The sequence below is a fragment of the Rhinatrema bivittatum genome, chromosome 17 (genome assembly GCF_901001135.1).
Source record: "Rhinatrema bivittatum chromosome 17, aRhiBiv1.1, whole genome shotgun sequence".
NCBI classification, from domain to species: domain Eukaryota; kingdom Metazoa; phylum Chordata; class Amphibia; order Gymnophiona; family Rhinatrematidae; genus Rhinatrema; species Rhinatrema bivittatum.
Window position 1 is genome coordinate 8306937 of NC_042631.1, and position 288358 is coordinate 8595294.

General features: G+C 42.4%; 4 protein-coding genes and 2 long non-coding RNA genes across 13 annotated transcripts in view; 3 read left to right on the plus strand and 3 right to left on the minus strand.

The window, feature by feature from the left end:
* Positions 1 to 4475: 4475 nt before the first annotated feature.
* NUP160 (nucleoporin 160) lies at positions 4476 to 47844 on the minus strand. Its single transcript, XM_029582571.1, has 36 exons — positions 47586 to 47844; positions 44859 to 44967; positions 42870 to 43080; positions 40520 to 40742; positions 39980 to 40058; positions 39687 to 39801; positions 38944 to 39102; positions 38646 to 38723; positions 38330 to 38427; positions 36181 to 36265; positions 35474 to 35542; positions 35127 to 35210; positions 33973 to 34143; positions 33187 to 33286; positions 32636 to 32801; positions 32340 to 32467; positions 31818 to 31978; positions 31217 to 31350; positions 31015 to 31088; positions 29460 to 29619; positions 28728 to 28797; positions 25531 to 25629; positions 25068 to 25187; positions 24762 to 24857; positions 24585 to 24679; positions 24164 to 24260; positions 23971 to 24076; positions 23245 to 23405; positions 23041 to 23101; positions 21692 to 21802; positions 21148 to 21271; positions 14973 to 15074; positions 13785 to 13926; positions 11614 to 11739; positions 6261 to 6365; positions 4476 to 5150 (listed from the first exon to the last, which is right to left on the minus strand). Exons 1-36 carry the CDS (start codon positions 47680 to 47682, stop codon positions 5058 to 5060), a joined length of 4209 nt encoding a protein of 1402 aa, XP_029438431.1. The 5' UTR covers positions 47683 to 47844; the 3' UTR covers positions 4476 to 5057.
* A 73-nt stretch (positions 47845 to 47917) lies between these two features.
* Positions 47918 to 108532, plus strand: LOC115079248 (golgin subfamily B member 1-like). Its single transcript, XM_029582572.1, has 28 exons — positions 47918 to 48166; positions 60814 to 60871; positions 61710 to 61856; positions 63036 to 63179; positions 63425 to 63547; positions 64222 to 64389; positions 65358 to 65537; positions 66230 to 66352; positions 67327 to 67440; positions 68051 to 68360; positions 68830 to 68945; positions 69409 to 69523; positions 72445 to 72536; positions 72857 to 73008; positions 76671 to 76824; positions 77546 to 77666; positions 82107 to 82237; positions 85808 to 85917; positions 86267 to 86435; positions 87355 to 87459; positions 89076 to 99980; positions 100478 to 100608; positions 101700 to 101859; positions 102963 to 103109; positions 103610 to 103707; positions 104157 to 104291; positions 107275 to 107395; positions 107951 to 108532. Exons 2-28 carry the CDS (start codon positions 60827 to 60829, stop codon positions 108107 to 108109), a joined length of 14475 nt encoding a protein of 4824 aa, XP_029438432.1. The 5' UTR covers positions 47918 to 48166; positions 60814 to 60826; the 3' UTR covers positions 108110 to 108532.
* LOC115079465 (myb-related transcription factor, partner of profilin-like) lies at positions 52781 to 54921 on the minus strand. The gene is made up of 3 exons (XM_029583083.1): positions 54531 to 54921; positions 52897 to 53555; positions 52781 to 52843 (listed from the first exon to the last, which is right to left on the minus strand). The coding sequence occupies exons 1-3, from the start codon at positions 54919 to 54921 to the stop codon at positions 52781 to 52783; spliced, it is 1113 nt and encodes a 370-aa protein (XP_029438943.1).
* A 6277-nt stretch (positions 108533 to 114809) lies between the features above and the next one.
* LOC115079249 lies at positions 114810 to 129335 on the plus strand. Its single transcript, XR_003853234.1, has 6 exons — positions 114810 to 114941; positions 115186 to 115240; positions 118178 to 118339; positions 122746 to 122830; positions 123990 to 124107; positions 125555 to 129335. It is a non-coding gene; the product is annotated as an uncharacterized LOC115079249 (long non-coding RNA).
* On the minus strand, positions 116407 to 117226 carry LOC115079250. The gene is made up of 2 exons (XR_003853235.1): positions 116972 to 117226; positions 116407 to 116691 (listed from the first exon to the last, which is right to left on the minus strand). It is a non-coding gene; the product is annotated as an uncharacterized LOC115079250 (long non-coding RNA).
* A 14675-nt stretch (positions 129336 to 144010) lies between the features above and the next one.
* The window catches only part of SHANK2 (SH3 and multiple ankyrin repeat domains 2), a 544106-nt gene continuing 399758 nt past the window's right edge, over positions 144011 to 288358 (plus strand). The window contains exons 1-2 of one of the 8 annotated variants that reach the window (XM_029582906.1): positions 144011 to 144269; positions 145193 to 145359. The gene's annotated coding sequence lies outside the window, so the exon portion shown is untranslated. Of the gene's footprint in view, positions 144270 to 145192; positions 145360 to 201313; positions 201449 to 201620; positions 201735 to 259652; positions 259731 to 260034; positions 260053 to 272910; positions 272930 to 288358 lie in introns of those variants that run through there. The other 7 variants (XM_029582904.1, XM_029582897.1, XM_029582898.1 and 4 more) reach the window with 7 other exon arrangements.

A 288358-nucleotide genomic window follows, 5' to 3' on the forward strand; every position in this document is an offset into this window, starting at 1 on the left:
TGTGGATAAATGCAAGGTGATGCATATAGGGAAAAATAACCCAAGCTGTAGTTACACGATCTTAGGTGCCATATTAGGAGCCACCACCCAAGAAAGATCTAGGCGTCATAGTGTGGATAATACTTTTGAAATCGTCAGCTCAATGTACTGTGGCAGTCAAAAAAGCAAATAGAATGTTTATTTATTTATTTATTTAACAGTTTTTTATACCGACCTTCATAGTAAATTACCATATCGGATCGGTTTACAATTTAACAAAGGGAAAAACTGGAGTAACAAATTCACGTAAACGAAAGATAACAGTAAGTAGGAATAAGTCAAAGTTACAATCAACAGGGGGAGAGAACTTGGAAGCTTGCAATCAGCTGGAAAGAAGAAAGGCCGGTAAAAGGAATTTTACCATAGAATGTACAAGTTAAAAACTTAAGGACGGTGCTTTAACCTGAATGTTGGGAATTATTAGAAAGGGAATGGTGAATAAAACAGAAAATGTCATAATGGCTCTGTATCGCTCCATGGTGAGAACACACCTTGAATACTGTGTACAATTCTGGTCACCGCATCTCAACAGAGATGGAGAAGATACAGAGAAGGGTGGCTAAAATGATAAAGGGGATGGAACTGCTCCCCTATGAGGAAAGACTAAAGAGGTTAGGACTTTTCAGCTTGGAGAAGAGACGACTGAGGGGGGATATGATAGAGATGTTTAAAATCATGAGAGGTCTAGAACGGGTAGATGTGAATCGGTTATTCACACTTTCAGATAATAGAAGGACTAGGGGGCACTCCATGAAGTTAGCGTGTGGCACATTTAAAACTAATCGGAGAAAGTTCTTTTTCACTCAACGCACAATTAAACTCTGGAATTTGTTGCCAGAGGATGTGGTTAGTGCAGTTAGTGTAGCTGTGTTTAAAAAAGAATTGGATAAGTTCTTGGAGGAGAAGTCCATTACCTGACTTAGAAAATAGCCACTGCTATTATGAACAGCAGTAGCGTGGGATATACTTAGTTTTCGGGTACTTGTAGCCTGGATTAGCCATTGTTGGAAACAGGATGCTGGGCTTATTGGACCTTCGGTCTGACCCAGTATGTCAATTTCTTATGTTCTTAGCTGTCAAAGTGGCTCTGGCACAGGAGTCCCCCACTGCTGATCCTGTTTTACTGAGTCAAGAGGTGGGGGCTGGTGTTTTAGTCTATAGTGCTGTGCCAGCATGGTCCAAGACTCAAGGTTCCTGGGTGCTGGACTCTGGTCTCCTTGGTGCAGGGTGGACCATCACGCCTGGGAGCTACAGGCCTTGGACCACACCAGCACAGGAGAGCACCGTAGCTTAACACGAGCCCCAGCAAGCTGAGTGACTTCACCTCTGACCCAGCAGTAAAATTCCAAATACAAAGTTAAGCCTAAGGCTTTAATATAGATCCTTCATTACCATGGGACTGACCTGGAAGAGCACACTGTGCTGTGCACTAAAATCCTTATTAATCATGAACAAAGTTACACAGAAATGGAAGTAGATTTGTGCTCAGCCTAGCACACCTTTATTATACACTGTGTCTCAAGGCTTCAGCTTTCCGGGTAACTCTCTCCTACGTTGCTCTTTACTGCACTTAAATATACGGATTAGAACCATCCTGCTGCTTGTCACATGGTCACTCACTTCCTACAGCCAAGATTTATGCACCACCTTTCTGAAACAAATCATCCTGGCTAGGTGGCTTCTGAAGTTCAGCTTCTCGGGTTTCGTCTAGTTTCACAGCTGGAAGGCCCTGATTTTCCACCTTTCCCTCCTGTCTGCTATAAGTTGGTATCTCTCGAGGTTCCAGTTTTGGGTCTTTCGCTAGGGCTGCTCTGAGACACCATTTCCTCTGTTCTTGTATGCCAAGGACACTGCGTTCCGCTCTCCTCATAGCCCTGTCTTGTTCAAGCTCCGTCCTTTTCAACGCCAGGCTATGGGCGAGTGCTGCTCGTGTCCTTTGCAGACTTTTACAATAATGTTCTGGGCCGTCTTCAATGGGCCTTCCTTTTGGTCTCTAAACCGCTAAGGTAGGTTTACAATATAGCATCCCTCATCCTTCTGTGCACACTTCGTAGCCAACCTCTGCCTCTTATGATACCTTGCTCTAGTATAACTATGATATTGCATCTGTTCCTCTTCCTTTGCCCTTTTTGATTTTCTATTATTGAGGGGTTTCCTGCTTATTCTTCTAAACAGAAGTAGCTTAAAGACTCTATAAATAAAGGACAAGAACAAAAGTATTGCAGTGGGGCACAGAAACCACATTGGCATTTAACTTTATTTTGCAATTGCAAAAACCTAGCTGCCCCAGTGTGATGCAGACTGCTCATGCTCTGATCATGCAGTGTAGCCTTCTGGGAAGTAAAGGAGATAGATGAAGTACATCCAGGCCGGGCACCATCAAACTACAGTAACTGTGCTCAGGCAACTTCTTATAAAAGGAGCACAGAAGAAAGTGCTGCCCTGTCAGCTCTCCTGAGCAACTTTATTTTTTGTAACCTGGCTCCAGTTGGATCATAGCTTTATCACTCTAGGTGGCTCCACAGCCAGTCCGGTTTTCAGGATCTCTACAGTGAATATGCAGGCAAAACTTGCATCTCTCTCTCCACTGCATGCACCTGTACCTCGGGCATATTCAGTGCGTATCTCCTGAACACCCAGCTGCATGGCAGGAGGCAGGTTTGCACATCAAGATTTAAAAAAAAAAAAAAAGTGTGCACAGGAAGAAATGGAAAACAAAACAGGCTAAGAATTTAGCAAACACTCAACTTCACAGTTCAAATTCTGTAAAGCTAGTGTGCTTTGTTCTGGCTGTGCTTAAAACTCCTTCTGAATCCTTTCCGAAAATGCTTTTATTTTGGGAGCAGAGGTGAAGGTGGTGGCCCCCGTATAAAATCATCACCCTTAGAATAATTGTCCCTTTTATATCGGATTTCATAGCGCAGACTGACTCCTCTGCCAACCAGCACAGCACTAAAATAAGAGAGGAAGAGACACAGCATTTAGGTTTGTGAGAAGGTGGCTGGATCAGGTGCAGTTCTCACATTGTGGTCCTATAAAATTTGACTCTGTTCTTGTTCTAAAAGCCTTATGCAATAAAGCCTTTTCCCCATAAGCAACAGAGGATGGAAAACCAGTTTTAAATAGCAGGCACCAAGCTCCAGCGACAGGCTCTCCTCCCTCTAATCACCCAGCGTGGCCTGTTTTATTGTTAACCTCCTTTTGACAAGTTCAGAACAGGGCCCCCCTGACCCTTCTCCACAGCGTTGATCCACGGGGGGACAGCGAGGGAGGGGAGGCTCTGTGCTCACTAGGAACAGCATTGCCTGCTGCCCCGTGGAGGCAACAGGGCTGCCGTCTCCTCTAACCCCCCCCCGGGGCCTCAAGAAGCCGCCGTGGAGGTTCCTTCCTCACCAGAGGCCCAGCTGGCACACAGAGAGGCGAGGCCCCATCACCTCATAGCACAGGCCGGACACTTTCCTGCGCTCCGTGGGAGGTGCCATGCTTCTCCTGCGGACAAAAATAACCACTGCTGCAATCACCGCAGTGTTGCCCCGGATCCCCGGTGCTGCAGCCAGGCCGTGCTCTTCCCCTCTCGCCCTCCGTACCCGGCTCAGGCACAGCTGACTGATCGGGCCATGCACTCAAAACTTTTTTTTTTTTTTTTTTTTTAAAGCAACAGCAACCAAGAAGTCCAGAGAAAAAGAGAAAGATAGACTTTCCTGCTTTTGGCTGCTCTTGGCGAGGAGGTCTAGGAGCAAGGGGACCAGGACCCTTGCCTGTCCCTCGCTCTGGAAGTCGAGGGCTGAGTCAGGGAACTCCAAGCCGAGGGCTGGTCCATGAGGGAACCTAACACTTCAGGGAGCACCACTCTTCACCAACTGCTTAAATTCTTCTTATCTATTTATTTATTTTTTGTAATAAACTCCAGACTGCAGGTTTGCACCTCTACCATCTGCTGGAGACAGAGAAGCACTGAAGGGACTGCAGGTGGCGCTCACAAGGAGCAGTGCCTGAAAAGTTTTTCTTCATTCGTTGCCTTTATCCGCTGGTACGGATACAAAGCCCACTTATCTGGATTGATCTGGGGCATGAACAGGAAACAGCTGATAACTTCGCTGTGAACAGCCTAATTCAGACCTGGTTTGTATCTGCAGCAGACTCCAGGCTGTGCAGGGGGACCCTGCTGAAGTAGCTTTTCTTTCTATTTCTCATACTGCACAGGGTGTGTGGATTTGCAGGGGCTGAGGAGAAAGCCATGTACATATTTTCTTACATGATTACTAAGTCTGATTTGTATGTGACAAATGTAATGGGGTTTGGTAATATTTAAGAACTATATGCATACACAGGTTCCATGAATACAGCAATGTGCTGAAAGCAAAGGCTGTGAATGTGTTTCTAAACAGAATCTCCCTTTCTATGCTTTAATCGGAAGAAACTAATTCATACATACCTATTAACAAAGTTGTACGTTTAATAGAGGTCATACAGCACAATAAATAAAAAGATACAAGGATGAATGTGATAGTTTCCATTTACAACACAGAGGAGAAAGATAAGTTTAGGTAAAAATGTTAGCTGAAGTGGAAAAAGTATTAAAAAAACCCAAAAAACCCACTTCAAAAACCAAACAAAAACAGAAAATCTACAGAATCCCACATAAATACAAAGCAGGGTTTACAAGCACAATAACACAAAACAGAGAGCAGTCGAGTGTGTGTATTTACAATCTGAAACGTTTCCAATGCATTAACAAAAATAAACTCTACCGGCCTTTGAAGATCAGATCCACCAACAGCTAATTAAGACATTTTTGAAAAAATATAACTCTGTAAAACATTAGCACCATCAGCAATATGCTAGGCCTCCATCCCACTTCACCACTGATGTGACAGCCAAATTGAGTTTGAATTGCACACATGATTTACAGTTTTCTACAACTGTCTCCTAAATTCGGTTTCCGAAGGAGTCAGGAAGTTTTCTAAGGGTTTGGTATTGAACCCTGCCAGGCACAGACAAAGCGCAGATACTTCAAGTCACCGCTTATTGCAACGATATAACATATCACGTGTCGCCATATCAACCTTCTGGAGATAATCACGGAGTTTCTCCTGCAGCTTCTGGTATGCCTGGAAAGGAACAGATTTAATGATTCCCGCCACCTCCTTCACCTTTTCCCTGAAAGATGACAGGACTTTCTTTCCCTCCGTTCCCTAAAATCCAAGGCTACCAACAAAGCCACACATTTACCTGCCCCTACAAACATGAGTCTGACCTCTCTGGCTAGGGACGTAATCAGAAGCTAGGCCTAGGTGGACTGCAGGTTCTCGCACATCATGAGACAGCAACAACCGTGAGAACATGAGAGATAAACAACAGAGGTGCGGAATGACAAGAAAGCCAGCCGTGTTGGGATACCGTCTGCGTTTCCCAAAACAACGTTTCAGATGGGCAGATGAATGAAGGGTATAACTGAGGGGGAGAAGAATTTTGCAATCCTGAGTAACTAGAAGCAACAGAGCTGTACTGCTTTTGTGACAAGAGAGAGAGAGAATGACATTGCTATATTGCTGTAACTATTGCCTTTGCTCTAATACTTTGCGGCATTGCCTTCTGACGACCACATAATAAACACTGCTGACTCAGAGTGCGGTGCTTTGCGTTTAACAGATCCTGACAGAAGGAGCCTGCAGGATGTTGGTTTGGGTTGTGTTTTCAGGGTGAAGGGGGGGGGGGGATACTGCTCCTGACTGAGTTTCAGAGTAGTGAATTCCCCCAAGGAAGGGAACCCTGGGGGATCCTGATGTTGTGTTTTGCTGCAAGCACAGTGTTAACCTACAACACCTCTGGCCCCCAACACACACACAAACTGCAAACCACTTTTCCTTCCCTCCTCATCAATCCAAGGGCTCCATCCTCTCCGTATTATCCAGGTAAATCATTTACTGTAAGATGCTATTACTATACCCCCCCCCCCCAAAAAAAATGGAGTGGAGTAGCAGCCTAGTGGTTAGCACAGGGTCCATATCCCACATCTCCCATGAATACTCCTTGTTGCCTTAGGCAAGTCATTTCATCCTGCACGGCCCCAGGTTGCTGGTGCTCTGGGAGAGGGACCTACCTAATTCTACCTGAATTGTAACTTGGAAAGGTGAGCGAGTGAATGCAAAATACAAATCTTCTCCCCATTCCTGGTTCCATGGTATAAAGACTGTATACAGAGTCTGAGCAACACTTACTGATGTGTTGTGCAGGTTGGCGGGATTTTCTGCTAATACCCAAAGCAGATGGTCAATGGCGGAGTAAGGGAGCCATACCATTGGGGAGGTTGCAGAAAGCGGGTGCTAAAAAAGAAATGAAACAGTTTGAATAGTCACAGGAAGCACAACTGCCTCCTCACAATATCTGCACATTTCAAAAAGGATGAAGCTCTTCTCTCCAGCATTTCTTCAATACTATTAGTTTATTTTATTCCATTTGACATTCCGCATTTCCCATTATAATTCTTAAAGGAAACCTGGTTCTTACCTGCTAATTTTCATTCCTGTAATACCACAGAGATCAGTCAGGACAAGTGAGTTTTGCATCCCTACAGCAGAGGGAGGCAGAGAACAAAAACGTAAGGCACTGCTACATCTGAGAGGGCCACCTGCAGTCCCTCAGAATTGACCTGTATCCAAGCCACATACCCAAGGTGAACCCGAAAACCCAGGGTTGGAACCACCTGAACTGAAGACCAACATACCTCCAGCCAAAAACCAGTTTGAAAATCGCTTCACTCAAAAAACAAAACACAACTTATGAACTGTGTGAAAACATTTCTGATAAACAGTGAAGAAATCCACCATGAAATTCAGTCTTTCGGCAAAAATGGGGCAGGAACAAAAATTAGTAGGTAGGAACCAGTTTTCCTTTCCTGTTCAAACCCAGATCAGTCCAGACAAGTGGGATGTACCTAAGCACCCCTATACCGGGCAGGAACCCGAAAGACCTGCTCTCAACACACTTTCACCGAAAGTCACATTCTCTTGTGCTCTAACATCCAACTGGTAATGTTTGGTGAAAGCAAGCAAAGAGAACCACACCGCAGCTCTGCATATCTCTTGGGGAGACACTAACTGACACACTGCCTAAGAGGCCGTCTGCGCTCTAATCGAATGTGCCTTGAGACCCATCAGAATTGCACGACCCTTACAAATACAGGCCAAGCAAAGCCTCTTTCAGCCAATGGGCCAACGTAGCCTTTGACGCATTCTCCCCTTTTTTCGTTCCAATGAACACCACAAAGAGATGATCCAATCGTCGAAAGCTATTAGTAACCTTCAAACAGCGCAACAGAGTGCGACAGACATTGAAAAGATGAAAGTCCCTATCCTGCGCAGAATCGCTAAACCACTCTGGAAATGCAGGCAATTCAACTGTCTGATTCACATGGAAAGCAGAAACCATTTTTGGCAAAAAAAAAAAAGAGATGGAACTGTATGCAATCAGAAAAAAACAGAGCCTGAAGCTCCGAAATCCTCCGAGCTGAACAAATAGCAATCAGAAATACCGTCTTCAACATAAGGTCCTTCAAAGAAGTTCGTCTTAAAGGCTCAAAAGGCGCTCCACAGAGAACCTGCAAAACTAAGTTGAGGTTCCAATCTGGACACACCTTCTGAACTGGAGGTCGTAAAATGTTTAATCCTCTTCATGAAACAAATTACATCGTGATGAGAGGCCAAAGTCCTTCCCCGCAATTTGCCTCTCAGACAACTCAAGGCTGCAACCTGGACACAGAGCGAACTATAGGCCAGGCCCTTAGACAAGCCCTGCTGCAGAAAGGACAAAATGTGCGGGACTCCCACTGACAGAGGACTAAGCTGTTGCTGAAGACACCAAGCCTCAAAAGCTTTCCAACCCCTGATATATGCCATACATGTAGAAGGCTGCCTAGCCTGCAGCAGAGCGGAAATTACCAGTTACTGAGGGACTGCAAGTGGCACACTCTCTTATGTAGCAGTGTCCAAAGTTTTTGTTCTCTGACTCCATCTGCTGGTGGGGATACACAACCCACTGGTCTGGAATGATCTGAGTATGTACAGGAACTTGGAGATAGCGCCACACTGCCCTGCTGGTGTCGAACCAGACTCCCAAATATTCCAAGGACTGGGAGGGCTTGAGACTGCTTTTCTTTAGGTTTACAACCCAACTGAGTTCCTGAAGCAAGGAGCTCACCCTGTTGGTCATTCGAAAACTCTCGCCCACGGATTTGGCCCAGATCAACCAGTCATCCAAGTATGGGTGCACCAGGATTCGCTCTTTTCTCAACACTGCCACTGCCACTACCACCACCATAATCTTGAAATGTTCTGGGGGCGGTAGCTAGGCCAAAGGGCAGTGCCCGGAACTGATAATGGTGACCCAGTACCGCAAATCATAAGAAACCGTGTTCTTGATGGATTGGAATATATAGGTAGGCCTCTGATAGGTCCAGGGAGGCTGTAGGGTTTCCATGGGGAAATGATTAACTTTTAGATGTCGGTTGACGCTCTTGAGGTCCAGGATGGGGCAAAAGGAACCTTCCTTTTTGGGTACGATGAAATAGATGGAATAACGATCTGTACTTTCCTGGGGCACAGGTATGGGGATTATAGCCCTCATCCTGAACAGCCTTAAAAGAGTAGTCTCCACTGTCCGCTTCTTGTGCTGGGAGTGGAAAGGAGACATCAGAGTATGTCCCGAGCAGTGCTGTGAAATTCCAGCACACATCCTTCTCGTATGACCTCCAGTATCCATTTGTGTGAAGTGATCTAGACCCACCTCTGGTAGAAGAGGGACAGTCGACCCCCTATGTCCTTGTTCAGAGGGTGGGTTGGCAAAATTTCACTGGGGGGTTTGGGACGAACTTGAACCTGAGCCCGCCCCTCCATTGAGCTGTCGACTACGAAAGGATTGAGACCTTCCAAAAGGCTGAGACCTCTGAAATGTTGAGTTTCTGTAGGGGCGAAGTGTTGGGAGCCCCTGGATTGACTCCTCAAAGGCGAGGGGCACTGTAACTGCTTTCTCTTATCTTCTTGTAGCCAGGGAACTGGAGATTTGCCCCATTTACTGGCCAGCTCTTCCAATTAGCTTCTGAAAAGGAGTGATCCTTTAAAAGGCATCTTTGTAAGATTTGCCTTGGAGATTGCATCTGCTGACCAATTCCACTGCCAGAGCTGTCTTCTGGCTGCCACCTCTGGCCGAAGTACAGACTAGATCCAAGCCCATGTCTGTTAAAAGGCAGCAGCAGGTTCCATAACCGCTCTGGAATTCACCCCCGAGTCAACCACCTCCTTAGAGGAGTAGGCATAAACGAGCAACCAGGGCACAACAAGAAGCAATCTATAAGGTCATTGCTACTGTGTCAAAGGCCTGTTTAAGGATGGGCTCCATCCATCTATCGTGCGCATCCTTTAAGGCCGCGCCTCCCTCCACTGGGATAGTTGTTCGCTTAGAGACTGCACAGACCACAGCATCCACTTTAGGGAAATACAAATGTTCTCTCGCTGCCGAATCCAGTGGGTATAGAGCTTCTAACGCTCTGTCTTCTTTAAAATTTGCTTCTGGGGCATCCCATTCCAGGTCAATCAACTCCTGGATGGCTTCCAGTACTGGAAAGTAGCAAGAGGCTTTCTGTAGGGAAATCAGAATGGTTCCGTCAGAGTCCGCACCAAGAACTCCCAGCATCTTCAGGGTCTGGGAAACCAGGGTCGGCAATTTGTCTCTATGGAAAAGCTGTAACATGGTCCAATATGGTTCTAAACCAGGGGGAATTTCCCCATCTTCAAAGAAATCTGTATCCTCCTCTTTGACTGTGCTGTCCAGGTCCCTGCCAGGGATACCCTTGGTAAGGCTAGGCATGCCTCAAGGTCTGATAGGATGGGAGAGGGAGGGCTTACCAGCTGAGGTTCTATCCGGACAGGGGCAAGTGATGTAGTAGACTACGCTTGTATGAAGGCTTGAAGGCCTTGGAAAAATTCCACCCAAGACAAGGCAGCTGGGTCCATGCCTAGCCCAGGAGGTACTGGGATAGGTGCCGCTGAATTTCCCTCTCCCATGGATGACCCAGTCCCGGGGGTACTCAGATCTGAGTACTTCCAGTTAAGCCTGTGGCTAACCCATCCTCTGAATGGGAAGAGCCGGGCTTAGCAAAGTCAGGGGAGGCCAACTCTCCCTGGGCTTCCTCACAGTGCTGACATAAGTTGGAATCCAGGTCAGACTGTGAAGCCCTAATATGACAAGAAGCGGAGAGTGAAAGATGCTTATGTTTCTTGGCTGCCGGAGACATTGGTGGTGGTACCTGTGTGTTCTGTTGGCTCGCGCTTAAAATTTATTGTGCACAGATTTTGGGCTCTTAGGTGGGACGTGGCGAGTTGCACACACAGCCCATGCACCCGGCTTTACCAGTATCCTGCGCTTAGTAGGTTGTGCACGTGCGCAGAGCCGACGCAGTGCATGTACCGACGTTCTATGGCGGGCAAAGTGGCGCGTGCAAGATGGCGCGCCTCTGTGGCCTACCACGCAGTGTGCTGACCAAGCCTAGAGCGGGGCCTAGCCCACCGGGAGGGTCCGCTTAACCCGCTCGGAAGCCCACTTTCCCTTACCCCCCCAACAGGTTCGGGAATGATGTCGGTATGACACACCGAGCAAGGAGACCAGAGGCAATCTTACCGAAACACCTCCAAATCTTCTTGCTTTTTTTTTTTTTCTAAACTTACCTGGGCTCAGTGCTTACCGGCTGAGTACACAGACAGTCTCCGGCTGTGGGGGGGGGAAGAGGGCTTTGGCCATCACCGCTGCGCTCGGCTTCCTGCACCCGCTGCCTTTCAGCTGCTTAAGCAGCAAAGTCCGTGCCGGGAACCGGCTACCGGACCAAGGCCCACCTCAGAGATCTCAGAAATCGCCTCAGGAATTCTCAACTGGGGGAGGGACCTTTAGGTATCACTGCAGGAGAGAGAGGCTCAATTTTTTCTCCAGTTTAAATGTAGAACTTCTCCTTCCAAAAAGTCCAGCAATCCCCATAGGGAGAAGTACGTCCACCATCTGCTGGACACGGAGGAATACTGAAGGGCTGAGGTCACTGCAGGGCTGTATCTAGGGTGACGTCAGCTTTGAAATCTTGATGCCGTCTCCATCTGCCGGCAGGGAAGCATATCCCATTGGTCCTGAGTCTATCTGGCTACATGCTAGGAAAATACATATATTTTTTGCATCTCAATTGCTAGGGCCCTACTCTGAGGGAGGGCCAGCTAGTCCCTCACCTCCGAGGTCTCTGAAGTTTTTTTTTTCCTTTTCAGCCTACAAGGCTGCAGTCCACAGCACAGGATGTTCGCCTGCCACCTCCTGGAGACCAAGAATACTGGCAGGCTGGTATCAGCAGAGATACGTGTAAGGAGTGACATCAGCGAGCCTCTTGATCTCTGTCTTCACCTGCTGGTTGGTGTGGATGAAAAGGAATAATCATTTGTCCTATGTTCCAAACAAGACCACAATTAGGTTTCCATTTAGAGGAACTCAGAGTAAAAGGGCAGCACACACAAAACAGAAGGCAGTCACTAACGCACCACTCACCTCAATACCAAAATACTGGTGTCCTTTTCCCAGCAGTGCATCCAGATATTCTAAAACCAAATCAGAGGCCTCTGCCAAAAGGTCATAGTTCAAATAGAGGCGCAGCAGCTCCGCAGCATCCACTGCCTGTAAATTAAAAAGCCTGCTCAGGATCATTGGGGTGGGTTAGTTTAACATTAGGTATTCTTCTTAGTATATTTGTAAGATATTAATAAATTGACATACCAGCAGATATATCAAGGCTGGGAGCTACAGATCAGGCTTTGCTTTGGGACAGACTTGGACACCTTGGTCCTAGGGAGGGGTTCAGCTGTATGGCATGACAACATGTGCAGGCTGGATCGTAACGGCCTAATTTTAAAGGGCCGACTAGCATTAAAACCAGGATACATGCACGTGGCCGGGCCACAGCCACGCACGTCTCTCCCAGTACGCGCCAAAGCCTGGCTTGGGAAAAAAAAAAACAGGTGGGCCAGGGGTGGCGTGAGCGGGCTGGGACAGCGCCATTGGGAGGTGTCCTGCTGAAGCGCACGCCGGCAGCCAGCAGGCCCACGCAACCTACTACTGCTCCGGAGAGCAGGTAAGTATAGAAACAAACCAACAAACAAAAAAAAAGTTAGAGGGATTTTAGGGGTCAGGGAGGATAGGGGGAAAAGGGAGGCAGGTTAGCTAAGGGGGTTTAGGAAGTTCCCTCCCAGTCCGCTCCTTTACTGGTGCAGACTGGGAGGGAACTGGGGAAAGGTTCTATCATGTCGCCATGCGCTTCCTAGAAACATTTACCCCCCTTACACGTGAGTCAGCACATGTGTGCGTGTTATAAGATCGGCGCGCACATTTACCTTTTAGGTTCTCACAGTGCAAGACTTGGGGTTACAGATTAAAGCTGCAATCTGTGCATTGCTGGATGGAAGATAGTTGCTATAAAACCTTGGCACGGAGATGCAGGTTACTACTACTAGTGTGCACTTTCTTTGTTTTTTTTCTACTCTAGTTTACTCAATAAGCTTTCTTCCTATTTCTTAGGGCATGTGGCGAGGGGTGAAATTGGGATTTAAGATTATACTTGTAGGGCGTGTTGTACGCTAAGACCGACATTTGTTATTTCAATTAAGATTTAATAAAGTTTTAGAATTTAAAAAAAGGAAGAGGGAGTTTTGACAGGGTTCAAAGGTTACAAACGATAGGACTCTGGTGCCTCAGCCTTATCCTTTCCTGTCCCTCACTACCTTAGGGCAGTGCATGTGCTGTCAAAATGAGCTTGCGTAAAGCACAAGGGTCACAATTCAAGAGATCTCCAAACCACAAGTTGGGAATCTCTTAGGTGAGTAATGAATGAGGCACTAGTAGACTTTTGTGCTTATTTTGTTTCCATACATTCATTAAAAATGCAGCATCTATAATTTTTCACTCTTTTCAGCATAAAGATAAATGTGGTCTTAAAGCTAATTTACAGTAGAGAAAATGACATCAGCTTATAAAATACAGCCTGGGAAAAGGCATGCTGGGAGTTGTAGTCCACCCAGGGTTCCTTGGTATTGGAAAGATGGACATTTTTAAGAACATAGAAATGTGAGGGCACAAAAAGACCTTATGGCCTATCCTGTCTGCCCATCCACGCAACTAATTCAGTTTACAATTCTGGAAGGAAAAAACAAGATGCTTCTTCTGTCCTGCTGGCTAAAATAATAAAACTGTTCTGACACCACAGCCTGGACTGATCCGGGTACGTAAAGGGAATGCGTAATACTGCTCTCTAGTCAAATGCCTTGAGTGCCCTGGATATGGGGTCAGTTTTGAACTGAAAGAGCATGCATCAGGCCTACTCAAGATAAGCATTGCTGCTGAGAAACATTACATTTTGTTATAAGAAAACTATGATACAGGCATGCCCTTTTATAAGGCTCTATGATTATAAGTGCAGAATGAAATGGAGAATGTGGATACCTCAGCTTATGGATTACAGCAGGGCTAACTTTTGAGACTGTTTCTGTAAGGTTGGTGGTGCTCACATTACCTTCCTAACATATGTCCCTTGTTTTAAAACAGACACTGATAAAAGCTACAGAAGTGCAAAACAGCAAGGAGACAAATCCATGAAGTAAATGAGAGAGGAATTTTGCTTCAGTATCTGTATACCCTGCCGGGCCATGGCCAGAAGCATCCAGACTCACCTTGTAACTGTTAATCAGCCAGTTGGGCAATGGTACACCGTGAGAGAGCAGCTGATTGATGATGCAGCGGTGATACTGATTATTCTGGGACTTGTATTTAGTCAGATAGGACGACAAGAGACGCCAGGCTTCATCAGTCGCACTACGTCACACAAAAATTAGAAAAAAAAGTTATCACTCATTTCCCCCCCCCAATTTAAAGCACCACTCAATCAGGCTGATACAGTACAGTGCGCTCAAGCCGCACATTTTACTTTCAGAAATTAGCGCCTACCCAAAGGAAGGCGTTAGTTTCTGCCGGCACCAGGAAAGTGCAAAGAAAAGCAGTAAAAACTGCTTTTCTGTACTCCCTCCGACTTAATATCATGGCAATATTAAGTCGGAGGTCCCAAAAGTTAAAAATAATAATAAAAAAAAAAATTTAAAAATCGGCCCGCGGCTTGAAAACCGGACGCTCAATTTTGGCGGCGTCCGGTTTCCGAACCCATGGCTGTCAGCGGGTTTGAGAACCGACGCCGGCAAAATTGAGCGTCGGCTGTCAAACTCGCTGACAGCCGCCTTTTTTTTACTGAGGGCCCTAATTTGAATATTTTTTTTAGTGAATCACGCGCACAGGAGAGCGGGCGCTCGCCTGCTCTCCCGCAAACTTTACTGTATCAGCCTGAATGTGAGTTAAACAGCTGCATATGTTCCAGTACACCAATTCCTGCCAAAGCATGGAAGTGTTTATTCTACTGGCTATTAAGGCAGTCTGGAAGCATCTCTTTAGGCTCTAGGGCCTGCCCCATTTTTCTTCCTATACGCTCAGAAATCTTAGATGAGCTCATTTGGCAAATTAAAAAGAGAACCCTCTCTACCATACAGTCAATAAGCACTGGGAAAATATTATTGCAGCGACTACACTGCAGCAGGCAGCATTCAGCAAGCCACACTGCTTAAACAGCTGACAGCCCACTCCCTATCAGAGGCAGCATAACAGCAACTGGACTGTGGGAGGGGGAGGAACTTTTGTGACTTTCTACAAAATTCATAAGATGTGCTGGGGTGGTCCTTACAGCAAAGCTGTACACACAATGATATTCAACACTTCTTAACCTAAAAGTATAAAGTCTATGTGAACTGTAACAAATTAGTTAAGAACAAAACATTTAGAGATACGGTAAATGTCCAGAGACTAGAAAAATATACCTGGACTCCTTGGTAGTGATAACGGTCGAGAGCTGATTTGCTGCAAGCCACTCCCAAGCTTCTGCCTGCACTGCCTCCCCACCAGACTGCAGCTTGATACACCTACAGACAATGAGCGTATCAGACACAGGTTAAACCTTGCACAGGCAGCCTGCAAGCCAGTCTATAGCTGCAAGAGGAAAACTGGTTCTTAGCTGCTAATTTTCAGTCCTGTATTATCACAGATCAGTCCAGACAAGTGGGTTTATGCATCCCTTCCAGCAGATGGAGGCAGATAAACGTTTGAGGCATTGTTACATATCAGAGTGCACCACCTGCAGGCCCCTCAGTCCCCAAGACAAGATTAATTTTTAAACCCCTCTATTGGGCGACAGTAATAGTGGGGCTGGAAACCCCCCTCAACTGGAGCTCTAACAAGTCCTAACCAACGTATCTGAAAACTATGTACACACTGCCAAACAGCACCGAGAAAGAAAAAGCTTGTGCAGGAAAATCAGTCTTTCGGCATCGACGGATTGGAATATGGACTGATCAGAGGTATTACAGGAATGAAAATTAGCAGATAAGAACCAATTTTCCTTTCCTGAACATACCCAGATCAGACCAGACAAGTGGGATGTACCCAAGCATTACTAAACTGGGCGGGAACCCGAAAGACCTGCACGCAGAACACTCTCACCAGAGTCTTGTGCCCTCACATCCAGCTGGTATTGTCTGGTGAAAGTATGAATCGAGGACCACATTGCAGCCCTACAAACCTCCTGGGGTGACAGGAGCCGACTCTCAGCCCAGGACATGTGGAATGCACCCTAAGCCCCACAGGCACCTGGCGACCTTTACAAATATAAGCCGAGCAAATTGCCTCCTTAAGCCATCAAGTGTTGGTAGCCTATGAGGCCTTGTCTCTTCTCTTTACTCCACCAAAAAGTACAGAAAGGTGATCAGACCGGAGAAACTCATTCGTAACCTCCAAATACCGCAACAGGAACCGCCGCATGTCTAAAAAGTGTAGCTCCCTGTCCTGCAGGGAACCTCTCGACCATTCCGGAAACCCCGGAAGCTCCACCAACTGATTAAGATGAAACGAGGACACCACCTTCGGCAAAAAGGAGGGAACCATTTGCAATGTGACCTTTTCATTGTAAATCCTCAAAAACGGATCCCTACAGAACAAAGCCTGCAATGCCGAAATCTGTCCAGCAGAACAGACGGCTACCAGAAACACCGCCTTCAGAGTTAAATCCTTCAACGTCGCTCTCCGCACTGGCTAGAACAGGGCCCCACAAAACCCCCATAGAATTATGTTGAGACTCCAAGCAGGATATAATTTTCCGAATCAGTGGTCGAAAATGTTTCACCCTCCTTTAGGAAACTAATCGTATCCAGGTGAGCGGCCAGAGACCTTCCTCGCCACTTTCCCCTGAGGAAGCCCAAGGCAGACACCTGCACGTGGAGCAAACTGTAGGCTAGCCCCTTAGCCAACCCTTCTTGCAAAAATTCCAAAATATGGGGAAATCCAACAGGGGGTCTAATTACCGATGCAAACACCATGACTCAAAAACCCTCCAGACCCTGACATACGCCAAGGACGTGGAAGGCCTCCAGGCCTGAGGGAGCATTGGCAATGACCTGTTCCGAATAACCTTTCAGTCGTAGCAGCCACCGCCTCTCAAAAGCCAAGCTGTGAGACAGAAGCAATCCTCCCGAACTGAGAAAATGGGCCCCTGATGTAGTAACCCTGGAAGATGGACCAGTCTGAGGGGCTCCTTCACCGCGAGCTGTACTAGATCTGCGAACCACAGATGATGTGGCCACTCCGGCGCCAGCAGCACCACCATTCCAGGATGCACCTCTATGCGCCTCAGAACCCAACCGATGAGGGGCCAAGAAGGGAACACGTACAAAAGAACCACTGTTGGCCAAGGACAACAGAGCATCCAGGCCCACTAAGCAGACCTCCCTTCTGCGACTGAAAAACTTGTCTTCGCGTTGCTTCGAGTCGCCATGAGATCCAGCTGGGGAACGCCCCACCTGGCACAGATGTGATTCCAAGCTTCCTGAGACAACTTCCATTCCTCTGGGTCCAGTTGTTGCCTGCTGAGGAAATCTGTCTGCACATTGTCGACACCAGTCAAGTCATACCCTCAAGATGGCGCTCCTCCCACGCAAACAAATGTAGAGCTTCAGCGCCAACATCTGACTCTTTGTTCTGCCTTGGCAATTAATATATGCCACCCACTCCCTGACCAGTGGAAGGAAGACTTCCAGGGCTCGGACCACCCTCGAGACAATTGATGGACTAGGACTTCTCCCCTGGAGACCAAAGCTCTTGAGCCGAGTGACCCAAGCACACCGCCCCCCCAATCCGTGAGACTGATATCCGTAGTGAGCACCACCCAGACCGGTGGCTCCAGAACCACTCCCTTTTCCAAACTGCGATGTGACAGCCACCATGATAGACTGGATCTGGATTCTCGTAGAAGGGACAAATGCAGTGGTACTCCTCGAATACTGGATTCCACCTGGATAGGAGCATGTGTTGAAGAGGTTACAAATGCGTGAATGCCCATGGCACCAAATCCAACGTGGACGCCACGGGCCTCAGAACTTGAAATAGTCCCACACTGTTGGAACCGAGAGCCGCAGAACACACACTATCTACGCCTGTAGCTTTACCATGTGGTCCGCCGACAGGAATATCCTGCCCCTTTGAGTATCGAAGAGGGCCCCCAGATATTCCAAGGATTGAGTTGGTGCCAGGTGTCTTTTTGCCATGTTTATGATCCAACCCAGAGACCTTAAGGTGTTCATCACTCTCTGAAGGGACTGCTTGCATTCCTCCATCAACTTCGCCCGAATAAGCCAATCGTCCACGTACGGATGCATCAAAATTCCGTCCTTGTGCAGAGCCACTGCTACTGCCTCCATCACTTTGGTGAAAGTTTGTGGCGAGGTTGCCAAGCTGAAGAGAGCAGCCCTGAACTGAAAATGCTGCCCCAGCACCATGAACCAAAGAAACCTCTGATGTTCTTCCCAAATAGGAATATGCAGGCACACTTCTGTCAGATCTAGGGATGCCAGGAGCTCTCCCTTGCGAACTCCCGCAATGACTGTGCGCAACGGCTCCATCCAAAATTGCAGAACCCGAAGGGCCCGGTTCACCTTCTGCAGATCGAGAATGGGACGAAATGTGCCCTCCTTTTTGGGGAACACAAAAGTAAATGGAGTACCTTCCCTGCCTTTGTTCCCTCTGCAGAACAGAGACTATGGCATGCAACTCTACAAGCCTCCCTTGCGCCTTCTACACAGGAACGGGCTAGCCTGGCTTCAGTGAGTTGACTTTCCACCACCATCTCTGGAAGACCTGCGGACTCCACAAAAGAACTGTTGATGACCCCCACCCTGTTTTGAAGCTGCACCGGCGGAGGTCTTGACTGACCGAAACATGAGTGAAGACCTTTCCAGCCCGGGCTCGGGCTGGAAAGTCTTCTTACTGGTTCTCCTATCCTCCGGCAACCGGTTCCCTTTCGATTAGCACAACATCTTCATTAGCTGATCCAAACCCTCCCCAAAGAGAAGCTTCCCGCCTCAACCGGACAAGGCAGAACTCACTAGGATTCTCAAAAAAAACAAAACAAAACAAAAACAAAAGAAACCTCCGGGATGAAGGCTCAAAAGGAAAAGATTGCTGTAAAAAAAAGGAAAGCTGCAAAACTGCAGGATTCACACCCTCTGCCATCTGCTGGAGACAAAGAAATACTGAGGAACTGCAGGGGGCATTGGGGTTTATGATGCAGTGTCAGCAAAGCTTTTCTCTGTCTCCATCTGCTGGCAGGGGGGAATGAACCCAGGAGTCTGGACTGATCCGCGCACCAAATCAAACAGAGCATCTGCTACATAAGCCACCCCTGGCTCCAGGCGGGCCGACTGCAATGCACTGCCTTCTCCAGTCGCCACTTGTTCCTGGGCCTTCTGCACCCAACACAGACAAGCTCTCTGCATCAAGCTGGCACAAATAGCAGACACCTCAAGCATCCGCTTCAGCTGGATTTCCAACTTGTGGTCCTGTACATCCTTTAGGGCGGCAGAACCAGCCACTGGAATAGTTGTCTTCTTTTTCACTGCCGAGTCCATTTTGACTGCCGAGTCTCTTCCCTCAGGGGGTAAAGCTTAGCCATAGCCCTACCCCCCTTCAGAGCCACCGCCGGACCTTCTTAGGCAATAGGAAGGCACTTGGAGGACCCCTCAGTCCGCCCAGACCGGATTCACTCCCTCATTATTTGATTCCTCCTGAGTCACCTTAATCCCCAATTCCTCCAAGACCTGGGGATTAAGGGGCCTCAGCTCCTCCCTCTTAAAACAGACCACCCTAGGATTGTCCTGCTCCGAAATCGGAAATTCTTCCAGATCAGAGTCATCCTTAGCATCCTGCATTGGGGGGGGGTCGCAACCGTAGCCACATCCGGATCAGACGCTTGCTGATCCAGAAGGTCCTCCTGCGGCTCTTCTGAATCCGCCCGACTTAGTCCCAGGCGGGTCCCTCTGTAGGACCCTATCTTACACTTCTTACCCATGGGGGTGAGGCGATCTTTCCTTTGGACGCTTCCCCCCGTTCCCTTCCTTGTCAGGAAGGCCTTAGGCATGAGGAGCACAACAGCCCCAGGGTCATCCATCCCCTGCCTCCGCAGGATGAAAGTAGAATCCCCTCCTCCATCAGGAGTTTCCCGTGCCACAGAAGAGAAGGGTGGGGGTAATCTCTGTCTCTGGTGACCACGAGCCCCTGCCTGGGATCTGCTGCGGGATAGGCCACCGCTGCGGCGGCCCCTGCCGACCTGAGACTTCCTCCCCTCCCCCCCCCCCCCCAGACTGCAGGTTTGCACCTCTACCATCTGCTGGAGACAGAGAAATACTGAGGGATTGTAGGTGGCACCCTCAGATATGTAGCAGTGCCTCAAAGTTTGTTCTCTGACTCCATCTGCTCTCCATCTTGTCTGGACTGATCTGGGTATGATCAGGAACTCTAAGATAGCCACTGAAGATGCCCACCTATCTTATTTCAGAGGCAACTTGTAATAATGTGCAACATTTACAAACGTGTATATAGCGAGATCAAATAAGTCTTTTTATACTATTCAAGACTGACATTTTGTTTACAACATCTCTCCACTGTCCTGATGATGGCTCTCTCTGGTCACCTTTCTGGCCCTTGCCCGAATTTGTCCTGGTCACTCATCCCTTTCAGACTCCAACTCCCAGACATTCTACAGCCAGAAATGACCTCCTGATGATGCTTCATATTACACCATGGCTCTGTTTAATTGCATCCTCCCTCCCTCAGAGCACAATAGGGTTTGCTCTGAGGTCAACAAAGAAAGACTAAGGAAAGTTTCAAACATCTTTCTTTGTTACTCTTCAGGACCAAATAGAGCTAGCCCTCCTTGATTCAGTGGTGCTTCTTTCCTATGCTAACAGTTCAGGACAACATTTCGTCTATTCTATCGTTACCCCTGCTTCATTGCTTTTGGTAAGTACCGTTAATGGTTTTCCGAAAAATTGAGTCATTTCTGTTCATCGTGCATTGCGTTGAAATGGATAAACTCTTATTCTGCTGTTTTTCAAGCCTGCCATCATGCCCTCACAGTCTATGCCCTCTTACATTTCTCATTACTCAATCCTAAATACCTTGATGGTGATTGTTATCTAGGTCTGGCTCTGAGCAACTGCTTTCCTTTTCAATCTGTCTTGAGCTCTTGGCTTCTCTCAGTTGGCTGCAGTAGTCTGTGCTGAAAAATGGTCCAGTCTATCCTTTCATGCCTATCTGGTAATGCTCAGATCAAATTGTTCTCTCCTGTTCTCTTGCAGCCTTACATACACTACCCCTCTTTCTCCATCTATTCAATTCCACAACCCCACATCTTCGGCCAATTACATTTAGCCAACATGCAATTATTGCATTTCCACTAAGAGAGAACATGTATACACCAGAAAGGCTCTAAAGGTAAGACTGTATATTTACAAGTTTGTGGCATAGAGTTCATATACACACATGGATATGACCAGAAATCAAAAGCCTCCCAGCGAGTACACACAGTATCACAAGCTTGTATGTTTACATAATCCAGATCTTAAGTGATGGGTTTCCTTTGTAAAGCAGTACAATTCATCTTGCACTTACTTGAAAGCAAGTCCCTCGAAGACTGGGGTCAGAGCAAGTTTAAAAGTCTGACAAAGCGAGATGGCAGTGTCAAAAAGCCCAGCCTGGACCAAGAGAGCAACCATTTCTTCTGCTGCAGAGCTGCCTACAAAAAGGCACTGCTGGTTAGAATATCCCACTCCTGGTACCAAATACCACAAAGAGGCAAGCTTTTAAGATTAGGTGAAAGAATTTCTACTTTTTGGGATCTGCTGGACAGTTGTAATCTAGACCGGCCACTGTCAAGCAAGATGCTGGCCTTGACGCTCTTTCATCTGACCCAGCATGGCCTCTCTTATGTTTTCATTAATTTATAAACCTAAGCCCATAGTTAATAACAAAACAGTTACGCATGAACACTCCCTCCCCTCCCAGAAAAATAGGAGGCCACATAAGTCAAAGGTACTCGATATTGTTTTTGATCTTAACACCCATCAGTCGCAATTCCCAAGCAGGCTGAAACCTCGCTGGACCAGAGATTACGCAGCATTTAGTTGAATTTCCCAGTCTGCATTGGGATCACTACCTGCAACAGCAGCTGTTGATGGATCATGCTCGGCCAGAGTCAGGCGTGTGCGAGCAAGAACATACTCCTTCTCCAAATCTTTCAGCTCCAGAATCTCAATCTGCCGACTCGCTACGGACACCGAAGAAAGAAAGAACAGTCTAGTCTGGATGTCTATTCACCCTGGAAAGTGCCGCACAGAAGGCCAGCAGCAGTATTCTGTGTTACTGCTTAGAAATGCCATGAATTAGTAAACCAAGTTCTATTGACTGCAGCTTCTTGTGGCTTACTGTTTAAGACTGCGCATAGCTTTCAGTGGAATCTTCCCTGCCTCATGACTATTAGTCTCTGAACGTTTGATCGTTCAATTTATACACAGCTACTGGACGGACAATGGGCCAGCTTATCTTCTGTACGTGCACAGAATTCATCAGTTGTTGGTGCACACCTTTGTTCTTTACATAATGACCCAATAAAACTGCAGGTAAGGCTGCTAAAAACCTCCTAAGTTTTTCATCCTGACAATACTTCATACATAAAGCAACAATTCATTAAGCTGAAACAATTTTAGCCAAGCAAAATTTACTTTGCAGCCTGCTCTACATTTGGAAACATTATCTTATTAGACATTCTCTGCCTCTTTTCTGGACTTTGTTACAGAGGTTTACACAACTTCAGCAACAAACAAGCAGAAGACTTCATACAAAGAAAGTATCTAAATATTAATTTTGCCAGAGTCACAATCACAAGCGTCCATACATAAGAATGGGAAAAAGATAATATCTTTATCTCTTAGGCCTAGATTCATCATTTCGCTATAACTATAGTGACATGATCCTCCGCAATAGAAGGGGCATGGGCAGGCAAATGAGCAGCCATAGCGTACAGTAACGCACGTGGTGACTAGCGTGGCCGATGATATTTTCGCCCCTGTAGTGTCCCGGGAAAACCTATAGCTATTTCCCGCGAAACTGCCCATGCTAGTGTGAAATAGTTTAATCGCACAGCGCGCTGGCAGACCCTAATCTCCATAAACCCCACCCAAACTCTTCCCTGTTGAACAATAAATGTATAATTTGCATACGCGATTTGCGACAGCCCGTTGTTGCGCACACGATAACGGCCTATCGCAAAATGATGAATGACCTCCTCCCCCTAGTTTGTTTCCCCATTTCATTTTGTTCACCATTCCCAAAAGGTCCCGTGAGGCAGCAGGCTTGCAGACAGGAAGTGCTGACCGCACTGCTGTTTCACAGACACAATGGGTGTTGCATTTATTAGCGGGCGTCATGACTAGAAGTCTAGATCTCAGATCGGGGTGCATTAAAAGGAGAGCACATGACAGGAGGTGAAAGTAAGGCCTGGCTTACCTGGGACAGCTGTGCATTCGCCATCATGGCTCCTTTTTGGAGATGCACCAGGGCGTTCATACTGGAGCAAATAGAAATGTCATTTAAAAAAATGTATAGGTCGATTTAAAATATATATAATAATTCAGCCACACAACTTAAATTAATGACAGCAAACAGAAATCTAAACCTTTCAAAACACACAAAAGAATCCCATTTCCTTACTACTGCGCCGGACGCTGGCTGTACTATCCAGGCATATTCTGGACGGATCAGACGCAAGCAATTGAGAGCAGCAAGGTAAGAGTTCACTTGTTTCTGGAGCCCCCGGAGAGTTCTGACTTCTCTACCAAGACGCATTCCGTACTCAAACATCACGGTGCCAGCTATAGGGGGAAGGGGGGAAAATAAAAATCAGATCCTCATAATGAAAGAGAAACGGGGAGCCAGAACACGTAGCACTCCTCATCCACTGTTAGGCACATTTTAAGCTAAGCCCTAAAAAACTACCTGACGGATTATTCTTTGAGCTGGGCTCACGCACTACAAACGCACCAGGATTCAGAACGCGATTAATTACTGTACAAAACCAAGAATGCAGTGAACTGCAATATCATTCTGCATGATACATCCTGCACAAGGCAGTATCTAAGGAAGAACCCAATGCCATCCTGGAATTAATTATAACTAAAAAGGGAACTATAATAAATCAAGAGAAGAACAAAATTGAAACCGGTTGCTTGCTTTTTACTACCTTTCCCCATGTTTTTCTTATTTTTCAATTTTGACAAATTTTAAAAATATAGTATTTTATTCTTTTTTGGTTTTGCCTTGCAGAAGCACCGCAAGCACGCTGAAAAAAAAATACAATACACATTCAGAAAAAAATCCTCTTTTCCCCAAACATGTACGGGTGCAAACAGCACTTCCTGAGCTCAGGCGTGGTTTTACCTTTCCGAAAGTTGTGTCTGTAGATATGGAAAGCGTACAGTAGCTCATAGTAATTGTGCGTCATCAGATCCACAGCTCGGGCACGAGATTCAATGATGCCAACCACCTGACAGGAACAGGAACGAATGCCGGTCAAGCAGCAGGCTAATTACCCCAGCTCTCCTCTCTTTCACTGTGCCGCTTAATCACATACCTCGTTATGCAGGTTCACGTAGGGAAACTCCACCAGATCCTGCAACTGGGAGCGCTCGCAAAGCACGACCACTAACTGGCGCAAGCAATCCAGCTGCCTGTCAGGAGAATGAGCTGGATTTAATGCACAAATGCAATCTTGGGGTTTTTTTTTTGTTTTTTTTTACTTCTAACACAGATTTCTTAAGTGGATTTGGTGTTTGTGAAAAGTGGCAGACTGAGCATGGGAAAAATAGATCCTTCGATCCATCCACCGAGTAGACAGGTGGTGACTGGACTGTACCATTCTTTCTCCCGATCCCGTTCCCTACCACCAAAAGAGAGAGCATGGGCTTCACAGCCACTTGCGTCTTAGCCTCTCAATCCTGGAAAGCTGGACTAATTGCGAAGGCAAATTCCGAAAGTACACAAAAAAAAGTCACCTGCTAGAATCCAAAATCTGGGTCAAGGCCTCATACGCTTGGCTGTTGTGCCCCAAATCTAAATGATACTTGAAGATGCGTGTTCGCAGCGCGGCCTGAAGAGACATTAAAATCTGCATGTAAACTGTCATGTTATACAGAGCAAGAACTACCAATACAAAGAGAACTAGGCGTTACCTGGCTTCTCCAGTCATCAGCAGCCTCAGTTACTGCTAAAGTAGCCAACTGAATCACTAGTTCGGGTAGCCCTACATCTTCCAGCAAACGCAAAACCTACAGGAAACCAGGACACAAACAAGGATTAATCTTATGAGCACTGTCAGGTTATCATCACTTTCCCTTAATTATTTTCCACAGGAAAAAAAAAAGAACCCTCAACACTAGACTAAAGCTTCAGCGTATAATGATCACAAAATTATGCTGGATTTAGCATTTAAGTTTTCCAAACGGATATTTTGGCGGTGGGGTCAAGTTAACTCGTACCTTGTTGTAATACTGCAAACGAGGAGTGGAAGCTGCCTCCCCATCCTCTACCCGGATCAGTCTGTCTAGGAACTCCTCTCTCCCAACTTCGGAGGCAGCGTGGGAGAAACACTCCAGAGCCTACAGGAAAATCAAAAGCAGAACGGCGAAAGTGTGCATAGAAAATGACGTATTACTTCCATCAGGCCTGGAGGCAACAGGATGCTCAGTGGGGAAACGCTCTCCGGATCAAAGAGTCGTCATCAGGCATTTTGCAGCTTCCGGAAATACATTTTACTGATCTTAGCAGTAGTCATAGTGAATGGACTCATTAAGGCCCTCTGGGAACAGGTTGCTAAAGTTTATGTAACCTTATAAATGCCTGGGAAACAATAATGACCACCAAATAAGCTGACTTTGTTCTTTAAAAAAAGAATACAAAAAAACCCCAAACAAACAAACAAACCCCCAAAGGGTTCTTTACCTTGTGTCCCTCTCCAGTCACGAGGTAACACTGTCCCAACACAAAGCAGCAGGAGCCTACATTCACCTGACACCAGGACTGCAGCAGGCGCACATATTCCTAAGAGAAATGGCAGACACCATGAGTCAGAAGTGGGAAGGAGAAATTACTACTAACCTGATCATTTCCATTCCTTTAGTGAAGGGTAGGGTCAATCCCAACAAGTGCGTTATGCACCTCTGCCAGCAGATGGAGACTGAGCAAAAGTTGACATCACAGCTATATAGTCCCGCCCCGACATCAGCCCACCAAACTGTGGACAAACCTGATTAAACCATTTGTGTTTCTCAACCAACCAAAACACTGAACTCAGCCAAAAGAAGGAACATATCTAGCAAATTAAGGAGCTAGAGAAGCCACTTACCGATTATCAACGAAGAGCAGGAATCATACTTTGCATCGCTCGCTCTAAGAAGGCTAACCACAAAATCCAAATCTGGCAGCCGAGGGCAGGTCTGGGATTGACTTAACTTCCTTTCCTTTAGTGAAGGGTATCATGTAAGTAGTAATTTCTCTTTCCTTAGTGTTCAGGTAGGATAATCCCAACAAGTGGGATGTACAAAAGCTAATCTTGAAAAGGGTGGGAGGCTGCCAGTGGCCCGGTCAAAACCACCCATGCAAAAGCAGCATCCTCCCTAGTCCTAACAGCCAAGCGGTAATGCTTCGAGAAGGTGTACAAAGATGACCAATTTGCCCTTGACAAATTTCAGCAAGCGACAAACAAAGCTCTGCCCATGATACCGTCCGAGCCCTTGTGGAATGTGGTCTAATCTACTTCGGTAAGGCAACCTCAGCAGCCACAGAGGCTGCCATGACGACCTCTTTAACCCAGCGGGCAATCGTTGCCCGCATCACTGGTGCTCCCTGCTTACCTCCACCATGGAGCACAAACAGGCTATCAGACTGAGTCAGGCATATTTTATTCATTTCTGTGATTTTTAATTACAAAATTAATAAAGGATTCCTTTCACCTAAGGCGACTGTCAGCTTAGTCCGATTGGACTTTGAAACAGTATCTGCGAACCAGTTGCACAGCCATAGCTGTCGCCTGGCCGCAATAACTGAAGCAGCTCCTCTGGCGGCTGTGTGTACCAAAGGTACAGCCTGCATCAGCCAAGGTGGCGGCCCCCGGTTTTACCATAGGTCCTAAATTGGATCCAAAGCCACCAGATTCTTGAAAAAGCCTCAAGGTAGCCCGAGCTACCGAAGTGCAAGAAGCAATTTGCAAGTTCATTGTCACTGCCTCAAAGGCTTGCTTCAGGATAGCCTCAATTCTCCTTTCCTGAGCATTCTTCAGAGCCGCACCATCCTCTACCGGGAACTTGGTGACAGAAATAGCAAGGCATCTACCTTAGGAAAATGCAACTGCTCTTTGGCCTGTAGATCCAAGAGATATAAACCCGCTAAGATGCATCCTCTTTTAAAGGACACTTTGGAAGTATACCATTCCAGATCAATCAACTCTGGATAGCATCCAAGAGGGGGAAGAGACAAGAAGCCTTGAGCAGGGTGACAAAAATGGGATCCTTCTTCTGCGTCCCCAAGGATCAGGCCCAGTCATTCTGAGGGTCTTCTGGGTTTGAGATATCTGACCTAGCAATTCATCTCGCTGAAATAAATGTAGTTCTGTATGGCTCCAAATCTGGGGAAATACCCCCCTTCTTCACCAGGAGAGCCCCCACCATCATCATCGGTATCATCCTGATCCACCTGCATTCGAGCTCTGTCAGACTGCACTGCGCTACGGCGCTTGACTGTGGAAACAGGTGGAGGAGTGCTCGTAGTGCCTGGACCTGCCGCTTCAGCAGACTGGTCCTGTAGAAATGTCTGCAATCCCTGGAAGAATTTCACCCAAGAAAGAGAGGCTGGGTCCTTTCCAGGCCCCATAGGCCCAAACCTGAAACGCAGCAACCCAGATGTGCATCCAAGCCCACGAGCCTGCACCACTTGTCCCAGAGGACCCCCAAACTGGGCGCTCAGGACAGACGTCTAAACTGGGTGCATAAGATGTGCGTCCAGAAGGAAGAACGCCCAAATGCATGCACAAATGAGAATGGGCGCACACCCGGACGCACAAGTTGCGCCAGTTTGCAGCACAAAAGCATGCGAAAAGTACCCCACTGCCCACTGCGTGCCAAAATGGGAGAAGCCCGGAAGTGGAGGCTAGCCAAACAGCTGCGCAATCTGCCGTGCCTGCACTCTTCTCCTCACAGAACTCCCCCGGACGCGTGAGTGGGCCAGCTGAACGCCGAGGAAACGGACCCTTCTCCTGCTGTCTTCCTGTTGCTGACTTTTTAACTTAAACTTTTTAATCTGAGCTCAGAACTCCCTGGCTGAGAGCAGGAATGGGTCCTGGCTATGGGGGAGAGGGCTAGAGCCTTCACCGGCCTGCAACTGCTAACTGGAATTTAGGTCCTCACCGGTCAAGGCTACAGGACTGAGGCACTTTACTGAGAGAGGGACTGCACGGTATCACCTCAGGAGGGAGGCGGCGCTACATAGACATCTCCTTTCCAACTTTTCTTCTTTTTTAAACTCACAGGCAATCCCCCTGAAGGGAAATGGAGAACACTAATGGGCTGATGCCCGGGCAGGACTAAATAGCCGTGACGTCACTTTTTGCTCAGTCTCCATCTGCTGGCAGAGATGTGTAACCCACTTGTTGTCGGATTAAGTCAGTAACAGGACATGCTGCCTGCTTGTAAAGCTATTTCAGAGGACGTAAAAAACTGAGGGTCCCTCTTTACGTTAGCCAGATATACCTAACCAGTATATTCGGCAACCCCGAAACATCTCCCGTCTGCTCCCAAATTACATGGCTAGAGTTTAGCTGCGTATGGCTTCAAATACTGCCGCTTTGCTGTTTAGATGGATAACTTTTCAGTTATCCATCTAAATGGCTTCTGACTACTGGGCTCAAAATATTTCTCATGACAACTCTGCTTGGAAAACCTGCCAGTCAGTCAGATCAGCAATGCTCTCAGCATTAAAGAGAAGCACAAACAACAAGCAGAAACTTAACTAACAGGCTCGTGTTGGGAACTGCAGAGCTATTCATATTGGTTTGGATCACAAAGGGGTCTCCAATAATCTGAGATAACAGAGCAGTGCACTGAATTAATGCTTGAAATACATCTGCCACCTTCTGCTTAGCTTACTTGTAGCTGGGTATACTGGCAGCTTCCCATCAAACACTCTGGGAACAGAAAGCCAGGGTTACTGGGCCATCTGAGTCAGCAGGTTAAGGAGCATGTAGAAGACCTACCCAGGCCTTACACCACATAAATCCTCTGAAAAGGGTTACAAAACAAGCTGTATACAAAAACCGGTTCTTATCTGCTAATTTTCATTCCTGGAATGACACAGATCAGTCCAGACAAGGTCTTGCAATCCTACCAGCAGATGGAGGCAGAGAATAAAAACTTTTCAAGCACTGGTACATAACCGAGAGTGCCACCTGCTGTCCCTCAGTATTTCCCCGGTGTCACCCCAGTGCTGCTATTTCCACCAAGGTAGGGCCCTCGACCAGGGAGGATGGTCCCCTCAGGACCTGCCAACCCCCTGGGAGACTAACAGGCTTCTTCTTTTTCTATTTTTTATTTATTTATTTATTTTTTAAACAACTAAAGGAACAGAAGTCCCTAACAAACTATTCCTATTTTTTTTTTTTTTTTAATCAGAAGAGACTGTGGGTTTTGCACCTCTGCCATCTGCTGGAGACAGAGTAAGACTGAGGGACTGTGGGTGGCACCTTGGTATATATGCCAGGGTTTGTTTTGAAAAACTTCTGACTCCATCTGCTGGAGGGGAGGCAAAACCCAGGTGTGTCTGGACCGATCCGGGTACGTACAGGGAAAAATAAATGATTTCTTTGAGCACTGAAAGGATACACTTGCTGCAGAAGGTAGCTGGCAATCGTTGCAACCAGCTGAGGCCAGTTCATAGATGTCTGGTTAAGAGGAGTGTTTGGTTGGGAGAAGAGATGAGCAATAATTTGCTTTCTAGAGATATCCTGAAAGAATAGCTCTATCACAGTCTGAGGGCTGGACACTAGAAAGGCAAGTTAAAGAAGAATAAAAGGATGTCAGGCTAGAGCACAGCAATGTGTTATTCCTACCCAGACTACCACAATACCACACCACTGTTAGAATTAGCAAAATCCAAAACACTAACATCAGTAAATGCAATCAGGTCATAAAGCTATCTTAACCGCATTGTATTTATTAATACCACGTAAAAGGATTTGGAACTACAACGCAGGAATCAGAGGGAAAATATTCCCAAATGAGCTCACTGTAAGAGCAGTGGTACCGACTTTAGAACATAAAACTGCTCTTAATCTAATAGGGAAATGCAGGTAGTCTGGAGTGATCTAGTTCCACTGATATTCTAGATTAGTTCGGCTTTGAGAGCAAGGAGTGGGAGATGGTGGTGCTCTGGGCACCAGACCTTAGAAGAGGCACTTGCCCGGAGGATGTCCTCTAAGCACCCTCTATCCCTTTGGCACAACCAGGCCCCACAAGGATTCTGGGAGTTGCCCAATAAGGCTCACTCACCCGCACCACCAGCACCTCAAGGGCAAGCAGGGGAACAGTCCCTCAGCGCCCCATGGAGCCAACACTGTCTCCTCCGCAGGCAGAAAAGCTGCTGAGAAACCCCACCGCTGAGCTCCCAGAGCTGCGAAGGTAGCTGCCCCCAGGAACCTCGCTGCTGCACAGATTCCTCTACCTAGATCCTTCTTCTCTCTCTTTTTTTTTTTACTCTCCAAGAACAAATAGAGATGCATAGAAACCAACACTTTCCTTTGGTGCAGAGGTTACAGTTCCAGGAGTGCAGGCCGCATGGTAGCTCAGAAAAGAGCCAGAGCACTGGCTATATCTGTCTCGTTTCACCAAACTTGCGCAACCCAGCCCAGGACAAACCGTATAAGAGGGACACTTCCCTGCTCCACTGGGCTTGCAGGGAGGAACTGCCAGCAGCTTCCCCCCCACTGTATCGTAGGGGGAAGAGGGACCGAGCTATTAGAAGGGTCACCAACCCCCTGCTCGTCCGTCTCAAACCAGGGGGGGGGGGGGGGGTGGCCCCACCAGGACCTCACAACCCCCTGGGAGGATCCAGAGAAATCCTGAGGGACTGCAGGTTGCACACTGGGCTATGTACAATGTCAGTGAGACTCTCTCTGTCTCCATCTGCTGGCAGGGAGGCAAAACCCAGGAGTCAGGACTGATCTGGGTACGTACAGGGAACTTATGCATATTCACTGTGGATATCCTGAAAACCTGAGTGGCTGGGGGCTCCCCCAGGACGGGTTTGGTCTGTCATAGTATAGTCTGCAGCACAGGGCATGTAGGCAGATGCCTGCTCTAGTCAGGAAAAAGCCAAGACAGACAGACAGAGAAAGAGACAGACAGGACATTTATCAGAATCAAAAAAAAGACTTCTTACCTGACTTGTGTGCCGGGGTTAAGGCTGGGGAATCAGAAAGCTCTAGAACAGATAAATGCTGAAGATTGGATTCCCTTCAGAAAGAAACAAGAAAACATTCAGTTCTATTTAAAAGGCAAACAGAAAAGAAGGGAAACTACTGAAGAAGCCCCTCCCGCCTTCCAAAACTGCAGCAGAAAGTTCAGGCAGAAAGTGAGCTTACAGTGTATTAACTGGAACCGCTGAAGCCAGGCACTGACTGCCCCACCTTATCAGGTAATACGAGGAGAGCAGGTGAGACGTGCGAGGCACTAGGTCCTGCTGCGCCTGTAACAGTTGCCCCCCTCCAAAAAACACCTGAAAGAGAATAAAAAGATCACAGGCAAGCACAGCAACAATATAAAGGCGCGCCGGACTAAGAGGGAGCGCTCTCGAAGTTTCTCTCTGTCTCCATCTGCTGGAAGGGAGGAAAAGCCCAGGAGTCTGCACTGATCTGGCTACTTACAGGGAAAATATAAACTGTGCAGGAAGAGCCAGCAAAACATGGTAATCTCAGCCAAGGGAACGATGTCCCCGCACAGTTCTGACCAAAATTCGATGCAGAAAACTCGGCTCCGCGATTGAAACGATCACAGACGGCCTCAAGCAGCCAGGCCTTGCAGAGCTTTCTAGAAGTGGCAGGATCAGGGGTCAACTTGTTCTTTAGGGAGGGGATTCCAACAGCAGCGTCCTGCACAAGAAAAGGGCGTTCCCCTCTTGATTTCCGTTATCTCTGGAAGGAGCCTAAGATTGCTCTCACCTCCAGCTCCCTTTCCTATACTCACAGCATCCCCCTGCCTCAGCATCTCCTGCTGCAGAACCAACAGGTCTCGGCAAATCAGGAACCGAGTGGAGGAGATCCAGAACACTGCTTGGCACACGATATTGGCTGCGGTGTCACTTCCGTAGAGCTGGGACAGATTCATACGCACGTTCATTGGCTGAGCTAAAACATAAAAAAAAGTTAAGAATTGCTGCCAGCTTTCCACCAAAACAGGTGAGAGGGAGAAATGCAGAAGCAGACAAAGCCTTGTACACAACAAGGTCCGTATTCAGCGCCACTTGTATTACCGAGTTAGCCGGGCTAAGTGGCACTCTGAATATTTGGCCGCGCTCAGCAGCCGCCACAGCCACTCGTTTATCATGTTAAACAGTCATCCAGATAGGTAAGGAACAGCTTGGGGGCACTGTGCGGCCCGGCTACTTATTGGCTGGATAAATTCATCTGGGCCAGGTTTGCCAGGTAAGTTTATCCGTCTAAGTTGATGAGCTGGAGAGAGGCAGAATTATATCCATCAACTACTCACCCACATCAAATCCCCTTTCCATCTCCATTTCAGCTTCGTAGTCCATTTCACGAAGAATCCACCCAATAGCCTGTACCGGATTCCGGGTGCTGTGCAACTTACTGCGGATGTCATCCATCACGTGCTCCCTGCAAGAGGTTCCAGAAAGGCAAGAAAAGGAATGACCTGGCCGACCAACACTGTCCCAACAGCAGCGTGCTTGGCATGGAGGTGCTGCCCATGCCCAGGAGATTGCGCTATTCAAATCGGGCAGGAAGGACAGGCAAGGAGAAATTTCATCCAAAGTTTTCCCTTACGTGTCATTAGATATCAAGTCTTGAAGGATCTGTTCTGCAGCTACTTCTGGCGACTGAAGGTGGAAGCACGCTCTCTCCATGAGAAATGTCGTGTCCATAGAAATGGCTTCTCGGATGAGTTTGAGGCATTGAATAAGACAGATAACGTCATGAGCAATATCCAGGTCTGCAAGAGAAATACAAAAATTATTCAAAGACAGACTCAATGCACCCAAAAAAAGGCAGAATTAATAACCTGATCGAGCAACTCATGTTTGCCTCTGATAAAACATGCCTTAGCTTAACACCAAACTCCTATTCCCTCACAACGACAGAGAAAAGCTGCCTATGCATCCTTAATACCTGAAAGGAAAAAAAAACTAACTTCATGGACAAAAGAAGTACTGAAGAGCTGAACATGCCAGATTAGCAGCAGATGCTTGAACCCTGATCAAACTATGCAACTTGACCTGAAGACACTATCAGAAGAAATGTTAGAAAGTCCATGCCAGGATGCGTGCTCGACCGGTGCAGATTACAAGGTAGAGCGAATGTGGTCCCTTTCCCATTACCTTCAGATATTGCACTCTCATCCTCTATCAAGAAATGCTCATCGAACAAGAGGTAGAGGTGATCCACCAGGGAGCATGGAACAAGGAAAGACAGGAAGCCCTACAAAAGGGAAAACAAGTCCCAGTTAGTCATTCTCCAATAACCCCTTTTCAAAAATCAAAGATGAATTCAAAGTAACCACGCAGCAGACACTTGTTCAAGGTATTCGAGCTGGGGAGTTAATTTGCTTTTCCAGAAAAGGTCTTCTGTGGGATAACAGGCCAAAGAACATCAAGCGACTGCTGCTGCAGGCCACTACGTTTCTGGCAGTCTGAACAGCTGGCAGAAATCTGAAGGGGAGTTTTGGGGGGCTGTAGAGGCTTTTTAATTCTTGGTCTGTTTTATTTTTAAATGAGGGTCAAAGTTAGAAGAGAAAAATGCTAATCACACGTCTTTGAGAAATGTGATGTTATGCACATGTAAAACGGTCGATAGACGCTGTTCATACAGTTTAACTACATGATAAGCAGGAGTTTCACTAACTGAGGTGATAACCAAAACGTTTAGGTGCCAGGGAAAAAAGGTACAAAAAATATTAGCTATGAACATTTTTTTCTCTCTGTATGTTTTTCCTCCGGCCCAGGGGCTCAACCCAGCCTCGGCACTGGACCTTCTGCCCAGGTCTGGTGGTAGGCATTAGTCAGTGGAGCATCCTAGTGCCATGTTTTTCCCCAGCCTTGGGGACGTTAGCAATATTGCATTCTTTAACCATTACAGCTCTTCTTACTTTTTCCAAACACGCTCACCTTTTTCAGCAGGCACACCATGTTAGTATGGGGATTTATGTGCAGGGCAAGAGGGCGAGAAAGTGCTTCTTGGTACTGAAGACAGCACGCATAGAACTTGGACCAAAATTCAATCTGCAGCTGTCGGAACTCCTCCTGCGACAACTCGTATTCCGTGACGCTGCTGTGGAGCTGAGCAGAATTTCAAGTTACCCAAACAAACAAACCAAAAATCCCTGACCAACTAAGAACTTCACCCAGGGATCCCAGAGGCTGTGAGTGACCCTGCCCCATCTGCTGGAGACAGAGTAAGACTGAGGGGCTGTGAGTGGCACCTTACTATATGTAGGGAAGCCCGACAAGTTTTGCTCTGTCTCCATCTGCTGGTGCGGAGTCACAACCCAGGTGTCTGGACTGATCCGGGTACATACAGGGAACTCCTCCTGCAACAACTCGTATTCCGTGACACTGCTGTGGAGCTGAGCAGAATTTCAAGTTACCCAAACAGTGCACCATAAGAGGCAAGCCCCGAACAGGTGCTTCACCACAGCTAGCCAGCAAGATTCGGCTTTTATTGCTTTTGCATAGCGTTGTCTGCAAGTGAAGAGCAGTGTTTGAAGTACTACGCTACAGAAGTCTGGTCAGCCCAGATGCCTTCATAACTTTGCTGGATCATTAGCGGACAGAAGGAATCCTGCATACGTAATAGCCAAAAACAGTGAGAGAAAGCTTAACTAAGCTGCATATTCACCTCAGTTTTGTCACGGATCAGAGATACGAGCAATAAGATTCTGGATGAAAGTTCTACCCCAGTTTGCTTTCCTAACACCAAGAGTTTAGCATTTAGTGTTAAGTCTCATAAATGCATCGGTGACATCCATAAGATTCCAGCTGTTCTTCAGACTCCTATCACCATCTATTCTTTTTTGGCCTGGTGGCTTCCTTTGCTGCTTTGGATTTCCAGCTCTACAGCAACCGGGGCCATGAGCCTTCATTCACTACTACCCAGTCCTCAGCCAGGGGCCATGCACCAGGACTGGACTCTCCCCCCATGGACCATGAGTGCTGCCTCTGCAGCATCCCTAGCCCTGAGCCACTGCACTGGCCTGCCATCACCACTTATTTGGACACAGTCCCCGAGAATCAAATGTCTGACCAACACAAATCAACGTTACCTCAGTTTCTACAGCTAAAGTAACCTCCTTCTTCAGCTCTTCCCAGGAAATATCCAAGATCCTTCCAGCTCCTCGGCGATAGATCTAGTTGGAAGAAACACCCCCCATACATGTCAAAGGAAATTCCTTTTGAAAAAAGTATTCTTACTAGATGACCAAAACAGAAAGGTCAGGCTCACAAGAAAACCAGAAATGCACAGAATGGTATTTGGTCACTTGGATTTTAGAAGAGTCCAGCTCATATTCCTCTCTGTGCAGGTTAAGATGCGATAGATTTCAGAACAGTAGAGCAGACTCAGCTCTGTTTTGTTCAGGACAAAAAAAGACTAAAAAGTGTTCCTGCTCACCTGTAGGGCTTTGAGTAAAGCGGCACTGCTGAACTGTCGAGGAGTGAAGAGAGCTTCCAGGTAAGTTTCCTGTGAAACCCAATTCAGACAAAAAGGACAGTGGGACATTTTATAGAATTATTGTCCTGTGAAGTTCTCAGACCCCCTACAAATTGTATCTGAAGTGCAAGTTTTAAAATTATTTAAGAATAATTTTCCCCAATGATATTCTCAGTCACGCTCGAGGTGCTGGAGACTGCAACATTTTCTGCAAACTAGAAGTAATGTTGGAATGGAACAAACAGGAAGAGGGCATGTAATCTCGCCAACTCTGGAAGCGCTAACCAAAAGCAAGTCCAAGATCATATTATACCTATCTAACACCAGCTTTTTATTCACAGCTCCCCCTTTCTCCTCCCTAACTCAGCCACTATAGCGACAGTCCTCATCGGTAGGCCCCACACGGCTCCCTCTTGGGAACCTGTAACGTGTGCACCCCGAATCCCACTGCTCGTGTGATGGCTAAGATTCCCTCCCTGCTATGGGCTACGAATGCTGCCTCCACAGCACTGTCAGCTCTTGCTGGTCTGAAAAACAGAAGATGCTGAACCGCAGCCTTCCACATGCCCTTCTAGTCCATTCTCTTGCGATATTCTGATGTCTGCAAACGGCCCTTTATGTGGCCAATATGGGCAGGTAACAAGCAACTGGAATAATTAAGTACTCACCCTAGGATCTTGGTCATCATCAATATTCACGTCTTCTTCTGGAAGTGGCTGTACAAAAACTTGATTCCACTGGCCGGCTAGATTACTAACATAAAATGTTATAGTAGTAAGTAGTTTCAGCTCCTTCCCGCTGCAAATCCATCATGTAAACGTTTCGGTTTATACACAATGCCATGCAGTGAGGAGTACAATGAAATAAACAAGGACGTGGTGTTCTCCATTTAATGTGCTTGCTAAGCGGCAGCTTGGCTGCACAGGGATAGCCCTGCTAAAAGGAGATTCAGATTCATAGATGTTGCTTTTTGAACAAGCCAGAATGAAAGCTGCAGCAGCGGTGCGCAAACCCTCCCCGAACGGGAGAGACCAGCGAGTACAACCCAGCCATGGCCATAGGGAGCTAGCGCCTGCAGGCTTCCTTGACCTGTGGTATTTGTCTTCTAGGGGGCATTCTCCACATGAAAAGCTGTAGGGTAGTATACAGGATGCAAGGCTGCAGGAGAAGCTGCTGCAGATTACAGGCAAATGGGAATGAAAAATTTAAGCAGCAGAAAATGTGTTTTGTTTTTTTTTTAACAAGAAAAGCCTGAGCTGATGTCAGGATCCCTGACCAATGAGGTCAGCTAAAGTCCTCCAATTTCTTTTCTGTTTTTTCACTGCATGGACATTGAGTGCACCGATAAACCCAAATATTTTACCGGCACATCACTGAGCAACCAAACACAGATCAAGATTTGCTTTCACAAGGTTAACAAATCACCAAGATTAACACCATAACAGTCTAATTAAAAAAGGTTAAGTATGCAAATTACAGCTATAAAAATAGCCAGCTGAACCTTTTGAATAAAGTGAATGCGATTCTGAACGGATGCAGATTTTCTGAGGTCTCTTCAATATGTGGGTAAAAAGGGATGAAGGGGAGAATTAGGACAATGCACCACAATATCTAAAACTGCTGGCACTATCAAACCTTAGCTGCATTCTTTAGCCTGTCCAGCTGTCACAATTAAAAAAAACTTATAACAGGAGGTTGAAAGGAAAAAAGAAGATTAGTTCTTACCTGCTAATTGTAAGAACTAATTTTCCTTTCCCTGTACATAACCAGATCAGTCCAGACTCATATCCCTCTCTCTCTCTGTGCAGGTAAGATTCGATATTGTCCAAAGATACCAGAGCTCCCTACTTAGGGTAGGACCTGGAGAGACCCGCTCGCAAGACACTCTTGCCAATGAACAAGACTCCGTATCCCCTAAATCTAGACGGTAGTGCCTTGCAAAAGTATGCAGCCACTTCCAAGTCGCCACGCTACAAATTTCCTGTGGTGAAACCAACTGGGCCTCCGCCCACGAGGCTGCCTGAGACCATGTAGCGTGAGCCCTCAAACCCTCAGGTACCCGACACCCCTTGAGAACGTATGACGACCCAATGGCTTCCTTGAGCCACCTAGCGATGGTAGCCTTGGAATCTTGAGTATCTTTCTTCGAACCATTCCATAAAATGAAAAGATTAGACCTCCTAAAATCATTCGTTACCCTGAGATATCTCAACAAAGCCCTGCGGACGTCCAACAGCTTAAGCTCCCACGCATGAGATGCAGAAGCATCCAATTCTGGAAAAGCCAGAAGCTCTACTGTCTGATTAACATGAAAAGCCAATACCACCTTTGGTAGAAACGAGGGTACCATCCCGCAAGGACACTCCCGAGTGCGAGATCTGAAGAAATGGATTGGGGAAAGAAAGCCTGCATCTCAGATTCTCCTCACAGAACAAATGGCCACTGAAAAGAATAACTTTAAAGTCAAATCCTTAAGCGTCGCTCTGCGGAGAGGTCCAAAAAGTGCCTCACACAAATCTTGAAGAATGAGATTAAGATTCCAGGATGGACAAACTCTTCTCTTTGGAGGGCGCAAATTCTTAACTCCCCGAAGAAATGTAACCACATCGGGATGAGAAGACAATGGACAACCTTCTACGGCACCAGGGATTATGAAGCAGAGTCAATGAAACTCTCTCTGTCTCCATCTGCTGGCAGGGATGCATAAACCCAGGAGCCTTGACTGATCTGGGTACATACAGGGTAGTATCCATCAACCCTATTTCAATAAAAATTTGCCATCTTACTTGTACAGGCTAAAAAAAAAAAAAGACTTACTGTTCAAAATTGATGTGTTTCACAATGGTTTGGCTCTCCTCATCTTGCCACAGAGCCCAAATGTCAGTAGATGTCAAAGTGAAATCAACAAGCGTTTCCTAGAAAAATTGAACTCAGTTCACTTAATACACAAAATATAACCAAAGCTCAAGATCCACACTCAAAGGTCTATCCAATAAGAAAATAAAAACCAAAAAAAAAGGTCAAAACATTAAATTCCTTAAACAACACTTAACATGCCGCACCGCTGTCCCTTTAGTCTATTCCTAAAGAAAGATCTTATTTCCAGCTATAAAAAAATAACTGAGATGCATACCTGATTTGTGAATAATGATGAAATATGGTCAAGACTGTATCTATTATTCTCTGTGCTCACCAACTGGAAAACGCAGAACTGCAGAAATAAGAAGCAAAAGGCATCAACGCGTGTATATAAGCACCCAGAAAACTGCCAACAGGCTATGGGCAGTATAGACAAGAATATAAACAGCTGGGAGAGCAGGAGACGATTGGCTCCCACGTGGGTTTGCTTTGTAGATTTTCAGCACTTGCATTGCTGTAAAGACACAGAAAATGATCAGTAATGATGGCTATAAAAGAACAAAACCCCGCACCTGTCCTCGTCTTGGTGCATGCACGTACACTCCTAGGTACAGCCCCAGAGAGGGCGAAAACGCCAGTCGTAATTTGTGCCCGGTGCCAGTCGTTTGTCGCAGGTCCTTATTTACAGGCACAAACTCCAGCATGTCAGCCACCATCAAGCACATCTGGTCCTGTCCAACACACACAAAAATAATTCCGTTCAGGCATTTTACTGAGAAGCCCACAAAACTGCTACTTGCCAGCCACATATTAATGATCATAAAACTTTCTCATCTTTTGGGGGACTTGAGCTCCAGGGGCCAATGCCTTTTCTGCCCTATCGGGACATATTTTACAAAGCAACTTGCAGGATTTTTTTTGTTAAATACTTTTTCTGTTGCTGTTTTCATTCCCATATACCTGTACGTACCCAGATGAGTCGAGACTCCTGGGATGTATCAACAGGCTGCTCTGATTCCTGGCCTTACGATACAATCTAAAGCTCATTCACCCATGCTTTGCGCCATTGAAATGGCGTGAGTTTATTTACAGCAGATGGGAGGACAAAACAAGAAACCCCCAAGCCCCAGCCATCATAACAGAAACCCTGAAGCCAAGGGACTCCGAGCAGGATGCCCTTATGTTTCTGCTGTGCTGTGTCCAACAGACATCCTCCCGGAGGATGTGAACACCACCCCGAGTCTCCACCTAAGCTGGCTCCAGGGAACCGTGGGTTTTCCTGCTGAACACGCAGACTGCACCTCGCAGCTCTTACCTTGTAGGACCACATCCGAAGTTTATGATCCTGGCACAGTGCGAAGAGAAGAGCATCACTTTCAAGGCAGTGAACCAAAAGACTAATGGGAAGGTCGGATGGGCCTTGATCCCCTCTGGAATAGAAAAAGGACACAATCTGCACATTTCTTTCACGACAGCCTGGGTCAGTTCACATGACAGATGCAAACTGTAAGAATATACAGCTGCATAGCAATATTCAGCAAAACCTTTTACCAGCACATCTCCTTTACATGCAAATAACAATCCGATGCATTAAAGAGCAGTACTCACCTGATAGCAGTTGGCATCCAGCCTGTAAATATGCGCTGCATTACTGAGCTCTGTTTCAGCTCCAAAGCAGACACCACCCCTTAAAAGGAAGAGACAAGTGGTGACCTCCCGGGTAACTACAACAGTTACACAAAATAACCCACAAAGTGCAAAATGCTGAAGCATTTAACCAATTCAACAGCAGCCTTGGTCAGGAACTGCTGCCGGCACATAAACAGATTCCCACTAACAAAAACAGCGGCTTTCCTCAGTACACTGCAAAATTTACAGCTACGTTTTTTGTTTGCACAATGCCAAGACTATTTGTACCCTGACAGAACAAAAAACCCCCAATAAAACAGAACAAAGTGGCCACATTACAGAGGTAAAAATAAAAACGCAGCTGGTGAGCGCTGAAGACGAGCGAGATGCGAGCGATATGAAATCAGATGTTACTTTCAGACGGTGGCTACGCATCTAACTCAAACCCTGCAGACTGAGATACGTTGCAACATCAGACAGGGTCTTGAATGGTACAGTGAGCTGCGACCTCATGCTTACCAGGCACATCCAGAGGGGGCAGTTTTAGAATGAAAATCCCCCCAGAGGCTGATGGAAGGGCAAAGACGGCCTCCCCATCACTGCTTAACCAAGCCGCCGAGGCAGTAGAGGTGGGCGCCAGTCCAGGCACTGAGGGAAGCACATAATAGTTTGAGGGGTCCCTAAAATTATATTTCCCAATATCTGTAAATATCGACTGAATATGACTCTCTGTTATGAGCTCCTGTAAAAAAGAAACATACGTCACCAGTCAAAACACATTTACTTCACTTTATATTTATTTTGTTTATATATTTTTGGATACCGATATTCATTCAAGTAAAATGGCCAGCATTTCATTTCATATATTGAAATGAAATGAACAGGGACGCAGACTTTCTGAACAGAACTCGGCGATACTCTGGTGGCAACTGCATTCTCATAAGTCTGTACAATACAAGGACACATCAGGGAATTCTACCCGTGCGTATGTCCAGATTTAAAATCCTAACACCAGCTTTACACTCCTGCTGTTCCATATAAGAATACAATATTAGGGAACCTTCCTCCCTCTGCCACTGCAGCAAATACACAAACATCTTTTTTTTTTTTTACTTTTCAGTGTTAATCAGAAGACCATCACCAACTGAATAGAAACAGGGATAGGTACTCTGTACACAAAACTAAACATTGGCAAGGATATTTGAACCTTCACCCCCTTCCCTCCCCTCGTACATTTTAACATCACAAAACAACTCTTTTCTACTGAACGGCCAATGCATGGTCATTAAATTGCCAAGGAGCTGATCAAGTTGCTCCTTACTCTCACTACCAGAAACAAAAGGCCTAACTTCCACATCTTAAAACATCTTCCTAGGTCACGCAGGTCTCTTAGTCACGGGTCATCTTTCCCATATGTAACTGTGTAGGCATTTACATTCTCCAAATTGCCAAAGTTGGAGGTACAAGGGTAATCTTAGGAAATATTTCTTTACAGAGTGAGTGGTGGATGCATGGATTGGCCTCCTAGTGGAGGTGGAGGAGACAAAAACAGTTTCTGAATTCAAGAAGAAAGCAGGGGAAATGCAGGAGATCTTGGAGGGTGTGGTGGGAGTTGTAAGGGCTACATAAATGGGCCAGATGAGCAGACTAGATGGGCCATATGGTCTTTTTCTGTCAGTGCGTGCAAGTTCACTTTCATTGTTGGGTTGATCTTGGCACAATAACAAACTGAGAAATCTAATTATGTTTTCTTACAAGGGTTTTGAAATAATAAAAACATTTATAAACCAAACTATTGGCAGCAGTCTCTCCAAGCAGGAGCTTAGCTAGCATGAAATTCAAAGGATGTAACAGCTAACTACTCTGGGTTTGCTTTCCAAACCAATACTTAAAATAAAGGAAGATATCCTCAGAGGAGATGAAGATTTGAATTCAATGGACCTCTGAAAGCCTTTTAATCTAGTCAGTTGTTTTATATACCATCGTTCCAAGTGAAGATCACAACGGTTTACAAAAGTAACATCCATAATTTTGTTCAACACGTACTACGGGGAAACAGAGTTAGGTAAACGTGTTTAGGTAGAACAATACTTCGGTGAGAGAGAATTCTGACACATTAGAAAAGCCAATCTCTCAGTGGAGTACAGCCCAGGGTTCAAGCCCATTTATAGTTCCTTGTGACCTTGGGCAAGTCACTTTACTCTCCATTTACCTGAGATACAAAATTACAGGGTCATTTATCATTGCACGCGTCATAAATAACGTAAAGAGAGAGAGAGAGAGAGGCTCAGTCTGACACTCTCTCTATATAAGTATCAGGGTAGGTTTTATCCATTATAATGACTGCAAATCTTTAGTAATGTCAATTTTACTACGAATACCTGGGAATGTTTCTGAACGTCAGCCCTCTAACCCCCCCCCCCCCCCCATCACCTTCCGAAGATACCTCGATTCACAGTGCCCCCCCTGCAGTGGTACATAGTGTACAGAGTGTCAGACTGACTCTAAACAGAGGCACTCCCGCTCCCATGTATTAATCGGCGCAAAAATGTATTGCGCCTTGCAGAAATTGCCTATGCAGGATAATTAGCCTAACCACGCCCCTTTTTTTTAAATCACAGGCACTATTTCTGCTATATTTATAGCATTTTGATAAACAGAACAGTTAGATCGCGGCGCCCTCTGGAGACAGTGAAACACCTACAGTACCTGAATATAATGCACTCTGAAGTGTCTGAAAGGCAGAATATAAACTGACCTGATAAATACAGATGAGAAAATCTACTGGGCAAAGAACTTAAAGAAAGAAAGTCAGGACTGCCAGAAGGACATGACAGAAGTGGAAGCCCGATGACAAGAAGTTACTTACACTCCGGTACATACGAGAAGGATGCGGCAGCACGACTCTGTGCACCGTCTGATTGGTTAGGATCATGACGATCACATGGCTCTGCGTTTCACAGACATGAACCCCTCCTGGAAGAATACTACAGTTCACAATCTTAAGGCGAACAGCATTATTTAAGAGGTTAATGTCCAGAGACTCCTCCACCAGCTCCAAGGTATCACCCGAGGAGGTCCTAAAAAACAAAAAAGACAGACAATTTCAGCTACTCTGTGACCATAGTGAACAAGTTTATCCTTCTTTCATTGTTCTTTGGAATGGGGTTCTACATCTATGTTGCAATTTATTAGATAGACGTGCGCTGCCCATAAGAGAGCGGTGTTTGGGCTCTCCCAGACATGGAGGATTGGAAAGCAGCACAGCATGCAGAAGCCTCTTAAACACATCTTGCCTCTTGTTCAAGCAATGATTTTACCTGGTCTCTGCTATTGTAATGCACTTTACATGAGGTCACCGGCTTATGCACTGCGTGCCTCGTGGTTACTGCGGGACTCGACGGCTCAGCTAATATCGGAGCATATTTCTCCCACTTTGAAGGAGCTACACTGGCTCCCAGTGACTTTTAGAATACACTACAAGATAGCCTGCCTCACCCACAGAATGAGCAGCTCAGAGCCATCACCAAGGATAAAATTGATGCCGCACATACATAATCCTTCAGGGTCGCTCAGGTCTTCCCAAAGGGGCCTTCCTGATGTGCCCTCAGAGCGTTCGGCGAGTCTACGCGAGACTCGTGCAAGGTCTTTCTCACCTGCAGCACCCGAGATATGGAACTCACTCCTGGAATCCCTATGCCTGATGACTTGCACCAAGACATTTAAGAAAATGCTGAGGACCGTTTTGTTCAATCTTGCATTTTCAAACATGTGAGAAGCAGGACCCTCACAATGCATTTGACTGTTTAGGTATTCTCTCTCATTGTTTTACGATACTTTAGTTCTGTTTTGTTTTTTTAATTTGTACTGATTTAATATCATATTTATGTTATTAGTTGATTTTGTGTGACTGATTTTTATGTATGTTTTAAATGCGAGCTGTTCAGATCGGCTCACAATTAAAACAAATACATAAGTTCTGCCAAATGTAATTTGTATGCTATTAATCTATGGTCATCTCAAGTGCAGATTAAGTACAAGATGGTTATCTCACTACAACAGTTGATGTGGAAGAAGAGGGAAAGAAACACTGAAAATACTATGTATGCTTTCAATATATTTGTAAGAGGTACCATAAAGGATTGACAAACAGGAGGAACCCATGTAAATAAAGTGCCATACACAGCACTATTATAGTGACTTTCTAACCAGCATGAGCTTCTCCTGAAGTCCACCACCTCTCAGGGTATTACAAAGAAATAAAACCCCTAATTATTATGAATGGAAATCCTAATAAGAGACTTGTGAAACACTGTGGGCAGAATAGATGCCACGGGCCCAATATTCAAAGTGCATTCAGTGCTATTTATCCGGATAAGCGGGACTAATATAGCTAAGTATCGGCTGCTGACTAGACGCCTACGTTCAGCGGCCGCTGCTTAGGTAAAAGTTACACACACAAAGTAGGCACGGACTTGGCGGAGCGAGTTAGCTGTATAACTTATATGGCTAACTCTGAATGTCAGAAGCCGTATAAGTTTACATCTAAGCTTAGATGCCCCATAGAGCAGGTCAAAACGTAGCCAGGTAGACTTATCAGTCTAAGAGCGTACATACATGCGTCGCTTGGCCACACCTCTGAATATACATTGTAACTTAGCTGCATTAGTCATATATGGCTTAAGTTTCTTAAGAGGCCAGTTTTCAGTTTGGGGCCCCATATCTTTTATAAACTTCCACAGTCTAGTAATAAATGCAAAATTCTTCCGCCTACTCATAAAATATAGCTCTGAGTTTCAAACTTAGCATTCAGTATAAAAGTAATCCAATTAATAAGCAAGGCAATCAGCTAACTCACCAGTGCATGAACCTGTTTCTAGTGATGGATAGCAACTTGCTACTTTCAGCATAATAAAAACCCCCAGCACTCTCGCTGTATTTTATACCTCCAGAAATTGGGTTTACACCTAGAGAGAGTGAAATGAAAAGGAAAAAAAAGATAAGTTATATAGCAGACACTACCATAATCTTATCCTGGATATGTTTTAACTTTCCAGACCTCAGTCTGCTTAAATAATGCGTCTGAAAACTACAGAGAAACCGATCAATCAGTAGAAATGAGCATTTCATTTGAAACAAAAAAAAAAAAGGACATTTTAATGAAGTTTCCCAGTTTGTTTCAATTAGTTTTTAAAATGAAAAAAGAAAAACAAACATTTTCATTAATTTAAAAACATTTTTGCAGACAAAAACAAAAAACCATCTTTCCCCCCAGGCAAGCAGCAGAAATTAACGACACTGGTCTCGGTCTGCCAGTGCCATTTATAAGCATAAAACCGGCAGGGGTGGGAGCAGAAGTGACTGCCCCACAAAGAGCCCCAAATAGGCCAGGTTTTCAGGATATCCACACTGAATATGCATGAGATGGATTTTCATACAATGCAGGCAGTGCATGCATATTCAGTGTGGATATCCTGAAAACCAGACCTGTTTGTAAGCCTTGGGGACTGGAGTTGGCCTCCCCTGCACTAATGCATAGCCTAATCCATTGGTTCTCAACCAGTGTCTCACCAAAAATGTAATATAACAGGCCTTTGTCTTCTATAACAGCCACATGTGCTCGCTCTTTGAGGAGAGTGCTGGGACTTAAAATTCCTCATCTCCGCTCCCTGTTGCTACTTTCCCCTCACCCCTGGCCATCACTGCCACCACTACCCAGACATGTAGCAGGCATGCTGTATTCCCCCCCTTGGAGTTTCTCTGTATGCTTGTTTATAAGTTATGGGCTTGTATTCTGTATTAGATAAGAATCAGTCTGCATGTTTGACAGCAGTGAGGGATGCTGCTAACTAGGATGTAGATTCTGTGTAGGAATCTAGAGCAGTCTGGCTTGCTTTGTTTTTCCAATAGTAGGTGTAATGTGCTCTGTATTTGCAGTCTTGCTTTTGCATAAGTAATATTGTTGCTGTTCAAATCCTGGGTGTTAGTACTCTTATGGTATGGCTGGTATGCGATATCATTTCTAAATGCCTTTTTAGCAGGTTTTCATGTTATTTCACAAAGCGGCTGCTAGGGAAGGGATTTTGAAGTACTGTTACTGAGGGGATATCAGAATTTCAATATATTTTTTTGTACGGTGAGTTGAAAGGGGAAATTTCCTAACTCTGCTCCGTATGAACTCCAGAAGAGGTCAGAACTTTCTGAGGTTGACAGTGAACTGCATGACAGTTTGTCTGTATCAAAGAACTGTGTGCTGTGTATCTATATCTATCTATCTATCTCAGTCCCAGATTTCTCAATGATGCAGTAAGCAAAGATTATAATTGTTGTGAAAAAAACAACATTTAATAATATTTTATAAGCAGTTATTGAAATTAAATATTATCTTTCTCCTGAATCATTTTGAACAATAAAATTGCTAGGAATATTTTATTTTAGTATAGCTGTTAAATGAAGTGTGCAATGCATCACACATGAGATCATCATCTGTCAGGTGCATCACGAGGGAAAAAATATTGAGAACCAACTTGGGTATACTGTGATGCTACTGAGCACTATTAAAGCTACCCTGTCATTTAAATTCCAGGATACATTAGATTAGGAGAAACACAAAACACCGAGATAGATGATTACTCCATGTATTCATCATTCTTTCTGTGAAGAAATACTTCCTTAGGTGACTAGAGTCTACCCTTCGCTTATCAAATACCTTCATGCAGTCACAAGATGCTACCTGACAAAAATCTCAATGCTTGGCTTTATACATTTGCTTTTATGTTTTGTTTTGATATCCGTGTTTTATGTTTTCGGAATCTGCCTAGAACAGGCAATAGGAGGAATACAAGTTACTGTAAATAAATAAAATACTTGTATTTAAAAACAAACAAAAAAGCCAATCTTTTCATCACAAGGCTTTGGAAAAAGATTACGTTTTTTCAACTGCATTATAAAAGGATGGTTATTACATAACTTCGTTTTTATAACAACACCTGAAAAACTGAAAACAGCTCCCTAACCCGAGTCACTTGCGAATTATATTCATTGCAGGCTGTACCTCCTCAGCTATCGATCCATGACAACTCGACTTCTTATAACTATCTGCTTGCATGAAGTAATCTACACAAAAAGACTAGCAGGCAGTTAAAATCCTCGGATCTCTCCAGTTCCCATGCTAGAAGTGTAAATCTCCCATGCCCTGCTCGGGGTTTTCAGAATCATGCTGCAGATTCACACGCACATTTGGCAAGCAGCTGAGCTGCACTCAAATGCACAACGATCCTCAGTTGCCGGTGATGTAACAGGGCACAGTGGAACATGCAATCAATTTGTTTACAAATAAACCGGGGGGGGGGGGGAACTCGGCAAAACGCCGCCTGTGAATATAGCGCTCCTTTTCCGGGCAAGGCTTTGTCCATGCGCCCGCGAGAGCGGACGGGCCAGGCTGCGCGCCGATGTGTCATCGATCGCCCTCCCTGCCCGGGGGAAGAGACCGAGGCCGCCGCCGCCTCCTCCTCCTCCGGGTCCCGCCCCGAGCTCACCGCAGACGCCGCGTATGAGCAGGCGGCCTTGCACGCCAATCCCGCACCTGAAGTGACAGCGAAGTCCCGGAACCTGCGGCGCACCTCGCGCCTCGCCTCGTTCAGCTCCACGAAGCTGCGTTCCATCGCCGCAGCTGCCGCCATGCTTTGCCGCCCCCGCAGTGCCTGCTGGGAAGCCGACCCCACCGCCAGCTCCGCCTTCCCGCCAAACTCAGTTCAAACCCTTTGCGGCGGCAGCACCGCCCCTCTCCTCCGGGAGCAGGTTTGTACGTCGGTTCGTTCCGGCGTCAGCACGCACGCACGCTCGCCCGCAGGCCTGGCTTGCGGTGGGAGGGGACTCCTCCTGCGGACGCAGGGCGTGCTCGCGTCCTGCGTCCCCCGACGTCTCGCTCCCTCGCGCGGGGCCGCGCTCAGCTGTTCCCCCCAAACACCTGACAAAGATGGCTGCCGAGTAAGCTCCCTCCCCTCCCCTCCCCCGGCCGGTGAGGAGGGCTGCACGATCCCGGCCGGGGGAGGGGGGTACCCAAGAGAAACAGCAGCAGAAGAGAAAAGCGGCGGCGGCGGCTCCTCCCTGTGCTTTATGAAGAGCTGACGGAGAGCGTCGGGCTTTCTCCCCGCAGAGGCGCAGGTGGGTGAGGAGGCCGGTGCCCGGGAGGCCTGCTGCAGCCTTCTCCTTTTTTTAAGGGGTCACCTTTCCTCGTTTACTGTGCTCTGAAGTAAGATCTTTTCGCCAGCAACGCTGTAGCTACTGCTGCCTTGCTCTTAGTCGTCTACTTAATGCAAGAGATTTAATCATGCCTTATTTGCATGTCTTCTTGAGCAAGAACAAGCAGCTCGAGCTTGCTTTATATTGCTCCTTCGGGTTCCGGTCCTCACTTTTGAGGCGTGTTGGATTTAAAGCGAGTACGAATTGTGTAAAATAAATATTTCATTTTGCAGGTAAGGCTACCTTGGAGGTTGTGCTATCTTTTTGCTCGTAGAGATGAGCTTGCCTTAGCTTTTTGGAGCCTGTTATTTTTTATTTATTTTTTTAAGAGCTGGATTTAATGACCTTCTCCCCCACCCAAGTCTATGTCTGAGGCGTGAGGGGGGGAATCCATAAAGTCAAGTCCTTGGGGTGAAAACCGACCCATGTTCAGCTCGTGTCTTACGTAGGATCGATGTGGCAGGGAGGGCACTATTCCAGGTGTTTTTAACATTGAGGTGTGGAAGGACGGGTATGATGAATGACGTGTTAAAGACAATGCACTGCATGACTGAGCGCTTGATCTGTAAAGATTGGAAATCAAGCCATATATCAGCAAAAGCACAAAGGTTTTCTCTCATTCTTTGACTATAAGAAAAAAAAAAAGCCTAGTGGGTCATGCTCATTGTCCAGATTAGACACTGAGGCTGCTTACAATAAATCTTTTGTTTTTGGGTAAATGATTAAAGATGGGAACTTCTTCAAAATTTCCCAGCCGTATTTAATGCCTCAAAAAGGAACATTATAGCCCCCTGAATAGCTGAATTACTGCCACCAACTAAATAGCATTGCAGTGATATTGATGCTGGGACTTGAGTTATGATCCCTGATGCCTTTTCTCAAATATTGTTTGCAAACCTTTAAAATGACTTCAGCAAGTGTTAGAACTGATAGAAATAAACACGAGAAATTAACAGAAGCCTATCTTGCAATCATGTATGACCTTTTGCATATTAAAAAGAATGAAAGTGGGATGGTATTCAAGAAATATTATCATTCAATCTGTTGATAAAGTAATATGGTTGCCATATTTGGATGTAATTTACTCACCTTTACAAACCAAAGCAAGTTAAATTTCAGATACAGTAGGTATTTCCTTTCCCCAGAGGGTTTACCATCTTAAATTGCACCTGAGGTAATGGAAGGCAAAGTGACTTGTCCAAGGTCATATGGAGTATCAATTGCAGAAGTGGGATTTCAACCCTGGCTTCCTTGGTTCTTAGCCTGCTGCAAGGATGGGCAACTCTTGTCCTTGAGTGCTGCAAACAGGCCTGGTTTTCAGAATATTCATAATGGATATGATTGAGAGATAATTGCATGCACATATATCTTGTGCATATTCATTGTGGATATTCTGAAAACCAGGCCTGTTTGCAGCTCTGTGTGACCTTGCCTTCCATTATCTCAGGTGCAATTTAAGATGGTAAACCTCCGGGGAAAGGAAATACCTACTGTATCTGAAATTTAACTTGCTTTGATTGAGAGAGATTTGTATGCACTGTGTACATCTCTGGTTTTCAGGATCTTCACAATGAATATGCACAGTTCTAGTTATCCGATAATATGCATATTCATTGTGGATATCCTGAAAACCAGATATGCTTGAGTTAAAGACTGGAGTTGCCTACCCTGGCCTACAGCTTTAACCACTAGGCTACTCCGCCACCTATTCAGGTGTTAATCCACTTGGAATGCAGGGTCAGCAAACACAAAAGTGATACCTTTATTGCATTAACTTAATACATTTCTTGACTTGCTTTCTGGAGTTTGGCATGCACCAGTCAGATTAGATAACTAGAACTGTAGAAATCTCTTTTCAGAATGAATGTTCAGGTATTTTAGTGGGTAATATGTAGTCATTTATTACTGTTGCTAAAATCTGGACTTAACCTTGACACGGATAATAATTGTTATTTTTTAATCTGCTGTGCATAGCAACAGGCCTACCAGTTATGCCAGTGGTTTTGTTTTAGGAGAGACTATTGTCTGATATGTAATTGTAGATGGATGTTAATATTACTAGTTCACAGTACATATGTGCTTATAGCTTGGTTTGCACTTTATCCTCTATATTCTGATAATCAATGGTTGCTACAGTGGTTAAAAACACTTTGGTTTAGGTGCATTGGTTTGTAATCACAGCCTTTTGTTCTTAGAGAAAATAGTTAAAGGGGGTTATTTGTTGTGCTAGTGTAAAGAAAGTGAAAATACAGAGGTAGATTTTCAAAGGGTTACGCACGTCGGAAACAGCACTTATGCGTGTAAATGACAGGCGCGCAAATAACTTGAATTTTGCCTAGTGCTATTTATGCACGCAAATGGCCCTGTGTGCGTAACATTATGCGCATAAGGGGGTATATACCTGACTTTCACACACATAAAGACGTATTTTATAGGTGCGGTGCACAAATCCACCGGTGCGTGCTGCCATAGTCACGCACATATTTACTACTGCCTGCTTGTGTGCGCAAGTGACTGCAGAAGGGTCTGCTGTCTCTCATCACTCAGGGACCCTACATTCTGGAGAAAGGAAGAGGTCATGGGGGCTAACTGGTGAACTGCAAACGATTGCCCTAGGCAAGGTTTAAGTGTGTGAATGGTAGCTGACTGCTGCTGGAGCCCATAACTCAGCTATTCCCTGGTTATTCCTGTTTTTTTACACATGCTTATAATAGCGATATGGGTTTTGTGCTCTCTACGGCTCAGAAGAGAGGGAGGAGAAGAAGAAGAGTGTTGAGACAGAGGTACCCTTTACATAGAGTTTATAGGACCTGCACACAATTTCTGGACCTGTATGAGGAAGTAATGCACCATTTCAGATGTAATAAGGAGACCATAAGAACATAAGAAAATGCCATACTGGGTCAGACCAAGGGTCCATCAAGCCCAGCATCCTGTTTCCAACAGTGGCCAATCCAGGCCATAAGAACCTGGCAAGTACCCAAAAACTAAGTCTATTCCATGTAACCATTGCTAATGGCAGTGGCTATTCTCTAAGTGAACTTAATAGCAGGTAATGGACTTCTCCTCCTTTTTTAAACACAGCTACACTAACTGCACGAACCACATTCTCTGGCACAAATTCCAGAGTTTAATTGTGCGTTGAGTAAAAAAGAACTTTCTCCGATTAGTTTTAAATGTGCCCCATGCTAACTTCATGGAGTGTCCCCTAGTGTTTCTACTATCCGAAAGAGTAAATAACCGATTCACATCTACCCGTTCTAGACCTCTCATGATTTTAAACACCTCTATCATATCCCCCCTCAGTTGTCTCTTCTCCAAGCTGAAAAGTCCTAACCTCTTTAGTCTTTCCTCATAGGGGAGTTGTTCCATTCCCCTTATCATTTTGGTAGCCCTTCTCTGTACCTTCTCCATCGCAATTATATCTTTTTTGAGATGCGGCGACCTCTGCCAATTGTTAGAGGCGGACCTGCAACCTGTCACACAAAGGGGCCATGCCTTGCCTGTACACATCAAGGTGACTACCGCTCTGGCTTTTTTGGCTACTGGCAGCTTCCAAACCCTGCTTGGCGTGACTTCCGGAATCACGCAGTCTGCCACATCAAGGTGTCTGCACCAGTTCCTTGCTGCCTTGCTCAGAAAAAACCCAACACTTTATCTCCTTTCCCCTCAAGAGGAACAGCAACAGATGAGACTTTTACCAAATTGCATGCTTCCCCTCAGTCATGGGAGCTATTGATTGCATTCACCTGGCCTTAAGGGCACCAGGAGGAGATGAGGACACCTACCACAAGGGTTTCCATGCCATGAACATGCAAGTGGTGTGCAATGCTAAGGGCATCACCACCACTGTGGTGCCCTGCTTTCCAGGATCCTGTATTCATGACCACATCACTGGGGGATGGCTCCTAGGTAAGCTTACTAATGTCTAACATAATACCTCCCAGCTATATGTCTGGTAAGCTTCTATTTAGGGTGGCACGGCATGCCTTCTGTTTGCTTGCCCTTTGACACCATGAAGCACAGAAGGAATGTAACCATTTGCTGTCTTCTCCTACAGGTGACAGGTTATCCCCTTAAAACCTGCCTCATGATCCCATGGCCTCCCCAGCAACTGCCACTGAGACTTGCTACAACAGGGTGCACCGTAAGACCAGGGCTATCATTGAGAACCTTTGGCATCCTGAAATCCCGCTTCTGCTGTCTCGAAAGATCTGGAGGATGCCTTCTGTACAGCCCCCCCCCCCTAAAGTGCGAGATCTTTCTAGCCTGCTGTATGCTACATAACCTTGCACTGAACAGACATCCCTTTGCAGGAGGCGGCCCCGGAAGAGAATGAGACAGAATATCTGACTCAGGAGGCATTGCCAGTAATCCATTGCTTGAGTCAAAGGCAGGCTATACAAAGGAACACTCATAGAAAGCCATTTCATAATGTGATAGTGCATTTATTCACAGAACTAAAAATGTTAATGAAAATAAAAAGGATCAATATACTTAAAAGTTCACTTCCTTGGCTGTCCTCTCCTTTGGCCCTCAGGAAGCTTTGGCTGCCTCAACCTGGAGCTCCTGCGCAGTGGACTCCTCCCACTGCTGACGCTACCCTCAGAGGGCACAGGAGGTTGGGGCAGTTCATGGCTGCAGGAAGGTACAGCCAGTGGCAGGTGTGGCTCTGGTGGTGGTGCTGGAAGCATGACAGGTGGCTGGGGTGGGGGTGCCATCCATGGATAGCCTACACCAGGCTGAGGCGCAAGTGGCTGTCCCACGGCAGGCTCTTCTGCACGTGCTGGTGCCATCCACGGGAAGGGTGGCCCATAAGGTGGAGGGTAATGCAACCAGGGCCCCATGAAAGCCCATGGTGCCGCTGGTGCCTGTGGCTGCACAGGAGGCAACCGCTGCAGCAGCTCCCTCCACACCTCGGTTTGTTCCTGAGTAGCCCGGCAAAGGTCCCGCATCACCTGCTGAAGCTCCTGTCCGTCCTCCCTGATGGCTTGGAATTCCTGCCGCACCACATCAGACAGGCTGGAGATAGCGTCCAAGATCCCAGCGCTCTGCTGTAATAGCAGTCTCTCCGCCTGACTGGCAACCAGTTCAGGTTCGGGCTGGTCCGACTCACGGCTGTCCTGCGGGCGATCATGAAGCAGATCAGCCAGTGGGTCCTCCGGCTCCTCTCCCTGCTGCTGCTCCTCTTCAGGCTGTTCCAGGCCTCCCCCTTCCTCCTCTTCCGAGGAGTCAAGGATCACCTGCAGACTAGGGTACAGCCTTTGGGGTCGTCTAGGTGCAGGTCCAGGTTGCTCATCATCTGGCTCCCCTAAAATAACATCCACAAGTCACCACACTGCCAATAGGTGTCCTATGTACATTCCACACTATTGATCTCAATAATACCCATGTGGTATTGAGTTATACATGGACCATGCATTATAAGTAGGCCCTAACCCAGCTGTAGAGTCCTGGGGGTATTCCATGTGGCACAGGGAGGCCTGTGCTTTTCCAATAACACCGGGCATGTTCAGTGTGGCTGCATGGAATAGGGACATATTCCACCACATCTACTAACAGGAAGCCCTGTCCTTGGAATACCCCAGAATGGGAGCCATACCCAACAGAAATTGATGAGGGCATCAGTGTTATATGCCTGCAGGGACACATGACTTGTGCTAGCTGCTAGAAACCTAGTGAGGTGTGCAGTGGGCAAGGATACAGGTGTTTAACAAGGGGGACAACCCCATACAGTGCTGGTTACAGTACCAACAGCTTTCATGGCCAACCTGGTGTCATTCCTGTACTCATGTCCTTGCATACATTGTGGAAAGCCTGGAGTGTGTTGCAGGTATTGCACGTTCACCAGCTGGTAGTCAGCCAACCCACATTGTCTCAAATACCCTCCCCCATTGACTTGTATATTGCCTTTGCAGGAACACCTAATACCTGAGCTGTATTCCCACATATCATTCAGAGCATTGGTGCATATACACATTAAAGAGCACTATACATTTACAATGAGCTTATATGACCAACACTTGGGAGCTGTGTGCTGGCTTGTGTAGACCTGGCCTTCCTGCAATCCTAGGATAATTACAGTTCACAATACAATGAACTGTGTGTCTTATATGGTATTACACACACCACTGTACTCTATGTACAGATAGAGATGGCATCTATGCTAGCTGCCATACAGTACATGAAACCGGTATTAGCTGAATATCTGGAGAACAGCAAGGGGTATGTAGAAGTGCTACATGCATTTCAGTACAGGGGTCAGAAATAGTAAAAATCTGCTCACCTTCCTGCCCAACACGAGGCACGGTGTCAAGCTGGCCAGCTCCTCCTACAGCTGCCTCAGAGATGGTGCTGAGTATCAGCTGCTCAGAGGGAGAGAAGCTGACGTGGCTGCCTTCTCCCTCTGCAATCCTCCTGGCCTGCTTCCGCTTCACAAGTCTTCTCAGGTCCCTCCACTTGTGCATCAGTTCCCCAATGCTCCGCTTGTGGTGGAACACAGAGTTGACACAGTGCCTGATCCGCTTCCAGATCCGCTCCTTCCTGTATGCACCCAACGTACGAGACCGTGGACCATACAGCAGATCCTGGTGCCGCATGACCTGCTGGACAAGCATATCCACTTCCTGTGGTAAGAAGTTGGGCTTGCGAATCTGAGCTGCACGTGCCTGAAACATGGTGAAGCTGGCAGTTGAGTGGAGGAGGCATCCTTTTGTAAGCAGGCTAATTTGCGCGTTTCACCACTACACCCGCGTAAATTGGGCGCACAGGTGGCTCCAATCTGCGCAAAAAACACTTGCGCGCGCCGCCTATGATTTTAAAGGAGATGTGCGCACAAATACTACCGCTCATAATGGAGATGTGCGCGCATCTCCTAGAGTTTTCAAAGGAGCTGTGCGCCCAACTCCTATTGATGGTAATGGAAATGTGCGCGCAGCCCCTGTTAACTTACATTCAGATGTGCCGCTCTATTGCAATTATGGCTTATAGGGTACATGTGTGTGCTGTTTCACTTCCCCCATGGGTAATTAAGACTAACCAGCTACCACTGTAATACCCTGCTGAGGGGTTGATTGCCCTGCTGGGTGCTGTTTAGCAGTTGTCCCTGATTGAGCTAACCTGCTCTGTGACCCTGCTGTCAAGATCCAGCTATGTTCAGAACTATACCTGCTGGTGTGTTGACTGCTGCTGATAAAGGAAGCACAGTGAAATGCGTAGGTCAAGATACTACATAATCAAACCTGGCATTATGTATGTATGGGCTGCTAAACTAGTGTTTGGAGGTGATTTCTCAGAGTTTGCAAGACTCTGTATTTCAACCCTGTCGTCTCTGCTTCTCACCTGACTGTGAGACTTTCACCATCCTGGTTTTGTTGGGGTAACCTTGTCTCTTCCCAGTGTAGGGGCTCTGCAGAATATCTGTGGTCAGGGATGGTATGTGGGAAGGTATTGAAAGGTAGAGTTAACCTATATGGAAGGTGCAGCTGTATAACAGATATGAGTGGCTTCATGCTGCCCACTGCCGTGAAGAAATAGGTAAACAGCGTGGTATTTGGCCATCAGCTCTGTTCCTATGTAGGTAGTGAGTATGTGTAGCTGAAGATGGTGTTTTGACTTCCTCCTGGATGGTCAGTGTGCCAGAGGACCTTGGGTTCCACGTCTGTGGTTGCTTCTTCACCGATAGACAGTATCTTGCATTGTTCATGTCCCCCCTTCACCCCCCCCCCGTTCACCTTCTTACTCCTAACACCAGGCCCTCTTTTCCAATGACCACCCAGGTATGGTAATATAAAAATGTTTTATTAAAAGAACTGTAAAAACTATATACAAAATAAAAAGGGATGGGATGGGAAGAACTAGGGAGAAAAACTATTTACAGAAAACAAACCCCCCGGGAAGTTAGGGAGGCAGGGACCAGAGAGGATATAATCAGGACCGCTGGAGCTCATCCCCCCCAGGGCTCTCCCAGCTGCGCCAAGCAGCTGTAGAGCCCGGGGGACCTGCCCATTGGTCCTGTTTATCCTCTCTGCGTAGGCAGAGATGGCCCCCAGTGTCCCATGCATCCCCCTCACATATGCCCGAAATTCGCCTCTGGTCAGAGGCTCATCATCGGGAGACCGTCCTCCCGATGATGAGCCTCTGTGTTGGTGATGTGAGGGGGGGCCGTCGAGGCACAAGAAGGCCCTACCTGGGCTAGCAAAGGCTGACCCCTGGGTGCCCCTGCGTTCCTAACTCTCCGGGCAAAACGGGGAGGAGACCCTACAGGGGGGGTGGCTTGGGCTGCGCCTCATGGCGGGGAGGGGACCTCTGCCTCCGGTGTCTCCTCGTGGTGTGTGTGGGGGGGGGGGGGGGGGAGAATCTACCACCCCCCCCCCCCCCCGGAGCGGCTGCTGCTGCTGCTGCTCCGTGCGCTGGAGCTGGTCCTGGCCTCTCTTCTTCAGGACCTGTAAAGTAAACCAACAGATGAGACTAAGCCTGTACATGAATATGCAAACTCATGAGCAAGCATTTCTTTATGGCAGGAGCTTCAATGGGTGATGCTTGGCCGGGTGAATGTGAAAAGGGGATGAGATGCACCTATCTCCCTGCCACATGAAAAAGGAGTGGGGACTGGGATGTGTAGGGGCCCGATAGGGCTGAAAGGGTCCTTCCACGGCACCCACTTGCTGCTGTGGCAGGGATCGCATGCTCACTGGGAGCCTGCAGACACAACAGGTATTAACAATGGTTTCTGGCATTACTTTAGGGCTGGGGAGGGGGCCAGGGCGTAATGGAAAGGTCCCTTCCAGGCCGCTCAGATTCCCTACCTGCCTGGGGGGGGGGGGGGGGGAACAGGGACGGCAGTGTGCCTGCGCACATGGTAGGTGCACTATGCCCTACCCCACCATTTTATAACATGCACACGCATATTATGAAACGGTCTGTCCCATATCTAACAAATGTAGCCCTTATCATGGAGGGATTACTTACCACCAGCCCCAGCGCGCGCTCGGCCCGCAGCCGCTCTAGCCACCTCCCCTTCTTCAGGCGCAGCCAACGTGCCTTCTTCTTCAAATCCTCTATCTATGACAACAAACGGAGAGACAAACCTGAGTGTACTGTGATGATGCAGGATTCTGCAGTGTGGCAAAGACTGTTCAACATACATTTGGCAACCATGAAGGGCTATGACAGTCATGTTGCTAATTACCTATTATCTTTTCTCATTCCAAATGCCTGTACTATAACCCTCTGTTTCTCACTTTTTCCCCTCCTCCCAGCCCTAACCCCATCTTGACAGTCCCACAGTGCGGTAGTACAAACTGTAAACTTACCCCACGTGGGTGGGAGGCCCTCTCATTAAGTTTGGCCTGCAGTTGCCTCCAGGCCCTCCTTAACATTGGGAAGTCTGTTCTCCTTCCCCTTATGGGAAACAGCCTGCGTTCTTTCGCCACCACCAGGGCTCGCCAGCAGTTCAACGTCCCTGGTTGGTAAAGTTCGGCTGCCTCTGCCCCCTGGCCGCCATGTTGTGTAAAAACACCGCACGTGCGGACCCGCCCACGCACAAATGCAGTCGCGCGCACAACTGCACTTGCGCCCACAAATTGGCGGAACCCGCGCGTAAGTGAGGTTGCGCGCACGAGAGGGCATTTGCGCGCGCCAACCAGCAGGCACAAAATCCGGACAGTCTATTCCCATATTTTACAAAGCGCGCGCATGTCTGCGCGGCGCTATACAAAATACGTGCTACCTCCTGTGCGCGCGCCCTTAGCCAACAGCACGCGCAGGTTTTAGGATCTACCCCACAGTGTTCTGCTACCCACAAATACAAATACATCCACCCTCGCCCCTCCCGCGCCCGTCTTATCCCTTTCTCCTCTTCCCCTCTGCCACCCCCCTCGATCCCATGACACCCGGCCGCCACCTTATCCCCTTTTCCCCTTTCCCCCCCACTCCTCCAATATACCCTTTGAAGAAACCACATCCCAGTGAATACCGCCCTTTCAACTCTTTTCAACTCTTTCCGTAATTCTACTTAATTAAGTGATACCTGTACATAAGTCCGCTGTACATAGTCTCCCTCTATTCTATTTTATAGTCTTCCTCTTTATTTCAGTTTAACTATGCCTTTCTCCCTTTCCCCTCCTCATCCCCCCCCTTTTCCCCACACCCCCCCTACCCCTATACCCTCCCCCTCCTCTCCTTTCCCCTATTTCTCCCTTAAAATTTCTGCTCCCCTGGTTCATTGTTTTATAGTTTTATTTTTTGTTTCAGTTTTGTTTTGCTTCTGTTTTTGTTTTCTTATTTGTTAATAATTTTATATTGTTTTAATGTTATACTGTTTTACTGTATCTCCCGCCTGAGTTCATTGTAAACCGGCATGATGTGTTTCACGAATGTCGGTAAATAAAAGTTAATAAATAAATAAAATAAATAAATAAAACAGTTGGACCTAACATTGTTGTGCAGTTATTTTAACGTTTGATATGCCCTTCTGAAGTTTATGTGAATGTAACATTTTTAAGGGATCACATTTTTTTCTGAATGCATGTTGATAAAAGATTCTTGACCTAGTACTGATGTGTGTCTGGCATTCCAGGCAACCTTTGGATGCAGGCGAAATGGCTTTTCTTCTGAGCTACCAATTCTTAATAAAAGTTTTACTGGACCTTAGAACTTAAAAGCCTTCTGTTTTCCTCTGGGGTGTGTACTTTTTTTTCCTATTGTATTTGTAATACTTTTTTGTTTGCTTTTACTTATCTTAAAATATTTTTTAAATATCCTTCAACCTTAACTCATATGTGGCTTAGTCCAGTGTTTCCCTACCTTCTGCTGGAGGCACACCTAACCAGTTAAGGTTTCAGGATATCCACAAGGAACATGCATGAGATAGATTTGCATACATTGGAGACCCAGGGTACTCATTTTGGCAATCTTGGGAACCTGACTGGATAGGTGGGTGCCTTCAGAAGAGGGTTGGTAAACACTGATGAGGTAACATTTGTCATTTCTACCCAGTCATGTCATCAGTAGCATTTCTTTCACGCTTTTCCAGTAAAAAGAGTTCAAAGCATTTTACAAAGGGCTCATGTTGCAATACAGTTTTTGCAAGGAGGGAATAGGCTTCTCACACACAACCAACCAACAAATGAGAAGATCAGTAAACTAAGTACAATTATTTGTGGGTGCAATAACAGTAGCTTTGCAAGTTCTCTCATTCCTTCAATGTCAGGGGCTTCAATTATGCAAAATTACTGAGCTACATAAATGACTGAATATTAACACATTGGCTTACTCGTTCCGCAGACAAGATATTCCGACTGGCTGAGAGGATACTTGGGTTTTGTAGATACATAGAAAATAGTGGCAGATGAGATTCACAAAACCCATCTAGTCTGCCCATTCCTGATGCAACACTGCAGACCCGACCCAATGTCAAACTTTATTTTTGCATTTAAAGATCTATGCTTTTCCCAGACTTTCTTGAATTCTGCTATGGTTTTGGTTTCATTCTCTGGAGTCACACTGTCCCCTTTGAGGTGATTACTAAAATCCTGTCTTCTAGAATTTCCTTTCCATTGATAAATGCTTACTTGCTTCTGCAATATTAACAGCTTTCAGGTATTTAAATAGCTTTATCATCTTGTAAGGCTTTATACAGCATTAAATGTTATAACATTTGAGAGAGCCTATGTGTCATGCAAGGCATTATAAATTTCAAATAAGCAAATCCAATTAGAAATGCAAAATAATCACTTTACACAGCCTGCTATTTAGGGTCCTTGGTCTCCACTATGCAAAATCAGAAGATGTACAAAAATCTAATTCTGGAGACAGAATAGAAGCAGGTCCGAGAAGGACTACCAATACGGAGCAAAGTCTGTGCCATTAATCCTGTGACATGAGACAGGACGGCCTTAGGAGGGGGAGAGAGTTTCCTATTTGGTGTTTATAGGCGAGGCTCTGAGGGCAGTAATTCCCAGCAGAAAATGAGTTTGATTTCAATATTGGGCCATAGCATGTACTTGTTGGAGCATTAGAACATTTTGGATCCTTTTTCTTTTCACATTTAAAACTCACTGTATCTAGTAATCACCATTCTTGGCTCATTTAGTGCTGTACTTTCTAGGATTTCCCGGTAACATAGACTTGGTTTTTATGGAGTTCTGTTATAACCTCACTCCTTGGAGAAGGGGGAAGGGTGCAGGGATGTAATAATAATTTACATACTTCTGTGGCTGGTGTGACAAACTTAATGGTAACCATACCCTTTTCTAATTACTTCCTGAGGATATAGGAATGATTAAAGTTTGAAAAATCTACTTCTACGTGGGTACTCCAATATTGTATCTAAAGAAATGTGGTTGTTGCTTTGCTGACCAGTGAAACGCCAGGTAGGCATCAAGGTGATAGACAGAAAGCACAAACAGTGAAAAAGTGACCTTAGGAGATGTTGTTTTATTCTATCAAATGAGAAATGTGTAGGAGGAAAACCAGGAAACAGGAAAGTGAATATTTTGATCAATAATCCTAGAAATGATGCATCCCAGAGAGGGCGGTAATGAGGGTTTATTTGTCTTGCTCCTCAGTCATTTTGCCACCATGTGGAAATGGTACTCTGCTGAAGAGTCTTCCTCCGGAGCAGATGTAAGTACTTTCTCCACTGTCACTTCTTATGTCGTTTTCCGTGGTTTGGCTCTACCAGTACAGTATCCAAAGCAGAGAATGTAGTAGGAAGAAAACTGGCATCTTCTTATCTTGTGTGACTGATTAATGGGTATAAAATCATCAATCATTGTTCTTTAAATTTCTCCAGTGCCATTACCAGCATATATATATATATATCTTGTGCTCTTCTTCATACTGATTGCATTTCAAAAATCATTGTTAGGTGGTTTTGGAGCAATAGCCCTAGCTAAATAAAACGTAGCTGATTCGGGGGGGGCGGCAATAGTTTTCCATGTGTTGTTAGTGCTTTTAGCACAGACAATTTAGCTTGCAATAGTTTAATCTTGAAATCTATGCTAATGAGTTAATGAAATGCAAAACAATGGAAAATTACTCATTGTTTATTATGGCAGCAAAATGGTATGCAAACACCCTGGCTTCCCAGGGTCATTCAGTACTGGAGTATGTACCTTCTTTATCCTTTGTATGTCATTAGCATCAGGCATTAATATGCATAATAAACACTGCATTTATATATGCTAATGGCTGTTATATTTAAGAGACACGGGAGTAAGACTAAAATCAGAAACAATACAGCCACAACAGGGCAGGTTAGTATTTTGAAGAATGTAGCCAGCCCAACTGCTTTAAGCTAGTTGTCCAAACTTGGGAGAAGGGTTGCTAGCATTGCTCTGATTATTTTAACAGTGGTTATAATTTGTTGAAAGCAGATTTTGGCTATGTTTTTGATGCACTTAGCAATGTCTGTCCTGTTGAGTTTATGCAGAAGATTATATTTTCAGTATTTAAAATGCAGGTTCCTGGAGCACAAGATGGGGGAAATGCTGTGTCAGTGGGTGATTTGACTGAACAGCTGGCTCAGACTGAACAGTTGGTGGTTCAGCTCAAGAAACTTATCCGGGAGAAAGATAACGAACTTCGTAATAAAGATCAGAAGTTAAAGGTACAGAAATCTCGATTTAGATGCCACAAAAAAGAAATTGGTTTTGCTTTCCATCATGTTTGCCTCTAATCACTAGCATGTAGGCTTGAGATTTCTTCTGTGGCATTACCTTTTGCTGATTAAGTATAGGTAATGTAACAGTTCAGGCACACACAAGCACTAAAACAGGGTTATAAATGGCAGCTGCAGGGGAGAGTACAGTGGGTCTTTGTGAATAGAGAACAGATGTGGTGACACAGATTGAAGAGATCTTCTGCAGAAACAGTGTAGGCAAAATGTTGTTTTAACATTGAAAGTGAAACTTAAACAGAGAAATGTACAAGAGAGAGCCTACAAGGACCATTCAGTCTGCCCTTCTTCCTGCCATTGCATCCCTAGCTAATCTTTGGACCTTTCTCACTATCAAGGCTCCTTTTGCGTTTTGATAATGACTCTGCCTCGACCATCTCCTCAGGAAGACTGTTCCATGCATTCACCATCTTTCATCTGCAGAAATACTTCCTTATCTTACTCCTGAGTTTAATGCCCTCCAGACTCATCATGAGAGTTTCAGAGAGAGAAAGGGGAATTGGACTCAGACAGCAGCCAGCAAGGGCCCTGACTTTAATGGTTTGGGAAAATAAGTATGGGGGGTAACTTGCAAGGCAGATGTCACCCCATGATGATATCTTTATTGGGGGGGGGGACGACCCGTATGGCACGGCTGGTGCAAACCATAAACTTGCTGGGCAGACCGGACGGACCATTTGGTCCTTTTCTGCCATCATTTCTATGTTTGTATGTAAAATCTTTTGATTGCATAGACCTCAACGGATGACAATTTCTATCCATATTTCTTTCTTTTTTTTTTTTTTAAAAGGTTATCACTGGTTTCATCAGTTCCAAATTGATGACAGAATGTATCTTTTCATGCTTAATCCCATATGGTCATTACACTTACATTGCGAACGAGAGATGATCTCTATTAGAGACTCCTCATGAGTCAACAAATAAGGCGTACAGTGACCACTACAGGAATAATGTTCAAAAGCAAACTTACATTCTAAAATAATGCTGTAGCTCATCTTTCCAAAGTGCACATGCTTTTTTTTTTTTTTTCCTGTCACAGAGACATGATATCTGAGTTTTTTTACATTTGTTATCCAAATGTTAACATCAGAAATATTCTGTGACTTGCAGGAAGAAAAAGAAGCTTCTGAAGTCAAACTTTCCAAAGCTAAACTTCAAAACAAAGCAAAAGTTGCCTCCCTGTCCTCTCAGCTGGAAGAACTTAAGAAGCAAATTTCATCTGGATCCCAGGAGAAGAAAGGAGCGAGTAAAAGGGTAGGTTTATTGTACAGGGTGGGACTGCAGTGGGTTTGGTACTGGGCTGCTTCTGCCTTGCTTCTTTGTATAAAAGTAGCACGCAATTAAAGCAGACTGCTCCACGCTTGATTGGTAGCCACGCTCATATTCATTGGGGTCAGATAAAGGCAAGGCAGCCCCCAATGAAGGAAAGGCGTGCCGTGCTTTTTTACATGACCTCTGAGAACATATATATTGGTCTCTGGACTTTTGTTTTCTTGCAGGCACCTGGGGAGAGCGATCAGGAAAATGCTGCTGCAAACCGAGGGAAGATTCTGGTGTTGAGGAGGAGGGTGGAAGAATTGGAATCTCAACTTTCCCAGAAAAATGAAGAGCTACACAAAAAGGTGTGAGAGGCGAGGGCCTTGGGTTTATGCTTTTGCAGGGACTTTTTTTTTATTTCACTGTTCTTGAAGAGTGGAATAAATATTGTCGCACGAATGCATTGTAAAACCTTGAACATCCACGTTGTAAAGCTGTGCATTCAAGATGAGAAACCAGACGGGTGATTTACAGATCTTTGTTAAGAAAGGAAGGGGGTATTCTCAGGCAGGCTTTTTAAGTGTTTAATGAAGATGGATCAGGAGTTTTGATGCTGGCTGTAGATATTTATGTATTTAGATGCCTTTGGTGGTATTATTTTATATCATGTTATTGATATAAATTTTAATTACTTAATGTGGATTAGGACCTTTGAATGTTGGCTGTAGTTGCTTATATGCTTTTATACCTTGTCTTATTTTATATCCCATGTTCCTAACTGTTTTATGAGGTTTTTTTAACTGTAAACCCTTTGATCAATGGTGTATGCAGTATATAAGTAATTTTAAATAAAGTATTATTCACATGCAGAGCAGCCTTCGGATATTAATATAACAAGCTGGACTAATTTGTACATAAACCAAGAAACTTCATGAAAAAAGAAATATTTAGCTGCTAAAGGAAGATTTTTCAGTGCCAGTTATGCCATATGTAATGTGTATGTTTCAATACAGTAATAATACTATGTTTTTATTCGTAGAACACAGAAATTGAGACCCTGTGTCAGCGAGGCTCTGAACTGGATGCTATGCTCGTGGGGAAGGACAAGAAATTGGCAGAGAAAGAAGCTTACATTATTGACTTGCAGCTAGCTGCTGGATCAAGTGACCCTGCCAAAGAAGTAGCAGTTCCTGCTGAGGATGTAAAGGTACAGCTTGAGTTCATTGTAGATTGCACAGTAATTCTAGCTGGGGAGCTGATTAAACTGATTCTGCACTGCTGCTGAGTGTAGAAGGCATGGAAGTGCTCTGCTGATGCTTATTTCAACTGTTACATTTGTGAATTCTACGCATTTTTTAATTAGAAAAAAATCTTACTGTCTGGATTAGTAAAAAAAAAAAAAAAAATTGACCTTCTAATGTGATACATTTAGCAATCACCAATGAATCTCATCTCGGAAAAGGTGCTGTGTTTCTCAATATTTTGAAAGCTTTTAAGTGGCACGCATAATCCAGCAGCTGGAAATTGTGCTGATAGAGTTGAAAAGAATTGATAGTTCCATTCTAAAATAAGCCAATCATGAAGCTTAGTGCAGGTTAAATTAATGAAAACACATTGATTGTGGCATTGTTAAGAAATTACACAAACTACTGGATTGGTGAGTACAGGGTATAGAAAGCTTAGAGACCACTCTGGCTGTGTAGCTGGCTCAGTTCAGGACGGTTAGAACTCATCACCAGCCTCATCCCTTATGGTCTGGTGGCTCGAGTTCTTATTTTAAACTCTGCTGCCGCTCCCTGCCTCTTATCATTTGTTTCTTTAATTATTATGGAATGCATTAAAGCTCTGTTGTGGTCTTGGATGGAACAGTTTACAGCTGTTTCCAAGCAAACAATTCAAGACTTTCTAGTTTGACACATTCAGAAGTTTAAAGAAAATGCCAATTATGCTTTAAGACTGTTAGGTAACATTTTGTTGGCAATTGAGTAAGTTTCTGACCATCAGGTTATGGTTAGGGCCTTGAAAGTAGTCCAGGTACAACTTTGATAGTGTGACTTCAAGCTAATGTTCTGCTCACAAGTCTGTAATATCTGCGCTTAGAGGTGGAGTTTTTCCTTTAATTGAGGGTTAAAGTTCTTGTAATTTTGTTTTCTTCTCCGGATTATATGGCATCAGCCAAGTGTGAATGAGTTCTCGATGCAGGACATGCAGGCTCTGATTCAGAGCCTTACAAGAAAGGTGGGAGACAACGAAGAGAGGTACAGTCTCCTCCAGGAGCAGAACCAGAGCCTTAAAAATCTTTTCAACAAGGAGAAGCAACATTTCCAGGAAAGGGAAGCCATGTATGTGGAAAATGTAAGTCGCCTGCGAAAGTAAAGCAATCCTCATTCTGAGCGGGGACATGTGCTGCTTGGGAGGTCATGCTGTTTCAGAAGGTGTGATCCCTTTCTGCGCGTCAAGATTCATAAAGCCTCAGTAATAGTAGCTAAATGCTTCAGAATATTCAGTTGCCAGTTCTTCTTTAACTTCACCTTTTGCTTGCATACCTAACAAGACTTCTCCAGGAGCAGAACCAGAGCCTTAAAAATGTTCGTTCCTGTAGTCCCATAGATCAGTCCAGAGTCCCACCCAGTTGATGTGGTGACTGGAGAGTCTGCTAGATCTGTTATTGTAAATAGACTGAAGAATGGCACGGGTTTCGTTTGGCTTCTTCTGTTAAGGTTGGAAAGGATTGTTCCCATTATTGGATTCCATATCCTACTGCTTGATAAGGGGGACTTGTTATGTGCGGATTTGTTAATTTTCAGTAATATCTTGGCTTGGGTACAAGTCCATACTGAGGGACTGCAGGTGGCTCACCAGGTTATATTAGAGTGTCAGCAATATATTTAATTTTTTTTGTGGGCCTTTGTAGGACTGCTGTTACGGTATATAGTAATCTTTCTAACCAGGAAAAACAAAGGTGGAATGTGAGATGAAATGCCCTGACTTCTCAGGATTGAGTGCTTTTGTAAATATTACATTTTTCAATATCTGGTTGTTTTCAGATACGGATGTTTCAAAGTATCATTCAGGAAAAAGAGAAGGAGCTGATGACCCAGTCGCAGAAGCACGAGCAGGAGCTTTTTAGGCTAGCTGCAAAATCCGATGCGAGCGCTGATCTAGAGCAGGTAGGGAGTTGGGAGCCCCCATGGCAGAAGGGAAGGGTGCAGAGGAGCATCCAAGAAATAGTTGATCTTGCTTCCTCACCTAAAATACTAATAATCAAAACTTTTGCCTGTCAACCACATCTTCTGCTCTTGGTTTCCCATTTTCGTGTTCCTAAGATTTGCAAAAGTTCTTTTATGTTGAATTGACATCTTGTAAATTCTTCCTCTTGGAGGAGCACTTTCTCTATATGTTTCAGCTTGCTTACTTAATATCATGTGTTGATGTTTAAATAAATGGTGGCTCCTAGCAGTAAAACCTGCTCTCGTGCTACTAGACCCCTGCTGCACCCGCTGTATAGTAAAACCCAGCTCTTATAATTAATAACGGCTGGCTTTTACACCTCCTACAGAGACTCTAGCACAGAGGTGGAGGCAGGGCTGGAGAGAGCAGGAATTAGGCCCCTGTGTGTGATACTTAATAAGAGAAATCATTTTTATTTATTTATTTAAGAAGGCTTTACAAGCTTCTTTGGTAGCAAATTCTTCAGTTACACTTGAAATTTCTATTTATACCTGTTAGAAATAGATATATTTAGCTTTTTTTTTTTAAATTTTGCCCAACAAAAGTCGGCCCCTTGAACTTTGTAGGCCTTAGCCAAATGGCCGTGCTGGCACCCCCTCTCTCCTGCAGTGCGTGGAGGTGTCCATTGCATGTTACTTCCAGACATAAGTGACTGTCAGGCCGATGTGATGTTGCTGCCAGCCTGTCGGATCTAAGACTTCTGGGGGGAGACCTTCAGGCACAAAAGTCTGCCCAGCTCTGCTATTGCACCTTTAGCATCTTCAGTGTTGGGTGTCTGTGATTCAAGATGGCAGTTAGAATGGTCTGTGGAGTGCAGTGTTCAAAGGTTGGACATTGTCTTATTTCTGAACGAGTCAATTGAACACGTCTTTCTTATTTTGAAGATCTTCTATTTGTGTAATTTTTATGCTAGTTACTGAAAGCCTTGAAGCAAAAGCTACATGAAAAGGAGGAAGTTCTGCTTGGTAGAACCCAGGTGATTGATATGTTGCAGAAAGAACTGGATATCAAGGACCAGCAACTGATGGTAGGAGTTAGTTTGACTGTCAGCCTACAGTTAGGGAAAAATGAAATAATGCAACTAGATAATGACTATTATAGGTGGGAGAGATCCTCTGGTGCGGCTAGTCAGAATGCAGTTGCTTCTTTTCTTGTCTTCATGGTGCAGTGGTACAAACTGTATTTAAACTTGCAAAGAATTGTATCTGCAATTGCCGCTTTTTACACTGTCACAATAACTCACTTTTATTGATCCCTACTTTTGCAAGTTTCTGCACTAAAACTATGCTGAATTACTGTGATACAAAATTATGCAAAGCAGCTTATTAGCTATGAATGCAGCGCTAAAATACGCATGACAGCTTTGCAAATAAGTTATTGCAAGTATTTAAGTTACACCTTGTGGACTCTCATACTTTACCTACCAGGCTCATCTGCATACAGTTCTATTGTGCAGAAGTATGTGTGCTTAATGCATGCTAGCGCATGTTCTTTTTGGATGTTTTCTGCATTTAATACACAGTTCTCTTTGTTAAAAGGACTTTGCACACAAGGAATGTGCGCCAAAAAGCTATGATAGTCCATTGGTCCCCTAGCATTCTCTTATGTATGTCATGAAATCTTTTTATGTTGCACAGGAACTAAATGACAAATGTAAACGTCTTCATTTGGAGAAAGAGAATGTGCAGTCTAAGCTGGATGCTGAGAAGCATGTAATGCGAGCTCAGCTCAGGGACATGATGGAGAAACACGAGAACGAACTGAAAAAGCTATGTGAGACGCATGGTGCCAAGATGCAGGAAATCCAAGAGAAGCACGAGATGGAACTTCAGGAGAAGGATCGAGCCCTGCTGCAGCTTCAGAAACGAAGAGAAGATGGCGAGAGGACGTCCGGACAAGCCATGGATACAGATTCTGCCATCAAACAAGAAATGGAGAACTTGGAAGGTATCGGAACAAACGTTCGTTAGTTTTTTTTTATTGTCCTAAATCTTTGTCAGGGGTTAAGTTCCTTGCTGCCCACTGGCACTGGGCTGGGGACAGTTAGGGGAGCTGCTCATGGAAGATGGACCAAGTAATCTTTATCTAGATGTGCATGGATAATATTCTTATACAGCATTTTTTATGCTTAAAAATGTAGTGCTTCGGCAGTATGACACTCTGCAGTAGCATTATACTCCGTAATGTAATTGATTCTGGTTACTATTTTAATGAATCTCCTGCCACAACATAGAGTATCTTTTAATAAAATAATTTCCTCCAAAAGTAAGCACTCTGGCTCAATTTGGGCAACCATGTAAATGTTTTAAGTCTTCTCTTGGCCAAGTATAATTTCGGGATATGTAACTTAAGAAGCAGAAGTTATCTTCCATAGTTTTGGTAGCTCTTTCAAATAATGGTTTATTTATGTTTACAGCACAAGTGAAGATGAAAGTCGATGAGGCAAGCAAATCCGAAGCAAAACTCCTTAAAATGAAAGCGTGGTCCAAATCCAGGATCAAACAGTTGGAGGACGAACTTAAAAGTTTCCATGTAACTTTATTTCTTCTTTTATTAAATAGCAAAGCACAGTGTATCCGTTTTTTCTGTAGCACAGCGCTTTAGGCATGAAAGTTTATATTTTCTGTTGGTTGAGAGAAGACCGCTGCTTTTGCCTTTGCGTTCTGGAGGATTCCAGGAATGTATTTTTATACTGTAGGTTAAACAGAGGGAATGGAGCCCTCCACTTGGACATTTTGTTCCATGGTTTTAGCTTAACTGCTGCTTTCCTGAAATCTGTATGTTTTTTGCAGTCTGTTGATTTTCTATAAGTTTATAAATATATCTTCTGTGAACTTCCTGGATTTCTAGTTGTAGGCATCCTTTTTGCCTTTACTTACCTAATTATAAACAAATATTGTCACTTATGCATGAGAGGAAAACCAGCCTCATATTTTTTTTAGAAATTCCTTTATTCGTTATGTCTCAGTAAACCTGATCTTTCCTCTCTCCGCAGTCGGCAACAAAGAATAATCTCTCTGACTTAACCAGTCGGGTCTCGGAGCTGCAAAATGAAAATGAAGAGCTGAGAACGAAACTGGAAGTGTTTCCTGAGCTCAGAACTCAGAATGGTAAATGCTTCCTGAATGCGGGTCTGCTCAGGAGGAGCAGTCCAGTGTGAGTTGTTGGCGGAGACCTTCGCTTTGATTCAGGCCAGGTGGGGCAGACCAGCAGTACACCTTATGGTGACTCCAGGAAATGCAAAGACTGATCATTTTTTCAGTCGCAGAAGGAGGTCGGATCGGAGGGCATCAACGCTCTTGTTCAACCGTGGCCAACACACCTGTTGCTGTACATGTTTCCTCCTTGGCCTCTCGTAGGTCGAGTGCCATGGTGATTCTGGTGGCACCTGAGTGGCTGTGGTTTGTGGATCTTCTCCGTCTAGCAGTGGACGGTTCCATTTGCTTGGCCCAACTTGCAGTGTTATTGCAACAGGCACCCATATTTTCAGACTGGGAGGATCGCTTCTGTCTAACGGCTTGGCCTTTGAGAGGCTATGGCTCCGCTTGAAAGGTTATTCGGAACCTGTGATTATGATTTTGCTTCAGGCAAGGAGCTCTTCCGTGTCGTTGGCTTATGTCTGAGTGTGGAGAGTCTTTGAATCCTGGTGTTTGCAGAACAAGGTGCAGCCTTTGAAGTTGGATGTTTCGCAGATTCTAGCCTTTTTGCAAAGCAGTTTGGCTAATGGTTTGGCTTATAATTCCCTTCGGGTTCAGGTGTCAACCTTAGGTTCCCTTCGAGGTAGGATTCAGGGAAGACTGTTGGCTTTTCATCCGGATGTAGTTTGTTTCCTCAAGGGGGAAAACATCTGCGTCCTCCGGTTCAGAAGATTTGTCCAGCTTGGAATCTGAACTTAGTTCTTCGGGTGCTGTGTGGTCCTCCCGTTGAACCAGTTAAGAGGGCTTCTCTGAAGGCTGTTTTCCTGGTGGCTCTCTGTTTAGCTAGAAGGATTTCTGAGCTGCAAGCCTTGTTGTGCAGGGACCCTTTCCTGCATTTTTCGGAGGAGGGGGTTTCATAACGTACGGTTCCTTCTTTTTTGCCTAAGGTGGTTTCCTCTTTTCAGTGAACGCACAATGTCTTGCTTTCACAGATACGGGTATAAATTATTTTGATGTTAGATGAATGCTAATCAATAGGAGGAAAAGACCTCAGATCCCCATATGCATTGTTCTAACAGAACGTAGACGCATACAATCAGGTAATTCAGTCATTGTTCTGAAAGGACTTTAGTTTTAGGGAGGATAATTTTATAACAGCTCGCATAGGGCTAAGAAGGGACACACGGACTTCAGCCCTAATTTACACAGTGGGCTTACACATGCAAGTCTGCTTTGAAAATTAGCGGTCTGCATATACCTTAGCTCGGCACCCATCAGTGGTCTGCATATACCTTAGCTCGGCACCCATCAGTGGTCTGCATATACCTTAGCTCGGCACCCATTAGCGGTCTGCATATACCTTAGCTCGGCACCCATTAGCGGTCTGCATATACCTTAGCTCGGCACCCATCAGTGGTCTGCATATACCTTAGCTCGGCACCCATTAGCGGTCTGCATATACCTTAGCTCGGCATGGGTAAATATCCACATGAACATTTCCAGGATGCTTCAGAAATTGAAAGCACGCTGTAAAGATGCCCTGTGAATCCCTCTTTGTAGTACACGTGTGCATGAAGTCGTTTCTGCACGTACTTTTACATGTATAATTTCCAGGGTAATTTTAAAAAACTTAACATGTGTAAATGCCCCACCCTGCCAATGAATAAGATTTTATACTCTCTTCCTGTTTTCCATGATGACGGGACCTTTTCCTCCGTACGTGATACATTGTCGGGTAGCACCTGGAGTGTACCTTCTAGCTATTTTCTGTCAGGTTTGCTGATATGGATGTTTTTGACACCCTTTCTCTTCTCACCCTGTGCTTCCTCTAGGATATGATATTTGAATTCCCTTTCCCATGCCCCTTCATGCTTTAAATTTAAACAACCCCCCTCCACCCCAATATGTTGGACGCAATATCCTATACAGTTTAGAAATCAGTCGTTTCAGTAATTGTGTTTTAATACATAGTGTTGAGAGGGGTTTTATCCGTTTATATTACAGTTCTGATTTATTTATTTAAATCAATTATCCTACACCATACATAAATCATTAAAACATTACCAACATAAAACAATAATATTAATATAAATAGACAATTCAAATAATAAAAAAACAAAACACATCTAATCAAGAAAATCACTGTCTAAAACAGAATAAAGAACACTGGACTAGACACAGTGTTTAAACATTATCTTATCTCCTTATGCTCCAAATAGTGTCTCAGTTGCATGATTCCATAAAAATCCATTGCTTGCACTTGATAGGTTTCCTGCAGTATCCCACAGCCCCAAAACTCCTGCTTATCCCAGAGTTGGTCCACACTACTTAACCCCCTTTCTTCCCTTTACCTGAATACAGCGCCAGCTGGGAAGGGCGTACAGTTATTTCTTTGGGATCAGATATGGTTGGTGTGAGCCCCTTAAATAAATCAGGGGTTCCTAGGAACCTTTGGTTCCCTATTACGTATGTAATGTCTTCTATCTCTTCCTATTCTTTGCTGTCCATTGTTTACCTTGTCCTACTTGTCTTTCTAACCGGGTTTGAACTGAATGCTTTGCTAAGCTCAATTGCTCTTCTATAGGAGGAGAGTGATAAAACAGTTTCCCATAATTTGAGGGGGAACTTTTTTTGGGAGGCCAGCTAGGTCAAATGCCACTTTAGGAGTAAGGTTCCAGAAAACAAAGTGCTGCAGGTTTGAATATTTCTAAAATCCTAACCTTTTTCTCTGTTTGACTAACACACTGCTCTATCTAGTCAGTTTTTACCTTTTGCTAAATATTCGGGGATGCTATTTTATTCCATTTTGTTGCATTTTATCCTCTCTAACACTAAAATTTCTTCGGTTTTAATCTATGAATGAATACTTCAGCTAATTTACTTTTCTTTTGCAGAGGAACTGTTGCGCAAACTGGAGCTCTATGAAGAGCAGCAGCGAAAGTTACAGGCAGATCTTGAGCAAGTTACAAAGAGGGCGGCCTCACAGGTTACTTTCTGCTTGCTTTTACTTGGATTGATGTTAGATTTTGTAGGATTGTCCCAACCAATCTGATATGACATAAACTATAATTGCCCCAGATTATTTGCATTTTTAGCTTCTTTTGAGAAGCTCACCCACTAAGCTGCTACTCTGTTCTGATCTGCTTTGATTATTTTAACCTAGATTAGTTCTTGCATGTCCACGTAACCAGTATAGTCCTCTTCCAGTAGGTTCATTGTGATTTTCATTTGAGCCCATAGGTAATTGGTAGGATTTCAGTGCTGCTTATGTTTATAAGTCACCATGGTGTTTGCAATATTCCATAGACGAGTGAATCTGGTAGTGTGGATGAGTTACAGAATCGGCTTCTGGAATGGCAAGAGATGGTACCAGAGTCGGAAGATGCCCACGACCCGGTCAGAGAGGAGAAATCAGCCATAGCTCTGAGAATGGCACAGATTGAAGAAGAAAGAGAAGGTCAGCTCATGCACGTTCGTAAGGGCCGTAGCAAGTCCTCTCAGCTCATTGTATGCCTCCTTTATTGCATTCTCCTTCTCGTTCATAAAACTGGGGAATTCAGTTTGTATGTTACATCAGTTTTTTTTTGCTAAATAGATATTACTGCCTAATGTGTCTGTTTTTATCAAAACCTCTGACACTTTTATTTTTGTTCTGCTAGCTAAACCTCTTTTAACTGGTGAAAAATACGTTGCAGTGTCTGTGATTGACACCTCACGTGTTGGCTTGGCGTTAGGCAAAGTATGGGTCTGTTGCTTCCTGTCCCACTCTCAAACACCCTCCAGTTTCTGTCGGGTTGATACAGAAAGCCTGACTCCCATGAACCCCGGGCTGGCAGGGACGTGGAAGATGAGGTTGAGCCACGTGCTTGACTTTATTACAGCAGCAATATTACAGAGAAATAGTGAAGGCTTTCGTGGCTCGTTATCAGCGATTATAGATGTGTATGTTGTGGTTAGCGTAACCAAAGAATTATTGGAGCTCTGCCCACATAATTGTAAAGTTCAGGGGTGCTTTTACTGGCAGACCTTCCACCATTTCTGCAAGGGCAAGTTATGTGCAATACGTTCCCTTTTGAAAACGTACCTGCATAGATTTATACCTGCTTTTTTGAGCAATTTTTCCATGGGGAAAAAAATCCTGCACGTAGTTCACGAAAATGCAAAACTACATGCATTGTTGCCCCTGCCAATCTAACCCCACCCAAGACCGCCTGCTTTCTTTCGCCGGCGTTGACTCTCAGGGGGATGGGATGGGCAATTTTCAGACGGCCAGTTTTAGCTGGGTAATTTTGTTACTATGTGCTGCAGCGTTCACAGCCCCGGGAGCAGGGTGTCATGGTCATTATCTCAGGGGGACCCCTAGTGGCCCATGATTTCGAGATTCTTGAAGGTGCCCTGGTGCGCGGCCCTCAGCCAAAAATTGCCACTGCAATGAGGGAGGGGGGAAATAAACCAGACCTACCTCCCCGCTGATCTCTTTCCAGACCAGGATGCAATTTTCCAGCCACGTCTGTTTAGAAATGCAGGGCTCTTTTTGGTTTGCATTTTTACCAGCTTGCTTGCCATTGGTTCGAGTGTGCAGGAAGGAGGCTCCACATCTGGAACTTCGGCCGTTTCATTGCAGGAGTTTAATGCCTGCAGTGACATTTAAAAAGCAAGTTGCCACTCTTTTAACCTCCTGTTCACAATATAGGAGGGAATGTTTGTATTCATCTCCTTAGTAAGCTTTTATATAAACCTAACCAGTACATTAGCATTGGATTGCAGTGTAAACAGCTTGTAATCATATTTTAATCAGGATACAAAAGGCTAATTTTGATTAATGTTCAACTATAAAAATTTTTTCCCCTGTATAAAATCCTCCAATCCCTGCTCAATTCTAAAATACCCAACAACACCTCGAAATGGGGAGCTTGGAGATCAGTTGTATGGAAAATGAAATAATAAAATTATCATCTCAAGCACCGTATATAAAACAGAAATCACTGTCATCTCTGGTGAGCGATGACTTTGTGTTTAATTTCCTGCAAAATTCACAGTTCTCCTTTTGAACTGGACTCCCCCCCCCCCCCCCCCCCCCCAATACTAAGGAAGTAACTTTCAAAAGGATTTACGCACATGAAACCGTGTTTTTGGAAATTGCTATGAGAGATGCCATTTTTAAACTCGTAACTCCTTTGAAAATTCACTCCCAATTGTACAAGTACCGAGACAACCCCGAGTAGCTCTCTTAGAAACCATAATAAAGGAGGCATTTTCTACAGATCTTTTATCCCCATTTTCCTTATTTGTTAACTTTAATTCTTACTTGTATTTGCCATGAGTTAGTCTGCAATTCATAGCACATTTTCTAATGTTTGCCAGTGATAACCAAATTCTTCACACATCTGATTTGCATGATAGCATTACTTAAATGTTAAAATATGAATTCCCTGTACATACCCAGATCCGTCCAGACTCCTGGGTTTTGCCTCCCTTCCAGCTGATGGAGACAGAGAAGTTTTCACAGCCACTGGCACATATACTGTCTCTAGCAGAACGTTCAAAACCTGCAGTTCTGAACCTCAAAAAAAAAAAAAAAATTTTTTTTTTCTTCCAAGAAGATTTGTCTCCTAGGAGGTTGGCAGGTCCTTGTGGGGCCATTCCTCCTGGTTGTAAGGGCGGACTTGTATATTCTTAAATCAGTGGGGTCTACATCTGCCATTTTATTGTATCTGTTTCGGTTCCAGGTTGAAATATATCAAGATAAAATTGTGCAGCCCTCTTCCCATGCCCGTTTAGAAATGACCTTTGTTTGTATTTCTTTCCCGGGTCAAGCATGACTTTTCTTTCTTTTCTTTCTGCCATGTTGTGCCTGATGAGCTCTCAGCGTCCCTTCCCCCTCCACTCCTACCCCCCCTACACTGCGATTTGGTCAGCCACTGAGAACACAGTTTCCCATCAGTTTTGTGCATGCAGGTTTACTATAAGCCATAACAGCACCTAACATACTGCTGATCGTTTCCTTCTCGAAGCTTGATCTTGCAGGGAAATTGTCAGCAGTGTGCTAAAACTGCTTTGGTATCCAGGTTCTTCCTAACAATACATGCAGCCATGCTGAGTTTAGTTTTAATTTGGAATTTCTTTACTTTTGCATTTGTGTAACAAGAGTCTTTCTCTGTACATACCAGGCGACTCCATATTGACCTTGTAAATATTAAATACAAACATTTTTGGAAATAAGAGAACAGTCCTGAATTTAATTTTAAAGTAACTAGTTCTGCATAGTTTCATAATGGCATTAGACATATTTAGTAAATTGGCTTGATTTGCCGACATATAGAGATGCCATTGAGATTAGACCAGGCTTATTCAGAGATTGACATGTGGAGTCACCTCTGTGCTCTGCTTTTCTGTTTCACCTGCTTTGCATGAAACACAAACTGCTACTTCTGTCATCTAATTGTGTTTTGTCAGATCACAAAACAGATGGGAATGCACTTATTTACAACAGCAAGATTCTGTTGAGCAAAGTGCAACAGATCTATTTGCACAATCTGAATTTTATTGCCAAGTGTGTATTTGTAATGATCTTTTAAATTTTGTCTGACAAAGTATCAAGCCATTGATGTGCAAAAGAATGGTTTGATGCCAGTTTGCAGTGTATCACATACTTGTGACTTCCTCAAATTATCTTGCATTGTAAGTTTCTGCTAAAATTAAAGATGCCAGCTGAACCAGTTTCATTTGCATAAAAATGCATTTGATTGTTCAGCTGCAAAAAAAAGAAGCAATTTCAGCTGATGACTTTTTGTCATAGAAAATATAGCTCCATTTTTAACTTTTCTGTCTTGAATTGAGAGATAATTTGGCAGAGTAATAAGTTGTGTGTTTAATTCTATGTTAAAATACTAAAATCCCTATTTGCTGATAAGGAAGTGACATCTATTTTTTTTTTTTTTTTACACTAGTCCAAGAGACTTATTTTGTTTGCTGTGTGAAATAGCTGACATTGAGGAAATCACAAACTGAATGCTCTGGCGGGCCCCTGTGAACGTGGGCCTGTGGTTCATAGGAACTTTTGCCTTCGGTCTTGTTTGCGTTTGCTGTGTACGTATAAATGATTTTCCTGTGGCACAAAACTGATTGAGGATGACTGGTTCTTTCCTGGCTGCTCTGATCCAGCCATAGTCTCAGGGCAGCAGGAGCTGGAGGAGGAACTGACCGCCGCTGAAAGGATTGCTGGACTGCACCAGGCAAGAAGGCAAGGCATTCCGAGCACCAGGAAGCTGCAGGTGGGTCTGTGCATGAAACCTTCTCATGGGTAGCAAACCTTGCATCACAGGGTACAGGGCACTACACAAGAGAGAGCAACTCCGCGAGCTATTTTACAGCCAGCTCAGCGAGCTGTGTTCAGATGTCCTTTTTTATTTTAACGTTCAGCTGTAAGCGTTAGCTCCATCTGATTCTGTCTTTTAGTAAAATAAAACTCAACTAAAGTTACAGCCTTCGACTTTTATCTGTTTTTTTTTTTCTATGTATCCAAATGGACTAAATTTACAATGACATATTACTTTATTCAGTTATCTCTTTAAAAAAAATGCTGGCATATTATGTAGCTTCACTGTTAGCACAGAAGAATCAGAAGTCATAGGTTAAGTATCACTTGGTTTGGTGGCCTCATTTAATTGGTCAATAAGCAGTATACAAATCTTAAATAATTGCTTATGATTTCTTTTATTTTTATGATATAAGGTAATAGCTGTTAAAATGTATGACCTGCACATATTAACATTTTAAAACACAGTTTTTCTAATTTGTACAATGGGGGATATTGCATTTGATTCATATCATTTATGGTGCTCTTCTCTAGAATTTTCTCAGTAGGAGACTTAAATGCAATGTGAGCCAACATATCGAGGCCCTGCCAATTCTCCTCTGATGTCTTATGCCTGTGAGTGTATTTTCAGTTGTTCTCTTCTCTTTGATCTCCCTTCGTACCTGACCTGCCGGTAGGAAGGATATGACTTTGAGAGAAAATGCGCTGAAGATCCGAGCAGCACCATGGAGAGCAGCGATTTGACTGCAGGGGAGAACATGGGAGGTTGGTGGCCAGAGTTCACTTCTCCTAATACAGGTGTGACAACCACTAGACAGTCTCTAAAAGCATGCACAACACTTGTAGTTTGTGTTCATTTTTTTTTTTTGTTTTAGACAATTTATTTTAATTAATAACCCGTTTTTGTGGTGTATTCTAACTCTTGTTAGAATTTTTATTTCATTTGATTTTGAAGCATGTGCGTGCTGGATGAACTGCCTAGTTTTGGTTCATAGTCCCCATAAATCTCCAGGGTCACTCCTAATTTGTATCCTGATTTTAGCATGTTATCCTACATGGTAAGAGTAATGTTTTTCTTTTGTTTAAACGATTCATTCTTTCCTTGTATTTGTGATCACTGGTCTTGCTCTCGCTTCATGTGCTATTCTGTGGTGGTGGTGGTGGTGATTTTGTTAGAAGGAGATTATTTGCAGTATTTTATAGCAGCTTGCTAGTGGTGTGGGTAGGAGGCTTACATGTCCTGTTCACATTGATGTGAGGATGACACACTCACTAGAATTCCTTAATTGCTAATCATGTATTGCAAATGTTAGATGGGCCTTATGAATTTAATTATGTGGAGGCTATAAATATTCTAATACCAGTTTTGTATCTGTGAATGGCATAGTTACCTATTAGGTTATGCAATAAGTGCAAGTTATTTGTGTGTGTGTCTGGGGAGGAGTTGGCTCATCAGTTTTCCTTCTCCTCTTTTGGGATTTCAGCTTTATGGAACCAGCCAAGCAGAGGCCCTGGGTTCATTTTCCAGGCTGGCTGGGACTGGGGAGGCTGCAGAGGCAGTGTTCACATGCCCAGGGCAAGTTCCAGCCATTGCTAAGCATTGCTGGTAAATAATAGAGATGTGAATCGTGTGATCGATCGTCTTAACGATCGATTTCGGCTGGGAGGGGGAGGGAATCGGATCATCGCAGTTTGGGTTTTTTAAATATCGTGTAAATCGTGTAAATCGAAAACCGGCACACTAAAACAACCCTAAAACCCACCCCGACCCTTTAAAATAAATCCCCCACCCTCCCGAACCCCCCCAAAATGCCTTAAATTACCTGGGGTCCAGAGGAAGGGTCCCGGTGTGATCTTTCACTCTCTGACCTCCGTGCGTTGTAGAAATGGCGCCGGCGCTACCTTTGACCTGTCATATGACAGGGCAAAGGTAGTGCCGGCGCCATTTTGTTTTTTTGTCCCCCGACGGCAGGAGCGTAGGAGATCGCTCCCGGACCCCCAGGGACTTTTGGCCAGCTTGGGGGGGCCTCCTGACCCCCACAAGACTTGCCAAAAGTCCAGCGGGGGTCCGGAACGACCTCCTGCAGTCGAATCGTGTTGCCGTACGGCTGGCGCCATTTTGCGGCGCCATTTTGGCCTTGTGGGGCCTAGTGGGGACCCTGATGGCACAGACGAAGAGCAAGATCCTTTGAACTGTATCGAACCATGTTACGGTTCTTTCATAGAGATGAATTGCCGGCCCTCGTTTCCCAGACCCTGAAGATGCTGGGAGTTCCTGGGGTGGACTAGAATCCCATTCTGATTTCCCTATGGAAATCCTCTTGCTTCTTTCCAGTACTGGAAGCCATCCAGGAGTTGATTGACCTGGAATGGGATGCCCCAGAAACAAGTTTTAAATGGGGACGAGCTTTAGAAGCTCTATATCCACTGGATCTGGCAGTGAGAGAGTGTTTGTGTTTTCCCTAAAATGGATGCACTGGTCTGTGCTGTCTCTAAGCGAACAACTGTACCAGTGTAAGGAGGAGCAGCCTTAAAGGATTCGCATGATAGACGGTTGGAGTCTATCCTTAAACAAGCCTTTGATGCAGTAGCAATGACCTTACAGATTGCTTCTTTTTGTGCCCTGGCAGCGAGTTTGTGCCTTCTTCTTTCTGAAGAAGTGGATGACTCTGGGATGAACCCCAGAGAGTGGCTATGGAACCCACTGCTGCCTTTTTAACAGACACGGGCTATGATTTAGTCCCTACTTCAGCCAGAGGTGTGGCCTCAGTGATAGCGGCCAGAAGACAGGCATGGCTGCGGAATTGGTCAGCCGAAGCAACCTCCAAGGCCAAACTTACAAAGATGCCCTTTAAAGGATCACTCCTATTCAGAAACGAATTGGAAAAATTAGCCAGTAAATGGGGCGAATCTTTAGTCCCCTGGCTACCAGAAAATGAGGAAGTTGTTGCAGCACCCCTCGCCTATGAGGGGCCAGCCCAGGGGCTCTCAATGTTTCCGCCCCTACTGAAACTCGGCATTTCAGAAGGCTCGGCACTTTGGAAGAGCTCAGTCCTTTCATAGTCGACAGTCAAGAGAGGGGAAGGCTCAGGATTGTCCCGTACCTCCCAATGAAATTTTAACAACCCATCTTCGGAATGAGGAGATAGGGGGTTGACTGTCTCTTTTACCAAAGGTGGATCGAGATCATTTCGGACAAGTGGGTACTGGAAGTCATACATGAAGGATATGCGCTGGAATTTTGCAGCACTCCTCAGGTCATATTCATGATGTCTCCTTGCCACGCCCAGCACAAAAAGCAGGTAGTGGAGATTACTCTTTTAAGGCTTCTCAGGATGAGGGCTGTAATCCCAGTACCTACACCCCAGGAAAATACGGGGCGCTTTCCATCTATTTCATCGTACCCAAGAAGGAAGGTTCTTTTCGCCCCATCCTGGACCTCAAGAGTGTCAGCTGTCACAAGTGAGTCGTTTCTGCATGAAAACCTTACGCTCCGTGATAATGGCCATACAACCGGGAGAGTTCCTAACATCCCTGGGCCTACCTACATATTCCAATCCATCAAGAACATCAACGCTTCCTATGCTTTGCCGTGCTAGGTCGCCATTATCAGTTCCAGGCAATGCCCTTTGGCCTAGCCACTGCCCCAAGAAAATATTTCAAGATTATGGTGGTCATGGCAGTAGCGTTGAGAAGAGAAGGTATCCTGGTACACCCGTGCTTGGACGACTGGTTGATCCGAGTCAAGTCCATGGAAGAAAGTCTCCAGGTGATCAACAGGGAGACCTCCTTGCTTCAGGAACTTGGTTGGGTAGTAAACCTGGACAAGAGCAATCTCAAGCCTTCCCAATCATTGGGGTATCTGGGAGTCCGGTTCAACACCAGGCAGGGCAAGGTCTTCTTCTCGTCCACACAGATACGGAAGTTGATGTCTTGGATGCGTCAATTGATGAACACAAAACACCCGATGGTGTGGAGCTATCTCTAAGTTTTCAGTTTGATGGCGGCAACCTTGGAAGTAGTGCCGTGGGTGAGAGCACGCGTGCCCACTTCAACACTCGCTGGTGTCATGTTGAAACCCGCAGTCTCAAGACTATTCGATTTGGTTCCACTTACTGATGGGAGTCTGCTCTCATCTCGTGGTGGTTGCAGGAGGCTTATCTGAGCAGGGGAGTTACCTCTGTCCTCTCCGAACTGGCTGGTTCTTACAAAGGACGCAAGTCTCCGGGGCTGGGGAACATTGGACGGAGGAAGAGGCTCTCTGGAGCATCAGTTGCCTGGAAGCCCGGGCAGTAAGACTGGCGTGCTTGCAATTCAACCACAGACTCCAGAGTCAAGTGGTCCACATAATGTCAGTCAATGCAATGGCAGTAGCCTACATCAAACGCCAGGGGGGGGAACCAAGAGCCAGTAGGTGTCTCAGGAGATAGACCTCTTTATGGAATGGGTGGAAATACATCTACAGACGCTCTCAGCCTCGCACATCGCAGGAAAAGACAACGCCAGAGCAGACTTTCTAAGCAGGGATCCAGGAGAGTGGGTGTTGGCTGAAGCCTTTCAACCGACAGTAGATTGCTGGGGCCTCCTGTCCATTGACCTGCTGGCTGCATCTCACACTGCGAAGGTTCCCCGATTGTTCAGTCGTAGAAGAGATCAGAGGTCCCTGGGGATCGATGCTCTTGTTCAAACCTGGTCGGAAAAAGAGTTGCTATACGTCTTCCCTCCGGATTTGAAGCCTAGTACGAGGAGCGCGGTTGTCCCACCTCAGGCTTTGGAATCTGACTCTGTCTCCATCTGCTGGCAGGGGAGCATAACCCATTGGTCCTGAGTCCATCTGTCTACACTAAGGAAAACGAAATTATCAGGTAAGTAATTTCTCCAGTTTTTTATGGGATTAATTGGACTAAAACCAAACTAGACAGGAAAGTCGGTGCCATTCATCTAGGGGGAAAAACCCTTTAAAATGTTTTCCATAACTTAGCAAAGCAAGGCAGACTCCTCTGATGGGCTAGTCGTAACCATCATTTATGGCTCAAAGCATAATTGACCAAGGCTTTTTCTACTGGAGCAAACCTTTGCAGCATGTCTTCTGTACTGCATGTATGTTGCTAAGCTCAGCTTGTTTTTGTAAGGGGACATTTTTATATAAATGCATGTGTGTGTAATTTTGTTGTTTTTTTTTTTTTCCTTTTGAAGAACTCCTTAAAAATAAATTTTTATTTTTTTTTTTAACTTAAGGATTGCGAACAGTAGTGGAAGAGTTAGAACTGGAGAGAAACCTACTGCAAGAGCAAATTCTGTCTCTGGAGGAACGTTGTCAGGACTTGGAAGATCGACTGCAACTTTCCAATCGAGTTGAATCTCTGCAGGTGGCGAATACAGAAATGGTTAAACAATTGTGACACATGGTCCATGTTAACAGAAATTCCTTCTGCTGATATTTATCACTGCTGCTGTAATTCAGTGTGCCTTTTTCTCACTGATCTATCAGTTTAACTATTTGATGCAATGTAGATGTTTATGTACTCAATTGTTTGCACTTTCTTGGGCTGCCTTGCAGATTCCCAGGGCAGGACTTTGTTCTCCGGTTGGGGTCACTGCAGAAGCAGAGTTCACAGCTCCTGGGGGAGGAGGAAGTTATCTATTTATTTGATCTGATTTCTGTTCCACTTTTCAGGCATTTCAAAGCAGGTTAGGTTCAGGTACTATAGGCATTTCCCTATCCCCCGTGTTCCTGTCATTATGCAACAGTGACACCTCTTAGCCAGCCTAAGAGCCAGTAATTGCAGGTCCTGGCGGGAGCCCTCTGGGGATTCCATGCTTTGCAGTGCCACAGTCGTGTGTGGTTTTTTTTGTTTTTTACCAGCTGGAGATCTTCTGGCTCCCAGTCAGGCACTGTACTTTTGGACGTGAGGAGCTCGTATGACAGTTCTATCCAGTTCAGACCATTTGCTCATATCCATCCCCTTTCTTACTCTCCTCGTCACCAGACAAGGATTTTTGCTGTCATATCTGGGCTTTAGTGAGTTGAGGGGGGGGGGGGGTTGTAAAACAGGGGAGAAACCGCGGGGGTTGTTAATGACTGCTTATGGTGCAATACCCTAAAGACGACTGTTTCTAATTGAGCTGGAAGCCCAAAGACGCAGAAGGAAACTGCTGAGGCACGAAAAAAAATTATGCACATTCTTGAAAGAATTGAGGGAAGTGCTTTCTCTTGCAAAATTTCAGTTAATTGTATCTTTTTCAATTGAATGTGGTTGATACGTCCTGCATATATACATAGAAACTGAGAAGATGTCGGTAGATATGGGGACAATGGGCTCCCCCCTCCCCCATGTCCAGTCTGCCCATTTGTGCTGTCACAGGGTCCTTCTCAGCCTGTGGTCTTCTCACTCCCTTCTCCTGCTGTTGAGCTGTGGCCCAAGCACATTGCGTTCTTCCACAGTTTGGCTTTGTGCCACCTTGCTGGAAGCGTGTTCCAGGTGTCTACCACCCTCTGATTGAAAATGTATTATCTCACATTCCTTCGAAGCCTCCCTCCCTTCAGGTTTGTATTGGTAACCCCTTCTCTATTCTACAGAAAATGACATTTTCTGGTAACTTTTCTCTGTACATACCCACATCAGTCCAGACTCCTAGATTTTGCCTCCCTGCCAGCAGATGGAGACAGAGAAAGTTTTACTGATACTGTACATAACCCAGTGTGCCACCTGCAGTCCCTCAGTATTTCTCTGTCTCCAGCAGATAGTAGATGGTGCAAAACCTGCAGTTCTGCAGTTTAAAAAAATAAAAGATAATAGAGAGAGAGCCTTCCTCTTGGAGGTTGTTAGGTCCTGGTGGGACCACCCCCCTTGGTTTGAGGCAGATGAGCTGGGGGGGGGGGGGCGTCCAGATCCTTCCCCCTTCACAAGGCTACTGAAGTGGCTTGAGGCTCTGTGAAGCAGTCTGGCAACCTGTTCTCACATGCAGCTCTGTGTTCCAGCCTAACCCAGGGAAGTATTTTTACTTTGTTTGGCGGTAAAGTTTTTAAAAATAAAGTTTTTTCTGCTTTCCTGCTTGGGCAGGCTGAGGTATTAGTTTTCGACTGCTTGTTTTTTTTCTTCTCAGCAGCAGTGCATGCGAAGTGGATGGCTGTTAAGGGCAGGCTCTTGTACAAGGATGACCTGGAGCAGAAAATAGAGCAGCTGGAAGAGTCCAAGGTGCAGGTCTAAGGGCCTTTGATTCGGGCTGAAATTTTTTTGGAGGGCAACGTTAAAAGCTTGAGCACTTAAGAGGTTTTTTTTTCTACAAGTCTCTGATTCGGGGATATCGTTGCATATGGTACCGTCCTTTCTGCTCAAAATGGTTTAATTGTTTCCTCTTAGGTAGTGGAGCTTCCATCCTTGACAGATTTGGAATTCTTCTAGCCTCTTACATCCAGTAAGCTCTTGGATGTTTGAGGAGCTTTAGGGTTACTAATGCTTTCCGTAAGTCAGATCTTTTTGTTGTATTTTGTAGTGGTCCAAAGAAAGGAGGCAAAGCCTCCAAAGCTACAATCGCACAGTGACTGAAAGACATGGTCGGATCAACTTATATTTCTAAAGGTCGCCCTGTGCCTGAGGGTTTGATAGCTCTCTCGACTCGTTCTCCAGCAATGCATTGGGCAGAGTCCCAATAAGTGTAGCAGCAGGAGATTGACAGAGCAGCTGTTTGGCGTTTGCTACTCACTTTCTTCAGGCATTATCTCTTGGATGTTGGAGCTCCAACTTCCATGATCTTTGGTGAGAGTGTTCTATGAGCAGGATTCTCAAGGACCCACCTAGTTTGAGGGAGCTTAGGTACATTCCAGGAATCTGGACTGATCTGGGTACATACAGGGAAAGGAAAATTGGTTCTTATCTGCTAATTTTCGTTCCTGTAGTACCTCAGATCAGTCCAGAGATCCACCCTAATAGTAGGGGGGAGAGTCTTCCACTCGTTCTGTAGGGTATATTTATTGCAGAATTGTTGGAGCTCTTCAATTTTGTTCTCTATAGTTACGTTGGGAACAAATTTTCCAGTTTGGGCAGTCTCTTCTTTCTACATGTTGGGAGGGAGAGGTTTCGTGTTAGGTTTTATTTGGTGGTGTCGTCATCTTAGCTTGGGTACATGTCAATACTGAAGGACTACAGGTAGAACACTGGGTTATATACAGTGTCAGTAAAACTTTCTCTGTCTCCATCTGCTGGCAGGGAGGCAAAACCCAGGAGTCTGGACTGATCTGTGGTACTACAGGAATGAAAATTAGCAGGTAAGACCCAATATTACTTTATCTATGGAAATTGCAGATAGCAAATAACATACTGAACTGTATTCGAGAATTTTATAACACAACCTTTTAATACAGGTAATGTTTGATGTAGATGAAGATGGGCAGCCTTTGAGGTTTATAAAGGTGTGTTCTTCCCTTATCCCCTCCTAAAGGCTTAGCAGATACCACCCCCCCTCCAAGAGGTGAAAAATGGTGCAGTGGTGTTTGTCCAATACATGTTCACATGGACGTACTGCCTCTAGTTTCTAATTTACTTTTGGATTGTGGTGGATCTGGTTTACAGTAATAAAAGGCATTGCAAGAAATGCACTGTGTGAAATTACCTTACCTTGTTTAAATGGCCTAATTTAATTAAAATCAATTTAATGCAACTTAAAGCTAAGGCAGTAAGAATTGAGTAGCAATAATTTGAATTATATTTGAGTAAGCTCTTCTACTGTCCTCAGGAACAAATTGAAAGTACTTTTTTTTTTTATTTATAAAGCTCGTGCTCGGTATAGGTTTTCTTTTACACAGTGTGCAAATATTTGATTTTTTTATGTTGCACTTGGGTGATGGAGCCACCATAGGAGAAGAGAAAAGAGTTGATTTTCTTGAGGTTGATTAAATATGAGATTTATGTCTGCACTCCTATTCCTTGCCATTTTAGATTGAAAACGAACGCTTGCAAGCACAGGTGACACAAGTGCGCAGCCAGCACGCTCAGGAGGCAGAGAATCACCAGATCCTTGTGTCCAGTTTGAATGAGCAACTCAAGGGGTAAAAGCAAATCAAATCCTTATCCTGTGTAAAATAAACTGCAAATGAGGATGCTGTCTAGATGCGTTAATTCTCTCATGGGCTCAAGACAGAAAAAAACCTTTATAATAAGAGGGCCTTACATTTCTAGTATTAAGAATATTTCGACTTAATGTTAAGCCAGGGTACTTTTTAAAATTATTTGTCTGTAAGATGCCAAATTCAGCATTTTCGTATGCTTCCTTAATACAATGTCGTCATTTTTCATCCAGCAGCTTTCTTGATTTATAATCTTAGTTGGAAAGAATTGGAACTTTATCTGGTTTGCACTGCTGAGCCAGATGAGAATCTGAATTCTGTTTTGATGCAGGATAAGTGACAGGAAGTTGTTTCTTGAAACATCGCTTATGGAAAAAGAACAGAAGCTGCTGGGTGTGACGGAGAAATTAGAACATACTGAAAGTCTGAGGCAGCTGCTTCAAGAAAAAGACATCTTGAACAAGGAATTTGGGGAAAAGCTTGCACAAACTGATCAGCAGGTAAGTTGGAATCACTGACACAGCGGTTTTCTCTTGCTCCTTGGGGCTTTAGCTTAGTCAGAAAGCAGGACTGCGATACAGTGCCATGATTCCTCATTCCCAGCCACCTGGGGGTCCCCCCCCTTGTTTTAGATCCACTCTAGTTAGTCCCGTAATTTGTAGCGGCCGTTCTTGGACTGGGCCCATGCACGGCGGATTCTTCTGAAAGCCTGTAAGGATGAGCCCCGAGTGTGGCCATTGCATGCGGACTGACTCCCTCCCCCAGCGGCTGTGAACACCGCCTCCTCAGTATCTCCAGCTCCAGCACTGCCACTGAGGCCACCAGGCTGTGATATGCTGTTTAATAGATTTCTCTTTTACAAGTTGGATCCCAAGTCTGTCTTGAAGCTGGCGTGCAAACTCAGACAAATATATTTTCCCTAAACCCAGTTACTCTGGTTTTTGTTTTGTGTTTTTTCCTATTGTTTGCTATTGAAATGTTTGTATTTTACCAATGCTAGTCCATTTTCTCCTGCCTGATTCAGTGATATGCTCTTTAACATCACAGTTTGCTGCTGTTGAAAAAGTTCGAATATAAGCAATGCTGCATTCTGTCAGTCTTAAATGAATCTGGAAAATAGTTCATAAAAAAAAAAAGAGTTTTTTTGCGCAAATCTCTCAGTTCATATGTTGAACACTTTCTTTGCCAGTTTTGTTAGCTGTCTTTTTTTTTTTTTTTTCATTAATTATTTTAAAGTGTTTTGTATTTCACTGTTGCTAAAAGTCCCAAAGACATTTATTTTTATCTGAGCATTGATATTGCCTGACTGTTTTCTTCTTTGCTTTTAAAATACACTGTGCATGTGTTACAGATAATCATGAGGTACCTAAACACCATTTGCTCTCTTCCATCTTTCTTTTATTATTATATGATGCAAAGCTGGAAGACACAAAGAAGAAACTTGGTACATATGAAATGGAGTGTTCCAAATTGAAATCGAGCAACAAGGATCTAATAGATAAAGTTGCTGTACTTAAAGAAAAGGTAATTTGGAACAACTATGAATTCTTAGTCTTAGTAATCTGTTCATACCCCGGATCGGTCCAGACGAGTGGGTTTATGCATCCCTACCCGCAGATGGAGGAAGAGAACAAAACTTTGAGGCACTGCTACATAACAGAGAGTGCCATTGCTGTCCCTCAGTATTTCTGTCTCCAGCAGAGGGTAGAGGTGCAAACCTGCAGTCTGGAGTTTTTTGAAGAAAAAAGATAAGCGGATTTGGCTCCCCAAGGTGTTAGGTTTCTTCGTGGGCCATCCCTCAGGTGGAGCAGGGCGAGCGGGGGGTTGGTAATCCCTGTCCGGACTCGGCCCTTCTTGACAGGGGGGTAGATAGCCAGGGGTCCTGGTTCCTTCTCTCCCTCCGTGGGCCTGTCTCCTCAACCTCCTAGCTCCAGAAGCAGGGAAGTAGTTCTTTCCCCCTTTTAGTTGTGGCCTATCTCTTTAATTTAGTTTAAAAAAAAAAAAAAAAAAAAAGAAGTGGGGAGATTGGCAGCAGTGGAGGCTCTGTGCAGGGCTGAGGAGCGGGTAAGTATTTGTTTTCCTGCCAAGAGGCGGGCCAAATTACTTTCCTCCTTAGGGTTGACTGAGTGCTGAATTTCAACAGCGGGACAGCAGCGAGTGCGATTGCGGAGGCTCTGTTTATTTTTAGGCCTGACCACATGTGCAGGCCTGACCGCTCCGACATGCCCGTGGCTGCGGTTTGAGGCAAGCTCACCTCAATGCGGCCTCGTTTTGCCGCACATGTGCCTGGGGGGGGGGGGAGCAGGACCCCCTAGGGAATGGCACAAAGGTGTAGGCAGCTGGGACAGCTGCAGTGGCTAATTTGGCAGCACGTGCTGAAATGCAGGCTGCTATTTCTGAGCCATGGGATTCTACCCCCACACTCTTGCCTTTGGGGAAAGGACCCTGCTGGTGGCAGGGGCAGGGAGGGGCTCATGAAGATGCCACTCGGGAATCTTTCTCCTCAGACCAAGAGGCTATTTCCATAGGGTTTGTGCTTCTCCATCATGAGGCTTATTTAGCCAGGAAGGAGTTAGGGGCAAAGAGACCCTTGCCTAGGAATTCCCAAGATGGATGCAGCTGTGTCGGCAGTTACTAAAAATACGACCATTCCGGTAAAGGGAGTGGCGGCTCTCAAGGATGTCCAGGATAGTGCTTCATCTTTAAGTCTCTGTTCGCCCAAGGTTTATTGGGGTTTGTTAAGGTAGACATCTTGACTTGGGTACAGGTCAATACTGAGGGACAGCAATGGCACTCTCTGTTATGTAGCAGTGCCTCAAAGATTTGTTCTCTGCCTCCATCTGCTGGTAGGGGTGCATAAACCCACTCATCTGGACTGATCCGTGGTACTTCAGGAACGAAAATTAGTAGGAAGAACCAATTTTCCTATCCCCCTCTTCACATATTAATGTCTGTTGCTAGTATACAGTTTTCTACTTTTTATTATCTACAAGCATTTCTGTTGTAGTCCTTTTTCAACTTGGAATTGGGAACTGATGGTATGTCTACAGCACTTTGTGTTTATACAGGGTAAAGATTAACTTTGAATTCTTCAGGTTTCAATTAAAGCAATTTTTCCATGTTATTTCTTAAACCTGTAGGTATTAAAACAAGAGAATGCCTTAGAAATGACACAACGAGACCTTGACCAGACAAATGAAGAGCTTGACAGACTCAATACAAGCCATATGGAGGAGAGAGCTCAACTTATCCATGACCTTCAAAGATGCGAGAGAGAAATTGATAATCTCAAAGAAATACTACTTGAAAAAGAGAATGAAATCTCCACTGTTTCTAGAAACATGACCGAGTATTCTGAACAGATTCTGGTTTTGAAACAGCAGGTCCAGTACAAAGAGGAAGAAGTGAGAGAAATGGAAGATGCCTTAGCCAAGTCTGAGAAAGAGAGCCACTTACTGAGAGAAGCACAGTCATCAGATATAAAAGATGCAAGCAGCATGATTTCTGCCCTCTCTGAAAAAATTAATATGATGGAATTGGAACTGAACAAAACAACAGACCAAAAAAATGCTAGCGCCAAAGAAGCCGTAGAGCTAATTAGGCAAATCACTGAGAACAATGTGACAATTAAGGAGCTTCGTTCTGAAATTCAGACACACACAGTCACCCACAATAACCATGTCGCAGAATGTAAATCGCAGATTTCTCTACTGAAAGGGCAGGTTAATATATTGACAGAGAAGCTTAAAGATGCTGAATCAAAACACAGGCAGGAGACTGAGAGCCTGCAGTCCCAGCTGGATGAAAACAACTCTGCTAAAGAGAAACTTACCAGTTTGCTGGAGGAGAGAGAAAACAAAGAGAAGACCTTTGAGAAAGAACTGAAATCTGTGAAGGAGCAATACAACAAGTTAATTGCTGAAGCAGCTAAAAAAGATGAAGATTTGGATAAAATATCCAAACAACTAACAGAGCACTCAAAGGAGAGAGAAATGATCAAAACGGCACTCCAGGAAAAAACAGAGTTGGCCAAGTCACTGGAGGAACAGCTCCAGTTGGCTCAGCAACAGAATGAAGAAAGAAAACTGAAATTAACTGGAAAACTCAAAGCCAAAGTGAAAGAAAACATTGAACTCCAAAAACAACTTGATGAAAATAATGAAAAAGTTGGTAAGTTAGAAGCCGAGAAGGAAGAGCTTGCTTTAACTAAGAAACACCTACAGAGTCTCCTCAAAGAGAAAGAAGTTTGTCTGGCAGATCAAATGAAAATAGCTGAGGATATGAGTGAAAGCATACATGATTTGGGCAACCAGAAGCAACAAGTAGTCACTGAAAATGAACATTTGTCAAAACAACTGAAAATAAAAGAGAGTGAAATTTTGACCCTACGCCAAAGTGTTTCAGAGCTAGGGAACAAGCTCTCTGTTAATGAAGAGCAAGTTTTGCATTGTCAGTCAGTAATTTCTGGGCTCACCTGTGATAAAAACGAATTGATAGGCAAGGTTAAAGAAATGTCTGTAGGTTTAGAACAGAAAGAAACTTCAGTCACATGGGAATTGATGGAGAAGATAAAGGAATGTAATGTTTTAAATCAACAGCTCTCTGAAAGTACAGAAACAATACAGCAGTTGCAAGGAGAGATATGTTCTTTGAAAGTTCAGTTGAAGGAAGCTAATGATGGATTGCTAGAAAAAGAAGATAATCTCAATAATAAACTTGCTGAATGTAGCACATTGCTTGAACAGCTTGGCCGAAATAGAGCTGAAGTAGAAGTCTTGCAGAATCGGATTGAAGAACTAACTTCCAGTCTCGAAGGACAAAGCAAGTCTTTGCAAGAAAAAAGCACACAGGTGAATGTTTTACATAAAGAAGTGGAAGAGAATAAAAACCACATTGCCAGACTGGAGAAGGAAGGACACAGTCAGAGAGATGAAAGCATGAAGCTGCTGCAGTTGGTGGGAGATAGGGATTCTGCTTTAAAAAGTCAAGGAATAGAGCTCGAGAATCTACATCAGCAGATTGATAAGAGAATCGAGTCAAGTGCATTGTTAAGTAGTCAACTGGAAATGATTAATAAAGAGTTAAGTATGTTAAAATCTGAAAAAGAAGAGGTTTCCATTGCATTAAATAGAAAATCGAATGAATCTGATAGTCTTCTTTCACAAGTTACACTGTACCAGTCTGAAAATGCATCACTGACGCAAGAAGCACATGCACTGAACATGCAGATAGGACAACTGAGAGCAGATATTGAAACGGCCAACGCTTCTGAGACTAAAAAGGCAAGCGAAATTGTTGCCTTGAATTCTCATTTGTCTCAGGAGCGACATACCATTCTAGCTCTGAAAGATCAAATTGACACACTGATGGCCGAAAACCAAAAACTGCAAAGTAGTTTTGTAGAAAAAGAAGCTGCTCTTGGTCAGAAAGAAACTGCTGTTGCTGAGAAAGAGGCACTGATTCAGAAAATTAAGGAGAATAAATTGGAAAGGGAAGATTTGCAGAATCAGGTACAGAGTTTTGTTTCTGAGATTAGTCAGCTTAAAAAAGCAATACACAGTAAAGAAAATGAACTAAAAAATCAAGCTGTGGAATTAAAATTGTTTAAAGATAAGAGTGAGGAGTCTGTTTTGCTTAAGGTTCAGCTTTCTGAGAATATGGAAGTAATTTCTGACCTTCATAGTCAGCTTAAAACTTTGAGAGCAAAAATAGATGAGTTAAATCAATTAAGTAATGCAAAAGATGAGGCTTTAAAACATAAGGTAGATGATTATGTTAATCTGAAGAAACAGTTTTCGGACCTGCAAGAGAATTGTGGTGAGCAGCAGGGACAGTTAGCAGCTTTGATTTCTGAAACAGGTCAGTTGAAAAAAGCTGTGCTAGAAAAGGAGTCTGCTTTGAAAAATACTGTAATATCCAACGAAGAGCTGAAGTTAATGCTTAAAGATAGAGAGACCACATGTGAGGCCTTGAGGCAAAAAGTTATGAACCTTGAAGAGGTGACATTAACCCTGAAAAAAGAGCTAAATGATCGGTTAAGAGATTTAAGTGAGATGCGGCTCTTTATAAGAGAAAAAGAAGCATTGCTGCTAGAAAAAACAAACCTCCTAAAGAATCTAAATGATAAAGCGAATAAAAACGAATTATTTCAGTCCCAGTTAGAAGAGAAGGCGCTCTTAGTTTCTCAGCTTCAGGACCAAATGCACAGCATGAACTTTGAATTGCAAAAGTCTGAAGAACTCGGGCAGGCAAAAGAAAATGCATTCCTGTGTTTGCAAGAAAAACTTAAAATGGAACAAGAGCAAAGAAATGAACTAAGCACAACTCTTCGAGAGAAAGAAGACTATGTTGGTAAGCTTCTTAATTCTTTGAAGAAGAAAGATGGCCTTATACATCTCCTAGAAAGCAATATTCATGCACTTACCAATGAGATGGGGCTTGGTGAGGCACTAGATAATGATGTAGCACTGAAAAATATTGCGAATGTAATAAGGGAAAGAAACAAAACTGTTGCTGCTGGTCAACTGACCATTAATTCATTAACAACTGAATTAGAGTCTATAAAACTAGAGCACCAGAAAGCTATGGACCAAATTAATATATGGCAGCAGAAGGAAGGAACTCTGCAAGCTCTTCAGGAGATGTGCGCTGACCAGTCTCAAAAAATTGAGAATCTGAAGGCAGAACAAAATAATCTAAATTCTAAGATGTCGCAAGAAATTCACGAAAAAGCAGTCTTGTTAGAAAATCTTCAGGTACAAATTAATTCCGTCATTCAGGAGAAAGCGTGCGTGCAAGAAGAGAGGAACAAACTGATTGTGGAAAAAGAAGAACTTCTAACTATATATCAGAGCCAATTAAACCAAAAATCAGCAGAGCTTCAGGACCTTCATAAAGAGCTAGAACATGCCTTAAAAGACTCAGCGTTGCAAGCAGAAACAATCAGATTGCAGATGAACAGAGAAAAAGACCAGCTACAAATGCAGGTTAGTGTGCGGGCTGAAGAACTATCTGGATTCAAAGGGAAAACCGAAATGCTAGAGCAAAGTCTGCTTGAGTCAGAAAGAGAGCTCAGTAGTGTTTCTCAGCAAAAGGCCATTCTTAGTGAACAGATGAGCAGATTAGAAAGTGAAATGGTATTGAAAATTGGTACAATCCAGTCTTTGCAGCAAGATCTGGATCTTCTAGAGGAGCAGTTAAGTGAAAATGTATCCGTGTTGCTTGGTAATAGACATTTAGATGAGAAAGATGCAAAGATTTCACAGGCTAATCCAGAATTAGCATGTTGTAAAGATAGATCAGAGAAACTCTCATACATTATGTCTGTAATTGAAAGTAAAGAGATGGAAATAGCGGAATTAAGACAGATGCTTTCTAAACAAGATAAGTACATTGATGATATCTCAAAAGATAAGACACAAAGTATGATGTCATTTGAGAAAGAGAAAGAGTTGTTGCAAAGTAACATTGAAAAGGTTGAAAACCAACACCAGTCAGAAGTAGAATGTTTGTTAAAAGATGTAGCATCTGTTAAAGAGGCATTAAAGCAGCAGCAGTTTCTCTTGGAAGAAAAAGAGGAAATGTTAGAAGGTAAAAAGAAGCACCTTAGTTTGCAACAGGAGCAGTTGGATAAGTTAGAAAATGAACTGAAAATCTGTCTTAAGAAGCTTGAGGTTGAGGGTAAAAAGGTATTAGATTTGCAGGAAGAAGTTGGAAAAAAAGAATTCTTGTTAGAGAGCCTAACTTCACAGACCAATCAGCAGAAGGATTTAGTTGCTGTACTGAGCCACCAGCTCAAGGAAAAAGATGTTTCTGTTACACAGGTTATGGAATCCATGTCTAATCAAATGGTAAAATTTTCAGATGAGAAAAATGTGTTGATTAGCCAAATTCAGTGCTTAGAATCTGTGCAAAATAGCTCTCTAGCTGATGTAGCTGACGTGACTCAGAAACTGGTGGAGTGTAAGAGGCAGTTGGAGCATCATCAGGTCATGTTAGCTGAAAAAGACACAACAATCAGTGAGTTGGTAAATGCAAAGGATCAGATGCAGTTCCAGGTTGAGAAACTAAGCAAAGAAAAGGACAATATGAAGAGAAAACTTCAAGCTGCCCTGCTAGTAAGAAAGGACTTAATGAAAAAAGTTGAAAGTGGACAAGATGAAATAGAAAAAGAACATAAAAAAGCAGAGGACTTAATGAAGAGAGTTGACGAGTTAACATGTCAGACGAATTCTGTTGAAACATGCAACAAAGAACTTGAGTATCATCTTGAACTACTGAAGCAACAGCTACTAGAAAAAGACAGTGATGTGAATAGTATGAACGAAACACTTTCTGAGAGAGAAGCCCTTCTGGAGCAACTTGAGAAGAGTGTTAAAGAGTTAAGGGACAGTATTGTCCATAAAGAAGTTGAATTGCTTGAGTATTTAAAATCTGTCCAGGAAAAAGATTCCCTGCTTGACCATGTACAATCCATGTTAAGTGAGAAGGAAAGGGCATTTGGAGAAGAACGTTCCCAACTCCTTTTGCATCTAGAAAATCTTAAAGCAGATATTGTTAAACAGCAGGATAATTTGCATGGTCAATCAGTGGAACAGCAGTTTTCTGCTAGGGACACCTGTAGTAGTGATAAAATTCTCTACAATGAAAGTAATCAATTAAACATGTTAGAGAGAGAGAGTGAAGCTTTGCAAAAAAGAAATGAAGCTACACTTTCAGAAGGGAAGGAAACCATTAAGCAACCTCAGAAAGAAAACAATCTTGATAAACTTTTAGCAAAGCTTACAGAACAAACCAAAGATCTTGATTTCCTGAAGAAGACGCACAGTGAACTGAAGGATGAATACACAAATAAGTGTAATGAATTTGACTATAACCAGTTGCTGATATCCTCGTTGCAGAAAGAGTTACAGACTTATGAGGTGGGTCTCCTTGAAAAAGAAAAAATTGTGAACCAGTGCAAGTTGGAAATGGAGGAACAAAAAGGCAGAATTGAAGCCATGGAACAGGAATTGGAAAACGGCAAAGCCTGTGAAAAGAGAGTGGCTGAAATAAGCTCTGAAATGCTAATGAAAGATGCAGAGTTGGAAAAATTAAATGGTGAATATGTAAAGCTTCTGAGGGAAACAAAAACATGGCAGGATGATTTCTATCAACTGTCTGTTGACCTTGCTGAGAAAACAGAAGAGACCATTAAGTTGAAAAATTCCTTGAATGAACTTGAACAGAAGTCTAAAACAGATAAAGATGCCATGTTAACTGAAATAGATGAACTACAGAAAAAAGTTGAAATATCTGAAATGGAAGCTGAATGTATCAGAAGTAGGTTGGAGCAAATGAATAATGAAAAGGAAACCTATTCACAAACACATGAGGAAGAACACAAGAACAATCAGAAGAAAATTGAAGACCTACAAGAAGCTCTGCAGCTAGCAATCAAACAGATTTCAGAAAAAAATGAGATTGCAGCACTATATTCTCTTAAAGAGCAAAGCAACACACTTGAGGAGAGAGAAATTCTGCAATTGCAGAAGAGTTTGAAAGAAGCCCAGGAAGATGTAAAACATTTTAGAACAACTTGTGAAGGTCTCAAAAAAGAAAAAGAAGAAACTGCTAGTGTCTTAGAACAATTAAATGTAGAAATATTTAATTTAAAAGCACATGTAAGTAACTGCAAAGAAAATGAAAACTTATTACACAAGGTAAGTATCACACAGACAGAAAAGTGTACCACAGAAATTGGGCTATTGTATCAGGAAGCTAAAGAAAGTTATAGTGATCTGGAAGAATTGCATTTAATTTCTGATATCAGAGTGCTACAAGAGAATCCACGTAAAGACAACAATATGCAGTCATTGCAAAATGAGTTTTCCGGAAGAGAAAAGCACGTAGAAGCTGTGGAACATCAGACCCAGCAGCAAACGGAAACGGTTCAAGAATTGGAAACAAACAGCACCCAGCAGCCAGGTATGAAGAATGCAGAGGGGAACTCGAAAGAGCTGCTCCAGAGAAAGCGTCAGGCTGCTCTACTTTCCCGCAAAGAAGTTCTGAAAGCAAACAGGTCCCTGAAGGAAAGGATCGATTGCCTGCTCTTGGAAAATGGTGAATTGGCAATCAAAGCTTCCACCCTGGAGCAGAGTTTATCCGAATTATGTAAAGAGAGAGAAAATATTACAATCTCTTTATCTCGAGAGAAGGAACACCTTGCTTCAGAAAGAGAGAGACTTTCAACAGACAATGAAAACTTAACTGCTGCATGTGAGAGCCTCAAGTCTACCATGGAGACCATAGTTGAGGAGAAAGAAGCCTTTTCTTTCCAGTTGAATTCCTTAAAAGATTCCCAGACAGTTGAACTATCAGGCTGGAAAGCTAAACACACTGAATTAAATAAAGAGTATGAATCACTTTTGCAAGCCTATGAAAATATCAGTAATGAAATAGGCAAAATGAGGCAAATTATTGAGCTAGCCAGAAGAGAGAAACAAGACCTAATTCATCAGTTCCGAGAAATTGAATTGGAAAAGCAGGAGTCCGATAAGCAAATTCGAAAAGTGAATCATGAAAATGAAGATTTAAAGGGCAAGCTAAGACAATTGGCAGAATCAAGGCAAGAAGAAATTAATGAATTAAATACTGAAGTAGAAAGACTTACCAGTGTATTAAAGTCAACCACTGAAGAACAGATTTTTGTTGGTCGGTTATCTCAGCAGAATAGTCAGTTAGAAGAAGAAAATAACAAGTTAAAAGAAACGTCTGAAACTCTAAAAATGTCTTTGCACCAGAATCAGAATGAAAATGAGAGACTTCGAAATGACATCCATGTAATTAAATATGCTTTGGGAGAACTTCAGGTCCAGATGGACTCTTACCAGTCTGATATGCACTCTAGACACAGTGAAGTAGTTGGTGAAAAAGAAACCTTATTATATCAGGTTAATTTGTTAAACAATGAAATTGCAGAAAAGGCGAAAAATGTAACTGCCATGGAGCAGGAGAGAGATGAAATTTTGGAAAAACTCAAAGTAGGTAAAGAGTCTTTAGAGCATCAGAATGGCTTGCTTTCCAAATTAGAACTTGAAGTAAGAGGTCTTAAACAAGAAATCATTAGCCTGAGTGAAAAAGTTAAGATTTTAGAGGATGACAAGTGTCTCTTACAAGAAGAGCTTGAAAATGTTCAAGAAACTTCTTGTAAAATAAAATATGAAAGAGAACTCTTACAGACAGAGCTGCTTAATAATAAAAAGGTGACTGATCATTTATCAGATGAACTGAAGGCCGCACAAATGCAACACAACTTCTTGGCACAGCAGTTTGAAGGCATAAAGGCAGAAAAATGCATTATGATTAGAGAAAAGGAAGAGCAGCATTTGCAGCTTGTAAGAGAATTTGAGGAGAAAGTGAAATCTGCTTATAGAGGTAACCGTGGGGCAAAAAGCAATTCCAAAGAGCTGCAAGATCTTCTGAAGGAAAAGCAGCGAGAAATCAGTCAACTGCAAAAGGATTCTATACAATTTCAAGAACTGATTCTAGACTTGGAAAGATCTCTGAAGCTATCACAGTCTAAAAGCAAAGAAATTGAAAAGGATTTGAATAGTACAGCAGAAAAGCTTGATAAGTCGAACACAGAAGTACACATTCTTAATGAGAAACTTTATTCTCATAACATTTTGATGGAAGAGACAAAAAACGAAATGTCTCTGCTTACCGCAGAAAATGTAAGCTTGAAAAGAGAAATCAAGAAGAGAGAAGATGATTTGAAAGGGCAAAAGAGAAACCATGAAAAAGATATAGAATGCAGACTTCAGGATCTAAGAATAATCAGTGAAAAAGAATTGATGAATCTTCAGGAGAGACATGATGCCCTTCAGAGAGAAAAGGACAGAGGAGCTGAAGAACTTCATCAAATGCAAAATCAAATTATTATTAAAGACTTGCAAAACAAAACCCTTCAGGGAGATTTAAATACAAGTTTGGCCAGGTTAGCAGCTTTCACTCAGTGTATGTCATCTCTTCAAAATGACAGGGACAGAGTTATTGATGAAATGAAAAAGTGGGAAATTCAATTTAAAGATGCTATTGAAAATAAAGAAAAACAGGTAGAAGAAAGTCAGCAGAAAATACTATATTTACAAGAAGAGATCAAGAACAAAGTAAGTCAACTTCAGGAATTAGAAATGAAGTGCTCTGTGTTGGAAAGAGCTAATAAAGAAATTAGTATGCAGAAAAGCCATAAAGATACAGCACACTTAAATGAGCTAACCAGTGTAAAGGAAACCAACTTTACTCTTTTAAGCAGATTGGAAGAGTTGGAAATGACTCTTCAGTCTAAAGAGAACATGTTGCAAACTCTGTATTCGGAAAACCGTTCTCTTAAAGTTCAGATAGCTGATAAGACTGATGTAGCAAAACAGGTTAAAATACTAGAGAACATTATTGCACAAAAAGAGGAGGAATTCCATCAGGTTATGTCAGAAAAGGAAAAGCTGGGCGCAGATTTAGAAAAGCAGGTTAGCATTTCTCAGCAAATGAAATTAATGTTGAAGGGCAAAGATACAGAGATTTCAATGCTCCTTTCTTCAAAAGATGGAGAAATTTCTGGATATCTAGCACTGATTCAGAGCCAACACACGAAGCAGACGGAAGAGTATGAAAAGAAGTTAAGTGCTTTGCAGACTGAAAAGGAACAGTCAGGTGAAAGTTGTCGAAATATGGCAAACGAATTAAGAATTCTCCAGGGAAAAGTTGACAGAGCAGTCAGAGACAAAAATGAAACTGCAAATGAAATTGATGCTTTCAGAAAATCAATGTCCTCACTTCAGGCTGACAGAGATCACATCTTCTCTGATTTCAAACATCTGGAACAGCGCCATCAAATAGTTTTAAGCCAAAAAAACAACATAATAGTTGACAGTGCTGGTGAAAACACCGCCTTAAAAGAAGACTTAAGGAATCTTTTGAACCAAGTAGATGACCTTCACGCAGAAACAGCCATGCTAAGAGCACAGCTCATAAGGTACAGAGAGGACCTAAACCAAGTGTTGTCTCTGAAAGATCACCAGTTGAAAGAACTGCTGAAACAGAAGTTAGATCACATTAAGAATCTCGAGCAAGAAAAGTGCGAGCTCCAAAAACAAAAGAAAGAAGTTCAAAAGATTAGTGCAGCACAAAAGCAGACCTTGGATGGCTTAGAGCTTGAGAATGGAAAATTAAAATCTAAGATTAATGACTTGGAAGTGCTAATTGCTACTCTTAACAAAGTGACATTAATTTCCGAATCTAAAGAAGCGTTTCAAGGAGGTATTAAAGAATTAATTTTCAAAATGAAACACTTGGAAGAACTCGAAAGCAAGCTCCCAGAAGTTGAAAAAGTAGCTCATGAGAAGGCAAAAGAACTGGAGGGCAAATTTGGTAAGGATATGTTGACTTTAGAAGAGCTGGGAAATGAGAGGAACCCAGATGAAGACCAGGCTGAAAAAGGGCTATTAGATCTTCAGCTTCAAAATAAAACCCTCCTGTTTCAAATTGAGTCGTTTGGCAAAGCAATGGCTGCTTTACAAGATGATAGAGAGAGATTAATAGAGGACTTCAAGGTTCTACAGAGCAGATACGCTTCAGAACTTAGGTCTGAAAAAATACGAGGGGACGACCTTGAAACTGAGCTGAACAGGTTTAAATCAAGACTCTCAACTCAGCTGACAAAAACATCAGTGTGGAATCTGACACTTACTACTGCTGATGACCAAGTCACTGAGGACCAGCTTGTTGGTGAAATTGAGAGCATGTGCAAGACACTTGCCGATAGAGACCTTGAGGTTGCCAGGTTGTCTTCCGAGTGCAGGAACTACGCTCAGCAGATTGATGCATTTTCCAAAGCCATGGCAAGTCTTCAAGATGACAGAGGGAGGTTACTGCAGCACTTGAAGAAACTACAGATAGTCCATGAAACAAAACAGGGGATATCTCCAGTTACCGGAGCATCTGACACTGGCGGACTCAGTTCTGTTAAGAGTGATTTGGAACAGCTTCAAACTGATGAAGAGAAACAGGTAAGTGTCAGTCATAGTGTGTTTCAGGTAGGTCGTATTGCATTCATGCAACATTAAAGAAAAGCTGTTTTATTTTCCATTTTGAATTCAGATAAAATGGAAAGGACTAGTTTCAACATTTTTTTTAAGCTAGGTTTTAATAGGATTCCATTTAACTATTAATTATCTCTTTATTCGTTTTATCCTACACAAGGTTTTGTGCTTTCTTTATAAGCATGTTGATGCTAATGAATACATAGGGACCTTCTCTTTCAGCTTTTATGTTCTTTTCTCTGGGAATTTCAACTTTATAACCAAAAAAAAAAAGTCAAAGAAAAAATGACTTTTCCACTTAATTTTATCCTGTCTGTTATAACAGTCATTTTTCCACAGATTTTTTTTTTTGTTATAATATTGAAATTCCCCAGGAAAATAAAAACTGAAAATAGTCCTTATGGATAAACCTACTTCAGAAGATAAACATGGATATGCAACTACTAAATGGCTTTTTATTTTAGGTGAAAGATACTTCCGACCTCACAACTCCAAAGGTAAACAATCTGGGAAAAGCCCTTCAGCAGGCAAAAACTTCCCAAGAGCAGACAGAGCAAGAGGTCTCATCATATCAGAGTGAGATGGCAGAATTAAGGTAAGAATTGTAATAAAAACTGAGTTACGACCTCTCCTTTATGAAGTAATGGTAGAAAACCTCACTGACTTCGTAATTACAGTCTGGCCTTTTTAAAATATATTGCTCCTCTGTATCCTTGTGCTGGCTGCTCAGTTGCTCCTGTGTTCAGGCTCTGATTGCACTGGTAACACGAGCAGTATGTTCAGCACTTCCCTGTCTGTCCGTCCCCCCAACTAAGACTTTGAGGCGAGAGCAACCAATGTGTAAGCCCCCACTTCATTACCCTTCATCAGTAGATCAAACTTTTGGATACCTTGTTGGTTCAGATTGTGTTATTATAAAACTAGTCCTGTTTGGTGCGGTCATATCCAAAGAAGTGATCTGTGTGATCTACAGAGCTCTTGTACATCTTCCATCTTTGAATAATTGCCGAACATATGGATAGGCATAGTTTAATGGGACAAAGCCAATATGGATTTAGCCAAGGGAAGTCTTGCCTCACTAATCTGCCTCATTTTTTTTTGAGGGCCTAAATAAACATGGGGATAAAGGTGAGCCAGCTGGTTATAGTGTGTCTGGATCCAGAAAGCATTTGACAAAGCCCCTCATGAGAGACTTCTTAGGAAATTTAAAAAGTCTTGGGATAGGAGACAGTGTCCTATTGTGGATTGCAAATTGGTTAAAAGAAAACAGAGTAGGACTTAATAATAAATTTTTCTAATGGAGAAAGGTGAATAATGGAGTGCCCCAGGGATCGAGTGAGGTGATCAAATTTGCCAATGACACAAAATTATTAAAAGTGCTCTTTTCTGAGTGAAAGACAGTTTTGCTTCAGCTAGAAGCAGGGACAGCTAGTCAAAGATCCTGAGAGGTGAATTATTGGCCCGCTTTAATACATACAGGTATTTTCATGCATCTGTTTCTCTAAGCACAGGCTTGTGAAAGTAAGCAGGTAGCTATTGCGAGAATGCATTTATAAGGGAAGTGGAGGATAATGCAGTAAAAGGATCTGATGCTGGTGTAGAAATGTTCACATTAGACTTTTTTCATGCTTTTATCTGATGAATTGTAGCAATCAGATATTCTAAGTTGCTAATCTTTGTACTTAGAACTGCAAAGAACTTGCTCATGATAGAGTCTCGAGCACTGCGAGACCAGTTCAGTGTGGCCATGGCTGAAAAGGACCGTCAGATAGCAGATCTGCAGAAGTTACAACAAGGAATGATAACCAAGGAAATATCATTCATTAGTAATATTAATGAAGACAGGGTAAATATCTCTTTTTCTCTCTCTCTCTCTCTCTCTCTAAATATATATATTTTACTACTGAGATTTATTGATTCAGTTCATTTGAAGAATAATAAAATACTACTTTGGAATGATTTAGAGAGCACAGAATACCTCAGGTCAGATTTACCAGAACTTTCCTTGCAGATCTGTGCCTTTGGGTCTAGCATGTTTTGAGTGCACTCCCAGTTTTTACAAGTGTGGGGGCCACACTTGTAAAAACTGGGTTGACCAGCGTTAAAATTACCTAAAATAAGAGAAGTAGTAGGGAATGTATTCCATTATTTAAAATGTTTTCAAAATAGAATCAATTGAATTTTAAAAGTACTTGAGTTCATTGTATGAACTTTCTTTGAAAACTTCTTGCAAATAAAGTTGTCGATTTTATTGAAGTTAAGTGAAATCTCACCGGAACACATAAAACAATATTTACATTAACCTAAGCTCCCCCTCTCCCCCCACATTATTATGCCAAGGCATTGGAAGATTCCTGTCGTAGCCAATGTCCATCTCATTTATTAGCAGAAATGCATTTCTGATTGCCCACATTTTTGCCTGGACTATTCTTCAGTTATCTGAAACTGGGGTACATTCTGTAACTGGGGTCCATCATAACCAGAGCATTCTTTAACATTCTCACCCATGATCACTCTTCAGCTATTCCTTAGTTGGAATGGTGGAACTTAGATCTGAAATAATAAGCAGCACAGCATCATGATTTACTTTCTCGCAGGAGATGTGACTGGCAAAAGGGTTCACAAGCTAAGCACTTGTTTTTCCTTTCGAGAATGGCAAATCAGAATCATGTAAATGGTGTATGGATTTTCCGTTCACTTATTTTCTGTCCTGTATTATTGTTTTAAAAAGATTTTCTTGTTTAGCTTCTCTTACAGACCTATTAAATATTCCTCAATTCCCTTTGTAATGATGACGTAACTTGCCTTCCTTTAAATCATTTGTAATCTGTTTGGAGCGGCTGCCCAGCCATGAAAAGTGGAATTGAAATTCAAAATTAAATGAAATCTTGAATCAGTGAGGCTTAGATTTTCAAAGCATACAGTACTACTAAAATGGAATCCTTTCAGGCACGGCATTCGACAGAGGAAAACAACGTGCTCGCCACTCAGCTAAAGGCTTTGTCCCAGACACTAAGAGACACCCAGCTACGTTATAGTGAACTGCAAAATCGCTACTACAGACTGGAGAGGGAATACCAGGCTGGCAGAGTGCAGGTGAGCAAGGAATGTCAGAACATGTAACCTTAAAGTAAGTTATGCTCAATCACTCATAACCTACTTTCGGATTTCAGAAACTGTAGTGGAATTCAGGGACAACAAACAAGCTGGGAGACTTTTTTCATTGGACTTAATTCATCTGTGATTAGCTTCCGAGAGTTTATCTTCTCTTCACCAGATCAGTGAAACCGAGACATAACTCTCAAAAGCTTGTCACAGATGTATTAAGTTACTCCAGTAAAATCCATTTATCCAAGAGGACTAACACAGCAACCACAATTCTTTGCTGAAGAAATTGTAGTAAAATTGTCTGTTAGTCTGTTCTTTACCTTCTAAACAAAAAAATAATAGCAATTATGTCAGTATAGGAGGCAGGAGGGTTTCCGTTTATAAAGAAATTTAGAGTAAGCTGAATAGGTTTTCATAAGAATAGACAGATGATTATGATATGAAAGAAATGTCGCTTTAAATCCCAAGTTAACATAACTTCTTTTTAGGATGAATTGAGAGCAGAGGTTCCTCCAGGAGCCCCACAGGAAAAAGCAAGTGTGGTTGTGGAAATGCACAGTATGGAGCTGAGTGACCAGTGGAAGAGGTCAGTATATATTGGATTTGCATTTGTTTACTTTTGTAGTTCACAGAATCAAGCAGGTAGATTTTTTCTTTCTCTAAGGCTAGTCTTATGAATCAGTTTCTTATTCAAGTGCTTGTGGGGAAGTAGCAATCTGGAATATTGTCCATTTTAATTGGAATTCCAGATGGAAAGCTGCACGACTAACATCTGGATGATAACGAGAACATCCGGTTATGTATTTTTGACTTTGTGTATGTAGTGAAGTAAAATGGCGATAACTGCCAGACTGTTATATGCCGTATTGTACAGTATCCTAATTAAATTATACCTCTTGTGAGCAACCAACTTAACTTGTGAAGCAAAAGAGTTGGAGCAGATTTTCATTTTAAATTATATTAATGGAAGCTTTTCTTTGGTTATTCTGTCTTTGGATACAAAATGTATTTAAAAGTTACTTGCTTTTACCATAGATATTTGGAGATTGAGCAGCAATATGACTCGGCTCAACAAGAGCTGAACCAACTGGCAGGAAGACTGTCGGAAGAAAGAGCGAGAAGGGAGACTGCAGAAGAGAATCTAAGGCTGGCCGAAGAGCAAAATAAAAGGTAGCTTGGCTGTAATTCATGGAAGAATGTGGATTCTCTGTAAATCATCATTTCTGAAGAAAGAGCATGGGATTTTAAGGAAACGACAATCCAATCATGTATTCTTTAATTATTATTATTATAATGTTAAGTTCCCCTGTACATACTCGGATCAGTCCAGACTCCTGGATTTTGCCTCCCCTCCAGCAGATGGTGTCAGTAAAACGTTCTCTGTCCACCTGCAGGCCCTCAGTATTTCTCTATCTCCAGCAGACGGTGGAGGAGGAAAGCCAGGCCCTCCCAGGCTGCGGGGGCCCCTGAAGAGCACATTTCCAAATTGCAAACTCAAGTTTGCGGATTGTTGAAACAGGTACCTAAGATCTGGGATTACTTGCAAGTTCTTGTGTCTATGGCTTCCACCTTGGAGTTGGTTCCATGGGCATTTGCTCATATAAGGCCTTTGCAGTCGGCTTTACTATCCCGCTGGGACCCGTTGTCGGAGCAATTTAATCTGCCACTTCTACTTAAGGAGTTTGCCAGGTCCAGAGTCTCATGGTGGCTCCTCCCAGACAAGTTGAGATGAGGTGTGGACCTATAGAACCTGGTCTGAATGATCATCACCGCCGATGCCAGTCTCTCTCTGGATGGAGAGCGGTTTGTCAGGACCAGTCCGTTCAGGTGCAGTAGTCGGCGGAAGAAGCCTTGTGGTCCATCAATCGCTTAGAGACGAGAGCCGTACGTTTAGCTCTACAGGCGTTTATGCCCTTGGTGCGGGGGAAGCCGGTGAGAGTTTTGTCAGATAATGCGACAACAGTGGCTTACATCAACCAACAGGGTGGCACCAAGAGTCGGGCTGTGGCTCAGGAAGCCCGGGATCTAATCAGCTGGGCAGAGCAACATCTAGCGCTGTTGGCCTCTCACATAGTGGTCACGGACATTGTGCAAGTGGATTTTCTGAGCCAACAACAGCTGGACCCCAGAGAATGGGAGCTATCAGAGGTAGCGATGTGCCTCATCTGCAGATGGGGCACTCTGTGCATGGATCTAATGGCAACTTCCCGCAATGCCAAGGCTCTGCGGTTCTTCAGTCAAAGGAGGGAATGAGGAGCAGAAGGGATAGATGCCTTGGCCGGACATCCTTCTGTATGTGTTTCTGCCTTGGCCGCTGGTGGGCAAGGTCTTGTGATGCATAGAGGTCCATCCAGGCGTCGTGATCCTCATCACGCCAGAGTGGCCACGGTGCCCATGGTTTGCAGACTTGGTCAACCTAGCAGTGGATGGGGTCGTTGCGGCTAGCTCATCTACCGAATCATCTGCATCAAGGCCCCATATTTTCAGATCAGGCAGCTCATTTGTGGCTTGGCTTTTGAGAGGGAGTGATTGAGGAATAAGGGTTATTCAGGAGGGGTCATCGCTACTGTCTTCCAGTCTAGGAAGACTTCCATCTCCTTGGTGTATGTGAGGGTATGGAGAGTTTTTGAGGCCTGGTGTTCAGAGCAAGGGATGGATCCTATGCAAGCCTCAGTGGCACATATTGTGGCCTTCCTGCAAAATGGTTTGGTAAAGGGTTATCCTTTAATTCCCTCAGGGTTCAGGTGATGGCTTTGGGCTAGGTTTGAGGGGCATCTTTAGCTGCACATCCAGATGTGCGTTTTCTCCGGGGAGCAAAGCATTTGCGTCCTCTGGTTTGGAAGCCTTGTCCTTCCTGGAGCCTTATTGTAGTCCTTAAGAGCTTGTGTGTGGCTCCTTTCGAACCTCTGAAACAAGCTACTATGAAAGATCTCACTTTGAAGATGGGTTTTTTTTTAGTGGCAATTTGTTCAGCTTGCCGGATCTCGGAGCTTGTTAGGTAGGGAGTCTTTTTTGAGATTTTCGGATTTGGGAGTCTCCTGGATGATGGTTCCTTCCTTTCTGCTGAAGATGGTGCCGTCATTCCACTTAAATCAGTCAGTGGAGCTCCCATCCTACGGCGCCTCAGGCAAAAAAGAGTCCTGTGACATTTGGAAGTCATAAACAGCTTTTGCTTGTCGAATCATCTTTTTGTGCTATGGAGTGGTGCCAAAAAAAAGGTCATAAGGCATCAAGAGCCACAATTGCACGGTGGTTGAAAGAGGATAGTAGCTCCGTATATATCTATCAGGGTTGCCCTGTCCCAGAGGGACTAAGAGTTCATTCTACCCGTTCTCAGGTGGCCTCCTGGGCTGAGTGTCAGCAAGTTTAGCTGCAGGAGATCTGTAGGGCGGCCACTTGAAAATCATTGCACACTTTCGCCAGGCGTTACTGTTTAGATGTCCAGGCTCCAGAGGCCATTGGCATTGGTGAAAGCGTGCTTCGAGCAGGACTCTCACAGTCCCACCCTATTTGAGGAAGCTTTGGTACATCCCAGGAGTCTGGACTGAGCTGGGTACATATAGGGAAAGGAAAATTGGTTCTTACCTGCTAGTTTTCATTCCTGTAGTACCACAGATCAGTCCAGAGTCCCGCCCATTGGAGGAAAGGGAAATTTGGAGAGTCCGCTTGATCTGTTTTTGAAGAATGGCACAGGTTTTGTTAGTCCTACACAAGATTTTGTGTGAGCGCGGTTTTCTGTTCCAGGTTTCCGCTTCCCACTCCTCGTTCAGGGGATGTTAGTTATGGTGTTGGTATTTGGATTTTGGCTTGGGTACTGGTTAATACTGAGGGACTGCAGATGGCACCTCGTGTTATACTGCAATGTCAGTAAAACTTTCTCTGTCTCCATCTGCTGGAGGGGAGGCAAAACCCAGGAGTCTGGACTGATCTGTGGTACTACAGAAACGAAAATTAGCAGGTAAGACCCAATTTTCCTTTTTTTTTTTTTTTACTTGGTATTTTATTTTGTATTAGTTGACAGGGCCATTGTGTACTGATAATAAAACATGTAAAATAATATTATTTGGTCTGTATTACTATGTTTATCACTGCCTTGGTTGGTTGTTCAGAAGAGTGGATTATAAATGTAAATATGTTTGTTCCTTTTTTTTAGACTTGAAGCAAGTAGCTTTCATTCTGTTCCTAGAGATTATGACTATTCTGTACAGGTGGAGTCAGATGATGAACGGGAGGCTTTGATCATAGATCCCAGTGAGCATCTTGTCAAGCGCAAGGTGAGTATCGGGCCTGTGGAAGTTCCCGTTCATTCCTCTGCCATTTTTCGTATTTAAAGGAGTTACGTGTATAACTGTAACATACTGTCGTAGTAGTTTTTCAAAAGCCCATTTATTCGAGTTAAAGTGCATTTACACTTGTAAAACCCAATTTTAAGCATGTAAATGCTTTTTAAAATCAGACCCTTTTGCTTTTGTTGTGTTTTTTTTTTTTTTATTAAACTTAATAAAGGTTAATAAACATAAGTTGTTTAGTATATGGAATCTAAGATGTACAGAATGTTTTGTTTGTATTTCCATAACTGCATTTAATATAGAAACTGAAGTACACCACAAAAATGAGGTTTAATTAGAACCCTTTGAAGGTCCTACGTGTTCAGTTTCTGCTGATTTTTGTATACTTATTTCTGATGACCTCTGGCTCCTCTTCCCCATGCCACTGGAAACATTTTTTGCATGTCCCTACCGTTAGAACTGGGCTACAGCGCGGAGTAGCTTGGACCGCACTGGGGCGGGCATCGAGATCTCATCCCTGTCGTTCTGTCTTGCGTGCAGATGAAAGGCGGTGCCCTCTCCCTCCGAAGATGGTTGCGAGGTCGAAGTCTTTACTGTTCCAAGCTGCTGACTTCCAGAGCTAAATCCCGTTATTTGTTCCTCACGTACCTGGTGACACTACACGTTGTTGTGATCATGTGCCTGTCTGGCATTCTTTAGATGCGTTGCATTGAAATCCATGTATTTTTCTCACATAATGGTTATGTGCCACAAGACACTTCACAAGCTGCTGTTGAACTCTGCACTGGTTATGGTTGTACATATTCTTACGGAAGTGTGTGATATTAAATGCTGACTTGTTCTAAAACAAATGGAATATTATATTTGCTAAAAAGAAGATATTCCCAGTATACACTGTAAAGAAATTGCTGCTTTTAAGATGTGTAATATTGTTTTGGAGTCCATAATGATAGACTACTTCTGAATGGGATGTAAATGGAGTTTTTTTTCTATATAAAATTTTATTTTAAAAGGTTAAACTATATAAATTTAAAAAAATATATATATTCACCAGTTACTGTTATCAGTTTCTTGATTGTAGCAAGAAGCTTTAAAGAGTGCAATAAAGGAGAAAAAGATTGAGCAGCTGTGGATTTTATTTGTATTAAAGTTTCTGTGCTTTGAGCCACTCCCAGAATATTCATGCAATGCCTGACAACTCCTTTCCTATTAAAAATCCACTGTAGAAAAAATACCTCTGGGGAGAGGGATTAAGAATTAGAGGTTAAGGAGACAGGATTGTAGCAAGAAGAATGCTTTTATTTTGAGCCTTGGTGTTTTCTTCTCTCCGTGGGGCCAGGACCTCACAGTTCGTTTGTGAAAGTCAGTAGGATCAGGCCGCACTCAAGAGCTGAATTAGCTAGAGCATTATGAGAGCTTGGTGCAGTGCCAACTTGAGGTTTTCCAATTCTGTTGGCAGTGGAAGCTATCTGACAATGGTGGAAAATGAGGACACGTATTCCAATTAATATAAAACCAAAAAGAGACCAATCGGCCATTTACCAGCACTGGGGCATGAAAGAAATTTGAAGAAATGTTATCGGAAACAAAGTATGTGCTATAGGGTCAATCCCTTGTCTCCTGCCCACAATGAGCTTCAAACAGACTTCAGATATCAGCACTAGTTCTCAAAACATTTACCATTTTCTTCAAGAGAACTCTCCTAAATTATAACTATTATGATTCACTTTATCAAAACTTATAAGTATTAAAAACTGATATTTTTTCTTGGTAAACTTATATAGACAATCAGTGCGCTCTGCTTATGCTGCCTTTTCATATTCTACAAATAACCAGTGCTTCTTGCTCTTGCTGTACAATATGGCCACTGTTTTGTCAATCTGCCTGCCTTCTGCGAGGGTCTGAAAATCTCAGCATTCTATAAAACAAAAAACAATATGTCAAAACTCAACCATCACGACTAAAAATAAACATAAGCACTAAACCTGCCCGTGTATTTACAGCCTTTATCTAATTTTCCAAATATGGTGGTGCACTCGGCATCAGCGTCTAAAACCCCGAAGCATTTAAATAGAGTGGGAGCCAATCACAATCAAAAGTTGTCAACCAATCAAAATGCATGGTTACAAAACCATAGTCTGTAATGGTTACAAGGCCTGACCAGTACCTTTCCCTATCATGTCTCCAACCCAATAACTATCAAAGGTACTTGGCCAATCAGACTTTTTGGCCTCAAATCCTGAACCACTCTTAATATCAAAAACAACTAAAGGAGCCCAATCTACACTCTCTCTCTTTATTGAGTCCCCCAGACTGGATCAAACAGAGGCTATAGATCCACTTTTGTTCAAGACCCTATAAGTGTGTATTTAAATCTCCGCGCTGATGTCTATATGGTTGTGCAATAGCCGCAAAGTGCAGATCATTAAAACTGTGACCCATAGTCATAAAATGTTCTGTCAGTGGGATATCAACTATACCTCGTGTGATTGAGCTCCGATGTTCGATCATCCACGTTTTAAGCATATAAGAACATACCATAAGGCTTGCCATATTGGGTAAGAGCAAGGGTCCAAGCTCAGTAACCTGTTTCCAGCAGGGGTCAAGCCAAATCACAAGTACCTGGCACAATCCCAAGGGGGTTAGATAGATACCAAGCATAAACAAGAATAAGCAGTGGATTTCTGCAACTCTAATAACTGTTAATGGACTTTTCCTTAAGGAACTTGGCCAAAACCTTTTTAAGCTATACCACATCCTCTGGCAACTATATCCAGAGTTTAATTATGCATTGAGTACAAAAATGTTTTCTTTAGTTTAAATGTATTACCCAGTAACTTCATTGTGTCTCCCCTGGTCTTTCTACTTTTCAACAGAGTAAACAACTGATTAACGTTTACTCGTTCCATTCCACTCATGATTTTATAGACCTCTATCATATCTCCCCTCAGCTGTCTCTTCTCCAAGCTGAAGAGTCCTAACCTCTTTAGCCTATCCTCATAGGGGAGCTGTTCCATCCCCTTGTATCATCTTGGTCGCCCTTCTCTGTACCTTTTCTAATTCTGCTATCTCTTTCTTGAGATGTGGGGACCAGAACTGCACACAATACTCAAGATGAGGTTGCACCATGGAGCGATACAGAGGCATTAGGATATTCTCTGTTTTATTCTCCATTCCTTTCCTAATAATCCCGAGCATTCTGCTTGCTTTCTTGGCTGCTGCTGCACACTGAGCTGGAGATTTCAATGTATTTTCAACGATGACACCTTGATCCTTTTCCTGAGTGGTGTCTCCTAATGTGGAATCTTGCATTTTTTAGCTATAATTTGGGTTTCTCTTCCCTAAGTGCATCACTTTGCACTTGTCTACATTAAATTGTGTTTGCCATTTGATTGCCCAGTCTCCCAGGTTTGCAATGTCCTCTTGCAATTTCTCACAATCCTCTTGTGATTTGACGACTTTGAATAATTTTATGACATTGGCAAATTTGATCACATCACATTGTTCCCATTTTCAGGTCATCTATAAATATATTTATGTTTAAATCTGTTTATTGTAAAAGTAAAAACAGTATAACAAGCAGAAGCCAAGGTGTGTGGCCTCTGCACACCTTGGCTATCTATAAATATATTTAAGAAGCAGCGGTGCCAGAACAGATCCCTGGGGCCCTCCACTATTCACCTTTTTCCATTGGGAAAATTTACCATTTAGCCCTACTCTGTTTTCTATCTTTTAACCAGTTGACAATCCACAATAGGACACTGCTACCTATCCCATGACTTTCTATTTTCCTAAAAAGTCTCTCATGAGGGACTTTGTTAAATGCTTTCTGGAAAACCAGATACACTATATCAACTGGCTCACCTTTATACACATGTTTATTTACATCCTCAAAAAAAAATAGCAAATTTGTGAGGCAAGACTTCCTTGCCTAAATCCATGTTAGTTTTGTCCCATTAAACTATACTTATCTATATGTTCAGCATTTTTGTTCTTTATGATAGTTTCTACCATTTTGCCTGGCACAGATGTCAGACTCACTAATCTGTAATTTTCTGGATCACCCCTTGGTAACACTCCAGTCTTCAGGTACCATAGATGATATTATTGATAGTTTAAAAATTTCCAATAGCAGGTCTGCAATTTCATTTCTCAGTTCTGTCAGCACTCTAGGATGTATACCATCTGGTCCAGGTGATTTGCTACTCTTTAGTTTGCCAATTTTCCCTAGTACATCTTCCAGGTTCACTGTGATTTGTTTTAGTTCCTCTGAATCATCACATTTGAATATAATTTCTGGCATGGGTATATCTCTTACATCTTTATCAGTGAATACTGAAGCAAACAATTCATTTAGTCTCTCTGCTATGCCTTTGTCACCCCTAAGTACTCCTTTTACCCTTTGATCATCTAATGGTCCAACTGACTCTCTCGAGGGCTTTTTACCTTGAAAGCATGTTTAGTTTTTCCAGTGCTTACCAGCTTAACACTCAGTTAGAAGAACTTGACACAACTTCATCCATTGAGATCCAAGGAATTCTTAGGAAAATGAAACCTTCCTCTCACCCTTCAGATCACATCCCAGCCAAACTACTACTATCAATTCCAGAATCTATCTCCAAAACCTTGGCAGATATCATAAATTGCTCCCTTACACAAGGATTCTACCCTGACAACCTCAAACTTGCCTCACTCAAACCCCTGCTCAAAAAACCAAATCTCGACCCAAACGATTCTAACAACTTTAGACCGATAGCCAACCTCCCATTCATAGCCAAGATAATGGAAAAATTGGTAAACTCACGACTCTCAAACTACATTGAAGATAATAACCTTCTATTCCCATCACAATACGGATTCCGTAAAACTTTAAGCACAGAAGCCCTCCTCATCTCTATGACTGACCACATCATCCTAGGCTTAGACAAAGGACAAGCCTTCCTTCTGATACTACTTGACCTCTCGTCTGCATTTGATACGGTCAATCACTCCCTTCTCATCAACCAACTATCAGCCATAGGTATCTCAGGCACTGCCCTATCATGGTTCAGAACCTTCCTCAGCAACAGAGGATATAAGGTTAAGATTCATAATAAAGAATCCTCTCTTCACCCCGCGTCAGTAGGAGTCCCTCAGGGCTCATCCCTGTCTCCTACCTTGTTCAACATTTATCTGTTACCCTTATGTAAACTTCTCACCGACCTCAATCTCAAACACTTCCTCTATGCAGACGATATCCAGGTCTTGATCCCCATCGAAGAGTCATTCGCAAAAACTCTGTCTCACTGGGAAACCTGCCTCCAAAATATCAAACAGCTTCTCACAAGTCTCAACCTGATACTAAATTCATCAAAAACGGAACTTCTACTCATCACACCAGAAAACAGCTCCCTCACACTCACCCATCCTACCGTACCAAATACTACACAAGTAAGAGACCTAGGAGTTCTAATTGACAATCACCTAAACCTGAAAGCCAACATCAACAAAACCACCAGAGACTGCTTTTATAAGCTCCAAGTGCTGAAAAGAATACGACCTCTCTTCCACACACATGACTTTAGAACGATTCTACAATCAATCATTTTCGCAAAGCTGGACTATTGTAACACCATCATGCTAGGTCTCCCCTCATCACACACCAAACCATTGCAAATGGTCCAAAATGCCTCCGCCCGTATACTCACTAACACCAGGAGAAGAGAACACATAACCCCTATCCTGATGGACCTTCATTGGCTGCCCATACACTTCAGAATAATCTACAAGGCCATTCTCACCATTTTCAAAAACATCCATCAATTAGCTCCAATCGATCTCCATATCCCCCTCCGATTACACCACTCTACAAGACCGACAAGAGATGCTTACAAAGGTTCACTTCAAGTACCTCCAGCCAAAACTACCAGACACATCACGCTTAGAGATCGGGCATTCTCCACAGCCGGTCCAACTTTATGGAACTCCATTCCCCCGGATCTTAGAATGGAACCCAGCATCTCAACATTCAAGAAAAAACTCAAGACGTGGCTGTTCACGCAGGCATTTCCTAACTCCAACATTATTTAATCTCCCATCAATCAACACGCTTCGCTAGTAATAACGTTAATAAATGTTATTTATTCAATGCTATCTATACTTATATATAATTATCTGATCTTCATTTTCCTTCTCACTCCAAGTTATTGATTTCCTTGTTATATGTAACTGCTTTTTCTGCACTATTGTTCAAATTGTAAAGTTTTATTATTATTACACCCCTGTTTCTTGTGAACCAGCATGATGGGACTATCGTCCTGAATGTTGGTATATAAAAAAACTTAAATAAATAAAATAAAATAACATGGGCACCATATCACGTATGCAGCGCCCACTGATTGGCAAGTAGACCGGAATCTGTAAACGAACCTGTGTAAGCTATCAATGGGTAACCTAGAACCTGAAAAAAATTGTAAACACTGAACAAGCACTGCACAGAAAGTGTCATTGATGTTAACTCTTTTCTCACAAATAAAGTTGGAGTGAACGACTATATTTGAGATGTTCCAACCATGGCTTAAAGCAAATAAAGGTGGTTCTTCAAATGTTGAAAATAATTGCAAGAGCGGCCAGTTGACCACTGAATCTGATAAATAAAAGGTGAATAAGGGGAAACACACACGGGGATGGTCATTAACAGATTTCTTGCTTGGTTGTAAAAGTACTTCCTGGTTTGCCCATCATGTTCGCTTATATGCTTTACGGATGACTTTGCCAGGATACCCCCGCTGTTCAAAATAGGCACACATCTCCCTAGCTCTGATCTTATATTCATGAGCAGTGGAACAAAGGCGTCTTAAACTCAAAAACTGACCCTGCGGTAAATTATCCCTCAACTTTTGAGGATGGCAATTGGAATACTGCAGCAGAGTATTTCTGTGTACAGTAAATTCAAACTATTTGTTTTTTCTTTAATATGACTTTGTATTCTCACTTTGATTTTGTGTTCCTCCTTGCTATTCTAGAAACTGTTTTTTTAGTTCAGCAATGATTTCATCCCACTGAGGCAGCTCCTGTTTTTTATTTAATCATTCTACGAAACCACTGCACACAATACATTCCCCCCACTGGTGATTGGTGGCAGTTCCTGCGGGCTGTTGTACTGCAGCTATTTTTATCTGTTTCTGCTTTCTAATACAATAAAACAGACTGCCTTGTTAGCGACAAGACGCACATACGTCTGTCATTTTGTCATTCTTAATCAGCCATGCGCAGTTTTTTGGGTTTTTTTTGGCTCCAAACAACAACAAACAATCTAGTGGCAAAGCTAAGGTTGTGAATACCTTAGTAAGCTGGAAAGCATCCAAGGTTCTGTCCTAACTTATCCCGCCCTTTAAGCTGTCACTTTGATAAGCAGGAGCTGAAAAAGTGTTTCCTATAATGGTTTGACAGATGCAGGTATTCTCCGAGCTCCGTTCCAGCAGATGATATAAATGTGGTGGAAGATGAGATCATAATTGTGTTTCCAAAGGAGCCATCTCCTGTCACTTTGGTAAGGATTACTCAGGGAAGCTTTTCTTTACATTATAATGTTGAAATCAATGCTCCTGCCCTAGAGATGCTTCTTAAAATTGGATGGTATACGTGTGCTGGGGACTTGAGAATTTGCTACCACTCAAACCACAGTTTTCCTTAGAAATTTGTAATACTACAAACTTGTAGCAAAATATTATTTTCAATAATTAAGAGTGGAAAACAAGTATAGTTTAAACTTTTTTTTTCTTTCATGACAATAGATAAATCTAAAATCCCAGTCTTGACCTAATTACATTTTCCAAATCTGAATGCAAGGTAAGTTACAATTCAAGTTTTGCAATTTGATTATGGCCTGGAGAGCTGTTTAGCTGTGCGTATGGGTTTAGAAATTGTACTTTTTAAGATATGATCAGTAATTGTGCAATTGACATTTTTGATCTGTTCTTTTTCATCAATTAAATTAGATTTTGGAACAGCCTGGGCTGTAAATTGATAAAGGTTTGGTGATTTTTGAAGGTTGTACACAACTCAACTTATATTTCATTCATACCTTTTTCATTGGTAGCTGAAGGCAAGTATTCCTTAACCCCAGAGGGCTGACAATCTAAGGGCCTTACTTACTGTGCATTTTTCCCAGCGACAGAATGAGGAAAAGCTTTAGTAAAACAGGGCCCTCAATTTGTACCTGAGGCGATGAAGGGTGACGTGGCTTGCCCACGGTTGCAAGAAGCATCAGTGGGATTTGAACTCTGGCTTCCCTGGTTCTCAGCCCGCTGCTCTAAGCACTCTAGGCTAGTTCACTCCTCTCCACTACTTTAGAGCTTTGTCGGGTAAGAAGCAGTCTCTAGATTACGTAAAATCAACTTGTTTGCTTCTATTTATTCTACTCTCAGTACTATTCCTAGGTCTCTCTTCTTTTCTCCCTAACACATTTAGTTTCTTGTAATTTATGCTTTGGAGAAATAAACGGTGAGAACATAGTTTCCTAAAGTACCTTCACAACTTCTATTGTCCATGCTATGTTCATGCTCTACATGTGATGCCGGCATGATCAAGGGGATGAGGTGTGATCTGCATATTTTGGTTTGTGTTCTACCTTTTGGGTTGTAATTAAACAAAAAAAAATAAATTCCCAAGAATCTGATTCAAATAGGGACTTATGTTTTTGGTTTATATATGTTTTTTGGGCTTAAAAAAGGAAAATGTTGAAATCTTAATCAAACTTTTACTCATCTGTATCCTGTCCAGCCTTACCCAGAACCTGAATACACTGTATCTGCAAAATTATGAAGCTTTTTAAAATGAACAAATACTTTAACAAAAATAAACTTATTTCTATTTATGTCTGTGTTATTCCACAAAACCGGTATAAATATAAAACTAGTAGCGTTGGTACACTGTCTGAAAGAAGCCAGAATACTCATTATGTTCACCCCCTCGGGTATAACCAGAGAGATTCGTTTCCAAATATTTGTCTTGGATGGTCTTGAATGCTAAATGCAAATATAATTCACCTTCTCAAGGATGTCTCCTTGAGCAAGCAAAAATAATTGTAATTGCCAAAAGGGTTGAGAAGGCAAAGACACAGCCCTGGATCCTCGCTATCATAGTGACTCTGCACCTGAAAGCACAGTTGTGAATATAATGTGCTTACCCAGCTAACATTCCAATAACTCGAGCTGCTTTCTGAAATGCTTCTCTCAGCAGGAGACTCGTGTAGCCGGAGGTTTTGTAGGAAGAATCTACCATATCTGCTTGTCATCTTTCTGTAGGGTTAAAGAGAGCAATAAACTGAAAGATGCAAGCCCGCTGAAAATCGCTGGAAGACGGCATGAATACCGTAGCACTGAATTCTGTCTGGGTATTTAAATACAAATGGATTTCTATGCTATTCTAAGAACCGCGCAGGTTGTACTGTCGTAAACGTGAGCCGCCTTTCACTTTCGTTAAATGTAAAAGGACTTGGTTTTCCTTTGATCATCATCATAGCCCGTTTCATCCAAGCAAGCCTCCAGTGCTCTTTTATAATTTACGCCAGGAACACACCTGCTTGAGCACATCTCATTTTGGCTCGTTTTCAGAGTTGCTTTCCCCCTCGTCAGCTTAACTGCAGCCTTTGAGTGCCTAACTTGGTGGTGGTGTCTCATGAGCCGTGTCCTGTTTTCTTCCTGGAAAAATGGAAAACATTCTTCTAGACATCTCTCAATTCATAAATGGGGAGCGATTCTAAGACTTCTCATTCTGATGGAGTAATGGGAGCCTCTGTGAGGAAGACCAGAGTGTGATCAACCATTTGTCCCACTAGCCGCCTCCTCCTATGTCCTTCTCTCTTTTTCGCCTTGTTTATTTCTTGATGAATATCTGCACTTCAGAATAGTTTTGGCATCCATAGGCAGGTTTATCTCACTCCCCTTCCTAGTAGAAACACTTTGATAAGGAATTCATGATTTACAAATATAGAACAGTTCTTGTACTTAGCACTTAACATAACAGAGCAATTACTATGTCAAAATATGCAAGGAACTTACTGTGTGAACAAGTGCTCCAAGGTGCGATTTCATCTGGAGAGCGCCATTGCTTGCGCTATGAAAGGTGATTGTAAAGTGCAGGCGTTTTCCGAGTCTTGCAGCAGAGAGTGTATTCAGGGACGGCACTGATTTGCTCGTTAATGCTTAATTTCAGAATCTGAGATGCAAAGATTACATCCTGCAAGGGCAGCGCTCTGTAGGATTCCAAAGGCCCAGACTTATAATGCACTGCCTGTTAGTGTCCTACTAATTTTGGAAGAAGTGGTACCCGTGGACGGCTGGAATGCAGGACGTACATAACCCTAGAATCTGCCAGCCCTCCACTCCCATGCATTGTTCTTTTACACTCTCCTTTTCTGGGCCTTTGGTCCACCTCTCTTCCCGCCCTTTGTTTGCCCCTCCCCCCCCCCCCCCCCCCCCCCCATGCCATCTGTATCTGCTCAGAGGACCCTCCGTCCTCTGCCAGGGTTTTCACCGATTCCTGTCGCTGCCATCTCTCCTCTGAAAATTGATAATGTAATTCATGCTTTTGGAACCTAAATTGTACCACACCTGTAGAGAGCATTTTTTTTTTTAAATATTTGTTTAACCAATGCTGCTGCCTTCTAGTTTTGTCATATATCCTAATAAAAAAAATAATAAAATTCCAGAAGTGTCTACTGTGTGTCTGTGGGAAAGGCTCTGAGTGGATCAGGCCCGTAACCCTCTAACAGCATTTTTACAGTCTTTCTGCAGTCGGACCTCCTTCCAGTTGATGATGTGCGATGACGAGGAAACCACGGCTCTGGTTTGTGATAACGATTCTGGGCTCAGCAAGGCGGGATTCGCAGGGGACGATGCCCCGAGAGCTGTCTTTCCATCCATCGTTGGTCGTCCTCGCCACCAGGTCAGATATAAATAGGCCTGGATTCTGCTTGTTAAATTCTCGCTTGCAGACTGACTTGTTATGTTTGCCAGACATACCTTTTGCAGAATATATTCTGTCCCTGATGGTTAAAGCAGTGCTATTAATGGGATTCTTCAGAATTATAACTTGGCTGTTGCTTGACTCAAATGGCTCCTCCTCATGTTTTATCGTTAGCTTCTTTCTTACTTAATATGCTTTATGTCTTTTATTTGTACTCTTTCTCTGAGTACAAGGATCTCTTCTGTTGTTTATTTATTTATTTATTTATTTATTTATTTATTTTAAAACATTTCTATACCGTTGCTAAGTAAAATACCATCGTAACGGTTTACATGTAGGCACATATTTCATGAAGGTGAAAGTGTACTATAGTACATTCTAACAGGTGCCGTCAAAGATTCGGTTACAATATATCATTATACATAGTTGTTTAGCGAAGTAGTTCATGACCAATTGTACCAAGGTACTTACACTGGTAGTTTTATTACACATAGTATTATAGTTATGCTTTATTGTGGTGTGGAGTTCATAGACTAATCTACTGTAATGTTCTAAGTACTGTGTGTTGGTGCCTTTCTGTCTTTCCTCAATAATTTCTCTCTATTCTCTCGTCTCTTTGCAAAATGCTTGTTTAAAAAGCCATGTTTTTAGGTTTTTCTTGAATGCCTTGAGATCACTTTGTAGCCTGATCTCTGGAGGCATTGTGTTCCAGATTATGGGTCCTGCTAGTGATAGGGCTCTCTCTGTCACTTGTGTCAGTCTTGCTGTTTTAACTGATGGGATGGTTAGGAGGGCTTTATTTGCGGGTTCCTGTGTGGAGTGTGTACCCGTAATGCTGTGTTCAGCCAATCTGATAACTTTGCCCTATATTTTGGTTACTCTACATTCCAAAGGGTAGAAACTAACGACACCCCCATAATTTTGTTTTTAATATATTATTCCTATCAGATTTTCTGTACATGCCAAGGGGTCCAAGAGGATGCCAGTGGGGTATTATTTTTTTTTTTGGGAGGGGGAAAGGTTCAGATCCGTGTGTGTGTGCATGTGTGTGCACCTCTTGGACAGTAGGCGCCATTAGTTCTGTAGGGAACTTCTTGTTCAGTCTTCAGCCTGGCAGCTCATGCTATATTTCCATTCTCTGCACGTACCCAGATCAGCCCAGACTCTCCTGCATTTTGCCTCCCCTCCAGCAGATAGTGTCGATAAACTTTCCCCGTCTCTGCCGCTTATCAGGAGGTGCCACCTGCAGTCCCTCAGTGACTCCAGCAGATGGTGGAGGTGCAAAGCCTGCAGCCTAAGATTTAAAAAAAAAAAAAAAAATAAAAATATATATGTATATATTAAAAGATACTAAGCGAGAGAGGAAGATCTAAGATTACTTGCCTCCCAGGGGGTTGTTGGGTCCTGGTGGGGCCATTCCTCCTGGTCTGAGGCAGATGAGCAGGGGGTTGGGGACCCTTTATTGCTAGACAGGGTAGAAAACTGGGGGTTCCAGTTCTCCCTCTGAAGGAGGAGCTGCGCCTGCTGCTGGTCGTCTTCTATGGGAAGTGCTAATTCTCTTTGATTCCCTGTTTAAAGTTTTTTTGTTTAAAGCTTTGCCTTAAGATAAGCCGAAGGGGAAAGGATCCTTCTCTTCTCGTTCCCGTTTCAGAGGAAATAGACGTTTTTGGCCTCCTCGGGAAGGCAGCCATCCTGGAAGTAGCAGGATGCCCCTACAGCAGCTCGTCATTTAAACCTAAATCAGTACTGATGAGACTACCTTTCAAAAACATCTTCAGGAACAGAATAAAAATCTGATCTTAAAAGGGTGAGCTTAGGGAGCTCATTTGCTTTGGCCGTCCTACTGAGCTACCTTAAGCCCTGCTGCTTGGAAATGCCCCTTTAATGCATTGGGAAGAGGCTGCCTGAATGGTAGAAGTGCAAGCTAGGAGTAAAGATGGGATTGCGTGGTTGCTTCCAGAACGTTCCTGCAGCATTTGGTGTTCATTGTCTGCTGCAACTCAGTGCACAATTGAGGAACTAAAGACAAACCCGCAAGTTTTAATCTAGTGTTACCCCAAGCAGAGAGCGGGACGTGGCAGGGAGTTGCAGAATGAGATTTAGCTTTCATAGGGTAAAGCAGTGCTACAGTCGCCCCCCATCTCCCCACTTCCACCCCAAGAAAGTAACCAAATCAGGTTTTTTAGAACTGATTAAAGGTGGAAAAGGTGCTTTCAGATTCTGAGGCTGCCGTAGCTATGGGAAATTGCATAGTACCTAGGACCTTTTTCTTTTTGAAAACAAAAGCTGCAGACCCTCATGGATTGTTACACAGTAACATTGTAAATGACAGCAGATAAAGACCAAAATGGTCCTTCCAGTCTGCCCAGGAAGGCGTGTAGGGTTCTGACTGCACCTCCATGCAGGATTAAAGGGGACGGATTAAAAGCAAGCAATGGCCAGACACTGAAATACCCCATTGAGCATGGGATTATCACTAACTGGGATGACATGGAGAAGGTGAGTCGTTTTTTTTTTTTTATTATTAGTTTTTAGTTTACATATTTCTGGTTTTGCCATTTTTCAGTCTCAATATGAGTTGAGTGTGTGTTAGTGTTGTACACACTGAAAAGCTATCTTGAAGCTTTTAATATAGTGCTTTGGGAAGTGAGAAACTAGAAAAAGCATATTCCATTTCAACATGACCTAAAAACATTCAAAAAGGACTTAAAAACACTAATGTTCCACAAATTCCTCACTGACTTTAAATCATCTAATCATCCCGACTCTCAACTGAACTCTCAATTGTTTACCGCATAACTCACCCCTTTCTCCCTGTACCTACTTGCCCTCCCCTTCTAACCTAATAATTCATTCTGGACTTGATATCCATTCCTCTGATATTGTTTAATTGGTTTAAATGTTTTGTACCTCTACCCACCTGTTAAGAATCTGTTTAACGTTCATATTACTGCTCAGTTATAAAATAAATGTACACTTTTGTAAACCGTTATGATGGCTCAACCGAATAACGGTATAGAAAACTCATCAAATAAATAAATAAATAATGGCTTGCAGTCATTTTTTGTCTTAATCTGAGGGTTTTAAGATAAAATGTAAAAGGCCAATCTTCAAGAAAAGCCATTCAAGCTTAGGGACAAAGTCTGTAGGCAGTTTGTAGCCACAGACCTTGGACCAAATTTTCAAAGGAAAGGTTTGCACGTACCACCCCTGGTTCTTGAGGAGAGTTTTTGAAGGGGTGGTACGTGCAAACCTTTCCTTTGAAAATTTGGTCCAAGGTCTGTGGCTACAAACTGCCTACAGACTTTGTCCCAAGATGGGCTCTTGGAAGGTTGTCTCCGGTAAGAATTGTTTAAGAAATGTACTGCTTGCATGTTTTCTTGGACCCAGCAGATTCTTTTTGCTGCGTTGAGCTTCTGTCTCAGTCTGAAGTGACCAGAACGTCCGGTTGGTTGGTTGGTTGGTTTATTTATTTATTTATTTTTAACCTTCTCTCCGCTCCTGACTAGCCCAGTTATTGTGAAGGCAATTTGCAAAAGAATTTAGCCGGGTGACGAGGGAGTTAACATTGCTAAATCCCGGGTGCTGGAAACCGCGCAGCCCTCGACGGCTGAGTCTAGCTGCAGCGTTCCACAAGGCGGCTCGACTTAGCTACAGAAAAACAGAGGGTCCCTAGGGAATGGGGCAGGGGACTTGATTTTCACCTTCCCGCGTGGACTCTGCCTGCAGTTAAAGCAGGTGTGAAATCCACGAGTACTTTAGTAGCCACCTGGATATTTTCTCTCTTGAGAATCAGCTGGAAGGTTTTGCACCCACGAGCCATCACCCTCCCCGGGCTTTTGAACATTGTAGACTGCAACTCTCTCTGATCCTCTATGCACGGTGACTGGGGCTTCCTACTTCTGGGGCCCTGAACATGACAATATAAACTTGTGTCTATAGAAATAACATGTATCTAATGTCCTGAATACATATATAGTGCTCTGTGAAATGTGTCCTAATCTCTATAAAGGGCTGCTTATTTTTTTTTCTCTCTTTTTCCCCTTTTACTCTGCCTTGCTCCCCAGTTAAGCCCTTTCCAGAGATGCCGGCTGCAAATGTTTTCCCAGTCTTTTCATTTCTATAACCTTGAAAGACAGAACCATGGGTTTGTGAGAAAACGATGTACAGTTGGCAAAATACTCTGTACGTCCTCTAGATGGAAGCACGGCGTTTGGGATGCCGTCCTAGGCAATGCAGAAAGGCCCGACCAGACACCAAGCTTAGCTTTCCTAATGTACATCAGCTCTCCCGGCATGGGGGTGCGAGAGACCCATGACTGCCAGCAGCCGACAATGTGACAGGTCAGGTTCCCTACCACGTTCCTAACCATCTTCTCTTTCTAGATTTGGCATCATTCCTTCTATAATGAGCTCCGAGTTGCCCCAGAAGAGCACCCTGAGGCTCCACTAAATCCCAAAGCTGACTCAGGTAATGCTCTAGAACACTGCGCCCAGACCATGCTACTTGGCCAATGTATTTCTTTTTATGGCTTTGGATTTAATTCATTACAAATTCAGGTAGGGTAAGTATTTCCCTGTTCACGGATTAGTTATCCTGAGGCAAAGGACTTGGCCCAGGCCACAATGAGGGGGTGAGCAGGATTTGACCCTGGTTTCCTACTTCTCCTCCACTCCAGTGCTGTGTGTAGTGTAAGGTTATCCCACGCCACTTGTCTAATATTGAGTGTAGTAAGATTGGACAACGACGTGCCACGCAGGAACCGTTTCTGGGTGTTCTTATTCATTACTTCTCTGTAAGTGCCTAGAGAGCGCAGAGTGAAGGCTCCCAAGCAACATTGGCTTTGTTCCCTGTTAAAAACGTCAGTAAACAGATTAAACATAAACATGCCACGTAGGCAGTGTTTTGCATTGTGTGACTCTGCATCATGTTATGTTGTGCTGTGGGAGCAAATATGGAGCGCCTTTGAGTGGCATTTACCATTTTCTCTATTGACAATGCAAATGAGCTAATTAAGCTGTGACACATCAGAAGAATAAGGGACATTTGCTAAGATGAGACGCCTTGGAACTTACTGTTGGGTATAAAATGAGATTGGGAGCTTTCAACAACCAACTGGGTATATTTCCAGAAGATGCATATTTTAGGTCTGCAGAAAGTGTTGGCTTTTTTTTTTTTTGGCAATAATATAATAATAATAAATTCACAAGTCAAAGCACCATAGGGAAAGATTGTAATTAATTGTCATAAAAAAAAAGAAAATATCCTCTTGCTAAAGAATCATTTACGATTAACATTGCAAATGTGATATTAATGTGAATTAATTCAGTGACAGGATGGCTGCTAAATAGCTTTAAAGTTTCAGCCTTTCAAGAGAGCCTGGGCTTCAGGTAAGGACCAAGGGGTTTAGGTTCGCAGACTGGCAGTGTTAGATTGCCTTGTGATGGAGGAGGAGACCTACATATTCTGAATGTACTAGGAAGATGGGTGAATTCAGATTATGTAACAGGTTGAACAAAAACACCTGTGAGAGAGAAAATGTGCTGTGCAGTTCCGTTGGGACGAGCCATGTGGCTCCCTGCCTGAGTTATTTCAGCTGCTCATCCCTGACCCCTGCCTTGCATTGCAGATCATGTTTGAGACCTTCAACGTGCCTGCTATGTACGTGGCCATTCAAGCCGTCCTGTCTCTCTATGCCTCTGGGCGGACCACCGGTGACCTGGAATGCATAGCTGCACTCTTGGAAGGTAGATTTGAATTTTAAAGTTGTTGTTTGGCTTTTATGACAAATCAGCATGGGTGCGGGTGTAGTCTAGCACATTTCTGCCTCTGGTTTGGAGGAGCTTGTGCTCTGACGTTGTGAGGGAGCCTAGAAAGGGGTTAACCTCAAGCTAAGATTTAGCCAATATGGGGGTACATTTTCAACAACCTGGCAATCTCCAGCTGAACTTTTTCAGCCAGTACAAACCATCCTGATATTCAGACACAAAGTACCCACAGGGCTGGTATTGGGAGATCAGGTAGCGGTGCTGCTAAAAAGTGCATGCACGTGTGTGCTTTGTCGTTGCAAACGAAGGTAAGAAAAAAAAGACACTTGTTATGAGTGCGTGTAGGTATTGTTGAAGTGTAAATGTATGGGCGTAGTTTTCAGCCCCCCTCCCCCCCCCCCCAAGAATGCTTCCCTCTCATGGGGCTGAAAGGGTGCGCGTTGTGCGAGAATCGACTCCGCCTTTTACCTGTGTAGATCCTGAGTGAGCATTTCAACATTTTTATTATTTTAAAAATTTGTATCCCACACCTTACCCCACAGTACAAGGCAGCGTACAAAAACCAACCCCATAAAACAGCATTTCAGCCTTGGCACCTGCCTAGGGATGCTCAGCCCTCTCTCTGATGGGAAGCCGACGGTCACCCTTGAAGGAAAATCTGGGGTTCAGGTGTACGGACTGCATCCGAGGCGAGCTGGGGATTCGTCCTTTCTCCTTTTTTCCAGGGTCGGGGTCTGGCACCGTCATTCTGAGCTAACTAGGACTTTTTTCCCCACTGTCCCTTGTCCAGTCACTGCAGCAATGCTTCTGAGGCAGGGAGCGCTGCGATCATGAGCCCTAAATAAACCTACCAACGACCCTTACTCATGCAATCCCCCTCTCCAGAGGCTGTGAGTGCTGCCTCCGCGGCACCCCCAGTCCCAGCTGATGCGGGCTGTGCAAGATCCACCCCAGGAGTCAGGCGGGCCCAGGACCTACCGCGGCTGTGTTTACGTCAGAGAGAGCCAAGCGAGCACCCCCGACACCTAGGGATGTAAATCCAGTCCTGCCTTTATAGTTTCAGTCATATCTGTGATTCCAGTTCTGCAGCTTTAGAACAGGAAAGTCGCAGTGAGTGCTGCAGCGTTTTCTACAGGATGGAGTTGTAACCACTTAATATTTGTTTTGGGCGGTTGCTCTTGGGGTCATAGAACCCTTGATATTCTGTCTTGCTGTTTCCTCTGAATTTCATGCCTTTCCCTCTTCCCCCAACACTATCGGAACTAGAAAGTCTTTCTAGTTCCGATAGCAAAAAACCCCAAAGAGCAGCCTAGATGTAATATACAATGAACGCAGCTTTGACTTCCTTGTGAATTGAATAAAGAATTTAAAAAAGAGAAATTAAAAAAGTTTTAAATTCAGTTCTGTTGCTGTTTTTTTTTTCCAGGGATTGTGTTGGACTCTGGAGATGGGGTGACTCACAATGTCCCAATCTACGAGGGCTATGCCCTGCCCCATGCTATCTGGCAGGGCGGGACCTGACGGATTACCTCATGAGAGGGGCTATTCCTTCCTTACCACTGGTGATGCGTTCTCCTTGGAGATTAGTCTCAGATTAAAAGAAATCTTCTGTTTGTCTGTTTTCTCCTGTTTATGCTCTGGGCTGCTCCCCTTTCCTGCCCATGAAACAGAAGTTGTCATTGCAAGTGCACTAAGTGTTTGGGAAAGAAAATCATTTTTATTTTTTAAAAAGACTGCTGGTTTCTTTCTTGCCCTGTGGACATCCGGCCAGGCCAGGATTATTCCCATTGGGCAGTATAGGCAGCAGCCTACGGGTGCTGCCACCTCCATTCTGGCAGCAGTGTCCAGTTAGAGCCGCTCCCTTAAGGAAGCTAGGGGTCGCGGTACGATGGCTTTAGGTCTCCAAAACAGAATTGCCCCTGGCCTACCCTCTGCACCTTTAATGGGAGGGGTACAATGGGATGGGGCTGGGCTGCAGAGGGGGGGGTTACTATATTGCCCCTGCCCACACTCATCCTTGCAGGGGGATCCCCCACCTGTTGCATCCTTGGAGGGGACCCCTCCCTGCTCCTGTGTCTAGGAGCATCTAATAAATCAATTAGGCTCTACTTCCTGGGGCTACAATGTCATGAACAATCTGGGGTTCCCCCTCTGTGTTTAACTTCCTCTTTAGTCCATCTATGGCAGCAACATTTTTGCATCTCCCTCAGGAATCTGATGTGTGTGTGCGTGCGTGTGCACGTGCATCTGTGCGTGTGTGTGTGTATGTCTATGTATGTGCGTGCGCGCCATGAATCCGTACAGTAGATGTCATTATTGCGTATTTAATGAGACCCCTTGACCCCCCCCTGTAATGGGATTGCTTGGCGCAGGATGTGTTCATTGGACTTGGCGTACTCACCACTGACCCCGGCATCATGTGACCGTAAAACAACTGTGAGAACAGACAAGGTAAACAACAGATGTGGTGAGAGAGCCACAAGAGAAAGGCAGTTGTTTTCTTTGCCTAGACCATGTTTTGGGAGGTTGCATAGGTTTCTCAAAACATGCTTTCAAATGGACAGCCGAAAAGAGTATTATTAACCGAGCCATGGGAGGTAGAAGGGAGAGGGACAGACAGAGAATCCCGAACCTTCAGCCACTCTCCTAATAATCGCAAGAAATGATTTATATTGCGTTACTGTAATTGCTGTCTTTGCTATATCAGTCTGTAACCTTGCTTTCTGGAGTGTAACCTAGCATTAGCAGGAAAACACTGATTATCCTGGCATCCATAGTTGTGTGTAGTGGATCCTGTCGGGAAGGGCACCTTCAGGATTCCGCTCTTGTGTCGTGAGTAGTGGATCTCGCTGGGGGACTCTGGCCTTGGGATTTTACCACACTCAGAGTAAACCCGCGACACTCCCTTTCCTGCGTGGGCTGTGAAAACTGCCTCCGTAGCATCCCCAGCCCGGTTGCTCTGAGGACCAGTTGGTCTTGGGAATTAAACTCAAAGCCTCCTGCCACTTAGTCATCTGAGGGCAGAATATTCAAATGAAAGTCATGATTATGTAACATTTATGCAGATCAGTCAGACAACCGACAAATTAACCCTAAAGCAATTTTAAATGTGGCTGCCTTCCGCAAATGACAAAATTAAATATAGCAGTAGGCAAGCATTAGTTCTAAATAATAGTTTATGGTATTTGGAGCTGTTGTAAGTGTCTCATTCAGAGCATTCTGCAGGCAACTATTAATTCTGTAGGAAAGAAAAAACATGAAAGCTCTTTCCATTAAAGCCGTAACCATTAATATACCGTATATGAAGTTTATTTAACAGTTTTTTATACCGACCTTCATAGTAAATAACCATATCGGATCGGTTTACATTTAACAATGGAATAACTGAAGTAACAATTCAAGTAAACGAAAGATAACAATGGGCAGGAATAAGTCAAAGTTACAATCAACAGGGAAAGAGAACTTGGAAGCTTGTTGTGTTGGAAGTTGTGCGCACCATCTCCCAAACTATCCCCAACATGCCTGTCAGTTCTCAGATTTAGTACTGCTAATTGAGAGAGATCCTGTTCACGTGAGATTGGGCGAGACATCAAGGAAAAGCTTTGCTACGTAGCCCTGGACTTTGAGAATGAAATGGCCACGGCAGCTTCGTCCTCCTCTTTGGAGAAGAGCTAGGAGCTTCCTGACGGTCAGGTCATCACCCTCGGAAACGAAAGATTTCGGTGTCCTGAAACCCTCTTCCAGCCGTCCTTCATAGGTGCGTCCTTTCAGGCTCTGAAGGGAAGAGGTTGGTTATCGGCTTTTAGTCGAGGAAGAAGCTTCAGGGACTTCTTGTATCCGGATCCCATGTGGAGGGTAGACTGTTTTTGTAAGGCTAAAGACCTGATTTCGAGATTTGGACAAAGGTAATGCACAAAAAAGGTGCAAAGAGCCCATAAATCAGTTTGCTGATTCATATTTTGAAGCTGCACATATTTTTCACCAAGGGATATGTAATTTCCTGTAATTTCAGAAAGAGAAAATAATCCACAGACAAAATTGTGTCAACGAACGTGGACTTTGGAAGCCGTGGTTGAAAGTGCCACATTTAAGAATCATGCAGGCTCCATGTGCTCTTAGTGCTGATTTTGATTGCACATTTATTTTTTATTTCTGTCCCTAATTTTTCCACTTCCAGAAGCTGGAGGAAGCTAAGTCCCAAGGCAGAAGATGTGCTGGGCAAGCACATTCACTTTGTGGGCTATGCACACTTTTTTGTCTGAATCTGTCCCAGAGATTGTGGCCCCCATGGGTATAATCTGGTCTAAAAAGGCAGGATCTGAGGACAAGATTTCTACTGCAAAATACTCTGCCTGTTTAGAAGAACCGGGCGTCGTCTTGTCATTCTAAAATCTGCCCTGCACTGGCACAGGACAGAGGAGGAGTTTTCCTGAAGGAATGCTGTGGCCTTAGGAAGTTCAGCTCTTACTGTAATGTGCACTTCATTAGTAATACCACATTTTCCCAGAAGAGATAGTGAAGACAAGAACGGTAAAGAGCATGAGAGAGACACAGAGGATCCCTAGTGAACAGAAGGCACGGGGGCAACCTGCATGGAGCAATAATTACTAGCTAAAAAATAAATAAATACTAAAAATAAAACAGCTTGCTGAGCAGAGTGGATGGACCGCTGGGTCTTTTTCTGCTGTCATTTACTAACTTACTATGTTCACACAAGTTGGAAAGGTACAAATACGTGAGTGGCTGGGATTGCTGAAGCCCCCCCCCCCCCAATAATTACACAACTGAGGACATCTTCCTGCAGGAGATACTGTATACGCATTACCTTATAGGTTTGGAGGGTATGTGGAGAGCCTGTGGGCTCATGTTCATAAATCGTGTTTGCTTTTTGTGCAAGAAAAAGGAAACCAGCACTAAGCAGGTTAAAAACAAAACCAAAAAACCCCGAGTGCCTCCAAACCGGACGTTGGTCTTCCTACCTTGCATTAGAGCACCCACAACACAGGTCGTCGTGTGAGCTTTACAGAAGTAATTTCTGTATCTCTGACAGCCCACTGGGTGCACAGAAATCCATCAGATGTTCGTGGTGTGCTTCTGGGGGGGAACTGAAATGAGGAGGTAACATTTTGTGATCCAAGGAGCTGTGAGAGGCGATTTTGGGAGCACACCTCGTGCTGACGTGAACTCTTCTTGTTGAATAGGCATGGAATCTGCAGGCGTTCATGAAACCACCTACAATAGCATTATGAAGTGTGACATTGACATCCGGAAGGATCTATACGCCAACAATGTACTGTCTGGGGGAACAACTATGTACCCCGGCATTGGCGATCGGATGCAGAAAGAAATCACGGGCTTGGCTCCGAGCACCATGAAAATCAAGGTGAGTCTAACAAATGGGGTCCAAGAGAGGTTTTCTAATGCCCACAGAATAGGCCTCGATCTTGTGGTCACTCATCCGTCCTCGCCGCTGATGGGGGCCCCCACAGTCTGCACCGCCAGCAGGGTGAGTGTTCGGGACAAAGCGAAAGTTCAGTTTAATCCCAGTTAGATTTAGGGATTTTCAGAGCCTTTTGGTGAGGAGGCAGGTGGTCACCAAACTATTCAAATTGTGACTAAAGACAAAAATACATGCATGAATAGATCTTGTACATCTGTTTCAAGGAAAATAGTGCATTTCCATTATTGCTGATGTTAACTAATTATTCTTTGTGAACAAGAAACTGAACACAAATAGCTTTGTTTTTTACTCATAAAGTAATGCTGAGATTCTCTCCCGTTTGCCTTCCCTTTCAAAGACCGTGTCCTTTCTTTGTTGTGCGATACCTGAGTCTTGTGCCTCTAAATGAATTCTCCTTAGCCTAGTACAGTTGACAAAAGGTAACCATGAATTATTGCAAAGCAAACTACATGTCTCACCCTGCTTTTTGTCAGTTAGACCCCAAAGTCTCAGGAGATGCCTGGGTTGCTAGAGTCCCTTTGGTATAATGGACATTTTTGTACTCCTAGCATTGTACCGGATTGTCATAGTGGGTGACTACAAAAGTCCACAGGTCACCCTTCAAGAGCCTCTTCCAAATTACTAGGCAGGATCTCAGTCATTTGTGTAGGCTGGGGAGAACAAACATTACTCGTTTCCGCCCTATCTTCCCTTCTAGATGATTGCACCGCCAGAGCGTAAATACTCGGTGTGGATCGGTGGCTCTATCTTGGCCTCTCTCTCTCCACCTTTCAGCAAGGATGAGTATGAAGAAGCCGGCCCCTCTATTGTTCATCGCAAATGCTTTTGATTGCAAAGCCTGTCTGGGATCCGGATGCTGCTTCCTCGTGCACATTCAGGGGATGGATTGGGCAATGCATTGTGCTACAGCTCCCAGGGGTTTTTTTTGGAACACACACAATAAATGGTTGATTTGTCGATTGATATATTGTCTCTCTTTTCTTTGAAGGTTACATAGAGGGTCTTGTTATAATCACAGCCATGGTATTCTTTTCAAAGCAGCCAAAATGCACAAAATCATATATCTTATAATGCTATTACTGTCTTGCTCCTTTCTTTTATACCTTCACAGGAGGAGGAGAAGGTACAAATGAGCCTTCTTCATTCACAACTTCCCAGGGATTTCTTCTCCTATTGCATATCCCCCTCCCCAATGTACCTAGTCTGGTCATTTCAGTGGGGGTCCTGGGATCTCTGGATCTCTACACTGGTGTCAAACATTAATGGCTTTAACTACAACTTTTTCAGGAGCGTTAAGCCGTGTGATAGCCGTGTGATAGCTTGCGTTATGGCTGTATCACCCGTTGCGATGTTTTTCGCAGATGCCGGTTTTTGGTAGTTTGAAGCACCCAGAGCATCCACCTGGGGGGGGGGAGAGAGAGAGAGAGACTGACTAGCCATAATGCCATCACCCTAGATAAGTATTTATATCTCTATGGGAGGTCCACCTAGTTACCCAGTTAGAGAGTCCATCAAGCTAGGTTGAGAGAACATTGCACAAATCTCATCTTTGGGTGAGTTTCCTCACTCCAAGGGTCATCAAATGTTCAAAAGAGAGCACTGTTCTGTTTGTACGTCTCACACTGAATGTCAAAGTGGCCCCTAACACCTACACTAATACCTAAACCTCACCTCGAGTTACTAGGTGGGCCTCCCATAGAGAGATAAATACGTATCTAGGGTGATGGCATTATTGCTAGTCTCTCTCTCTCTTTCTTTCTCCCCCCCCCTGTAGTAAACATGGTCCCCCCAGTGGTTGTATGTAGGAAATACCACATATCTCAAAGTGCAAAAAAGTGATTGCAATTTGTGGTAACTTAGCTCTTCGCATAGGTATTGGCGCAAATTGCGATAAACTCCCTATTATCATAAAACACACCCCTTTTCCCATCGCATGCAATATTTTCTGCATTAGATAAATCCAGGCCTAAGTGCATATTTGTATGGGTGCTTTTGAGTGGTCAACAATCAAAGCAAAACTATGTATACACTTTTGCTTTGATTATTACAGCAAACACTGTGGGTAAAAATTATCTATGCTATTGTCAGACTGCAAATAACTTATCTATCCCTTTATTTTATTTATTTAAATAATTTCTAGACCATAAAGAAACATTCATAAAATCAGTTAAACACTACAAAACTTAGAAATAAAACTATAAATATACAAAAGCTAAAAAATACATGAAATTAAAAACAAAATAAAAAACATTAAAAACACACAAACAAATTTGGTTGTAATCATAGTAGGCTCTTTGTTCTCAGATAATACGACTGTCACCACTCATCCATTATGCCATAACAGGATGTATTCTTAGCAAATTCTGCTTCCCAGCATTCTAAAACATTCTCCCTCTATTAAGCAGTATGGATCAGAATTAAAACCACTCGCCACACCACTGTTATGCCATATCAGTATACATTATTTTGGACAGCTTTCCCTTTACTAGCATTTTAAAAATATTGACCCTCTGTAAACAGTATGCCTGAAAGTTTTAAAAACAGGAAATGCTACAGTCATCTCTACATTCAGCGTATCACATTATTAAAGGCCTGTTGAAAGAGATGTTTTAACCAATTTTCTAAATTTTAGGAGGGAAAATGGCATTCGGAAGAGCATTCCAAACGGTGGGTCCCTGAACATAAAATAAGTATTCTCTAAATTCTTCAAGTCTGATTTGTTTAAATAAGGGAATGTTGAGTCTCAGATCGAAGGTTGATACAACTTTAAAGTAGCATTAAGTGTAGGGGGTGCTAGCTCATGAAATCCCTTAACAATAAGATCTTAAATTTAATATGCCAAGCTATTGGGAGCCAGTGAAGCTTATCCAAAGCTGGGGTGATGTATTCCTGAAGCGACGTTCCAGTGATGTGAGCATCGCTTGCAAGGTGGATTTGGGCAAGCCTTGAATATAAGGAGTTACAGTAATCAAAAGAAGAAATCACCAAAGTATGCATGACAATTTTTAACTCAACTTCACTTAAAAAAAGGGCACAACCTGCTTAGGAGACAAAACTTATAAAATGCTCCCTTCACAATTTTAGAAATTTTAGTGTCCATAATGACCCCCAATTTTGTGCCTCAGAGACAATGGGGATAGTTATGCCACTAATAATAGCCTTTTATATTCCGAACTGAAATTAAATCTGGATTCATATCTGCTTGACATCTATTTTCCGACTGAGAAAGAGATTGTGAACCAGCTGGAATATTTCCTGCTGGTTGTATTATGAGCAATTCCTCAATAACAGCTTGCCCAGAAAGTTCAATTCAAAATTAAAATTAAGATGCATTTGGCAAAGATAATTAATTTCTAGCAAAGGGTCTATGAAATGAAAGGTCTTGTTTATTCCTGGACTTCACCAGCCCCTCTTTCCTTTGGCTGTCCACGGCCTGTGTATGCAGGACAGAGCTGCTAAAAGGGACAATCCTTTATATTTGCACCAGCACAATATAATCTGCTCATTGCTGGAAAACAAAAATTGGGAAAATGTTTGGTTAGACGCCTCCAAACAGTTGTATGTTATTGTATGGGCATGGTAGCACCTCTGAAAGGACCAACGCAAATATCGGGACCCTGAGCTTCTGCAAACCAAAGGCCTCTTCATCAGCTGTCAGAAGGGACCCGCGAGCTCTTGAAAGCTCTCACAGGCAACCTCATCTTTTTGGAGGGCCTTTGAAAGGGATGGGCTGTCGTTTTTAAACAGGGAAATCACAGTAACATTTGTTTTGTCTTTTGTCATTTCTCTTCCCAACCAAAACTACACGCACAAAAAAAGTTTTGATTTCTGCGTTTGTGTGTTTGCTAAAAACAAACAAACCAAAAAACAGAAAAGTAAACAAAACGTCCCCCTCCACCCCTTGAAAAACAGTAACACAAATGTAAAACGAAATGCGTTTGTCATGAGCACCCCCCAATTAAAAGGCATGTCAGCCTACAACCATTCCAGTGCAGCGACTAGAACCCTGCCCAAGGTTATTCTATGAGAGGAAAACTATAAACCTCGGATTTTGCCCCAATATGTTTTGTGATTTATTTTTTTTCATTTTAGGTTTTGCCAGGTCGGCCTGGACCATGTGCCTTTGCTTTGCAGTGTCTTTATCCATCAGGGTAACACCGCAAGCCTTGAGCTCCAAGTCTGATCAATTGCCTTCCTGCACGCCGCTTAAAGAGAAACCAGATGTAACCCAGACCACTTTTGGGGTTACTAATAAGTCTTGCAACAGTCTAGTGCATTTAAGGAAATAATTAGGGGAGTACCCATTCATGGACAGTCCTTCCTCTGGCGGAGCTGTAATTGGGATACCCTTGGTCCTGAGGTTTTAGAGCAGAGCTCTGCAATAGGCTGGGGGGGGGGGGGGCCAGTGAGAGTGAGAGGTCGTATTTTCCTGAGTTGAATTTTGGGCCTTCCTGGAGCCTCTGAGACCCCTCCATGATAGGTCAAAGGGGCTTCACTTCTGTGCTCACCCCACGAGGTGCAGAGTGGCTGCTCTGGAACTAACTTTGGGATTTTGAACGTTCATTTAGAAGAGCCCTGTTGAAGTCCTGGGCCTTTCCGAAGCCCAGGGAATGGGGAACCCTGGGCTGAAGATGCCCAGTGTTAAGGGAAGATCTGCCCAGCAAAGGTGGTGACCCGTTGCAATGGATTCCTGCAGTTATTTAAACTGGGGAAGAAAGATTTGTTTTCCCAACATCTGGGAGGAAGGGTTTTTCTGTCCCTCTACCTCCCATCAAGGGGACTGGCAAGAACTGCAGTCCCCAAGGATTCCTACCACCAGATTAATCTACTAATTGTGAGTAAAAGATCTGCATTCAAGGGAGGACACCCATCAGCTGTCCACAAAGAGCCTGAGGGATAGAGACAAGGATTCCTACCACCAGATTAATCTACTAATTGTGAGTAAAAGATCTGCATTCAAGGATTCCTACCACCAGATTAATCTACTAATTGTGAGTAAAAGATCTGCATTCAAGGATTCCTACCACCAGATTAATCTACTAATTGTGAGTAAAAGATCTGCATTCAAGGGAGGACACCCATCAGCTGTCCACAAAGAGCCCTGAGGGATAGAGACAAGGATTCCTACCACCAGATTAATCTACTAATTGTGAGTAAAAGATCTGCATTCAAGGGAGGACACCCATCAGCTGTCCACTTTATATCCCCCTCCCTACTCAACTTGTACCTTGAAGAGGGGTTACACAACGATTGGGGTTCCCGTTGCTACGGTGCTAGCAGACAAATGCCTGTGCACCAGGAATTAAACTCCTGAGATCAGTTACTTATTTTCATGGATCCTTCATGAATTATTGCTTTGGCTGACATTTTCGTCTTTGATCTTTGCTTCGGCAGAATGGGAGCATAGATGGTTGTCATGGAAATGCATCTTTGTGGCCTTTGTTGATGACAGAAATCCCCTGACTGAGTCTTTCCCCGAGCTGTCAGGGAGATGGGATGTGAGGAATGTCGCTGGTTTGGAAAGCTCCTATTATTATGCAGGACTGAAAAGAAGAATATGAATGAGGTACAACCTGAGTTCCCCCCCCCTCTCAAACCCCACTGCCTGGTTACTTAAAATTCGATCATTAAAGTGTTCCAGAACTGATGAACTAGAGTGAGAGCTCGCCTTTTGCAAAGGACTTACCTGTATTTTGGCAATTATTTTTGTGAGCAAAATCCTTATACCTCTAATTGAAAAAAAAAAAAACAAAACAAAAACAAGACATTTGTTTCTTATTTCCTTGTGCATAGCACTTTATATGGGCATTGTAACACTTTAATGTCAGGGGACACTTTTTGGGATGATTTGAAAAACCTCTTTTTGCATTAATGTTGTCGCACGACTCCTTGTACTGCAAAGAAAGGAAACCAAGCCTTTGATCTGTCAGTGCACGACTCCTCATCCTTTCTAAGGCGCTACCATAGCTATGCGGCATGGTGTGGGCACACACAAGACAGCCGTCAGGACATTTCTCACACTAACAACAAGGCTGGAATCTGGAAAGCAATCTCAAACCAGGTAGAATTCTAGACAGGACTTCACCTCTGTTGGGAGTGAGAGGATCCCCTTGTGGGTTAATTATTAATTGCTCCCTTGTCCAGACTTTCTCTCGTGTTACCGGGCTGCGTATACGGTCAGGGCTTTAGAAAAGCAAACACCAGAGATGAGGGTCTTGGCATTTGAGAAAATGAGGGTAAACAGTTCAACTTAACAAATATTGGTTTTAATATTGCCAGCGACAGGAATGCCACATAGGCTGTAAAATCTTTATAACATAGAAACGACGGCAGAAAAAGGCCAAACAGTCCATCCAGTCTGCCCAGCAAGCCCACAACAGCACCTGCTGCACTGTACAGGTCCACCCCATACTTAGCTGAGAAACTGTAAAAGTCAGGGCTCTTTTTGGTTGCTGTCTGAGTCCAATTCCCTGTTATTTATTACCATTGAAGCAGAGAGCAATGTTGGAGTTGCATCAAAAGTATCAGGCTTATTGGTTAAGGATAGTAACAGCCGCATCAGCAAGTTACCCCCATGCTTATTTGTTTTCCCTAGACCGTAAAAGTTGGGGTCCTTGTTGGTCGCTGTCTGAATCCAATTCCCCTTTTGCCCCTGCTGTTGAAGCAGAGAGTCATGATGGAGTTGCATCAAGAGTATGAAGGCTTCTTGGTTAAGGGCTGGTGCGGCAGTTACTACAACTTACTCCCATGCACTTTTTTCCTCATTTCCATCCTCTAGCCTATCGGGATCCACAGTGTTTATCCCATGCCCCTTTGAACACTGTGGATCCCTGAAGGCTAGAGGATGGACATGCACGAAGCATTGCCCTGCTGAGACATTTCAGATGAGGTTTGAGGCTGGAGCACTCAGATTTATTTCGTGACCGGAAGAACCCGCATGTTTGATTTTAATCCCCTTGTATTTTTGTACAAAGAAATAGCAACACTAAATAATTCATCCATTGGGAGTAATTTTTGTAATTGCTTGCTTGCATCTTTCACCCGCAGCTTTACATTAATTTTCACTGTATTGCCCACATACTTTCACTTGGAAACTTACCTGTGCACGTTTACACCTGCTAATTTCTGTGGGCACATAACCTTTGAAAATTCAAAGTGCAAACCCTGCCCCTGGGAAGGCATTCCCCCTAATGTGGGTATAACTAGGAACACAGTGCTGCCACCCCTGGAACCTTCCCTGCACAAGTTCGTTTCCTTAGGAGAAGTCTCCTTTTACCTGCTGGAAATATTTCTGTGTCTAGAACTGGAGGTCCTGAACGATTCAAATGACGTTTCAGAGTCTGTATGCGGCAGACACCCCCATACCTGAGTGGAAATCTTAGATTGAGTCGTAAAGTTGCTGTAGATTTATGGTCACAATCTCACCTCAGGTCAGCTGATCAGACACAGCCGGTCCTGGTTTTTCCCCATGGCTTGCAAGGATTTGTACTTCATGATTTTCTTAGTTACCCTACTGATTTTTCCATCAGTTTAACTCTAGGTAGACTGAAGGCCAATAGCAACTTATTGAAATACATATAGTATTTGCATGCCTTGTCCTTTCTTGAGAATGGGAACTGACACTCAGCTATTTGTACAGATATAAAAATGTGTCCTGATTTTGGCATTTAAACTTGAGCTACCCCAAATCTAAGCACTTGCAGATACAGTGAAATTAGCCAGTTGTGTTGCATCTTCTGTCATTAAGAACTTGGGAATTTTTTTCACAATGCACAGAGTAAAACGTTGGATGTGTGGCTACATTTTTTTTCTCTCAGAAATGCGTGGCAGTGGCCTGGAAGAATGACAATGGTGCCTGGTTTTCAAGATGGTAAAAGGAAGTAAAAACTATTGTTCCCTGGAAGAAGGGCACCTAGCAGAATAAAAAAGAAAATAAAATTGTTTTTTCCAAATCTAGAGCCTCTTTCTGGAGATGAGAGGCTGTGTGACCATCTGAAGCTAAGGCTAATCTTGTAGTAATTGACTATTGCTACAGGTACTCGAATGAATTACAGTAATACATGTTAATGTGCTTTGGGCAGACCCTCTGCAATGCATGATTAGGCCTGTACTTGACTTCAGGATAGGCAAATTGTGTTAACTGAAAGGTACGGGCAGGGAGGGCAGGCCCGCCTACGTTTAAACTACACTCATGCCACTGTTGATTACTACTTTGGGTCAGGGCTTTTTGCAATACGTACTGAGTACCAGTCAATGTTTTCTCCACCTGCTTGATTTGCCCTTTGCCCCCACCCAAAATAAATAAATAAATAAATAAAACAAACACCTGGTACCATTCCCCCCCCCCCCCCCCCCCGAGAGACAGCACTGCTGCTGCTGCTGTTTATCACAAATTTTCCGGAAGTCTAAAATTTGCCCACTTTTTTCAGAATAGGTGAGGGAAGAAAAGGTAAAACTTGATTGCAGTGGTGATTTTATTAAAAAAAAAAAAAAAAAAAAGGGGGAGGCATTTGACGGAGGCCGGTGGCAGCCTCCACCTGTCATTGCCAGCAGCAGCAGCAGTGGGATAAGAGGAAGCAGTTTGCCACAATTTAAAGGGCTGTAGGTGGGTGACCTCAGCGCTGCTTGACTGACAGAGCTGGAAGGAGGCTGCAAGCTACAAGACCCTTCCAGCTTATGTCAAACACAAGAACAAAAGGGGCACAAACACAAGCCTTGATCAAAAGGACAGAGCTGTAGGGAGTTATGGGGGGATTTCCTGGCACAGCCTAAAACATTTTATACAATACAGCAATTAGCAGGAAGGGACAAGATAAGCTTTTCCCTAGAGTTTAACTTATCACGATAAGCTCCCAGGATAATTATTACCTATTGTCCGCAGCTAGCTTATCATGCACAGAAATAACCAGGATGTTCTTGCAAACCCATAGTGGCAGAGGGCTCCCAAATCTGCCCTGATGACTACAAGAATCTGTGTGGGGTTTCCTCACATCATTTCAGACCTGGTATGTGGATATTTATCGCATGCATATTTAGCACAGAAAAATGTTTTGTTTTTTTAATTACATTTTTTCTTTTGTTTCATTGCGCACACAAATGTGTTTTTATGCATGCAAATAAATAAATAAATAAATAAATAAATAAGCGTCCATCCCTGATATTCATTGCGGATGTCCTCATATCCCGCCTGGCTGCAGGGAATCTATAGGACAGAGCTGGCAACCCCTGCCTACAATCGTATCATCCTATCCTCTGATTGCTAAGAAGCAAGCCAGGGTCAGTATCTTGTTAGTACCTGAGTAGGAGAGCAAGGGGAATTGGATGTTACAGAAAGTGGAATTCTCTCAAAAAGGCGCTCTCTTACTATGGAGGTAATACTGAGCCCATCCGTCACCAAACACCTTCTGAAGGGTGGGAGCTTAACCAAGGGCCTGCTTACCCCGTGGCCAGGCTTATTGTGTTACTGCATGAGGGGCTCCACTTCTTACCTTCGTGAAGTAGGGTGAGGGAGTTTCTTGCCACGTCCCCCTTTTAAAGGCTCTTCCGGGTTTGTGGAATAACATTCCACAAGAGATCAGGATGGTAGAGTTTTAGAGGAGCCTTTACAACAGGCTTGTTTAGGTTTTGAGGTGTATTCTGGAAAGCGTGGGTATTTAGAAATGCTTACTGGATGGGGAATGCCAGTGTTTGTTTTGTATTACTGGTCTTTTCTATCTGTTGTGAATGATGGTTACTATACAACAGCTGTGAGCCAGCTTGAATGCTGCAGAAAGACAGCCTATACATTGTTTAAAAAAGAAAAACCTCTATTCCATGCTTTTGTGGTTTGTAAACTGTTTTGTGCAAGTCACATCTCTGAGGGACAGCGTTAGTTATCCCCAGAGAAAGCTCTATTATATTTTTGGCAATATGATTCTAAAACCTCACAAGCTCTGATTACTGCCGGTTATCTGCACCGCTTGTGAGATCTGCAGCATAAAGACCTTAATGATTATTCAGAAATCTTCATTCTATATATATATATATATATATATATATATATATATATATATATATATAAAAGGATTGTGCTTCCACTGTCTGCAGTTGTAATGCCTGATAATTACATCTGTCTATGATGATTTGTTAAAGGGGTAAGGACAGAGACAGAGGGCAAGCCAATGTTCCTCTCATGCTCTTGAGATCCCAGTCCTTTCCCTACGTAATTGTAGGATGTATAGTGCTCCTGGTCCTTTCCTAGCATGGACACACCGTGCTTTACCTCCTAGCATACATCAGCATGGTGTGAAGGACACCCAAGCTAGACCTGAGGGTTTAATCTCAGTCTCAGGTGGGGAAAGAAAAAGGAATTCTCTGGCATTGCCAGTTTACAAAGCAAACAAATTAGAACAAGCACCTCTCTCATAAAAACAGTGGCGGTGACTGCTTATGACCTCCTCCAGTTCAAGCTTTGCCTTGGAGACCTAATGTCTGAATCCTCATATGAAGGCTGAATTGGCAGCAGAGGGTAGGAACTCTACCAGGCCTGACGCCATGTCCCTCTTGTCCTGCCTATTTAATTAAAGCTCATTGGGAATGATTGCTATTTATGCATAACATAGCAGCTAGCCCACGGGAAGTGAAACGCGGAGTTCCCCTTCTGCTCCAAAAAGGCCGCAGCAACGCAAAAAACCCCTTTGCTAATGAGGCAATAAGCTGATTGTGCGCAGGTTACTTGATGGTGTAAAAAACACCCAACAAAAAAAAATGCGCTAATCAAAAAAGTATGCGAAAAACAGGAGCGAATTTAAAAAGTACTGTAACTGTACTATTTTATTTATTTATTTAGATTTTTATTTTCTGCTTTTTGGCACTTCAAAGCGTGCATCAGATCAGATTATATTCAGGTACTATTAGGTATTTCCCAACCCCCAAGGCTTTACAATCTAAGTTTGTACCTAAGGCAACGGAGGGTAAAGTGACTTGCCCAAGGTCACAAGGAGCGACAGGGGGATGTGGTTTCCCAGGGTCATAGCTCAGTGCTCTAAGCACCAGGCTACTCCTCCACTCCACTACTGGTTGTACCTTCAATGGCTTCAGGGAAAAGTTAACTTGCACATCTAATAAATAAAAAACAAAAATAAGGACTTTTTTTGTGCAGCCTGGGAGTCCCGAGCCAGAGAGGCCACAATCCCCCTACCCACTTTTCATCTACTCAGCAATCCACCCACCCACTCACTAACCACTCCCCCAGACTCAGGGCTCCAGGTTCTGGGGTTCCCGGGTCTCTCGGGTGTCCGTGTATCCTAAACCTGAGGATCCTGGTGCAGAGGTCCCGAGCTCAGGAGAGAGGTGGGTAAAGATTCTAGGGCTAATGTTAGTTTATAGGCAAAAGCTGGCATTCCGGAGTCAGGATTTAGGTGCAGAAAATGTGGGTTCTGCACATAAAACAGGGAACTGCCTGACATCTGAGATGGTGGGAGATAACCTGCCCCAAATGGCCCTTACCAAGAATCCCTACAGCTCTTTCCCCCGATGAAGGGGGGAAGCCTAGACAGGCCTAGGCAGCTGGTCTGTGATATCCCGCTGTCAAGCAGAGCCGTAGCATGCCATAGGCGCCGCTATCATGTGCCAACGAGAGAGGTATGGCTGACCGCCAGCGGGTCCTCAGGAAGAGAAAAGCAGCAGTAAGCACGGCCCTTACTGAAATTGACAGTTTGGTTGGCGCTGCCTTAGTAAATGGAAAAGCAGCGCGGCTTCGCTGGCAGCACTGCTGATTCTGGCAGGGCTGCGCTGCTCTTCCATTTTTCTAAGGCCGCGCTTACCGCGCTGTCAATTTCGGCGGGTTCACACTGCTTCAGAGGAGGAGGAACGTCCCTGCCGGAAGCAGCCCAATGCTAGAGGTGGCTCAGCCCTGTGGCCATGAGAGCTGAAGAAGGAGATTGTTGCTGCCTGCTACGTCAAGAAGGAAGTGAATGAGAGAGCATGTGTTGTGTGCCTGATAATCCATGGCAATTTCAGGGCATCTTGAAATCAAAAGTTCCAAGGGATGGATAAGGGGGAATTTTATAGAATCCTCATTTTAATTGTTGGGTGTTATTTCCTGTGTCTGTTTTGAAATATTGATGTTTGGAAGATTTTTATATGAATTTTTAATTATTGAATGTTATTTTATTCATGAATTGTTTTGAATTATTCTTTTTATTGGTGTGGTTTTACTAATTCTGTTTTATGAGGAATGGTAATCTTTCTGGTTTTCTCATTGTTGCAGTGCATACAGAATTTGGCTTGTTGCGGTTTCCAGTTCAATCTTTGTCTGTACATTTCTATTTATACTGTATGGTCTCATTCTGTATTTGAGGGTCTGTCTGTGTGTTGCATGTGTGACTGAAGTGAGTTATTCTGTTAGTGTGTAGTTTCTATGCAGAGATCTATAGCAGCTTGGCTTGTTCTGTTTTCCCAACAGGGTGTGTATTACTGTTTTAGGCCTGCAGTAATATTTGTAGTATTAAGTTTCACAGGCAGGGTTGTTGCTGTTTGAGTGCTGGCAGTTAGTGCTGTTTTTATATAATTCTTTTTTTTTTCATGGCTCTCTGAGGGTCATTCCCATGCCCAAGACGCATTACAGTAGGCCTAATACCATATAGGTTCCAAGCGTCTCTTGCTTTTTTGCAGGGTTTTCTGGTTGGCTCCTCAGCAGTGCATGTAAATATAATATTTATTTTATTTATTTAATAACTTTTATATACCGACGAACGTTGGGAACATCTCGTCGGTTTACACAGAACAGAACTTAGCAACAGGCTTTACAATTATTGCATAATTATATAAGGAACATTAAAAAACATATAAATAACAGAGTAGATTATACAAGATTATACAAATAGCAGATTAGATTATACAAGTAGAAATTATACATAATATACATATTGTAAGTGATATCTTTACCTCAGAAGACTGTGCTTTGAATGTTCTTTTTCATGCAAAATCTGTTGCTATAAATGCACAATGTTTAATGGTGTGTGAGGAGGGTGTCGGGTGCAAGGCTGTAGAGTTTTCCTAGGGCTCCTCATACTCTTGCACAGGGCATGGGCATCGCTGTACAAACACTGAACAGAGCCTCCCAACTCAATGTGTAATGGGTGTGGGTGCAGTTTTTCACTTGGCCATAGGCGTCAAATTGACAGCTCTGCTGTCAAGCCAGAAATAATGCAGTGGCCAGAGAGGAAGCAGCACTGACCCAGTCAAGAAAGGGGAAGAGGAACTTGCATTCAGCCATTGGGGGGGGGGGGGGGGGGGGGGGGGGGGGCTTCAAGAAATTGCTCCTCTTACTCCAGCTTCCTCCACCAAAAGCAAAAGGCATTTACAAATAGATTATTTTGTAACTGTGCAGCTTTTCTGGAGAGGGGGGAATCTGCTCCGTGCATGCAACTTCCTGGATTCCAAGGGCCTCCAGCACCTTCTTCAGGATGGAGACCCGCACCAGATGTGCCTCGAACATGGTCACAGCTGGAGAGCTGGTGGTAGAAACCTCAGATCACCAGAGGAAGAGGAGGGTGGTCTCCGCAACCAAAAGATCATGTGCACAATGTGAGGGGCCTAGTGCATGTGACCCCTTTTATAGAGCATCTGATGTCCTCTTCCAAGGCTAGTGCCAGCTCTGAAGGCAAAGAGCACCACAGCTTGTCCCCCTCCCCCGCAAGCCTTTGCTTTCTTGTGTAGAAACATAGGCTGTAATGGCAGATAAGGCCCATTACGTCTTCCCAATGTCATTCGTGGAGCAGTAAGCACAAGCATAGTCTCTGCAAAAGAATGAACAAACTAAGCATTGCATGCCTGCTCTTCCTTGACTGGTCCTGCTTCAATGCCAAAGGCTGCAGTTGATCACTCTCACTTATTGGCAGCTAGGGATCCTCTGTGCTTATCCCAGGCTTGCTGGACGCCTGTGTGGCACGTGGCAGACTGGAGGGCTCTAAGCTGCTTTTTGTGGGTGTGGGGTGGCAGGAGAAGCAGGGAAGGTGGTGGAGGGGTCTCTGTGTGAACAAACCTGGATCATGCACAAAATAGATTTGGGGTACTGTGCGCCCATCCCTCCCAATGCTGCTGCTGTGAGAAGAAAGCAACAGTCCTTGTTTACAAAACCTTTCGGATGATGAGAGAGTAGCCTAGTGCTTAGAGCAGTGGGCTAGGAACCAGGGTTCGAGTCCTGCTGTCGCTCCTTGTGACCTCACTTTACCCTCCATTGCCTCAGGTACAAACTCGAGCCCTCTGGGGATAGGGAAATACCTACAGTACCTGAATGTAATCCGCTTTGAAGCGCTGAAAAAAGTGCAAAAAAAGCGGAATATAAAAAATAAATAAAGGTTGTGGGGAGTAAAGGAGCAAGAGCCCAGAAAGTTGGAAGCCAGGGATTTTAGGACCCTGGGAGGCTGCTTTTAGCCAGGCGTTTGCTGAGCTCCACACACCTGAGAGCCTGAAAGCAGACCGGGACGGACTCTGGCCGGAGGAGGCTGCGGCTGCGGCATTGTTTGCCAAACTGGGTCAGGCAGGCTGAAGTCTGAGAGAGGGACTGGGCTTGTGCTGCTGCTGCCTGCCCTCGGGGTGGAGAGGAACCTGCCTGGCACCAGCTGCTTGAAGCTTACAAACCTTGCAAGGCAATATCCCCAGGTGCTGCGGTGCTGGGCCCCGATACGCGGCGCATGTAAGTTTATTAGGGGGAGGCAATCCTGAGGTTGTGGCCCTTCTGCGCGCATGTTGGCATTTTCAAAAGCCCGTGCGTGTAAAACCTGCTGAAATCTTCCTGCCTGCAGTTTAGTGGGTGGGATTGTGTGTGCCCGTAATTTTAGCAGGATACTTTTCAAAAGGGGAAAGGGTGCACGAGCTTTATCCGGGCTCTCCCCTCCCCCACCTTTTTGGAGACTTCTCGCTGTCCCAGAACTACAGGGAAACAGGAGGCGTCAAAGTTTCTGCTGTTTTATTTTGGATTAACCACGTTTTCTTGTTTATTCAGTGCCTTGGGCTGTTTTATTTCTCTATAAGAAAAAACAAACAAACAAACCCCAACCTGTTTTCCTAGTTGAATCCTCACTGCTCTGCTGGGAGTTGCTTTCCCCCTACCCCGAAGAAGGGCAGGGGGTCACCAGTTTGACCCCCCTGCAGTGCCACAGTAAGACAAAGAGGACTCGTGGCTTCTCTTCGTGTATTGGCAGCCGCTGCTTCAGCTGTTGACCGTTTGTCTTTAGAGGAATAGTCAGTACTGCTCCAGCAAGATTTGCCAGTTTCCTGGGATATTGGCCCCAGCTGGAAAGGGACACGGCTATCCTACAATTTGCATGCATGCAGACTAGAGGGCATCCACCTATGGCCCTTGAATGGCTGTTAAAATGCCTGGTGTGCCCTTGACCATATGACCTGGGTCGAGCTGCATTTATAAGTGGTGGGGCATTAGGACCAGCGGCACTCACCTCCTGAATTTTACACACAGGCACACTAGGCCTATGCCCATTTGGTTTGCCTCTGGCTATGAGGAGTCAAATTGGTGGCCAGCAGTTAGAAACTCAGCCAATTTATGGGCTAAATCATTTTGAAAGAAATGAAAAGCATGTTCTTCCTATCCACTTTCAGAATCGCAGTCCAATTACATCACAAGGAAACGAAGCAACTGAATTTACAATTTTTTGGCCTCTAAGAAAGCAGAGGAGTGCTTTCTCTCCCTACCTGAATTATTAAACATCCCCGGTTTAATAGAGCCCTGGAGAATGTGCCTGGAAGTCACTGCTGCCGTGTCAGAGGTAAGGAAGACAGCACAATGGTCTGCTCCGACATTTCATCCATCCAGGGAAGCTGAAATCAGTGTCGGGTGTCACTGGGAGTAATACTAACCCTGCCGGAGGTCTTCAAACCTCTTTGGACACCAATTCTAGTAGATGTACTAGAATAGTATTCATCTATTATTATCAGCATGGAATTTGTGTTGTCAGTTACCTGAATTGTGATGTTTTACAATTCAGGTAAAGCTGTACTCTGGAATAACTTATTCAGAATTAAATATTTCAGTTCACTTAATCTGCCCACAGCTCATATTGTCCGAGTCCCCTGAAGCTGGGGGACTACCAGTCGTCATGCAACACCCACACCTCTTGGCTGGATTTAAAGTCCATGATTGCAGGCTCCCAGGCTGAGGCCTGACGTTGCAGTGACTGGACTCGGTGAGCTGGGAGGGGGGGGGGGGTCTGCAATGGGGGGAATCTGACTGGTTGCAAATGAAGGCTCATGGTGCTGGATCCCAGTCCTGGTTCTGAAGTGCGAAGGGGGGGGAGGTGGGGGTGGGGGTGGACGTGTGAATTGGTAGGGGTACGATTCCTCAGGTGACTGGGGAGGGTCAGTTGGAAGGGTTATAGTAGCCTGGTTGACCTGGGAGGGGATCGGTTGCAGGGCTGGTGCAAGGGTATTAGGTGCCCTAGGTGAACCTTTGACTCGAGCCAGTGGTTGGGTTGGGTAAGGATGGAAAGGTCACTTGTTGGTTGGCAGCAAGGGAGAAGAGACAGCCGCTGCCACGGCGGCAGTAGTGGCATCTCAGCCGCTGCCACGGCAGGATATTTCACCGGCGAGCGACTCGTCCGTTGCGCCGCCCCCTACTGGCTCGAGTTAGTTTGGATTAGTTGGAAGAGGAACTCTTCTTGCTTTTATAATCTTTAATGAATATCATCTTGTTTTAGAATCCCCTCTAAGGGGCTTACGGAAACATTTTATTTGATGTCCTTTAGCTCCGTGAAGCGTTTGCAAAGGTCAGTGCATGGGAAGAATCAGGTGAGGAGCTGTATACTTCATCTAGAACAGTGGTCCCCAACCCTGTCCTGGGGGCCCACCAGCCAGTCGGGTTTTCAAGATATCCACAATGAATATGCATGAGAGAGAATTTGCATGCACTGCCTCCATAACATGCAAATTTTCTCTCATGCATATTCATTGTGGATATCCTGAAAACCCGACTGGCTGGGGGGCCCCCAGGACAGGGTTGGGGACCACTCATCTTAGAAGGCTTTGCATTCAGCAGGAACAACCTAAGTTTGTCTTGTGAAGGATCAGCATGTCTGGGAGACAAGGTGCACTCGTTTCTCTGCGTGTGCGGCATTAGTTATTGTCTGTGCTTTCTTTCTCAAGCAGGTGGAGGAAAAAGCTGCTGGCAGGGGCCCCCTGAAAAAAGCCCTGGTTGTTGGTAGAATCTAATTGGGGCACATTGGTCACTTTTTCACTCTGCAGAAAGCACAGAAAAATGTTTTGTCTTTTTTTAAACTTATCGCAAAAATCCCCTGGAAAGGATTGTGAGTGGGGAAGTGCACTTGACCTTTGCTTGGCATTTTGTAAATGGTCTGATAATGATTATGAGTTGTGAAACAACAATAATGGGTTTATTCCTCGGAACTGCCACTAGATGGAATTGTGTACAATAAAATTATATTATGCATGTGCCATTAAGTCTATAGCAGGGTTAGCCAACTCCAGTCCTGGAGAGGCACAAAAAACCCCCTGGGTTTCAGGATATCTACAATGAATATGCATGAGCTAGATTTGCATGCACCAACTCCATTGTATGCAAATCTAGCTCATGCATATTCATTGTGGATATCCTGAAAACCTGGCCTGTTTGAGGCTCTCGAGCTGGCCGCCCCTGGTCTATTGGAATGAGTAGTAGCTGAACTGTCAGCGGCGTGGCTCCTTTAAGAGGTTTAGAAAAAAGATTCTTTAGAGGGAGCTGTAACTGGGAGGTTTGAAGTCCAGTAGCAGGGAGATTCAGGGATCCCCTTGGAGCGTGGCGTGCCCGGAGTGGCTCTCACTTTTAAGGGAAAAGGCCCGAAGCTGAGAGACATTTCTCATGGGGAATCCAGAGAACCCATGTCAAGAAGAGTTTCTGAGTTGTCTTGAGAGTATTTTGGAAGACTTCAAAGTGATTGACCCATTTATCCTTTAATCCTACAGAGAGCCTGGCGCTGTGCTCACTAACTGGTGCTGGCCCCGCTCCCATTTCATGAGTTACATACAGTACTTTAATAATTTCTTTTTAAAAGTCAGGCACCCCAAATGTTGTTCTGATTCTGATTTGATTGCAAATACAGATTGTATGCTTTAGGTCTGCAGAGCAGAGCCTTCGTCACTGGCATTCTGTGCATGTCATGGTGGGATGATGTCATATTTCTTCTCTTTTTCTTTCATGTGTGGTTTATACAAATGGCATTCGGTTTCTGTCTTGTATGGATTTCTTCCATACTTCTTAAAAAAAAAAAAAAAAAAAAAGTTCCTCTGTTTCAAAGCAAAACAAATTATTGTTCTTTCAGTAGACCGTGTCCTGAAAGCAAAAGGGCAGGACAGTGTTTGGCTGTCTGTTCCTTCATGGGCTACTTTCTTCTCCAAGACAAGATCAAGTTCTCCTTGCTCATGGAAATTATATTTCTGTGCATTAAGGAGTTGATCCCCTGGCACAAGTTCTCCTTGCTGGGACATCTGGAAGCTGATTTTGTTGTCCCTGTTCTGTCTTCGTTTTCACTGTGGAACAAAATAATCTTGGGGGGCTTTCTGGACTCTGCCTGAGATTTCTAGTTAAATCTGTTTATTCCTTGTGCCGGTTCCACGTCGCCTGGTGCTTCAGCACAGGTGTTCATTAGTAAATCGTGATGCTTCACTTATATTTCCATCAAGGAGGTGATGGCATAAGCTGCCAGGTAGACATTAAGATGGGACTTTTACAATGGGTTATAGTTTTTCTTTTTCCTTGTTATAATAGTTTTTCTTCTTTGCGTTATATAATAACCTATTGTTGTTCTTGTTTGTTTTTTTCAATTTATTGTAGATTGATTAAAAAGTGAATAAAGATTAAATTATAAAGATGGGAGATTTGTTTAGGGATAAATACTAAGGGGTCTATATTCAGCCACTATCCGCCTGAGCAAGATTCCAGCTGCTATTAGATATCTGAGTATGTTCAGTAGGGTGGCCACACTGCTGAATAAACTTGGCTAACTTCAGACCAGCTGAATAGCAGGTCTAACTAACTTGGGTAATTTACGGGCCGATACAGTAAATCCCGTGGGAGAGCCGGTGCTCCAAGGCGAGCTCCTGCTCTCCCAACGTGTGCCCAGGCCACTCTCCTGGGCGCGCGATCAAGTATTTAAATGAGGGCCCGCGGTAAAAGGAGGTGCTAGGGACACTAGCAAGTCCCTAGCGCCTCCTTTTTGACAGGAGCGGCAGCTGTCAGCGGGTTTGACAGCCGACGCTCAATTTTTCTGGCGTCGGTTCTCAAGCCCACTGACAGCCACGGGTTAGGAAAACGGACGCCGGCAAAACTGAGCATCTGTCTTCCGACCCGCAGGCAAATTTAAATGTTTTTTTTTTTAATTTTTGGGGCCTCCAACTTAATATTGCTATGATATTAAGTCGGAGGGTGTACAGAAAAGCAGTTTTTTCTGCTTTTCTGTACACTTTCCCAGTGCCGGCAGAAATTAACATGTGCGGCTTGGCTGCACGTTTTACTTTCTGAATCGCGCGGGAATAACTAATAGGGCCATCAACATGCATTTGCATGTTGCGGGTGCTATTAGCTTCAGGGGGGTTGGCCGCACATTTTCGACGCGCTATTACCCTTTACTGTATAAGGGGTAAAAATAGTGCGTTGAAAACGCGCGGGCTAACAGTGCACTCCACCGGAGCGCACTGTACTGTATCGGCCTGTTAGCTGGGTAAAGCTGAATATCGGCACTTATTAGCTAATAGGGTCATTTATCAAAATGCTATAAGGCGTTTTCGCATGCGTTAAGGGCTTATTGCATGCAAAAACGCATATGATAGCACCATAACGTATTGCGTGATGCAAATCTGAAAAAGAGGAGGAGTTTGGGCGGGAGTGGGCTGGGTTTACCGTTTTGCGAAGCCCTATCGCACGGCTTTAACGCCGATTGTAGCTACAACCTTTTTCAGTAGTTTATCGCATTTTGCGATGTGTTCTCAAATGCCCTAACCTCGAGTTACTAGGTGGGCCTCCCATAGAGATATAAATACCTATCTAGTGTTAGGGCATTCTGGCTAGTCTCTCTCTCTCTCTCCCCCATTACCATAAAACACACCCCTTTTTCTGTCGCATGGCTAAGTTAGCTGGATAAATAGCTCCACCCTGGAATGCCTTATCTCATCTCTCACTTTTCTGGATAATCTTTTAGCTGGATAAAAAGTTATCCAGATAAGTGGCAGCAGCTGAACGTGGCAGAATATTGAAACGGTACCACTTATCCAGCTAAGTGGCGCTGACCATTGGCCTCCTTGTAACATAAAATAGAAGGACAGGTGATATTGGTCTGAGCTCAGACCCATTTGAGCAGGTAGGTTGGTCTGTAGATAACTTCTCTCAGTCTTGTATGAGTTTGTGTTTTATATTAAAAAGCTCCAGATTTAGAACCACGATGGCAGTGTAACTCTTTCAGCTGAGCTTTCATCTTGCTCTTGTACTTTGAGTGCTTTGATCTCCTTTCTCCAGTATGGTTAAAAGGAAGGTTCGACTGAGACTAATACCCCTGTGAGCTGTCTCCGATCCCTGCTGGCATCATGGACTGGTTTGAGTTCAGGCACCCAAATCTTCTCACTACTTTGGAAGTATTCGTGATGTCCAGGCACTCAGGGCCGGTTCTTCTATTAGGCACAGAAAACAGTTGCCTAGGGTACCAAAATGTGGGGGAGTTGTGGTGCTGAGGAGGTGAGGGTGGCCTAGAGAGAGAGAGAGAGGATTCTGGGTAGGGAGGGAGTGGATAGAGAGAGAATATTGGGCACTGAAAAAGGGAAGCAAAGATTGGGGTGATGTTGGTGTGCTGAAGATGAAATAAGGGATGATGCTGGATAGGGGGAACGAGAGAAGGGATAGTGGGTGCTGTAGGACTTGGCAGAGGGCGAGAGGAGAATGAAAGGTAGATGTTGAGGGAGATGCTGTGCCAGAGCTGCCGTCCATAGGCAGATGTGTAAGGGGGAAGGACGCAAGGCTGAAGGTTCGCCTAGAGCACCCGATACCTTTGCACTGACCCAGCAGGCACCAGCACTGGGCTGACAAAGTATCTGCTACACAGGTGGTGGCAGATTTTGTTTTCCTGAAGCACAGAGTATTAAGAGGCTCTCAGAATGAAATCCAAATCATTGTATATTGTTTTCAGCCTTTCTGACATTTTATAGCTCTAGATTTATTGTCAAATTACTGGATTATGACCTTTTCATTCCCCCCCCCCCCTAAAAGCAATGCCTCTTTGTGCAGGCAGTGTTGTAAATTATTTGCTACCACTGGGGCAGAAGGGAAAATGCACCTGAGCCAGAATCTGGCCTGGGCTAGGCCTCCGGCTTCTCTCTTGGTTGCCGTCGCACGCGCCGCGGAGCATGACTGAGCCATAATAACAAATTGAATATCCACAAAGGCTGGTGTGGGCCTTATTTCCCCCATTCCCTCCAGCGTGGGACTGGGGGGGAGATTCTGAGCTTCCTTGAAAGAAAAGATGTTGAACCCTAACCAAGGTGGTGTGGCCTGAGGGGAGAGAGGGCGTTTACTTTTCTACAGATGCTAATGGCTCCCGTGAAGATGTTCTGAAAGTTGGTTTTTATCAGCTGTCATAGCCGTGTGCACTGAGGCATCGTGAATAGCAGGCTCCTGCTGTTAATTAGGGAGGAATTAATAGTCCTAGGGTACTGCATCAGAAGAGAATGGAAAAAATAGGCTGGGACCACAGCCAACATTGACAGCTAATAGATCTGGAGGCAGCATTCAGTTGCTTGTACACTGTAGCTCTTTATTTGATCGTATTTATATGTATACATCCAGTAATGCATTTGGTGATGGGCTGGAGAGGGCTTCCCTTGTTCACTGTGGTTATTATTTTTAATTTTAATACAGATCCATCTCACTGAGTGGAGCAGAGCTGGGGAGAGTCCTTTTGACATGAAATATTGTAGCGCTGAGCCGTAAAGATTCAGGGTTATGGCAGTGTGGGTTCAAGTTGCAGCAGTTAACTTACACGGGAGTCTTATTTAAGAAAAGGACCTTTCTCCATTTTGTGCTCATGGAAAAAAAATTATTATTAAGTAAATCCCAACAACTATGTTGTTTTGTTATAAACTGGAACGCAGCTCTAACATGGAGCTGCATCAGAATATCAAAACCTTTTGCTGAATTTGTGGTTTCTTTACCAACAATTATCTGCCTCCTGAGAGTTTAATTACAATTGGGAGTTTTTACAGGAAATAATAAAATCTTGTTAGGCAGTTTACTTGGTGCATGGAGCAGGACAATGGCACATATACTGTAGTCTAATTATGCACGCCTAAGCTATTTGTACAGCACTGTGTACATCTAGTTGCACTATAGATATGATAAGTAGTAGCAGTAGTACCAGTGTGACCTGGTTTTGTCCAGTACTGAAGCCTGTATAATCCGGGGTGCAATACATAGCACAATGGCACTGCTGGGAAACAGTTCAGGACAGTGAAAGCATCCTGCGACTTGGCTGCAATGCTTCAGGTTGGCATACCGAAGATCCATGTGCAAATTTGGGGCTCAGATGTGTTACTTTGACTGTGGATTAGGAGGTGGAATGACACCAACTCACAGGGAAAAGATCTTCCCTGCCATGTAAAATTCCTTTCCTGTCCTTCACCTGTCTCTCCAGTCACCCGAGAGATTAGATCAACACAGGAAAGGAAGCTGGGATTATAGAGGGATGGTTTATCTGTTGAATGAGGTAGATGTATTACCTAAATATCATATTTACATACTTACATACCTGTATGCTCCTAAAATAACTGCATTTTATTACTTTATATGCTCAACCTTTTCTGAAGATCTTTTGACCTATAATTTTTCTGTTGTACTCCCCAATGAGGTCGTAATGCTAATAGCAAATTAATCAAATGCAAAATAAATAAATAGCGAAAAAGGACAAACCCGTTTCCCAAATGAACCAGCCCTCCAGTCATTTCCCTTCTGCAAAGCAAACCAAGCTGCTAAGCTGTGCGATGTCGGGTGCATTGCATGGAATTCATACCCAGACCACCGCTGGTGTCCATGACTCTTCAGGTCTGCTTTGCATTATTGGAAGCCGGACATGTAACGTAGACAGAGAAAACCCAAACCTCTGCAGCAGAGCACTCCCATCTCTGCTGCTTCATATAGCTGGCATTACCTCGATGAAGGAGAAGACGATACGATGGGGACCGAACGCCATCCTAACATATGGCAGGACGATCATGCTGTTTGTTCAGCAGCTGATGAGATTCAGAAGAGAAGGTTAAAAGAACAAGGCATCTGTGACTGGCTAGCTTTTTCATTAAGCTAAATTAGATGAATTGCTGTGGGCCAGATTGAGAGATTCTGTTCCTACTGCTGTTCATTTTCAGATTCATGCCTTCAGCCGTAAGTGAAATAGTAGGACGTGCCCAGCCTTTCTTTATTGTTACTAAACAACCCAAACATGTTTAGAAGTGATGTTGGGCAAATAATAACACAATGCAAGAGTTCAACAGAGCACTTCCAGCCATGGTAAAGTGCTGGTAAGAGCATAAGAAATTTCTCTCATCAGATACATATTACATTATCGTCTCTCTTCTATTATCCCATCCAGGACATTACAATCCGATAAGTTGCTACTCCCCCCCTCTCCCCCCCCCCTCCATCCCTTTTACCCTCCCTACTCTTTACCCATGGGATGTCACCATTATTATTATTTTTGTTATTTAATAATTTGTTTTAGCTAACTTTATCTAGCTATTTAGTTAAATTTATGTATTTTAAGTTTATTTTAGTTATATTTTATTTTTACTTTATTTTAATATGTTGTAAACCGTTTTGATAAAATTTTATTTTAAAAAGCGGTATATAAATACTTTTAAATAAAATAAAAATAAATAAAAATAAGAAATGTACAATAAAAATGTCCTGGATAGGAAATACTTATAAATCAAAAACCAAAAGAAACCTTCCTTAATCACTGAACCCAAGATGGTCCAGTCAAAAGGGGTAACCAGAACTGCACACGATCCTCAAGGTTTGGTTGCATCATGGCTCGATACAGAAGCAATATGATATTTTCCATTTTATTCTCCGTTCCTTTTCGGATCATTCCTAACGTTCTATTTGCTTTTTTGATGGCCGCTGTGCACTGAGCCGAGGATTTCAACATATTGTCCACAAGGACTCCAAGGTGCTTTTCCTGGGGATGGACTCCCACCACAGAACTCAGCATCGTGCACCTGTAGTTGGCATTATTTTTTCCTAGGTGCATCATTTTGCACTTTTTTCACATTAAATTTCATCTGCCATTCAGATGCCCAGTCCCAAAGTCTCACAAGGTCCTTCTGCAGTTCTTCACAAGCCGCAGCTGTTTTAACGACTTTGAATACTTTTGTCTCATTTGCTAATTGCCTCACTCGTCATTCCCTTTTCCAGATAATTTATGAATATGTTAAACAGCACAGGTCCCGGGGCCAGTCTCTGTGATACTCCGCTAAGGACCTTTCTCCATGTGAAAATCTTTTAATACTACCCTCTCTTTCTTGTCTTTTCACCATTTATCAGTCCATAATAGGACATTTTTATTTATTTATTAAATTTATTAATTGCTTTAGACCAGGTTCAAAGTGGTTTACACAATTGCTTTCATAAAAATAAACACAAGACAAAAAAAAAAATCCATTCTAGACAAGCCCTCTTGTACAGTGCATTCAGAAAGTATTCAGACCCCTTCACTTTTTGCAATTTTGTTACATTACAGCCTTATTAAAAAATGGATAATATGCATTTTTTCCCTCCTCAATCGACACACATCCCATAATAACAAAGCGAATTCAGGTTTGTAGAAATTTGTGCAAATTAAGAAAACCTGAAATATCACATTTATATAAGTATTTAGACCCTTTACTCAGTACTTTGTTGAGGCTCCTTTTGCAGTGATTACAGCCTCAAGTCTTCTTGGGTATGACGCTACAATCTTGGCACACCTGGATTTGGAGATTTTCTCACGTTCTTCTCTGCAGATCTTCTCCAGCTCTGTGAAGTTGGATGGGGAGCATCGAAGCACAGCTATTTTGAGGTCTCTCCAGAGATGTTCAATTGGGTTCAGGTCCAAGCTCTGGCTGGGCCACTCAAGGATATTCATAGACTTCTGCTGAAGCCACTACTGCATTGTCTTGACTTTGTGCTTAGGGTTGTTGTCCTGTTGGAAGGTGAATCGTTTCCCCCGTCTGAGGTCCAGAGCGCTCTGGATCAGGTTTTCATGAAGGAAATCTCTGTACGTTACTCTATTCATCTTTCCCTCAAACCTGACTAATCTTCCAGTTCCTGCAGCTTAAAAACATCCAACAGCATTTGCTGCTGCCACCAACATGCTTCACTGTAGTGTTGGTATTTGCTAGGTGTCGAGTGGTGCCTGGTTTCCTCCACTCATGATACTTGGCATTCAAGGCAATCGGTTTCATCAGGCCAGAGAATCTAGTTTCTCATGCTCTGAGAGACCTTTAAGTGCCTTTTGGCAAACTCCAACCAGGCCATCATGTGCCTTTTACTGGGGAGTGGCTTTCATTTGGCCAATCTACTATAACAGCCTGATTGATGGAGTGCTGCAGAGATGGTTGACCTTCTGGAAGGTTCTCCCATCTCCACAGAGGAATTCTGGAGCTCTGTCAGAGTTCTTGGTCACCTCTCTGACTAAGGCCCTTCTCCCCTAATTGTTCAGTTTGGGTGGCCAGCTCTAGGAAGAGTCCTGATGGTTCTGAACTTCTTCCATTTAAGAATGATGTAGGCCTCACTTTTTTTTTTTTTTCCAGGACCTTCAATGCTGCAGCAATTTTTTGTACCCTTTCCCAGATCTGTGCTTCAACACAATCCTGGCCCAGAGGTCTACAAACCATTCCTTTGATGGCATGGCTTTGATTTTGTTCTGACATGCACTGACAACCAGTAGGACCTTATATAGATAGATGTGTGCTTTTCCAATTCATGCCCAATCAATTGAATTTTCCACAGGTGGATTCCAAACAAGTTGGAGAAACATCTCTAGGATCATCAGTGGAAACAAGAGCTCAACTTTGAGTTTCATAGCAAAGGGTCTGAATACCCTTTACGTAAAGGGGATATTTCAGTTTTTTTAAAATTAATTTGCACAAATTTTTACAAATCTGATTTTGCTTTGTCATTATAGAGTATTGTATGTAGATTGAGGAGGGAAAAATGCATATTATCCCTTTTAGAAAAAGGCTGTAATGTAACAAAATGTGCAAAAAGTGAAGGGGTCTGAATACTTTCTGAAATCACTGTATACAATAATTCTTTCTCTGCAAGTACAGATCCCAAAATAACTGCCTGATATGGCAAATACCTCCCTAACCAAACTGCAAAATCTATCATGCTGTTATAGCTCGAAGAGGTATGTTTTTAACAATTTTCTAAAGCTCTTAACACATGTTGGCAGGCATAGCTGTTCTGGGAGCCTGTTCTCCTACAGCGGAGAACTTCCTCCGATATTCTGTGACTTTTCAATTTCCTGAGAAGTGTCTCACGGGGGCATTTTGTCAAATACCTTCTGAAAATCCAAATACAATTTAACAACTGGCTCATCTTTATCTACATGTTTATTACACCTTCAAACAAATGTAATAGATTTGTAAGGCAAGAATTTATTTAAACCATGTAGGCTCTTCCCCATTAAGCCATATCTATTTATGTGATCAATAATTTTGTTTTTAAGAATAGCTTTTACTATTTTGCTTGGCACCAATATCAGGCTCAGTGGTCTATGGTTTCCCAGATCACCCCTGGAGCCCTCTCTAAAAATCAGGGTCACATTTGGTCACCTTCCTGTCTTCAAGTACTGTGGCTGCTTTAGATGATAAATTACAGAAAAACTACCATGTTACCATGGATAAACAGATGTCCCGAAGCATTTATTTTCCCTTCCCTCTCATGGAATGACCTAGCTGCTCTCTTGTTGGGGGTTCCTTGGCCTTGTCGTCTTTATCTGCCATCATGTTTGAAGTTTCTGTGTTCAGTGGAGGAGCCTGCCTTTAACTGCTCCCTAGACACTCCTTACCTGTAAATAAAAGTGGTTAATTTGGAAAGGAGGGCAGCATACATTTTCAGCACTGAACCTTTAAGCAAAATTGATTTAAAAACAAAATCCATGTTCTTCTAAAGCAAAGAGTTCAGCTATTGCTAGCAATCAGTATAGAGCTCATATTTTTTTTTTTTACTGCTAAACTTTTTTTTTAACCGTATTTTGATTGATTGTTTATGAGCTTGATTACTTATGTGCCAAAATGTTTTTTTGTTCTCTCCTTAGAACATAACTTTATGAGGAGGTGGGTTATGAAGCTAATTAGATCTTTCTTGGTGGCACATTGAACAGCTTGGGAGTAGCTGTAGCAGTGAGTTTGTCGTATATGATGCATGCAGTTTGTAGAGTTCTAAATGAATTCCAGAAGGTTTGGAACCTGTACAAATTTTACCTGGTTTTATTAAAGGAATCCATCAAAATCTGGGACAATCTCTGAATGTGGACTTATTGAAAATGCGTTAGGAGACAAAGCCTTTTTTTTTCACTAGTGAGATTCTGCACAATCCTTTGTAGTCTGTTCACTACCATTTTAGAACATGAGGGAATAACAATTACCATCTGTTAATTTCAAATGATACTAAATAGTCTACACATTTCTAATATCTAAGTAAAAATATTAGCTTAATGTCTCTACTTATTAATGCTAATTAGCTGTGCCATTGCTAACTACTGTATTTTAAGGAGGGAGTAAAGAGCTTTTTTAAATGTAAATTTTACTTTTCACTTTTTAAAATGTACCTAACATTATTGCATTATGTTTAAACTTGTCCTTTGTCTGTCTGTCTGTATGCACATTATCATAAGGGCCAATTGACCTATAGAAACCACAATTTCAGGAATAAATTTGTCTCAGAAAACTTAGGGATCTAGCAAAAAAATTGGGATAATCCACTTTTTTCTGGATATACATTATCTCCTGAACTATTCAGCCTACAGAAATCAAAATTTCAGGATAAATAAATGCATAAAAAAGTTAGAAATTATACATTTTCTGGGAAAATATCCTGAGTATAGCCACAAATTGGGAAAATCACTTTTTTGGCTGCAGCACCAGGGTTGGCCCAAAGATGGCAGTATCCTATGATGCTGTCACCTTGTGGCCACTATAAATACTGCAGCCTGCAGAAGCAGATGGCTTAGACAAGTTCCCAAGAAATGACAATGTTTTTTTTTAAAAAAGCACCTCATAAGAATTTCTCTGCCTTTCTTTCCTTACTTATTAAATATAAGCCCAAAGCAATGTTTAAGGGAATAATTGGGGAACAATAAAATAGAGGGGTTGCATAAGGATTGAATTAATTAATTAGTACAGAACATATACATTACTGTGTTCTATTTGTGTATATAAGGCTGCTCTCTGAAGCTCATTATAGTTATATTGAGCAAGGTGGTCCTCATGTCATCTATCTGTTCCTTAGAAAGATAAAATGCTGAGTTAGTTTGAACCATGCACTTTTAGACCAATATTACAGTCAGATGCTTTAGACACTGGAGAGATTCTTCCATTTTAGAAAACAATCAATTTTACTTCCAACGAACCAGTGGGTTATGCCTTCCTTACAATGTAATTTCTCAAATGAATATGTAACAAGATAGGGCAGGGCAACAGTTATTACTAATACTTCTATTACTAACATTTCATAGAAGAGAGGATAAGCCATTCACACCACTTCCCCCTCCCCTTCTGACATTCACTTCCTTCAATCCCCTCCCCCACATGCCACACCCCTCTGATCCTCTCACTCACTGTCTCTCCACACACACAACCCCCTCAGACCTCTCTCACGCTGCACAGACCCCCATGTGGTCACCTTTCTGCATTTACGCCTGCACCAGGGTAGTGCGCACTTCACTCAGAACATCAGAATCACGGGCAAGCACAATGGAAGAATACAAAAGAAGGGATGACCATTTCGTTATAACAAATCAGTGAGAGTAGCTGTAGAGTGGAAATTCTGTAGCCTGCACTTTGATGTGTGGAATAGACCTGGATCCATTTTCCTGTGGCAGGGACAGGGCTTTTGATTATAATTTGATTAGCCTGGAAAGGCTGTTGGGTGATTGGAATTGGCCCAGCTGTTGGATCCTTTTGAAAATCTGTACTGGCAGCTGTTATGCATTTTCTCCTATGTAAAGTCTCCTATATGTACCTTTTATCTCTTGTATTCTTCATATATGTGCCTGCTATATAATCTTTGTTTTCTGATTTATTGTTATTACTATTTATTACTTGGCACTCATATCTTTATTCTTGTTTGCATGTTTTGTTTACAGCATCATTTTCCCTTTTTCTGGTTAACTTACTTAGTACCTGATTCACTAAGGGTTTTTCCCATGGCCGCAAAATGAATCTGGCCCTTACTGAGCAGGTACTGGGATGCATAAGAGATCCTGCTTTTGAAGAGCCAATAACCTGTACCCTTCTTCCCTGGTTTAGTAGAAAGGTTTATCTGAAAAGGCGCATCCTGTCACATAGGGCAAAAAGGAAAGGAATCTTGCCTGAACAAATGTGTTTATTTAGATTTTGTATACCGCTTTCTTAATCAAGGTTTCATCCCATTGCTCCTTTTCACATGCCCCAGAAGCTTTCCAAATTACTTTTTGAAAAGGAGACGTATTTTTATCCTTAGAGGAAGTGAATGTGAGTTGTTGTGACATTTTGATCATTAGTCGGCTTTCACCTGAGGAATGTGGTGCTCCTTAGGTTCCTTCTGAGACCGGAGTTGTGAAAATTCCAAGGGCGGCCTCAGGTAACCGGAGATCGAGTATCAGAAAGCCGACTGTGTAACTGTTCCCTCATGCGGGAGAAAGTTTTCTGGCTTTGCCTGCACTGCTCTGACCTGTCAGAAGTGTCTGAGAGAAGGTTTTTCTTTTTGGCTCTTTGCGGGCCTGCCGGTGCTTCCGTGGATCAGAGAAAGCTAAGAATCCGTGGCTAGCAGAGTTCAATAAAGTTGCTTTGTGTTGCGCCCTGCGTTCCTCTGAGTGCACTGCACGTTTCTTACTATGGTTGTGAATGTGCCATGGATCATGAGAATGAGAAATTCCTTCCCACCACCCAGTGCAGGCATTGCCTCTCGTTTAATTCTCGCTGGCTTAACATTAAGGTCAAGCTGAATGTATTAGTATAGTTTCAGAGAGGAATAAGCAAATCTATGACCTATTGCGCCAGATGTACTAAGCATTTTTCTCATAGACACCAAATGAGAAAAACCTTCCAGCTCATTCTCTTAGAAGTAAAACTTTGCTTTCTAGCCCAATAAACTTCTGTCTGCTTTCCCATTTGAAAAATAAGGCACAGTAAGCACCATAATACCTTGGGTTATAATGTGTTAGGTGAATTATTATGTAAAAAATAATTTCATGACTGAGAAGGGGAAATGTATTTTTAGCAGTATTTGAATTTTGACCATGGATCAGAAAGTTAAAAAAAAATAAATCTATAATCAGATAGGCCAGCTAATGGTTCTCAACCTTTTTTTCCATTGTGACACATCTGACAGTTGATGCTCATGTGCACGACACTGCACACTATATTCTGTCTTAGACTTGTGGACCCTTGTGTTGGAATGAGTTGATGCCACCTACTGGAAAGGCCCAGCAGGTCCTCACTGCCAACTGGCGGAAGGTGATGCAGAGACTTAGGTGAATGAAGACTAAGAGAGGTTCTGTAGTCAGGCTGTGGTCAAGGCAGTCAGCAGAAAAGGGTGGCCAAATCACAGGCTAAGGTTAGTACTGGGAGTTCAGTCCAAGGGAGGCAAGGCAAAGCTAGAGGTATGGAAGGCTGGACGAGGCTGGAGGTATGGAAGGCTGGACGAGGCTGAAGATCAAGGCGAGGCTGAAGATGATGGCAAGGCAAGGTTGAGAACATGGAGTGAGGAAACAGCAACTCTCATTCCCAGAAGGGTAGTTGACCCATTGCTGAGGCAGAGGAGGCCCTTTTATAGGGCTAGATGTGTGATGTCATCTGAGGGCACCACCGGCCTTTTTCCCACCGTGTGACCTTTTAAATCTGCCTGGGTTCAGCATGTGTGCCTAGAGGCATGTCAGAAGGAAGCAGCAGCAGCAGCATCTGGCATTGCGTCGGTGTCATCCTACTGCGCTTCGGGGTGGGGGGCTGGCATGAGGTGAGTGAGCCAGCTCGCTTGGCAGCCCACAAGCCGGAAAACATAACATTCTGCAGCTGAACTAAAATAAACACGAAATATTTATTGTTAAAATTAATGCAAGAGAAATAAAATATTCTTTAATTTCAATAATTGCTTGTAAATAAATAGTTAGGTTTGGATAAGTTCTTGGAGGAGAAGTCCATTAATGACTATTAATCAATTATACTTAGGGAATAGCCACTGCTATTAATTGCATCAGTAGCATGGGATCTTCTTAGTGTTTGGGTAATTGCCAGGTTCTTGTGGCCTGGTTTTTGGCCTCTGTTGGAAACAGGATGCTGGGCTTGATGGACCCTTGGTCTGTCCCAGCATGGCAATTTCTTATGTTCTTATGTTAGTTATTCATCCATGAGAAATCTGGGACTGATGTGCTGCGCACAGTTGTTTTGATGCAGAGCTGAATGGCAGACAAACTCTTGTACATCTCACTGTCAACCTCAAGAAGTTCTGACCTCTTCTGGAGTTTGTACAGAGCAGAGCTAGGATCGTTCCCTTTCAACTCACCATACAAAAAATATATTCAAATTCTGGTATCCCCTCAGTAACAGCACTTCAAGATCACTCCCCTGCTAGGCGTTTTGTAAAATAACACGAAAGCCTGCAGACGCTATATAGCAAACTTGCCATGCCATTAGAGCACGAACACCCAGGACTCAAACAACAATAACCCTACTTATGAAAAGACAACACTGCAACACAGTACCCTTCCTGTTGGGAAAACAAAGCATATCGGACTGCTAAAGATCCCGGCACAGAGCCTACATGCTAGTTAGCAGAATCTCTCATCTCTGTCACACACGCAGAGCACAGCTAACCCTTACCTATTGCAGAATAAAGGCGCACACAGTAACAACAGAAACATGCGAATACTGAAACTCTGAGAAGCCAGACTCTCTGGGGCAACTTTGAAAACGCTGTGTAGAAGTATAAAGTCTGTGGGTAGTTTTTACCTGCAGGCTTCCCTTTTGAATAAAGAGTTGGGAATAGTACGTCACAGACGTGCACCTGCGATTTGCTTGGGCACAGTTTCAGACCCTGCTCTGCGCTCTCCTGAAGCAGTAGGCACATGTGGCTGTAATAGAAAGCTAATATGTCAAATGTTTGGTGACACACCAATGTGTCCTGACACACCGTTTGAGAACCAGTGGTCTAGAACATAATTATTTTGTTCCATTCCTGCACAAATAGAAGTTAACAAACCAGTTATAGGGGGATCTCTAAGCGTCTGTAAGTAGCTTTGATGAGCTTGCGCCCGTCATCAGATCAATGCAAAATGAGCTAAACGTGAAGTTGCTTGCATACTTTTTATATTCAACTCCAGTCTTCGAGAGCCACAAACAAGCCTGGTTTTCAGGAGATCCACAGTGAATATGTATGCACTGCCTCATTCTATGCAAATCTATCCCATGCATATTCATTGTGGAATTCCTGAAACCCTGACCTGTTTGTGGCTCTCAAGGACCAAAGTTGGCCACCCCAGTTTTATAGGCTGCATTACGGTGGTGGTTGTCAGCGGTGTGAAGTAAAATAACTGGAAAGGGTGGGCAGGAAAGAGACCAGCAAGATGACAGACAAAAATTAAGAGCAGCGTTTATGGCTCCGGAAGGACCTTGGGCCTTGTTTGTTGCCATGGCTGGAGGATGGGGAACCATCCTTCATGAATAAGACCTAAAGTGTGGTAGTGAGAGCTAAAACCAATTTCCCTATTAACTCTTTTTGTGTCTCTTTTAAGGTGTTTGATAATTTTAATGTCCAAATGTCTTAGTCACAAATATATTAGATCAGTTCAATAAAAATGTCTCCTCTACAACATCTTCTTTCACCTTTTATCTCTCCGAGTCCAATTGGAGTAACACAGTAACCACATAAGATATTCTTGGCACCGTATCTCCACACTCGCACACAGGATTCTCCTCATTGTCTCGTCTGATCTTGAATCTCCCTCCTGGATTTCCAGTCAGAAGCATGGGTAGTCTCATTTCTGGATGCATTCCAGGTTAGAAGTATTATCATCTCAGAATAATAATAGAGCCCCACATTTTAAAGAAACAGTCCTGGGGTGTCAAAAACCTGCCTGCTCTGACTTCTGGAAGCTTTGGCATTTACTTGGACGTGATGGTTATCTGACGCCCTGACCATTGCTTCAAACGCTGTAGATCTTTATTCCTGATCATGGTCCTTCTCTTTTAATTGCATCTCTCAGATGTGTCCTAGCGTGAGTTAATGTCTTAGTCTCAGTCACTGAAATAGCTGCAGCGGTATCAGCTACCTTTCTCTATTACTAACCTGACTCTTGTACCTGACAAGCTATTCATCCATCCATCAATCTTTTATTCTCTCTCCTGGCCCTAGATGATGAATGAAAATCTACAAATAAACTCCAGCACGTAGAATTTCTCTCTCTAATGAAATGCCTCAACTTGCTCTTCTCATCCATCTGCTGGTAGGATTATAGAGAGCAGAAGAGTGGTTTTTTTTTTCTGTATTGTGTATGTGAGGCAGGCAATCAAGCTTTGCAGCTTTTCTATTTTGAAAAGGATAAAATTAAGGATAAAATGAAGTAGTTTATTCTTGTCTAGGTTTGGTTCACTATTTCAGTTTACAAGTCTTGAATAAAGGACAAATTTTTAGCAAGATAAACTCCTGTAGAAGGCTAAGTACACCAAAATGACAAACATTAATTAGAGATGGTTGGAACAGATATATTGTGAGGAAAGTTTTAGTTTTCCTGAGCCATAAGTTAATAATAACACATTTCTTATATTGAAGGTGATTTAAACGGACAATGGTTTTGAGGGAGGTCTTTTAGGGATTATTTTACATATATCATAGGGAGAGGAAAGTAGGAACTTGAATTATTGTATGTAATAGGGTGGTTGTTATGTGGCAATATGAATATTCTGTATGATATATTATGGGGAGCTACGTAGAGCAACACAAAAGGAAAAGAATGAAAGAAGGAAGGCCAAGTCTGCCATCCGCATCAGCTGCAGGTTTCACCTGTGCTCTCATTTGCAGATAAGGATTGGTCTTAAATTGCATCCATAGAGACATAAATAAATGTAGTCAAAGGGAGCTCCTGAAAATTCATACATCAATGGGAGACTCCATCATCATTGTCTTCATGTCGCCCCTTGGTGTTGCTGAATGGATGGTAGTGAGAGAGGTCTGGGCAGTCCCAGTCCCTACTTTCTCTTGTCCACATACATTATGTGCTGAAGCTGACACAAGTTCAGTGGTGCACATGGATGCAAGGTATAGCCTTTTTAGGTAGGTTGCTGACCCAAAGCTCTGGAGCCCTATGTGCTCACACTGTTTGACACGCAGCTGGGGTCTGGCCATCCATAACTTAGAAATCAAGTCAACACAATTACAAAAGGAAAAGAAATGCCATCTGTACAATTGCAGGCTTCACTTGTGTCACCTGTGCTCTCATTTGCAGGTCAAGGATTGGTTTTATGTCACATTAATGGACATATAAATTTAGACAAAGGAAGTTGCTGAAAACTCTTACATTGTCATTGACAGGAGATTCCGTCATCTTCATGATGTAGGAAGTATAATTACTTTACAAGATACTAAATTTTGTTAAAGAAGGGCTGTTACATAAATATATTGTATATCATTTTATATTTTAATTTTATGGAAATTATTTTTAAGTGAACTGTAAATCAGTTTGAGTTGATGGTAGAGGTAGTGTTAAGTTTTCTGCTTGCAGGATGACTTCCACAAGCGGCTTCACTTACCCTGACCCAGCCTTGTCTTCAACCTTACCTCGACCTAGTCTTGCCTTAACCCAGCCTTATCTTCAGCCTTGCCTCGACGCAGATATTTTAGCCTTGCTTCGCTTCAGCCTTGCCTTGACCCAGCCTTGTCTTCATCCTTGCTTCGACCCAACCTTTTCATCATCCTTGCTTCACTTCAGCCTTGCCTTGACCACACCTTGCCCAGGTATCTGCCCTGACTCCTGGATTGTCTTGCATCCTGCCTTAGCCTGGCCTGCACAAGATTCACTAGCTGTGTCGGCACAGACCTTGGGGCTCTGTCCATGAGGTTGTGGCAACTTTGCTACAGCAAAAGGGGCTCATTCTCACGTCATCTGCAACAGGCAGGATTGATAAATTTAAATATAAATAAAATAAATATTGAATAAGAGACTCAGAAACAGAGCCTCTGTTTGCTGTGGAGTCCATTTTTGCTGCTGAATTGCAGTAACTGTCTCCCACTACCCGCCCCCTTCACGCTGATTGCCAGAGCTCTGCTCGTCCACTGTGCATGTAATGCTTTTATGCTCTGTCTCTTGACATTTCCCCCCTCCCTGTTCCTAGTAGCCAGGGGTACAGTCTTACCATGACTTTTTTTCCCCTTCCTTCCCTCAGTTCCCACCTACCATGCACTATCTATTCCTTCCTCCCAGATCGCACCTTTCCCAAGCAGCCTTGGGTCTACTCATGTTTTAGTTCTCCCAGCTATTGTAGCTGACAGCAGCCCTTCTTCAGTAATATTGACATAGCTCCAGAAAGCTTAGTCAAGAAGTGTATTAAGTCAGTCTAATAAAAAGGTATCACCTTAAAAAATTTTTGTCAACATTTATTTGTGTATATACCACTGAAAGCTAAGAGTAGGCCTAGGAGCACTGGATTATGGAGCTCAGAGTCAGTGCAGAGTTGCAGTCAGTAGCAGTGAGGGAGGGCTGCTGGTAGGGTGGAGGGGAGAGAGCACATGAAGGAGAAAGAAGATACATGATGTGAGGAGACACTTGTAGGGGGCACGATGCACAGGGGTAGGCAGAAGATCTTTTGATGAAGGGACATGAGATGGGTTGTAGTGTGTGTGTGTGTGTGTATGGGGGGGTCATCTAAGAAAAAAGGAATGAAAAGTAAAAATAAGAAATGAGGGAGAAAGAAGTGAAATGAAAGGAAAGATCTAACGAGAATGGGCAGATTATCTTGACCCAAGTTGGAAAAATTGTAATTTTATTATTTGATAGGAATGTTTAGCTTAAAAACTGAAGAATTTTCTATAAAAGCTTATTTGGTACATATTAATTAATAAAAAAAAATGAAAGGGGCTGCATAATCACTGCAGAAGTTTGTAACCCTTGCAGCACAATGCACCCCTGAGCTGGCCCAGGACAGCTAATCCTACGCTGGCCTCCGAGCTCTTTCAATGCAGTAACCTGGGTCTTATTTTAATAACGCCTCTTTTCTGTGTATCTGTTCCTTACTCCATAGTGCTGAGTTTTGGTTCTGCCTTGCTTAACAACCACCTACCTATTCTCAAAACAGCTTCATGGTATAGTGGATGCTGTCAAGTCTCTAAGACGAGCACCCCCTCATTTGTATTTTGTTTTGTGGTTCCTTCGAGGTGCTGCACTGTGTCTTGAGTGAGAGCGCTGTAAGGCTAGGAAGTGAAGCTCGGCCCTCAGCAGGTGCAGTGACCCACTTTCATCACCGGTAGGAAGATGCATGAAGGTCGTAACACTAGAGAGAGAGGAAGAGTGATTAATTGGTGCATGCTCCCTGTCCCAGAGCTGTGCAAAGAAATTAGGACATTTTCCTCCCTAAGTTAAATTCACAGAAAGCGTATGGGTTTTCTTTAATAAGCATATGTGTCATACAGCTGCCCCTGGATTTCTGAAAGGTTTAAACACAAGCAGGAACTGGAGCGAACGAGCAATAAATGGATTCATTTACATGATTTATTTATGTCGGCAATTGCTTTTCATTTTTCTCCCTTTTTTTCCTCCTCGTTCTCTGCTCTCCCTTACAACATTCGTTTCAGGTATGACATTTAGTGAGCAGTGGTGTTTCTTCCTAGCTTAGGTCAAAAGCCACTAAATACTCATCATCCCAGTTCTCCCCCCCCCCTCCCCTGAGAGAATTCCCTGATAAATCAAGAGGGACTTTTTTTTTTTTAATCTTTCACAAGCCAGAGACTGGAGGCTCCTTCCTTGTAAGTTATAGTACTTGAAAAGCCTGTTATGAAGCCATTTTCTCATTACAATCTGGATCTATTGCTGCTGGCAAGACATGTAAAGCAGCCTTCGTATCTCCCGTGCTACAAAATGCTAGTCTGGGAGAATTCCCCTCCCTACGAGGGAGATGTCACTGAAGTGTAAGGATGCGAATGATATGAATGGGAGGGCGACTGTTTTTTCATATGAAAGTGTCACCCTTGGGTGAGTTTCTGAGAGGTACAATTGTTGGATATTCATCAGGAAACTGAAAGGATGGGCTTCAGTAAAATTCAAGGTGCTACTGGCGAACTGCTGAATTTTTTTGCTGTACAAAAATTTGTTTTTGGCAGTTTCACAATGAAACGAAGTTCCACCAAGAGCTAAAGGCACCTACTTTCTGGGACACGTGCATGTGACAGAGAGACATGGATCCCAAAAATTCCCTGTCAGAGTCCTCATCTCCCCCTACCCCTAGCATATCCTGAAAAACACAAAGGTTTTTAGGGACCAATCTCATAAGACTTCTTTTCCTTCAAAACATATCGCTAATAATGAAACTATGTCTAGAAGTCTGTTTGGGATTAGAAGGTAACAGTATATTTATGAGGACCTATTCATATGCCCGGAGTAAATTATAATTCTATTGAGCTAATGGGAAATGTTAAGATAAGTGTGATTAGCTTATCAGGAGATGATGGATCTCAGGAATAGACGTACCTGTTGTGATAGTGAAGGGATTTCTTTATCATCCCTTTGGAACGGAATTGAGATTTCATGGAAACAACCAAATGGCTTTCAGAAGGCAATAACACTTTGCTAGTAGTGACCTGAGGTGAAAGGCTGGGGATCCCTTAGCCAATCCACTAACTTAAGCCATCCAAATTGTCGCTACGCGGCTGTACAACTGATCAACCGCATTTCTTTGACAGAATCACTGCACAGTAATTGGTAACTTCCAAACAATGGCCTCAGCCTCTTCCCTAAGGAAGATGCACACACAAAGAAGCAGGTGATAAGACAGTTTCCATGGTTACTTTATTTCCTATGGCCAGACTTTGGTTATCTAAGGTTGCATTTTAGGCTGGAGGGGCTGTAAATAGCTCTGACCCCCTTCTGTTTTATTACCTACCCAGAACTGAATATGTAAAATTTTCATGTCAGGGTTGGCAGGAGGGGATGCTGCAGTTTTGCTTAGTTCTTTGACTGCTGTCAGATTTCCAACAGAATTAGAAAAAAATGGCCACCGTATGTGTGAAAACCAAAGATTTGGATTAGCCTATTTTTCTGCTCTGAAAACATGTTTTGCGTGCATAAATCATATTTTAATTTGCTGTGGTTTGTGCACAAGTCATGTTTTTGTGTGATATGCATTATTTTGGTTCACATGTTTTACTTAGTATAGTATGACCTTACTACATCAGGAGTTAAAAGTTTTATTAAGAAATGGTGCACTGAATGTACATTGGCCTCTTAGCTGGTAAAGGATACCAGTCATAGCATAAGGGGAGTAGACTTCAAGTCTACCTATTTCACTATTATACTGGGATAAATAAGTGTAATAGCTGTGTTAATCTACTTGAATGCATGGATTAACTTTATACATTTTTTTTTACTAGTTTTTTGGGGGGTTTGTTTACCTTTATCTCCACTATTATAATGGAAATAGTTGCCTGCAGGATGGTTTGCTGAGCAATGCACACATAGAAACATGACAGTAGTACACGACTGTTTGGCCCATCCAGTCTGCCTATCTCCCCAATTAATTTAACTTAATAATTCCCATCACTCCCTCAGAGATTCCCTGTGTTTATCCCATGCTTTATTTCAGATACTGATTTTGTCTCCATGACCTCCACTGGAAGGCTGTTCTACACATCCACCACCTTCTTTGTTACTCCTTAGTCTACCCCCTTTCAACATCATTTCATGACCCCTCGTTCTAGAGCCTCCTTTCTGATGAAAGACGCTCCCCTCCTGTGCATGGAAATCTTTGAGATATTCAAATGTCTCTATCATATCTCCCCTATCTCGCCTTTCCTCTAGGGTGTACATATTTAGAACTTTACGTCTATCTCCATATGCCTTAGAAGAAGACCACTGACTATTTTAGTAGCCCCCTATAGACTGACTCCAACCAGTTTATGTCTCCAGAATTGTACACAGTATTACAAAGGAAGTCTCACCAGAGTTATTTAACTGGCTGAATAACTCTCCTTATTCATCCTATAGCATTTTCTCAAGTTACAAAAAAATAAATAAAATAAAGCTTCAGATCGGTTTGAGGGTGTTGGGGGATGTTTGACTCTATCTGGCAGAAACTTACTCCTATGCATAATTTTTTCATGCCTTCAAATTTCCCAGAACATTGAACCACATGGCTGATTTTTTTTTTTTTTTAAACTTCCCTCCCTGAAAATCAGTCAAACATTAAAAAGATAAGCAGAGACACTCTTTTGAAATTCCTATTTCCATCAGACTCTACTGTTTAAAAGAACTTGGGAAACTTAAAGAGCAATAAACAAAAAAGACAAGAAGATCAGAAACTCTAAAACTCACAATTTAAAGGAATTCACAAAGTTTAGTGATTATTTTACTTAAATCTCAAGAGCTTGTTGGCAATATAAATTGTGACTTGCATAGGAGACTCCAGAACCTTCCTCATAACTGACCTCGTTCTAGGGCTAAGCTCAATAATGCTGCACATCCAATGTGCTGAATCTGTAGGGTTGATTAAACTTTTCCCTATATTATCTATCAGGACCAGATGGACCACTGGATTACACCCTTGACTGTTCTTAAGATTCATGGTCTGGCCCAGCAGCCAAATGATGTGTTTATGAACTTTATTTAAAAAAGGACCTATAAAGGACTAAGTGTTCTTATAGCAGATGCCAGCTCGTTATTTGGCCAAATTCTGGGAACAAAAGACGTTGAAAATCAACACACAAGGGCAGTAGGTACATGAGAATTCTTACTAATTTTGAAAGAGTCGTCCTCTGAATACTCACTCAGACTTATCACTTGTATTTAGAGATCTTACTAGTACAAAATCAGTCTCTTTTCATTCAAAGGACGTCTTTTTCAATACCAAAGAATTAACAAGGCTTCATCACTTTCAGTAAGACATTGGTGTAGAATAATAAGAATCTGGAGCCACAACATTCTGTTGTTACAATTTTATAGGTCATTTTACACTGAAGGGATCCCATAAGGATCCTGTCCTTTCTGGCAAAGAGCCTAATGTTTCTGGCATATTGAAATTTAAGAGCAATCTATGGTAACACAATGACAGCAGGTTAAAAAAAAAAAGAAAATGCAGGAGAGAGAAAATATTGGGTTATGTAAGTGCAAGTACTCTCTAGGCCAACTCGGGTCCTTGTAGGCATCAAGTAGTCCAAAACTGTTGTGCTTATGTCTGGAAATTCCATCGTCATGGAAGGCACTAATATTAATATTTAAATCAGCCCTAATTATATTACCCTAGGAAAGAGAGGAATATCGAATTCATACACATTTTACAGACATGGTATTGGGTATTGTGAAAACAGTTTTGCAGCCTCTCTTCCCTACTGTTTCTCACGGTTCATGCGATTGCTTCAGCACCTTTCCTAACTCTGGGATCATGAGTATCAGAGGGTGTATCCTGCCACTTCAAAGCTCTTACAGATGCCTGTGGTAGTCCTGTACTTCTGAGGGTGTTAATTACACAATGTAACTATTAAAAGCTGGGGATGCTTGTGTACATCATTCAGCCATGGGTGTCCTGAGAATGCCTGGTGCACATCACAAAGGCAACGCCCTCGCTGCCTGTTAGCAAAGGACAATTCTCTGGATGAAACTGTGTCTAATCTGATTTCAGATGAGTGCTATAATTATTGCATACTGATTTTCATGTTGTGCTGGTAAGAAGGAAAATGTTATACATATATTTACAATTATAATTCAATTATGGTAGAGAGAGAAAAATTAAAAAGGCTTATGGAAGTCTACTGTAAGCATATATTGGGGTGGGCTTCTCCCTTCCCATTATTTGGTTGCCATAGTTCCTAGTTTCCTTGGTAACCTCTGCGAAGGGATCGTAAAGGACATAAAATGTGGCAAAGGAAGACACAGAATGATGAATGGGCAGAATGTGTGTTTATTAAGTGAAAAACTCCAGAGAAAGAAATGAAACTATTGACTGAGCGAGCCATTAACAAGAAGCAAAGTCCCTGGGCTTGGAAGTAGCAGGAGGAGCCACGTGCCGAAGCTCTGCCTGGTGAGCAGAAGTCAGGAAGGCGGCTTCAGATCCACACGGGGAGGGCCTCTCTATCTCTCAGACTCCATGCCAGGGCAGTATAGCAGAAGTACCTCTCGGTGCACCGCGGACGCAGCGTGGCCTCTCTTTTTCTAGCTGATGCTGGGTCTGTGGTGTCATGAGCCTGCATTCACACCTGCCCAGGCCTGTTCCCATGTTCTGTTCCATGCCTCTCTCCCCCCTCGCCCTCTTTGTTGCTCGTCCATCACAGCGACCGTCTGCGGTGTAGAAACCCAAATCTGGGTGCATGTCGGAGCCCAGTGCACTTGTCACTTAGCCGTCGGTGTTGCAGTGGGGCAACGGCCAGGACTCCCTCTCCCTGGGGACTGTGAACCCTCTCTCTCTCTCTCTCCGTGCAATCGTGGTGCACCAGGCTAACTGGTGCTTTTACTTCCGATTGTATTTCAAGTACCCACCCTAATGGAAACAGCAGGCTCCAGCAATTTCAAATGTTCTTCCAGATATTATTAGCGCTGGTCTGAGCCCTGGTGCGTGAGAGCCTAGGCCTAAGCTTTCCTTCCCTTTTGTTTTCCTCTGAAGTTAGTAAGCAGGATCCAGGCAAGAGTTCTCTGTTGAATAAAGGGCTATAAATTGTTCTTTTTGATTCATTATAACAAGTGAATACCCCAAATTCCTTTCCTTCCATAAGCAGCCTGATGGTTTTGTACTGAAAAGAAAAAAAAGATTGCTTTCGTTCAGAAAATTAGTGAGTGCTCCCAATAAACTATGTTGATAGCTCCTACACATATTTCTGCGACAAATTTAGAGTTTAAGACGTCTTGTTTTCAGGGCCCGGATTTTAAATTTACTTTTAATTGTCACGAAGCATGGCTCCAAACCAGCATACTGTTCAAAGTCTATAGTTTTAAAAAAGAAGTTCTTTCATGTGAGTTGAGTTGCCAATGTTCGGCTTTTTACCTTGCTTAAGCCCAGCTATAAATTATCTCAGCCAGACCATGGCGGTTAATTGCTTGGCCTAGCTTCTTGCTCTGTCCATCCTCTCCAGCTTTTGCAGAATGCAGAGACCGCACTGACTGATCGTTATCAAACCATCAGATGTCCAACTAGGCCTCGAAACAGTTTCTAGCAAGGATGTTCCAAGGTTGCATGATGTTTGTAAATGTCCAGAAGCTTGATATTCAAAATAGCCTAAAGTTAGGTGCCTAGAACTGCCTTAATAAAAATTCTCCCTTTTAAAAGTTGGTGGGTCCAGGTTGGGAGAATAAAACTGGGAGCTCTGTGCTCATTTCGTTAGGCACCTCGGGCTCGGGCTCCATGCCTATAATTAGTACTAAATTAAGGTGCCTTCCATTGAGTAAATATATGCTCCTAACCTTAGTGCCTAACCTGCCCTTATTGAGGTGCTCAGAGTGCAGTTGGGTTCAGTTTGGGCCCAAGTGGCTAGTTCTACCATGAGGATGTATCTGACCTACCTCAGGTTTCAATGGAGTCAAATAATAGGTCTGCAGTCTTTTTTTTTTTTTTTTTTTTTTTTTTCTTTCAAACCCTACACATCCCCACCTCCCTCACTCTTCCCTTGTGTTGGTCCAACCAGTCCTCCTCCTGTTTTTCTATGTTTTCTCTGGTCACTTCTGTCATTTTCAGAGCACCTTTAACCCATACTCCTCTGGCCTGTTCTTCTTTGACCTAATCTCTCCTTGTTTGCTCTTTCTATTCTTGTCTCTCAAGTTTAGGCGTGCTTTATGGACAGGTTGTGTCCATCCGTCCATGACCTATTATTATCAGTGGGGAAAAGTGCCGGTAGCTGGGGAGGGGGGTTGAGGTTGGTTAGTAAGAGAACACTATTGGCATTTCTGTGTCCGGTCACTGGGATTGCACATGATTTATTTGTGGTTATTTATGTTGATTTGGGCATTTTGCCACAGTCTGTGCAAAGATATCCAGTGAGATATTATAAATAAAAAAAATGTTGTGGGTTGCTCTGTTTTGTTTTTTTGTATTTTGTATGTAGCTGACTTTCCTTATTAGGAGTGTGTAGAAGGTAGGGGCAAAAGGGAACCTGGCACTGGGAGCAGTGTACAATTGGTTCTTGATCATTAGTGATGAGTGTGTGGGAGAGAAAGCATCTTAGGTCAGGCGATGCTGTAGATACATTCACTACAGTGAAAACACTCTAATGATTGTTTTTACCTGCTTATTAGTGAGTGGGGGAGGGCTGGAGCTGGGGCCGTTCTATAGGATGTGTCACAAGGGGAGAAAACTGAACAGGACTACACCATGGCTGACAAATCCCCATGAAACATCTTTAGTAACACCAAGAAAGAGAGGATATTAAAATAATTAAACACAAGGCACAGGCATTCGGACCAGGTGAGTGAAGAGACAAAGACTTAACACCCCCTAAAAATAAAAAGAGAAATTGCTTCAGAGTCACAACCAAAGAACCAAACCTGTCCAGAAGCTGCAGATCTTGACATGACTGTGGTGGTTCTACTGATTCTGCTCACAGGTCAAAGCCTGAGGTGCCCTTCTGGTTAGTAAACTGATTCAGAAAAATCGATTTGGTCTGTAGAGTGCAAATAAACTTGGAATATCAGTATGTGGTCTCGTAGCAGCAAAGCTGGATCAGAGGCCACACCTCCAACAGGGAATTCTTAACTCTCCCAATCTTTGCCACACTGACGTGAGGACTTGTTCCAGTCATGAGGCTCCATGACTATGCAATGCCACTGATAGGTCACTTCTAGCAATGGAACAAAATATTGCTTCATCTTAGCCAAATTGTAAGCACACACAAGATGACCACATTCCAACTGACACGGAGGAGCTTCACTTTTTAAGGGACATTTTCAAAGCTATTTATGTGCATAAAAATTCCCTTTTATGATTCTAAATGGCCTTTGCGTGTGCAAAAGTGAGTTCATGCCTACTGTTACATGTCAAAGTAGTAATAGGGGCAGAGAAACCATAAGAACATAAGACTTGCAATACTGGGTCAAGCTTAGTATCCTGTTTCCAACAGTGGCTAATACAAGTTTCTAGCACCTGGGAGGAGCCCAAAGGGTAGAGAGAGATCCCAAGCTGCTTATCCCAAAAATAAAAAGTGGATTTCCTTGTCCATCTTAATAATGGTTTATGACGTTTCCTCCAGGAACTTACCCAAATGTTTTTAAACACAGCTACACTAATAGCCTTTACCATGTCCTCTGGCAAAAAATTCCAGAGTTTAATTATACATTGAGTAAAAAATATTTTCTGCTATTAGTTTTAAATGTATTACCAAGTTACTTCATTCTCTATCCCCTTACTCTTTGAAAGAGTAAACAACTGATTAATATTTACTTGTTCCACTCCACTCAACATTTTATAGACCTCTATCTTATCTCCCCTCAGCCATCTCTTCTCCAGGCTGAAGAGTCCTAATCTCTTTAGCCTTTCCTCATACAGGAATCGTTCCATCCCTTTTATCATCTTGGTCTCCCTTCTCTGTACCTTTTCTAATTCTTCTATATCTTTCTTGAGATGTGGTGATCAGAACTGCACACACTACACAAGATGAGGTCGCACCATAGAGCGATACAGAGGCATTAGGATATTCTCTGTTTTATTCTCCATTCCTTTCCTAATAATCCCTAGCATTCTGTTTGCTTTCTTGGCTGCTGCTGCACACTGAGCAGAAGATTTCAATGTATTTTCAACAAAGACACCTTGATCCTTTTTCCTGCGTGGTGACTCCTAAATGTGGAACCTTACATTGTGTAACCATAAATTGGGTTACTCTTCCCTAAGTGCATTACTTTGCATGTGACCACATTCAATTTCTTTTGTCATTTGCATGCCCAGTCTCCCAGGTTTGTAAGGTCTTCTTGAAATTTCTCACAATCCTCTTGTGATTTGACAACTTTGAATTATTTATTTATTTGTATTTAAAATCAATTTATAGATTGCGTACCTCCCATTGCTCACAGAGGTTTACAGTGAAACATACATAATTAAAAACTGTCCTTGGCAAATCTGATCACCTCACTTGTTCCCATTTCCAGGTCATTTATAAATAAATATATTAAAAAGCAGCGGTCCCAAAACAGATCCCTGGGGCACTCCTCTATTCACCTTTCTCCATTGGGAAATTTTACCATTTAGACCTACTTTCTCAGTTTTCTATCTTTTAACCAGTTCTCAATCCACAATAAGACACTGCCCCCATCCCATGAATTTTTAATTTCCTCTCATGAGGGACTTTGTCAAATGCTTTCTGGAAATCCAGATACACATTATCAGCTGGCTCACCTTTATCCACAGGTTTATTTATGCCCTCAAAAAATGTAACAGATCGGTGAGACAAGACTTCCAGTGGCTAAATCCATGTTGGCTTTGTCCCATTAAACAGCAATTTTGTTCTTTATGATAAGTTCTACCATTTTGCCTGGCACAGACGTCAGACTCACTGATCTGTAGTTTCCAGGATCACCCTGATCCCTTAAAAGAAAATTGGCGTTACATTGGCAAATCCTCCAGTCTTCAGGTACCATAGACTATTTTAATGATAGTTTATAAATTACTAATGTGCACTCTCTTGATTTTCAAAGGTATGCACATAAATCTACACACACCTGCTCCCAAGCGAGTATAAATGTGTACGTGTATTCTGTCACTGTTTCCTCACACACCCGGAAAGTTTCAAAGAGGCACATAAGTCCACTTTGAAAATTAAGTCTGCCTGGGCTTTCTTCAGGCACACTTCAGTTTGTGGGCCCCCAAAAACTTACCCACCCTATGAGCTACAGTGTGTGCTAGGGAAAAAGCACAATGAATGAATTATTCCAGAGGGAGGAGACATGGCTTGAGTTTGCTGCTTGATGTCTAGGTTGGCTTTGAAGCATTTTCTGACAGGCAAAGAAGACCATTCCACCTCATGAAATACAGAAGCTGATGCAACTGAGAGTTGAACAGGAGAAGAAAGAAACGATATGCATAATGCCACCATCAATGGCTAATCTACCTGCCACACCTGCTCGATTCGTAATTAAAATTGGTTCATCTGCAACCAGGAGTTGAGAGAAAAGGAAGATGATGAATTAATTGCCTGATCTTCCTTTTCATCAGTCAAGCTTCCAGGACTGTGCCAGGATTTCAGTTCCTGAAATCTGCAATTTTTAGAGCAGCTATATGCAAAACGGAAGGGCATAGTATGTGGACAAGTCTTCCTTTCATGCTTCCTGTCAGCAGTACCTCGGAAATATCCCAACTAGGATTGTTGGATTCTATCATGATGGACATTGAATGGAACTAAAATCCATGGAAGGTCCAATAAAGTGGTGGAATGAAATTTAAATAAAACAGATTGAAACCCATAAAAAAAAAGAACAAGCAAAGAATAAAAAACAAGGAAATGGGATATTATGGGTTATTAAAGGTGCTGACTCTGCTGTTTCATTAAGAAGAACTTAACATTTCTGAAAATGTTCTTGAGGCTGGCTGACAATATGTAACCAGAATATCAAACTGACAAAGAAAATAAACACTGAATTACCGTGAGCTAAAATTTCAAATTCAGTAAAAGACATTGCAGTTAGTACTGCAATTTATCCGCATATGATATATGCCACTCACTGGGCCTATTGGACTGGATGACTATGTTAGAGGGGAAGGTAATTTACTCTTACAGAATAAATTAAAGGCATCAGAAAATGCTATGAGATGTTGTAACTTAATGCCTCATTAAATTTTCTTAAGAGACCCAGCGACTTTTTTGTTTACTTTTGCTGCCAACTGAATTGACTAGCAATGTCTTCTGCTGCTTTAACATTTCTCTTTTCAAAATGATCTCTTAAAGAAGCCATTGTCCTGGTTCTTGATGGATTTTTTTTTTTTTTTTAAAGATGTGCTTTGAAATTGTTAGGTTGACAAGATGTCAACACTTTAGATCCTGAGAGATTCATTCAAGTCCACTATCGGATGCCCAGAAAATACTATAATTCATTCACATAAGACCCTTGGGAGCTTGTGATTTGTTGCTTCTGTGTTAATAATGGATGAAACATGGGTGACATTATAAAATCAGCAGGCCAATCCTTAACATATTCTAACCAGAGAATTGCTGTGAACTCAAGTTTCTGGATCATTTTCCATGAAGGATCTTTCAGTATGAGAAGAGACAATGATTTTTCCCTTTGCAGTATGTTTCTCATTGTAAATCACTGTGTGTAAAATGTTTTAATGGGATCAATAGGTGTTTATGAATTAGTCACCAGGAGCGGTTCTATAATGAGGCAGGGTGAGGCAGCCGCCCCAGGCCGCAGAAATTTGAGGCAGCAAAAAATGCCCCTCTCAGAACATCGCTGTGGTGTCTGTTACACTCTGCCCGCCCCTGCCGCGGCTGCTTCAGCTCAGGCCGGCGGTGGTCGAAGAATGGAGAGAGGCTCAGGGCCGTTGGCGGAGCTCAGTCAGAATTGAATTTTTGGGTGGGCCATACCACCGATCTTCCTGCTTAGGGGGAGAAAATGGAAGCTGTGCGCAGGCGGGACTTCCTCTTCACCATCGCGGGGATGGGATCCCGTGATGGCCTTGCAATTCCGGCGCTCCTCTTCCGGTTCCAGTTGGGTGGGCCTGGGTCTAAATTGCCTACCCAGGCCCACCTGTGGCCATGCCACTGCCCCCCCCCCCCCCCGTGAGACAGCTTGTGTGTGTGTGTGTCACATATACACAAGCTGCCTCTCACCCAAGCACATACTCACAGAAGAAAGCTGACACACACATCTGTTTTGGGTTTTTTTTTTTAACCAGTGTTGGGTGTGTGGAATGTATAGACCCAATGAATTTTCTTTTGCGTCGTATATACGTGCATTAATTGATTCTCGATGGAAGAATCCCTGCCAGCCTTCATTGTCGCACTTTTATCTCTAGTTCAGCAACAGTAGCAGAGAGTAACTTTTGACTTTTGGGTGTCATTCCTCAAAAGCAACCCTTCTCGCCCATGACATTGGCTCATGTTCTTTTGTCCTCTGTTCCTCTATCCCTTCTGCATTTATTTTGCATAAATCTTGGCTTCATTTAGTGGCTCTCTTGAATTGTTATGTACGTCAAACTTATATTGATAAAAGCATTAGAATAAATGTGTAAGCACACATGTATCTGGAAGACGAGAGAGGGGAATTGAATATGTCTTTAATAAATATTATTAACAGTATTTAATTAGCAATGCATTTCCCTAACAGTCAATTGCTGATGTTCCTACTATCCCACAGCACTGGGATAAAACTTGATAGGTGAGTAAGCCAGATGAGTCTGGACTGGGTCCTAGATCTAACCGGGTGTATAATCGGAAGAGAATATAAAATACTTTTCAAAATGCTTTTTTTGTAATGTCTCCTACTCTAATACACTCTCAGGCCTCTGTTCTTCAGTTCCCTTTTTCTCCTCTGCAGTCATATTTTTTTTCCTGGTTTTCTAAAGACCCTTTCTGGGTTAATTTTTCCTGAGTTGTTGTGCAGTTCTTCCAGTCTGTTTTTTTTCTTCCCCCCAGATTAGTAAACACATACTCCTTTTTACTTAGCACATCTGGCAGGGAAAAAAAAACATATTTTGAATGGATCTGAGAAAGGTTCCTATCTAACACAAAAATACTTGAAAACCCCACAGAGATTACCGGGGTGAGACTCTTCTCTGAGGCTCTGCCCACATGAAAGGTTTCTAGGAGTCTTCTTTATTTCCTGACATCTGTATATTACGATGCACGGACTTCAATCAGATTAAAAATAGCAAACAGGCATGTGGAATACCTGCTATTCATTTCTGACGGGCATGCAGGAATGTCTTGTGGGGTCCGTTCCTCTCTTGGGGTCCTGACCGCTGACATTTTAAAATGCTGCCTGGTGGAACGGCAGGGGCGTTACCTTAACTGTTAGTGCTGTTTTGGTTTCTGTTTTTTTTTTTTTTTAATTTTTTTTTTAAATCTTGGTTTCTTTTCTCCTTCCTTTGTGCCTGACATCAAAGCCCTGGCACTGCTAAGTTTTTTCAAAAGCAGTGTAAGACACAAGCATACTGTTAATTACTTGGGTTATAATTTGATTCCACATTTCTCCTCTCTCTTGGCTGTCAGCAGTACGGATGGTGCAGCACATCAGCCTTGGGACTCCTGCCCATCAGCTTCAGCGGGTTGTGGGCCTGCCCTGAAAGTGGTGGGGCTCACAGTAGGAGAGGGAGGGTGGTGTTGCATACAGCACAGAGGAGACCGTACTTTCCTGACCTTCGCTCACAGAGAGATCTCACCTTCAATGGCATCTCGACACACCTTACAAGCTCTGTGCCTGGGGGGATTGACCTTCATTGTGATCAGTATTAGACCTTCCCCCATCTCGGACCACAGCAAGAGCAACGTTACTTATGAATGCAGCCATCTATCATTGGGTTGGCTAAGATGAAAAAATCGAGAGGGTTAATGACTGATACTGTAATTCTCCTCACATACGGGCCAATCCTGTATCGTGCGGTAGGAAGAGCTGCGTTAGTGCCTACGGCACCCGCAGTTACCGCCCGCACAGAGCAGCTCACCTACCGCGCGATCCTGAAGCCTAATTATATGTAAATGTAAGCCGCGTCCGAAAAGCCTTAGTCCCGCGCAAACCAGGATACTGGATAGAGCGCCTATACAGGATCCTGGGTGCGCGGGCCTAAGGCTTCACGCCACGCTGGTATCTGTCATTTCAAATGTCATTTGAAATGACAGATACCAGGAAGCAACGGCGGCGACAGCGCAGAAACAACGGCGAAAGGACTTTTCAGTGTCCCCCCTCCTCTCGGAGCAGGGCGCGAAAAGCTGCCTTGCTCCGGGAGGAAGGGGGACACTGACAGCGACGAAGCTTTCCCCCAGCCCGGACACCGGCGAAGCCAGAAGACAGCGGCGGAGAAACGGCGAAACGACTGTCAGTGTCCCCCCTCCTCTCGGAGCAGGGCGCGAAAAGCCGCCTTGCTCCGGGAGGAGGGGGGACACTGACAGCGGCAAAACTTTCCCCCAGCCCGGACACCGGCAAAACTTACAATTTTGCAGCCATGAGCCACGAGCAGGAAGGCGAAGATCTGGCTCCGATAGCTCCTCCCGACAAGATGGCCGCCTGCACGGGGAAAGAGTACAATTGGCCGCTCAAGACGTGATGTCGTGACGTCACGTCTTCAGCGGCCAATTGCACGCTTTCCCCGTGCAGGCGGCCATCTTGTCGGGAGGAGCTAAGGCAGGCCAGATCGTGTTCGTGCTCGTGGCTGCAAAAAAGTAAGTTTTTTGCCGGTGGCCAGGCTGGGGGAAAGTTTTGCCGCTGTCAGTGTCCCCCCTCCTCCCGGAGCAAGGCGGCTTTTCCGCCCTGCTCCGAGAGGAGGGGGGACACTGACAGTCGTTTCGCCGTTTTCTCCATCGCTGCTTGTGCGCTGTCAGTGTCCCCCCTCCTCCCGGAGCAAGGTGGCTTTTCGCGCCCTGCTCCGAGAGGAGGGGGGACACTGACAGTCGTTTCGCCGTTTCTCCGCCGCTATCTTCTGGCTTCGCCGGTGTCCGGGCTGGGGGAAAGCTTCGCCGCTGTCAGTGTCCCCCCTCCTCCCGGAGCAAGGCGGCTTTTCGCGCCCTGCTCCGGGAGGGGGGAGAAGAGACAAGCGGCGAAACAACTTACTTGCACGGGGGAAAGCGGTCTCCGTGGCAGCCCCAGTCCTCTCCCCTCCTCCCGAAGCCAAAAAAAAAAAAAAGCTTTTTTTTTTTGGCTTCGGGAGCAGGGGAGAGGACTGGGGCTGCCACGGAGACCGGCACCCATGATCGCGGCCGGGGCAGGTGAGCGGGGGCTGGGGGAAAGCTTGCCACCTACCCTGACCCCTGCCTCTACCGCCTGGGTCAGGGTAGGCGGTAAGTTTGCAGGTTAAACGCGCGACAAAGCGGCAGGGAAAGGTAGCGTTAGTCGGGGCGCGGGTTACGGGATGCTAGGGGAATAGCTAATTCGCTCGTTTGCATGCAATATCGCGCTAATTCGCTCGTTTGCATGCAATATACATGCCGCGGGCGGAAGGGGTTACCCGGGGAATTTAGGACGCGGTAGGAGTAGGTTAAAGGGGATTCGGGATCGCAGGAAGGGCTAACGCGGCCGGAACGTGAGTTAAAAGCGGCTTAGGAGCAGGGTAAACGCAGCCGCACTTTACAGGATTGGCCCGATTGTTCTTACTGTACAGCCCTTGGGGATTATCTGCTCCATCCTAATGAGAATAGGAGCCGCCTCAGGCTACTTGTGTAGCGTGCAGCGTAGAGGGATTCCTAAACAAATGAATAAATAATATATATTGAGCTGTAATTTTGGTTTAGAACACTCTTCTCCTTTTCTTTAAATAAACGAAAAGGCCTCTAATTTTCAACTCTAAATTACAGAAAGCAAACAACTGTTTGGGGTTTGATTGTTCGCATGAGCGAGCTCTTTTTGGAAGAAGCACGGTGATACACTACACTAGTATGGGCACGTCAAAATAAAAATTAATTTTCAGTCTGCTAAGTTCTTAGTGTGCCTGCTCCCAAGATGCCCAGGCTTTTATACATATTCTATTTCTTGCTGTGGGAAAATTAAGTTTCAGGTTAACTTCACCGTGGAGTTATTTAGTGTAGCCTGCAAGGCATCTATTGGAAATGTGGTGTTATCCTGCGTGCTCTGAGTTGATAATTATACGAAAGTGATATTATTTAAATGAAGGGATATATGGAATGAGGGACATAAGACGAGAAAAAGTTAAACATTGCTCTTTGAAAAGGTCCGTGATGATCGTTTCGTATGCTAATTCTCCTTGATTTGGGTCATTACAAATGCTACTGAATGCTGTAATGTTTGCTACTGAGGATGGTGTATCAAGCTTTTTTTTTTTTTTTTTTTTTTTTTTCTCATAGACACCAATTGGGGGAAATCCTTTAACATGTCTGGCTCTGAGTGAATCTATGTGGCAGGAAGGGTCCAATCTATATGTCACGTGCCCCTAGACACAGGATCATCGGCCTCTGGATGAGTGCTCCAGGGTGCCCTGCATGAGGTTATCAATGCCTTACAGCGGGGATGGGAACAGGGCAGGTTATTGTCTTGGAGTTGTCTGGAGTCCCATGCAGGGTGGCCTGCAGTGGGATAGCATCAGGTCTTCCTGTCATTTGTGAAGCTGAGTTTGAGAGAGGTGGTTGTTATGTCTCCTTGATTTGATGGGATCTTGAGCATTCTTCCTTTTGCAGAGGATTGTTTGGGGCTTGGAATTCTCATTTTGCACCTTGTTCCTATCGCTGGCACCAATACCACGTGGTACATCTGGCAAGCATTCTGGACCAGTCAGGAAAGGGATTCATGGCAGGGCCTTCGCTGATACCTGGCCGGTGCTCCTGGCCAAATATTTAGAGGGTTATTTTGAGACAGCCCTCAAAGGCTAAAGGCTGCAGGTGATACATTTTTACTAAACTAACTCAGCTTTGGAGAACTACCATCCCTTCATTGGGTCAATATAGAAACATCATACGAACCCAATAAAGGGAGCAGAGCTCTGGAAAGTAGGGATGCCCCATTAGTTGATGTACTTTTTTGGCAATGATGTACAATTGTTTTAAATATCTCCCTCTTACCTTGGTTGTCTTTACCAATAAATTAGGGTTTCCAGTTTACTCCTAACCTAGAGTTAAATGCCAATGTTAAACCAATGGTTCTCAGGTCTGGTCCTTGGGACATACAAGCAGGTTTTCTGGGTGACCAAAATATGCAACATTTAGAGCCAGTTTATGTAAATGTATCTTATGGGTATGGCCAAGACAGAGCTCCTTCTCTCCCCCCCCCCCCCCCCCCAAGCCCACCTCCCCTCTTCCTCCTATTTCTATTTCTGTGGATAACATGGTCATCCTTCCAGTACCCTCAGCCTGTAACCTAAAGTCATCTTCAACTTCTCTCGCTCCTTCTCTATACATATCCAAAACTCTACTAAAATGTGTTGTTTCTCTCTATAACATTGCCAAAATCTCTCCCTTTCTTTCTGAACACACTAACGAAAATTTCATATACTCTCTCATCTCCTCCTGCTTTGACTATTGAAACCTATTCATCACAGATCATTGGCTCCTATCTGTTCCCACATAGTTCAAGCTCCTCATACTCACCTACAAGAGCTGTCACTCTGCAGCTCCTCACTACCTCTCCTCTCTCATCTCTCTCTAACATCCCTCATCAGGCCCTCCATTTATCAGACAAGTCATTTCCTATCTATGCCTTTCTCTTCTAACTCCAATTCCCAGCTCTGTACTTTCCACCTGACTGCACCATGTGCTTGGAATAGACTTTCTGAGTTGGTGTGTCCTGCTCCCAGTTTCACCTAGTTTAAATCCCATCTAAAAACCCACCTTTTTGAGGCTGCTTTGAAATCTTAAGTCGGATTGTCCAGTTTCAGCTTCATTAACTAACTAATTTTAACCATTGTCATAGAAACATAGAACTGATGGCAGAAAAAGACCAATCGGCCCATCCAGTCTGCCCAGCAAGCTCCCATACTTATTTTCCCATACTTATCTGTTTCACCAACCACCAGCTTCAGGGCTCTTGTTGGTAACTGTTTGATTCAAATTTCCTGCCATCCCCTGTCACTGATGGAGAGAGTAATGTTGGCGTTGCATCAAAGGTGAGCATAAGGCTTATTGTTAAGGGTTGTGACCACCGATTCAAGCAAGTTACACCAATGCTTGTTTACCCAGATTGCACAGATCATGTCTTGTTGGATGTTGTCTGAATGTAAATCCTGTTTTCCTCACTTCCCCCTACCGTTGAAGCAGATACATCACTTTGAATACATATACAGTGTTGCTATCAGGCTTAATTGGTTTAGGGTAGTAACCGTCTAATAAGCAAGCTACCCTATGTGAAACTCCCCAAATTAGTGTAACTGCACGTAAAAACGGTTTGGGCAAGTTCCTGGAGGAAAAGTCCATAAACCATTATTAAGGTGGAGTTGCAGATATCTGCTGTTTATTCTTCTGATAATTTATAAAGATCTGAGTAAATTATTAGGTATACCAATGAACAGAGCATTGCAATAATCAATGGAGGGAAATATTAATGCCTCTAGTGTGGTGAGAAAAGCACCATGTTCTATCAGTGGTTTAAAGAAAGTAGATTTTACAACATAGTAAATGATGAAACAAGAATGACACCTAAATTGCGTACTACACTCTTGATTTGCAGAGAATATAGAAAAATGTTGTGTGTTAATGTTCTCAAATATATTTTTCTCCTGTAATAAGTTGTTTAAAATGTAAACCGGAGTGAAGGCAGCTTGCTATACCTCGGTATATAAACTCTTCTTCTAAATAAATAAAAAAAGAATGTCCGTCAGGCACAAATGCTGATTGGCAGTCCACAGGGATCTGTCATGAGAGAGAGAACAATTCAGTTTTATTAAGGTTAAGTGACAATTTATTATGAGAGATCCAACATTTAATAGCTGTAATACAGAACGTTAAAAATCGAATGTATATTTCCAGGATGATCTTAACAGATACACTTTATAATTAACACCCTAGGTCGCCAAAGGTGTGCATAATGGAATAAGATATAAATTGAAGAGTGTAGGGGAGAGGGCAGATCCTTGTGGAACGCCTGTTGTAACTGATTACCGATGGGACATGAAATTGCCACTCCCTATCTGCTGAATTCAGTTTAAAAGATATGTTTTGAATCAAGCAAGTAGAGTTCCTCCTATCCCACGAGTAATCAGACTCTGGTGATTAACAGTGTCAAATGCAGCACTGATGTGGAGTAAAATCATGAGGTAATTCGTGCCAGCATCAAAACCAGGTAAGACCGTATCTGTGCAAAATATTAGGAGCGTTTTAGTGCTGTAATTTTTTTTTTTTTCTGAAACCAAATTGCTGGTTAATTATGGAAAACAGCATTTTCCTCGATGAATCCTGGCAGCTGCTTAAAAACAGCAGTCTCAATAGTTTTGGCTACCTACAGATGAAAGTGAGGAGATTGGATAACTCTTCCCCTGGGAAGAGAGGTTCTCATATTTCGACTTTTATTTTTTTTTGTTTTAAATAAGAATAAATTGCAAAAATATGAAACTTTGTACACGCAGTAAGAAGTTGCAGACCAGGATGTGGGCTTTGATCATCGTATTCCTTGTGATTAAAGAAAGAAAGAAAAAAAAAAAAAAAAAGCAAGCATTGGGTTTCACTTTCCATCTAGCTGAGAAGCAGGAATCAAGCGAGTGCAATCCCTGCTTTCTCCTGAGTTACTGTAACAATGAAGTCCCTTTCATGTTGTAGCACTGGCACAGAACGTAAACGCGGAAGGGTCATTAAACCCCTATTGTGACATCAGCAAGCTCCTCTCCCATTGGTTTCGGCTGCTCCCTCGGTGACTCCGACTTTGCACAGCTGGAGCTGCAGTGCCCAGCTGATGCCTTGGGTCCTGCCAGGGCGAGGGGAAATTATTATCTGCTCCACTACTTCACCACTGAACCAAGAAATAATTCCTTGGCCGAGACGCAATTAAATTTTCTATCACTATGAAAAGGCAGCACTGTGGAACGCAGCCGAGAGGAAGAAGCTTGAGGAAATATGTAGCAGTTTATGGACTGTAAAGGCGTTAATTATCTAGGATTCTTCTTTTTTTAAGAAGCTGTTTGGCCTAATTTTATTTTCTAAGCTACTGATTACCACCTCCTCCTCCTCCGGCTTATCCCATCAGTAAATTCTGCATAACATAATGTCCAGGACAGCAGCAGCAGGGAGATATTGCCTGGTGTAGTTAAGTACAGTATTCTTAAGAAAAACACAAATTTAAAGCTGTTACTTCACTCACAGGTTGTTTTTTTCTCCTGAGAGACATCCTGAAGGCCTCTAGAAAATCAAGAAATACAAATCAGAAGCCTGGGAAGATTGATTCATAGCAGTTTAGTAATTCCAATAATAAAATAGGAGGCATCTCTTCTCATAGGTGCCACTAAAGTGCTCTAAACCTTCAAGTGTAGGTAGCCTTTTTAAACACCTTGTTCATCTTTTGGCAACAATATAATTTAGATTCAGTCACTGTGAAATGATTAGTATTTCTGCATCAAACACATTTTTTAATTTCATCATTACTAGAAGTCTTTCCCTTCCAGCTTCGTACCTTAAAAAATAAAAGTGAAAAACATTTATATATAATTTTTTTTTTTATAGATTTGCAGGAGACAAAGTAAAAAAGAGTCAGTCTCTAGGTGAGCATTCAACTCTGTACTGTCTGTTTAGAAGTGGTCAAAGGACTCCAGAATGGAGATTCCTGTCCCCTTCCACATATTCCATGTTAAAATTAGATTTTCAACCTTACCTCCACCCTTACCTTCCTGAAAAGCAGCTATTCTTTAACAAGCAAAACAAAACTCTAGCAAAGCATTATGTTTCCTGGGGACAGGCACAGGTAGTGCAAGGTTTGTAGGAGATTATTGAATGTGACAGGCACAAGTGGCTTGTATTGACACGGTTAGTAATGACATCAGCGCAGTCACTGGTTCTGAAAATGATCATATTCTAGAAAGTGCCTGGCCTCAAATGAACAGAATTATTTTGCAGAATGACAACATTTGCAATGCTCCTGTGAATTTGCAGCAATTGCTTATGGGCCAGGCTGTAGCCCAGTGGCTCGGGAGACTCAGATTTTCCAATTTGCCTCCATGTTATCATGCAATATTAGTCCAGTTCTTCTTTTATGACTCCCATCCCAATGCTTGCTGCAGAAAAGTAAGGCCCACATGGTGCTCAGATGTCATTCCGAGCTCCCATGCCGTGAAAGATGGAGTTATGTCAAGGTTAATGATACTGGCGCTGTTGGCTTAGTGTGCCATAGCTTATGGGATGTGAGCTGCTTTTCAGTCTAGCATTCCCATCGCAGACCAGTCCTTCTTTTCCTGCAGATTTAAGTTCCTTAAACAATAAATTCCACTTTCCTAGATAAACCACCCTCTTCCTGGCTCATCAAGGCATTGGCATTCTGGACGTTCTTCATATCTTTTTGCAAGGTTTGACTCCTATTTGTGTGAGCTTAGCAATTGGGATGTATAATCCTGAGTCAGAGTTCAGTCTTGAAGAAATTAAAGATACCTTGGTAGAGCACTCATGAAATTCAGAACTCAGCTTGGCTATCAAATGGAGTCCAAGGTCACCACAGCCAGTTTTGGGGATTGGAGCTGCAGTGTGAGTCACCCAAATGAGATGGTGAAACAGGAGGACACTGAGTCAATGATGGAACAAGAGTAAAAGACTCACCACTCGCAGAAATGCCAATTTTCAAACCTTCCAGATGATCCAAAGTTAAGCTCACATCCTCCAATAGCGATATTGTGGTTCCAAATACTCCACCTGCTGCAACTCCCTCAGATGCGGCTCCAATGAGGTCATCAGTTGGACACGCAAGTGCCATTCTGGGTGAGTTGGAATGCTGCGCCAGCGGTGGCTGAAGATCAAGGGGACTCAAAGATACTTCCCCAGGTGTGAGCCCGGCAATGGGGTTCATGTCCCCAGAAGCAGGAGGCTCAGTAGGAAACGACGATGGAACTCTGACTGGAGAGAAGCTGGGTTTCTGCAGGAAAGACTCGAACTTTCACCTTTCACTTAGGCGGCAGGGCAGAAACAGAGCAGCTCAGAGGTGTGCTACCGTCATGCGGCCATCTTGACTCCTTCCAGCTCAGAGGTGTGCTACCGTCATGCGGCCATCTTGACTCCTTCCAGCTCAGAGGTGTGCTACCGTCATGCGGCCATCTTGACTCCTTCCAGCTCAGAGGTGTGCTACCGTCATGCGGCCATCTTGACTCCTTCCAGCTCAGAGGTGTGCTACTGCCATGCGGCCATCTTGACTCCTTCCCCACACATCCTTTCATCTCTTACAACAGACTTGGAGTGTCCATTCTTATGGACAAGAAATCTTTCAAATTTTGCACCCATTTGACTTGGCATTAAAAACAAATTGGAAACTATGGTTTCTTCTTTTAACAGATCTTATAACCTTTTTTTTTTTTTTTTTTTCTTACCAGGTGATAAATTGAAGAAAGGTCAGATATCTTTTTGTTGGATTAATTTTACTTTATACTAGCTTTTTAGAGCATTGCTCCCTTCATCAGTTCTATGCAGAATGAGCTACACATGAAGTTGTCTGAATGTACAAGTCAATCACAGGTCGCCATGCAATAATGGTGCAGTGTCATTTATTTTTTTTTTTTTCAAATCTATATAGAGCTGTAGAGTAAAAGGATTGGGATGCCCATTGATGTTTGTTTGCAAAGGGGTAAGAAAAACCAGAAGGAGGTAAACTGCAGAGTTTACAGCTATGGAGGCTTATATTTGATCATCTTAATTTTGAATGTCTTAACATTCTTGGGTAGTTTTGAAGTCGAGCTCCCTTTTATTATCCCATTCATAATTTCATTGATGACTTGCATCTTTGGCCCCCAGTGGCTGTATAATGTTTTCCGTCTCCCCAGCTTTGAAATCAAAGCCCACCATACCTGCATTGTAACGTATCCCGTAATATACTGGTAACATTAGTCAATGTCTTGCTTAACTCATTCTGCCGTGGCTTTCTGAAGGGAGCAGAGCTGTTGAAAGCTGGTCACAGATGTATTAAGTTAGCCCAATAAAAAGCTATCACCCACTGCTTTTTGGGTGACTTTTTATTTCCTCATATCCTAACGAACTAAGAAGGCAACCACACTCTCTCTTTTTTTTTTTTTAATCCAGATGACAGGGCTATTAATGAATATATCATCAATATCATCAAGTACCACACTCCAAATCCATGCGGCACATAACCACCAGAGACAGGGCGTTCTCCACTGCAGGACCAACACTGTGGAACTCCATCCCACCAGATTTGAGACAGGAACCCTGCCTGCCCACATTCAGGAAAAGACTCAAAACGTGGCTATTCATGAAAGCCTTTCCTGAACTAAACTGAACCTACTCCATCATTAACTAAGCACTCAGACTTTGCCTTATTCACGGCAACTAATTTCCCTACCTTATAATTAATATTCCTACATCATAAACACAATTCACTAATGCCTTAAGCACATTGACTGGCATTTACGTTCTTTCGATTTAATCCCCTGCTTCTTTTCTATGCTCCAAGTTGTATTACTCCCTTGTTTTATTGTAACTGCATACCTTAGCCTTCTCTTGTTTAATGTTTTATTATTATTATTATTATTATTATTATTAATAAGATAAATATTAGTTTTTACCTTTTTTGTTACCTATCCACTTGTTAATTGTAAACCGACATGATGCGATATCTATTGTGAATGCCGGTATAGAAAAACTTAAAATAAATAAAATAAATAAATAATATGGCATCAGCCAAAAACCTCACTCAGGTCAGCCTGGGAAAGCGTTCTTCAGGGATAAAGGAGCAGACAGGCAAATCGCTCATGGGACACTGCAACCCCCCCCTGCTGTTAATTTGTAAGTGCAGTTTTCAGACAGCTGGTCCAGTATTCCCTTGTGAAGAAAACAAAGGTAATGTGCAGGCCTAAAATGGAGAGACCAAAAATGCGAGGTCACCATAAAATGAACAATTCGTTGAGAGTCATTTTCAAGGCCCCGTTTGTGGCCTTTTGTTCATATGCGGATAAAAGTGCGTAAGCCCCGTCTGCACGTAACTTTACTTGCAGTGACCAGGGACGCTCCTAGGGGGAAGGATCGAGGAGGAGGAGCTCTGCTTTTTGCCTTTTTGAAAATGCCGGGACATTTTCCTGGATACCCCCTCCCTCCCCCAAAAAACCCCCCAAAACCTCTGTGCACAAATTAGCAGGTGAAATTGAGTGTGGGCGGTTTTAGTGGGGTCATTTTCAAAGGGGAAAATACACCAGTGCTTTCCCTTTGGGAACGAGTATAACTTATGCGCGGATTTGATTTAAAATGTATCCAGGCTGTCAAAAAATTACCCCTAAGTAACAAACTCTAGAGAGAACTTTGTTATGTAGAATACAATGCAAAACTTAAAAAAACAACCAAACCAGGAAGTTATGTTAAATGCCCAGGAAAGGTCTTTTTAAAGTTTGAAAAATGTTACTCTAACAGGTAAATTTTCAAAGGAGTTAGACATGTAAATGCAATATTATATAGCAATTTTCAAAAGCCATTTACATGCCTAAAGTGCACTTACACGAGAAAATCCTATAGACAATTCAATGGTAAATCTTGTAGCCCACTTACACAGGTAAAGTACATTTATATTTGCAGAATCCAGTTTTACGCATATAAATGCTTTTGAAAATCCGGCCCCTATGCGCGTGCCACTTGCCCCTCTTTCCTGGTGAGCTTGAGGGCGGAGTCTTCTCAGTCTCTCATGGACCAATGGCTGTAAGCACTCATTGTGAATAATGATTCCTGGGTCTCGTTCACGTAAGTTGCCTTAATATAAAGTGTCCACGTTGGCCTTTTTAGGTTCATTACCAGGGTTAAGATCAATCTATTCTCGGATTTATGGCAGGATTACACACACGAACCTTCCTTTATCATACCTGTTGCCCTGTTTCTGTTCCTTCCCCACCCTGTACCTAACACATTTAGTCTGGTCATTGCAGCGATGGCCACCAGGCCATTATGGGCCCTGAATCCAGCCATTAAGATTGGTCTTTAAATAATAATAATTTATTTTTTAAGCACTTTTAATTTATGTGGGAAATGATGAAACAGTAGCACTGTCCTCTGGTTGGATAGTGATAAACACTTTCCCATGGGCCCTGGTGTCCAATAACTGCCCAGTTTCACTATTGTCGTGTAAGGGTGAGCATGAGCCCCAAGATCTTATGTTTTGACCGGATGGCTCACTGGTCCCAAGAGTATTTATAGCCATTGTTGCTTGATCCCTTGTGGCAAAAGGAGGACATGAAAATACAAGGCCAAATTTTCAGTGGCTTATGTGAGTAAAACCCGGGGTTTATGCGCGTGGCTGGTGCAGCGCTCATTTTATAACGGGCCCAGCCGCACGCATAAACCCCGGTAGGAGCGCACATGCTGGGCCCTGAAAAAGGGGCAGGCCCGGGGATGTGGTCTGGGTGGGGAGGGGGCAGGGTGGGACAGAGGCCGGCAGGACGGTGGCCATTAGCCGCTGTTCCGGGGAAGCACGCTCTGGCAGCCGGCCAGCATGCGTAACTTGCTTCTGCTCCAGAGGAGCAGTAAGTAATAAAGTAAAAAATTTAGGGAAACGAGGTTAGGTTTAGGGGATAGGGAGGAGAGAGGAAGAGGGGGAGGAGCTGTAGGTAGGAACGTTCCCTCCCAGTCTACTCCTTAATTGGCGCGTGCATGTTATAAAATCAGCGCGTCCATATGCGCGCACCGGGATCTACGCATACGCTGCTTTGAAAATCTACCCCATATTCTAGAGAAATTATTCCCTTTTTGTTTCAGGTTTCTTTAATAAAATAAAAATATATCAAAATTAATTTGGTCAAATGTTCTACTTTTAAAGCATTTATGGGAGTAAAATATTCATTCCTATATATGTAAAATATAAATTCTGTAGTGTCTCGTTATATTTATAGGGCTCAATTCTCAGTACGCTCATACTTACATAATTTGTGGTGCATTTTAAAATAGAAACGACTTGGGTAGCTTCTCTCGGAAAATTTGCTTAACGCCTATGTGGGTACAACGATGCCCAGGAACTTTGTACTTGCTATTTGTGTAGATGGAGGAGTAGGGACAAAACTATGTGGGATCATTTGAAAATGCAGTTTTACGGGTGTAATGTACTCCCTTGATCTACACCTCCCTTTCCCCAGGGTGCCTCTTTATAATTTGGTGAAAAGGATGACTCTTGTGAAAGTATGCATGGGTTGTTAGCTGCTTTGTGGGGTACAAGTTTTACCCCGGGGATCTAGCTGGCTACCTTGGTAGGTACCCAGCTTCATCCCTTTGAAAATTGACCTCCTAGTAGCGAAATGTTTTTTGTTCATATTTATTTATTTATTTATTTGTACCTGACCCTTCAGTCAACAGCAGTGACAGAACTAAAAGACATTTGGGTTTTCTTGCCCAGATGTCGGTTCCGTCCTGGACATGACATGGATTCTTTCCCAGGGCAGTGCTGCACTATTTTCATTGCTATCCCTAGAGTTAAAAATAAAAAAAAGGGCTGTCGGGGAATTGGTAGAGCAAATACTGTAAAATTTCCAACCTGAAAACAGTGATGAAAAGCAAATCCCCTCCCCAATCCTTCACTGAATGAGGCTTACGGCTACCCTGCAGCCCTGAGCTGAAGAATTCCATTTTCAAGGGAAGAGGAAAAAAACTAGAGAGCCTGGCTGCCGCTCCTTTCACTTGGTGAGAGCTTAAATCACTTCTGTTCCAGGAAATCACAAACCCAGAAACTATAAAATTGATTCAAATTATAGGTCTCTTTAGATTTAAGGATAAAGTACGAGGCTACAGCACAGAATTTCTGCTTGGAAATTCTCTTCCAATATCAACAAATCGGTGTCGTACACAAAGAGAACAGAGCCAAAGAAGATGAAAGATTTTAATTTTGAACGCTAATTTTATGATTTCTTTCCTTGACTGTGGCTGTCATAACAGTGAACGAATGATAAAACTAGTCATTGTGTCATGTGGTTACATATCTGTGCCTTCCCCATAGGGCTTCCAAAAAATCTTCATTGATGTCAAAATACTTTCAGTAACACAACAGTGATTACTGGAAATGTCCAGATTTTTGAGGAAACCTTAGACAGCTCTGCTGTAGAGCAATGGAGGTTCCTATGGGAACCCGCCACTTCTCCTCAGAAACATAGAGCTTTCTTTTAATGTGTTCGTAATCCTAGAAGATTGAACTGATCTCTGTGGTGTAGCTTTCTGTAGACCTGCCAGCTGAAGAAAAGGAGGAGCTGACAGTGGCCGAAGTGAGATGGGGTGCAGGAGGAGAAGAGTAGAATGGGATAGGGAGAAGATAGGAGGGTGGAAGGGAGGGAGGGACAGATGGATGCAGGGCAGATGGGATGATGGGGCAGATGGTAGGAAGAAAGGGGATATCATTATGTTGAAACACAGAATCAGAACAATGCAGCAGATAAAATCCAAATGGTACATCCAGTCTACCCATCCACATCTTTTATTCATCTTTATAGTCCCTTTTCTCCCTCAGAAATCTTCTGCTCTTGTTCCATACTTTCCTGAATTCTGATGCTGTCCTTGTCTCTACCATCTCCTTAGGGAGGCTGTTCCATTCGTCCACTACCCTTTCTGTAATTACTTTTTTTATTAAGACTACTGAGCTTACCAACTTTCATCCTCATCCCATGACTCCTCATTCCAGAGCTAAGCATATGGCAGGGCCATCGCTATCACTACAGTAAGCTTCTCCCGATTAGCCACATCATCAAAGGAGGATCGTTTGATAGTGTAATCAGCTGGAGGTGTGAACGCCTGGTTAGAGCAGTAAGCTGAGAGAACCATGTAAGTCTGAGTTCAAATCTCACTGACGCTCCTTGTGACCTTGGGCAAGTCACTTTACCTTCCATTGCCTCAGGTAAAAACTGTGGACCCTATTTCTCCCCATAGACAAAATGGGAGAAAACCTTTTAGTAAATGACCCCCTTAGATAGGGAAATACCTACAGTACCAGAATGTAATCTGCTTTGAAGTGATATGAAAGGTGGAATATAAGTGTAAAAAATATTATTAAGCCAAGAGTGGCTGGTATGCTGGCATGGCGAACCTGATTAGTTCCAACTGGATCACTAGCAGGGTGTCCTCTGCCTGCAGATGGCCACGTTCCCCTTGGCTTGAGCCTTTGTGCTGGTGGCTGACAAGACTTAGGTAGAATCAGGACTAAACAGGAACGCAGTTGGAAGCACAAGCAAATGCTGAAATAAAAAGATTAGATTAGACAACTAAAAAGATTCAAAGAAGCAAGGAATATGCTGGAGTCAATGCAACAAGATGAACTCTGGTAGCAGAACTCCAACGAGAGAGTCAGAGAATGAGAACCAAACTCTGGCAACCTGCTGACTAGAAGTCTGGAAATTATATGTCCAGATAGGAACAAGATGGCCACCAGCAGGAAGTGTGAGCCAGAATGCTGGGAGGATTAACCAGATAGTCCAAGAAGCCCCTGCTGGAAGGAAGTGAGAACTGCCTAATCGAACCTCACAGGCCCTCCCCTCTTGACTATGTCATTGGGGGGGGGGGGGACCCTCATCCCAATCTACCCCTGTTTCAGCTTTATTGGAGCATCTAGAGTGGCCTCCACTTAATAATAATAATTAAAAAAAAAAAAAAAAAAAGTGAAGACCACTGCAGAAGACTATCAAAAAGATAACAGTGCTACATAAAGCAGTCCTTAGTCTAGTCTAAGGATTCCAATGTAATACCAACTATGATCTGGGCATCATAGTTGATATTACATTAAAATGGTCATAGTTGATATTACATTGAAATCATTGTCTCAGTGTGCTGCAGTGATCAACAAAGGATGTCATAATGCTTCTGTATTGCTCAATAGTTAGACTGCACCTTGAATACTGTGTGCAAGTCTGGTTGCCTCATCTCAAAATAGATATAGTTGTGCCGGGGAAAATACAGAGAAAGGTGACCAGAATGATGAAGGGCATGGAATGGCTCCCTTATGAGGAAAGGCTAAAGAGGTTAGGGCTGTTTAGTTTGGAGAAGAGACAGCTGAGAAGGAGATATGATAGAGGTCTACATAATCAAGAAAGGACTTGAACAGAAATGTGAAGTTATTTACCCTTTCGGACTAGGGGGCTCTCCATGAAGTTAGCAAGTAGCACATTTAAGACTAATCGGAGAAAATTCTTTTTCACTTAATACACAATTAAGCACTGGAATTTGTTGCCAGAAGATGTGGTTAGTGCAGTTAGTGTAGCTGGGATTAAAAAAGGGTTAGACTAGTTCCTAGTGGAGAAGTCCATAAACTGCTAATAATCGATAGGGAATAGCCACTAATTGTTGCCAGCATTAGTAGCATGTGATTTATTTAATATTTGGGTACTTGCCAGGTACTTGTGACTTGGATTGACCACTGCTGGAGACAGGATACTGGGCTTGATTGACCCGTGGTCTGACCCAGTATGGCAGATCTTATGTTCTTATGTACAACATTATTCATCCTGGGAAAAAGAAGACATTTTGGAGGCTGGGATACCTTTGATAAACCCAACATAAAGAAAGATATTACAGCCTTCTCCATGGATTACTCTACCATAAAACAAAATAATCTGACCTCATTCCCAACATTGTAACCTATGATATTTCATGGCTTTTAAATATGTTTATAGACTGCTTGTATAATGTTTTTCACTTCTACAAATGAGATGATAAAAACTTTCTTCCAACAGAGACCATCAGGAGTGAGTTACTTGTTATTCAATATTCACTGCTTATACATAAAGCAACTGCTTTTTTCAATGTTACTCAGCTTCCTAATCCTTTTGCAAATGTTACAGATCAAAGTCACAGCTCAGAATTCTCATTCCTTCTTAGTGGAATAAAATATGAGAACCATTCTGTGAGCATAGCAATTTGCAACTTTTTTTTTTTTAATTATTATTATTCCTGACCTGATGCATTACTTTTGTTGATGCTAAATCCACATGACCAAGGTAGTTGTGATCCCCTGATTTTCCCTGGTTATTCCCTGATGTGAGGTGCACATGAAAGGGGGTGACGAAAATAATTCATTGTTGCTCTGATTTATTGTATTTGAAAGATGGGCTATTGCACATCTACAACTGCTAATTACAGGGTAGCGTGATAAGATGTCTAAGAAGAGATTTTCCAACCTGAAATTATGCTGTCACTGTGGAAACCTTACCAAACAAAGTATGGAGAGCTGAGTGATAGAATTTCTGCCTGCCATATGACAGTGAGAAGCAGAGGAAGATTGTCTCCCCTTTCATGAGGTTGCACAGGTGAAAGAAGCAGTACATTACAACATATCTGCAAATAAATTCATATAGATGTGAGGTCCACTTGGTTTTTAAAAATATTTTTTGTAAGCAACATTTAGCTAGTACTGTACTACTTACTGTACATATTGAAGAGTAGAGATACTTAGAATATGGTTCTGTAAAAGGATAAATGTGTCTCTCTTACAGTAAATATGTTGGGGACATTAATTTCCTGAACGTTCCAGGCAGATTATGCCTCTGGCTCATAAAATGTATTAAACATGAAGACGCTTGTCTAGTAAGTAGGATGTAATTCAGTGTTTCCCATCTCATTTTGCTCTGAGTCACACCCTGATAAAGATATATGATGCTGGCAGAGCATTCTGCTTATTAATTGCTTTTAATGAGAAATTGGAGCATGTCTGGATAGCCGAACACTAGATGGCATTTTCTTTCTCTTTAAATAAAACTATTAGATGTCTGAAATAAGGCAATATACAACTGTATAATGTAATGTGTTAAGTGTTCATTTGCTTTTTGAATTTTTGGTATTTTATGATTATTTGTTGCCTGTTTAGATGTTACAATAATGCAGGATAAATGCTTTTAAATCATATACTCCAACGCGGAGGATTATTTACAAAAGCAGGTCCATATAAAGCAATGTGTTGCAGATCAAATAAAAATGTTTGGCTCTTGGCGCTGTCATGAATCAGAACTCTTGGCATGGTGTGTCTGGGACTCCCTATGCTATGCCCATTACCTTTGCCAGATAGATCATGAAATTGCGGTGGTGCTGTGTGTGTGGCACATACTGCCTCCCAAAGCCCAGAATGCCCCCAGTTTTTCACACATGCACTGGGATGTTGTGCAGAAGCTTTCACCTGAGGTGCATCCCCCTAGCTCTAATGTCTCAAGCCGATGCAGTAAGATGCACATTAAAATGGGCACTTATATTGAGTGTCCGTTTTCCAGTGCGCACCTAGCCACGTCTCCTAGGTGCCCGATGCAATATTTAAATGAGCTGCTGCGTTAATAAGGACGCGCTAAGGAAGAATTGTGCATCCTTAGTGCTCAAATGCATTGAGCACCCACATTTGCAGTGGGCACTCAATACGAGTGTGTGTCTTATCCCCCTTCATATCGATTTCACCCATATACATGCACAATAGCAAGGGGCAAAATCGACCTGGAGTGTGTCTATTGTGCGTGTATATTGTCTATTGTGCGTGTATATTGTGTGTCCAGAATTTTTAATCATCAAGCCATTACATTATATTGTTATTCTTGAAGATGTCAAGCAGTAGATTTAAGTTTCACAATGATACTATTAGGAAGACCCACAGAGGACAGTATTTTTAAAACTTTCTCCTGAGTCCTTGACTCGCAGATTGATTTAGTGCTAGCTCTGGAGCTGGAGTTAAATTGGGCGCCCAGCAATTTTCTGCTTCAGGGGGTAATAGCTAATATAGCCTCGTTTACATGAAATGTACATGTGATGAGTGCAATTGGCTATGCATTAGTTTCAGGGTGCATTTTGAACATGCTAAATCTTCTTCTTATTGCAACAGGTGCTAGTCTAGCACACCCAAAATGTGCATCCAACTGCGCACTGGGATGGGTGCAATTTATTGCATCGGCCCCCACTATGAGCTTTGCTGTGCCTCACTGTCTCACCCTGCTTTGACTGCTTTCAGAATTTCGTGCCCATTGATTCTTTTTTTGATAGTGTGATCAGCTTGCTAACTTTAAAGGCATCAAAAAACATGGTGACAAAGGTCACCAAGAATAATTCCACCTGAGTGTTAAACTGTAGGTGGTCAGTAGGGTCCCCTATTAGCTACTCCAGCAAGCTACCACTTTCTAGAAATATGTAGAAAAAAAAGTAACAGTTTACAGTGTTTCAGAGTGTGACTGGAGCCAGTGATCTTCGGCATCTCATCACCCAAAGGTGTCTTCATATAAGAGAAACAAGTTCTTAATTCAAAGCTTAATATCTGAAATAAAACCATCAGCTAGGAGAGTAGGAGACTGATGCACTAAAGTGCATTAAATCAGGCACTTAACATGCATAACTGCAGTGTTTATTTGCATATTAATGGTCGATATTATTGAGATTGAACATGAAGAGCACGTTACTGCAGATGGTAAAGCTTGCACATTAATGTGGACAGTAACACAAAAAAATGTTTTGTGTTAATGCATCTACAATGTATTTTGCATGTATTGTTCACTGCATTAATAGGCAATTAGCTATTTTGCATACTTTTGCATCTAATTACCTCATGAGCATAGATTTCTTAACATTAATGCAAGCTAGTTAACCACTTGCATTTCACCACGCAGGTGTATAGCATGTACTAAGACTTACAATAGAATTAACTTGCTTTAAAGCATTGCCCCCTTATATTAATAATATCCTTTAAATCAGCAATATAAAAAAAATTACAGCAACAAATTTCTGAAGATGCATCCTTATACAGTTATAAAAATTTTCTGTTTTAAAGTTTATATTAAGGTAATATTTTACAAATGCCCATAAATAATCCAGTCACTGAGTAAATCCTGGTCAGAATATTTCTTATCACATAGGAAATGACCTTTTTACCCTGTATAAAGGTAAGTGCTAATGTGGCAACAGTTTCAAAATCACATAATTCATTTTGATCTATTGTGTAGATTCTTGTTGAAACCTGAATCCAAAACACCCCTCTAATTCTGTGCCTAGAAACGTTACCACTGTGCTGCTGACCTGTTAAATAACTTCTGATGTCTTAGGAAGACTCATATATAAATAGATTAGATAAGTGATGTATGTTGATCTTCCCATCTTTTAGTTTTCCATGTATCTGCATTAAGAAATTATAATTTTATAAAGCAGGAATAAGACTGAGCTTCAGCGAGTTGGTTTTATTAGTAAAGGTTTATAAAAATTATAGTACTATTACTTTCATTGGTTTTGTAAACTAATAGGTTAAAGTGTTTTTATGATACTTATTTGTTTAAATATTGATGCAAGAGTAAATGACTATATATAATATATATATATATATATTTTTTTTTTGTCTCCTGGTACTTAGTACTGGCAGCTTTTCATCCCCCTGTGTATCAGTCCCTGGGAAGGGACAGGAAAGGAGGGGTTGGATTAGGAAGCAGAATAGCCCTGTGTGTTCCAATCTCTCCCCTCCCATCCTGATCTCTGTAGCCTGCTGTCTGGGAGGGAAGGAGTTAACCTGAGCAGGAAGCAGTTCCCTGCATGGCACCAGCCCTGTATGCTAAAGACAATGTATTTATTTTGCATTTAGTTCAGGCCTTTTCATTGTAGTTCAAGGCAAGTGGCATCCAGGTAGAGTAAGGATATTCCCTGTCCCCAGAGGGCTCACACGCTAATTTGTACCTCAAGCAATGGATGGTGAGGTGGCTTGTCCAAGGTCACAGGGAGGGTCAGTGAGAACTGAAAAGGCTTCCCTGGTTCCCAGTACCACAGATTGTTCAATGATCCCATAGTTTTTATATTTTTATAATTATAGTGAGAAACACCATATATTTCTTAAAACATAATAGGGGAAATGTTCTAACTTTTTTTTATATTTCACTTATCTCATATTTTATATGTCTCATAAATAAAATCTTTTAGATATCCAACTCATCATTAAACCTTATTACAAATGTTCTCCAGGACAAGCAGAAGAACACTTAAGTTTTCCCTTAATTTTCACAATCGCTTCTCCCTTAAACGCTGTCAGAAAGTTAATGCTCTCATATTTTCGTTGGTCCACAATGGTATAAATATAAGAACATAAGAAAATGCCATACTGGGTCAGACCAAGGGTCCATCAAGCCCAGCATCCTGTTTCCAACAGTGGCCAATCCAGGCCATAAGAACCTGGCAAGTGCCCAAACACTAAGTCTATTCCATGTAACCATTGCTAATGGCAGTGGCTATTCTCTAAGTGAACAACTTCCCTTTTAGTCTATTTAAAGGGACACAAGATTTGGATGACATTCATTGGCATTATGAACATTAAGTATTAAGGGTGTTCTGCTTGTCCTGGGGAACATTTGTAATAAGGCTTAATGAGCTGGATTTTATGTATGAGACATTAAAAAATAAAAAAGTGATAGCATTTTCCCTGTTATGTTTTTATAATGAGAAACAATGTAGGGTGATTGAATTATTTGTGGTATTGCTCATGCATGATGTGCAGTGACCAGTGATGCTTTTATTGGTCCCTTGGATACTTTTGCTGGTTCCCAGCCTGCTGCTCTAACCACTAGGCTGCTCCTCTACAATACCGGACAGCATCTGAATCTGATGAATAACGCTCAGTAACCAGACATATAGTGTTATATTTTTATTATTTTCTTTTTTTGAGAACTGCACTGATCTTTTTACACTTGCAGATTAAATTAAACTATTCTGTACTCTGTAATTTTAATGACTTTTTTTTAGCCTTGATATTGTATTTTGTCTTCTTTTAACGCAATTTATAGATTAATTTGGCACCAGTAGTACTGGTGCCTCTCTTTTTTAACCTCCTTCCCATACTGGTGCTTTTCTTATGACAAAGGTGGCAGGGGAGGTGCCTGCAGGTAAAAGCACTGCTCACCTACGCCTCCTGCTGGCTATGGTGGAACTCTGCAGCCAGTTGTAAAAGAGGGGGAGAGAGGTTGCCCTGATTCCATTCCTCCTCCCAAGGATGGTCTTGCACCTGAGTAGGGGTAGCTTTCTTTGTAGACTCCCCCCCCCTCCCAACACTGTATCTGTCTCTCTGCATGCGCCATATTTCCCAGCAATGCTCGACTTGCACTGTAAGTTGACTTCTTGTCAGAGGGCACAGCCTAACTAAGCCTCACCAAACCATTTGCATTTTCGGTATGGAAACAGTCGTCATGCACTGTCCGTTTTCTATGAGCAACCAGCAAGTTAAAAAAAAAACAAAAAACCAGGAAAACTACCTACACAGAGAGGGGCTGAATTAGCACAAGTTTGAAACTTGGCAGCAGTAGCACCAATGGTTGCGTTTTCATCCCTGGCTCCTATCCTAGAAAACCCTAAAGAATTAAAACAGCTTAGAACGATGCACAGGATGAGGGTCTCAGAACGATGCACAGGACGAGGGTCTTAGAGTGAAGCATAGGACGAGGGTCTCAGAACGATGCACAGGATGAGGGTCTTAGAATGAAGCACAGGATGAGGGTCTCAGAACGAAGCATAGGACGAGGGTCTCAGAACGATGCATAGGATGAGGGTCTCAGAACGCGCATCTGCCAGTGCCCCCTCTTCCCTGATCTGTAATGAGTGCTCGGCAGTGATGTGTGCAGAGGCGGGGGATAGGAAGGAATGAGCAGCCCTGCAGGAGATCCGGCTCAGACTTAAGCCAAGTTACCAAGAGATGAGGACCCGCTGCGCGCATCGCGGTCCGGCTCGCGCCGGGATCCCGGGCGCTGCTCACGGTAGGCTGCTCTTTCCCGGGGGCGGGGGGCTGCGGTGCAAACCGACATTTATATGGTAAGCCAGGCTTTTCTCGCTGGAAAGGCGGAGGGGCGGGTCGGACAGCTCGGTTCCCGTTCATTGCTCCGCCTCGCCTCTCTGCCGGTGCCCGAGTCGCCCGGCTCCCTGCCTGGCGCACGTCTAGCCCCGGTTGCATATATTTTTTTTTTTCCTCCCTCCGCCCCACTTCAGCTAACGGTGGAGTTTGGTGAGGCAGTGAGAAGTTGCAGCGAGGGATCCCGACTCGAGGTAAAGTCGATATTTCGCTGTAGGTACGAGGGACGCGTTCCGAGGTCGGGGTTAGCGCTGGGGAAGGGGAGGGCACCTTCCCCGAGGCGCTCCTAGTCCCAGATAAAAAGGAGGGCGAAGCAGTTGCAGAGAACGCCTCTGTGGCTTTGCCCTGGAAATAGCCTGCGAGCGCTCGGATCGGCTGCTTTTTATTTTTGTTGCCTGTTGTGGAGGTAGCTTCGTCGGTGCGTTAAACTCGCTGCGCGCTTCCCTCTCCAGCAGCCCCCCGAGATTTCTCTCCCCTTCGGCCGAAGCCCCCCCCCCCCGTGGCCGGCGCTCTCGGTGCAATCAGCCTTGCAATGGGAGTGAGGGTGGGGGGAACGAGGGATGAGGTGAAGGAAAGAGGAAAACAGTTGTCATGCGAGAGGGCACTGATGGATGGAAAGGGAGTGAGTGCCCGTTCGTTAATGGAAAGGACCCAGGAGAAGCTGGAAGCGAAGCAGAGCAGGGAACGGTGGGAGGTGGAAAGCAAAGGGGCACGTAGGTCATGTTCATGCTGCTGTGCTGGGTTGTGAAACTTTTTTGTTTTTTAAGAGAGATTATTTTATGTGAGCTTTTGAGATCGGGCAGTAACTTCAGAGCATCTGGAAAGCGTCGGGGTGTATAAGTTATCCTAACCCCACACTACCAGATCTGTATGCGCTGTCAGAAAGTTTCAAAATGATGTATTTTATTAAAAGTAGGGTTTCTGTTAAGCGCCACTCCTCTGGCTAACCAGGTGCTAGATGGAAGCAGGTCTGACCCAGCCCAACAGGCAATAGACGGGACTCCCTGCTATTAAATACCCCAGGCCCGCCTGGGCCATGCTTGCTCTTCTAGTAATGGACCTCAGGGAGACTGGACGAGATGCAAGCGTTAGTGATCACAACGCCTCCATACTGTAACAATAAAAGTAGTGCAAGGCAGAGCCAACAAGATTAAAACAGATCGTAGCGCTTTTTCAAATGAAGATTACAGCCAAGGGCAACTACTCTGGACTTTGTGGGTCGATTCAAATCTTTTTCAAAGAAAAAACGTAGCAAATATATATTGAATCAGTCAAAAATCAGAACCTACATCCCCCTTCATTTATATCTATATATTTTAGACCTGCAGGAAAAAAATAGCTCCACCATATTTTCCTACTGGATCTGGGAACGTTTGCAGGCTGTGATCAGTTTCCTCTTGAATTATTTGCACAACCTTTAAGTAGCACATCCAAATGACCCGAGCAGCTTCCTCTGAGCTCATCTCACAGGAGCCGTGAGGTCACCTTAATCCCATGCTTTATACTGGGAGACTGGACCCACAGCAGAGAGAGCCAATGGGCCATTAAGCTCCTGCCAGCCAGTAGTGGGCCAAAGAAAAATTGGGGATTGAAAATACTGGAAAGCAGGGGAGGCAGAGTGACTTTCTTTTTTTTTTCTACATTTGATATTTAGGGTTGGTGGGGGCAGGGAGAGGGAGCTTGTGCAGGGTGTGGTGTGGGAGAGAGAGACCTATATGGAAGGGTGCGGAGAAGAGTAATGGAAGGGACAGGTAGACTTACATGGCGTGATGGTGGAGGGGACAGGGATAGTGTGTGTGTGTGTGTCTGGGGGGGGGGACGACGACAGGGAGAAGACCCACATAGGGTGGAGTAGTAGGGAGAAGGAGAGAGTACTTGATACAGGGACACGAAGCAGGAGAGAGAATGACCCAGATGGGAAGGGAGAAGGAGACAGACTGCCTGAAGGGTGGAGAGAGAATGTCTGTAGGAGGGAGAGGGTGACCCTGTTTAATAGAGAATTTCAGAGCAAACTTAGAACAGTGGTGCCGTGTGAACAAGGCTGCAGAGCTGCACTCAGGCAGGAATCCCCTGACAGCAGCTTTCTCAGGGATGCCCTTACTCTCAGGGAAGTTTTCATTTCTTCCTCCGCTTTACTGAAAGGGAATCTAAACTTTATATGTGTGTAAGGCCTTTCAAAGTATCCCATTCCTTCTCCATTAATGTATGTGTCTTTTTTTTTTTTCCCATTTAAACTTTTATAGCTCTGGGCAGCACCATTTTGGTCTTTACTTGTTCCTTTTTTGAATTTTGTGATGCTATCCTCAGGTCAATTTCTAAGCTCTGCGAATCGAAACGTGTAGAATATTTGTAAATAAGTTTTATAACATAATTGAAGCAGGCCTTTAAAATGAATATTAGAAAGTTCTAGGTTAACAGCAATCTGTCTGTTTTAAGCATTTGAAAATGGGTTAATCTGTTTTATAGCTCCTGTTCAGAAGGCAATCCTAAGGATTGTGGGACATCCTAAAATTTAGAGGAGGAGCCTAGTGAGAGTTAAAACCACACTGATGATGGTCCTGTGTACAAACCAAAATATGCATATGGTATCAATTATAAATGTACAATTTTCTTTAACTTTCCTGGTATGCTCAGGTTTCTTTGAACTAATAGAAACTGAAGGCAGATAAGGATCGCAAGGTCCATCCAGTCTTGCCCACTCCTGATGCAGTACCACAGACCCTCCCCGATCTCAAGCTTTACCCTTGCATCCTCACAGCTGTGGGTCCTCTGCACTTACCCTGGGCTTCTTGAATTCTGTTACTGGTTTTTGTATTCATCAGGGCGGATTGGCCTATCGGGGGATCGGGCATCCCCCGCTGGGCCAGTCGCCCTAGTCACGTGGTATCTCCTGGGCTGGGAATCCACCCCTGTGATCATCACCTCCCCATGGCGGCTGTTCCATGCGTCTACTGCTCTTTCTGTGAATAAATCTTTCCTTGCGTTACGCCTGATGTTGGCCCCCTTTTAACCTCATATTGAGACTTCTTGTTTTAGATCTTGATTTCTACAGGAAAGTACCTACTTCTTGTGCATTATTTATATTTTTTTAGTAATTTCACTAAATTGACTCAGATAAATTCAGAAATAGAGTGGAGGAGTTAAGTCAGTTTCAGGTAAAGATAGATAGTGTGGATGTGGATGAGCTGAGTAATGTTTGGTTTTACTTGCTGGAATATACTGTTAAATTGGAAGGAATAGAAAAAAATTGGATTATTGCTAGGAAAAGAGGTGTTTCCTCCTGGTTCTCAGGGGAATTGGGGGGGGGGGGATTAAAACATGGTTATCATAAATTAGAAAGGTGCTGGCAACATTTTGGGAGCAATGATGATAGCAAGCTATGGTGTGATAAAAATGTTGACTATTTTAGACAGTTTTGAAGAAGAAACTATATTTTCAGGCTTGATTCCACACACAAGAATCTTAAAATCTTTTTGGGATTGTGAATTCTATGTTTGGAGTTAAATGTAGGAAGACCTTATTGTATGAAGATCTACCCAATTCTGAAACAGTTTTCTTTGATAAGGTGGGAACAGTGGTTAGGAGTCTAAAATTTAATTTGGAAGGACTTGTAAATGGGATAGGGAACAAGGATGAAATTGACATAAAAGAGGGAATAACTGGCGCCAATCAAAGTTTGTGAGAAAAGAGTGATGGCTTAACCTCCAAGAGGGAGAATATGCCTTATGTATTAATGAAAGAATTTGAATCTATCTCTTTGATAGAATTGAAACAACATTTGTCTCAGATCAAACCTTCTAGCTATCCTTTGGACCCATGTCCATCATGGTTGGTAAAAGGGTGCTGTGATAACATTTTAAAGTTTTTTTTTTTTGCAACAGGTTATTCACTGTTCTTTGGAGAATGGAAAGGTGCTAGAAAATGATGAGTCCTCTTCTGAAGAAAGTGGACTTGGACCGTAGGTTATGTACCAACTATCGACCCGTCTCTAATCTGCCTTTCCCAGCTAGGGTTTTGGAGAAGGTTAGTGACAAAACAGATCTCTACCTTCATAGGAAAGGAGGAAATCTTGGATCCAGCTCATCGGGCTTCAGAAGAGGATGTAGCACAGAAACTTTGGTTTCTTTAGTAGACAACATTTTATCTAGGTTAGATAAAGGGGAATTTGCAGTCCTGATCCTTTTGGATCTTTCTAGTGCTTTTCATGCAGTAAATTACTCATTGTTGTTACACTGATGTAAATCTATAGGATTGAGAAGTTGAATGTTGTCATGGTTAGAAAGCTTATCAAACAGCTGGTGAGTTTTCAGGGGGAAATATTGAGGGTGGAAGAGGTTAGATGGGGGTTCCTCAGGGATCGTCCCTCTCTCCCATATTATTTAACATTTTCTTGGCACTACTAGGCTGCATTATTTGGGATGCAGGGTTTAGTTCTTTTATTTATGCTGATGTGCAGATTTTGGCCCCATTGGGAAAATTTGTTGATGACGATTATCTATGTATAAATTGTTTAGCTAATCTTGCCCAATGGTTGAATAGTAGTAACCTAGTGGTAAATATCAGTAAGACAGAGGTGCTTTGGCTTGGTATGGAAGAGATTAAAAAAGGATTGAAATTGAATGATGTAGATTTGGTGATGAAAAATGAAGTAAGATCCTTAGGTGGTGTTCTAGATTCAGAGCTTTGTCTAGAGAAACACATACAGCAAGTAACTTTCAATGTGTACCTGAAAGTAAAAATAAGACAGCTGAGATCATTTTTGGAATGGGATTCTTTGGAAACTGTGGCTTATGCACTTATTTTATCTCATCTGGATTATTGCAACATGCTGTTCATGGGATTGCCAGTAAATTTGTTACACAGGTTGCAGGTAATTAAAAATACCACAGTACATATAATTACTGGAAGCACTAGAAGATCTCCTGCGAAGTCATTATTTGGCTTACACTGGCTCCCAGTGAACACGCGTTTGCCGTTAAAGCTTTGAATGGCCCTTGTGCTCTCCATCTGAAAAGGAAATTAAAATGGTATGAGGCTAACAGGAATTTGCAATCAAAAAAAGGCTATTCTCTTGAATTAGGAGTGTTAAAGCTTTTCAAGGGAAGCCATTGCAAAATCCCTCATTTGCAGCAGGAATTTCAGCATTATGGAATTCACTTCTACCATGCTTAAAGGAAAAGAAGAATGGTTTAAAATTCATAAGAACTTGAAAACATGGTTTATGACAGTGGCTTTTAATGATTAGAGTTTAAGATGCAGTTTGGTAACTGGCCCTTTTTCTTAAGTGTTGATGTCATATAGCTCAGTATGCTGGAGTATTAGAGTAAAATTTATGCTTAATTGTATTATGATTGTTTTGTTTATTACTGTGATTATTTTGATTGTTTCAATTGTATGTTGTAAATTGCTTTGTAAGACTTGTCTGGAAGGTGATTAATAAATACATAAATTTCTACTGTATCCCCTCCCTAATTTTCACATTTAGGTGCTTAAGTCTCATTTTATAAGGTTTATTGTACAGACTCTACACCAGTCTTGTAGCCTGCCTCTGGACTGACTGCCTCTACTCAGTCTTTATAGGCTCTGGAGATTTAGCCTCCAAAATCATGCTCTCCACTGCTGCTGCTGAGTCTATAAATGTTACAAAAATCTTCATGAGGTGAGATTAATACACAACAATCTAGAGCTCAAATTTTCAGAAACTGGACTTTCAAGATGTAAAACTTCATTATAAATGTTTAAATTCCTTGTAACTTCCAAAGGTGATTTAATGTTTAATATTTACAGGGTCATTTTAACATCTTACTGAGAATTCTGCATTCTGATAACACGATACCACTTATACCATACTAGGATCTTGTTTGATCAGATGGAAGACTGGTATTTTTTTCTGTTTGTTCTGCTGCTAGCACCTGTGTTCCTTGGAGGTCTGTTACTCTGGTACTGGCTGTGCTTGACTCTCTGTTAACATCTGAGAACAGAATCTTATAGTGACATGGCTGCAAAATAGGGATGTAGCTATGCTGCTGGCCCCTTGTATTTGGCTCAGGTCCCCTCCCCTAGCAGCAGGATCATGTCAAAGGTGCAGCAGTTAGAGAAGGCTCGGAGGCACTGGGATCTCTGCCAGTATAGGATTCTCTGTCCTTTAAGGAGGCTAACTTGAACAGGGAAACAACACTGCCCCTGAGCTTAGCCTGTAAAGATTTGAGGCCATCAAAGTCTTTCTGTTTACTCTCTGGCAGGTAATTATTTCTTCCCTTCTGCCCCCCATCAGTATCTTTAAAACTTCAGGAATGCCTGTCCTGGTTGGAAGCCTGTTAATCTCTTTGCTATAGAGCAATTATGTAAACAGTTGCATAAAATAGTCAAGGCAAGGAGAAAATGAAAAGACAGACAATACAGAAATGAAAAGGTTTTGTAGGTTCTGCATGAAAATCCGGGCAAGAGATGGGTGGGGGCTACACAGTGCCCTCCCCCACCCATGTTTTCCTTTATCCCCCCTCAAAAATTCGTTTCTGGCCACATCCCTGCTGCAGAATATCTTTTTCTTATGAAAAAAAGAAAGAAACACATTGCATTGAGTGTAGAATATAGCACTGTTCAGGTGGAGAGGTGCAATGTTCATGTTATGCATATTTCATCCACCTTTTTGTTAGATTCTCTATTGCAATTGCAGGAAAAGGTGCAGAGCACTTGGCTGCTTGTAGCATGCAATACATTTTTGCAAATTTTTTAAATTGGGTAAAATGCATGCTCTAAAAGTAGCCGTGCATTTTTATCCTGTTTTTCTCTGCAGCCAGTTGTGGCTGGGAAATAGTTTGGTTGCTTTTGAAAAAGTGCACATGCCCCTGGAAATGCCTCTTTTTTTTTTTTTTTTTTTTTAAGCCTGCTAAGATTATGCATATTACCCATGAACATTATTAGCCGAGTGGAGGGTGGGCATTTTTCTCTGGTTGAAACTTGCCCTGTATATGAATTAAATATTTTAGCATTCATCTCTAGAGGTTCCAGTACTCATTGCCAGATTTAGGAACCCTGAATATTCTCCTTTCTCTGGCTGGATGTGATGTCACATTTTGGTATGAGTTTTTAAAAAGTAGTTTTGTATCATTCCTTCTCGGACAGAAAGGCGGATTGTAAGAAATAAGGCTTTAGTTACATTCAAAATTCTTGAAAATCAGCTAGCTATTGGAAACAATGGGCATTAAAGAATAGCTTTAGGGCTTTTGTTAAAAGAGAGAATTTACATAATGCTCTGCCATGAAAGCACTTTAATAATCTTGGGTGTAAGTTTTGTGATTGTCCATTCACACCATTATCAATCAGTATGCAATTAGTTTTTACTTTTTTAGCATATTCTTGATTGGAGCTAACATCTAGGTTGTCCAGGGTTGTTGTAGTTCAATGATCTTCCAGTTTCTGGTACTCTTCTGCCTGGTGGGTGAGAATGTCCTATGTTCATCATATTCTCGCTTGATTGCTTTCTGGATTTTGTGCTTATGTCAATGCTTGGATAACATATCATCTTGTGTGTGTGAGCTAGCCAATGTGTGGAAACTTGAGGTGCTTTGTTTGTTTTTTTTATATATATTTTTAAAACATTAGAGAACTGTATTGTACTTTGTATATTGTAATTTTATATGTTTTTAAAACTGTTTATTGTTTGTTTGTAATCCACTTAGCATGGTAGTCTGGTATAAGCAGAATATAAATATTTTAAAATAAATGTATTTTTCCTTTGTCAGCTGTACAGTGAATTAGCTACTGTTTTTTCTTGATTGTACTGTTTTTCATATACTTTTTATGTTGCTTTTTACTGATGTTGCTTATAATAGGTTTTTAATGTTTATTTAATCTTGTATCTTCTTTGTTTATTTTGATGTGGTTTTATATTTTCCTGTACCCTGCTTTGTGCAATTTTTTTTATTTCTTAGAGAGATGGGTAATAACTCTATAAATTAAATCAAATAAATATTGATCCAGAAGTATTGGGTGCACATCTGAGAGGCATTCTTCATTACTCTTGCCTTTTATGTTTGCCCTGTCTCATCAATGTAGCATGCATCAATGACTTTATGATCAGGATAATAAAAAGAAAATTTAAAAAAGACTTTGGAAGTCAAAATGATCAGACCAAAAAGGTCTCAAAGACCTAGATTTCCTATCATATTACATGCCATAAAATTATACTGCTTGTCATCTTCTGATCATTCCTTCACTGTATCACTGGAATGCCTTTTATGAATCACTTTTGGCAGCTACACTATTCTATATTTCCTGGGAAATGTCCTCTTTTCCTTACTTGAATTCTGACTGGAAAAAGAGAGAATTAACTCTTGAAAGCTAATCAATAAATGTTATAAATAAAAAAAAACTATCAGCTATATCATTTTTATTAATGAAAAAAAAATTATTTTTGAATAATATCAAAAAAGAGTGCAAAGCATTATACACAGTGTTATCTACACAATATAAGCAAACTAAATTAAAAAAAAACCCCACAGATACATCTTACAATAAAATATAGCCCATGAGTATATTAAATCCCTACCATAGGACTAACAATCAAAATCTAGCCAATAATTACAAAACATTCCATATAAAAGCAATGTTCATAATTCAGATGTGTGATTATTTTTCTGCAAATAATGCAAATGCTTACTTTAATTCTGATTTTGAAATATATCTTTTGTGTAAGAAATAAAGTTACCCTTGTTGGTTGAAAACCAGTTTGCAGCAGTAGGTCTATGACCTGCAGGTTGTCTTACTATGCACACATCACTGCATATGTGCTGTGATTATATTTGTGTCTCTAAATTACTGGCGGCCTGTGTGCTGGATTCTGGTTATTGACATTTAAGGTGCAAATTTCATTGTGGTATTGATTTACTTGTTAAAGTTTAAAATATTGGCATGTTTTCTGTTGCTGAGCTCAACAACTGTGAGATCCACTTCTCTGTGGCATTTCCCTTAGTCAATTCACAGTGGGAAAATGAATTTTTGACACATCAAGTTATTTATTGTGCTTTTCTTCTATGCTTGTAAATGTTGTTTTTTTTCCTGAAAGCCTTAAGTGGATCGTTCTGTCAAAATAACCCAAACTTTTTTTCTAAATAGAAATGCAATTTTCTTGTACCAGCACTATTTAGAATTTTAATAAAATGTAATTTAACCTTTAATGAATTTCTAAATGTCCTTAGCATAAACAATCTGTAAGAGGTGCTACAGCCTCATAGAAATGCACCAACACTCTTGTTGCTGACATTCCCAGAGCAAGTTTAAGGTTAGTGAGCATGGCACACCTCTCGTTCTAAATTTTCACAGATGTTGGTTAACAAGAACAGCATCAGGCCATGCTTAGTGTTGACACAACTAAATTGCTAAGTTAATTAAAGACTATTACAGTATATTTTCACTCTGGGCAATTGATACACTATGCTTGCGACATCAGACTTGGGGGCATAAGGAACTCTTGGTAATATTTTTGAGGTTTTCTTGTTTTGCAAATAAAAGGCTTTTTAAATTAAGGTTATATAATCTTTGCAAGCATCATTGTAAGGTGAGAGCCCTTAGAAACAATTAGGTCCTGTAGTATACAAAACCTAAATTACATTTGTTGTGATACACAATGATTAAAGGCTCATCAAGGTCACCAAACGCCCTTTGCTTTCCCAGCAGATTGTGTTTAGATGCCAAGGAGTTTTCTTTAGACTTCCTTTTTTTTACGTTAAATATAGGTGTCATACTTCATTAGCTTTGGAGGCAGTTTATATCCTGGCTTAGAGGTGTGATCAAACATCTCTTGACGTGTACAAGGCTGTACAGCAGTGTCATTAGTTTTAGCTACATCCACTCATTGGTAATTGCCACATCCTCTCAAGGTGACCTCCTTTTGCTATTAGGTTTGTAGCCTGGGTTTCATCCTGGACACCAGGTTCACCACCAGATAACTTTCAGTAACAAAATTTGTCGCCTTATAGCTGTGCCAGCTATAAGGTCATCTCCGCCCCTTCCTTGATGGTTCTGCTTTTGCATCAGCAACCCAGGCCTGAGAAATCCCCTGGCTAAATTACTGCAACTCCCTTTACATCGAGCTGCCCAAGAAACCAGACCACAGTCTGCTGCTCACACAAAGTTCAGCAGCACAAACTATGCTCATTGCCAGAAAGCTTGACCAAATCAAGCCATTCCTCAGAACCCTATACTGGCTTCCAATATACTATCACACCATATTCATAATCCTGCTTTTGGCATTCAAGGCCCTCAAAGGCATGGCACCGCCCTAACTCAACAGTTGACTCATCCCAGACACACCCTTCTGGCCACTGCGCTCAGTACCTCAAGCTTGCCTAGTGGTACTAGCCCATATGGAAATGAGACCATCAAACACTAGGAGAGCCTTCATCTTCTGGAACTCTTTGCTGCTTAATAAGGCTTGCTCTGGACCCTCCTTACCTTTAGGAAATGACTGAAAATCCAGTTATTTATATCAGCATTCTCTCTCCCACAGCCTGACCCGTGCCCTCCTGAATGAATCCCTGAACTACAATCTCTGTCTCAACTGATCAATATGAACCCCACTATATCATACTTAAGAACCACTATCTACTCTCACAAGTTACCCCAGTACCTTAACCCTCAAATAAAATAAATCCACAACTCATATTCTATCTGTAATAAACTGACATATTCAGAATAATTCCACCATCTAAAAAGGTAAATGTGAAGTCAAATGAATGTCACAAAAAGAAACACAAACTCCACTCATAGCATCTTTGACAATGTTCATATATGATTACTCCCGGATGTTAAAAATCGGAGGAAAAAGAACTCAGCACCTCATGTTTGTTCTAACCAGAACATACAGCAATTGCGAGGTAATTATCAATCATAGGTCTTAAAAAAACCTCCAAGTTTCTAGATTTTTTTTATCACAATTATATCAATTATTTTATTAAGTTTGTGAATATAAATTATGTATTCTTTAAATATTTTCTTAAAAATTGCACTTTTAAGCTCAAGCTGTGCTCTAATGATTTTTAAAAATCATAACTGATTTTTCTTCAAGATATTGACAAAAGTCTAATTGATTTTCATGCACATTCTGGACCCAGTAAGACTTTCAACTTATTTGACTGGATGTTTCATGCCAGGACCATCCACATGTGGTCACGCCTTTCAGTGGTACAAATCATACATTTCAAAAATGCTGGTTACAAGCCAGAAGTGAACCAAGCCGACGGCGGCTAACGTTTCGCCGTGTGGCTGTATCAAGGCGCATAGGCTTCTTTGTCATGAAGTTCAACAGCTGAATGGTTCTCTGCTGTGGACCAAACCACTAATGGCGACTTAGTTACTAAGGGGGAGCGTAGTGGACACCACCTCCAGAGTGGCACAGGACTGCATGATGACTGGAGCTAGGCTGGGGCAGTGTGCAGGCAAGGCTGGAGCCCAGGAATAGACTGGAGCTGCGTGCAGGTAAGAGTGAAGCTGAATCTTGGGAACAGACTGGACAGGACAAGGACAACACAAAAGATGAAGCATAAAGCCTGAAAGTAACAATGCAGGAAGGCCCCGAGGGGCAAGGCAGGGATATGCCTAGAGACAGGAAGAGGCCAAGAGAGGTCACAGGCTAGGGAAGGCCTGGGTAGGCCAGAGGTCAGGGATGGCCAAAGTAAGGCCGCAATCAAGGAAGGGCTCAAAGTCCACAAGGCAAAGTTAGAAGCTGAAAACCGGATGGCTGCAAGACAAGGAAGAGCTGAGGTCAGAAGGCCCAAAGGCCACGAGGTGAAACAGGAAAGGCCAGAGAAGGCCACAAAACAGAAGTGGCGAGAGCAAGAAGCTAACAGAAACTCTATGCTGAAGCATTGAGGCAAGGACCAGAAGGTTAAGTAGTCTGGAGTCTGGGTGTAGGGCAGGCAGACAAGAGGAGCTTGGCCAGCCAGGGGAATGTGCTCGTGGAGGTCCCCTGGTGGAGTGGAGGTGAGTGGGCTGGCCAGACGCAGTCTCTCTGCATGGAGGAATACTGCTTAATGCCCTCATTTGCATGAGATTTCCATGCAAGGGCGCCAAGCAGTGCTTTCATTTAGAAATTTGCATTTTCTGCATACAAATCTCCTTGCTGCATAGGCGGTGAGATTTGTGCACAGAAAATATGTGTTGAAGTACAGGCAGAAAGGTGTGCTCGTCTCAGCGCACCTTTCTGCATCGGCCTGTTAGAAAGGGTTGTATAGCTTTCTACCCATGGCTTGGTTTTTTCCTCTGGGGCTGATGTAATAAAATGTATGCTAAACTTTAACATACATTTTCTTTACTCAGGCATGGGGGAGACCGCACCTTGAATACTGTGTACAATTCTGGTCGCATCTTAAAAAAGATATAATTGCGATGGAGAAGGTACAGAGAAGGGCGACCAAAATGATAAAGGGGATGGAACAACTCCCCTATGAGGAAAGACTAAAGAGGTTAGGACTTTTCAGCTTGGAGAAGAGACGACTGAGGGGGGATATGATAGAGGCCTTTAAGATCATGAGAGGTCTAGAACGGGTAGATGTGAATCGGTTATTTACTCTTTCGGATAATAGAAGGACTAGGGGACACTCCATGAAGTTAGCATGGGGCACATTTAAAACTAATCGGAGAAAGTTCTTTTTTACTCAACACACAATTAAACTCTGGAATTTGTTGCCAGAGGATGTGGTTAGTGCAGTTAGTGTAGCTGTGTTTAAAAAAGGATTGGATAAGTTCTTGGAGGAGAAGTCCATTACCTGCTATTAAGTTCACCTAGAGAATAGCCACTGCCATTAGCAATGGTAACATGGAATAGACTTAGTTTTTGGGTACTTGCCAGGTTCTTATGGCCTGGATTGGCCACTGTTGGAAACAGGATGCTGGGCTTGATGGACCCTTGGTCTGACCCAGTATGGCATTTTCTTATGTTCTTAAGTTAACTCCCGATGCAGTAAGCTAATGATATTCTAATACTTGAGTGTTTTAAAAAAAAAAAAAAAAAATGCAAAAGGTGTGTTCAGCCTAGGAGACCCAGTGTGAGCAGTGCACATGAAACATGATTTATATGCATGAAGCTGAGAAGACCTGCACTGAAGACAAGAGGAGCCAGAAAATATAATTATACGGAGGCCTGTAAGCTGGTGGTGTCGGGCAGTTTAGATGTATGGTGGGTGGTAACTCCTTAGTGGAGCAGGGCTGACAAAAGCCTCTTGTCAGGAGACATCCCTGTACACTGCAAATTTTAGCACACTTTGAACACAATTAAAAGTTTGCAAGCAATTTCTTTGTTTTATATTTTGAGTCTAGTCTCCAATGAGCAGGATTTATTGAGCTGCGCCTTGAACAGTGTGCATTTTTAATGAAATTAACTTGCAGCCTGTCCTGGTTTAACCTCCATTATCACCACACTCCTCCTTCTCAGTTTGGATGGGATCAGATTTAATGCTAACCAATTCATCTTTCTCCTAAAGAGAAAAACCATGCACATTTCAAAGCACCTGTCTCGTGCTGTGACTGACATGCAGCTGAAACTGACAGCTTCCTGATTCCTCTAAGTTCAGGAGGTGCTGGTGTTTTGCTACAGCTAAATCAGTTTATTATTTTGTCTTGCTGCATGAAAATGAGAAATGTGACTCTTCAGCCTGGACTGCCACCAAACAAATTATTTTATTAAATGGTCGCATTTGCTCTCCATGTGAAAATAGCCAGACAAGGATGGAATGGGAGGTTGTAACAACAAGGGTGTTATTTTGACTGTTCAATATTTTGTTTGAGTTGACATTGTGCTTCACGATTCTTAGAATTTTAGCAAGTTATTTCTTTTTGGTTTTACATACTAACTTTCTTTTTTTTTAAACAAAAATAGAACCCTTGGAGCATTAATACAATCTTAATTTAATCGTGTAATTTTAATTTCAGAATGATTTAGATGGCTACTGTTAGCAACTCAATCTACTTGGTGAGGAATGTACTCCCGAGAATTCTAAATCTGAAAATCTTATCAGCCATAAGGTTTACTTATGGCTGATAAGAACATAAGAACATAAGAAAATGCCATACTGGGTCAGACCAAGGGTCCATCAAGCCCAGCATCCTGTTTCCAACAGTGGCCAATCCAGGCCATAAGAACCTGGCAAGTACCCAAAAACTAAGTCTATTCCATGTAACCATTGCTAATGGCAGTGGCTATTCTCTAAGTGAACTTAATAGCAGGTAATGGACTTCTCCTCCAAGAACTTATCCAATCCTTTTTTAAACACAGCTATACTAACTGCACGAACCACATTCTCTGGCAACAAATTCCAGAGTTTAATTGTGCGTTGAGTAAAAAAGAACTTTCTCCGATTAGTTTTAAATGTGCCCCATGCTAACTTCATGGAGTGTCCCCTAGTCCTTCTACTATCCGAAAGAGTAAATAACCAATTCACATCTACCAGTTCTAGACCTCTCATGATCTTAAAGGCCTCTATCATATCCCCCCTCAGTCGTCTCTTCTCCAAGCTGAAAAGTCCTAACCTCTTTAGTCTTTCCTCATAGGGGAGTTGTTCCATTCCTCTTATCATTTTGGTAGCCCTTCTCTGTACCTTCTCCATCGCAATTATATCTTTTTTGAGATGCGGCGACCAGAATTGTACACAGTATTCAAGGTGCGGTCTCACCATGGAGCGATACAGAGGCATTATGACATTTTCCGTTTTATTCATCATTCCTTTTCTAATAATTCCCAACATTCTGTTTGCTTTTTTGACTGCCGCAGCACACTGAACCGACGATTTCAATGTGTTATCCACTATGACACCTAGATCTCTTTCTTGGGTTGTAGCACCTAATATGGAACCCAACATCGTGTAATTATAGCATGGGTTATTTTTCCCTATATGCATCACCTTGCACTTATCCACATTAAATTTCATCTGCCATTTGGATGCCCAATTTTCCAGTCTCACAAGGTCTTCCTGCAATTTATCACAATCTGCTTGTGATTTAACTACTCTGCACAATTTTGTGTCATCTGCAAATTTGATTATCTCACTCGTCGTATTTCTTTCCAGATCATTTATAAATATATTGAACAGTAAGGGTCCCAATACAGATCCCTGAGGCACTCCACTGTCCACTCCCTTCCACTGAGAAAATTGCCCATTTAATCCTACTCTCTGTTTCCTGTCTTTTAGCCAGTTTGCAATCCACGAAAGGACATCGCCACCTATCCCATGACTTTTTACTTTTCCTAGAAGCCTCTCATGAGGAACTTTGTCAAACGCCTTCTGAAAATCCAAGTATACTATATCTACCGGTTCACCTTTATCCACATGTTTATTAACTCCTTCAAAAAAGTGAAGCAGATTTGTGAGGCAAGACTTGCCCTGGGTAAAGCCATGCTGACTTTGTTCCATTAAACCATGTCTTTCTATATGTTCTGGGATTTTGATGTTTAGAACACTTTCCACTATTTTTCCTGGCACTGAAGTCAGGCTAACCGGTCTGTAGTTTCCCGGATCGCCCCTGGAGCCCTTTTTAAATATTGGGGTTACATTTGCTATCCTCCAGTCTTCAGGTACAATGGATGATTTTAATGATAAGTTACCAATTTTTACTAATAGGTCTGAAATTTCATTTTTTAGTTCCTTCAGAACTCTGGGGTGTATACCATCCGGTCCAGGTGATTTACTACTCTTCAGTTTGTCAATCAGGCCTACCACATCTTCTAGGTTCACCGTGATTTGATTCAGTCCATCTGAATCATTACCCATGAAAACCTTCTCCATTACGGGTACCTCCCCAACATCCTCTTCAGTAAACACCGAAGCAAAGAAATCATTTAATCTTTCCGCGATGGCCTTATCTTCTCTAAGTGCCCCTTTAACCCCTCGATCATCTAACGGTCCAACTGACTCCCTCACAGGCTTTCTGCTTCGGATATATTTAAAAAAGTTTTTACTGTGAGTTTTTGCCTCTACAGCCAACTTCTTTTCAAATTCTCTCTTAGCCTGTCTTATCAATGTCTTACATTTAACTTGCCAATGTTTATGCTTTATCCTATTTTCTTCTGTTGGATCCTTCTTCCAATTTTTGAATGAAGATCTTTTGGCTAAAATAGCTTCTTTCACCTCCCCTTTTAACCATGCCGGTAATCGTTTTGCCTTCTTTCCACCTTTCTTAAAGTGTGGAATACATCTGGACTGTGCTTCTAGAATGGTATTTTTTAACAATGACCACGCCTCTTGGACATTTTTTACTTTTGTAGCTGCTCCTTTCAGTTTTTTTCTAACAATTTTTCTCATTTTATCAAAGTTTCCCTTTTGAAAGTTTAGCACGAGAGCCTTGGATTTGCACACTGTTCCTTTTCCAGTCATTAAATCAAATTTGATCATATTATGATCACTATTGCCAAGCGGCCCCACCACCGTTACCTCTCTCACCAAGTCCTGTGCTCCACTGAGAATTAGATCTAAAATTGCTCCCTCTCTCGTCGATTCCTGAACCAATTGCTCCATAAAGCTATCATTTATTCCATCCAGGAACGTTATCTCTCTAGCATGACCCGATGATACATTTACCCAGTCTATATTGGGGTAATTGAAGTCTCCCATTATTACTGCACTACCAATTTGGTTAGCTTCCCTAATTTCTCTTAGCATTTCACTGTCCATCTCGCCATCTTGACCAGGTGGACGGTAGTATACCCCTATCACTGTAGTCTTCCCTGATACACAAGGGATTTCTACCCATAAAGATTCAATTTTGTATTTAGTCTCATGCAGGATGTTTATCCTGTTGGACTCTATGCCATCCCGGACATAAAGCGCCACACCTCCTCCCGACTGCTCCTCTCTGTCATTGCGATATAATTTGTACCCCGGTATAGCACTGTCCCATTGGTTATCCTCTTTCCACCATGTCTCTGAGATGCCAATTAAGTCTATGTCATCATTTACTGCTATACATTCTAATTCTCCCATCTTACTTCTTAGACTTCTGGCATTAGCATACAAACATTTCAAAGTTTGTTTTTTGATTGTATTTTTATTCTGCTTTTTAATTGATAGGGATAAGTTAGAATTTTTTAGCTCAGGTGAGTTTTTAGTTACAGGCACTTGGACTACTTTTCTAATTATTGGAACCTCACTGTCGGGATGCCCTAATTCTAATGCATCATTAGTATCCTTTAAAGATACATCTCTCCGAACCATGCGCTGCTGAGCGACTGTCGGCTTTCCCCTTTGTTCTAGTTTAAAAGCTGCTCTATCTCCTTTTTAAAGGTTAGCGCCAGCAGTCTGGTTCCACCCTGGTTAAGGTGGAGCCCATCCCTTCGGAAGAGACTCCCCCTTCCCCAAAAGGTTCCCCAGTTCCTAACAAAACTGAATCCCTCTTCCTTGCACCATCGTCTCATCCACGCATTGAGACTCCGGAGCTCTGCCTGCCTCTGGTGACCTGCGCATGGAACAGGGAGCATTTCAGAGAATGCTACCCTGGAGGTTCTGGATTTAAGCTTTCTACCTAAGAGCCTAAATTTGGCTTCCAGAACCTCCCTCCCACATTTTCCTATGTCGTTGGTGCCCACGTGTACCACTACAGCCGGCTCCTCCCCAGCACTGTCTAAAATCCTATGTTGGGTGCAACGTCAACTCGGGACAAAATTCTGAGATTTTCTTATGGCCATTGGGCATGGTTTTATATGATACTATATTTTATGCTCTGATTTGGACTGAGTGAAGAGATGTGCGTGTGTTATTGAGCTTTTTTTTTTCCCTTATGCAGTATTTTTTCTTCTTTGTTTGCCTCGAATTTCAGAAGGAGCCTGGCCTAAGGTGGCTGGGCTAGAATAGGACAGGGGAGCTTAAAATGAGGACAAAGCCAAAGGAGTGGGAGGCAACAGAGAGGTTAAAAAAAAAATATAAACCTGACATTTTAGCTGTATCAATAATTAAAAAATTTTCTTAAGCGTTCCAAGCAATTTAAGCAAGAAAATTTGAATTATAATTCTTTTATAATGTTTTATATTTGTTGCAATTGAACTATTCAAATCTTCTCTCTTCTCTCTTATCTGTTTAAACATTATTTTTTTTTTTTTAGTTTTTTAAATGTAAGAGAATTAAGATAATTTGGTGGAGGTCGGCCTAACGGAGCAGAGCTGTTGTGCAGAACTTAAAATGACTTGTAGGAGGGAGGATTCAATCATTGTTTCCATCTGGTTCTTACCCTAACTGCTGTCTGTGTCCCCACCCGTCACTGAAGCAGCTGGACTACATAGAATTTGGGAAAGGAACTGAAAATTGGTTGGGAAAATCCCCAGGTAGCTGCAAATGTAACTCCTACTTGATAAGATACTGTAATGATGTTTATACAACCTGTTGCATGATTCTGTAAACCGTTCTGATGGCGAAACCGAATGACGGTATACAAAACACGTTAAATAAATAACTCAGTTTAGAGCAGGTTCCAAGAAAGCTGGAGCATCAACCAAGCCGTGAGAAATTGCAGAGTGACTTAAGAACTTCAGCAAAAATGTCATCCATGGACTTTCCATGGATGTTATCCATGTGTTATCCAGTAAAGATTAATAGGTAGATTATGCAAACCAAATTTTACAAGCAATATGACAGTACAAGTTATATCTAGGCTCACCGCACAATAAAGCTCTGGAATTTGTTGCCAGAGGATGTGGTTAGTGTAGTTGGGTTCAAAAAAGGTTTGGATAAGTTCTTGGAGGAGAAGTCCATTTATGGCTATTAATCAATTTTACTTAGGGAATAGCCACTGCTATTAATTGCATCAGCAGCATGGGATCTTCTTAGTGTTTGGGTAATTGCCAGGTTCTTGTGGCCTGGTTTTGGCCTCTGTTGGAAACAGGATGCTGGGCTTGATGGACCCTTGGTCTGACCCAGCATGGCAATTTCTTATGTTCTCATTTAGAAGTAAGCCAATTATACCATTTAGAGAGAGAAATGAGCAAAGAGTTAATTTGACCTAGAAAATCAAAATGAATCAAACTGCAATAACCATTCAAACTCAGATGCATAGATTTGCAAGCTAAAGCCATATGTATTAGGCGTATAGCCCTGCATTTGGAAAGGGACAGATGAGTCTTTAGGAATGTGTTTTGTTGAAAGGATCTGCTACATGAAAATCCCTCCTGCTAACCTCTAGAAACCAAAGTAACAACAGTTCCCAGGAAAGCAAATCAGACTGAGCCAAGAGTAAAAGACCTCCCCTTCTTAAGAAAAAAAAAAGCAAAACAGAAAACTGAATACTTAGACAACATAAAGTATGATTTTGGTCCTGTTTATGAGTTAAATGAAAAGTAGTCACATATAGAGGACATAGATGGCTATATTTCAAGTTATTTAAAATATTTACTTATTTACTACATTTATTTATTTACCGCTGTTCCAATGGTCACAGCAGATTACAATTCAGACATTCATAATTGATGAAAATAAAACAAACAAATCAAACTTAATATAACTACCTATAATAATGATCATTTAAAATAACTTAATATATCAGCAGGCTACATAAAAAAACACAGCAATATATAATCTTTATAAAACAATATAAACAAGAAGAAAAATAAATTTAACAATAAACAATCAATTAAAAACACCCTTAAAAGACTAAAACAAAATAAAAAATCAAAATCCAAAAGTTAAACACTTATATAAATGCCTCCTATTTCCATAAACTAAAATACATTTTAGTCATCCTGTGATTAGATATTAATTTCTGAAAATGGGAGTTTATATAGCTATATCTTTAACATTTTCTTGAAGACTTTTGTGTCTATTACTAAATGTAGCTGTTCTGGCATTCTATTCCAGAGAATATGGCCTGCAACATATATAGTTCTATTCCTTATTTCTCCAATATATGCCTGATGTATGTTAGGTACTACCAAGAGTCCTTTGTTAGAGGATCTTAACCCACATTACAGTGTATGAACATGTAAAGATTCCCCAAGTCAAATAGCATCCTTGTTATTGAGAATTTTATGTATTAGTGTTTTAAAATGTTATAATTTATATTTTGTCCATGTATATTGTGTGGTAGAAGAATGAATACATGCCTGTGTTATTTGTGGGAATGTGTCAATACTTTTTAATGATGTATCTATTTTGTACATGCAGAGTCCTGGTGTTTGAGCCTAAGAACTTCTGGAATTCTGGCTCCTTACAATGAACAAAACTGTAATCCTGCAGAAGTGATTGTAGCTTTTCCAAAACTCTTAAGTTGCTTTAGAGCTCTAGTAGGGGGTTCTTCCTGTAGCCAAAGCTGAAATTAATTAATTTTTCAGACTTGGTTCTTTCTTGACCTTGGTGATGGATCATAACATTCAATAGTTTGTATAAATATAATATGCAGGAAAATTTTTACTAATAAAACAAAACAGCTTCATAATTCTAAGGAAGTTGACTCAGTGTACCTCGAATTTATACCACAAATTTAATTTCAGATCCTTTATACGAAAGTATTATTGTAGTAGGTGTACAAACTGCTCATTTTTCCCACTACCCTCCCTACAACAAAGAGGAAGCTGATGCTTTTTAAAATTACACTACACAAGAGTAATCCTGGGGGAAATATACAAAATGTTAAAAGTAATTCAACAAATACCAGCTGTAATAGACTTTGAGTTACCTACACTAGAATTTTTTTTTTTTTTTTTTATAATTTTTAAAACTGTGATGTTACTGCAGACAGCATACCAAGAGTAATTGGTCCCTGTGGTGCATTTCAGTTTAATAAAAAAAAAATAAAAAATCCCAAAAATCAATAATCATTGACCCATATCTTGGTGGGTTTTTGTAGCTGCAGCAATCTAATCTGCCAAGAAAAAGAAATTCTCCCCAATTAAAAAAAAGTATTCGTTGACCTATTTTCACTTTTGTATGCAACCTATAACTAATATGATGCTAGTGTCCCTAATGTGATTTTTTTTTTTTTTTAAATTACGGAAGCTAAATGCAGTTTGACTGCAATAAATCCTGGGGTTTTATCTGAGTGCATTTCCTTTCAGGAGAGGGGCAGGGCCCCCAGTCCTGTATCTTTGCTTAGGTTTCTCCCTTCCTTTCGTGTGTTATACAGTTAAATAACACTTTTTTAACTTTGCAGTGGTACAATATAATTCCTGCACATTTTGTGAATTGTATTGAGGTTTAGGTTTATTAAAAATGTATATACCGCATCAATCATAGGAATTCCAGAGCAGTTAACAATTAAAACATACATAATTAAAACATCAAACAGCCAACTCATGGAGACAGCAGCATACAACTAGGAAAACACTGCAGAGGTAATACTATTAATTAGTAAAGGCTTTCCTGAATAGGTATGTTTTCAAAGCCTTCTTGAAAGTTTTAACACATGGCTGTGTCCTGCCACAGAAAAAGCCTCTGGCGATGTCCAGGTGCAGCCAACGTTACTGTTGGGACCTCCAATAAGTTCTTTTGAGCCAATCTTACTCATGTTGGAGGTCTGTAAACTTTCAAAACAGAGCTCACCCAGCTGAGATGGTCAGTATTTAATAGCCTAAAGATAACAGCAGGCTTATAAGATATCCACTACCTGACTGGAAGCTAGTGTAGGTTTCCAAGAACAGGCATGATATGATCATGCAGCTTGGAGCCGGACAAGATGGTGAACCAACCGCAGCCTGGTATTTTAAAAGTGTTGACTTTAAAACACTTACGGCACGATACTGAGGTAAAATCTAGAGATTCACTCATTCCGTGTCTATAGAGAAATACTTTTGATAAGAACATGAGAAATGCCATGCTGGGTCAGACTCAGACTCTGACAGTGGCCCGTCCAATTCACAAGTACCCAACAGATCTATTTCTTGTTACTTCCAGAGAGAGCAATGGCTTTCCCTAGCCTACTTGGCTAATAATATGCTATGGACTCTTCCTCTAGGAGCTTGTCCAAACCTTTTTTTAAACCACAGCTTGACTGTGCATCGAGTGAAAAAGTACTTCCTATGATTTATTTTTTAAATCTGCTAGTTAGTTTCATGGAATATCCCATTATTTTTAGTATTATTTGAAAAGGTAAATAGCTGCTCTTTATTTGCTTGTGCCACTCTCTTGTGATTTTATAAACTTCTGTTGTGTCCACATGATGAGTCAGGCCTGCCTACTCAAAGCCTATTGCTGGGATATAGGGTTAAACTGTGGACAAAATGCTTTGCATAGACCAGAATTACTGTTTTGCCCGAGTCCCTCACAGTGATTAACAGAAAACCACAATATCATGTGCCAGTTTGACACTGTGATGGGGAACTTCCAGAGGGGTAATCACGTTAGTCTGGGTTTTTGTGCTCAAACTCAGGCCTGAGTACTCTACAAGGTGCCACAGTGTCTTTGCCGTTTATGAAGGGGAACCATTGTCCCAGTTTTGTGCTAGATTAATCTTAGAGCATCATTAAAAATTTGGTCCAGTGATAGGACAATGTGCTGTCATATTTGAGCTCCAGGATTGATATCCAGACCTGACTTGCCCTTAAGGCTGACCGGGGACTGCAGAGGCAATTCCTGGCAGGGACTGAGTCGTTGCCATTGGACAGCAGTGACGGGCATTGGCTGACCTCGTGAGCATACTTGCTTCAGTTTCCCAGTGGGAATCACAGTCTGTGCACCCCAGCCAGAGGACTGTGGCCTCAAAGAGCTGGACAGGTCAGGATGGAGGAGAGGAAATTAGAAAAATAAAAAGGGGAAAAAACCCTAGGCAGCCATGAATGAAGATCTATGCCACTGTAGTCCATTAAGCCTAGCTCGGATTGGACTGCTTTTGGTTTGCCCTTGGACTAGAAGCCCAAAGAATATGAGGAGGTTGCTGAGTGAAAATCTTCTCAAATTTCAGCTATAAATAATGAGGTTTTTTGGACAGCCTTCAAGAAGGGAAGGATATCTATGCGTGTCTATGCTCCGCTAATGATGTGCTCTTAGTCCCCTTACTATCTGAGTTGAGATTAACAGAGCAGGGGTTGGGATTTTTCTTGCATGGCCCCTCTTCTGTTGAATTTTATTCCTAAGGAATCCTGTTTAGCTGACAAGTGCTTCAGTTTTAGGAAACCGATAAAAAGAAAAATGAGTTATTTGAAGAAACATTTACATCTTCTTCATGCTGGTCTGATTTTAGGCTTTGGTTTTATGAATGTCATGTTGTAGTTAATGATTTTTGTTTTATTTAATTGCATATTTATGCTGTGATGTCTTTTTATGCTGATTTTGCTATTTATTTTTTTTAATTGTGTTGCATTTTCTGCTGTATTTCTAGAGTTTGCTTAGGGAAAGCAGGTGAAAGACTGATTATAGGACCAGTACAGAGTATTAGAGAAGGCATTGCTTTGTTTAAAGCCTGATGTTTGCACAGTGTTCTGGCTTACACATTTATTACAAATGAAGTACATGGAGATGCCAACTTGTGTTCAGGAGCATCCTCTCAGCTGAATGATGCATAATTCTGTGGTGAATTACATTATGCTGTATAGCATTTTGAAAATGTGGATGTTTTCATGAACATCGCTTAGATCATTTGTGTTAAGTGATTAATACATTTTAATAAATGTAAATGTGAAGCAATAATGAAATACGATACACTGCAAGCCTGTCACTGAGAAAATCAGAGAGGGTTCAGTACTTCACCCAGAATATTAATGTTTTGCCTGTTTTGTTTTTTTTTTCTGGATATTTTCCTCCTGTTATGCCCATCGAAAAATCTGATTACGCAAGATAACAGGTTGCAGGAGCACTTGCAGATACCCTTGCTAGTTCTCTCTTGTTTCATTGCATTTCAAATAATATAAAAGCTCTTGTTTTGATCTGTATAACAGCAGTAAGCCGCAAAAGCTCTTCAGAGCATTGATTTTATTTGTGCACAGTCCCATCCAATTTCTATTTTGCATGGCATCTTTCATGTACTGCATTAACGGCCATTTGAAAGGTCCCCTACAATCCATACCATGAGGCTTTTTTTTCCTTTAGCTTAATTGGAAGCCTCTGTGAGTGTTTTGTCCGCTAACAGCGCGATGGTCACTTCCGTTAATGCAAGGAAATAACCCGAGACATTTCCCACACAGTTGTGGGTTTTTCCTTCAGGGCTGCTTGCGCCTCGGACCTGGAGAGAACTCGATTCTTTTAAGGCTCTGGAGAGCTCCTGCTACAACTGTGTCTCTTGGAAGGATGTTTCTTTAAATTCTTGAAATATGCTGTTTTGTGCTACAACCCCAGATGGTACAGTGCCTGGGCAACTCTGTTTCCATCATTAGTCGAGGGCCTGAACCCTTCAGGTGTTTGAGCAGAGGTTACCCCCACAGTGGCAGCTGTTCTCCTTCTCTCTCACCGCAGAGCTCAAGTAAATCCTCTCCAGGACAGGACCACATCACACCTCTGTTCAGTCCAAGATATCGACCTGTGCATGCCTATTAAGGGTGGAATGACCTCCCCCTCCACGATCTGGAAGGCCTTGCATGTGTTTTTTGATTTGTGTTCTGTCACATTAAAATATTTCTGTAAAGCATTTTATTGCATGTGTATTGTGTACAATTGTGTTATTTGCGTGTACATTTATTTATACTTGCATACATTTATGGCAGTTCCCACTTCTCCTCCTTGAGGCTTCCAGCTCACTTGGACCCATGGGCTGAAGATTCTCCCCCCCCCCTCACCTCCACTTTATTTTATAACCCCTCCCAATATACTCCAGTCATTGCAGGAGGAGTCTTTGACTGGGGGCCATGCACCAGAGATCCTTCTGGAACCCTGCAATCCTGGTTCCTAAATCTGGCCACTAGGTGTCACTATTGTATGATGACGTGATCCTTCCTCCCCCCCCCCCCCGGGCCTGTGAACGCTGCCTTTATTAGGGATATTTTTAATTGAGAAACATGAAGGAAAAAGGTAAATGGCATGAGTCTCAGAACCTGTTAAGGACCACACAGGAGTACAATGAAAGCAGTGTGCTTAGTGTATTTGCTGCTGTTTCTTAGAAGCTCTGATCCTGGCACTCAACAGGGAAAGTTTACGTCTGGCTTGCCAGACAGCGTAAAAGAAGAAGACTATCTTACTTTGGAAGTATTCCTCCAGCTGCTCCCTTGTCGGATATCTGATCTTCCTGGGGCTTAGAAACATAGAATTTGATGGCAGATATGGACCATAAGGCCCATCTGCTCTGCCCAGTTTACTTCCTGATGCAACAGCACAGAACCCAATTGATTTCTGGCTCCTCTTTCATGCCTTCAAAAATAGGGTTCCTCTTTGCTTAGCCTAGGCTTTCTTGAATTCTGTTACCATGTCTTTTCATAAGCATATAAAAACACAAGATTTGACATACTGGGTCAGACCCAGAACCTTGCATTGTTTAGATATAATTTGGGTTACTCTTTCCAGAGATGGTAACTTTTCAACAGGTGCGTGGGCACATGTGCATGCATTCATCGGCCAGTGTGCAGGGATGCAGCCATTTTATAACTTATGCACTTATATGTGGAAATGCTGCTTCTACTGCGTAAGCGGGGGGATTTTGAAAGACGTGCGCTGAAGCCATTACCGGTTTTCCCAGTTTGTTCCCAGTTGTCCCAGGTAAGGGATAGGACTTTGGGGGAGACAGAGAGAAAGTGCCCCTTCTCCCAGTTCTCTCCCTTTTATCCCCAACAAGATCCCCTTTCAGAGAGAGCTTTATCTCAGTTTACCACCCTCTCTTTAGCAAGACCCCTAGCTCTCTCCTCCCTTCCCCTAAGCTTGCTGTTTGCATCGCTTGTTCAGGCTCCACAGGGACCCTCACTGCTTCTTCCTTTGTTTGGGTCACACAGGCCAAGGCTGAGGCAGACTCCTCTTTTCCAGCCCACATGGGCCAATGCTGACTCTCCCATCTCTTTTGCGTTTCATGTGGGCCAGCCTGTCGCTGTTCCCTTCTCACTCCCAGCTGACACCTGGCCCTGCACAGGCCTTCACTGTCATTGCTGCCTGCTGTTCTCTTGTCCCCTGAGTCTTATTCTGTGGGACAAATGCAGAATCCTGCTCAGGACTATTTTATTTGCCTTACCTATATCCCCCAAATTGAAAGGCACTGCCCAATCTAATATTTAGCTTATCTTTTCTGTCTGATTGTATTGTGTTTTGATGTTAGCCTTTACTGTTTTAGCTGTTACAACTATGTTTTTGTAATATTTTTTTATGTTTTGTAACATTCATCGGGTCTCAGGAGAAAGGTAGTCATTAAATATCAGAATAAATGTTTTTTTTTTTAATTTTTACAGCCAATTCTATTGATAAATATTAGGACATGGCATCGGTGAAATCCTGATTTCTTTGGATGCAGCATAAATTGAAAAAACTTAGCAGTATTGAAGGAAAAGAAATGCCAATCTCCCCATCGCCCCCCAAAGTTAAAGAATTTTGGAGGATTTCAGTTTTCAACCTTTTCAGTACGTACTCCCAAGAGCTGGGAGATATTGTCTAATCTTGTCAGTCAATCTCATATTAGTTTAGGTAGCGGCAGGGAATTTTTCTAAGGTTAAACAAACATTTGGATGTGATGTTATCTACGGAGCATTTGGCTTCTGCTGGAGATAAGCTTGGTCTTCGCTGGGCTTCCTTTCTCTAATCTGGTTGTGAGAAGGCATTGCTTTTTTTGGTGTCTGGTAGGAATGTCAGTCGCTTGCCAGTAGGCAGGAAAATGAGAGCTGGAGGAATAAGCTGATTAGATTTTAAACTGCAGGGGGTAAGGGGCGAATGGTTGAGCAGCGTGCAAAAGAAGCCTCGTGAAAGCTGCGTAACTCATCCCTGCGGTGCTTGCGCCATGGTTGGACACCGTTTAAGGCTTATTTAAAGTCCTGGTCACGGCGACAGATTTCCATGTGAGGGAATAGATTTAAAGTTTAATGACGGAAGACTAAAGTGTCAGACACCCTCCAAAGTTTGGTGGTTTTGTAGCTGCATAATGGTCAAATAACATTTTATGGTCACTGAGCACAGGGACTGACTTTGCATCTCAAATATCCCTAGGCGCAGGATCCTGTGGTTTTCCCCTGCCTTTATTCTCACTGATGAGAGTAGGATTGCCAACGGTCTTGATTTTTTTTTTTTTTAAATTTCCAGATTGTACAGATTTTTCGTGTACTGTGTGGATAAAAGAGCAAAAGGCTAAAATGTTTGGACATATATCCTGATTTTAGTTCTCCAACTGCAACTCAGCATCATATCCTCCCCTGCGATTGTATAATACAATGTGCGCGTTGCTGGATGCAGTATATTCAATATGTGTTGTACAATACAATGTGCGCTTTGCTGGATGCAGTATATTCAATATGTGTTGTACAATACAATGTGCGCGTTGCTGGATGCAGTATATTCAATATGTGTTGTACAATACAATGTGCGCGTTGCTGGATGCAGTATATTCAATATGTGTTGTACATACAATGTGCGCGTTGCTGGATGCAGTATATTCAATATGTGTTGTACAATACAATGTGCGCTTTGCTGGATGCAGTATATTCAATATGTGTTGTACAATACAATGTGCGCGTTGCTGGATGCAGTATATTCAATATGTGTTGTACAATACAATGTGCGCGGTGCTGGATGCAGTATATTCAATATGTGTTGTACAATACAATGTGCGCTTTGCTGGATGCAGTATATTCAATATGTGTTGGAGATAAGTTTGTTTTGTGTCACTTTCATAGACTTCAGTCCATAATTCAGTGGCAGACCTGAAAAATTTTACAAAACAGTAGTTTGGCTCCTGGGCTGGTAAAAGCAAACATGTTTTGGAGTAAGAAGTTCTAGAACTTATTGTCATGATAAAAGGCTGCAAAGAAAGGGGAATGGATTCATGGAACAGCCTCCCACTAGAGGATATAGAGGCAGGGGATAAGTACAGAGGATCATTTATTGCAAAGAAGTGAAGGGAAAGCCAGATATCTACTGGTCTGTGGCACGGTACCAGGGAGCAAACTGGGCAGACCAGATGGGTCCTTATCTGCTGTTATATTCTTTGTTCCAATAGTGAAGAGTGGCAATAAAAGTCTCATGTGTGTAAACTCTATCAGTGAAGATATTACACAGCATCTCCAAGAGCTTGGAAATTTGACAGATGAAAGTCAGAAACCCGAGCTGGGAGAGGGGTGAGTAGATTGTGCCTGTAGGGAGGAGGTACCTGTAATGGAATTATGTAGCCTGAGTCTTAACTACTTTGGCTAAGGATGTATCCAGAAGCAAGGCCTTTAGTGGACTCAGAGTTCTCACACTGACACACATCACATGACTAAAATAACTAAGAGAACAGAAGTAGATTAACTCAGTGAGAGAGCATTTTGTGTGCTCTGTGAACTGTGGTTTTGAGGTGGGGGGCATCTTCCCTCCCCCCCCCCCCAGTCAGGGATGGAACAGCTTCCCTATGAGGAAAGGCTAAAGAGGTTAGGGCTGTTCAGCTTGGAGAAGAGACGGCTGGAAGGGGGATATGATAGAGGTCTTTAAGATCATGAGAGGGTCTTGAACGAGTAGATGTGAATCTGTTATTTACTCTTTCGGATAATAGAAGGACTAGGGGGCATTCCATGAAGTTAGCAAGTAGCTCATTTAAAACTAATCGGAGAAAAATTCTTTTTCACCTCAATGCACAATAAAGCTCTGGAATTTGTTGCCAGAGGATGTGGTTAGTTCAGTTAGTGTAGCTGGGTTCAAAAAAGGTTTGGATAAGTTCTTGGAGGAGAAGTCCATTAATGGCTGTTAATCAAGGTTTACTTAAGGAATAGTCACTGCTATTAATTGCATCAGTAGCATGGGATCTCTTAGTGTTTTGGGTAATTGCCAGGTTCTTGTGGCCTGGTTTGGCCTCTGTTGGAAACAGGATGCTGGGCTCGATGGACCCTTGGTCCTGACCCAGGATGGCAATTTCTTATGTTTTTATGTAGAAGCTTCACTAAATAGATAAGAAATGTAACAGACACACAGAGAGAATTCCGACCCTGGACTGTGTTTTGTGAAAACCGCATGCATTTCTCAAAATATGGTTTCAGATGTACAGATGAAAAGGGTATAACCAACAGAGCCAGGGCAGAGAGATGGCAGAGGGACAGACAGCAACTCAGCTCTTCTAAACACCATAAGAAAGTATTTGTACTACATTATTATAATTGCAACTATTGCCTTTGTGTATTCTACCTTGCTTTTTGGAATGCAACACCATTAATTATGATCGCTGCTTATCCCTGCTTTATTGTGTGCTGACTCAGTGAGTGAGTATGTGTGTGTGGCTTTGTGTTTCCTTAAGTAGCAGATCCTGTCAGGAGGGGGGCCTGCAGGATACTGCTTCGTGTCTTGAAAGTGGCGTATCTTGCTGAGGAGTTGCATGGGGAATACTGACCCTTTGTGTCTGTTTATCCGCATCCACACACTCCGATAAACTCTGTAATGAGGCTTTGGTATACTGACTCAGTGTAATTGCTGGCCACACTTAGTCAACCTCAGTTAGTAAAAAAACTGTCAGGTAAAGAGAGGTCACAGAGAAGGATATGTCCATGATACCTGCTGAAAATGCTGTTATGATCAGAGCGTCCTCTCTAAATGTCTCTGGGAACCATGGCTATTATTGCTTCTAAGGGCAAAAATGCTTATGTGCTGAACCCATGAGAACTGTTAGTCAGGGTCAGACTGGGAGTAGTAGGGGCACGGAAGCAAACACTAAACAGTACCAAGGTTTTGAGAAGCAGATGTGCTGAACTGTGATAAGAACAATGGGCGGGAAGGGGACTCACTCCTGCTTCAAGCAGGGTTAGAAAGGTCCTATAAAACTGAGCAGAGTTGAAAGAATCTGTAGGAGTAGCGTAGTGATTAGAGCAGTGGCTATGAACCAGGAGACCAAGGTTCAACTCCCACTGCTGCTCCTTGTGACCTTGGGCAAGTCACTTTAACCTCCATTGGCACAGGTACAAATTTAAGATTGTGAGCCCTCTGGGGATAGGGAAATACCTACAGTAAGCCTGGGCAGAATTCGAGAGTGGGCGCTCAGCTTGGAGTGAGCCAGGCGCTCAGCTTGGAGTGCTGGCTCTCCAGCACATCTTATTGCATCGGCTGAATATCAATGTCATTGTTATTTGCTTGCAATCAAACTCTCTAGTGCTTGCTGTTATTATCTTTTGCATGATTATCCTTTTGCTTAACAAGTGCTCAACATAAACTTACATCCAGTACCTGGATCCTGGTATACTGGCTCAGTGTATGCGCCCCTCGATATCCCCCCTCTTTCCTGAGAATTAGCCCTGAGGTAGTCCTGTGAGAGTACAGGCAGAGCCCCTCATATATTCTGTGTGTGTGTGTGGCCTGAACCCAGAATGCCTTGATGACCACTTGCTGATGAAAACTGGAGATCAAATTAGCTTTTAGGGTGGCTCCTAGACTTGTCACTCTACTTTTAAGGTGTTTATTTTTTACTGTCTGATTTCTCTGTTCTTGAAAGTTTTTGAAAGCTCTGTTCCTGCTATTAGGGTTGAAATAAATCTGAGTGCCACGGGGCCAGTACAAGAGTACTTGGCACCCTATGCACACCCCCTCCCCCAGTTTTACCCTATTGTTGGTTGGCAGCTCCTGCATAGTGCTCCCTCCTAACGGCAGTAGTGGCTCTAGCACAGCGCTCACTTCTTTGGCAGGATTGGCGCTGGTGCAGCGACCTCCGGGCCTTGTGCTGGCAGGATTTGCTGCCCCCAAAATGTGGTGCTCTAGGCGACGACCCGCCTAGTTTGCCTGTTGGAATCACCGGCCCTGGATGCCACCGCTGTGCTGACTCTCAGCAACCGCTGTGCGCGCCATTCTTGAGAATCTACATCATTATTTAAACGCTCACTGCTGCCCAGGACCTGCGGGCTCAGGAAAGAATAAACTGGGACATGACCCTAAAGAAAAGAAAATGCACAATCTAAGAATCCAGAAATGGAAGACAACCTGGGAGCATATGTACAAAACCCACTAAAAATGGGAGAAAAGCCTCTTAGTACAATCTGGTCCTTAGTCATAAGTGATCGAGGGCCAGAAAACCAAACTTTCATTCCTTCTATCTTCAAAAACCAGGCAAGGTGATACTTTTGAGGAATGTTGGTAATTTACAGGTCCTGGGGTGTTTGAGATCCTCAACAAGGAAGTGATTCATGGCTCAAATGTAGGAGGAAAGTAGATACTTATTTGCTTTTGGCTTTGCCCTTATCGGCTTTTATTTATTATTAACTAGCATTGTGGATGTCTTGTGAGAGTTTTGTTCTCACATAGTTTCCACTGATACTAATATTCTTTAAGATTAGAAAACTAATTTTTAAAAAATTTTCTTAAAGGGATTACCACCTGTGACTGAAAGGCACTGTACTAAGCATCCGTTTATAGATGGAACTGAGATATGCCGAAGAAGCAATTGAAGGGTCAGGGGAACATAGTTATTTTTTTTAAATGCAAGATTGCAGCAGAAATGTTTTAGATGAGCAGATTTTACAGCACTTTTACCCTTTTGGTGTTTGAATTGCCACATTTCATGAGAGAGAAGTCTGTGGAAATCTGTTCTTTTCTAATCGCTTTTTTGAATCGCTGTTTCTCTGCAGATAAGACTTAATGCACTATAATAGCAAGTTGTGCAAGGGCATGCTGTGAAATGAATGAAACATTCTGGAGTAGTTTATTACATTTTTCTTAATTCTCAGGCAAGTACTTCTGATTTTTTTTTTTTAAAGGTGTGCTTGTGAGAGTATAGCCATACGAATGTGATGCAGTAAGACACTGGATTTTACAGTAAAACGAAATGGTTTTGTTTAGGTCCCTAATATGTGTAAAAGGTTATGCTGTGAACAGGGCTTGAGGTTTTGTTGCTGACTGACATACATGAAAGAGTAGAGCCAAGCATGCCCTGTGTAACATTGCTACTAATACTGAACTGAAACATATCATTGGTTGTAAATTAATAGTACACAAACATTTGTTTAATGTAACGCCTTTATTGCGACAGTTTTGTTCTATGAAAACCGACCTGATTCGATACTTGTATTGAGAATGTCGGTATATAAAAATCCGAAATAAATAAATACACAAACATTTGGTTTTGGCTGACAAGCCTCCTTTAACTATTGATCCTTTCGATTCTTGGCTTCCGTCTCAACCTTGCTTGCTGTCAGGATGATTAGGAAGGTGCAAGATCACGGTGCTCTATATCTGTTTTGTTTTTCTTCTTTTATATTTTTTTGTCAGGTATTTTATCATTTATACTTTCTTCTCCCATCCTTTTTCCATAATTGATTACAGCAATAATCCTGTGTTTATGGCACCTGGGTGGCCTTTGAAGTCAAATATTCGTCACCCATGCTGGTGCTTTATATCCATGTTACATGAGGCTAGCAGCATCTTCCCTTCTTCTTCAAGAAGACCTCTAATTCCAGTCATGGTATTTCATGCCAGTGCTCAGGAAAATTAGTATATAAAGAACTGAACCAAAATGTAATAAATGACATTTGGATGTCATTGCTTTCACTATGCAATAAAAAGGGATTCAGCAGTATTAGGAGAGTCGCTTGCTGAGCTCTCGTGTAACACCATAATTGTTGTTCACATTGCTCTGCAGAATACTCTGCTAGATAACCTGCCCTTCTCCTACAGAGATTCAGTGTCAGCTTCATTAGTGTGCTGACCTTTGAGGTTCTCATTCTTACACTGGGGGTTACCTCTTGTGAAAAACTGCTGTGCTAATGGCTGGGATTATTGGGTATCTCCCTTTAGGAAATGATGATGGACATGTTGAACTGACTCATGGTGGAGCTTTATAGTCATGAGTCAAAGATGCAGTCTTAGTGCTTCATGCTAAAGCAATGATAGAAAAAGCAACAGCTTGCTTAGCACCTGATTTACCAAAGTCTTTTTTTCCCCCTATTCCGTATAGGGAGTGGGAAAGGTTTAGTAAATCAAGCCCTTAATAGGTAAGATTTCGTATGATTAAATAGTGTTGCTAGATCGAATATATGTACGTTTTTTAAATTTAACTTCAAACTGTACAAACTAATACAGAGGTACACAGCAATTGATACAAGTTAATTCCAATCTTGTTGCATGAAGTAATATAGAAGACACAAAAAGTGGCTCCTTTTATTTTGTGGTGAGAGATCAAGATGAGAGCTACATTGAGCAAAATATTACAGTAATGACTGTAAAACCCAATGGTGCACCAAAATGAATTAATGTGACTATCCACGTCTCCTCCAGATTTGTGTAGAGTTGAAGTCTTTGAAATGTCTGACATCAACACATGGCTATCTCACAATCGCCTCAAATTAAACACTTCAAAAACTGAAATGATCTACTTATCCACCATTCCTTACTCTTCCTGCCGAATTTACTTTTGAAAATTGCCATCATTCTCAATGTGAACCATGCTGGGTAATCTAGGAATCAGCCTAGTTTAAAATTTATCTACGTCTAACAACATCTCTGCAGTAGTAAAAAAAAAAAAAAAAAATCCTTTCACAAAATCCACTTATTTAATTAATTAATTGACGGTTTTTATATACCGGTATTCGTGTGGCACATCATATCTGTTTATAAGTTTACATATTGAAAAGATTAAAACCACTGACTTTCATATAGTTCTACAAGTTCTATGGAATTTACTTTCTGACTCCATCAGACTAACAGCAAATACCAATGAGTTCAAAAAAAGCTTAAAACATATCTATACTCCACTGTCTTTAACAAACCTTATTCAACACTGAGTCTTATTCCCCCCCTCACTTTTATTTTTCTGATTCATTTCATTTAATAAATATTGTAATTGTTTTTTTTTACTTTTTTTATGCTTTTGTATTTGTTACTTTCCTGACTCTTCCTCATCCCTCAATTCTGTTTTATGAATCTTTGTACTCACCTTTTCATTTGTAAACCGCTTAGATTTCACAGAACATCTGTCAAGGGCAGTATATAAATGATTTTAAATAAATAAACTAAACTGTTTTTTGAGATAGTTTCAAACATAAAGAGCAGAAAAAAAGTTTTGTGCTCATATAGACAAATTGATTTCTATCCACAAATGTGCAGCTCTGATATTACATTATTCTTTGCAATCAATCTTTTGGTGCTTTTATGATATGTTTTGAATATATTATAGGCCTCAAGTCCTGTAGGGCGTTCAGAAAATAATGAGCTTCAGGGCTACAGTGTATATCAGGAAACAAAGAACAATATCCCATATCAAAATTATCTGCTGTGTAAAACACATTTGTATTAAAAAGGTTGTAGATTTTGGAAGCATTCTGATTTAAAATGACTGCACATCCTGTAAGAATATTATTGTTTAGTACCTGCTAAAGAGAGGATTATTTGATGGCTGTGATGTTTGTTATTGAAACAATATAAGAACTATCCAAGATGTTATTCTTTTACTTCCAAGATACAGGGAGGATAACTTTAAAACATGTGTGAGCACATCTATAGAAGCAGCTATATGGATGTGCGGGTGCATGCACATGTATTTTATGTTGTGCATGCAAATGTGCACACACTATATAAAATCACATAAATCTACCCAACACTATGTTCATGTGTCAAAAATAATATGGCAAATATTTTAACCATAGCCGCATAAGTTTTGACTTATTAGGCTAAGGGGCAACAAATATCCTGCTATGTAGTGCAGTGGCAATTAATCTGGCTAACTAGAGCTGTTTAAGACTTATCCAGCTATGTATGATAGCTGGATAAATAAAAGAAAAGCACTACTTAGCCAGAGAATTAAGATAGATATTAAGATAGATGGATAACTAGTGTTTGAAGACTTATCCGGCTATGTATGATAGCTGGATAAATAAAAGAAAAGCACTCCTTAGCCAGAGAACTAAGATAGATGGATAACTAGTGTTTGAAGACTTATCCAGCTATGTATGATAGCTGGATAAATAAAAGAAAAGCACTACTTAGCCAGAGAATTAAGATAGATATTAAGATAGATGGATAACTAGTGTTTGAAGACTTATCCGGCTATGTATGATAGCTGGATAAATAAAAGAAAAGCACTACTTAGCCAGAGAATTAAGATAGATATTAAGATAGATGGATAACTAGTGTTTGAAGACTTATCCGGCTATGTATGATAGCTGGATAAATAAAAGAAAAGCACTCCTTAGCCAGAGAACTAAGATAGATGGATAACTAGTGTTTTGAAGACTTATCCAGCTATGTAACACTTTTTAAGACTTATCTGGGTTAAGTGGCGGAAATCTGCTATGTGTGTGTATTTGTGCTCCTAATTTTACACATTTACATGAGAATTTAACTCACATATTTTCCTTAGCACTTGTCTGCTTTTACCGCATGTAAATTATCACATTTTATAACATGTGCGTGAAGGAAATTACCAGTTTTTACCAATGAGTCCCACCGGTTTTCCCAGTCTGTCTCTAGGTCATCAAGACTCCCTGGTTCTTCAGCCTGCCACCCCCCCTCCCCTCCGTTTACCGAGACCCCTCACTCGGTCAGTATTTGGCTATAAAGAATTCTAGTCTTACCCCAGATAATTAGCAGGTGTAAATATGCGCAGGTAAGAGCTGTATGCAGGTTGCCAGCACAGGTTATAAAATACCAACTTAGGACTATAAATATTGGTCCCATCCTGGTCGCCCCTGGCCTCCCCCTTTTTTATAGGAGCACATTTATCCGTGCAACATTACTTGTGCGTGTAGGTTTGGGGTTTATAAAGCAAGCACTTGTGCAATGTGCCAAATTTTTATGCATAGCAGACGATAATAGTGATTGGGGAAAAGGTTCAAGGTCCACAAAATTCAAATAACTGTTCAATGATGCATTTTATTTTATTAACAGAAAGATAACATCTTAAGACCGTGACCTTTTTCCCAAGCACTATTAGCGTCTCCTAAGTATACCAGTGATTTTGGGTTTCCACCTACTTCATTTGGCTAATTTGTATGCCGCAACTCTTTCAAATTCTCCTTTTAGGTTCCTTTTTCTGATATACTTAATAAAGAAATAAATGTAGTAAGTAGAATAACATTAAAGGGTTGTTTTGTTGTTGGTATTTTTATTCATTGCTTAAAGGTCCTTTAGGTAGGCATTTCAGAAATTTAAATTAAATTATTGTGGATGTTTTACTGTGTGATGATGAGGCAACATTGCTTCTCTGTGAGCAGTGATAGATGCAAATTGTGATTCCAACGTAATTAGACCTAATTATTTTCATGCTACTTTTTGTTTGCGTAAGTTTCATTGGGTATTGGGAAATGCTGACTTTGGAGGTGGCCTGTGCTGCTGTTGTGAAAAGACGAGACTGACAGTGGATTGGGAGCTTCCTGTTATTACACGAACTGGGCTCAACCTAATGAAGCCACTAGGGACCCTGTGATGCATTCTTAAGGGCAGGGAGCAAGATTATTGGGCTTTCAGTTCCTGGATCAAGGGTAACGGAGAGAAATGCATCTACATCTGACCAATTTAATCTCATAAATTATGGAAAAATCAGGGTTAGCATTTTGCTAAGACTATATATTTATATTTCTAAAGCCTGTAAATCAAATCCTTTTCTTAATATATAAAAACAAAGAAGCAGTGGCTCCTCTGTGTGTGTATAGGGAGTCTACCCATGAGCCCCTGGGAACATTCCATCTGATCTGATCCCTTCACCTTTAAAGGTATAGGGGCTAGCAGGTTGGCACAAAGGCAGTAAAATTGAGTGCCATTTTCTACTACTGGTGACTTTGAAGTTTTATTAGCCAATACAGATATGTATCCATATCTCAGATTTGTTTTTATAGTGTAAATGAGCAATATAATCATATCTCATGGAGAAATACCCAATAGTGATTAGAATGATTATATTTGGAATAGTCTATTAGTTAGTAAACTGGGTGGTCCATGAGCTAGCCACTATTTAAAATGAATGTTCTTATATATATAATTGTCAGAGTATAGTAAGCAAATCTGAGGCCGATATTCAGCACTGCTTATCTGGCTAAGTAGAGACTTATCTGGCTATGTGGCGGCTGTTGAATATCCAGCTATGTTCAGCAATTGAATAGGTCACTTATCTGCTAAGTAGTTAACCAGATATCCAGTGGGTAGGCAGTGGTAGATCAGGGCAGCAGTACTTATCTGGCTAAGTTAGAGGGATAAGTAGCAAAAATTGTGCTTATCTGGTTAAGTTAATTGGACAAGTTAGACCTGCCATAGAGCAGGATATAACTTAGCCGGATATTATTTATTTATTTATGAACTTTTAATATACCGACATTCGTAGAACACATCACGCTGGTTTACAATTAACAAAAAGAAAGGAAAATTACATTGAACGGGGTGAGGGGAGCAGGCGAGAAAAGGGGAAGAAGAAGTGGGCAGGGAGCGAGTAAAGAGAAAGAAAGAGATAAAGGAATGAAGTAAAGAGAGGTGGAGAGAAACCATAATAACTTTCTAACATCCCATCATGGGAGGAGTACGTAATATAACTGGATTAGTGGTGCTTATCTGGCCAAGTAGCTGCAAATATGGGGATATTAAACAGCATAGCCAAGCTGCTGAATATCCCATGTAAGTTACTCATTTTCTTAGAGCATCGAGCCCTCTGCTTCTTAATGCAAACTGACCATCTTGTATTTCCTGCAGTCATTGTAGGATACCTACCCCGAAGACATCTTTCATTTCTGGAACTTCCCCAGCCGCCATCTACATTATCTTAGATTCTTCTCCAGTCTGTTCAAAGTGTAAGCTCTTTGCTATCTTTACGAGCTGGATCCATTGGTAAAATATTCCTATGCTAGGTGTGCTTTGGGCTATAATAGTGATTTATACTGCTGCAGATATGCGATGTTCTATTCTGCCTCCTCTATTCCATTTAAGCCAGAGTTCAAATCCCACTTCTCTCTCCATTTGCATCAGGTATCAACTTAGGGGCTCATTCAGTATCAATGAGGGCGCTGAGCCACTGCTTTCTGACTCCCGTCCCTGGACCTCCCCCTATCTCCCCATCAGATCTCTATCTCTCAGGGACTGATTCCCTCCGTTCTTCCCACAATTCTTTGCCTCCTGGCTCTCGCTGCTCTCCCTCTAGTGTTGGTGCTGCTGTCCTGAGAGGGCCGCATGCGCACGGGGACTGAGTTAGCTTGCGGCTCTGTGCTAACTTGCGGGAAGTGGGGTCTGCCAACATGGGGCCCTCTCAGAACTGCTGTGCCAGCACCAGACATCGGAAGTTGCAGGAAGGGGGGGGGGGGAGTGGGGGAGGGAGGGCGTACAGGTGAGCATGAGGGTGGAGTTGGAAGCTTGCAGAATGGTGGAAGCCAGGAATTTTGACCTGCTCTGATGCCCTCTGATTTTCCATGCTAGGCACCGGCCCCTGTGTGCTTGTATGTAAATCCAGGCCTATCTCCATCCTCACATAGGCTGAAAATATTTCCCAGTTTCTCAGTGTCGCCTTATTTATGGTGAAACAAGACAGGCTTGGCAGCTCCTTTTACCTCAGTGTGAGTAAAAATGGGAATTAACTATTCTACCCCCATTTTAAATAAAAATATGGCATGTATTTGCTGTCCTATATCCACCGAGACAACAATAGCAATGCAGCACCTTCTGTAAGGAGGAGGCAGTATTGGCATTGGGCTTGAAGATGTTTGTATCTGGTCATTAAATCCGATTACACCATAGTCCACCAGTTTCTCAATTTGATTCATCCCTTTAGCCGCTATCTGTGGTCAGAATGGTGGGGTGGTGGTTATTACTCTTTACTGTCATGGTAGATATGGTAGCAGTTCTTGTTTCATCCTCCTGCCTCTCTGATTGGGAGTGCTGATATAACAGTTTCATTAACCCACGGAGGTTCGGACTAAGAGCTCACTTCTGTTTTTTTTTGGTGTGTGTATGTGTGGCAATAGCTAGTTCTCTGCCAAATAGTCACATTGCAGATGACTCTTAGGGCTGTTGCTGTATTCTTTTTTCTGAAACAGAGAGGGTTGTTTGAGATAAAGTGGGGAAATCCTGCAAGCTGTTTGCTAAGAGCTCTGGGAAAGCAAGTTAGGAAAGCATGAGGAGAGGGTCCTGGTATGGCAGAATAGAAACAGGATCTGGATCTATACAGACCTGCAAATTCTAGCCAAGGTTAGCTAGATATGAGGACACGTTCAAATGTATTTTACACAAAAACAATGAGGTGGAATGTAAATTCCCCAAATGGATTATTTAAAACATTTTTAGCACGATAATGAGGGTGATAGCAGATAAAGAGGGTGCTTCAAAAGAATCTACTGTCTTGTGCCCGCAATAGGCTATAGCCAGGATCACTGATATCCACGTAGCAGCTAATAAGAACTCATTTCCTTGTGTTTTTTGGAAGATTTTCTTGAGAATCTTAATGAGGTTTTAGTGATCCGATGAGGAATTGGTGGTGTTAATAGCAGAGAAGTTCAACAATTATCAGCTCAAAGCGCCACTAAAAATGCACCTGTAAAGTCCACTTTCAATATAGTGGCTGGAATTCACTCCTACACAGAAACAACTTTTATATTTACTGATGATAAAGAACTTTATGTAATCAAACAGGTTTTGGAATTTGAACAAAAGCTTCTTTCATGCCTCTTCCTGTATGACTACTAGTCATGAGCCAAGTTGTTGAACTGCTGAACAAAAATCGATGGTTACTATGAAATGGTTTGTAGTTTACCACCTACTCATTTGAGGTAAGCAGGAGGCACTGTGGGTTAATCTGGAAAGAGGGAATGGAGCATACTTTTATACTGGTGAGATATACAGACCTCCTTCTCAGGCAGAAGAAATGAATAGAGGATATTCACAAAATTGTTATGAAAGGGGAGGTGCTGTTTCTAGATGTTGTATGGGACATCCAGCTGCAGTGTCTTCTGGAAGGCAGGGAGAACTGATCCATCAACTGGTAATGGAACCCACACGGGAAGGGCAGTACTGGGCCTGGTATTGTCGATGGGGACAGTGTTTCTGATGTCTTAGTGGATAGGGATCCAATGATGTTGTGGTTCTGTATTAGAGAGCAGGTCATGATGGTTCATTTTAAGGTGAGATTCCTAGACTTCAGTTAAATTAGCCTTGTTAAATGGGGAAGCACCTCAAGGAGTCACCAGCTGGTAGGAAAATCTAGGAGAAATCGAAGAGCAGTGGGCAAAACTAAACAGATTGTTGTGAGAACAACTAACCATTTTTATTAGGAAAGTTCATGAAAGTAAGAGGAAAATAAGGCTGTTAGCTTTTCAGCTGCTTCTTTAGAAAAAAAGGACAGCAAAGTTTAGTATTCATAAACCACAAGAGATTGCAGAAAGAGGAAGATGGGCGACAATATCTGGGGAAAACTCAGCAAAGCTGGGAAAGCAGTCAAAGCGAAGATGCAAATGGAAGAAAAATGATCTAATATGTTGATGTTAAATTTGCACAAATTGCTCTTCGTCTAGTGAGAATTTGGTGATATTGCAATGTCGGAAGAACGTTAATCCTCCATCGGTCTAGATCTGGCTCCACTGAATGAGGGAATGGAGGGCCATCGAAGCTGCAGATGCTAAACCGGTTCATACGCCATTGAATGTTGATTATGCTATAGTTTGGGAAGCATTTTTGGATGCTTATAATCTTTCTAGGGAACAGTCCATTGGACATGTGTGAGCGATGTATGGATATATGATGGTGCTCATAGGTAGTGTGGATGTTGGTTTGTTTCAGTTTTTGTAATGGTAACACAAATAGTTAATGTGCTGGATCTCTGTTTTCTCTATTGTACAGTTGAAATTTTTGTCATCGTAACCTGTGCATTATGGTAATAAAGATATGGGTAAAAAAAAAAAGAAAGCAAATACAAACTTATTTAAACAGGACCCAAGTGCCTCCCACATGCAGCTCTAAATAATGAGCGAGTGCTTAATGTTTTGTGTGTGCCTCTCATGCTGGGGCCGATGTAATAAGATGTACTAGGCTGAGCACACTTTTTTTTTTGTTGTTAAACACCTGATGCATCGGCTTACTGTGTCAGGAGTTACTTACTTTTTAGCACATAAGTAAAACGGTGCTCTAAAAGTGAGCGCGTAATTTATTTATTTTTTTACTTACATTTTTATGGCATTGACCCCCTCAGTGAGGAAAATGAGTTCTTCTGCTAACACGATAGAAAAACACTCCCTGAACTAGCCGTGTCCATGGCGTTACAGAGAAATGAGATGGAATGTTTGTTGTTACTGGCACAAGGAAATCCACTGAGGCTTTTTTTTTTTTGTGTAGTGTCTGAGAGATGGGAATGCTCATGGAGCACTGGAGAAAATTACTTTGTGCAATAGAAACGGAGATGACAGCAGAGCTGACCACTTGGGCAGCTTGCAGGGAGATGTGGCAGGGGTCAGCCAGCCATGAGCAGCACTAGGACATTTTGTATGCTCTCTGGTCCAATAGACAGATGTCAGGCTGGGCAGCAGGCTGACCCTGGCTACACTCCAGAGAGGAAAAGCAAAAAGGATACGGCATGGGTGGTCAAGCTTGTATGATTGACAGGTGGGATTCTTATTGCAGTGGATGATGGTAAAGGCAAGAACAGGTGATGACCAGAGCAAAAGCAGAATAAGCGACAAAGCTTGTATGGCCGATGGCTGGGATATATCCTTTAAGCGAGAATAGTTTAGGCAAGGGCAGTTGGGTAGACTAGTACATGTCTGCAGATAAGGACCATCCCAATATATATATATATATATATATAATATATATATATATATATATATATATATATATATATATATATATATATATATATATATATATATATATATATATATATTTTCAAACAGTACCTTTCTTTCTTTTTGCTTTTAACATGAGGGTTTCCATCTGCTCCTTTTGTACTTTCAACTCAAATCAGAACCAGGGCTGGGATTCTGGTGCCATGAGCATTTGCAACTGTCTGGGGACCTTTCTTGTTGTTTTCTATCCCCTGCAAGTTTGTTTAATCCAGTCCTGGTCTGGGATCTATCCCCCAGGGCTCCTCCTGGAAGCATCCATGACATATCACCCTTAGACAATGACCCTGACTTCCCTTGCCATGCCCCCTTCGGTGCTGTGAATACTGAATACTGTCTTACACGGCATCCCCAATCCCGGCTGATCCAGGGATCAAACTGGCAGAGCACAGCACTGGGCTGCCTAAAAAAACCCAAAAAACTTGTGTCCTTTCTGAGGGGGGGATATGATAGAAGTCTTTAAGATCATGAGAGGTCTTGAATGAGTAGATGTGAATCGGTTATTTACACTTTCAAATAATAGAAGGACTAGGGGGCATTTCATGAAGTTAGCAAGTAGCACATTTAATCGGAGAAAATTCTTTTTCACTCAACGCACAATAAAGCTCTGGAATTTGTTGCCAGAGGAGGTGGTTAGTGCAGTTAGTGTAGCTGGGTTCAAAAAAGGTTTGGATAAGTTCTTGGAGGAGAAGTCCATTAACGGCTATTAATCAATTATACTTAGGGAATAGCCACTGCTATTAATTGCATCAGTAGCTTGGGATCTTCTTAGTGTTTAGGTAATTGCCAGGTTCTTTGGCCTGGTTTTGGTATAAAACCCTAACATCATGCAGAATGTATTTATGCTTAACGCTGATTGCAAGCATGGATTCTGTTCTACGTATGAAGAAGCAGAGGAGGCTAGACAGCTACAGTCACAGAAAGGGGGTAGAAATAGTCCCGGTTACCCTGTTCAACAAAAGCTTTCCAGCCTTCCTATCTTGGACATCCTGCTAGCACCAGAAGGAAGTTCTTTGGCACAATACAAATATCCCAGAGGCCTTGATCTTTTAAATATATTTTTTTAAGAGAGGAAGTTATGAATTGTGTGCAACACTAATAGCTTTACCTCACTTTTTCCACGATGCTAGTAAATATGGTAAAAACTAGATTCACCCAGGTGGTGTAAGCAGATTCCAGGATAAATAACCAACTTATCCTTTCTAAAAGCAGACTGCTTTCGGTAATTAGACATTCGTTCTGTCTGTACTATTATCAGTTTGACGTAGCTAAATGTCATTTGGTGCAATTATTTCTGATGGACAAAGAGAGAGAGAGAGAAATGTTACGATTGCCCACCTTTTTCAGGGATGGGAAAAGGTGGTTGAAGGGAAAATGGGCTGTGGCACGGTCTTCCGTGGTATCCCTTTAGCACGTGACTTGGAACTGGAGAACTGGCTCCGTGATAATGTGCAGCAATGCTGCCCTTTCAGGATGCGACTGGCAGCAGGTGAGAGATGAGCGGCCCTTGTGGCAGTGGGACCCTTGGACTTCGGGTTCTTACATTCTTGAAAATTAGTCTTTCAGTTGGCATTGTATAAATAGCGTTTTATATATTTATTCCTTTCATAAATATTTCTCCCCTAAAATATTCAGAACAATGAACAATAATGAAATAAAAATATAACAAAAGGTCATAAAAAACCAATTTCAAGTTTTGCTAAACAAGACTCTATTGCACACTTCAGATTTTTCTTTTTTTTCTTGGTTTCCTGGTCTACTTTGATAGTAGGATAATAAATTACCAATTCTCGAGGCACAGAGAGCTTACTTTACTTCTTAAGGACCTTCATAACACCGAGCGGTTTACTTAGTCAACATGACATTTCAATCGCTTGACCGGTCATAAATAATCATTGATCCCCCCCACAGTCATGTTTTTGCTCTCTGGATATGTACTTTTTGTTTTACTTTTTAAAATACTCATAAAACATCAATACTTCCCAATTGTGTGCTTTGAATCCATGTTATGCTCACTCATGTTTCAGTGTTTGCCCAACATGCACTATGTTTCAAAATTACTACTTCAGGGATTTGATCACCATTCAAAACACCATCCTGTGCTCTCTAGACATCTATATATATCCAATTGACATATATATATAATCATATACCGGAAAAAAGCAATTGGATGGATTGCCCTGATGTCAAGTCTTCTTTTATAGGGCACATCCATTTACGTAGGAGATTGGCTACTTTGGCAGTATTGAATTCAGAGGGAAATCAGTAAAGTTCAGCTCTCTATTGTTTTTTCATATTTTGGTTCTGAAACTGCTAATTTCTTCCTGCTCATCTCCTGTGTTGATGCTTTGTCCTGTCTTCAGGGTACTTAAGCAAGAACAAAGAACAACAAACAGGTTCTCCCAGTCTCGAGCGCCCGAAGTTAATCAGCTTTCTGTAAGAAGCCTTGGCATTGAACCTGGGTGGCAGAATCCTGATCCTGGTTTATAACCAAACTGCTCATGCCAAAGGTCTTTGCCATCCGATAACTTTAACACCTGCAATGCTATTTAGCATTCTTTATCCATTTCATCCCTGAATTAAAAATAGGGATAATCATAAGAAAATTCTGGAAAATTCTTCCTGCATTCCCCCTTCTGGACCAAGAGACACCCATTTTACATAATCTAATTCAGACAGTGTCTAGTTTATTACCTCAGAAATAGAATATCTGTAGTTTCAGTTTTCTGAAAAAAATGCAACAAGACTGAGCGACTAAATTATAGTTTATATGACCAAGAATGATAGATGTATTTCTTTCTTCAAAATCTTAAGGTTTCCCATTAATATAGGTTAAAATACATTAAATGTTTTTAAGAATCTTCACTGCCTTCTAAAGCTTCTGGACCTATTCAGGGGCTCTGGGCTAAAGACATGAGAAGATCTAAGATCAAATCACCATAACACTATTCATTTCAGTTTGGGGGATTTTTTTCCCCTTTACCCCCTCTCTCTGTCAGGGACCAGATGTCCAGTGATACCCCTTGTTGGCCTCAGAAGAGCTTCTCAAGAATTGTTTGCAAAATCCTTTAATCTGGAGGTCTGGGCATGATATTAATGTGTAAGGCATACATCACAAATGTTATAGATCTTGCTCCTGTTTCCTTACATTTTCCAAGGCTTTTATTTACTTTTAAAGTTTTAATCAATTGATAAAAGATTTGTACATTTTTTTGAAGCTTGAATCCCCTGAATGTTCCTTACCGCTCAGACTTGGACTCAAGAGCAGATGAACTGCACTTCCATCAGTCTCCGGAACTTGGCCCACCTTCCCTTCTCCCCATCCAGCTCCCTTTCTTCCTCTTCTATCTTGTAGCAGTGGAATGGGGGTGAGGGGAGGAGAATGTTTTCAAGATGCTTATTCTAGTAGCGCGCAAAGCTGCAAGTACACAGGAACCTTGTGGTCCGTGTACATCCCTGGTCCAGTAACTGCTGATGAAGATGAGCTTGATGAGTGCTCCCATCTGTTTCAAGAAATGTGGGCCATGCCCATAGGATCGACGTCAACCCTTCTTCATGGGACAACACATTATGGCTACTGGTTTTGCACAGGGTCTAAATTAGGCCAAATTTTTTTTATTTTATTTAAATTTCTTATATACCGGCATTCGCGATGGGAGTCGCATCATGCCGGTTTACAAATAACAAGGTGTGACAACAGAATAAATACTTAATAACTTAAAAACATTAACAAGTGATAGAAGAATAAGGTAGCAGTTACAATAAACAGGGATAAAATGCAACTTGGAATGAAGAGAAGGCAAAAGAGAGATTAACACTGAGATAACAAAAGAATGACCAAGGTAAATAAAACCAAGGTATTATTGCAGATAGGCCAAATCAGTTTGGCCTATCTGCAATAATATATTGCATTTTTAAATTTCAAGATTGGGGGAAAAAAAACCCCCTTTTAATTGTATTAATATATAATATATTCCATTAAAGAAAAAAAAATACAAACTATTTAAGCAGGACTGATTAATTTCTGCAACATATCTTAACCTTTGTATTCTGATGTTCTCATGATAAAAGAATACCATGCATTAAAAGCTTAGCTTAATCTAAATTATATAGAATAGTACTATAATCATTCAAATGCAGGAGTATCTTTGTAATTGGTGTAAAGTTAGGATCATTAACTCTGGCTTGCAATCTGGTCCATCAATAAAACCTGTTGAAGTATATATTTCTAGCTGGCACAGAGAAGGATCATTTTGTAGTCTTGTGTGTAACATTCCAGCTCTCGCCCGTCCCTGCCAATTCATGGATGGTCCCACTCTCCCAGCAGCACATCCTGGAGGAGGAGAGAGGTAGACAGATTTGGCAGGAGTGTTTAGCATCTGCCAAATCCTTGTACAGAAAGGGGCCCTGGTATGTGTGTATGGACAGTCATGGCATCAAGAAAAAGAAGTGATTTACCAGAAACCTTGTGAACACAACTTTCGAAGGCCAGGGAAGCCACCTAATTATCTTATGCATAAAAAAAAGGAGCATTCATACATTAGGCTAAGGTGTGTAGTCTGCCAATTCAGGCTAGAAATATGCAACCTGCCTTAGCATGTACAATCATAGCTTTATATATGCATAACTATCCAGAGATTATTCTTCAAAAGTTTAAGTTGCAAGAATGGATTGTGAAGCACTGTGTGTGCAAAAAAAAATGAAACCACATTGAAATCAGACATCCCATCTATAAAATGGTCTTCTTGAATCTCCATCCAGTCCATCTGAGGTCAAGGTTTCTAGATCCCAAGAATGTCTATGCGTCACTTTTCTTCCCATCCTGGTCAAGTTTTGCCTATACAAAGCCGCCTCCAGGATCTATGGGAGTCTCTGCAATAGATTCCATAAACAGAAAAGATGTTTCAGTGTGTCCCACAGTGAGACCAATATTGTAAAGCCCCAACCAAACCAAAATGTGGACATGTATAGCCACAAAGCATGGTCACGTGACTTAACAGCTGTTCTGTTCAAAAAAAGTTTTCACTTGCATGAATAATTGGTCCGTTTTTTAAAGTGTGAGCATACAAATTAAAATCAATATATAACAACATACTGATTGTAAAAAAATGAACTAAAAAGGCCATATTCTGTGTGTAATAAGTGCTGCTAGCTGACGACAGGAGTCCACATAATGAAAACACTTTTTTTTATAGATTTAGATCAGGCCTTTTCATGGGTAGTTCAAGGCAAGTTACATTTAGTTCCATACGGTATTTTCTATATCCCCAGAGGGCGCACAATCTCTATTTGTATCTGAGGCAATGGAAGGTGAAGTGATTTGCCCAAGGTCACAAGGAGGGTCAGTGGAATTTTGAACCCTGGCTTCCCTGGTGTTCAGCCTGCTGCACTAACCACTAGGATACTCCTCCACTCCAACTGTAATGTGATAAACGCTTTGGCAAAAATTCACACTGAAACTTGCCACTTCAGTTCTGAATTAAGTCCATAGGCTTGCATGTGCTACCATGAAAATTTACTTCTGCTCTAAAAGAGAAAATTTGCATTCAACAATACCCCCTTAAGCATTGCTCATCCATTGTCCAATACTGCAAATCTTCAAAAATATATCATTCCTTAATGTGATCCACCACAATCAGCACTTTGTGTCTCTTATCCTTCAAACAACTCTTAGCTTCAATAAGTTTGCATTGTGTTTTGCAGGCATACGGTAACCCCCAGGGACAGTGTCTAAACAATATGAGCAGAATCACAATTAGAGGGAGCATGGCGTTAGTTTGGGGTTATTTCCTGCCCATTATGGGCAATTGCAATGTCTGTGGATTAGATGAAGCAGTTGCCACATTTGACATTGACATAACCAGAACTATCAGAAATGGACACTTAATGTAGATCTGCTGATTTGTTTGGCTTTTTCTTTTTTATTAATGCAATGGACAGACATGTTGACAGCACTACACTAGGTGCTTTCGTCTGCTTTGAGAAAATGCACCTAAAAGCCTTTACATTTCTAGTTCAATTAATTTTGTCATTAACACCTGTCTTCATTTATAACAAGGTTATTACCAGGAAGTATGACAGTTTAATATGTGACTGAATACTTTAAACAGAACCTTAAAATGTTATAGTACAGCACTGCTTATTTTAATGGGTTTTAGCACAGAGCTTTGCCTGCAAAATAAGTTTTATATATTTACTGAATTAGCCACCTTTTCAATCTTTTGTTCAGGGATCTAAAAGATGATGCCTGGGATTTAAGCTATCTGTTTTTATTGCAAGCACAAAATATAATTTACTGTGCCTTGAATTACCTTTTGAAGCTGTATTGACGATAATACAAGGCATTTCTCAAAAGCTTTCATTTTCCTGTTTTTAAATCAAATTACAGGACATTATTCTGAAAATCAAGATACTAAACAATACTGTGTAAGACTTCTCTGCAGCGAGTGAAGGGAGAATGCATCTATGCCTTTGGGAAATTAAAGTTTCATACTAGCGCCTGATGTTCTTGGAGGAGGAGTGGGGGGGGGGGGTGTGTCGGGGGGGGGGGGGAGGAATAGGCAGACAGAGGAGGGCAGTATGAGGAGGAGGCTGAGTTGGCATTTTGAGGGTCCATTGTAACGAGCAGAGAAATGTACAGGAACAATTTCTGCATCCTCGTGGCACATTGTAATAGCAAAACAAAGGCAAAAGTAAAGATGAACGCCTCCTTAAGATGGTAACTTTCAATCTGGCGCACATTTGCACGCATATGTCGGCCTGCCGCCATTTAAAACCTATGCGTGCATGTTATAAAATAGTCTGGCTGCGAACACATTGCCAAACTTTAATCCCGCTTCTACTGTTTAAATTGGGTAGCTTGCAAGCCCATGCTATTCCCAGTTTACCAGTTCATCCATCGATTTGTCCAGTTAAGACAGGTCCCCTCAGACCCTTTAAACCCCTCAGAAATGGCTCAGTCCTTTTATTTTTTTAACTTACATGTCATGCATAGCAGAAGTAAAGCTACGCAGCGGGGGACCTCTGAATGCGGCCGGGGTGCATGAGTATTTACGTGCACATCTCAAAGCTTGGACATGTGAGCTCTGCGGGAGATACGCGTGTATCCAGGTGGCTTTTAAAATCTGCTTGGTGCACATGCGCCAAGCTTTTAAAATTCACCTTTAAAGTTTAAGATGAGAAATAATAATAACGTTGAAGAGGGTTTTCTTTCCCGGCATCCACGAATAGCATTTGTGAGAGCACAGAGGGAGAATGATTGATTCTACTGGAACATTCTCGTGCTAGAATCCAGAGGAAGACAAAAGCCCAACTAAGCAACCTCTCACAGAGAGTCTCCCTTAAGCCCACTCTGTATGAGTTTGGGGACCAGCTGGCCTCCCAGTTACCCAACTTGGAATCCCAGAAAGACCACTATAAAAAAAAACCAGAATTTATTAGATGTCCCCTATGTTTTGCCAGATTTAGTGTGGCAAGTCCGCTATGTTGGAGAGGATGCAGTATTCTAGCTTCCTATAGAGACATGTGGTGGAACTGTATGACTGTAAAAGAATTTTGGGGATGATGCACTTGCTAGTTCAACTACACAGCTGACAGTGCCTTTACGTTTGCAAGGTATATGGGCCGAACAGGCTCTGAATGTCGTTATGGAGACCGTACTTCATGCTGCTGTATTACAATAGCCTATTATTGGAAGACCACTCCACAACTTAATCATTGCAATACCTACCTGATATAGCAGTTATGGAGAGGGTGTCATTTTCTCTTAAGGATAAATTGGAGAGCTATGAAAATGTGTGGGGGACATACTGGCAATGGAGTTACTCCATATAGTCAGGTCAAGGATGGTTCTGTCTTTATTTAAGAGTTATCTTCCTAATGAATGCTAAACTGTTTCTGTAAATTTTATTGAAGTTGTAGCCTGCTCCACTGTTGATTGTTGTTTACTACTGTGTCTTTAAATAAAGAGAGAGATAATTCCCCCTCCATAAATTTATTTTAGAATTGACTAAAATAGTGCAGCCACCACTAAGTCGGCTGCTGTGATAAATGTTGACGACTTGTGCATGGGAATGTGTCTCACCACCAAAGAGGCAATAAGAGTGTAACCCCAGCTAGGGGCACATAAAATAAAAGAAGTACTGATGCTTGGTTTTTGTGGTCCTGACACCAGCTTTGTGGGTTCAAAAAGCAATATTCGGTAAGAGAGTGGATTGAACCTAACTCAGAGGCTGAAGAGAATGAAAATATCATCTTGGAAAAGGCAGACAATTGCAGTTGCTGAATTAGCCTCTTCTTGGATACATGGAATTAAGGCTCAACAAATAAATTATAGGTGAGGCCTTTTTACTGGACTAACGTCATACATTTGCGATGAGCATTCAAGAGTTATCCTATCTTTCGTCAAGTCAGGAAAACTCCCTGCTGGCCTGGAATGATTAGCAGGGAGTTTGTTGGACTCCAAACTCCTTGAATCACAAACTCCCCAAGAAATCTCTCTTCCTATTCAGAAACTCCTACTTGCACACACTGGCTCCCTCCCTCTATAGGTCACCTCTCCATAGTAGAAGGTTAAGTAAGACATTTGTGGAAAAGTAAGATACCACTTCTTCCAGCACGAGGACCAGGAAGTCCTCAGCCCCAAGTGTATTATATTTTCCAAAATTGAAATTCATTTTCTTCACACATTCATATATTGGCCTTATTGCATTTTCTAAGGAATCCTTTGGTGCATAAACATGCAAATGCTTATTCATTATACAGACAGAGACAAGAGGGAGTTGAGTGTGCTGCATTATTAAACATTCACTTTATTTAAAAAGGCTTAATCAATATTAAATTAAGAGGTTTGAAAGAAGACTTTTAGAATTAGCATGCCACTATATGTTGGTTATTCGCTATGACTCGGTGTTAACTACTAATCTAATGGACCTATTTGTTTCTTAAATAAGTTTAAATTAGATTCTTCGATCTTATGGTAGTAGAGTAGTAGAGTTTATTTTTTTAGGACTCGTTACTAGAAATGAGAGAGTTAGTGCTTCTTGACAAATTTAAATCAGAAGCATCCAGTTATATTGCTGGAAAAGCCATGCCCAGTTGTGAAATTCTGATTAATCTTGCAGATGAACAATACGAACTGCTGTATTTTACAGATGGAAAAAAATAATACAACATACAGTAAATGACAGCAGATAAGGACCATTAGATCTGCCCATAGGCCCTTGCCTGCTGTGCTCTAGCATAAGAATATTTCCTAGTTGTCAGCTGTACAGGACTTCTCTTTGGATCCCTTTAATTTTAAGGGGTTTCCCCCCTCTGCATGAAGCTACAGGCAATTAAAACCTTGGTCAAAGGATGCAAGATGCAATTGACCTTTATGTACTTTGTGGACCTTTTTTTTTTTGCTCTAATTATGGCCAAAACTTGAATCTGGTCTTTCATTTTTTTTATGGCACACTGCTGTTCACTTCCATGTAAGGTCACCAAGTTCTTCCCCTCCTGTACATGCATACAGGTACAGAACCACATAACTGGGCTAACGAGTTCTTCAGCTGATTTTAATAATGAAAACACACCCGTCAGTCTGCAGAACGTCTGAAGTGTGTAAACAGGCCAGGTAACTGGGGATATTTTTTTCTTGCTCTGCAAGTGAGGCATTTAAACTTCCCCGAGGAATAGTCAGCTCTGTTCTGTGGCGATTTACTCCTGCCCTGTGCAGGATCTTTGAATTCTGCAGGAGAGAGGACCCTAGTGACTGCCTTCCCAGCTTTGATATCACAGCCCCATCTCTTCACCAGCCAAGCGATGAAATCTGCCACAATACACAATGCAAACTCTTCTCTCTCCTATGACCTCCCTTTAGTTTGAAAAAGTACGTGTTCTTGTTTGTTTTCAAAACTAAGTTTCATAGCTGCAAAGCTGTGATCCTATTGTCCCTTGCAGAACACAAGGGCTATCTCATTACTTTCTCCTGCATTATTAAAAAAAAAAAAAGTGAAAAACTGTAAGATTGCTCATAAACATCAATATGCAGTCACCGTGGTGGGGGTACTTCACAATCCCACTGAGAGAACACTGGGGCCTCATTCCCTTCAAACCTTTTATTTCCCACAGATATAATTATGCTGTCACCCGTGCTGATTTCAGAATCTTTGGAATCCGGGCAGAAATGTAATTGCACCTGCCCTCTATTTGAAAAGAATCCGGAAAATTGTACCGAAACTCCACCCTGATTTTCCTAGCTTCAATTCAGAATTCTTTATTGTCGTAGCCTGCAATGGTTCACTTCTCATAAGTGCTAATATGGGAATTGCATTCATTACTCAAACTGATTACATTTTGACGACAGTTTCTTGAGATACCTAGGAACCTTTATTTATACAGACGTTCCTTGCAGTCTTTCTCTCCAGTTTCTCATCTTTTTCCGAAATATATTCTTGTAATTTTGACATTGCCTTCTCTCCCCCCCAGCTGAGCTTGCGGCTCTAGTACCTCTGTCTCCCCTGTGTGTCCCTGGTACCAGGTCTAACACTTGGTAATTTATTCCCCAGCTTTCTGCAATGTTATCATAGTCCCATGATTAAGATCCAGCTACCTCCACCCACTTATAAATATCTGGATTATTTGCAAAGTTTAATATTGCAATCATGCTTTTTTTTTTTTTTTAACTTTTCTAGTCGCAGCTAAATTAAACCTGATAGGTTCTTACATATCTGACATTTTGTAATTCTGGAAATAAAATGGCATTAATTTCTTAAAAGCAACTATAATATTCCCTAGTCATCAAAGTGGTTTACTGTGCCACCTGGACTGGAGGATAACAATCAGATACTGTATGTAAGCTTGAACAATGAAATATCATTACTATTGTTAATCAGACGCACTGTGACAAGGGCAGTTCTTTAACATATTTATAATTTAGCAATATTTCCTGTACATAATTTAAAGCTAGAACCTTTGCTTCATTTCCCAGTTGGTGCAGCTAGAAATTATGAAGGAAAGATGTGCCTTCTCATTCCCAATTGTCATCAGAACCTAGCTACAAGTTGCAAAAGCACTTTTACTGATTTAAAAAAAATAATAATAATAGCACCACATGTTAAAAACCCCTGTTTTTGGTTGAGCTATGGTGGTAGAATAATTGTATATGAGCAGTAATAGTATAAAATCTAAGAAAGACCTATATGTTGACCTTATTATTATCATTTGTAGACATACTGAATATATACTAAATATACAGAGCAGGACATACTGAATATATACAGAGCAGGACAATAAATCAATCGTTTATACATTTTATTAACAATAATTGTTATAAGAACATATCATAAAATTAAAATCAAGACATAAAATACATGTTGTAAGTACTAAGAAAAAATACTAACCATACCCAATAAATCAATAAAATGCAACCACAGTTTTCTGACCCAATTCATATCAGTATAATCTCTTAAACAATAACCCTGGTAAGTCTTAATCACATACTGTGATTGCTACTACAATTCAATTTACATCACATAACAAACTTAGCTCATATTCTGTTTCGATGATCATGTGGGATACATGCTGATAGAACTGGTCTTCTCTCATGTCAAATCCCTATTAAATACATGCTGGTCATATCTGATATCATGCCTCAATTTACATCACACACCAATCAAATCTCATGTTCTCTTTCAATGATCATGGATACATGTTGATAGAACTGGTCATATCTCATGTCAATCCCTATTAAATACATGCTGGTCATATCTGATATCATGCCTCAATTTACATCACACACCAATCAAATCTCATGTTCTCTTTCAATGATCATGGATACACGTTGATAGAACTGGTCATATCTCATGTCAGTCCCTATTAAATACATGCTGGTCATATCTGATATCATGCCTCAATTTACATCACACACCAATCAAATCTCATGTTCTCTTTCAATGATCATGGATACATGTTGATAGAACTGGTCATATCTCATGTCAGTCCCTATTAAATACATGCTGGTCATATCTGATATCATGGCCAAACAAAAGGATCCCTGTTTCATCCTCCACAGGTTTCATCAAGGGGACTCTTGATGCAGAATATCCATTCCCTTGAAACAGGTTTTCCTCTTATGCCTTAATAACTTTCAGGCATTTAAATGTCTTTACCTTATACCCTTTGTTTATTATTATACATTTTAGGTGTTTTGTTATGGATTTATGTTGTATTGGAATCTGATTGTATTAGGTTTCTCACCAGTTTGAGTGACTTTTTATTTTTATCTGGAAGGCGGAATATAAAATAAATAAAATAACTAAACTCCCATCTCATCTGGCTTCGGATGCAGACCCCACACTGTTTTGGTTGCCTTTCTCTGGACCGCCTCTAGCCTCTCTGTCCTTTTTGAGCTGTGGCCTCCAGAACTGATGCAGTATTCTAGGTAAGGCCTCATCAATGACCCGTGTCTACTGTGCCACCATCCCTTCCTTTTTTCTGCTGCTTGTGCATCCTTTCTGGCTCTAGCCACTGCCTTGTCACTATTTTGCAACCTCAAGATGATCAGACAGCCCCCCGCAATCAGGTCTGATTGGTGCACATGAGAAGTTGTGGGAGCTCTTCTCACATCTTTCTACCCTTCCTTTACATTTTCCCCTCTTTCCTTCCGCATCACCTCACAGTCAGATCAGGTCTCCTTTTTACATTCTTGCTACTTTTTCTTGCTTCATTTCTCTCTGTCCTAGCATCTGCTTCCCTGCTGCCTCTCCTTCAAGCATCCATGTTGCCTCCTATCCCCTCCCCCAGCATCCCAAGCATCTGGCTCCTGCCTTTCCCCACCTGCTAGACCTAAATTTCAAAGCAGCTGCTGCTGTCTCTCTCCACTGACCTCCTCAGCTACTGCATCACCTTGTGCCCCCTCCCTCTCCTAATAACTGCTTCCTTCTCTAGTTGGATTCACACTGGTACTGCCAGCTTCGCTCCAAAACTAATACTCACCCGTGCAGCCTGATTTAGCCCCTGCTGCTTCTTTCCCTTGGCCATTGACTGAAGACCCAACTCAAACATCCTGCTGCCAAGGCTTCGACCCCCGCCTCCCCACTCTACCACTTGCAAAGAGAAAAAAATAAAACCTTAGACTGCTATGGCCAGCCTACGACTTAGGGCCCCTCCACATCTGCTGGCACTGCAAGCATTTTCAAAAACCGTGGACTAATGCTTCCTGTGGGCTGATATTGTGCATTATGAGATCGGCACCCAGGAGATAAGTCCCAAACCCCCCTCTAGAGTTCTGAAGCTCACCATCCCAGCACAAGAGCGGCAGCAGGGTGAGCTTCTGGGGTCCTTTTTCCTCGAGGTGAGTCATGGCATGTGCACCTTACAGGGAGCGCTGATCTTAACTCAATAAACCCTGCCAGATGTTAGGAACCAGGAGCTTACTATCATGATTATTTAACAACTAGGGCTGAAACTGGTATTGGGACTCGGAGATCGTATTGGTGAAGGTTACTAAGAGTAACAGATAAGTATGAGAAAAAAAAAGTGTGAAACTTGCTGGGCAGACTGGATGGGCCATTTGGTCTTCTTCTGCCGTCATTTCTATGTTTCTATAAGACTGGTGGGTGTTTGCATCCAAGAACAGCTCATCGTGCTTTCAGGAGTACTTTAGAGAATGGAGAGCAGTAGGGATAATTATATTAAACCTTCCTCAAACCAGTGATTTGTTAACTTGCTTCTCCAAAGCTTTAAATTTCAGTACTGCCCATGTCTGTATCTTTCCCTGGGACTCCCGTTTAAAATAAACAAAAACTTATACCATCAGTGCAACCTCTGCTGATCTATGAGTTAGAAAAGCAAGCAAATCCCTTTTCACACTTGAAGCTTTTATTTTCACAGAACAATGCATTCTGTCCAAGCTGAGATCATCTACGATTGCCTCTTTGGCATTTCTGCTCTGAATTAAGCAGACAAAAAGCGTCCTCAAGAATTTTGCTCCAAATTAGTTTTGCAAGGCTCCTGTTTACAACTGCTATAGCGTTCACCGAGTTTTGGTCCAACTCTGCTGACCAAAACCTGGGTTCTGTTTCTGCCGCCGCTCTCATCCCAGTTGGCACCTTCCCCAATCCTGCTCTCTGCTTTTTATGACAGGAGGGGCCTGAAGATGAGGCATGATGGGCTTTGCCAGGTTTTAGTTTTGCCTTCTTCTCAGCCATCACAACAACCTTTCTTGGGACAGGATCACAGACTGGGTCTCCTTTCAGGATCCATGCACTCTGAATCCCACCCCCGGGATATAACTCCAGTTTGCATTTGTATTCATCAGTGCCAGGAAAATCTTTCTTGGCCAGCATTTTGCATAGTAAGGGGATAATTTTCAAAAGGATTTAGGTGTCAAAGCATATATTGCAGCAATTTTCAAACGTGCATTTTCATGCATAAAACCCAGTTATAAGCATGTAAACTTGTTTGACAATTATTCCCTAAATGTTCACATTTTTGTAAGCATAATTACAAATTAAATACAAGGGTGGTTCAATAGTGGAGAACTAGCAGCCTGGTGGTTAAAACAGGGGGTTAAGAACCAGGGAAGCCAGAGTTCAGGTTCACTGCTGCACTTTCGGGCTGATACAGTAAAGTGCGCTCTGGTAGCCCGCGTTTGGCCGCGCGCGTTTGACATGCTATTTTTATCCCATATACAGTAAGGGGTAATAGCGCATCGAAAACGCGTGGCCATCCCCCATTTCTGTGTGATCCAGAAAGTAAAATGTGCAGCCAAGCCTCACATTTTACTTTCAGAAATTAACGCCTACCCAAAGGCAGGAGTTAATTTCAGCCGGCATCGGGAATGTGCACAGAAAAGCAGAAAAAACTGCTTTTCTGTGATATTAAGTAGGAGGCCCCAAAAGTTAAAAAAAAAAAAAAAAAAAGTTTAAATCTACCCACGGCCCGCGGGTTGGACGCTCAATTTAGCCGGCGTCTGTTTTCCGAACCCGTGGCGGTCAGCGGGCTCGAGAACCGACGCCAGTAAAATTGAGCGTCTGCTGTCAAACCTGCAGCCAGCCGCCGCTTCTGTCAACAAGGAGGCGCTCGGGTCGCGCTGGTGTCCCTAGCGCCTCTTTTTATCGCAGGCCCTAATTAGCATACCTGGGCTTCCTGAATCGCGTGCCCAGGAGAGTGGCCCGTGCGCGCGTTGGGAGAGCGGGTGCTCGCCGGCTCTCCCGCGCGGTTTTCTGTATCGGCCCCGCTTGTAATCTGGCACCAGTCACTTCGCCCTCCGTTGCCTCGGGTACAAATATAGGGGCTTATTTACTAAAGATTTCCTCTCACTTTGTGTCTGTAGGAAAACTGCTTAGTACATTGTGAGCCTGCGGTGGCAGAAGCGGCGCTGGAATCAAATGCAACTAGCAGCATGTTAAGAACTCGCGTCTAACATGGATGCTGGTTTCCAAAATCACAGCCTCGGGTGTGAAGTGGTTCCAGTTCATTTAATAACTTCTCAACAGCAGATAATATCCCCTTTAAAGACCACTTAGTTTGACTTAGCGACTTGGCAGCACTGGTGAACACAATCCCGCCTCCCCGCCCGTGCTGAGCGCGCTCACTGCTGGCGCACGTTTCCTCACCATTCCTGTAACGAGCGACTTTTAAAAGCCAGTGATGGTCGTTTTTTGCACTCTCCCATCTGCCAGTCTGCGTCTCCCAAATCCCTTCTCGATCCCAGCCCTCTCCCTGCCCAGTTTGCATTCCATCGGACAACGGAAAAACAAAACAAGAAAAGGACTTCAGCCATCTGAGCGATTGGTATTTAAGAAGAGGCGTCACTGTTAATTCATTCCCTGGAGGAGCCAGGTGCTCATTCCATTTTTTTTTTTTGCATGCATTTTCCTTTTTGGAGAAGTCTGATGTCAGAGAGAGGCTCCTGAAATTTCTCCTGCTGTCCTCAGGACGGAGCCTGAAGCAGAGGGCACCAGGGCTCGCGCTTCTGCAGACCTACGGGAAAGTTTCCTCTGCGACTCCTTGTCAGCAGACCGACTCCTTGTCAGCAGACCGACTCCTTGTCAGCAGACCGACTCCTTGTCAGCAGAGCGCGTGGTCTCTGTCTAGCTTGCAGACCCCCGCACTATTGCTGCTTTGACGACTTCCATGTCGGTAAAAGGAGCATTGCATGATTTCCTGTAAGCACTCCTAGCACACACAGTTCACCTTACCTCTCTCTCTTATTAAGCATTCCAGGGTCTCTTTTTTTTCTCCCCAGACTGTGAATCACTGCGATCACAAGAAAAGGGGGCGTGGCTCTTTGGCAGCTGAATATATTTGCTCCTTGTTTGTCATTCTTTGGGCTTTTTTTTTTTTTTCTTTCCTCCTCCACCTTTACAGGAAACTGGGAAAGAAACCAGACTCTTATGATCCGGGGTGAAGCTGTCCTTCACCTGCAGGCGAACCGGTAAGCGCAACTTTTTAAAATTTTTATTTTTGAATTGATCAATCCGGAATTCAGAAGCAGTTTTTGGGGCGTTCTTGATTCGAATCCTCGCCTTTCCTCTCGCAAGCTTCCGAGAAGAAACTTGCAAATTGGAGAGGCGGCTGGGTGTGAGCAAAACAGCTGGCTCCTGGGCGGGGGACCTTTTCTCTGTAGGCAGGGAGCATTCGGGCAAAACAAGCCCAGCATTTGGAATCTTTAGAGCTGGTGCAGGGCAGCGCAAAACCGCTGTGGCAAAATGTACGCGCCCAAATCGCCACAGAGGGCAGGACTACTACTTAGTCAGGTTTGGAAAGCTTCTCTCATATCAAGCCTTACTGCACTTGGCAGAAAGACAAAACAAAACTTAATTGCTTCAGTTAAGTACTTACCTGAAACTATTTTACTGCAACTTCTTTATTTGTAATTGTGTTTCTATCCTTCTGTAAATAAAATACAAAAAAACCACAATGTGAGTTTACAAAACCTACAGACAATATAGCATATCATCATATACTATTACCAACGATCAGAGATGAAAAAACCAAAACATTTTTTCCATACATTGCTGGAATTTGTCATAACAAGCTCTGCTATAATATACAGAATTTTCTCATAGGTAGAATCTCCAAAACATCAGATATCCTGCCAGTGACAATGGGTCTTTCTACTTTAAGGATGTTCTAGCCAAGTTTGTAAGAGCAGTGCTGACACACATTAAATTAGATTCTTTCAGGATGGCATTGTCAGAGCTTAGTACACAAAGTTTAAAGGATAATTCAATTTTAATATATTTTTTTTGTGCAGAAACAAAGATCGGTAAACCAAAAAATAAAAAAAATATTGTATTTAACACTGTACCAAATCTACTATATATTGTATATAAAAAAAAGAGGCAGTTTTGGCTCCTGGCTTCAGCATTTGTTTATTTTGGAGGCACTGGGCTGTACACATGTGAGCGCTATGTGCGGTCTGCACCAAAAACGCACACTGCAGTCTGCAAAGTGTCCCCCAGAGGCATAGCCAAGCAATGAGCACATATGACCAAGTGGAAAAGTGTGCCCTTCCCCTGCACCACACATGACACCATGAGCTGGGAGACCATTAAAAAAAAAAAGTTAAACCCTGTTATAATCTATAAACAGATTTGCCTATGACTTACATCTCTACAGATGTGATCCCTAATCCCCACCCAACTAATTACTGATCTCTATCTTGTTAGGCAGCAGGAGATGAAAAAGGAGTGTGTCCCTAGGTCAGAGTGGAGTTAGAGGGAATTCACTGCCCCTTTTGGGATAAGGACACCTCTCTGGTTTAATAAAATAAGTCTTGTTATCAAGCAGCCTTCTCCGAATTATGAAAAAGGTTCCTCATGCAGTAACAATGTTGCTAGCAGTAACTTATGGGTTTAACAGTTGCTTGGTTTTGATTGATTGTAAATATGACTACCAGAGAAACCTGGGGGTATCCTGTATGGAGCAGCAGATACTTCCAGAATAAGCTTGCTGGGCAGACTGGATGGGCCATCTGGTCCTTTTCTGACATTATTACTATGGTACTGTGTATCAAAATGACCGTAAACTAGTTTGAATAAGTACTTTTTGAATGTTACAAAAACATTTGATTTTAAAGAACATTAGTAAAAAAAATATATATGAACAATGCAAAAGCTGTTTTAAAAGTCAGTTAAAGTAATATTTTTGGCAAGTAATGATTAAATTGTAAGCCAAATGCCCCAGTACCTACACTGATGAAGGCTTTTGGCTTCAGTGATCATGCCTTTCCCCCCATCTATTACATTAGAGGAAGCTTGATTCTATTGAATTAAGGGTGTATGCTTTTTAATTAATTGTAACATAATTAGGTTCTAGATCTCATTAACAGCAAACCCCCTCAGATCTATTAGTTAAAATTTATAACCTATCATTAAAATCATCCATTGTACCTGAAGTGGAGGGTGGCTGATGTAACACCAATATTTATAAAAGGCTCCAGGGGCGATCTGGGTAACTATAGACCAGTGAGCCTGACTTCGGTGCCAGGAAAAATAGTGGAAACTATTCTCAAGATCAAAATCACATAGAAAGACATTATTTAATGGAACATAGCATGGATTTACTCAAGGGAAGTCTTGTCTCATAAATCTACTTCATTTTTTGAAGGGGTTAATAAACATGTAGATAAAGGTGAACCGGTAGATGTAGTGTATTTATATTTTCAGAAGGTGTTTGACAAAGTCCCTCATGAGAGGCTTCCAAGAAAACTAAAAAGTCATGGGATAGGAGGTGATGTCCTTTCGTGGATTACAAGCTGGTTAAAAGACAGGAAACAGTGAGTAGGATTAAATGGTAAATTTTCTCAGTGGAGTGCCTCAGGGATCTGTACTTGGAGCCAGGGACAGATTGGCCTATCGGGGGATCAGGCATCCCCTGGTGGGCCTGTTGCGCTAGTCATGTGGTCTGCCGAGTGCAGCCGTGACAGAGCCGCGCTCGGCAGACTATGTGGTATCTCCTGGGCCGGGAATCCCCAGGCCGGTCTTCATCGGGAATCCGCCGCTACTTGGAGCAGTGCTTTTCAACATTTATTTATTTATTTATTTATTTATTTATAGACTTTTCTTTGCCGACATTCGTGAGGCACATCATATCGGCTTACATTGAACTTATTTATAAATGATTTGGAAAGGAATACGAGTGAGGTTATCAAATTTGCAGATGATACAAAATTATTCAGAGTACGGTAGTTAAATCACAAGCAGACTGTGATACATTACAGGAGGACCTTTCATGACTGGAAGATTGGGCATCCAATTGGCAGATGAAATTTAATGTGGAACAGCTCCCCTATGAGGAAAGACTAAAGAGGTTAGGACTTTTCAGCTTGGAGAAGAGATGGCTGAGGGGCGATATGATAGAGGTGTTTAAGATCATGAGAGGTCTAGAACGGGTAGATGTGAATCGGTTATTTACTTTTTTGGATAATAGAAAGACTAGGGGACACTCCATGAAGTTAGCATGGGGCACATTTAAAACTAATCGGAGAAAGTTCTTTTTTACTCAACGCACAATTAAACGCTGGAATTTGTTGCCAGAGGATGTGGTTAGTGCAGTTAGTATAGCGGTGTTTAAAAAAGGATTGGATAAGTTCTTGGAGGAGAAGTCCATTACCTGCTATTTATTAAGTTGACTTAGAAAATAGCCACTGCTATTACTATCAGCAGTAATATGAAATAGACTTAGTTTTTGGGTACTTGCCAGGTTTTTATGGCCTGGTTTGGCCTCTGTTGGAAACAGGATGCTGGGCTTGATGGACCCTTGGTCTGACCCAGTATGGCAGGTCTTATTATGCACTACTAAAAGCCTAATATGAGGTCATTTAAATTACAAACAATTATTTTGAATCAAGTTTTTGGGAAAGTGCTTTGAGAATAGAGGTGTTTTGGTCTTTTATGATTACCTACTACTGTTGTGGCAAATACCTCGCTCCTAATTATCGAGAAGTTTGGATATTATTGTTCTTTTTAGGCACACTGCAAACAAAACTCTGCTAAAAACGCACTCAGAACCTTCCATCCCATACCAGCACTAGTGGAGGAGTAGCCTAGAGGTTAGAGCAGCGAGCGGACTACAAACCAGGGAAACCAGCGTTCAAATCCCACTGCTGCTCCTTGTGACCTTGAGTAAGTCACTTTATCTTCCGTTGTCTCAGGTGCAAATATGTATGGTAAGTGCTCTGGAGATGGGAAATGCCCAGAGTACCTGGATGTAATCCACTTTGAATACACATCAAATAAACAAACATCCAAGACTCCTACAACAACAACCTTATCTAAGAAATGGAAACCCGGGATACGAAGGCTCCAATATTCTTCCCCTTCTTTCCCCCCATCCCCAGGATGGACCTCAGCACCCTCCCCCACACCAGCGCTTTCCTGTACGATTCCACCCTCCCTATGAGGGACCCAACACTCTCCTCCTTTCCCCCTTCCCTTCTACTTCCCCTCTCTCCCCATTGTCAAGGTTGAACTCTAATGTTCTTCTCTTCCTCAGCATTTGCCTCTCAGCCCCTTATCCTCTCCTCTGCCTTGTCCTCCCCCTGCCCCTTCCCAGATCTATTCCTCTGTCTGCCGCACCCTTCTTGGAGCTCTACCCCAGCCTATTTCCAAGCCTCCAGCCCTTCACCTTCCTTTATGTGGCTGTGTGCTTAGGAGGAAGATATTCTCAGGTGGTGAATGAGCTCCATGCTGGCCCTGGGTAGGATCTGTTCAACAGCTGCAAAGCATTCTCCTGTGTCTCTGCAAGCACCATGAATATACTCAAAATTCACAGGCCAAGCAGTTCTGCCGTTTGTTCTCGTGAGATCAGCAGCAGAAGTGCTGGCCCCCAGGGGCAGGGGGAGAGGCAGAGAGGATTTCCATTGCTCCTCCTGTTGGTCGGCCAGCCAAGACGTCTGGGAGGGGAAGGAGAACAAGCAATTGTCAAATAGTGGGAGGTGAGAGCAAACCTCAAGAGGACAGGGCCGGGACCATGAGTGGCAGTGCATGCTCCTCCTGCACTGCCAACCTCCACCGTGGATAATAATTGAAGGGGAGCCAGCAGCATAGCACCCCTAGGGCACTGGCACCTATGGCCAAGGCCATATTGGCCATAGGCACGTTATGCTTTTGCTGTACCTCATCCAGAAACACACCGTGTTGTCCATATGGTCAGCAGCAGCAGCAGTGTGCTTCTCATGCCCTGCCAACCCTGGCCATCTTCTGCACAAATATACACCACTCCCACGTTTCTGATCGAGTTTCACACTGTGCTATTGCCTCCAATGCATGCTTCAACCGCACATGTTGGCCACAGCTCCCACTACCTGCAGCACTCGTTACTTCATCTGCTATACTGCTGTTGATGATCACTGTCTAAAGAGGAGTACATGCACTCCCTTCTCACAGTGTGGCCCAGCTCTGGTATGCCTGTGGCACCACCCTCTCAGACACAGCTGCAGACGCCCTCCTGCCAGACCACAGCCAGTCACACTCTGCTGGCCACTCCCACTGCAGAATTTACCAACAGGTCCTGACCAACACAGGCTATGCACTAAAGGCCCACCTACCCTTTTTCTCCACACCGGGGCTGTTGATGCTTCTGCTACTGCTCCTATTGCAAACCCTGCACACAGGGTGAGGCCACTTCATGGCTGCTTTGGGGAAGAGGAGGGATGCCCAGTTTATGGGAAAACAGTCCAGGGGGTGAAGGCACACTTTTCTATGTGTTCTTCTACTAGATTTATAGATAAGAGAAACCTACTTCTCTCATGAACATGGCACAAAGAAAGAAGGGTAAAACCCCATTTTATAGAGTCATAATGAACTATAATAACTCCTGCATAAGAACTTAAAGTGAATTCTTCTAAGGTGGTCACTGATCACTATCCTTTTAGTGTCACAAAAAAACTTCCAGCCACTCGCCCCCCCTCCCCCATTGGACAGTTATCTTTATCTTTAAAATTTATAAATCGCCTATACACAAAGAACTAGGTGATGTACATGTTAAATGAGCTTAAAAATACAACTTACAAACATAAAACAGAACAACAAATGCAATTCTTATTTATCAAGTATGGTCATGGAGCTCAGAAGAGTGTATCGAAAGGATTTTATACTCTCTGTTTTACATATCGCTTCTGGCAACAAATTCCAAAACAAGGGTGCTGCCACTTAGAAGGAGCAACCCCTGGGCACTGCACGTCATGCTTGTCTAGCAGAAGGTACATCAAGTATACCTCGCTGTTGAGATCTCAGAGCCCAAGATGGGCAATACAATCTCACCAAATCAGTTTATTTATTTATTTTATACTGGTTATCAATGACTGGGGAGATGCCATCACTGGTGTTTGCCTGAAATATTTCAGGCAGAGTTAAGCAGAAGTTTTAATGAAGTTGCGGAAATGCTCAAATAAATGGCATTACAGTAATCAATCAGGGGCAAGATGGATGCTTGAACTACAGTATGAAAGTTGGTATCAATTAATAAACTTTTAAGACCATGAAGGAACGTACTTTAAAGAAACCAGCCCCGATAAGTCTTGATGTGTTGTCGAGGTGAAAGGTTTGAATCCAGACATCAAGAATGGACTGGGAAGGACAGATAGTTAATATCAATAGATGTACAATGAGGCTTTGTATGGAAAACTTCTTTTGAATTATAACCATCCAAATTCTGTTCTCCTCTAAGCATTAATTGGAGCACTTCCTTTACATTGTTAACAGATGCTCATTAAGACTCGCATGCATCACAAACTTAATTGAAGTGATCAAAGGTCTTGATTGCAAAGAACCCATTACAGCAATAACTGTGTGTCTTAACTGAAGGTATTTAAAAATATGAGTGGAAGGAATATCAAAATCCTTTTGCATTTCAGTGAAGGTTTTAAAGTAATCTTCTGAATATAATTGTTCTGAAGTAAAACCCTCCCCATTTGGGTTTGCATTGTTAACTTATTTTCTTCCAGTAAACTGTGAGTTTATCCCCAAACTGTATTTGGCAAAGTCAAAGTTAATGTAAGAGCATGCATTTATAGTTCTTGCATAACGGTAACTCCCTTGGTAGATAAGGTGACACACTAACAAACTTTCAAAGTAATTTGCTACCACCTCACCTACAGGCACTAATGCAACCTGAAAATAGGTAGATTTAAATCACCTTCCAAGATGTCTTATTCTTCCATTTGTATTTACTGAAACTGGGTATAGGGATCTTTTCTTGCAGCTAACTTGTGAGATTTATTGCTTTTAATTGGGACTTTTGCGGTAAGTTTGCACATGTGTTAAATTATCAGGGTTTGGATCTAGGATCGTTGTGCAGAATAACAGCAGTGTGTTATAGTAAAGTCCAATGGGCTCATCCCTTCAGATTGAGACTCTCTGGTTCATGTTGGGTTGATGAGTATATAGATTAAATCTATCTAGATTGTATAATTGATTGTCTTATCTGTCTTGTTTTGTTTATGAAATTAGGAATTTTTTAAAACTGTAATCCACTTTGAGTTTTATTGGAATTTAGCAGAATGTTTTCCTATATATATATATATATATATATATATATATATATATATATATATATATATATATATATATATACAAATAAAATAATCATATGTAGGCAGTTGCAAACTGCCATACAAATTACTGTGGGATAAGTGTGTTTTTCTTGTTTTTGTTTTAGTGGAAGAACAATCTTGTTAGTTGCTGCTGTTAAGGAATCTTTTACTATATCACTGTTTCTTTCCCCTGTGCTGAATTAAAAGAAATTCTCACATCCTGACTTGAAATTTTGCCTGGAAGCTTACAAGCCTGCTTAATTCAGGACCATGGATTTATGGGCGGGTGAGAGGGGCAGCTGCCCAAATTATAAAGGATTTTGGGGGTGGGAGCAGAGAAATAACTAAAATGCAGGTGTGGGTTGGCACTGGCAGTACTTAAAAAAAAACAAGCAAACCTCATAAACAACCAACAGAGGACTATAGAGTATAATGTACACTGATGTATCACTTATATGAGCCGAAACTATACATTGGTTATAGCTTCATTATTTATGTATACCATTTTTAACTTTTATAGATTTTCAATTGCAAGTGTTCCCAACTCGGTGGTATTCTTGTGATATACATTTTTAATCATTAAAATCATTTGTGAACGTCTTTTTTTGTGATGTATGAATTGTCTGAGGATTGCTGTCTCCCACACGGTCACCCCAGATCACGTATCACTATCCAAAAGGGTTTTTTTTACATTTATCTAGTCTCTGTGTTGGATGTCGTCATCTCATTTTGAACCTATACAACTTCTGCCCTAGGCACTGAAGTGCATTGTTAAAGCTCTGAACTTATTACTATTTCTTTCTGTTTCTTCATCTAATTATTATACAGCTGTTGCATGCACCTCGGTGTCATATTGCGAATATGTACAGACACTTTTTTGCTCTGAATAGTTGTATGTTTAAAGCCTTTTTGGTATATCTAGTCAATAAGATTATTTGGTTATCTGCTCCAATTTGTACATTTGCTGAATTTTTTTTTTTCATTTAAGTGAGACTGAAACACTTAGGGAATGAAGAACTAAAGTATCAGTGTTAAACAGATCCTGATCTCCTGCTAGCTCAGCTTGGTGGTAGAGTCCCATGGTAAGGTAGGGGAGATGTGTGGTAGGTTAAAATCTGCAGTTGAGACATTTGATCACAGCATAGCAGAATTAAGATTTGCCTGGTGACTTAGGTTCTGGCCTGATAGTACAAATCTGTTGTGGCTTTTACACTCACTCCAGAAGTATTCTGATCCCAGTAATGTTGATTTGAAATGGAAGGAAAGAAGGAGGACTAGCTAAGGTCTTCCTCCCGCTTTGCAGAAGGTGGCAATTAATGTAGAAACCAATTGCAAAGGTGCTGACTCCTATTTTTTTTCTCTCATGTCATTTGGCAGAATTTTGGTGGCCATTTATTAAGCCACTAGTGTTCATCAGTTGATAGTCTTAAAAACACAAGTTGTCATATTAGGTCAGACCGTGGGTCTATCAAGCCCAGTATCCTGTTTCCAATAGTGGCCAATCCAGGCTACAAGTACCTGGCAAGTACACAAACATTAAATAAATCCCATGCTAGTAATGCCAGTAATGGCAGTGGCTGTTCCCTAAGTCAGCTTGATTAATAGCAGTTTATGGACTTCTTCTCCAGGAACTTATCCAAATCTGCTAAACTTCACTGGCAGAATAGCTAAAACAGCTATCTTAAGAAAATGATTTGGCCACCAGCTGCTTGAAGTAGGGAGCCAAATGACCATTAAACTCAGATTTGTTTCTCTGAGCCTCAGTTTGCAAGGAGCATTTGTTGACTGGGGAAAGGCTTCTCAAACTGAATCATAGAGACAGTTGTCGGGTTGCCTGAGCAGGCTGATCCAGTCCTAGTTATGTCCCTTTGCATGCATGGAGATGTAACCTTGATTTTCCCTGAGAAAAGTAGGACTACATTTCCAGGCATGCAAAGGACAAAAGCAAGACGTGACCTTGGTGAGATGGCAACTCTAGAGTTGTGAGCTGGAGATTTGTAAACAAACACCATGGGAGGATGACTCATTCTCCCTTTTTGCAGGAAAATAACCAAAAAAGGTTTTTCTAAAAATTAAAATATTTAATTTCTGATTAACCTTGGTCATCAAAATTTCATAATGGGTGAGGGAGGAAAGTGAAGCATTAACAGCAATTAATGCATTTGTCACGCTATTTACTCTAACTAGAGGGCACTTAAAAGGGAAAAGGCTCATAACTGTTTTCGAGCAGAGATCTTAATAACCAAAAGCCTATTTCCATAGAAATGCAAAAATAACTTCCAGCAAACTGGGTCATTGGCATCAAAGAGACATTCAATTAATAAAATCATATTAAAACAAAAGACGCTTGATTTGATGATTGCGCTTGACATGCATTATGGACCCAAGAGGCTGGTTGTCACCTGGGAGGCATTTAAAGAGTTTCCACGGCAGGACTTGCCTTGGAGCAGGGCAGCCTTGTTTTAATCAAGGGGTGTATCTGATTAGCTTTAATTTATATATGAGCTAATTACCAATGGAGGAAAATAACTTGATTTTGAGAATATTTTGGATCAGGCACAAGATTCTGTGGATGTGCTTGGAGAACCTGCCCGTGCCTTTGCTGTGACTTGATTAAATTATAATTTCCCTTCTTAAGATTTTCTAACTCTGTTCAAGGATAAAATTACACTTAGTAATGAATTCAGCTAATCATGTCTTGACATGATGAGCAATGATAGGAATTCAGACTCAAGAGTTTTAGGGGATGACTACAGCAAGGGCTTCTAGGAACTCTGGATGTTTTCATTGCCAGGATCACTCTCTGTTTTTGAATGTGGAGAAGGAGCAGTGCATTAGGTTCACCAAAAATAAAAATTGTGAAAAGAACAGATATTGCCTAAGGAAGGAAACATTAGTGGTCACCACTCCCCCCCCCCCCCCAAAGCTTGTATTTTGTTAATGTTTATTAGGTAAAGCTAATGACGTTTGTTGATTTCCTTTAATTAGGTTATGTAAGGAAGCAAGGATGTAACCCAGATGGGAGTAGCATCAGTGGCTTTAGACTTCAAAGGAGTATGTGGTGGTGGATTCTAGTCAGCTCCATCCCTTCCCCTCCACTAAAGCCTCTTATTAAGGGACTCCTTGCTAAAACTCCTGGAAATCGCAGACATTTTTCATAGGTATCATGTTTGTTTGGCTCAAATGCAAAAGGAATGAGACTGTTTGACTCAGTCCTCTAACTTGCAGCACCCTATGGCAGGGGTAGGAAACTCCAGCCCTGGAGTGCTGCAAACAGATCTGGTTTTCAGGATATCCAAGGGGAATACGCATGAGATAGATTTGCATGCACACTGCCTTAATTGTGATCATTAATGTTATCCTGAAGACCCAACTAGTTGGGGTCCTAGAACATTGGAGTTGCCCACTTCTGTTTTAGGAGCTTGCCTAGAGGGTTTTTACTATTTGCATGATAGAATTGTATTAAGAGTCACCCTCTGCATGGGCCATTATCAGTCAGGAAGGACTTGAACAAGAAGTATGACAGTGGTTGAGTCTGAAAAAACAGGGCAGATGCTAATGAATATGATGTCAGTTTTAGGAAAACTAAGGGTGATTATGCAAAACCTTGTTTGCATATTATACCCTACCATGTTCTATGTTACATTCCTGGTTTCTAAATGTACTATGGATGTTATGTAATAATCACTAATTATAAATGTGGATGCCAAAAGCAATAGCAATTCTACTCCAGCAACCATTACTAATCACCCAGGACTTGTTTCCTATTTGTTTTGATTTTCATAAGTAAGTAAATAAGCTTTTTGTTTCTTGTCAACCAATGAGATGTTCCCAATGACCATCAGTATATAAAAACTGTTAAATAAATAAAATGGTGCTCTCATTTTATATATGATGGTTGTTCCCAGCTGTCACTATGATAATCGTGGTCCCAAGTTCTCACAAGTGTCAATTGGATTTTTTGTTTGGTTTTCTTTGCTGTGCATCTAAAACCCACAAACAATGCAAGCATTGGGTGTGAACAGACTCTATCTGCAAGGGGAGAGCTCTCTTTCAATAGCCCAGTCCTGACCAAAGCTGTCTTTCTGCACTAGAAGTACCTGCCTGGGGTATAATGGGAGGTCACCGAATAACTGCAAGAAACACTTCAGGGTGGCCACTGCAACTTAACCATGGCTTTGATTGTGACAGTGATAGTTCTGTAGAAACTATCACTGTTATCTATTTGAAAAATCAAAATTAAAAAAAAAATAGGAAAACAATTTGTAGGTGATTAGTGTTGCTTGCTGGAGTGTGGATAATCAATGATATTGTCTTTTGCATCTCACATTTATGATTAGTGGACAGTATGGCTTGGGTTCGGGTCATTGGGTGCGGTTTTTTTTTTTGATTGATTCTGTAAACATAATAGAAATCGTAGCAAGATTGTCTTGGTCTGTGACCCATTTACACCAACAACAAAAAAAAAAAGTTGTATTTAGTTGGAGAGTGGATAAATGGGAACATACCCTATATGTAATTGTCATTCTTTTAGATGTGGGATGTTATAAGCATATTTGCTTGCTTTTGCCATCAACCTGAGAGTTTCCAGAAGAGAGTGTTTGAGAGACAGACCTGGACTTGGTTTACTTCCTAAGTTGTTTTTTTTTTTTTTTTTGAGAAAGTTGCTTGCTGGAAATATGTCATCTTTGTGAACTTCTAGAAAGGTCTGGGAGAATTGGGTGGGTGAGAAGCTAAGAAGTGAAAATCACTTATCCAACACTGTATAATTGGGAAGCGTTTTTATGGCTTCGTTTAAAGCTTCCTCTGAAGTTTCCTTAAATGTTTATGCTCTGCTATGAAAACTAAAAGGTGAATTTTAAAAGCCCTATGTTTGCCGAAGTCAGGAGATATGGGCAAAATTTGGGCCAGTGCACACCACATGGATTTTAAAAAGCATGTAAGTATGCACACATTTTTATTTTACAAAATAGGGGCATATCTGGGTGAGGTATGGCCATTCCTAGATTTCTCAATGAAAGTGCCCACGTAAGTATTTATGCATACAAGTGCTCTTTGGGGTCCCCTACTGAGTAACTTCTGCTAGGGGATGGCGTGTAAGTAGTAAAATAAAACCCTGCTGACTAGTCTAGATATTTTAAGAGTTGGGGCTAATAGGGGAGAAGGGAGGCTATTTATCTAGCAGGGTTAGGAAATCCTATCCTTTATGTGGGCAAACCTGGGGACAAATTGGGAGAACTGGTAATTGTGTTGGCGCGCATATATACCAAAATCCCCCCACTTATGCTATAGAGGTATTATTTGCATGCATATACATGTGTCCATATAAAATTGCCCACACATGTACATGCATACAACATATATTATGTCATGCATGCATTTATGCTCATATGTTATAAAATGGCCATGTCCATTAGCCCGAGCCAGCTTATGCGTGTACATGTGTGCCCACACGGCTGTTTAAAAGTTACCATCCCCAACTTCAGTTTGACTGGGAGAGCTGTGATCTTTTCTGATGTCCTGCATGACATTTTTAGTTTTGGATCTAGACATTTAGCACCACTAGACTTGTTGCTCAGCCTTCCTCCCACTCCAAAAAAAAAAAATAAATCCTTTATATCGCTGAAAATCCCAAACCAAGTATCTGTCTTTCAGACTTTTTAAGATAGGTTTCATGAAAGTAAGAAGGCATTCCAGGACAGTGGTTTGAAAGCACTGCCCTGGCTTTGTGCCGTGAACTCCAACTCTGCCCGATGCTCTGAGAAAAGCACTACCTGCCTATTGTGCTTTGTTCCTTAAAGTCAACACACAGTGCTCTGTCATGCAGCAGTGCTTGCTGAGGTCACAATGTGGCTTTGTTCAGAGCTTGACTAACAACCTGGAACTGAGCTGCCTTAGAAAATTCTTATTTGGAAAACAAAGCCTCAAATGGGTGGAGAACATGTTTTTTGTTTGTTTGGGTTTTTTCAGTGTTTTCATACTTTTTTTTTTTTATGTACTTTTGGTGTGATCATTGAGTAACTTGTTCAGGATCTTCAGCCTGGAGGACAGGAGATATGATAAGAGGTCTATAAAATCATGAAGAGATGGAAGAAGTAAGTGAGATATAGGTCTAGGGGGTGTGCTAGTGTTTTAACAAAGGTACTAGGATAAGAGGTTGGTGGTTTATAAGATATGTTTCAGATTTTTTATTTTGGCGTTGGGGTGTGATGGGCTGTTTAGTTCTATTGTTAGTTTATTAATGTCTTTGACCTTATTGGTGCTTGTTCTGAGCATAGGTAGTTTTAAGTTGTCCTTACTGGTGTTTGCTCTGATTTCAGGTAAGATTTAAGGTAGGCATTTTTAAATAACCATGTTTTCAGTTCACTTTTGAATTTCTTTCGTTCTGGGGTCAGTCGTAGTTTCTCTGGTAGTGAGTTCCATAATATTGGGCCAGCAATGGAGAACACACAGTCTCTTATTTTTGTTAGATGAGCATTCAGTAATGTTGGCATAGCTAATGATCCTTTATTCTGAGATCTTAGTGATCTCTGTGGTTTGTATGGTTGTAGTCCTATGGCTGCCAGACCTGGGTTATTAGAATGGATGGTTGTATGTATTAGTGTTAATACTTTGTAGTGAATTTGGGATTGCACACTTAGTCAATGTAGAGCTATCAGTGAGTGCATGATGTGATCAAATGTTCTTGATCCTATTAAGAGCCTTGCTGCGGCATTTTGTAGGAGTTGTAGCTTTTTTATTAAACAGGTACTCCTAGTAAAAGAGTTACAGTAGTCTATGTTAGAGAAGATGAGGGTTTGCAGGACTGTGCAGAAGTCTTCATGAGTCAGCAATGGTATCGGTCTATGTAGTAAGTGCAGTTTCACATAGCCTGTTTTAATTAATTCATGTATGTGCTTTTCCATTGCTAGGTTTTCATCTATCTGTATTCTGATGTCCTGTACTTGGTCAGAGGGTGTAATTTTAAAGTTACCCATCTCACTTGATTACATTAAATCAATGTTCCTGCCGATGTATGTATGTAATGTGATTACATTGTCATTGTATAAGTCATGTATATTAATAGAATTATCCTGGGTCTACCACAGGTATTAACACTGACAAGTATTACAAACAATATACCCGTGTATTTCAATGAAATTTATCTTCAATTTTTATTCTTTAACAAACCTTTAAAAACATAACACATATCTGTTTATATCACCCATACACACCACATTCACTCACACAACAATAAACTATTAAAATCTGACAATACAAACTTGTTACACTTTAACAATACTATTGCAACATTCCCTAATTTACAATGTAAACATACTCCTCTTTTATTAAATATCCCAATTTCTACCTCTGTTACATTTAACACAAGTTTCCTTTACTATTGTAAACAATCATTTATAATTAGAATTCCTTATTAGATTACCCTTATTATTTTCATATTTCATAAGTTACATCCTAACATAATGAACATTACAATACTCTTTGCTTATATCCCATCTGAGTTCCTTATTAGATTGCCGTTCTCATTTTCATGAAATTCATAACTTGTATCCCAACACAATCGATATTGCAATGTGGTGTGTATGGGTGATATAAACAGATATGTGTTATGTTTTTAAAGGTTTGTTAAAGAATAAAAATTGAAGATAAATTTCATTGAAATACACGGGTATATTGTTTGTAATAATTGTATAAGTCATGCCATAATATGTATGTTATGTTGTGATCTTTATTTGGAATGATGGTATATAAAATAACTAAATAAATAAAATACTTGTACTAGGGAACACTACATGAAGATAATAGGTAGCACATTTAAAACAAATTGGTCAAACTATTTTTTCACTCAGTATACAACTAAACTATTTTTTCACTCAGTATACAACTAAACACTGGAATTTGATACCAGAGGATGTGGTGAAAGCAGAAAGAAAGCATAGCTGGGTTTAGAAAAGGTTTGGAGAAGTTCCTGGAGGAAACACATTTGCCAGGTAGACTTGGAAAAGCTGCTGCTTGTCCCTGGCTGTGAGCAAGAAAGACTGGACCCTGCCAGGAGCATGTGACCTGGTTTAGCCACTGTCTGAGACCAGATGCTGGGCTTGATAGACCTTTGGTCTGACCCAGTGACATTTTTAATGTTTATCTGTTCTGTAGTTGTCCAAATCCGAAGTTCCATAGTTGCATTGTGTTTAAAACATAGGAAATAAATTTAAGAAAACAAAAATCCCCACAGCTTCCAGTTGCTGATGGGTGTAAACCAATTGATATTGAAATAAAAATAAATTGTTCCATAAATTGGTGGGATGAAGTCATTCTGAAGGTGCATTATAGCTTGTACTCAAAACCACTGAAAGGGAGGCCCTACTGTGATAAAGGTTTGTTCATTTGGCACCTGCAGTCTCCAAAGTTGTCTCCATGTGATTTTAGAAGAAAAATGAATCTTACTCTGAGCTACTTCTCTGTGACTGCATTTTGAGACAAAGTGGGTCAGGTCTGGTAGCTTAGTGGTGAAGTCGCTACTCTGGTTTGCTTCCAGGGCCAGGTCCCAAGCAATGAAACGGGCAATGTGAGCCACTGGTCAAGGACATTTCAGGCTCTTTCTTTGTAGCACAAAGGTAACATCACAACCCTACAGCCATGTGGTAGCAGTACAGATTCTCTTCTATGCAACTGTTTGGCAATGTGAAGAGAGAAATCCCCTCCTGGTCTTCTTTTAATAGTCAGAGTAGATAATCTTGTGCAGGTCCAAATGTCAAATTAGACCAAGTAAGCATGTGGCTAGAGATGTTTGGTCCACCACGGGCTCCGACATCTCTCGACAAGAATTGACTTCCACAGGATTGCCAGTGGTGGGGGAAGTGGACAGGGTGGCTGTAGAAATTCTGGGTTGGGACAGTACCAGCAGAGCACATCTGGGGCCCCAGTGCATGTTTCTGGCCCTTGGGTGCCCCTCCATGCTAGACAGTGATTCCAGACCAGGAAGAGCCTCTTCTCCAGGGTGGGGCTTCATGCTGACATGTGGTCTCGTCCTTTTTACTAGCAGCCTCTTCATCTGTGATTACCCCTGCAGAAGACTGATTTTTGATGGTGATCTCTAGGAGGATAGCTCTTACTCATTTGGATCTTCAGCAAGACCCCTTTTCTAGCCACCCTTTAATGTGTTTTTAATTATTATCAACGTTTAATGCATGCTGCTTATATATATATTTTTTAATTTATCCATTTACATTTTTTTAAATATAGTTTTGTCTAATATGTTTTGGAATTTTTTAAACGTTTTATATGAATCACATTTCTTATACATGTAAGAAATGCAATAATTCAAAATTAATAAATAATAGAGGCATGAAAGCTGTAAATATGGCTCTTGTAAATATGACTCTTGCCCCCTCTCTACTCTTATTCCCAAGCAATCCCCCCTACACTTACTCCGCACCAATCTAGGAACATCCTAAACTGTACCGTACTGATATACTGTTCTTATACTGTCGTTATACCCATAACATGAGAATATATTTATACCCTTTGCATGCATTATCCATTTTAAGCTCTTATTTATAAAGTTTAAATTTAAACCAAATATTTAGGTATTACCTAGTTTCCATGCAATTTATTACCACTGTTGTTTGTATTTCTATGTAAAGCCTGTTGCTGCATTATGTTAGACTGTAAACCGAGGTGATGTTCCAAATGTGCCGTGGTATATAAAAAAACCCCCTTAAATAAATAAAATAATAAATGGCCTTTATCTTATGGTTCTTATCTGCTTTCATAGGGGCCGATGTAATAAGGTGCGCTGAAGCTACCGCGGGTTTGTGCACGCCTATACGCGTGTTTGTACACGCGTTTTCCTGTGCAAAGCCCTATATGGGTATGTAATGGTTTTATTCATGGGGGGAAAAAGCGTGTACAAGCGCGCTTACAGCCCCGTGGTTTTTCTGCATGTGTGCATGCTAATAGCATGCAAAGGAGGCGATTTATCTATTTACGGGCAATGCAGGGAGCTGCACTAGCAGGGAGATCGGATTAGTGGAGGTTTTTTAATGCAGGTTTTTAGCACGTGGGTCAGGGCAGGAGGTAAGTGAAAGTGACGGTGTGGAGACCATTTATTTTGATGCTTTTGTGGGTCAGCCAAGTGGCAGACAGAATGGGTAGAGAGAAGGCAGCTTCTCAATGAGTCAGAATTGCCGATCTGCGTTTCACGCTCTCGTCAGTGGTCGGAGTCTGATCATGAAGGGGTTAAGTATTGCTCTACCCACCTTCACAGCTATTTCAGGACCACTACTTCAGTTTTTTTTGAAAAAGAAAGGCTTTTGCCCTGAGAATCAATCACAGGCTTCACTCGCCGGTGGGTGTCCACGTGAGTTTCTGTGTGGATGTCTGCGTGTTTTACTATATAGGGCCATTAGTGCATGTTTCTGCGTGCATTATAGCACATATGATTGGTGTGTGCAGATTTTATGTGCATATCTAATCCAGCCAGTATTACTTCCCACGCTTCCACTGTGTTTTTCCCATGCGCACCCAAAAACATCTGTGCAGATTTCAGTGCAGGTTTTATTACATCTGTCCCTGAGTCTGTTTAAATGAATATCTTTAACAAGCTCATAATGTAGACTTGTTTGTTCTATTATACTTTGCTTTCAACATTCTGTGTATGATCTTGCCACCTGCAGCATGGTATACAGTGCTCGGAAAATCTGTGTGCATGCAGTGGATCCCAATTTATAAACTTTTTTTTTTATTGCCATAGGCTGTTCAGCAGTAATTGATTCCCAGCACAATTTACATACATACATACATACATACATACATACATACATATATATATTTTGTTATTTTAAAATTCATAAGAACATAAGAAATTGCCATGCTGGGTCAGACCAAGGGTCCATCAAGCCCAGCATCCTGTTTCCAACAGAGGCCAAACCAGACCATAAGAACCTGGCAATTACCCAAACACTAAGAAGATCCCATGTAACAGTTAAAAAAAAATTTCCTTGACGTCTTTTCTTGTTTCCATGAATAGTTGTGCCAGCCTGAGTGTAATCCTTTGAAGGTGAATGATTTAGCCTTGTGTCCCATCTACCCTTGCTCAAAGCCCAGCTGTCATCCCCTACATCCAATTTCCAAAATCTGATCCAGCAATTGCTGAAGTCAGTGATTTTTTTTTTTTGTTTTTCCTTTTAGCAAACTTTCCCACTGCTCTTACCAGTAGGTGCATAGTCTTGTGACATCTCTTTTCCAGCCTTCATAAATGTGGTGTGTTGACCCAGTTTTAAAATATGAATAAATGATGATGCTGTAAAGAGCTGAATCTTAAGTACATGACACTATAGGATATCATCTTTGATTATATAGAGATCTTAGATAAAAACAATCCCATGGGTGCAGTGTTAGGAAAAATGTGAAAATATACAGCATTTGTCTGAGTGATTTTGAGCTGATAGATCTCAACCTCCATGCAAATAAAAAAACAAAAAACTGTTTATGTGGAATATTCTTCCCCTCTCCTCATATTTGTGTGTGTGTTGTAAATTAAGTTGGATATGACCCAAGAAATAATTTTGAAAAAACCAAAAAAACATTAGGTGTAGAACATGATGGCAGGTAAAGGATCATAGGGCCCAACCTGCCTATTAAGCTTTATAATCCCTTCCTCTCTCATTGTCTGTGCTTTGCTACATGTTTTTTTTTTCTTGAATTCTGATACTGTCCTTGTCTCCACCATATTCACAGGGAAGCTGTTCATACATCCACCACCCTCTCTGGAAAGAAATATTTCCTTAGATTACTCCTGAGTCTCCCCCTCTCACCCTCATTCCATGACCCCTCGTTCTAGAGCCTCCTTTCCATTGAGAGATCTGCTTTCTGTGCATTTTAATCCCTGGAGTTATTTAAACTGTCAATCATATCTCCCCTTTCCCTCCTGTCCTCTAGAGTATACATGTTTAGGTCTTTAAATTTCTCCCCATATACATTTTGATGCAGACCATTGACCATTTTAGTAGCCTCCCTCTGAACTGACTCCATCCAATTTATATCCTTTTGAAGGCGCAGGCTCCAGAATTGTTTTCAGTACTCCAAATGAGATCTCATCATGGACTTGTATAGAAGCAATATCTTCTCTTCTTTTTCCTGCTGGCTATTCCTCTCTTAATGCACCAGAGCATCCTCCTGACTTTATCTACCTCTTTGTTCATCAGATGTAATCACTCCCAGTCCTCGCCCTTGTTTCGTGCAGAGTATAACTGCAGCCTTCCGCCTCCCCCTGCCTTCACTATACTGCTTCCTTGGGATTTGTAACTCAAATGCATCACTGCATTTTTTTTAGAATTTATTTTTAGATTCCAGATTCTGGACCATTCCTTACTCTTCACTATATCCCTTCTCATGTTTGCCACTCCTTCCAGGATGCCTATCCTGTTGCAGATCTTGGTATCATCCATAAAAGACAAACTTTTCCTGATAATCCTTCAACAGTAGGGTTTTTTTTAATAGCGAAGTGTCTTCCTGTAATATTAATTCCACCTGTAAGTGCGGTGTGCGCAAGGGGGGGGGGGGGTAGAGAATTGCAATTTCCGCATAGCAATGCATCGAGGCCTTCCACAGTTCCCTCCCAGTCTGCTCCAATTAAGGACTGGGAGGGAACTTCCCTAACCTCCCTTCCTCTTCTCCTCTCCTCCCCACCCTCTAAACTCTTTCTCCTACCTGTCAATGTTTTTTATTGTTGCTTACTGCTCCAACAGATCAGTAGCAACTTGCACACGCCAGGATGCTCTTCCCCGGTACAAGGTCAAATGGCCACTGACCTGGCCGCCTCCAGCCCTGCCCCTCCCTGCCCCTTTAACTGGGCCTGGCACTTCAGCGCTTAACCCCATTTTTCGCATGCGCGGGGGGGGGGGGGGATTTAAAATTTGGCTGTAAGAGTCTTCCCCCTAGACACAAAATGAGAGAAAAGCCTTCATGAATCTGGCCCTTACCTAGATGGTTTGTTTTAAATTTTTTGTTTTGCAAATTTTGAATCTTTGTGCATCTGGGGGTACATACAAGGCATCTCAAACTCTTCAAAGGGGCACAGTAGTCCTGAACATTTGAGAACCACTGCATTACATCTCGTGCTTTCTCCTTGTCTACCTCTCTGGTTACCCAGTCAATTAAATAGATTAGATTCATCTGGCAAGACCTAGCTCTGCTGAAACCTTGCTGGCTTCCAGAAATTGCACTAGCCTCATTTTAGGTACAATTCCATTAATTTATTTAACACTGAGGTCAGACTCACTGGATTGTAGTTCTCCTTCCATTTTTGTGAAGAGGAACGACCTTTTCTTGTTCCCAGTCCTTTGAAACCTCTCCTGACTCTAAAGAAGCATTGAAAAGGTCAGCAGTGGAGCTGTCAGAGCTTCCTAAATATTCCCTTAATACCCTCAGATGTATTTCATCTGGTCCCATTGCTTTATCTACTTTTAATTTAGTTAATCTCCTTGCAAATGCAGTGTTTTGAAAGTAGCTTGAGGTCTACCTCTCTTCAATTCCTTTTCTGAAGGCCTTCCTCAATGAACACTGAACAGAAATGTTTCTTAACCAATTCTACGTTCTCCTCAGCTTCTACATATTCCCCCCTTCACCTCCTGAGTCTTACAGTCCTATGTGTACTCTCACTAACCTATCTTGTTCTCCTATGTTATTGTATTAGCTATTTTTCTTCCATTTGCACCTTCAGTTTCCTGGCTACTTTCTCAGCTTCTCCAGATGTTGTTTTCTGTCTTCCTCTTTCTATGAGCTCTTGTAGTTTATTAATGATTCTTCTGTGACCCACCTTGATGGCACCCCAACTGGCAGGATAACAAATATGCAAATGTGGTCTCTTTTTCCTCTTACTTTATATTTACTTTTCTAACAATGTTGGCTGCCTTTTCAATATCTCCTTTTAGTTTTGTCCATTACTCTTCTACTTATCTTAGATTATCCCATACAGTTAACAAATCCCTGAAATCTATCTTAACAAAGTTATTGTTTTTCTGAAGTTCATGACCCTCACCTTTGAATGAACCATGACTGCTTATGCTCTTAATACTGAACTAGACCATCCGGTAATCCCTGAATCTCAGATGATTCCCCCACTGTGACATTATAAATTCTCCCCACTTTAAGCACCAGGGCTAGTATTGTCCCCTCACTTCCATTCTGTTAGCAGTCTGCAAGCTGTTCATATGTGTACACACACATACAGTTCATAAAATAAGTATGCACAGGAAAACATAGCACATACAAGAAAAGGAAAATAGAATGATGTTTCATAGAACACTGAGCACAAATCCGTGTACTGCATTCGACATGAGAACTTGTTGGCGCTCACAGCCCACAAAAAAATTAGATAGAAAATGAGTTACCAGTTCCTTGAAGAGTTTTTCCTGCAGATAATACAAGACCTCCCTGATTCTAGTTAACACTGCAGCCTCTGACAGATTCACATCACCTAGCAATAGGCCCCCTTCCTTTCAAAGCAATCTCTGTAAATGTCTTACATTAAATTTCTCTCCATTTCTTCTGCCTGTGAAGGAATATATATATTAATATATTATATATTTTATGTAGGGCACCACTCTTCCCTTTCTTCTTACCCTGTCCTTCCTGAATTGATTATAGTTTGCATAGCATGTCTCTGTCACCACCATAGTTTGTTTAATATGGTAAGCTATTTACTGCTTTTGGTATTCACTATCATATTTATGCAGATGACATTGATATTCCTTCCTATGTGTGACTCCATTGTTTCTACTCTTGTGAAGTGCATCAAAACCATGAACATCTGGATTCTTCCAATGACTTTGTTCTGAATTTAAAGGAGGCTAAGCTATTGTTGGTTAGTCATTTCCACAATTTATTGGTGCCTACTTGGATACAACTTGCTGATATTTCCCTTCCTGTTACTGACTGGGATTTGGAATCTTGATGTCATTGTTGACTCCAAACTATCTATGAAAGTCCAAGTTGAGTCAGTTATTAAGTCTGCTTTCTTCAAGTTGAATATGGTACATAAGTTGAAGCCATTGCATTTCTCTAGGGCTGTGCTATAGGCAATGCTCTTGACTCATATAGATTATTGTAATTTATCTTTACCTTGCTATCTCCTTGCTTCACATTTTGTAGCTCATTAAAAATTCAGCTGCTCATCTTGTTTTCGGCTGCTGCTTCTGTGATCATAATGCATGTATACTGAAGAACTGTAATGGCTGTGTGGCATGGTGCATAAAATGTAAGATAGCTTAAAAATTGGCATTGCTATTGGAAGTGATGTTCCCGGTTGGTTTAAATCTATCATTACCCAGCATGTCCTTAAACATTGTGAGCCAACGTTTTTAAACAGTGCATCATTTACATCAATTCGGAGGCCTGAGACCCACACTAGAGTATTTGCTGTGGCTGGACCAATGTTCTGGAGTTTACTTCCTCTTGATCTTCAATTAGAAGAGATACTTGACATTTCTTAAAAAGGTTAAAGTGAACCATATTTCACATGCCTTTGCTACAGTTGTTGATATATGATTTAGGATTGTATTTTTTGTTATATTTTTGTTTTGAAACTTTGTTGTTTTATGTGTGTAAGGAATTAGGATCAGAGGAATATGTGTTTAAAATTAAATAAAGCAAGCATCAGTACTAGGAAGAAAGTTGTTTGAGGTGTTATTTTTAAAAATGATTATGATCAAACTCTGCAGTCATTTTTGTCCATCTGTATTCAGGAAAAGAAAATAACATATATTGTGTGCAGAAAAATGACTGAATTAACACAAGCCTGCTGCCTGATTGGTGGTGTTAGCTGACAAGTTGCAGACTGGCACTCAGCCAGCCATTCTCCTATTGCTTCCGAACAGTAATATTAGCTGAAAAATAAATATTTCTTTACATTAGCGGGACCTGCCCTTTATCCACAGTGAAACAGGAGACACCCAGCAATTAGTTTTGTGATAAAATAGAGTTGTGACATTTTAATAATTAGACACATTGGATGGCCATGTAAGTAACTTAGCCACTTAGAGCTTATCCAACTAAGATACGATGTATACTCAGCGGCATGGCAAAGCTGCTGAATATATTTGTATGTGTGTGCACTTCAGATAAGTCTACCTGGCTAAGTTTAGACTTTTCTCTATGGCATGGCTGAACTTAGACGTACACTTATATATCTAACTCCAAATATTGGTGGTTAGGTGTATTTGTTATACGCCTAACTCGCTCCGCCTCTGGTCCGCCCAGTACACACCTACTTTTTGTGCATGTAACTTTTAGTTGCAAAAGGGGCTTATGTGGCTAAGCGGTGCCTGTTGAGCCTAGGCAAGTATTCAGCAGCTGCTACTTAGCTGCACAAGTCCCGCTTATCTGGCTAAATAGTGCTGAATGCGCTTTGAAAATTGGGACCAGAGGTTCTAATTCCTTTTCTCCTGTTCTGTTTCTCTGGGGAAAAAAAAAAGCTGAGGGAATCAGGCCATAAAAGTGTTTCTGTGACAATTCTACTTTCTATCATACTGTGTGAATCCAGAGTGCTCTGCTGGCTCAGTGACGGTGCAGACTTCAGGATTTGGCACAGCCGTGATGTTTTTCTTGCTTTCATAAATGAAATCCTTTAAATAATGATGTATAGTAATGATTTAGAGTCAAGAGTCAACAAACAAGTTGTAGGTGATAGTTATTTTTATAGGACTAATGTTTATACAGCTTTAACTAACTAGCTTTTGAGATTTATCCTCTCCTTTTCAGGTTCATAAATGTGCAGTTTCTTCACTGACCTGGTGAAGACAAAATACTCCTTGAAAGTTCATCTTATATGTATTCTTAGTCCACAAAAGTGGTCTCACCTACAGCTCGTTTGCTGACCCTTATTTCTACATTTCCAAGTGAAGTAACAGTAGAACCACGATTCTTAGTAATGGTTTAAAAACTGCACAGATTGTCTAATATCTGATCTCTTCATTGTCTAGCTAGCTTTTGGGAATGTGCTTGGAAGTTAGCTACAATCTTTCCTGATTACAATAATTGGGCTATCCCTTAAGCCTAATTACCTTTTGAATACATTTTCAGGAAACAATATGCTGGGCCCAAATGTATACATATATATATTTTACTAGGGATGTGAATCGGGCTTCGGACGATTGAAAATATTGGACGATGTTTTCAAAATCATCAGAAATCGGGGGCTCCCCCAAAACAATAGGAAAACCCCACGATATTGATCATGGGGGTTCTCTTATCGTTTTGGGGCAGGGCGGGAAAAACGGCATACAAAAATAACCCCTAAACCCACCCCGACCCTTTAAAATTAATCCCTTAGCTTCCCTCACCCTCCTGACCCCCCCAAAAAACTTTTGACAGGTACCTGGTGGTCCAGTGGGGGTCCCTGGAGCGATCTCCCGGGCCGTCTGCTGCCACTAATCAAAATGGTGCCAATGGCCCTTTACCCTTACCATGTGACAGGGTGTCCGTGCCATTGGTCGGACCCTGTCACATGGTAGGAGCACTGGATGGCTGGCGCCATCTTGTGCTCCTACCATGTGACAGGGGCCGACCAATGGCACCAGTAGCCCCTGTGACATAGTAAGGGCAAAGGCTATCGGCGCCATTTTGAATACTGGCAGCCGACGGTCCGAGTGCAGGAGGTTGCTCCTGGACCCCCGCTGGACTTTTGGCAAGTCTTGTGGGGGTCAGGAGGGTCCCCCAAGACTTGCTTTTGGCAAGTCTTGGGGGGGACCCTCCTCCTGTCTGGTTCAGACAGGCTGCTGTTTGAACCGCACTGAGCAACTGATTGTAATCTGAAATGTGAAGGAGGACCTGCTCTCTGGTGATTTTAACTGGGCGGAAAGCCTTTTTTTTTTTTTTAGGGGGGCACTTGCCATCTTGTCTCCTCTCACCCCTCCTATAGCGATAGCACTGCTGATATGGAATTATTTTTATGAACTTTTTTTTGGGGGGGGGGGGGGAGGTTTATGGAGAATTTGCAACTGTGCCCAGTGGCATTGAGTCATCGGCGGTATCTTGTTTTTTCTCCTGTGTATCACAGCCACCACAGTTATTCAAACTCGCCACGTAACCCTTCAGTCCTGCCCAAACTCACAAAACAGCCTCCCTCTGTTTGAACAGATCATTCAAAATGCACCGATGATTATTTCTTAATGAGATGCTTCTGCATCACCTTTTCAAGCAGAAAGCGAATATTATGGTCTATTCAAAGTACCAGGAGGGAATCTTGGCAATCTGTGTACCAGTTCCAATACTTCTGCCATATTCAACATTGATCAGGGAGGTTTCTAACTGGTTTGGCTTTCAGAATTTTCACAATAAATATTCATGAGGTCCTTTTGCACACATGGAGTCTTATTCCATGAAGAATTTCTTTTCCTGAGGCACAGAATGGGGAATAGTTTTTTGTTTTTTTTTTAAATAAGGCCTCCATGTCTCTGTTTTAAATAGCTGAGTCCATTCACATTTCTGTGAGTATTCTGAAAACCAAGACCCTTCTGGCTAGGTACCTTTATAGCAACAGAAAGGTTAAGTATCGGTTATGTGGAATGCCTCTTGCAATATTTTAGATATCCCAGGAGTTGTTGATGGTGAAGTATGTCAACAGTAATTATTATCCTCTCTACTGAAAAAGGAGCACAGCAGTAGCTAACAAATTGTGACAAAAAACTATCATAAAACACTTTTAGTAAAATGAAAATCCCAATTAAGAGTTCAGAGCTTTTCAGTGTGCTGCTGAGGTCAGGCAATTATAGCTCTTGCAGTGCACTTTAAATGTCAGGAGTTTCTTCTTCTCTTATTGGACTCTGGAATGGAGCATTTATTTACAGCTTGGTATTTTGACTATTTAATATGCAAAATCTGTGCATTAACTCTTGGTGGGATAACTCAAGGATATGTACCCGTGTCCCATTTAGACACAGAGAAAATGCCTGCAAAGCAGTCCACAGATTAATTCCAAATATTGGGCCTGGTTTACTAAGCTTTTTTCCCCATAGACACAGAATGGGGAGAAAATCTTTACTAAACAAGGCCCAATGTTGGATAAAATTTTTGCTTTGTCTTTCTGTTGCTTTAGAGGAGAGATGAGGCAGGGGAGGGGATGATAGTCAAACACACCTGAAAGGTTTAATAGAGCACAAGAGAACTTTATATCAGTGGAAAGAGATTGACATGAGGATCTGAGGAGGCAAACTTGGGAGCAAACTAAAATACAGTAAAAACTAGGGGGGGGGGGGTGTCAATATTCAAAACTATTTAGTCACATAACTCACAAATTCTCTGGCTAAATGTCAGGTTTTTTTTAAAATATTGGGCCAGTTATCCAGCTGGATTTTAGTTAGCTAAATCATTTTCTAGCCAGATAAAAGGTGTTCCTGGTAAATTATCTGCTTAAATGAGTCAGAAAAGCTATTAAATTAAAAAAAAAAAAAAAAAAAGGAATAAAATAACTTGTGATTTTCATGCAGAAAACATGTTTTGTGCACATAAACCATGTTTTCTGCTAGTTTAAAATGTGAGTGGTGAGCATAAATCATTTTTCTGTGTTGTCTTTTTTTTTTTCTTTATGTACATTTTCTGGTTTGTGTGCCTTAAAAACAAACAAACTCCTGAAGTATTAGCATACCATTAGCTTACTGCATGGGGAGGGTTTTTTTTTTTTTTAAATAGCTTGTCTGTTAAACTGTGCACTTAATTTCAGTGCAGTTTTAACACTCGGGTAATTACATTTGACTCTGCAGTTATAGCCATTAGTGCTCATCCATAACCACAATGTCTTTTGTGAGAAGGCCCCCTGAATCTGGTCAAGGACCAGATATCCCAATACCTATCTCCAGGCAGCCCATCTTCCAGGAATCCAGAATATGTTGGTGGACTGCCTTACCAGAGTGCTGCAAGTGCATGAGTGGCCTTTGATTAAAGGGCCATGATGGATGACTTGTTCAGCCACTAGGGAATGTCATTGATTGACCTGTTAGCCTTGGAGGCCAACAGAAAGCTTGAGGTTCTGTGATATGCATCCAAGTAGCTATAGATCATTCTCCCAGTGCTTTTGTTCTGGATTGGAGTGTAGGTCTACTCTTTGCATATCTACTGATTCCTCTTATTGCCAAGATAGTCCAAAGGGCTCTTCAGGACAAGGTGAGGGTAATCCTCAGAGCATCAGCTTGGATTCCATATCTCATCCATCTTTTAATTCAGTCTCTGATTCCATTGGGTATGTGTCTGACTCATTGCACAAGTGGACAGCAGGCTGTGCCATCTGAACCTGCTGGCCTTCACTGTATGGATGTTGAACATGCAATAGTCATCTTCTTACTCCTTCTGAAATAGGTGGAAGATATGCTAGAAAGCCTTCAACCAGAAGATTCTACAATTTCAAGTGGAAGAGGTTTTTGGCATGGTGAAGGTCTGACCAATTAGATCCCTTTTACTCCCAGGGCCTGCTTCATTACCTATTCTTCTCATCTTCAGACCTTAGCACTTTTCAGTCAAAGTTTATTTAGCGCCATTTGTGGTGTATCACCAGCAGGTGGGAAGGGCCAATATGAGAGGCAAATATTCCTTTGTAGGGACCAGTGGGCCCCTATACATGGGCCTCACAAGGAGGACATATGGCAAGATGGGTAGTAGGATTATACCATTTCCTTGGTATCCCCCTATAGGTTTGTTTTAGTGGTGTTTTCCAGAATTCTTAGCTACTGACTCACAAAGTGTTCCAGAGGAATGAGTTGAGAGAAAATTTGCTATGTTTATGTTCTCTTTTATTAGGCACACTATAAAAAAAAAAAAAAAAAAAAAAAGAACATTTCTGCTGCCTTTTCAGGAGATTTACTGGTTGATTTAGTTTCCTTAGGCACGCAAAAATAGAAACTTTCTATGTGTTTCACATAGGTTTGCGTGTAAAATGTGCTTCTGAACGTTGCTTGAACTCTGTGCAGGTAAACGTGGATGGACTGCGCAAGAGGGCAGGCGATTTACCCGAGGGAGGAGAGATTAGGATGTCATGTGTGTCCTCCCCCTCTCCCCCCCCCCCCCCTGGGTTTTTTTGCTGGGTTCTTACTCTAGGTAATTTATCTCTCTTTATGTTGTGAGATACACTATCTGACACATTTGTATAACCCTGAAACGCTTGCAGTGGGGCCTGAGTTAGAGATGTATCTTGCATATTCTAGCTTTCATTAGATACTTACTTGGTTATCTTTGAATATTGTGAGCTGCAGCATAATGATCCCAGGAGCATCGGGTCATCAGCTATTCAAAATGCCATTGAAATGCTTGTGCTAAGCAAATGCTGGTTTTAAGATGCTTCAGAGAGCTTGGTTACTATGCAGAAAATAAAATGCTCCCTTAAGATTTGTGTATTTAATATGTATTTATTTATTTATTTATTTATTTAACACTTTTTATATACCGGCATTCGTAGGACACATCATGTCGGTTTACAGGTAACTGAGAAAGGAAATTACAATGAACGATGATAGAGGGCTAACTAGATAATAAAC

Coding starts and splice junctions, on each gene's coding strand:
- LOC115079248 (XM_029582572.1), top strand. CDS start 60,827: ATGTGGAAATGGTACTCTGCTGAAGAGTCTTCCTCCGGAGCAGAT. Junction 60,872..61,709: donor AGTCTTCCTCCGGAGCAGAT/GTAAGTACTTTC, acceptor TTTAAAATGCAG/GTTCCTGGAGCACAAGATGG. Junction 63,180..63,424: donor AGAAAGGAGCGAGTAAAAGG/GTAGGTTTATTG, acceptor GTTTTCTTGCAG/GCACCTGGGGAGAGCGATCA.
- LOC115079465 (XM_029583083.1), bottom strand. CDS start 54,921: ATGTTTCAGGCACGTGCAGCTCAGATTCGCAAGCCCAACTTCTTACCA. Junction 53,556..54,530: donor GCCTCGTGTTGGGCAGGAAG/GTGAGCAGATTT, acceptor ATGTTATTTTAG/GGGAGCCAGATGATGAGCAA. Junction 52,844..52,896: donor AGCCACACCTGCCACTGGCT/GTACCTTCCTGC, acceptor CTCTGAGGGTAG/CGTCAGCAGTGGGAGGAGTC.
- NUP160 (XM_029582571.1), bottom strand. CDS start 47,682: ATGGCGGCAGCTGCGGCGATGGAACGCAGCTTCGTGGAGCTGAACGAG. Junction 38,428..38,645: donor CATCATTATTCACAAATCAG/GTATGCATCTCA, acceptor CAATTTTTCTAG/GAAACGCTTGTTGATTTCAC. Junction 21,803..23,040: donor CGAATGCACAGCTGTCCCAG/GTAAGCCAGGCC, acceptor CGGTGTCCGTAG/CGAGTCGGCAGATTGAGATT.